Consider the following 279311-nt stretch of genomic DNA (forward strand, 5'->3'; position numbering starts at 1 on the left):
CTAAGTTTTCTCTGAGCTTATATTACTTGTGCAAGAGGAACAAGGTTATTTTTTAAGTTTTTATTTATTTATTTATTTATTTATTTTTGCTTGGATACTGAGGATTGAACACAGGGCCTTGCACATGATAGGCAAGAGCTTTACCACTGAGCCATACCCCGAGCCATAATAAAGTTACTTCTTAAAATCATAATTTAGTCCATTTTCTCTCTCTCCTCAGACCTGAGCTGAAGCCTGTGGACAAAGAATCCGAGGTTGTGATGAAGTGAGTGCTAAACTGGGGGTGCTGGTGGGGAAGCCCTTATTTCTGGCTACCCAATGCTCCACACCCACACCTCCTACAGATTCCCTGATGGGTTTGAGAAGTTCTCACCGCCAATTCTGCAGCTAGATGAGGTGGATTTCTACTATGATCCTAAGCACATCATCTTCAGTCGTCTGTCTGTCTCAGCTGATCTTGAGTCCCGCATATGTGTGGTATGGTTACTATTTGTCTATTCCCTGAGCTGCAACTCTTGCACCACAGAAAGTGCGGGTTGGGCCATCCTGAGGCCATAGAAGGAGGTGCACAGGCATAGGAGTTGGGTCTAGGCAAAGGACATTGCAGTACTCATATTCTAGCCTCATATAGCTACCCACAGAGCTTAGAAGCCTGGCATGTGGTGTTTTCTGAATACTCAGAGCAGTACTTTTTCTGTCTCAGTTCTAAGTTAACCATGGGATATTTTAGCAAGAACATGGGTTTCAGAATCAAATTTCCAATCCTGACTGACCATACCATTCCCTAGCTTGGTTACCAAGCAATGTCTTCTTCCTTAAAAGGGAGATAACAAGCCGGGCGCGGTGGTGCATGCCTGTAATCCCAGAGGCTCGGGAGGAGGATCGTGAGTTCAAAGCCAGCCTCAGCAAAAGCAAGGCGCTAAGCAAATCAGTGAGACACCCTGTCTCTAAATAAAATACAAAATAGGACTGGGGATGTGGCTCAGTAGTTGAGTGTCCCTAAATTTAATCCCTGGTACCAAAAAAAAGTGGGAGGTGGGGGGTGCCTAACAAACTAGGCACAATGGTGTACTCCTGTAATCTCAGAGAGTCAGGAGAACAAGGCAGGGGATCTCAAGTTGCCCAGCTTGTAACTTAGCAAGTCTCTGTCCCTGGGAATGTAGCTCATGTATAATGCCCCTTGGTTTAATCCCTGGTACCATACAAAAATAAAAGGGGGGCTGGTAGCATCTACCTCATTTGGTTATTGGAAAGATTAAATCCTAGCACTTAGTAAGTACTCAAGTATTGGTTTTAGTTTTTTAGAGAAATAGTTTTTTGTTTATGGGACTGGGGATGTCGCTCAATGGTAGAGTACTTGCCTATCCCTGCAAAAAAGAAAGAAATTTGGGGGGATATTGGAAGGCACAACCTAGGACCCCTTCTCATCTCCTTCCTTTCTGTGTTCCTTCATGTGCGCTCTTTAACATTCCTATGCTACTTACAGGTTGGGGAGAATGGGGCTGGAAAGTCTACCATGCTGAAGCTACTTATGGGGGACTTGGCACCTGTTCGAGGCATCAGACATGCTCATAGGTAAGGTACCATCACTAACCACGTGTACGCATTCGTATACACTCACACTGCTTACACTTCTTTTTTTCTGGAGGGGGGGATAATAGACAATAAGTACTTACAGTTGCCAAAGGAATATAATACATTTTAAGACCTCTCTTATTAGTAGAATTATATTGTCATCACAATAAAGGTAGTATATGACTACAAATATCCATAAAGTTTTATAGAGTAAAAGAAGAAAGGATCAAGCATTGGTTAAAATGCATAAGGAGTGTTTTAGGAGTTAAAATTTTTTAAAAAGAAAAAGTAGTAGGAGGTGAGGATCTCATGAAAATCAAAGGGAGATCAGTAGAGGAAAGACGAGGTGGTGGAAGGAGAGAAGGGAGGGGGAAAGTAATAGGGAATAATCCAAATTATATTGTGATGTTGTGTGCATGTATCAATATGGAACAATAAATTCCATCATTATGTACAACTATGATGCACCAATTAAAAAAATCAGGGGGGAGGGGGACGGGACCAATCATAAGGATTAAATCTGGCAAAAAGGAAGACAAAAAATAAGCCAGAAGCTAGAACTGTACTGGAAACATAAAATTATAGAAAATGTTTTTTAAATCAACACATATTTTGTACAGATAATACATTATATCAGTTTCTCTTAAAACATTTTAACATATATTACAAAATACTTGTCTGCAATTTCCCATACTAAGAGTATATTGTTTGAATGTTCTCGTTGTAGCAATGGAATTTCACAAATTTATTTTCTTTTTTTTTTTTTTTTTTAAATTCTGCTTTTTTACACAAATGGAGCACAATTTTTCATTTCTCTGGTTGTACATGATGTAGTCACACCATTTGTGCAATCATACCCATACATAGGGGTAATTATGTCCATCTCATTCCACCATCTTCTCCGCCCCCCACCCCGCCACACATACCCTCCCCTCCTCTCCTCCCCTTTGCTCAATCCAATGTTTCTTCATTCTTTCCTCCCCCCACCCCCATTATGGATCAGCATCCACCTGTCAGCCTTTGGTTTTGGGAGATGGGCTCACTTTGCTTACTATGTTATTCTCCAGCTCCATCCATTTACCTGTAAATACCATGATTGCATTCTTTTTTAAGGCTGAGTAATATTCCATTGTGTGTATATTCCACAGTTTCTTTATCCATTCATCTATTGAAAGGCATCTAGGCTGTTTTCACAGTTTAGCTATTGTGAATTGAGTTTCTACAAACTTGAAGTGGCTGCATGACAGTAGCATGCTGATTTTAAGATCTTTGGGTATAAACCGAGGAATTTAACTGGGTCAAATGGTGGTTCCATTCCAGATTTTCTAAGGAATCTCCACACTGCTTTTCAAAGTGGTTGTAGCATTTTGCAATCCCACCAGCAATGAATCAGTGTACCTTTTTTCCCCACATCCTCACCAGCAATTATTGTTGCTTGAATTCTTGATAATTGCCATTCTGACTGGAGTGAGATAAAATCTTAGAGTGGTTTTAATTTGCATTTCTCTAATTGCTAGAGATGTTGAACATTTTTTCATAAGTTTGTTGATCAGTTATATATTCTGTGAAGTGTCTGCTCATTTCCTTAGCCTATTTATTGATTGGATTATTTGGTTTTTGGGTGGTATTTCTTTGAGTTCTTTATATGTCCTGGAGGTTAGCCACATACACTTTTTCATAGTCATTGCCTTGCATCTTCATTTCTGTCTGCAGGAATCTGAAGATTGGCTATTTCAGCCAGCACCACGTGGAGCAGCTGGACCTGAATGTCAGTGCTGTGGAGCTGTTGGCACGCAAGTTTCCTGGTGTGTTAGGGATCTGAATTGAGGCAAGAGGGCTCAGGCTGACCTCTGCGGCTAGGGGTTGGTATAGAGCAGCCATGCTCAAGACTAGGCATAAGACACGGGCATATAGAGGCAATGGGCATTTAGGACAAAGTTGGGTCAGGAGCCTACCTGATGAGAGGGGACATTTCCAGGACGACCTGAGGAGGAATATCGTCACCAGCTGGGCCGGTATGGCATCTCTGGAGAACTGGCAATGCGCCCTGTTGCAAGCTTGTCAGGGGGCCAGAAGAGCCGGGTGGCCTTTGCTCAGATGACCATGCCCTGGTGAGCCCTGATTTTCTAGCGTTTTTGCCCTTTCCATTTCCCTTTTTGCCCATAGAAAATGATTCTCTCATCTTTGTATCAGAGGGATGCATTTTCTCCCACCATCCCCTTCATCACATAACTATCCACCTTCCTGGGTTCTGCCTTCCAGTCCCAACTTCTACATTCTGGATGAACCCACAAACCATCTGGACATGGAGACAATTGAGGCTCTGGGTCGAGCTCTCAACAATTTCAGGGTGAGTATGCTTTCACCCTTACCACCACTCCCTACTTGTCAGTTTGCTTTCCCCCTGAGCACCTCTTGCTGTCCTGTTTTTCAGGGTGGTGTGATTCTGGTGTCCCATGATGAGCGCTTCATCCGGCTTGTGTGCCGAGAGTTGTGGGTGTGTGAAGGAGGCGGCGTCACCCGGGTTGAGGGGGGATTTGACCAGTACCGAGCCCTCCTTCAGGAACAATTTCGCCGTGAGGGCTTTCTCTAGGGCCACCAGGCTAAGGACTATGCCCAGGACCTGGACTGGTTTTGAAGATCCCTGGGCCACCATTTAAGCAATCACGTCCAGGCCACAGACTTCCCCCTACCTGGGGACAGCCTTATTCCAAGATCTCTTCCTTTTGACTGGAGCATTCTCTATACAATGTGGAGAGCCCCATCCAAGGGTCTGTGAGGACTATATCCCAGCAGAAGGGGGTGGGGCTACCCTCTAGGGTTGTTTACCCCCACTGCCCCAGATTGACTGGGCCCCAAGTGGCTGCTATGTAAATTAAATTATCCCCTGCATCTCCTTTGCCTCATCTCTACTGCTCCCTCTCAGGGCTGCAATGGTTACATATTATTGAGGGTGTGGGCACTCTGGTCTTTTTCTGTGACACTGGTATCAGTCACACAGAGGAAATAACAGTAGTGCCAATTGTGTCCCTCAGAAGAGACATTGAGTCTTGTGTGGCATTAAGGTCATCTGCCTGACCTGGGGGTAGGCTGAGTGGTGGAATGAAGAGCAGTGTATTGGTATCATGTGGTGTTTATACCCTGGCCTGGGCTCAGCCTCAGCTGAAGGGATCTTGGACTCCTCTGTCTTAGCCCCTGCTGCTTAGGAGTCAGATGGATTCTGAAATCTGGCCTGCTTTCTCCAGGATTCTCTGGCCTATCTTTGTCTCCATTTTGCATCAGTGTTTTCATTTTTCTTTTAATCATATAGGAGAGACCTGAGAAGTAGGGAATTGAGAACAGAATCTAATGGGAAAAACTAGGACACTTCATTTTCAAATTAACCATTCTTTGAGAGGGAAAGCCAGTGCAGCACCCTGCTGTCTGGAGTGCCATCTTCTTGGGAGGCCGAGATAAAAGGGTTGCTTGAGTTCAGCACACAGGAACTTGGGTTCAGCCTGGATAACAGAGACACATCTCAAAAGCAGGTGTGTGTGTGTGTTTAATTACGGTCTTATGATTTGTAAATGTTGTTGAAGAATTTAGCTGCTGTGTGTAATTGGTAAGCAGAAGACATTAAAATGAAGACGTTACTTAATGACAGCAGAAGAAAACAGTGAGCAGATGGAACTGGCTAGCCTTGTGGAAATTGTAGTCACAAAGTTCAACCAAGGAAACTTCAAGCTACTGAGAGTTTTGAGGTATAGCTAGGGGAGAGAAACCTTTTGGGAGTTAATAAATAAAGGCAGATGGGCTGGGGTGTGGCTCATTGGTAGAGAGCTTGCCTTGGAGGTGTGAGGCACTAGGTTCCATCCTCAGCACCACATAGAAATAAATAAAGGCTTTTTTTTTTTTTTAAATTTATTTAAATAAAGGCAGGAAGGCTCTATTGAGCCACAGAGCAGACACAGACTGAGGGAGCTGACAGAAGGGCTGCTGAGCTGTCCACCCCTCAGCTTCCCTCTCCTGGAAGTTGAGGTGTTCCTCCAGCTATGTCTCTAGCCATGTGTACTCTCAGCACTCCTGAGAACTTTGTAACAGCCCCCCAAATTCTCTTCCGACTTCAGACCTGCAGATGGATGAGTCGGGGAGCCATCTGGAGGACATGTCTGCCAGACTTTCAGCCCCAGAGCCTCCCCCAGCTTATGAACCTCCATAGGAGTTCTTCCAAGTACTTTAGGGACCTGGTAAATACAATTGGGAGCTTGTGTGACATAGTCTGTTTTTGCACACCAGATCACTGGAGCTGGAATTGAATATAAAGGTAAAGCTCACTTTTTTTTCAATTTTTTTTTAAGAGAGAGAATTTTTTAATATTTTTTAGTTTTTTGGCGCACACAACATCTTTGTATGTGGTGCTGAGGATCGAACCCAGGCCGCACACATGCCAGGTGAGCATCCTACCGCTTGAGCCACATCCCCAGCCCTGCTCACTTTTTTATAGCTCACTTTTTATTATTATGATGAGCTGCCAAGATCCCGAGAAGGGATCTTGGCAGCTCATCATAGCATCTACTACATAGCATCTACTACTTTGTTTATTGCTAAACAAACAGGCCAACAATAGAAGCTGGGTAGCCAAACAAATCCCTTAACATCTACTCAGGTTTTTGTTGTTTGGTACTGGGTGCTTTACCACCGAGCTTCGTCCCTTGCCCTTTTTATTTTGAGACAGGGTCTCATCACTAAGTTGCTGAGGTTGGCCTCAAGCTTGGAATCCTCCTGTCTCAGCCTCCCAACTTGTTGGTATTTCAGGTATGTGCTACCCACCTGCTGTTGTAAGGATTTGCCACCAAGCACAATACACAGGCATTTAGAAAGTGGCTCATGTCGAACTCACACCAGCCGTCTACAATCATGTTCTGGGGAAATCCACATTCTCTGCCCAAATCCACTCTCACTGGGCTTCTGTCTCCCAAAAAATACTGTCTGAATCCCATGAGAACTCAAGGGGAACTCAGGCAGCAGGATACGCCCTATTCCCAGCAGGAATAATCTTAAACCTGGAACCTAAACTGGGAACGCCCTAAACCCGATTATCCTAAACCGGGAACACCCTAATCCGCCCTGGTCCTTGAGCAAGGTCACCTACATTCAATGTCACTGCAACATGGGGTACGCTGGCAAGGAAATTGTCATACCTACTTGGCTAATGGCTCCCAGCACATGTCTGACCAGTCTGATTTGAAGGACTATTTTATGGGAAAAGATGTAAACTTTTCTGTAAGTTTCTCCTCTAGAGCTAGGCCAGTGGGCTGACAGGAAGACAAACTGTAGTCGTTGAGGCTGCCTCATGATTGTACCCGCACTCAAGAGGGCTGTGTGGCCCCATCAGAAAATGGCTTTCTAGGGTAGGAGACAGTGCTGGATGGCCTCCAGCTTGGCTTCCACATTACCAAATCCATGAAGGAGACATGAAGAGCCTGTATGTATGCAGTGCCAGCCTTCAGGAAGGTGGCATGAATGAATTACAGTGTTGAGAAAAACTAGTTTTTGAAAATGAGAGGAGAGTTGTCTTGAGGGATGGAAAAATGGCAGTGTCAGCCAGCTCCATTGCAGAAAACAGTGGACAAAGAGGAATCCGACGGAAGGAAGATGCCCTGGATCACTCCAGACTGGATCATGGCAGCCACCCCCTTCCCTGGTGATGCCAGCCAGTTGGGAAGCAGTCTTTCCACAACTGCTGACCCTGGAGCTGCTCTGCCAACATCATACCCTTAGTCAATCAGGAGCTGGTCAGGGTAAAAGGCCTCAGTCTACAGGATCTTCTTTGAAATTCTGGCCTCCCTACCTCTGCTGGCCAGACCATACTCACCAATACCTCTCTGACAACCTGGCTTATCCCTGATGGGTGGCTATGGGGCCTTCAGTCCAGTCTATGAGGTATTCAGATGCCAGTTAGAGACTTATTTTCTTCTGTGTGGTGTTACTGTCTTGAGATTTGTTGGACAGACCCATCATTAAGCTAAGTTTAGCATCACAGCCTGGCTGTGCATCAGGCTGGAGCGTGGAGACTGGATGTCAGAGACTGTAAGAAGTCTTAGCAGGGTGGCCCCAGGCTGTGGAATGCTTTCACAGCCTGAGTGAAGGGTTTCTAGAAGTCCCTGAACCTGGAGTGATGAACTGCCCTCAATTCCACCCTCCTCCAACTAAGCTTCCATTGCTTTTTTTTTGCTTCCCCCATTATGAGCTGCAGGCTGTTATTAAGATACAGTTTCTGCTTTGCCTTGACATCCTAGAGGGCCAGACTGTGGCTTACTCATTCTTCACATCTTTTGTGCCTGTTGCAGACTGGGTTTCCTGGGAGTATATTGAAGATATCTGCATGCAGTGTATAGGGATGGAAGGGAGGGCCTGGAAATAGAATCAAGCAGAGAGAGAGAACTTGAGCAGCAATCCAGGCCCAAGGAGAACCTGGGTCAGCCCCACATTCTGGAACTGGGATAGCCCTGCAGAGTTGTCCTGAGTTGGGGCAGTGGGCCAAATCTCCCTTCAGCTAAGGCTGTCAGCCTTTGGATGTTGGCTGCTACCAGGAGGCATGACCTTGGGAGAGGTTTTCCTCAGCTGAGGCAATACCTGCAAGGGACTGACGGCTGAAGACTTTCTGCTGTTAGTACTTTCAGCAGTGAGGGCAACAGTATTTCATTCCCGAGAAGGGGTCTTGGCAGCTCATCATAGCATCTACTACAGTGCCTAGAGCATAATAGGTGCTTAGTAAAAATATTTTATTTGACAAATTAATACTTGAGGAAAATTTGAGGTAGATGATGACACTGAAGGAGAAAGTACAGACAAGGCACCCATTACCAGAATTCAGTGTTAATGGTGGTGGGGGTCACGACAAAGGAGGTGAGATGAGATGCAGCATGTTTGGGTAAACTTTTTTAACTTTACCCAAACTATAGAGGGTAGTTTCTCTAGCCAAAATCTTTACAATGAAATGAGATGGAAGCATTGGAACACTAAGTCAAAAAGGTTTTTTTTGTTTTTTTGGTACTGGGGTCTGAACCCCAGGAGCATTTTAGCATTGAGCTATACCCTTTTTAGTTTATAATTTTGAGGCAGGGTCTTGCTAAGTTTTTTAGGGCCTTGCTATCTTGCTGAGGCTGGCTTTGAACTTTTTGGGGGGTGGGGTAACAGGGGTTGAACTCCAGGGCACTTAACCACTGAGCCATATCCCCAGCCCTATTTTGTATTTTATTTAGAGACAGTGTCTCGCTGTGTTGCTTAGCACCTCACCATTGCTGAGGCTGGCTTTGAACTCATGATCCTCCTGCCTCAGCCTCCTAAGCCACTGGGATTACAGGTGTGTGCCACTGAGCCCGGTCTGGCTTTGAACTTTTGATCCTCCTGCCTCAATCTCCCAGCTGCTGGGATGACAGGCATGTGCTACTATGCCTGACTAAAGGGATCTTTCAAAAAAAATTTTTTTTAACCTTCCCCTTGTTTTCTTTTGAGGACATGCTAAGGAACTTTCAGATAATAACAGTGAAATGTTTCAAGGCTCTTGGGCAGTAGGCACGATTGAAGTGCTTTCCCTGTATTAACTCAATCCTTACAACCTTATGAACTGGCACAATTACTAATCCCATTTTATAAATGAAGGAGTTGACATGGTGGCAGGACTGAGATTCAAGAGCACAGCTCTTAACTTCCACACTGGGCTACGATGTTGCTCTTGGTGTGACATGATGTGCTGAATTTCGCTTATTAATGTCACCTCTTAAGCCTCGTCATTAATTATCTGGGTAGGGGGCTTGGTCAAGCTTTCCTCGGGAGAGCAAGTTAGTGAGGGGGATTCCTTGGCAGAATGGCTTACACATAGGAGGTGCTTAGAGAAAAAATGATCCAGAGTTTGTGGTGTAGTGGAAAAGTCATGACATGGGATTGGCTCAGCTCTACCACTGATGGTCTTGAGTAAGTCAACATCTCCTGAATAAATCATCCATATTCATAAAGTGAGCCTCACTAGGATATCTTGCCTGCTGCTTTGGGTAGTAGTTTGTTTTTGCAGTACTAGGAATAAAACCCAGAGACACTTTACCCCTGAGCTACATCCTCAGTCCTTTTTCACTTCAAGACTATCTGATCAAGTTGTAGATGGTGGCCTTGAATTTGGGATCCTCCTGCCTCAGTCCCACAGTTGCTAGGATTACAGGGCGCCACACTCAACTTCTTTGGTTATTTGGAAGGTTTGAATGAGACAAAGTCCTATATAAAGTGAATAAGAATTTATGAAAGCTGTGAAATCCCAAGGATCTAAGAGGTGTCATGGAGTGGCAGAGCAGCAACTTAGGGCCTCCTAGTGATAAACAAACTCACATTTATGCCCATAAACACTCCAAACCATCCTTAAGATGACCTCAGGAAGGCCACCCCACAGCCCTTCATATTTGCTGAGCCTGGCACCAGAAAGCCTACTAGCACCTCCTGAGTTGCATGGGGTGAGGCAAAAATCCTGCAATTTATGCTCATTCTAGTATGTATAGATGGTGCCCTGTTGATAAGTCTAGGCTTCTGTTTTCTTTATGCTGAATCAGTGGGTAATTTGGAAGTGATTTCCACTGTACATTAAGAGACCTTTGAAGCCCTAAATTAGAATAAGTATTTGTCAACTCACACTATGGCTTTTATGAGGCTGAAACAGGAGGATTGCAAGTTTGAGACCAGCTTGGGAAACTTAGTGAGACCCTGTCTCAAAAACTAAAAAGGAGCCAGGCATGGTGGTGCACACCTGTAATCTTAGCAACTTGGGAGGCTGAGGCAGGAGGATTGCAAGTTCAAAGCTAGCCTCAGAAACTTAGTGAAACCCTGTCTCAGAATAAAAAATAAAAAAAGGGGGGCTGGGATCGTGGCTCAGCAGTAGAGTGCTCACCTAGCACGGGCAGGACCCGGGTTCGATCCTCAGCACCACATAAAAATAAAGGCATTGTGTTGTGTCCATCTACACCTAAAAAATAAATTAAAAATAATAATAAAGGGTTGGGAATGTCGCTTGGTGGATAGTACCTCTGGGTTCAAGCCCCAGTACTAGGGAAAAAATTATTTCTTACATTGGAGAGTTGTGATGACTGCAAGATAATATAAACCAAATTCTATGGACTGGGGATATAGCTCAGTTGGTAGAGTGCTTGCCTTGCATGCACTAAGGCCCTTGGTTCAATCCCCATCACCACAAAATAAATAAATAAATAAATAAACTAAATTCTCATTATGGTTTCTAGTGTTCAACAAGTGTTAGCTATTATGATGAGTGTTAGTATTACTGTGATCCTCACTGCTGTATTGATTTTTAGTGAGATAATATTTATAATATGTAATTGAGAATCTCTATATTTAGTCATACTGTCTCATTCAAAATGAACAGGCATCCACACCTCCTCCTGTGTGTCACTGAGCCCAGAAGGGACCCCTTAAATTCTTTTTCACTGCAAAGACATTCTCTTCTGATTGTTCTACACACACACTCACACACTTCTCTGATTCTTTCTGGATGTCCTACACTCCAATGTATTCCATCACTCAGGACTTTGTTTCATGTTGGTGACTGTCATCAGTGTAGGAGTCCAAGTTTCTCTTGACAGCTAGGGACCCTTGGGCATAGTCCTTCTGAACCTTTTCCTCACCCAAGATCTCTTACTCTCCCTACCTGTGAGTCTTGCAGTCAGAACGTAGGCGTGGCATATCCAGAACTTGGAAGTAGATTTATGTTAGAGTGAAACTAGTATGAATCAGCAAAAAATGGCTGAGATGTAGAAGTGATTCAAAAGATTGTGAATTTTGGTTTGGTGGTGGTGATTGTGTGTGGGTGTGTGTGAGAGAGAGAGAGAGAGAGAGAGTCAGAGGACTGAGGAAATGTTTAAGACCACCCACAGTCATGGTAGAACACAGTGTTTGGAAGAATCCATGAACTATGATTGGAAGCAAGATTGCTGAACCCTGCAGTGGAGATGGGGGGCGCGAGAGCAAGCATCGCTCACTGGGTTCCCAGCTCTGGGAAGATGCAGGCTCTATCTGGAGATTTGTCCCTGTTGAATGTCTTGCCCTTCAAAGCACTGGATGCCTTAAGCTTTCAGAGCTTGGCACCATAGTCTCCTGAGCTCCATCGACTCCCATACTCCATTCGACTTTCATCTTCCTTCTTCCACTTGTGATGGGCCTCCTTGTGTCAGTTTTCTCACCAAAAGAGGATGTGCTGACCAGCAAAGATGGATTTTTCAGGCCACCTGACAGCTGCATTTAAAAAAAATATTTTTAGTTGTAGTTGAACACAATACCTTTATTTTATTTATTTTTATGTGGTGCTGAGGATCAGATCCAGGGCCTCACATGTGCTAGGCAAACACTCTACCACTGAGCCACAACCCCAGCCCCCTCGCAGCTGCATTTCTAATGATAAATTAATTAACACATCTGGTTTATAGATCAGTCTCTTCTAAGTTTCACCTGTGTGAGACAGAGCCCCTTAGCATGATCCACTAATAATTTGCTGAGTACTATATACCTGTCATGGTTCTTAGCATTTTATATGAACTACTCAATAATGTTTGTTTGTTTTGTACCAGGAATTGAACCCAGGAAAGCTTAACCACTGAGCCACACCCATGGCCCTTTTTTGTATTATTATTTAGAGACAGGGGTCTCACTGAGTTGTGTAGGGCCTTGCTAAATTGCTGAGGCTGGCTTTGAACTCAAGATCCTCCTTCCTCCGTCTCCCAAGCCACTGGAATTACAGGTGTGCACCACCACGCCCAGTGAATTATTCAGTTTTTACAAAAAATCAATGAGATATGTGTTATCACAAGTTTATAAATGAGAAAATGGAGACCCAGTCAAGTTAAATACTGGCCTAGGTTCACCTATCTAGTGAGATTCTGAACTGGGGCTAGAACTGAGTCACATGGAGCCCAAAGCCCAAGCTCACTCACTTCAGCACAGTGAGACACTTTGACTATGTGGACACACGTTGCAAACCTAAGGGGATGAGCATCTGTTCTCTGCCTGGTGACTTCGGCAGACACTGGGCCCCTGGAGACCACATCTGAGCTGCCTGCCTGGAGAATACCAACACTTTTCAAAAGATTTTATTAAATAAACCCAATTTGTTAAATGGTTATTTTTCCCCATGATTTCTTATGGTCCTAATCCACAAAGTTTCTGATCAACCCTGCCTAATCATATTTGTTAACCCACCTTATTCTATTACAAACCCCAAGGGGGAAAAAGCTCTTTCATATAGTTTGGATGCTCTTCAGTGGTATCTCGAGGCATATCTTCCTGCCTCCTCAGCTCCCAGACGGGTGTGTCATTGCGCCCGGAGATTTAAGACTGGGTGCTTCTACTTGACACAGGCCGCTTCTCTGAATGCTGGCTGCTTCCTCCGGAACTATCTGAGCAGAGGCATGCTAGGACTCTACACCTTACTGGTATGCTCATGATCTGAAATGGGAAGGGTTGGTCCAGGATGTTTGGGCGACTAAGAAAGAGCATTCCATCTGATCTAACATTTCCATGCTTGAGACTTTACCTTCTACTCTATAAAATGAATATGACACTCCTCTGTCCTCTGCCTTATTTGTTTGATATTATGATATAGTGCTGTCTAGAGAGGAAGCATGGAGAGATGCCCTCTCAAATGAGTGTTTCACTGAATAATTTCCGCACGCCCGGCCATAGCCCCCGACATCCTATTTGCTGTTCCTTCCTTGTGCCACATGTGCCAACCCCTGTGCCTGGGCCTGAGAACAGCATTTGCTCAGACACTGTTATTGTCCACAGGGGTCTGTGCCATCACCAGAGGGAGAGACAGAAACAAGCTGAGGGGCAAATGTACAGGAGCACAGTGGAGTGCCAGGTACAGCCCAGTCACTACCACGCACCCCAATGTCTCAGTCCGGCTGCAGCAAAATAACCAGGGCGGGTGATGAGCAACTAGTGTACATCGATTCAGCAGGAGTGGGAGCCGTTTATTGTAGGACAGGAGGGGTATATATACATTACACACAGCTTATCTTAATTAACATAAACTAGATACAGCAGTCAACCAATAAGGAATCTCCACACTTAATGGCTTGCTGGCGTTACTTCACAAACCACTCCCTCTGGCAAAATGCCAGGCGCCATCTTGACTTGTTTATAGACCCTAACACCCCAATCCTGCTCTTCTAGCCCGGCTGACTGAAGCTCTTGCACTTTCAGTGCTCCTCAATGCTTCTCTGCCCTGCCAGCTCCACATATGCTAGAAAAACTCAGAAAATTTTCCCCATATCCCCCAACTGAGGATGACATCCTTCTGTGCTCCTGGTACGATGGGCACATTCCTTATCATAGCTCCTGGCATGTTGTTCTGGAGTCAGCTTTTTTTCTGACTTGTGCCCCACAATAGACCTTGCATCCTGAGAGCAGGAACCATGTGACTTATTATATGACTGCCTTCGCACTGCTTAGTGTGTACCTGCCGTATATGGTCTGTACAATAAGTACCTGCTAGTATAATGTTTTATATTGAGTTTCCTAATCACAAACTGACATTACTACATTCCTTTAATAAATTTCACTTGGTCATGGTGAACTTAAAAAAAAAACAAACTGATAAATGAGGGCTGGGGTTGTGGCTCAGCTGTAGAGCGCCCACCTAGCATGTGCGAGGCTCTGGGTTCGATCCTCAGCACCACATAAAAATAAAATAAAGGGATAGTAGAGGGAACTGGGACCAAAGACAGAGCAGGCCCAGCGGCCTGCTGAGGGGCAGAGCCGCCCCCCACCCCCCTCGCCTGCCAGGTAGGGGAAGGGTGACCACCGACAGAAAAGGCCCAGTGGCCCAGGGCGGGACAGAGCTTCCAATCACTCCTGCAAGGTAGGCGGGCCTGCGACCCACCGGCAGAAGAGGAGCAGTCGCCTGCTGAGAGGCTGAGCCGCCCCCTCCCCCTGCGCCGGCATAGTAGAGAGAACTGGGACCAAACACAGAGCAGGCCCAGCAGCCTGCTGAGGGGCAGAGCCGCCCCCCACCCCCCTCGCCTGCCAGGTAGGGGAAGGGTGACCACCGACAGAAAAGGCCCAGTGGCCCAGGGCGGGACAGAGCTTCCAATCACTCCTGCAAGGTAGGCGGGCCTGCGACCCACTGGCAGAAGAGGAGCAGCCGCCTGCTGAGAGGCTGAGCCGCCCCCTCCCCCTGCGCTGGCATAGTAGACGGAACTGGGACCAATCACAGAGCAGGCCCAGCGGCCTGCTGAGGGGCAGAGCCGCCCCCCACCCCCCTCGCCTGCCAGGTAGGGGAAGGGTGACCACCGACAGAAAAGGCCCAGTGGCCCGCGGCGGGACAGAGCTTCCAATCACTCCTGCAAGGTAGGCGGGCCTGCGACCCACTGGCAGAAGAGGAGCAGCCGCCTGCTGAGAGGCTGAGCCGCCCCCTCCCCCTGCGCCGGCATAGTAGAGGGAACTGGGACCAAACACAGAGCGGGCCCAGCGGCCTGCTGAGGGGCAGAGCCGCCCCCCACCCCCCTCGCCTGCCAGGTAGGGGAAGGGTGACCACAGACAGAAAAGGCCCAGTGGCCCGCGGCGGGACAGAGCTTCCAATCACTCCTGCAAGGTAGGCGGGCCTGCGACCCACCGGCAGAAGAGGAGCAGCCGCCTGCTGAGAGGCTGAGCCGCCCCCTCCCCCTGCGCCGGCATAGTAGAGGGAACTGGGACCAAAGACAGAGCAGGCCCAGCGGCCTGCTGAGGGGCAGAGCCGCCCCCCACCCCCCTCGCCTGCCAGGTAGGGGAAGGGTGACCACCGACAGAAAAGGCCCAGTGGCCCGCGGCGGGACAGAGCTTCCAATCACTCCTGCAAGGTAGGCGGGCCTGCGACCCACCGGCAGAAGAGGAGCAGCGGCCTGCTGAGAGGCAGAGCCGCCCCCTCCCCCCCGCGCCTGCAAGGTAATCGGAACTGAGACCACCATCAGAACAGGTCAGACCTGCAACCGAGAGACAGAACAGGCCCAGTGGCCTGAGGAAGGGTAGAGCCGCCCCCCCCCACGCCTGCAAAGTAGGCGGACCTGCGACCCACTGGCAGTACAGCCCCAGAGGCCTGCAGAGGGGCAGTGCCGCTGCCTGCGCCTGCAAAGTAGGCAGAACGGCGACCACCGACAGAACAAGCCTAGCGGCCCGCAGAGGGACAGAGCCGCCGCCCGCGCCTGCAAGGACGGCGGACCTGCTACCGACTGGCAGAGCAGGCCCAGCGGCCTGCCGGCGTGGTAGGCACATTGCCCCAATTGGCGGAGGGGCAGAGCCGCCGCCCGTGCCTGCGAGGGAGACTTTGCAACTATACAAGACCAATATAAATATATAGGGGGAAAATTCAATAGCACAACAGTTCCACCAAGAAGAAAGGAACGCGAACAGTATGAAGAGACAAGGAAAGAAAGGACCACAAGCATTGCAGGTCAACTCAACTTTAGAAGAGGTAATAGCTGCAGCTGATGGAATGTCAGATAAAGAATTCAGGATATACATGCTTCAGATGATCTGGAGTCTCAAGGAAGACATCAGACAGCAAAATCAGACAATGAAAGATCACTTCAACAATGAATTACATAAACAAATCCAAGAAGCAAAAGATCAACTATACAGGGAAATAGAGGTTATAAAAAACAAACAAACAGAAATCCTAGAAATGCAGGAAGCAATAAGCCAACTTAAAAACTCAATTGAGAATACTACCAGCAGAGTAGAACACTTAGAAGACAGAACATCAGACAATGAAGATAAAGTATTTCAACTTGAAAAAAACATAGACAGCTCAGCAAGACTGTTAAGAAACCATGAGCAGAACATCCAAGAAATATGGGATAACATCAAGAGACCAAATTTAAGAGTCATTGGGATACAGGAAGGAACAGAGTTTCAAACCAAAGGAATGAGCAATCTATTCAATGAAATAATTCAAGAAAACTTCCCAGACTTGAAGAATGAGACAGAACCCCAAATCCTAGAAGCCTACAGGACGCCGAATGTGCAAAATCATAAGAGACCCACACCTAGACACATTATAATGAAGATGCCCAACATACAGAACAAGGAGAGAATTTTAAAAGCTACAAGAGAAAGGAAGCAGATCACATTTAGGGGTAAGCCAATCAGGATAACAGCTGATCTTTCAACACAGACTCTGAAAGCTAGAAGATCCTGGAATAACATATTTCAAACACTGAAAGAAAATGGGTTCCAACCAAGAATTGTGTTTCCAGCGAAATTAAGCTTCAGGATGGAAGATGAAATTAAAACCTTCCACGATAAACAAAAGTTAAAAGAATTTGCAGCTAGAAAACCATCTCTTCAAAACATCCTTGGCAAAACATTACAGGAAGAGGAAATGGAAAATAACAATGAAAACCAACAGTGGGAGGTAGGACACTAAAGGGGGGAAAATAATCAAAGTGGAAAACAAACCATGTTTAGTAACATAAATAAACAAATATGGCTGGAAGAACAACCCATATCTCAATAATAACCCTAAATGTTAATGGCTTAAACTCACCAATCAAGAGACACAGGCTAGTAGAATGGATCACAAAACAAGACCCAACAATATGCTGCCTACAGGAGACGCATTTGATAGGAAAAGACATACATAGGCTGAAGGTGAAAGGTTGGGAAAAATCATATCACTCATATGGACTTCGGAAACAAGCAGGAGTATCCATACTCATATCAAATAAAATAGATTTTAAGCCAAAGTTAATCAAAAGGGATAAAGAGGGACACTACATACTGCTCAAGGGAACCATACACCAACAAGACATAACAATCATAAATATATATGCCCCAAACAATGGTGCAGCTATGTTCATCAAACAAACTCTTCTCAAGTTCAAGAGTCTAATAGACCACCATACAATAATCATGGGAGACTTCAACACACCTCTCTCGCCACTGGACAGATCTTCCAAACAAAAGTTGAATAAGGAAACTATAGAACTCAATAACACAATTAATAACCTAGACTTAATTGACATATATAGAATATACCACCCAACATCAAGCAGTTACACTTTTTTCTCAGCAGCACATGGATCCTTCTCAAAAATAGATCATATATTATGTCACAGGGAAACTCTTAGACAATATAAAGGAGTAGAGATAATACCATGCATCCTATCTGATCATAATGGAATGGAACTGAAAATCAACGATAAAAGAAGGAAGGAAAAAGAATACATCACTTGGAGAATGAACAATAGGTTACTGAATGATCAATGGGTTATAGAAGACATCAAGGAGGAAATTAAAAAATTCTTAGAGATTAATGAAAACACAGACACAACATATCGGAATCTATGGGACACATTGAAAGCAGTTCTAAGAGGAAAATTCATTGCTTGGAGTTCATTCCTTAAAAAAAGAAAAAACCAACAAATAAATGATCTCATACTTCATCTCAAAATCCTAGAAAAAGAAGAGCAAAACAACAGCAAAAGAAGTAGAAGGCAAGAAATAATTAAAATCAGAGCTGAAATCAATGAAATCGAAACAAAAGAAACAATTGAAAAAATTGACAAAACTAAAAGTTGGTTCTTTGAAAAAATAAACAAAATCGACAGACCCTTAGCCATGCTAGCGAAGAGAAGAAGAGAGAGAACTCAAATCACTAACATACGGGATGAAAGAGGCAATATCACAACAGACACTTCAGAAATACAGAAGATAATCAAAAATTATTTTGAATCCTTATACTCCAATAAATTAGAAGATAGTGAAGGCATAGATAAATTTCTTAAGTCATATGATCTGCCCAGATTGAGTCAGGAGGATATAGACAACCTAAACAGACCAATATCAATTGAGGAAATAGAAGAAACCATCAAAAGACTACCAACTAAGAAAAGCCCAGGACCGGATGGGTATACAGCAGAGTTTTACAAAACCTTTAAAGAGGAACTAATACCAATACTTTTCAAGCTACTTCGGGAAATAGAAAAAGAGGGAGAACTTCCAAATTCATTCTACGAGGCCAACATCACCCTGATACCTAAACCAGACAAAGACACTTCAAAGAAAGAAAACTACAGACCAATATCTCTAATGAACCTAGATGCAAAAATCCTCAATAAAATTCTGGCCACTCGGATACAAAGGCACATCAAAAAAATTGTGCACCATGATCAAGTAGGATTCATCCCTGGGATGCAAGGCTGGTTCAATATAAGGAAATCAATAAATGTTATTCACCACATCAATAGACTTAAAAATAAGAACCATATGATCATCTCGATAGATGCGGAAAAAGCATTCGACAAAGTACAGCATCCCTTTATGTTCAAAACTCTAGAAAAACTAGGGATAACAGGAACATACCTCAATATTGTAAAAGCAATCTATGCTAAGCCTCAGGCTAGCATCATTCTGAATGGAGAAAAATTGAAGGCATTCCCTCTAAAATCTGGAACAAGACAGGGATGCCCTCTCTCACCACTTCTGTTCAACATAGTTCTCGAAACACTGGCCAGAGCAATTAGACAGACGAAAGAAATTAAAGGCATCAAAATAGGAAAAGAAGAACTTAAATTATCACTATTTGCAGATGACATGATTCTATACCTAGCAGACCCAAAAGGGTCTACAAAGAAACTATTAGAGCTAATAAATGAATTCAGCAAAGTGGCAGGATATAAAATCAACACGCATAAATCAAAGGCATTCCTGTATATCAGCGACAAATCCTCTGAAATGGAAATGAGGACAACCACTCCATTCACAATATCTTCAAAAAAAATAAAATACTTAGGAATCAACCTAACAAAAGAGGTGAAAGACTTATACAATGAAAACTACAGAACCCTAAAGAGAGAAATAGAAGAAGATCTTAGAAGATGGAAAAATATACCCTGTTCATGGATAGGCAGAACTAACATCATCAAAATGGCGATATTACCAAAAGTTCTCTATAGGTTTAATGCAATGCCAATCAAAATCCCAACGGCATTTCTTGTAGAAATAGAGAAAGCAATCATGAAATTCATATGGAAAAATAAAAGACCCAGAATAGCAAAAACAATGCTAAGCAGGAAGTGTGAATCAGGCGGTATAGCGATACCAGACTTCAAACTATATTACAGAGCAATAGTAACAAAAACAGCATGGTACTGGTACCAAAACAGGCGGGTGGACCAATGGTACAGAATAGAGGACACAGAAACCAATCCACAAAACTACAACTATCTTATATTTGATAAAGGGTCTAAAAGCATGCAATGGAGGAAGGATAGCATCTTCAACAAATGGTGCTGGGAAAACTGGAAATCCATATGCAACAAAATGAAACTGAATCCCTTTCTCTCGCCATGCACAAAAGTTAATTCAAAATGGATCAAGGAGCTTGATATCAAATCAGAGACGCGCCGTCTGATAGAAGAAAAAGTTGGCTACGATCTACAGTCGGTGGGGTCGGGCTCCAAATTCCTCAATAGGACACCCATAGCACAAAAGTTAATAACTAGAATCAACAAATGGGACTTACTCAAACTAAAAAGTTTTTTCTCAGCAAAAGATACAATAAGAGAGGTAAATAGAGAGCCTACAACCTGGGAACAAATCTTTACTCCTCACACTTCAGATAGAGCCCTAATATCCAGAGTATACAAAGAGCTCAAAAAATTAGACAATAAGAGAACAAACAACCCAATCAACAAATGGGCCAAGGACCTGAACAGACACTTCTCAGAGGAGGACATACAGTCAATCAACAAGTACATGAAAAAATGCTCACCATCTCTAGCAGTCAGAGAAATGCAAATCAAAACCACCCTAAGATACCATCTCACTCCAGTTAGATTGGCAGCCATTATGAAGTCAAACAACAACAAGTGCTGGCGAGGATGTGGGGAAAAGGGTACACTTGTACATTGCTGGTGGGACTGCAAATTGGTGCAGCCAATTTGGAAAGCAGTATGGAGATTTCTTGGAAAGCTGGGAATGGAGCCACCATTTGACCCAGCTATTCCCCTTCTCGGTCTATTCCCTAAAGACCTAAAAAGAGCATACTACAGGGACACTGCTACATCGATGTTCATAGCAGCACAATTCACAATAGCTAGACTGTGGAACCAACCTAGATGCCCTTCAATGGATGAATGGATAAAAAAAATGTGGCATTTATACACAATGGAGTATTACTCTGCATTAAAAAATGACAAAATCATAGAATTTACAGGGAAATGGATGGCATTAGAGCAGATTATGCTAAGTGAAGCTAGCCAATCCCTAAAAAACAAATGTCAAATGTCTTCTTTGATATAAGGAGAGTAGCTAAGAACAGAGTAGGGTCGAAGAGCATGAGAAGAAGATTAACATTAAACAGGGATGAGAGGTGGGAGGGAAAGGGAGAGAGAAGGGAAAATGCATGGAAATGGAAGGAGACCCTCAGAGGTATACAAAAGTACATACAAGAGGAAGTGAGGGGAAGGGGAAAAATAATACAAGGGGGACAAACGAATGTCAGTAAAGGGGGCAGAGAGAGAAGAGGGGAGGGGAGGGGAGGGGAGGGGAGGGGAGGGGAGGGGAGGGGAGGGGAGGGGGGATAGTAGAGGATAGGAAAGACAGCAGAATACAACAGACACTAGTATGGCAATATGTAAATCAATGGATGTGTAACTGATGTGATTCTGCAATCTGTATATGGGGTAAAAATGGGAGCTCATAACCCACTTGAATCAAATTGTGAAATATGATATATCAAGAACTATGTAATGTTTTGAACAGCCAACAATAAAAAAAAAAAATAAAATAAAATAAAATAAAATAAAGGTATTGGGTACAACTAAAAAGTATTTTTTAAAAAGACTGACTGCTAAATGAATGGGAGGAAAAGAGTGAAAATTATTCCTCCATCCAGCACCATAGTGCTGAAAATTACAGTATTAAAAAGGCATTTGGGAGGGTGGAAAGTAACAAAGTATGTTATATGAATGTATGAAATGCCACCATGAAACCCATTATTATGTTTAATTCATACACACTAATATGAAAGAAAAAAACTTTCTCATTATGCATGACCACCCTCTCTTTGAGGAATATTAAACAGTAACACTTATAAAAGGAAGAACTAGTAAGGGACCACCCACACAAAGAAGGATGGTGATGAGACAGAGCATGTATTCTGGAAATCTAGAACCAAATTCAATTCCACACACCCCCCCAAGGCTTGCTTAATCACTGAGTTTTCAATGAGTAATCCGGGAATTCATTTACACCAAGGAGCTCTAAGGATTAAGTGGCGCAATGTATGTAAAGCACTAGTGAGGAGCTTTGCATACAGTAGGTGCAAAATAAAGGGTGCTTGCTTTCTTATTATCAGAACCTAAATTTGTATTGATTTTTACTGGAATATCTTTTGTGAAAGACTTTCAGGAGAAGAAAAAGAAAAAAGAAAGTCTTACAGAATCCGAGGGGAGGTATCAAGGCTGCAACCACTCCATAAAAAATCCTCTGTAGCTGGGCATGGTGGTGGCACCTGTAGTCCCAGCTACCCAGGAGGCTGAAGTAGGAAGATCATTTGATCCCAGGAGTCCAGGGCCAGCCTGGGTGACATATTGAGACCCTATCTATTTAAAATAAATATGATTTTTAAAGCCTCTAAATTATCTGCACTCAACATTCTCATGCACATGAAAATATCAATAAGTTTTATGCAGCAAAATGCATTAAGTACCATAGAAAAAGCAAAATTACTCAAAGGACAGGTGAGCTTTCAAGGCAAACAGTATCAGGAAAGTAAGCTGACATTAGGGCAATTCCTGATAAAGCAATAGGGGAGCAGCAATGGAGTCACCCTCTCCCCTTTTTGGTACTTGGGGGTGCTCTGCCACTGAACTACATTCCAGACCTTTTTTTATTTTGAGATAGGGTCTTGCTAAGTTGCTCAGGTGACCTTGAACTTGTGATCCTCCTGCCTCACCCTCCTGAGTCGGTGAGATTTCAGGAGTGCACCTCCATGCCTAGTCCCCATCCTCCATTTTTTTTTAATGGAACCTCTTTCCTTCTGAAATAATCCCCGCCTTCTCTAGGCTCCCATGGCACTTTGCCTCCACCTCCCTTGGAAAACTAGTCACGTTCTGCCTTGAATGGAGCTTCCTCTACACATGAGTTGTAAGCCACGGTACCTGGCAGGGTTATTCTTAAATCTCCATAGGTACCCTTCTCTAGCCTTAAGGTTTGTATCTCAGCAAGTTCGCAGGAGTCTTTTGCACAATTAGTTTGGTGATGTGTGTGGTTCCTTCTGTCAGTACAGCTGGTGCAGCTCCTTTCGAAGAAAGACCTCAACCACTGCTGGTGTTGGCCTCCTCTTTCTCCCCCCACACTCCCTCCTCTGCCACCATCACTGTCTGTCTCTCTGTCTTGACTTCTCTGGTTGCTGGTGAAAGTATTAATTGTGTATTCCTACTGCTACTATCCAATTTCAGGTAAGGCTTTCTGTTGAGATTTTTTTGTTGTTTTTGTTTTGTTTTGTTTACCTGTGCTGTGGATTAAACCCAGGGCTGTCTCATGCATGCTGGGCAGGCACTCTTAGATTTTTAAAAATTTAGGTGTGGTGATACATGAAGGAGGCCCTGGGTTCAATAGCGTGACTCTGGTTCCATCATGTGTGGTAGGGTGGGGTGGGGGGATTTAAGTAAGTATATAGCTGTCTCCCAGCTCTGTACATTGAGAGAACTGTAGAGAAGTGGTAACCACGGGCTGGGGATGTGGCTCAAGCAGTAGCACGCTCGCCTGGCATTTGTGCGCCCCAGGTTGGATCCTCAGCACCACATACAAACAAAGATGTTGTGTCTGCCGAAAACTAAAAAATAAAATAAAATAAAATTCTCTCTCTTTAAAAAAAAAAGAGAGAAGTGGCACCCAGTCTCCTGCCAATCATAATGAACAGACCCAGTGCCCAAACCTGTGTTTCTAAATACTATTCTCATGAACTAGGGGTATGGCATTTGTCTAGCAGGAAATAAAGCCCTGGGTTTAATCTCCAGAAACACACACACACACACACACACACACACACACACACAGAGCCAGGCATGGTGGCACATGACTGTAATCCCAGTGACTAGGAAGCCTGAGGTAGAAGGATTGCAAGTTCAAGGCCAGCCTCGGCCATTTAGCAAGAACCTAAGCGGCTTAGTGTGACTGTCTCAAAATAAAAAGGGTTGGGGAGATGGGGGTGACTATAATCCCAGCAACTTGGGAGGCTGAGGCAGGAAGATCTCAAATTCAAAGCCAACCTCAGCAAACTTAGTGAGACCCTGTCTCAAAATTAAAACCAAAAATAAAAAGGTCTAGGCCTGTAGCTCAGTGGTGAAAGGCCCTCTGGGTTCAATCCCCAGTACCAATAAACAAATAAACACACACCATTCTCCAAAAGGATTGATTCTAGGTCTGAGGGAGAGAAATTGCAAGATGAGACTAGAAATTGTATACTATAAAACAGAAATACTGCAAGAATGATGGAGACGCATAGAATGAATACAAAAATCAGCTTGTAGTGCTCTCAGTGTACAAATGAGGGATCATTTAAGCATCTGCATGGGGAAAGGTTGGAATAGATGACAGTCCCTGAATAAAATAAAAAATCATGAGTCCATACTGATGTTTATCAATACATAAATATGTTGAAAGTTTGCTAAGAAATAAGACACTTACATATTTTCAAAGTATTTCCACCCAAACATTTACTTATTTATTTATTTAATCTTTATTTTATTTATTTATTTTTATTTGGTGCTGAGGATCAAACCCAGGGCCTCCCACGTGCTAGGCGAGCACTCTACTGCTGAGCCACAATCCCAGCCCCCCAAACATTTATTAATTATAGTTACTTTAGAGTAGAAAGGCTTGGCAGACACTATCTTAATCAAGTAATCAGAATGAACAACATCAGTAAAGGGACAAATCAATGTCTTGCGCCACCTGATAGGATACCATCAAAATACAGCATCGCTTCCACAATATTCCTGTCAAAGATACATAACTGGAATCTAATCGTGAGGAAGCATCAGACAGGCTCCAGTTAAGGATTATTCTACAAATGCTCTGCACCCTTTCAAAATATCAAGGTCACAAAAGTTAAGAAATGTTCCAGACTGAAAAAGAGACTAAAGAGATAACAAAAGGCACTGTGTAATCTACACTGCATATATTTAAAAGACATTATTGAGACACTAGGCAAGTTGGAGCAGGGTTTGAGGATCAAACCATAGAGATGAATCATTATTAATGTCCTGATTTGGGTGGTTCTGCTGTGGTTATGCATGAGAATGTCTTGTTTGTAGGTAATACGTACTGGGATATTCAAGAGTGATAGTTTTGGGCATGGTGGCTCATGCCTATAATCCCAGTGACTTGAGGAGTTAAGGCAGGAGGATGGAAACTTCAAGGTCAACCTCAGCAATTTAGCAAGGCCCTAAGCAATTTAGTGAGATTCTGTCTCAAAATAAAAGACAAAAAGGGCTGGGGATGTGGTTCAGTGGTTAAGTGTCCCTGGGTTCAATCTCCAGTATCTCCCTCCACCCCACAAAAGGAGTAATGGAGCATCAAATTGGCTACTTTCTTATAAATAGTTCATGGCAGGCTGGGGTTATGGCTCAGAGGTAGAATGCTCACCTACCATGCGTGAGGCACTGGGTTTGATCCTCAGCACCACGTAAAAATAAAATAAAGGTATTGTGTCCACTTACAACTAAAAAATAAATATAAATAAATAAATAAATGGTTCATGGATAAAAAAGTGCTTTGTTGGTTGGGGCTGTAGCTCAGTGGCAGAGCACTTGCCTAGTCAGAGGCACTGGGTTCGATCCTCAGCACCACAGAAAAAGAAACAAGTAAAGGCATTCTGTCCATTTACAACTACAAAAAACCCTTAAAAAAAAAATGCTTTGTGCTGGGTGCGGTGGCACACACCTGTAATCCCAGCTGCTTAGAGACTGAGGTAGGAGGATTGTGAGTTCAAAGCCAGCCTCAGCAACAGTGAAGCACTAAGCTACTCAGTGAGACCCTGTCTTTAAATGAAATACAAAATAGGGCTGGGGATGTGGCTCAGTGGTTGAGTTTAATCCCCGGTACAAAAAAAAAAAAAGCTTTCTTCTGTACTTCAATTTTTTTGTATTGAGATTGTTTAAATTTTTAAAATATAAAAAAAAATACAGGAGTGTTGTAACAAGCTGAAGAATGCATTCAAATAAAGCTAATATTCACCTGTCCCTCCCAATTCTAGTCCCCTCCCTAAGGAAACCATTGTTGCCAGTTTTGTATGTACCTTTCCAAACTTTCATCAATAATCATCTGAAACATGAAGTGGGAACTTCACATGTATGGTGATCTCATCTCTCATTGTGCCAGCTGTTAACTTTGTTCGTAATGTCCTTCACTAAACAGAAATCCTTAATTTTTGTAACATTTTATTTTGAAATAATTTTAGACTTGGAGAAATACTGTGACAACGAATTCTGCTCTTCCCTCAGCCAGATTCCCAGAAAGTCACATTTGTTTTTATCTTCTGTGTGTGTGTGTGTGTATTGCCTAAACTATTTAAGAGTAAGTTGTAGACAAAACCTTCCTTTATTTCTAAATACTCCAATGTGTTATTTTCTAATAATAAGAACTCACCCTAAATAACCACAATGCAGTTATCAAGCTCAAGATATATACACAGATACACTGCTAGTACCTAATCTATAGAGTTTATTCAAATTTGACCAATTGTACCACTAATTTCTATAAAATAGAAAAGGGAATAATTAGGGAGGGGGACAGGATCCAATCCAGGGTTCCACGTCACATTTAAAGTTGTGTCTTGGGCTGAGGTTGTGGCTCATTGGTAGAGCACTTGCCTGGCATGTGTGAGGCACTGGGTTCGATCCTCAGTACCACATAAAAATAAATAAATAAAAATAAAGGTGTTGTGTCCATTTACAACTAAAAAAAATAAAAATAAAAAATAAAGTTGTGTCTCTTTAGCCTCCTTTGTTTGGAACAATTCTTCAGTCTTTTCTTATCTTTCGTAACCTTGACATTTTGGAAAAGTACTGGACATTTGTTCATTTGGATTAGGCTGGTGTTTCCCCATGATTAGATTCAGACTGTGCATTTTTGGCAGGAACAACACAAAAGTGATGCTGTGCCTTCTCAGTGCATCTTATCAGGAAGCATGTGATGTCAATTTGTCCCATTACTGGTGATGTTAACTTTGATTATTTGGTTAAGGTGGTGTCTGTCAGGGTCCTATGCTAGAAATTATTATTTTGCCCTTTGTAATTAATAAATATCCCGTGGACAAGAAATACTTAATTCCTATGCAATCAAAATCATCAAGGTTTTGCAACAATAATCTGTTCTTTTGATGTTTTGATCCTTTCCCACTCCTAGGTAGCTGATTTTCTGTTTTTTTTTTTTTTTTCCATGATGGGGATCCAGCCCAGGGACCCACACATCTAGACAAGCACCCTACCATTAGGCTACATCCCCAGCCTCCTGCAACTTTTTAAAAAATTAATTGTGTAGTAATATTTTCTTACTTAGGTCTTTAATACATCTGTAATTTACCTTTATAAATGTCATTGTATAGGGACATGGTTCTCATCTTGCTCCATATAATAAGCCAGTTTTTCTTACATTATCTACTAAACAACCTATCATTTCCTCAGTGATGGTAGTGCCACATTTATTACATATTACATGTTCTCATTTATATTACATATTATATTATACTATACATGTGTCAGTCCTGTATTAGTCTCTTTGCTCTTATACCAGTACCATGCTGTGTTTTTTGTTTGTTTGTTTGTTAGTAAGATTGAACCCAGGGTGCTTAACCACTGAGCAAGCCAGCCCTTTTTGTATTTTTTATTTGAAATAGGATTTCCACTAAGTTTCTGAGTACCTCACTAACTGAGGCTGGCTTTGAACTCTCCACCCTCCTACCTCAGCCTCCCTAGCAGCTGGGATTACAGGAGTGTGCCACCACACCTGGCTACCATGCTGTTTTGATTATTGTAGCCTTGGAATATATCTTGACATCTGATAGGGAAAGATTGACTCTGCTTATAACATATTGACTTTGTTCTCTTTTGAAATTTATTTCTCCATATAAATACTGGAGTAAGTTTTTTACATTTCTCAGAAATTCTTCACGAACTTGAATTAGGATTGCTTTCACTGTATACATTTAAGTGGGAAAAACTAACATCATTTGTTATTAAACCATTCCATCCAAGACACTAGAGTTTCTTTCTACTTCATTAGGATCACTTCTATGAACTTTTGGGTTTTAGTGTTTTCTTATATATTCTTAAGTAAACTATCTGATTTTTTATGGTTATGTCATATTGTGAATGACCTCCCTTTTATTGCGTTTTCTGGTTGATTATAAGTGCTATGTTATTGGTTTTTGTAGATTGATCTTTTTTTTTTTTTAAGAGAGAGAGGGAGAGAATTTTTTTTTAATATGTATTTTCTCTTAGTTTTCGGCGGACACAACATCTTTGTTTGTATGTGGTGCTGAGGATCGAACCCGGGCCACAGGCATGCCAAGCGAGTGCACTACTGCTTGAGCCACATCCCCAGCCCCTAGATTGATCTTTTTTTTTTTTTTTTAAATTATAGTAGATAGACATAATACCTTTATTTTCTTTTTATGTGGTGCTGAGGACTGAATTCAGTGCCTCACATGTGCTAGGCAAGCAGGCCCCAGGCCTGTAGATTAATCTTGTATCAGGCTACCGTGATGAATTCTCTGACAAGTAACAATAGCTTGTTGATTTTATTGGTATTTTGAGATGACTCACTGTCTAATTATAATTTTAAGTATATAAACATGTATCTATAAATATTTCCCACCTGTCTCTATAGTAAGCTACTCATGAGTTCCAACTCCAATCCATGACTCATGGATCATTCTAACCTTCTCTCCTTGCTCATCTATAATGGGAGTCCCCCGATTCCAACATTAAGACACCTGGTTCACTTGTCATGGTGGCATATACTTGTAATCCCAGTGCCTCAGGAGGCTGAGGCAGGTGCAAATTTGAGGCCAGCCAGGGCAATTTAGCAAGACCCTGTCTAAATAAATGATAATGATTCAACAATGATGATGATAAGAAGGGCTGGAGGTGTGTAGCTCAGTGGTAAGGTACCCTGGGTTCAATCCCCAACATAGAAAAAGGGGACCGGGGACAGAGGCAGGAAGGAAGGGAGGGAGGGAGGAAGGAAGGAAATAAACCTGACTCCCACCATGCACTATTCCTTTATTTAATTGTTCAAATCCAGCATACATGAATGTATGTTAACCCATTTCCCCATGGGAAACACTTTGTCCACTAGAGTTCTTTGACCTTTAGTCTTTTTTTAAAAAAATATTTATTTTTTGGTTAGACACAATACCTTTATTTTGTTTATTTATTTATTTTTATGTTGTGTATCGAACCCAGGGCCTTGTGCATGCTAGGCAAGCGTTCTACCGCTGAGCCACAACCCCAGCCCTACCTTTAGTCTTACAGACTCTATGTATTTCCAGAGTAACTCAGGTCAGCACCATTCTCCACTCTCCAATAACTTCATTTCATACATATGCAATACAGCTAGAGTCTTTTGCCACATTCTGCATTACATCCTAAGATCTCTCATTCTCTTGAATGGTTTTTTAAATTGTATATACATAACTGTTCACTTTTGTGCTGGAAGGATTGATGGGTTTGACAGATGCATAGGGTCATATATTATCTGTCACATTATCATGCAGAATAACTTCAGTGTCTTCCCCAATCCCCTATGTTTCACCATTCAACCCTCACCGCACCTTCCCCTCATACCCAATAATTTTGTTTATCATCTTTATAGTTTTGCTTGTTCCATGATGTCCTATAAATGAAATCATACACTATGTAGCCTTTTCAGACTAATTTCTTTCACTTAGCAATATGCATTTAAAATCATCCATGTATTTGTGTGGTTTGATAGCTTATTCTTTTATATTGCTGAATAGTATTTTGTTATATGGATGTAGCACTCACCTGGGACCTGAGTGTAGCTCTGTGTTAGAGCACTTGCATAGCATGTGCAAATTTGATTCCCAGTACTATAAAAACAAAAGAAAACATCTTTGTTGCTTCCAGTATTTAGTGGTCACAAATAAAAAATAAAGTGCTATGAACATTTATGTGCTTTTTGTGTGTGTGGACATAAGTTTTCTAATCAGTTGGGTAAATATCTAGAAGTGTAATCACTGAATTATGAAGTAAAACTATAGTTAGCTTTTTAAGAATCTGCCAAACTCTCTTCCAAAATGGTTATACCATTTAACATTCCCACCAGCAATGAACAAGATGTTCCTGTTGCTTAACATCCTTGTTAGCAATTGGTATTGTCAGTTTTCTGGATTTTTGCTAGTCTAAAAGGTATGTAGTGGCTATTTATTACTATATTTTTAAAGTTTTCTTTTTGTTATTAATTTTTAGTTGTAATGCATTATGATTAAGAAACTCAGTCTATAAGCTACTGATTTGTTGGAATGAATTGGTCTTCTTTGTGATCTAATATGTGGTGTATTTTTTACATCTTTTGAGTAGATGAGAAAATAGTGTTTCCTGTTTGTGAACTGAAGTTTAGCACAGTGATTCTGAGCACAGTCTTTGAAATCACCTTGCTGAGTTTCAAACCCTGGTCTAAGGTTAACAGCAGTGTGAATTCAGGCAAGCTATAGTGAACTGCCATGCCTCACCTTCTTTAATAAATGAGAAATATAATAGTATCTGCCTTTTAGAGTTATTATGGATTCAAAAAGTTAATATTTGCAAGTTAGAACTGTGCATAGTAAGCATGATATCAGTTGTATAAGAAATAAGTGTATCTAAACTTATTGTATATTTTGGGTATTTTACATTTCTCATGTTTTTACTCTGTGCGTGTTTGTGTGTGTGTGTGTGTGCACGCGCGCACACACACACACATGCATACGTGCTGGGGTTAAACCCACAGCCTTCTGAATGCTAAGCAAGCACTTTACCACTGAACTACATCCCCAGCCCTTTTATTTTTTATTTTGAGTCAGGGTCTCCCTAAATTGCGAGGCTGGCCTCGAACTTGCAATCCTTCTGCCTCAGCCTCCCAAGTTGCTGGGACTCATTTTATTTTTTAATCTATCAGTTTACAAGGATAGTGTGCTAAAATATCTCTAACTGTATTTGTTGTCATATTTAGTTCTTCCTGACCAACTAGCAATTGTTTGATATATTTTGATACTGTGGCAATAGATTCATGTTTGTGACAGATAGATCCTATGTTTCTATTGTTCTTTTTGTAAGTATAAATACAAAATGTCCTTTGTTCCTCCCTCCCTTCCCCACACACACACACACACACATATATATATATATATATATATATATATATATATATATATATATATATAGTATGTATTAATATGTAGGTATGTGTGTATACATATATATCCTTCTTTGTGTCTTAATACTCACACACATACAATTTTTTTCTTTACATTTTACTTGGTCAGATACTAACATTGCTACTTAAGCTTTCCTTAGGTTATATTTTCCTCTTATATATCTTTCTTTTTCTTTTACTGGTACTGTGAATTCAACCCAGGAATGCTCTACCATTAAGCTGCATCCCAAACCCTTTCTATTTCTTTTATTTTGAGACACACAAAATAAAAGTTGCCCAGGCTGGCCTCAAGCTTGTAATCCTCCTGCCTCAGCCTCCCAAGTGGCTGGGCAGGTGTGCACACTGCCCCAGCTATTCCTATACCTTTCCCTATCATTTTCAACTTTTATATTTGCTTCTTAAAGGTAACATCTGAATTTTGTTCTTTATTAGAGATCCTTTTGTTTTGGAAAGTCTTTGGAGGCATGGTATCTCTAGAGAATTTTTTTTATTATTTATTTTTTAGTTATTGGCAGACATAACATCTTTGTTGGTATGTGGTACTGAGGATCGAACCCGGGCCGCACGCATGCCAGGTGAGCACGCTACTGCTTGAGCCACATCCCCAGCCCTGGCATGGTATCTCTAAATTGCCCAGGATGGGCTCCAGCTCATGATCCTCCAGCCTCAGCCTCTCAAGTAGCTGGGATTATCTGCATGTGCCACTAGAGAATCAATCTCTCTCTCTCTCTCTCTCTCTCTCTCTCTCTCTCTCTCTTCTTAAATAAATGCCTTTCTTTATTTTTTTACCTTTATTTATTTGTATGTGATGCTAAGAATCAAACCCAGTGCCTCACACATGCTAGGCAAGCTCTCTATCACTGAGTCACAACCCCAGCCCCATACAGAGAATCTCTTTTAATGTTTAACCCATTTATAATTATATATTTCCTGTTATTTTATGACTTAATTCTCCCTTCTTGTGTTCTTTTCCATTTACTGGGTTTCATATTGTTTTTTTTTTCCCCTCCCATTTCCTTATTTCCATAGAGTTTTAAAAGCCTTATATTTTTGGTTTGGTGATGGTCTTCAGACCTATATGCATGTTTACTTTTCCCTACTGATTTATTGATTGATTTTCTTTCTTTCTATTTCTCTTTCTGTGTGTATGTGTGTAATACACCACATATTAGATCACAAAGAAGACCAATTCATTCCAACAAATCAGTAGCTTATAGACTGTGTTTCTTAATCATAAAGCATTACAACTAAAAATTAATAACAAATGGGCATTGAATTCAGAGTACTCTATCACTGAGCTACATCTCCAGCTCTTTTTTACTTTTTAATTTTAACACAGGGTCTAAGTTACTGGGGCTGGCCTCAAACTTTTGATCCTTCTGCCTCAACCTCCTGAATCATTGGGATTATAGGCATGGGCCACAAGTCCAGCTCTTTCTTATTTATTTGTTTGTTTGTTTGTTTATTTGTTTATTTATTTTACAGTAGAATGCATTTTTACATTTTCTTTTTATTTTGAGACAGGGACTTACTAAGATGCTTAGGGCCTCACTAAGTTGCTGAGACTAGCCTTGAACTTCCATCCTCCTGCCTAAGCTTCCCAAATTGCTGGGATTACAGGCATGTGCCACTGGAACCAGCAGAGTCCAACTCTTTACTTTATACATGTTTCTGATCCTTGACCTGTTTTTGTTTGTTTGTTTGTTTGTTTGTTTTTAACTGGGGATTGAACCAGGGGCATTTATCACTAAGCTACATTCCCTAGTCTTGCTGGGATTAAAGGTTTGCACCACCAGCCCAGCGCTCTCTCTCCCTCTCTCTCTCTCTCTCTCTCTCTCTCTTGCTCTCTCTCGCTCTCTCTCTCTTTAAGACAACAATAAATTTTAACAAAGAGTAAAGTAAGATAGTTCCCATATATTTTGCAACAGCTCCTGGATTTATATCTCTTTGTATCTGAATACTTTTCCAAGAATATTTTCATGTGCATCTCTATATGACAGATCTTTATTTTGTCTTCATATTTGAATGATAATTTGGCTAGATATAAAATTCTTGTTTACATATTATTTCCTTCAACTAAACCTTGAAAGTATTTTTATGCTTTTTCTTGCCACTAGTATTACTTAAAATACTTAAAAGTATTGCTTTACTTATGTGAATTGATCCTTATTCCATTGTAGCCATTCTACAATTTTTTCAAATGTTTCTCCAAACATTTTTGAATTTTTCTCTTACCTATATTGTTCTTAGATTTCCTTTAGAATTTATATGTTTTGGTTTTTCTTTATTCTCTTCTATTTGAGCCTCTAAGCGTCTTTTCAATCTGAAGTTATTTGTTTTTATTTTGTTCTGAGAAATTTATTTCTAGTATTCCCTCTCTCCTTTTAATTTATCTCTCTTGGATATTCCTATTATCTGAATGTTCAGACATCTACGTCTAGCTTTCATATCTGTGAACTTGTATTTTTGTCAGTATCCTTCCATATTGTTTTCTGAAAGAATTCCTCAATCTGATTTACTAACTCATTAATTTGTTCTTCAGATATTTCTAGCTTTTTATTAATCCCATCTATCATGTTCTTTAATTTTAGTTTTCATACAAGAGGTCCCACAATCACATTGTCTCCCTGGCCCTTAAAACAGGTTTGTATCCTTGACTATATTCTCTTACACACTTGAGCATTTATTTCTGTAGGCTGGCTTCGCTGCTGTACAGTGGTAAGATGCATAAGACATAGTGACCACATTGATTACTTCTAGGACTGGAACAGAGGAAGAAAAGGGAGGGGAATTTTTAAATTTTTCATTGAATATCCTTTACGATTTTCTATCCTGAATGTGTACTCATTTTATTACATATTTATCATATTGTATTACATATATGTATTTTATACATATGATATATTATATACATATGAACTTGTGAAAGAGAATAACTCATTAAATTGGAATGAAGTATGTATAATCATATTCCCTAGTTTAAATATCTCTAATGGCTTTCTATTTTCTAGTTTTCAAGTAAAGCTGAGGATCCTTGACAAGGCTCTAAAGGCCTGAATAGACAAGCAACTGTTGACCTTTCCAGATCAGCTGACCTCACTCTTCCCTTGCTTTCAGATCTCTAACTATAGGAACTTTAATTTGTTTCCTGTAAAGCTTCATGCTTTCTGTCTACTCATGGCCTCTGAAAACACTATGCCTTCTGCTTGCAAATTTCTCCCCATCTACTTTGCCTAGCTAATTGAACCCAGGGGTGCTTAATCACTGAGATACATCCCCAGCTCTTTTTTTTTTTTTTTTTTTTTTAGATAGGGTCTCACTTAATTGCCTAGGACCTCACTAAGTTGCTAAGGCTGGCTTATGAACTTTCCATCCTCCTGCCTCAGCCTCCCGAGCCTCTGGAATTATAGGTGTGTGCCATCGTGTCTGACAACTAGTTAATTCTTATTCATCCTTCAAATCTCAATTTTAAAGTGACATGTTCTGAACAGCTATCCCTGATCCTTCCCCCAAGTTGAGGTCAAGTTCTCTTCCATGATAATTGCATTGGAATATGAACTTTCTTGCAGCATTATCAAAATTTTAAAATCCAAATTAAAAGTGAATAAATAAGCTGGGTGCAGTGGCGTACGCCTGTAATCCCAGCAACTCTGGAGGCTGAGGCAGGAGGATCACAGGTTCAAAGCCAGCCTCAGCAACTTAGCAAGGCTATAAACAACCTAGAGAGACCCTGCCTCTAAATAAAAATTTAAAAGGGCTGGGGATATGGTTCAGTGGTTAAGCACCTTTGGGTTCAATCCCCAGTATCAAAAACAAAACAACTCCCCGCCCCCCCCCCCAAAAAAAAATGAACAAATAAAGTAGATCTAAGTAAATGGAGAAACACACTGGTGCTTATGGATTGGGGAGATTCAACATAGTAGACAGGGTGCAGTGGCACATGCCTGTTGTTCTAGCTACTCAGGAGGTTGAAGGTGGAAAGACAGCTTCAGCTCCCAAGTTCAAGACCAGCCTGGGCAACATAGCAAGACCTTGCCTCAGACAACAGCAGTGTGATAAAGATGTCGATATTCAGTGGGAGTGGTGGCACAAACCTGTATTTCCAGAACTCGGAGGCTTTGGCAAGAGAATCACAAGTTTGAGGCCAGCCTCAGCAACTTAGCAAACGCTCATCTCAAAATAAAAAATTAGAAGGGCTGGGCTGGGGTTGTGGCTCACTGGTAGAGCATTTGCCTAGAACGTGTGAGGCACTGGATTTGATCCTCAGCACCACATAAAAATAAATGAATAAAATAAAGATATTTTTAAAAAAATTAGAAGGGCTGGGGATCTAGCTCAGTAGTCCAGCACCCCTGGGTTCAATCATCAGTACACACACACACACACATACACACACACATACACGTCAGTTCTCCTCAATTGACATATAGGTTAAATGTAATCTTTATCAATATCTCAACAAGACTTTCTGTAGATATAGACAAGAGTATTTTAAAATCTATATGAAAGGCAAAGGAACTAAAACTACTATAACTATTTTGAAAAATAAGAATAAAATGGGAGGAATCAGTCCATAAAATTTCATGACTTATTATATCTCTACAATAATCAAGACTGTATGGTAAAAATAAACAATCCTGTATGGTGTTGCCAGAAAGATACACATATAGACTGATGAGCAGAATAGAGAACTAAAAAAATAGCTCCACATAAGTAAAGTCAACTGATTTTTTGACAAAGATGCAGAAGCAACTCAATGGAGCAAAAGAGTATTTTCAACAAAAGATTTTGGAGTTATTGTATACTCATAGGCAAAGACCCCCCCCCCCAAAAAAAGAAAAAAACCCAAAACAACAACCTTGGTCTAAACCTCATACCTTATACAAATTATTTCCAGTGAATCAGAGATTTAAATATAAACTCTAGAAGCTCCACCTGTCTGTGGCACCTTCTAAATGCCCTCATCCCCCTCTTGGCCTTTTCTTGCCATAGCTGCATGTGCACTTGACTCTGTTCCTCGCCATGTCTTCTCACAAGATTTTGAGGATCAAGCGATTCCTGGCCAATGAACAAAAGCAAAATTGTCCCGTTCCCCAGTGGATTTGAACGAAGGAGGAGACACTCCAAGAGTAGATCCTGGAGAAGAACCCAGCTGGGTCTGCCAGGAATTACACCTGAAATGGCACCCATATTCATGTTGTCTCGAGGTTATGATCATCTTGTCCCATCAAGCTGAAAATGTCACCACCGGATCAATCGGGGAGTTGGGAATATTTAACTAGGAATGCAATCTTTCTTTAGCTGTGAAGGTGCTGTAGTACTGGTTTGGGTTGGTCTGCCAGTAAATATGTGAACTGTTTTTAAAATAAATAAATAAATAAATGTAAAACGATATAACTCTTAGAAGCTGACACAGAAGAAAATCTTTTGAGACCCATGGTTTGGTTAAGAGGTCTTAGAATGACACTAAAAGCAAGATTCATAAAAGGGAAATGTGGTAAGTTATTTTGATTTGTGATGGTGAAGATATAGAGAAACTATAACCCTTAACATTGCTGATGGAAATGTCAAATTGTTCAGCTGGTGTGGAAAACTTCAATAGGTTCAACACAGAATTACCATATGACCTAGAAATTCCATTTCTGGGTGTATACCCAAAAGAATTGAAAATACATAGGTGGGGGGCTGGGGTTGCAGCTCAGCGGTAGAGTGCTCGCTTCGGACATGCAGGACCCTGGGTTTGATCCTCAGACCACATAAAAATAAATAAGCAAAATAAAGGTATTCTGTCCAACTACAACTAAAAAATAAATATATAAAAAAAGAAAATACATAGGTGGGCTGGGGGCATGACATATGGTAGAGCACTTGCCTAGCATGCATGAGGCTTTGGATTTGACCTAGCAAGGAGGAGGGAGAGGGGCAGAGTGAAAGGGGAGGGGAAGATGTTCAAACAAAATCTTGTACCTAAATGTTCATTGTAACACTATTCACTTTTCCAAAAGATGGGAACAACTTATATGTCCTTCAACAGATGAATGTATAAACAAATGTGGTATATCCATTCAAGGGACTATTACTCACCCATAAAAGGAATAAAGTAGTATATCATATTACATCATGAATGAGCCTTGAAAACACTATGCTAAATGAAAGAAGCCGGCACCTGAAGGCCAACTACTGTATGATTTCATTTGTATGAAACATGTAGAGCAGGCAAATTTAGAGACGGCATATTAATGTTTTTTAAGAACTGGGAGGAGTGGGGAATGGGGAATAACTGCTTCGTGGGTACAGGGCTTCTCATTAATAATAAAAAAAAAAAGGTTCTGGAGCCAGATGTAGTGGTCCATGCTTATAATTCCAGTGACCCAGGAAGGAGGCAGGAGATACAAAGTTTAGAACTAGCCTCAGCAACTTAGGGAGAACCTGTGCAAAAATCAAAATAAAATGAACTGGGATATTGGCTAGTTTCACATGTATTTATATATTTGTTTCAGCATTCCTGTTTGCATATATATATGCGCTCATCTCGCATTTCCATTTTAACTGGTTGAAACTTTTTACTGTCCCTTCTTCATCATTCTGTTAAATAAATTTTTGCACATGCTATTAAAAAAAAAAAAAGGACTGGGGATATACTCCTTGGTAAAACATGCCTGGCTTTAATCCTTAATACCCAAAATGATGATGATGATTTAAAAATAAAATAATTAAAAGGGCTGAAGTAGAATGCCTCTAGGTTCAATCCCAAGTATCGCAAAAAAAAATTAAAAATTAAAAATTTATAAATTAAATGGAACTAGATCATGGTGATGATTGCACAACATTGGAAAAGTTCTTGATATCATTAATGACAAATTGTACATTATGTGTATGTTGCCACAATAAAAATGGTGACTTTTATCATATATAAATTATACCTCAATAAAACAGAAAAAAAACATGTCATTAATGGATGATGAAAGTTGTGGCTGAAATTTTGGTGAATATCATGAAAGTTACATAGAATCAAACTATCTCTCTACCAAGGACTTAATTAATTACAAAAAGAAAAATAGTAGTAGACTACAGTGGAGAAATCTGGCAGATACCACCCATGATGGTTAATTTTATGTGTCAACTTAGAGAGTGGTTTTGGAGGAGATTAACATTTAAATCAGTGAATTTTGAGTAAACAGATTGCTCTCTACAATGTAGGTGGGCCTCATCCAATCAGTTGAAAGCCTGAATGGAAAAAAAAATTCGACCTCCTCCCAAAGGAGGGAATTCTCCAGTAGACTGACTGCCTTTTGATTTCTTCTATACCTTTGGCTCTCTTGGGTCCTTTTCTTTCCTTCTTTCCTCCTTCCCTCCTTCCCTCCTTTCCTTCCTTGCTTCCTTTCTTACTGTTGCCCAGGCTGGACTCAAATGCTACAGGTGTGTGCCACCATCTCCTGGGTCCTAAGCCTGTCACACTACACTGCAGATCTGGACTTATGAATTTCCATAATAGCATGAGCTAATTCCTTATTTTACACACACATTTACACACACGAGTGTGCTCTCTCTCTCCCTCTCCCCCCTTTCTCTTTCTCTCTTTCTGTCTGGAGAACACTAAGTTAGCATCTTAATCAGATATTCAAAGTTATATCATATTTTCTAACACAAACCATACCAAGGTGGTCTAGTCAGAATAATTTATCATTTATGTAGTATTCCTGCCAAAAGTTTATATCCTGATTCTAATCATGAAGAAACAGCAAACAAACCTAAACAAAGGGACATTCTGTAAAGTAACTGGCTAATACTCTTAAAAAAAAAAAAAAAAAAAAAAACAGTATTTGGCTGGTTGCAGTGGTGTGTGCCTATAGACCTAGCCACTTGGGAGGCTGGGGCAGAAGGATCACTTGAGCCCATGAGTTCTGAGCCTGCCTGGGTGACAAAGGAAGTATATATATGCCGCAGTCTGGCTGCAGCAAAATAATCAGGGGGGGTGACGAATAACTTGTGTAGATTGATACAGCAGGAGTGGAAGCCATTTATTGCAGGACAGGAGCAGTATTTATACATTCCACACAGCTTATCTAATTAGCATAAACTAGATACATCAGTCAACCAATAAGGAATCTCCACACTTAATGGCTCGCTTTTGTTACTTCTCAAACCACTCCCTCTGGCATTTTGCCAGGCACCATCCAGACTTGTTTACGAACTTTAACATTCCCCTGGCAAAATGCCAGGTGTTATTTTGACTTGTTTACAGACTCTAACATATATATATTCATATATATATTCATATATATATTCATATATATATATTCATATATATATTCATATATATATATTCATATATATATTCATGTATTTCTTTTCTTTTCTCTTCTTTTTTAATAGCTGTTATATATATATACATATATACATATATGTACATACATATATATTTCCTATGTTTATATATATATTAATGGCTTCACCATCAAGCCAGTACACAGAAGAGGGCCCTGGAGGTCCAAAGTCCTCTCTCTCTCTCTCCCCCCCCTCCCCCCCCCTCTCTGGAGAGGGGAGAGGGGGGGGGTGAGAGAGAGAGAGAGAGAGAGAGAGAGAGAGAGAGAAGAAAAGAAAAACCTTAGACTTCCAATCAGGAGGAAAACTCTGGGACAGAAGGTCTAGCTTGGCGGCAGAGCACTTGCTTAGCATGCATGAAGCCCCCCTGACTTCAATCCCCAAAACTGTGCAAAAAAAATAAAATATAAAAATAAAATCAGGAAAGACAAAAAGAATGAGAAACCATTTTCAACAGAAGACTTTAAAGAGAACTATTAACTAAATGCGATGTGTGATCCTGGATTGGATGGGAGTGGGGAGAGCTATGAAAAACATTTTTGCAAACATTAGTGAAACTGAAATATTGACCATGATTTAGATAATAGTATTGTTTCAATATTATGTTTTCTGAATTTGACAATTATTGTATGGTTATATAAGAGTGTGTCCCTGTTCTTAACTGGAGTGTTTAGGGGTAAAGAGACACGATATGTACAATCTGTTTTCAAATGGTTCAGAAAAAAAAAATGCTATTCTTGCAACTTTTGTTTTGAAATTTTTTCCAAGTAACTTTTGAAATGAATAAATTTTGAAGTCATTTCCAAATAAGAAGTTTAAAGAGGTCATTGTCTGACTGTTTGATGTCTTCCATGAAGAGAAAAGCCCCATCACTGTCTTGTTTCCTGCTGTAGCTTGAACTTTAGCACATAATATGCTCCAAGAAGTGTGTATGGAGTGACGAAGGATTGAATGAAGCCAGCTTCCAATCTGGGCTTCAGACAGGGGCTGGGATTGTGGAAATCGAGCTTTAGATATGCAAGAAGCAAAACCCTTCTGTTTCTCTAGGCCTAACTTTTTCTGAGCTCAGCTCTGAGTGTATATCTACTTCTGAAGTTGAGGGAAACAAGACCTCATTCTCAAAGACAGGGATGAAACCCATGAGCAGAAGACAAAGAGGCTGTGCTTTACAACAAGGTGACCCATCTTACTGTCATTTTCTCTTCTGTTTCCTTTTAGGAGTTACTGGGGATTGAACTCAGGGCCTGTAACATTCTACCACTGAGTTACATCCCTAGTCCCCACTGTCATTTTCTAAGGCTGTTTCCCTTAGGATTATGGCCCCACTCCCTGCATCACCACCACCCTTGGAAAAGTCATTGCGAAGTTCCAGCCCCCACACCTGGGCAGTGTTGTCCTGAGGGACAAGTTGGAATCGTCCCTCTAACACCAGATCCGAGGAAACGCAGCAGCCCACAGACAAACTTGGGAGTGGCTGAGGTAGGTAAGTGGATGCTCTGAACAGGGGACCTCAGTAGCCCTGCTCTCTGCTCCATAGGGAGATTAGAAAACTGGTACAATCTTGGGTTTCCTCGCACCATCACTTAGCCAAAATGTACTGGGCACCTACTGTGTGCCAGGCCCTATCCAATGCAAGGAAGCCACTCCTTGGCCTCCTACCTGCTCAACTGGAGAGAATGAGCCCAGCTTCAACCACCCACTCCTTGGACCTCTGGGGTACTGATTTGATGGAGAGGCCCTGGATTCAATCCCCAGTGCTGCGAAGAATAATAATGAGAAGAAAGAAACAAAGTCATATTGGGGCTGGGGATGTAGCTCAATGGTAAAACATGTACTTAATGTACTCAAGGCACTTGGTTCAATCTTCAGCACCAATAAATAAATAAATAAATAGGTAAATAAATGAAAGAGAAAGCCACACTGTCTAGCCACCCCACAATGTACACATATTTCAAAACAACATGTTATATGCAAGAACTATGAGGTATTTATTTGTTAATTAAAAAATAGTTTGGCCAGGTATGGTGGTACATGCCTGTAATCCTATCTATTGGGGAGTCTGAGTTGGGGCACCCCTGGGTTCAATTCCTAGTGCAGTTCAACATCTCTAGCAATTAGAGAAATGTGAATTAAAATGACACTGAGATTCCATCTCACTCCAGTCAGAATGGCAATTATCAAGAACAAATAACAGGTATTTCACCTACTAGGCCTTGGCCTGAAGTCCCGGCATCTACCTTTTGTGGAAATTGCTCATTGGACTAGTGTGACACGAACGAATCAAGGTACCATGGGCGTGTGTGGACGGGATGAGGGGCTACCCTGAGAAGCTCTATGGAAAGCTGGGAGACACAAACAAATGAGCTATGCGCATGGTTGATTTCTGGCTCATGGAAAAGGACTTGATCCCAAAACTGTTTCAAGTACTGGCCCCTTGGTTCCAAGTTCAGAATGGGAGCTACACAAGAAAGCTTCAGATGCCAAACAGCAGTGAACAGGATGGGGCCAGGATGGCAGTGATCCAATAAAAAGGGAACGGCCTCCTGCCCTACTCTGCCTTGAAGAGACAGCAACCTTTCACTCCTACGCTAGTTGCTGCAGGTCCTGTAGCAGGACCTCCACCAGACCCAGGAAGCAAGCCTCAGCAGCTCCCACACACTCAACCATCAAGGGTCTAACTGGAGCAGGAAGGCCTGTGACTCTCTTCAGTGCCTGTGATCACAGGCCTTTGGAGCTCTTTTAATGTCTGAGTTCAACATCTTGGTTCTACCACTTTTTGTTTGTCTGTGGAACTAGAATTGTAAAATGGACAGTCTAAATGGGGCCCAGAACCTTCTGGGGAGCCACATGGCCCTGTCTTTGCACAGCACATAAAATTCCTTACGTGAATATATGTAAATTTTTCTTTTGGTCTTCCCCTAGGATTTCTAGAAAATAATAATTATCAAAATGCTTGGTCATCTGGGATAATAAATTCATGGATAATGTTTCTGGATTGTTTAAAAAAAAATAATACAAATAATAAATGTTGGCATTTGCTGGTGGGACTGCAAATTGGTGCAACCATTCTGGAAAGCAGTATGGAGATTCCTCAGAAAACTTGGAATGGAACCACCATTTGACCCTACTATCAAAGTTATCCTACTCCTTGGTATATATCCAAAGGAGTTAAAATCAGCATACTATAGTAATGCAGCCACATCAGTATTACTAGCAGCTCAATTCACTATAGCTAAGCTATGGAACCAACCTAGGTGCCCTTCAATAGATGAGTGGATAAAGAAAATGCCATATATATATATATATATATATATATATATATATATATATATATATATATATATATAAAATGGAATATTACTCAGCCATAAAGAAGAATGACTTTATGACATTTGCCAGCAAATGGATGGATCTGGAAACTATCATGCTAAGTGAAGTAAGCCAGTCCCACAAAACCAAAGTTTGAATGCTTTCTTTAATAGGTAGACACTAACCCACAATAATGTAGGGGGTGGTTTGAGGGAAGGAATATAAGTGAAATAGATTAGACAATGAGGAATGGAGAGAAGGTGGGGGGACAGGAAAAAAAAAAAAAAGACAGTGGAATGAATCTGACATAGTGAATACCACCATCATGTACGACCATAAGAATGGGACTCAAACTAGATATATTCCATGTGTATATAATTATATAAAAATGTATCTACTGTCATATATAACTAAAAAGAACCAATAACAAAATTCCCAGTGCAGGGGGTCAGGAGAGAATGAAAAAAGAAAGCGGGGCATGGGGTTATGTATCTACAGTTCCAGCTACTGAGGTGGGGAAATGGGATTGTGGTGGGACAATCGCTTGAGCCCAGGAATTCAAAGCCAGAGGGAGCAACATAGCATAACCTCATCTTCAGTAAATGAATAAATATACAAAAATTTTAAAAGAAAGCCACATTATCTATAGTAGTAATTCAAAGCAAGGTTTCTAGCAGGGTGAATTGTCACATGCTATAATCCTTGAGACTTGGGAAGCTGAGGCAGAAGGATTGCTAATTTGAGGCCTCAGCAAATTAAGGACACCCTCAGCAATTGAGCAAGACCCTGTCTCAAAATAAAAAAAGCTGGGGATAGAGCTCAGTGGTAAAGCACCATTGGGTTCAATCTGCAGTGCAAAATAATAATAAAAACAAAGTTTCTGGCCAGACGGTCTGAGTTCAACATCTTGGTTCTACCACTTTCTGTTTGTCTGTGGTACTAAGGATTGAGCTTGATGGGCCCCTGCCACTGAGCTATATCTCCAGCCCTCTTTTTTTATTTTTTTGAGACCGAGTCTCCCTAAGTTGCCCAGGCTGACCTCCAACTTGTGATCCTCCTGCATCAGCATCCTAAGAAGCTTGGATTATAGAAGGCCACGCGGCTTAGCTCTACCACAGCTTGTGAGCAAATTACTTAATTCTCTGAGCTTCTATTCTCTGGGTGCTGCGAAGAAAAGTGTAAGATAATAGTAATATCTATCTTTTCATCTATAAGATAATAGTAGTATCTATCTTTTAGGGCTGCTTTGACGATGATGGTGGTGGTGATACTGATTTTGGTGCTGGGGAGTGAACCCAGGGCCTTGCATGTGCTAAACACTTATTCTACCACTAATCTACACAGCCAGCTGATGCTAAGCACTCCAAAATGTTGACTAAGACAAGAAAACACATATCTACTTGTATTTTTCACCCCCTCTGGATCTCTCACAGTTTCCAGGTTGATCCCTCTGAAGAAACACCTTCCCCTTCACGACCTAATTCCCATTTAGGACTCAACTTAAATACTTTCTCCCAGCAAGTGTCCCTCTTATATAAGGCTGCTGTTTGTTAAAAGCTTTTATAACACCCATTATTCCTTTGTAATGCAGCGCTTATCTTAGTCTACATTGGCTGTGTGTGTATGTTAACCTGACCCCCCCCCCCTCTTTTTTTGGTCTTGGGAATTGAATCCAGGGACACTTAACTACTTAACCACTGAGCCACAACCCCAGCCCTTTCCATTTTTTGAGACAGGATCTTGCTAAGTTGCTTAGGGCCTCAATAAATTGCTAAGGCTGGCCTTGAACTTACGATCCTCCTACCTCAGACTTCCAAACTGTGGGATTATAGGCTTGCACCATAGCGCCTAGGTCACCCAACTCGGTGTAAACTTCTTTAAGGCAGAGGCTGAGTTTTTTCAGTTATTTAGCCTCAACCCCTCTCCTCTGCCTAGCACTCAGCAGCTCACACTAGCCCCAGGCATCCCTTAACTACATCATATCTCCTCCAACTCCTGGAACCAAGCGCCTGAACCCTCTGTGGCTGTGCTGTCCTCTCTTACCTTCAGCTACCATTTTGACACCCCACCACCAAAGTGCCTTCTAGCTGGACCTCAGAATCCCTTTTTGGTGTCCCTACCCAGTGGTGCCAAGAAGCCTGCACTGGCCTGCCCCACCCTGCAACATGGTCTAGGTGTCTTGTGGAGCGGCTGTCTTGTCTCTGCCTTGGTTTGCCTCAGCTAAGACAGCTTTCCCAACAGGATCTCAGGGCCAATTTTGCTTCCAGCACAGTATGGCTTCTGCCCATGTGTGTGTGATCTCCCATAAGGACACCATCTTCCTGGAAGACTGTCTTATATTCAAGTTCTCCTCAGGACCAAAGACAAGGGCATCTTCTTCCATTTCTATGTGTACAAGTCTCCCAGGTGACAGCTTCCTGCATACTTGGCCTGAGGGCCACACATGGCTCTGATTCATTTGCTGAAGGAACAGAACATAAAGTCCTTGGGGAAGGTGGGCACTGCCTGGGTCTCCATGGGGCTCTCAAGAGCAAGGCTAGTATTGCCTGGGAGCCTGTATCACCCTGAAGGGACCACCCAGCTCATCCACTAATTCTCCCTAGTGTTGAGACTGGGGTGGATTCAGCAGAGAAAGGAGAATAGAGGTTAGTGGCTCAGACAGTATGGAAGAAACAGAGCTGGGACCCAGCTGGAGTGTCCTGTGGACTACACTGTTGTGACAGTGTCTGTGCTTTCTATATTGTCCTTGTGCATTTCCACCCTGAAGTTTCTGGGAAAGGCCAAGCCATCTCTATTATGCTAAGTGGTTTAAGCAAGGCAGAGGGTTGGGGTTAAGGGCTCAGGTGCTCCAGGAGGCAGGATATCCCCTGGGGGCCAGTGTGATTGGAATTAAAAGGATGGAGTTAAGGGGTGGGGGGTGAGAACCCTGAGCCTGTCTTGAAAGCCTGCTCCCCAGTGGCTGCCCCACACCCAGCTCTCCTCAAGCTCTCTTTGCAGAACGAGTGGGGCATCTGTAAGAATGCTTGCATGTGTGACCCTTAAACACCCTCACTTCCTGGAAGAAGTTTTACAGACTTTCCTAATCTGCAGGGGAACAGTGTCAACCACATGAAAATTCTGTCAATAACAAGGGACCTCTTTTAGAAGCAGAGATGTTTTCTCCTGAGGCGCTGCAGGAATGGGTGTGTGGGGACGGGGGTCACTTCTGTGACATGGACAGTCTGCAGCCATAAGGCTGAAAGGCTTCATTCTCAAGGCCCCAGGTAACGTCAGAAACCCGGGGGTTATAGCCTAAGGGAATCATCCTGCACATCCTCCCCACCCCCAGCAAGAGTAGGAGGATGGCGCTGCAGTGATGGCAAGGCTGGCTGCTTCCTGGTGCGGGGAAGTCGCTGCAGTGATGGGGGAGCGTCGCTTGGGGTGAGTGGTCACTGAAGTGACCACAACTGCTAAAGGTACCTGCAGAGATGGGGGAGGATTTCTGCAATAATTAAAGAGCATTTTGCAGAAGAAAGGGGTGGCTTTAGGGGGGAAGAGTCCTACGGTGATGGGGCGCTGGGGTTCACTGCAGTGAGAAGGGAGGGTCACTGCAGTGATGGGAAGCCTACTCAGGGCGGGGTGTGGGTGGGCAGGGTAGGGTGATAATGGGATGGCTGGGGTCGCTACAGGGGTGGGGGCTGCAGACTGAGCGGCTCTGCAGCGCTCGCAGGCTGCCTCACTTCCCCAAGGATTGAAGGGGTGGGGCCTCTGAGGCCTCGGTCCCTCACTGATGGGGGCTGTGCGGCAGCGGGTACGCGGGCCCCGCACTGCGGTGCATTGCCTGGCTCCCGCCGCCGGGGCTGGAGCTGAGGCAGTACCGCGCCCGCAGGAGGGGGAGCGAGGCCCAGTCGCAGCGGCGGGCGGGGCCGAGGCGGGCGAGTGGGGCGGCCTCTGGGAGCGGGGGCGGGACCACCACCAGCACTGCCCGCGCCCCAGCTAGGATCACAGCGACCGCCGCCGGAGTCCGGAGCCGGCTTTCCGAAGGTGCCGGAACTCACTGCGAACCTGAACTCAGAGGCTGCACAACCCACCCTTTTCGGATCGCGACGCCCAGAACTCCGCGGAGGAGCCACGGTGAGATTGGGACTGCCCGTAGGGAGGGGGACCGATCCTAAGTCTCAGCCCCCAGCATCCTCTGTGGAAAACGCGGCGACTGCAGCAGCTCCCCACTCCCAGATCAGCTCTGCCAGGGTGGGGAGAGGTGCACTGGATGGATCGCACAGACTCCCCCTGCTCCGACGCCTTTCTCGGTCTGGCCTCCCAAAAGACCCCTTCTTTTCGCTTCCCTGTCTCATTCTTTTTACCCCAAACCCTCCATTCAGGTCTGCAGCCCTTCGCTGCAGATAAGGTACAGGAGAGACTGCAGCCTTTTCGACTCCCCATCCTCTCCTGTCCTTTGCTGGGCTGGGGGCACCCGGGAGGATGCTGGCCCTTTAAACCTTTGATCCCCACCCCGAACATCTTCCATCTCCACCCCGCGCCACTTCCGACAGCTGGCAGCTACGGGGAGCCCCGGGGGGCCCGCAGGTACGGGGGCGGTAGTGAGGCCCCAGCGGATGATGGAACAGCTGTGACAACCCCCTACCCCCACCCCCAGAGGAGCCAGCGGCGGGACTGTAGGGCGCCGGGAGTGCCGGTTAATCATTAACCCTCCGCTCCCCGGGACCCCGTGCTGCCCCGAGCTGCGCTCCGCCCGACTTCCCAGGTAACGGGCAAAGCTGTCCAGGTCGCCATCCCTGCACCTCCCTTTCTTATCTTCCCGGCCACCTGTCAGCCCGGGAAAAGCCGCGCGGCTCAGCCTTGTGCCCCTTGCAGGCACGCGTCCTAGTGCCTGAGTTCAGCTCTGGAGACTGGCTTTCAGGAGCTCCGGGCGCGGCACACGGGACTTGCGCTGCACACCGGCTTCACGATACCCCGCTCTCTCAGGGCCGACCGGTGGGCACCATGCCCGGCCTCTACTGCCCCTCCAGCTGGACGCCGCTACCCCTCACCGACTCCTGGGTCCGGGCCTGCGCCAACGGACCCTGCCTCAGCCTGCGGGCTCGGCTCACCTACCACAACCCGCAGCCGCAGCCAGTGGACGGTGAGGCCGGGCGCGGGCGCGGGGAGGTGGGAGTGGGTGCTGGGCGGGGTCCGACGCCGCCTCCTGCCCTCCCCTCCCGGCAGGCGTGTTCGTGTACCCGCTGGCGGAGGCCGAAGTAGTATCAGGCTTCGAGGCCGAGGCGGCCGGACGGCGCGTCTCCTTCCAGCTGCAGAGCCGGCGCCGTTTGCAGGCTGCCTGCTGCCGCGCGCTGGGCCCAGGGTTGGGGACCTCCACGCCCCGCCGCTGCGCGCAGGGTGAGTCCCGGGCGCCTGCAGCCCGAACTCCTGAACACCAGAGGAAGCTCAGGTTCCTGCTCTCGCTCAGTCTCCCGCCCCTCCCCCACCTTCCTCCAGGCGCTTTTTTGTTGTTTTTTCATTCATTGATTCATCCCTTTATCCAACAGTCGTGGACTGGGCACCTGATCTGCTCCAAGTGCTCTGGGAATGTGGCCCAGACCTGGGAGACAGACACAACAGGCGGCACAAAGCTGGCTGAGACACCCCACGTCCTTACTACCCAGGTGGCCATAGGCTCTCCAGGGTGTGGCAGAAGAAGCAGACCCGCCCCCAGTTGACCCCCACAGCCGCTCATCTTTTAGATTACACACCTTCTGTGCCAGGGCGGTGTAAACCAGTCAGCTCCTAGATCAAGTGCAAACTTCTCTGCCCAGTAGCCTAGATCCTCATTCACTACATTCTGTTCCTCTTGCCGCGCTCCTATACTAGGTACCACAGGCACTGGCCTTACTGACAAGCTCTTTTACACCTCACTGTTCTATCTTCCCATCTTCTAATGAGCACATTTGTACTTGTCCTTTAAGATCCACTCAGTCGTCACTCTTGAGGAAACCTGCCCTTACTTCACAAATAATTAATTGCACTCTTCCCTTCCCCCCCAGTCTTCCTCCCTTCCTCCCACCTCATTATAGCACTTATTAGGGGGAGTAATTGTCACAGGCTTGCATGTCTTGTCTCCCCCTTTGAAGAATTATCTCCTGAGTTTAGGACTGTGTTTTGGCCATCTCCGAGTCCCAGTATATCACACAGAACCTGGCATAAAGGGGCTCAGTGAGTTCTATGGGAGGAGATGGGAGTCCAGCTCCAGGCTAGGTTCTGTGGTTTGCATGTCATTCTTTCCTTTGTTCATTCATATATTCATTTGACCCTGCCCATGGGATTCACCATCTAGATAAGAAGAGAGAATCCAGTGGTGTTCAGAGTTGGCATAAGCCCTGCAGATAGTTAAAGGCAAGAGTGAGTTCTGGGTTCAGGCCCCAGGAATGTTCCAGAAGGAAGAAGAGCCAGCATTTGACTGAAAGAAGGTTAGGGCTTGGTGGAGTGGAGAGTAGAGGCAATGGTATAAACAAAGGTTTGTAAGTAGGTTATACAGGGAATGGTGATACGATGCCTCAGGTTTGTAGTGATTTACAGTTTACAAAGCCCAGGCACTAGTATCACCTTATTCGAATCTGGGAGAGGTATGTAAAATGTACATTGTTCCTGTCCCCCTTTTATGGGTGATGAAAATGGTAGCAATGGCTACTTACTTGTATGTTGGGTGCTTTGCATACATTATCTCATTTATTCCTCACCACAGTCTTCGAGAGATAGTTATTATGACCCCCATTTTATGGATGAAAACACTGAGGCTCCTAAGATGGTTGTTAGAGGACACAATTAGAAATCACAGACTGAGACTCCAAACCCAAATGCTGTACTCTCTCCACTGTATTAGGTCTCTTTTTCTTCACTTATTCAGCAAGTGTTTCTCAAAAGAATGAATATTTATTATTGTGGGGAAGTGAAGTAAAGTAGGGCTATAAAGGTGGACGGGGGCAGACTGTGTAGGTGGTATAAGCGTCCAGCAGCAGTGGTGACTACCCCAACAGTCCTCAAATGAACCTACCATCTAAATAAAACATGTGCTCAGCATGCAAATGCGGTTTATTTCCTCTAGTCTGATTCCAAGCAGATTGCTGTCTTTAAGCTCCTCTCTGGGGGGAAAAGTCTGGAATTATTTTAATGGGCATGAGGAGTCCCTGATGGTTCATTAGCAGGGGATTTGTGGGTCCTAGATGTAAGGAAAGTGTTGGTCCACAAGGGAGAGTCCTTTAGAAAGATGGTATCCAAAGGCTGAATGGGAAGGAGCAGGCAGGGCAAGAGAGGCAGATGGTATAGTTCCCCCAGGACCTTGAGAATGGATATCCCTCCTTCTCATCAGTCCTCCTTTAGCAGTGAGGTCATTGCTCCCTTGCATGATGACAGCTAGATCCCTCCATGCCCAAACTGCCTCTGCTATCACTGTTCATCTCACGTGTCCATCCTGCATCACTAACGCATTAACACAATCTCCTGTCAACTGTACAAAGTCCACTTTGCCCAGACTCCCTGACTCATTGCCGATCCCACCTCTATTTTCTCCCATTCCCTTCGCTTCCAGCCCCCTCTGATCCCTTTTCTCACTCATCATAGGTCATCTTGTCTTGGATCTGGCCCAGGCCCGGTCCACGTTGGTGCTGCCCACGGGCCTTATCGCTGCAGCTGGCACCATGACAGTGACCCTGTGCAGCAGCCGGGAGCTGCCCTCCAGGCCTGATGGGGTACTGCGTGTGGCTCTGCCCACTGTGCTCACCCCGCTGGCCCCACCAGGCCCACCAGGGCCCCCCAGGCCTCCGGGGCTCTGTGACGACAGGTTGGGCCTATGGTGATTCTCTTCGTCCCTCCCTCGGCTTCTCTGGGTCTAGTGCGGGTGAGGGGTCTCAACACGATGCCCCGGGAGATGGATAGGGTGAAGAAGGGTGGGGGCAATCAGTCAGAGGGGCTAGGGGCCTACATGGTGGCCCAGTGACCCTCCTCATGCTCCCTTCCAGCCCCACGAGCTGCTTCGGGGCAGGCAGCCCTGAGGAGGAAGGGCTGGCCTGGGAGGAGCCACCTGCCCCTCCAGACGTGTTTTCAGGCCCTGCCCGCTGTCCTGCCCCATATACTTTCTCCTTCGAGATGCTGGTGACTGGGCCATGCCTGCTGGCAGGTGGGTGCATCTGACCTGGCCTGACCCATCCATCCCCCTGTAGCAGACTAGGAAATAATTCAAGGCTTAGGGATGGGAGGAACAGAGGACAAAAAGAAGACAGGGACCTAAGCCTTAGGAACCTTCAGTCTGACGGTAGCGCATCCCCTGGCCACTTCTACCCAACCTAGTTTTATCAATGTAGTTTATTTATATCCAACTCCACTCACCAATGGCAAGAGAGAGATTTACTATGGGACCAGTCTCAGTGCTGAAGTAGATTTTCTTTGTGCAAGAGATGGAGAACAATGCTAATTGGCTGGTGTATAATCCTTTCATTAGCTGGGAACAGACCTGAGAACACATGTCCCAGCCCATGGAAATAGATTCTCCCTTGTCCATCAGACCCTATAGATCAGATTCCAAGAGCTGAACTGGACCAGCCATAGTCCCAGCCCACAGCAACTATCATCAGAGAAGGAGATATCTGTGACCTTAACACTGGTTTGGGGTGAGATGGTCATCATTCCTCCCTGCCTTTCTGTCCCTCAGGCCTGGACAGCCCCTCTCATGCCCTGCGGGCAGATGCCCCCCCTCATGCCAGCTCTGCAGCCACCATCTGTGTCACACTGGCAGAGGGTCACCTATGTGACCGGCCCTTGGAGATCCTGCTATACCCCAGTGGTGAGAGACACAGACCCACAGTGGGCCAGCCCTGACCTCCTTAGGAATAACCTAAGCAGTTTTCAAGTATAAATTTCTGGGCCCCAGGCAGATGGACTGAATCATCTCAGTGAGGGTGGTGCAGGGAGGCTGGACCTGCAGGGTCCTCTTAAGACAAGAGGACCACGGGCAGGGACTTTCCTGACAGAGTTATATCCCTTCTTCTCAGAGCCCCATCAACCACACTTGATACTGGAGGCTGGCAGCCTGAGTGCATCAGAATATGAGGCCCAGGTGAGGGCCCGCAGGGATTTCCAGAGGCTGCAGCGAAGGGACAGTGATGGGGACCGGCAGGTATGGCTTCTGGCCTTCACGCTAACTGCACATATGCATGACGAGCAGGCAAGCAGTTGCACCTCGGGAAGGGTGGGGCCTCTTTTTGTCTCAGTCCAGCCCACTATGGGACAGATGAGTATCATCACAGGAGGACCCACGTAAGTCTCTCTAGGATATGTCTCAGAGGATGGAGGCCACGTCTGACATAGGCATAGTTCAGCCACCTGCCTTTTCCCCTGACTTTATTCAGATCACTACAAAAAGGCACCCTCTCTAAGTGAATCAGATAGAAACAGGGCCAAGTCCCACTGCCTACCTTGGATAGATCTGCACTAAAACCTGGCCCAGTTTGATTTGGGGCTCCTGCGCTTAGGTGTGGTTCCTGCAGCGACGTTTCCACAAGGACATCTTGCTGAACCCTGTGCTGGTACTGAGTTTCTGCCCGGATCTGAGCTCCAGGCCTGGACACCTGGGCACAGCTACCAGGGAGCTTCTCTTTCTGTTGGATGGCAGCAGCGCAGCACACAAGGCTTGTGGGGATTGTGCAGCAGCCCTGGGCTTGGGTGGGGCAGCAGTCTGAGGTGGGCTGGAGGCAGGCTCTCAATGCTGGGAGTTGCCTTGTTGCTTAAAACATCAACTTCAGAAAAGAACCTGACAGAAACTCCTTAGAGATAGATCCCTTAGAGAGTGATCCTTTCCCAACTGTCCTCCTCCCCGGCCCCAGTCTCTCTTTCTCTTATACAAATATTTGTCTCTTCTGGATTTGAAGAGCTTCTCTCCTGTACAGTCACATTGCGACCTGATCATAGAGACCCAGGTTTCACACATGCCTGCAGAGTCCCATATATAAATGTGTCTCACATACATTCAGAGGCTGCCTCACACTCCCAAGGCCCCACAGTCTCACACACTCAGGCCTCTCCTAGGTGACTTCATCCAGACCTCATTTTAATCATGGCCTGGAGAAGGCAAGCATTTTGGAGTTCCTTGTTCTCTGCCAGTGCCTATAGGACCTGCCTCATGCTGCCCTCTCTGGCCTTCTCCAGGATGCTATTGTTTTGGCTGTGAAGTCCCTCCCAACTCAGACACTTGTCAACCTGGCCATGTTTGGGACTTCGGTGCAGCCACTCTTCCCAGAGAGCCGGTCTTGCAGCGATGTGAGTGTGGTCCAGGGATTTGGGGCCCTTACAGAGATGTTTCAGGCCAACCCAGCCCAGACTTGCCTTCTCCCTCCAGGACACTGTGCAGCTGATCTGTGAGAGCATTGAGACCCTGCAGGCTGGGAGTGGTCCCCCAGATATACTGGCTGCACTGGACTGGGCCTTGGGGCAGCCCCAGCAGAAGGCCCATCCTCGCCAGCTGTTCCTGCTCACTGCTGCCTCGCCCATGGCTGTCACTACTCACCAAACCCTGGAGCTCATGAGGTGGCACAGAGGGGCAGCCAGGTATGGAGTGGGCAGAGCCAGGTGCCTAAGATTGATCCCTCTCCCCCAAAAGCTCCTGAAGGTCATAGCTGCTCCCCTTCCCTGTCAGGTGCTTCTCCTTTGGGCTGGGGCCTGATTGCCACCAGCTGCTCCAGGGTCTGTCTGCCCTCAGCAGAGGCCAGGCCTACTTCCTGAGGCCTGGAGAGAGGCTGCAGCCCACGGTGAGTCTGAGCCTGGATCCTATTCTATATTTTTAGAAATTCTCCCAAATTATACATCAAATCTGAAATAGAACCTAGTCAGGCCATGGGGTCTCTTGGTACCCTCACTAGGACTTCTCCCTACTCTAAACCTTCCTCTCCTTGAGGAGATACCAGCCAGGAGAAGAACTGTTGGTACTGCTGTGGGATGCTGTGGAAGACGAAAGATATGCGGATACAGCATCTGACTATCCCCCAAATCTTACTCAGTTTTGTTTTGCGTCTGAGCCTTATCCTCATGAAGTCTTGATTCATCCATGTGGCAAAGCTCAGGCCAGGAGAAAGATCAAGCCCCCAGGACTAAGCTCTCAGTTCCCTTGCTTGCTTCTACCCCATTACTTCTCCTGACCCCAGACTAACTCTGTTCTCCATCAGCCCAGAGTTAGACAAAGGGCAGCTGGGGAAAGGCAGCCTGCCTGAACTGTCTGTATGTGACACTCCTTTCTGATTTCCTCCCTCTGGTCCCTCGCCACAGCTGGTGCAGGCTCTGCGGAAGGCACTGGAGCCTGCTTTGAGTGACATTTCTGTGGACTGGTTTGTGCCTGATGCCGTGGAGGCTCTCCTGACTCCCAGGGAAATCCCAGCACTCTACCCTGGGGACCAGCTGCTTGGTTACTGCTCACTCTTCAGGGTGGATGGCTTCCGGCCCCACCCTCCAGGGGTAGGCCTGGGCTAGGTGTGATAGATAGACCTGGGTGGCTGAAGTCCCTGCATCTCTTCAAATTCCTTATTCCTTTTCCTATCTCTCTCTCTGCCAAGCTCCCCTACTGTTCCCTAGGGCCCCAAAGAGATCACATTGGGATCTCCAAGGTAACTACATCTTGCCCCCCTCATGAGGTCTTCCACTGCCTTATAAAATGTTGCCCTTAGTTTTCACCAGAAGTCATTGAAACACATAGCCACCAAAAAACTCCAGCATTTTTTAAAAATTTTTAATATTTATTTATTTTTTTAGTTCTTGGCGGACACAACATCTTTGTTTGTATGTGGTGCTGAGGATCGAACCCGGGCTGCACGCATGACAGGCAAGCGCGCTACCGCTTGAGCCACATTCCCAGCCCCAAAACTCCAGCATTTGCTGTGAGGTTTATGTTAAAACTTGCTCATTACTTCAAACAGTGCCTTACAGAAAGCACCATTTGGGAGCTGGGATGTAGCTCAGTGACAGAGTGCTTGCCTAGCATGCATGAGGTCCTGGGTTTGATGCCGAGCACCACAAAAATAAAATAAAACCCACATCTAAACACTCAGTGACAGATGAGCTTAGTGTAGGTGCAATCTCAAATCCCAGCTCTGCCACTGGCTAGCCACTTGATTTGGGCAAGTCACTTAACTTCTTTGTGCCCATTTCGTCCTATGTAAGTTAAGTTTTTCATAGGTACAATGCCCTTAGCATGATACTTAAAACATAATAGGAATGTGAGGAAAAGTAGGTTCTTTTTTTTTTTTTTTACCAAAAAAAAAAAAAAAAAAAAACACCTGTCTCTTTCTTTAGAACTAAACATGCTTCCTCCTTTTTTGACTGAGAGTTATATAATGGTTTTTGTTGTTGTACCAGAACTGAACCCTCAGGGGTACTTAACCACTGAACCACATCCCCAACCCTTTTTTATTTTTTTGAGACAGGGTTTGCTAAGTTGCTTAGGGCTTCACTAGGTTGCTGAAGCTTGCTCTGAACTTGAAATCTTTCTGTCTCAACCTCCCAAGTCACTGGAATTACAGGTGTGTGCTTCTATGCCCAACTACAGTTTGCTTTTTTGCCTGGCTGCCAGGAAGCTCAAGACAAACCTGAAGTTCAACTCCACAGCAGCTCTATTAATCCTTATGGTTAACATGTTTCCTTCTTCCTTAGTACTGGGTTTTTATTTCTTGCTGTGAACCATCTTAAAATCCCACTTGGAAAGAGATAGTATATAGCTACAATCAATTTTTTTCCTCAATGCTATTCTCCATAGGGCCAAGATCCTGGCTGGCAGAGCTTGGGTGGTTCTGTGTTCCCATCCCCAGAGGAGGCACCATCTGTTGCCAGCCCTGGCACTGAGCCCACTGGCACCTCAGAGCCACTGGAAACACGCACTGTGTCAGCAGAGCTGTCCAGTCCATGGGCTGCTGGGGACTCAGATCAGAGTGAGTACTCTAGTGTATGTGTATGGCTGTGTAAGAGAGGACAATGGGAAAGGTCAGGGCTAGGGCCCATTCTCCTGCCTCCAGCAGGTACTGATGCTCTGACAGACCCAGTCACAGATCCTGGACCCAATCCGTCCAATGACACAGCCATATGGCGCCGCATCTTCCAGTCTTCATACATCCGGGAACAGTATGTGCTTACCCACTGCTCTGCCAGCCCTGAGCCAGGCCCGGGTTCCACAGGCAGCAGTGAGTCTCCTGGCTCCCAGGGCCCTGGCTCCCCCGAGGGCTATTTTCCCTTGGATCCTCCCTCTCAGCAGGGCTGCCGCAGCCTGGCCTGGGGAGAATCTACAGGCTCCCGTTCCTGCCCCCTGCCTGCACCACCACAGTCTCCATTCAAGGTGAGATCCAGCCCACATTCAACCATCATGTATCCAGCATTTATTTACCACCTGTTGTGTGCCAGACATTATGCAATGTTTATCAAGTCTAGATAGATAAATGGCTAAATTTATAATGACGATACCATGCAATAATCAGTGATGAATATAGGGGCTCCAAATCAGGATGGCTAATTCTGTCAGAGGGAGTCAGGAAAGTAAAAGCCATGTCTGGAATAAGTAGAAGAAGTTAACTAGGCAAAGAAGGGGACATAAACAAAAACAGATAAGCAACAACCTGAAGTGGGCAATAGGGAGTAGAGTGAGATGACAAGGGGCATGTAGCCCACCATGTATTTTTGAAGGCTGGGGATTCTGCAGCCCCTGACCAGTGGCCCCACATCTCTCATGCAGCCAGGAGCCCTGAGTGCTGAGGTACTGGGCCGTAGGCATAGAGCAGCTCTGGCTGGCAGAAGTCTCTCATCTCCACCAGGCCGGGCAAACCCAGTCCCTTGCCGACCCCGGCAACCTTCTCTGGGTGCAGTACCAGATGTGCCAGGCCCTGAGTCAGGCCAACAGCTTGGGCAGGGCCTGGACGATTCAGGTAAGGGCTGGAAATGGAGCTGGGTTCTCTAATATCAAGGAGGCTTGGGGAGGGCTGGGGATGTGGCTCAAGTGGTAGCCCGCTCGTCTGGCATGCCTGCGGCCCGGGTTCGATCCTCAGCACCACATACAAAGATGTTGTGTCCGCTGAAAAAAACTAAAAAATAAATATTATAAAAAATAAAAATTTAAAAAAAAAAAAGGAGGCTTGGGGACATGGAGCCCAGGGCACTACACTGCCAATGTCCCTGCCATCTTTTCTCCCTAGGAAACCTGCTCTCCCCAGCCCCCATGGACTGGGACATGTTGATGGAACCACCCTTCTTGTTCACAGCTGTGCCCCCAAATAGGGAACCAACCCCTCCAGCAGTACCAGTGCCTCCCCAGGCTCCACGTTGCCATGTGGTGATCCGGGGCCTGTATGGGGAGCAACCAATGTGCTGGGAGGTGGGTGTTGGGCTGGAGACACTGTGGGGACCTGGGGATGCCTCAAAGCCTCCATCAACTGCTGTAAGAGAAGCTGCTTGGGACCAAGCACTTCACCGACTGACAGCAGCCTCAGTGGTCCGAGACAATGAACAGCTAGCGCTCCGAGGAGCTGAGACCACAGCTGACCAGGGTGAGTTGCTAGTGGCCCAGTTGGAGCCCAAGGGCATGGGACAGAAAGCAGCAGAGGTATGTCTGTTAGATCACTCTTTTCCTCACTTTGCTCATAAAGGATTCAGGTGGCTTGAGATTAGAAATCAAGCAGGACAATGGGAAAAAATGAAAATAAAGGGAGCCAAGAATTAGGTTATATTAACAATGTATACCATGAAGTTATATATCCATAAAAGCATGGGACCCAAGCCTGATAAGCTTCCTAGCTGCCAATACAGAGGAAAATATGACTTTGTAATAATTATCAGTGCCTGCAACACAAAAACAAATCTTTGTCATTCTGAAAATGACTATTACAATTAGTTAAAATTCTAGTTCCTTGATTGCACCAGCCACACTTGAAGTGCTTGGAAGTCACATGTGACGAGTGGCTACCATATTGGATAGTGCAGACAGAAAATTTCCATTCCCTCAGAAAAGTTCTTTTGGACACTGCGAAATGAGTGGAGGAAAGAGTAAAGGCAATGTTCCTTTGGTGGTGTCTAGACTGTTGAGTTTCTGGGCAGCTAGGGGTTCCTAGCTCTGCTTGTCATAGCTGGTTCTAGGCCTGAGAAGGGCACTTTACTACTCTGTTTAAAAGTAGACAGAGGGAGAAGATATGGGGAACATGGTTTTTTCTATGTAGCCCTCTGTAGAGGGTGGGAATTCAGCATGCTGCTCCTTGGATTCCAGGCCACGCCCGGAGGTCCTGGCTTCGAGCCCTTCAGACAAGCAAGGTCAGCTGTGCTCCCTCCTGCTTCACCTGCCCAGTAGCTGTGGATGCTACTACTAGGGAGGTCCTGCCCGGAGTCCTGCAGGTGCGGAGCTCAGGTAGGAGTCCTCCCTTGGTGATCTCTTAGGTACAGTTCTCGCCTAACTACCTGTGCAGACAAACCTGACTCCTGTCTCCTATGCCCCTGCAGAATCGGCTGAACCCCCAGGCACTTATGTCTCTCAGGGCCATCTAGATGCAACTTCTCTGCCCACTGCAGCTCACCCTAAAGGTATAACCCAAATGTGGGGAAAGGGTAGCTCAAGGCTGAGGGACTACCAGTTGACACTGGCTGGCCCCACCACAAGAATTCAGGGAGGCTCTCTGGTAGGCACCTGGGACCTGGAACGAAATGACAACTCCAAGTCAGCTTTGGGGGAGCCAACAACTCCCACTGGAGGTCCTTACCACCTGCCCTACCAGCCTTCCTCGAGGCTCAGTCTGGGCCGCCGACGGAGACTCTGTAGTCCCAAGGCTGGCCAGGCCAATGGAGGCAACAGTGGAGGCAGCGACCACGACTACCTGCCCTTGGTGAGGACTCGGGAGGTGGAGGGCAGTGTCACCAGAGTTAGAGTGATGTCTCAGCTCACTTCTCCCCCCACCTCCTCTCTCCTCAGGTGCGGCTACAAGAAGCACCAGGCTCCTTCCGTCTGGATGCACCCTTCTGTGCTGCTGTGCATATTCCCCAGGAGCGCCTGTGTCGTGCTTCACCCTTTGCTGCACACCGTGCCAGCCTCAGCCCCACCTCTGCCTCATCTCCCTGGGCACTTCTGGGCCCTAGTGTTGGCCAGGGTGACAGTGCCACAGCCTCTTGTAGCCCGTCCCCCAGCTCAGGCTCAGAGGGTCCAGGCCAGGCAGACAGTGGGCGGGGTTCAGATACCGAGGCTTCGGAAGGGGCGGAAGGGATAGGAGGCTCAGACCTTCGGGATCGCACCTGGGCCACAGCTGTGGCACTTGCGTGGCTGGAGCACCGCTGCGCGGCTGCCTTCAGTGAATGGGAACTGACAGCAGCCAAGGCAGATTGCTGGCTGCGGGCCCAGCACCTGCCTGATGGTCTTGACCTGGCCGCCCTCAAGGCTGCAGCCAGGGGACTCTTCCTGCTGCTACGCCACTGGGACCAGAACCTGCAGCTGCACCTGCTGTGCTACAGCCCAGCAAATGTGTGAGGGCCGCCCTTCACTGGGACTGGTGTCCCCAACATACTCAATTCACTGCCGCCCAGGCCGGCTGTTCGGTGCTGGGAAGAGGTAGGCTGGTGTCAGCCTGTCCTCCACTGCGTCTCATTCCCTCCCTAGAAATCCTCTTACCCTCACAAAAAGTGCCTGCCAGTGCTCTCTCCTCCTCCCACCCTGTGCCCCTTCCTCTGTGTAGCACAGGGGAAGGAGAGAGAGCCACAGTCCCCAAATCCTATGCAATAAAGTGCCTCTTAGGACTGCCTGAGTAAGCTCTTTATCTGCTGGGTACATACCCCTCACAGCCTGGTCCAGGAACCAGCTACTCCTATCTCCATGTAGGCTGCACAGAAGTCGACTTGGAAAGGTTTATTTGAAAGGGCACAGAGTCCATTCCACCCAGGGTCCTGAGAGTGGACTGGAAGGAAAGGGGTAGATTTCAATGGGCTTTCTTGATGTGCTGGATGTTCTTGGGGAAAGGCTGTGGGCCCAGCCAGAGCTGCAGCAGGATGACAGCATGGCATATGTGCAGGGCAGCAGAGCTGCAGGATGTAGATGGGTATGTATTCCAGGAGAGCTCGATGAGCCCCAGCACCAGCAACCTAGAGATCAGAAACAGGCCCCAGGTTTGGTCCAGTTTCAAGACCAACAGTCCTTTGACTTCTCATGCCCTAGACACATCCCCTAGCCCTTCCCACTCCCCCAGGCTGTCCCAGCCAGTACCTGAGCAGGTGTGTGAGCCAGTGTGCAGGCATGGCCCACAGGAGGTAGGGCAGTGTGTGGAAATACCAGACATAGAATTGGTAGTGGAGAGAGCGGCTGAAGCAGATACCAATGAAGTTGGAGGTGAAGAGGGTAGAAACAATCTGTATGTGATGGTCAAGGCCAAGGGCAGGAATAGAAGGTATAGGAGTTGGGGGGGGGGGCGGGCGTGTCCCCAACAGGGCAAAAGTTTTGGGGTCAGAAAGCCCCCTGGTTCTGCCATTCCTAGATGCATACCCTGGGCAAATTTCTCAACTTCTCTGGATCTGTTCCTTAATCTAACAGGGAGATGGTAATACCTAGGACCATAAAGCCTAGTGAGTTTGAATCTCTCACTAGCTATGTGATGCTACTTAACCTTAACCTCTTAAAGCCTTTATTTTGCTTTTTAGAAAATGAAGATAATAAGAGTGTCTCCTTATCTCTTGTGAGCTTCAAATGTTTGAATGTATATACATCTTAGGATACCAGGCAGGGAGTGTGTACACTATCACAGAAGCTCAATATTTAGAATTAAGAATTAACTGTCAGGTGCAGTGGCACATGTTTGTAATCCCAGCTGATCAGGAGGCTGAGACAGGAGGATCATGAGTTCAAAGTCAATCTCAGCAACTTAGTTGAGGCTCTAGGTAACTCAATGAGACCCTGCATCTAAATAAAATATAAAAAAGGGCTGGAGATGTGGCTCAGTGGTAAAGTGGCCCTGGGTTCAATCCCTGGTACCCAGAAACAAAACAAAACAAAAGAATAAACTAAGCTTTGATACGTAAAGTGCTCAGCACAGTGTTTGGTACAGAAGAGGAGCTTTATGAATGGGTTCCCCTTCACTCCCCCAGGTTATCAGCCATCTGAGGTCAATAGACCTGAGACCCCACCTTGCACCTGAAGAGTACAAGACTTACCTTTCCATTATTTAAAGGATATGATTGGGTGTGAGGGGCTGGGGTGGAACCTTCCTTTTGCAGGGATCCTTCAGCAGCGACAGGATACTTTCCCCAGTCCTGGGGAGAAGTCATTCAGACATTTATCAAGCTTCCATCGTGGGCCAAACTCTAGACTCATCCCCATGAGTTTAACATCTCCCCAAGTAGCTCCTAAAGCTCAGGGCTTTCCCCCAACCCTGTCCATCGCACTGCCTATTTCTTACCTGTGCCATCTGCAGAGGGCAAATAGCAAGAGCAGGGTGAGGTGGGCAGCCAACAGGGCCAGGTGGAAAGCTCTATGCAGGAATAGGGCCTCAGGGAGGAAGCGCCAGTTTACTGTCCAGCGGAAGAGAAACTGGCGGCCAAGATCAAAGGAGCGGGATAGATAGCCAATAGGGTTCTCCAGCAGGAAAGGGAGCCCCAGCACCACCTGAGAATGAGTGTGATGTCAGAAGAGCTGCCAAGGCTTACCCCAGCCTCCATGATAATCAATGAGGGGTGTGGGAGTGGATGGAGGTCTCAGAGGTTCCCTAATTTCTATCAGGAATAGTAAAAAATCCATCCTCCACAACTACCTCAGATCAGAGCCTGGCACCAAAGAGGCTCTGATCTGAGCTTCTTTGCAGGTAATAACAGGAAATAATCCTAACCTGATGCTTTAAGACTCATCCCCATGAGTTTAACATCTCCCCAAGTAGGTTAGGATTAACCAACTCACAAGTAGACAGAACTGGAAAGCCTCTCAGAGGCCAACTACTTCAACAGTCTTATTTTAGAGTTAAGGAAACTAAAGCTGCCCATCTCAGAATCAACTCCCAAACCCTGTCTCTCAGTTTGAGAAAGTCTCAAGTAACAGAAGAAGGTCAGATTAATGGTCTCCTCATCCATAAGGGGAAGAGTGAAGAAGGGATACCTGAAGGACAGCACAGATGCCCAGCTTGGGGAGGGCACCACGGAAACCAAACTGCGTAAGGAGAAGGAACAGTAAACCAGGGGCGAAGAGTAGCACATTCATCTTCACGGAGACCGCCAGGCTGAAGTGGGCAGGGGAGAGGAAGGGTGAAGATCAGTTCCAAACTCTTTATCCTGCCTGAAGATGTACCACCATCATCACAGCAATTCCTGGCCTCCTACCAGCAAGCTTCAGGATGAGGTCCTCACTCAGAACTGCTGAGGGAGGGTTAGGTAGTTTGGGAGGAGGCTGGAGGAAGGGGACAGGTATGTAGTCCCTCTGCCCAAACTGAATGAGCACATACTGATGTATTTAGAAGTTCAAGGACCAACCCCAACACTGGATGAAGAGAAAGAGGGGAAGAGGGCTATACGTGGGAAGGGACATGGAAGACAGAGGCTTTCTAGACTTGCTTGTGGAGCCCTGAGTGACCTACATTATCTGTTCACTCCCTTATTCCCTCTGCTACAGAAAATTGGAGAGAAAGAGTTGGAAATGCAGAAAGTGAGAGAAGAGGCATGAGTGGAGGGGCGTCAACCTGAAACAGCAGCAGCCCCAGCCCCAGCGCTGGGCCAGGAAGAGGTTGATACTGAGGAAAAGCAGCGCCATGGCCACTGGGTCATTGAAGAGCCGCAGCACGAAGATGGAGTGGACCCGGTAAGAAGCGCAGCACATGAAGAAAAAGACGAAGGGAGGTACCTGAGGGATGGGCACGGTGGGGAATAAGGTCAATTCCCCCAATCTGAGCCATCCCCATAACCCACCATCCCAGGTTGGGGCCCTCTGATTCTAGCATGGACTCACCTTACAAGTCTGGTGGTAGATTAAGAAAACGAGTAGCAAAGTCACCAGGTAAAGCACAGCAAAGATATTCTGTGCCATGTGGATGTCAGTGCCCTGGCCAGTGGCATAGTATAGTCCCATAAAGATGTACACGAAGCCAGCTGGGTAGCTGGAAGATGAAGGGGAATGTGAGACTAGGTCAGGCTAATCAGCCTGATACCCAGCTAGCCCTTCACATTCTCCCTCAACCTCCTATAATAACTCACACAAGAGGTCCAGTGTCACCCTGTAGTTGTGTATAGTCATATGTGCCATTGATGACGCCTTCCACCTGGGCCATGTAGGCCTTCCAGTCAATCTCTGTGTCTGGAAGAGGATAAGATGGTTTGGTTAATTTTGAATCCAGAATTTGCCTGCCCCATACCACCAGGCCTCCAGAACATCAAAGCAGAGTTCCAGCTCATTCCCAGGACTTCCATCTCCACTCCTTATCTAACTGCCTACTCGCTGGGTGAACTCAAGCATCTCAAACTATGTGTCTATAATTGAACTCATGATCTTTCCTCCCACTCCAAATCTGCTCTCTTTCTTGGGTTTCATTAATAGAACAACCAACCTCCTACCTGCCCAGGTCATGAAGCTGGAATACATCTTTGATACATTTTCCTCCTTCATTCTAACCCTTGGTCAACAAATTCTGTTTTTTCATCCTAAAGATCTCTAGTAGTTCATCTTTCTCTGATACTACATAGTCAATTTTGGGTCTAACATAACCTGTAGCCTCAACAACACAATAGTATCCTAATTAGGCTCCTGGTTTCTACTTTCACTCCACTACAATGCATATTCTACCCTGCACAAAACAGTTTTCTTGAAATAAAAATCATTATGAGGTCTCTCTACTTAAAAACCCTTCAGTGATTTCCCAAGGCTCTAAAGATAAAGATCGATCTCTATTATTCCCATTTTTTAGAAAAGGAATCTAAAAGTTAATTAGGTTAAACAACTAACTTTTTTTTTTATTTTTTAATTTTCGGCAGACACAACATCTTTATTTGTATGTGGTGCTGAGGATCGAACCCAGGCCGCACGCATGGCAGGCGAGCGCGCTACCGCTTGAGCCACATCCCCAGCCCTAAACAACTAACTTAAGAATTAGAAAGGATAGAGTTGGGGGCCCCAAGTTTTTAACCACCATGCTGTCTCCTTACAACACTGTTAAATTTCTTTATGATCTGATCTCGACTTGTACAATCTGCTCTCTCATTACCATTCAAATCAGTTTCGACACTGCAGCTCTAAAAAAATACATTCTTCAAAGGAATCATTCTCTGTTTTGACTGGAGGTTTTTGGTACAAGATCCTCTCTGCCATCCCCTTCCTTCCTTATTCTTTCCTTATCTGGCTAGTTCTTACATACCTTTCAAGAGGGGCTCTATGAAACTTTCCCTTACTCCTGGTGTCTGGCCCTCCTAAGTCACTGCAGCCCTTCCCCACCCACCATCAGAGATTGAACCCAGAGGTGCTTAACCACTGAGCCACATTCCCAGCCCTTTAAAAAAAAATTATTTTATTTTGATACAGGGTCTCCCTAAGTTGCTGAGGCTGGCTTTGAACTTGCAATCCTCCTGCCTCAGCTGCTGAGCCACTGGGATTACAGGCAAGTGCCCCCCGGCTTGAACCCTCCTAAATTCTTATAACACTCTGTATTACTCCTATCAAGATGAATATGATACATTATAATTGCCTACTAACATCTTAGTTCAAACCATATGCCCAAGTCATAAATACATCTCTCTTATTCACCACTGTACTTGTGGCACATAACATAATGTTAGGTAATTAAAAAAAAGAGAAGAAAACATAATGTTAGACATAGGACAAGCACTCAATATGTTCTCAATGAAAAAGTCCTTAACAAGAAACAGAGGTGCCTCAAGCCCAGAGTCTAGATTCAGCCTGGAAAGAACAACTAATAATGCCTAACAGATTCAAGTGGTCACAAAATGCCATCGTAGAGAAGGGACTTCGAAGACCTCAGAATTTAAATGGTTGATAACGTCAAGATCCGGGAAGGGAAGTGACGTGTCCAAGTCACAAGACAAGCAGCAGTAGCATCATACTAACTCTGACCCAGAACTGACTTCCAGGCTGCTTTTTTTTCTTAGCCTGGCAGGCTGTATGATCAGGGTAGAAGGCCAACCTTTAGGGTTGCCCCTAGTCACGGGAGCAGAATTAAGGTCGCCCTGCCTGTGGAGCAGATTTGGGGCTCCGATAAAGGATATGACTCTACAGATGATGAATGAGTGGCTATAGAGGTTACTTTTGAGTCCAGGTCTAGGACCCACTTTAGGGTAGGGGTTCGGGTCTCCCTCCCTCCCCCCCTCCATTTCGGCGCACTCACATGCTACCCTGTGAATGACCCAGAAGGTGATGCCCACCTCTGCCAGGCAGAGGCAGGAGGCCACCCGCAGCGTGTAGCGCGGCTCCCAAAGCAATAAGCGCCGTTCTTGCCAGGCGCGTTGTAGCCATTGTCCGCAGACTCCCGCCGGCTGGGCCGCGGAACCCGCCCGGCTGCGTTTCCGCAGCCCAGCCGCCATGTTGACGGTGCGCCGCTCTAATTGGTCCACCACCCCGGAAATCCAACCCTTCGACACTTCAGTTCCGTTCCTCTTCTCCGGAACACCAAACTTAGCGCTGATCCAAGTAGCCAGAATACTTTACTACACTAAAATTTATTTCTTTCGTATCTGTCTCCTCCGGCGGAATACACACCTCGAAATAGCAGGAACAAAGTTTTACTCCTCAGTATATACCCAGTTCTGGGCACACATGGCGCTAATACAGAACGAATGTCTGCTCCGGAAAACAACAGTTCTGTTCCTCGCAAGCCAAGCATTCCACTTCCCCTATGCTGGGAATACTTGTGTTCATGCTGGAGGCCAAAGTCGGTCTGCACTCCTCCCGCTTCCCTTCTGAGCCTTCTAGGTGCTCAAAAACTGCTTGGGAAGAAGTGAATTTTCAGTTTGTTTTCAGTTACTAATGGAAGGAGCCGTTCAAACTGAAACATAAGAGGGCAGTGGTGAGCCTGAGAAGTCTGGCGCTATAAGTGTGGCCCGCGAAGGCGACTAAGCAGTACAGCCGGAGGACTGCAAAAGTAGACGATTATTCAGTGTTCCCAGCCGGACGATTCTTCAAAGAGCGCTTAGCAGAAGACGGAAGTTCCACGTGTTTGTGTTGAGCAACTGCAGGTGGTGGGCGGAGACACAAGGGCCCCGCCCACCACATCCCACCCTCCGGATTGGCTGCGTAGGTCGGGTCCTGGAGAGTGCCTAGAGCATGGCCTCTCCCGGGTCCCCGGCGCCCGGGCCGGAGTTACCCGAGCAGAACTTCGAGTACTGCGAGGTCCAGTACTGGGACCAGCGCTACCAAGGCGCGGCGGACTCTGCGCCCTACGAGTGGTTCGGGGACTTCTCCTCCTTCCGTTCCCTCCTAGAGCCTGAGCTGCGGCCGGAGGACCGTATCCTCGTGCTAGGTGGGTATCCCCAGAGCTGTCCCGGCCAGGAGATCAGGCTGCGTCAGGCCTGATCTGACCTCATCCACTTTCTCCTTGTCTCTTTGCCCCTCTCAGTGGACCCCAGTGGGAAGCTAAGATCCAGTACCTCCGAATCCAGCTGTAGTTAGCCAGGGCAAACAGGAGTGATCCTGGACCCTGTTCCGGACTCTTGGGAAGTAACCTCTGGCCCAGGAGAAGGCAGAGGACCTAGTTCAAGTCCCAATACAAATTGGCAGTATAACTTAGGACAAGTGATGAATCCGTTGTGAGCGTCAGTTTCAATTTTAGAAATGGGACTAGGATTTCATACGAGATAATACAAATGCAGGCATCTCGAGCACTTTGCTTAGCGCTTTTCTTTTTGCGCCAGTTGGCACCAGGAGCCATTGATACCTAGAGGGAGTTAGCACTCTCCAAACCCTGACTGAAACTTTGTCCTATGCTTAGTGTGAAGTGAAGGTAAAAACAGCGCCCTCTGAGATCGAAGTGGAGATTGCGGCCGAGATTGGTGTGATTTCCTGTGGAAAAGAGGTGCTGGGATGCAAAGTAGGGAGGGCTCTGAGAGGTCCAGTTGCCCCACTAGGAGTTCTCTTCCTCTGTCAGCCTTGGAGGCACATAGTGAAGCTTGAATGAGCAAAGGTTTTCCTACCAATTATAGTTTTTATTTTTCAGCGTCAAAGTCTTTGTCTGTAAGTGAAATATTTGATACCTGTAATACCATATATATGTAAGATATGAATAATAAATCTGATGCGTGTGTGTGCACGTAGGACTAGAAAGAAGTATAACCTAGTGGTGAGGAATTTGGGTTCTGGTCAGGTGCAGTGTGATCCCAGTGAATCCGGAGGCTGAGGCAGAAGGATTGCAAGTTTGGTGCCAGCCTCTGCAATTTAGTGAGAATCTCAGCAATTTAGCAAGTTCCTGTCTCAAAATAAAAATAAAAAGGGTTAGAGATGTACTCCATAGTAAAGTGCCCCTGAGTTCCCTCCCACTACAAAAAAAGAACTTGGACCGTGGAAGTTGCTAATCATGTTTGGAATTTTGGCTCATCTAATTCTGGCTGTGTGTTATCATCAAAGTACTTAAATTTCTGTACCTACATTTTCCCAGCCTCTAAAAAATGAGTACTTAAATATTGATTTTCTAAGGTGATTGAATGAATGTGAAAGAGCAAGGCCTGGCAATAAGCCTCATGTATATTTAAGGTTTTCTGTGTAATTCCTCCCCAAACCCCTTCCCCCAGAGGTAAATGTTCATGAATTTTGTGATTGTAAACTAAATGATTTATGTATAGATTTACCATAGAGCTATTTTTTAAAGATGTAGTGTGCATCAAAATAATCTGGAAAGCTGGACCCCCACCGTGAGATTCTAATTCCAGGGATGGGTTCTAGGAATCTATTTATTTTCCCCTCCCCTCCCCTCCCCTCCCCTCCCCTCCCCTCCCCTTCCCTTTTCTTTTCTTTTCTTACCAGGGATTGAACCCAGGGATGCTTAACCACTGAGCCACATCCCCAGCCCTTTTTATATTTATTTAGAGACAGGGTCTCACTGAGTTGCTTAGTGCCTCACTATGTTGCTGATGCTGGCTTTGAACTCATGATTCTCTTGCCTCTGCCTCCCAAGCTGAGGAATCTATTTTCAAGAAGCCCCACAGCTGATTCTTATGCTGGCGGTTGGCAGAGTAACTCTGCCTTAAAATCTGCTTGACTGAGAGGTAGCCTTTTCTGGATAAGAGGGGTGAAAAGTCTAAAAATCAAAAGCGAAGAGTTTTCAGAAAGGATGTCCAAAGATTTAACAATAGGACCCTCGACATGGGGTGTACCATATGTTACATGCCACCTTAACAAACATAAGGTATCTGGTAGATGCCATGGAACATGCTGGGTCCTTTCTGACTTATTTAATCGTTCCCTAAAGGTAAGTTAAAGTATTAAGAGTCTTATTCAGAACATGGCTGGATGGTAAATATTTTAAACTTTGCAGTCTCTGTTACAGCTACTCAGTTTTGCTATTGTACTGTACAAACACATACATAGGAATAGCCATGCTCTAATAAAACTTTATTTACAAAAGGAGGTGGTGAGTTGGATTTGGCAACCACTGCTATGGGTCATTGCTATGGGTTTCTCAGGAGCAATTTCTCATCCTGAGATGAGAATCATGTCCAAGTCATTTGTTAGATAAGAGCTCCCAGAAGATATTGGTGAGAAATTGGGGTAACAAAAGGGAAGAAGCCAAGCAAAATTGTGATGTCAGACAAAGTTTCCCTAAGTGTAATTTCAGCCTGAAGAATCACAGATGCAAACTTCAATGCAAACATATACCACAACCTAGGGACATAGAAAAATTGCTTAAAGGACTTCGAGGAGATCTGGTCAGAGTATTGACAGTGTCTACCACTATCATGCAGCAAGGTGAAGTAGGGTACACTCTGACTCCAGAGCTTCTAGTTCTGCTGCTGCACCACACAGATGGGTGAGAGACATCTAGCATTCTGTTGAAACTGGTCCAGTGACTACATTGTAAATTATAGCTTAATGGTCTTATTGATAAAGTTGAAATGTCACTACTGAAGGTGAGTGGGCCTCTCAGAACTTGGAAGGTAGTTGAGCATTGTGATTTAAGAGCTCTGGCTCTGGAGTGAGGCAGGTCTGGGTCCAAATTAGGACTCTACATCTGACTGTAGTCTTGGGGTATGTTTCTTATCCACGTTTCTCAATTTCCCCATCTAGAAAATGGGAATGTTAATATAATAGTGTCTTCTATATGGATCTATTGTGAAAATAAACAGATAATTCTTATGAAATGGTTAGCACAATACTACCTGGTTTTCAATTTCAGTTACTGGCTAATGATCATTGTTATTATTGAACCATGCTTGTGTGTGTGCATATGTGTTTGTGCATGTGTACATACGCACACATACCCACACATGTTGAGGACCAAACTCAGGGCCTCGTGCGTGCTAGGAAAGCACTCTACCACTGAGCTATACCCCTAGCCTTCATTATTATTGAAAATGAAAGTCAGAGACAGTTTATCCATGAATGTTCAGAGATCCCGACTGAAGTCTTGTGTGTCTGATCCCTATAAGTAGACTGTTCTCATGGCAGGTGAATGCATATGGATGGCTGTCTCTGCTTTACTGTCAGTATACTTCTCAGATTTTCCATCTTTGCTTGGTTCCATATCCTTTAGGAATCTTCTGATCATAATTTGGCTTCTAGTTTCCTATAGAGAGAAGGGACTGACCAAAGAATTCAACTGTCCAGTTCCAACGATGGCTATTTTTTATTAATGAATTGGCATTCAGGATTACATCTCAGACTCTTAGTGTTGGGTTAGCATCCTCATAGCTTTGGATCCACATATGATGTGTTCTTGGATTTGGGTCAGTTCTCCAGGGCTTTGCTTCCCTAAGGCACCATTTAGGAGGCAGTGTTCTTTCCAATCCCTTTCTTAGTTGTGGACCCAAATCACTGAGGCAGAAATCACTGCTTTGTAAGTGTGAAAGTTTTCTTAAAAGATGCCATCCAGTGCTTGCAGGTCCAACATGGGGAAGCATGCGTTAGGCTTTACCAGGCAAGATAGTACTCTCCTTGAGCCCCAGGGCCTGAGGAGGAGCATGGGAAGGGACTGCTGAGGACTGGTGAGCTGCTTCTGGATGCTCTGTCTAGGTGCCAAGCTCTGCTAGATTAGGGATATCTCAACAATTGATCCTGTGATCCTCTTAGGGAACCAAATGAGGGTTAAAATGAGACTAATTCTAAGATCTAACATCCCCTACATGGGACTGCCAAGAGCTGTCATCCTGTCCCATTCTCAGCCTGAGACTGGCCACAGGATGGCCTGGCAGAGACCACTGGATATTTTAAAGTAGTCATGTCCACTGTGATATAGATCCACATCTACTCTAAGCTCTACCCTTCTCTAACCGTTCCTCTTTGAGATTGCATTCTAAGCATTTCCCATCAGTGTTGTGATTCTTCCCCCCCCCCCCCCCCCAAGATACTGCTTGTTAGCTGCCCTGAAATTGTTGGCTAATCCACCTGGGGTGAGATCAGGGTTTCTTTGTGCTCCCACAGCCTGTCCCTATTGAAATACTTATTGTATTATGTGACAGTTGCCTGCTTCCATGTTTTTCCTTTCCACCAGAGCATGAGTTTCTTGAAGGAAGGCACTCTTATTCATCAACAGAGACCAATATGTAGTATTCAATATGTACATGAGGGGCTGGGGTTGTGGCTCAGTGGTAGAGTGCTTGCCTGGCATGTGTGAGGCACTGGGTTTGATTCTCAGCACCACATTAAAAAAATAAATAAATAAAATAAAGCTATTGTGTCCATCTACAGCTAAATTTTTTTTTAAAAAAATATGTACATTAAAAATTATAAGAGATCAACCCTGCTGTGTGTCCCCACCTAGTTTACCCTTCACTTACCAATTCTGCCATGGAAATCAAAGTAAGATAATAACTCCTATCACGAAACCTTCCCAGGGTAGATATCTTCCAAGATCCTCTAAAAGGTTAGGGATTAGAATAATAATGAGATTACAGTCCTAATAATGCCAGTATTATTACCATCCTGAGTTTGAGGAAACTGAAATTCAACAAGTCAAATGATTTTTTCCATGGCTGTTTGGTTAGGGATATCAGAATCCAGACCCTTGAATTCCTAAGCATGGACCTCCTTCAGCTATTCAACAGATGTTTTAGTTCTTAAATTAGTGTGTTGCATCCTTTCTGTAGCCTATTGACTGTTATCGTCATTTTTCTGAATAAGAAATCCAAGTTATTGGTATTGAAACAACTTGCCCTAGTTCACACAGTCAGGAATGATAGAGCCAGGGTTTATGCTGAGGTCTGCGTGATTCCAAAGCTTGTGTTTTCTGAACACTTCTGCCTTTCCTTTAGTACTAGAAGATTTGGACTGAGAGAAAATGTGGGGCCACGATGAATAACAGGGAAGGTGAGAACCAAAACTAACCTAGCTCTTTTGCCACCCACTCCATCCCACACCAGGTTGCGGGAATAGTGCTCTGAGCTACGAGCTGTTCCTTGGAGGCTTTCCCGATGTGACCAGTGTGGATTACTCATCAGTAGTGGTGGCTGCCATGCAGGCTCGCTATGCCCATATACCCAGGCTGCGTTGGGAGACCATGGATGTGCGGATGCTTGCCTTCCCTAGTGGCTCCTTTGATGTGGTGCTTGAGAAGGGCACACTGGATGCCCTGCTGGCTGGGGAACAGGATCCCTGGACCATATCATCTGAAGGTATCCACATTGTGGACCAGGTGCTCAGTGAGGTGAGGAATCAGCAAGAGAGAAGGGCAGATTAAGGGGTGGGGATGAGGGGATGGAAAGAACTCAAAAGCTAGAGGTCTGGTTTGGAGCAGATGGTGGATCACCCTCAGAAGTATAGTTCTCTAAAGAATGGGAGTGTTAAGCTGGATCAAGATTAGAAGGGGCTGGAGTGATTAAGCTTACAAAGGCCAATGTTTGGCTACTAGGTTGCATCAGGGGTAAGGTAACAGGCAAATTCCAGACAGGTGATACAGACTGAGAAGGAGAACAGCTGATAGGAAAGCCATGCCTCCTGAACTCGCATGCTCCTATTTAGATCGCAGCCCTGCTTTCATGAAATGGCGAGGAGCAGAGAATGTGGCTTACTCTTTGCCATGGAAAGTTTGAGCTACTGGATGGAGGGTAATACCTGAGGTTTGACTGGGGCAGTACTGACCTTTGAGAACCTGGAGATGACTCATCACCGATGGCTTCTCTGTCTGCCTTGCAGGTGAGCCGGGTGCTGGTCCCTGGGGGCCGGTTCATCTCAATGACCTCTGCAGCCCCCCACTTTCGTACCAGACACTATGCCCAAGCCCGATATGGCTGGTCCTTGAGGCATGCAACCTACGGCAGCGGTTTCCACTACCACTTCTACCTCATGCACAAGGGTGGGGAGCTCAGTGTGGCCCAGCTGGCCCTAGGAGCCCAGATCCTGTCACCTCCCAGCCCTCCCACCTCACCCTGCTTCTTCCAAGACTCAGATCATGAAGACTTTCTCAATGCCATTCAGCTGTGAGGCCAGAGGCATTGTCCTCCAGCTCTCCCTGGGCTTCTCAGGAATTCCTCACTCAGGATTGGGGTTGTTTCAAAGGTGCTCACATTCCAGAGGTCTCATGTGCAAGAGAGAGGTTGTGAGAACAAGCCCATGTGAGCCAATTCAGCCCTGCTCCAACTAGGTCCCCAGATCCTAGATTTCTGGCTTCCTTCTTATGTTCCTTTGAACTCTACTTCGTTCCCCATAAACTTCTCCACCATACCGGACCACCAGTAATTCATCCCCTGGGGTAAATTTTAACAGCCCTTCTGTACAACAGCTGGCCTAAGGGGCCCCCTTCCAACTTGCATTTGTGTACAGGAGATAGCAGACTTTGAATATAGATTGCTTTATGCTTCCGACCCCAGCTCCAGCCCCAACACTGCTTACCTGTCCTGCTTAGACTGTTCATGTACCTAAGGAGACCACATGGTAACCATGTTCCCAGCTCAGGCTGGCCTGCCTGTATTCCCTTGGCAACCCTCCCCTACCAGCAACTTTGCACTTGAGATTACCAAGTATTTGCCTCCCTCCCATTTTGGCCCCGCTCCTGAGCAGACTGAAGCAGTGGCCACACACGCACACAGGGAGGTCTGTGTTTATTCACACACTCCTGATACAGTGAGGATGGAGGAACATTTTACAAAGGACACCCCTGGGTTGAGGACATCTCCAGGTCCACAGGTGTCATCCAGAGGTGCAGAGCAGTCCCATTTGGGTTCCCAGGGGTAGAACGAAAGGATCCAAGGTAAAATCAGATCTGGGCCCTTACAAGGTGATACCTTGGGGGAAAGGGGTCTGCCTGAGAACCTCCTGGAGTGAGGCTTTGGCAGACTGACCATATGATTGGTTACCATGTTGGGGGCTTGTCCCAACCCAGCCTCAACACCCGTCCTATCTGCCAGGCGCAGAAGAGCATGGCGGAGGCTATGGGGGGAGGGCACGAACCATGAGCGGAGCCAGTAAACAAAGAATCGGATATAAAAATACAAATGTGCTGAGGAAGTTCCTTAGAAAGAGGCTGGGGTCACGCCAGACTGGGGTGAGGATTAGGAACTGCCCAGAGGGCTGGGCTCAGGTGGGTGGGAAGCTCATGCAAATACGCAGCCAAACATCCCTGGCCACGCGCGGTCCAACACCGGCAGCCACCCGGTCTGCAGACCAAACTGGCCGGAGGGGGGCGGGGCAGGGGAGCCGTGCGGGAGGGGGCGGGCCGGGGAATGGGGGCCGCGGGTCTCTGTGTCCGTTCCGGTGTGCGGGGTGGGGCTGCGGCCCGAGGTTCTAAAGTGCATGAGCGCAGCGGCGGGCTCCGGGCCGGTCCGCGCCGCCGCTACCACCGCCGCTGTGGTGCTGAAGCGGACAGCTCCGGAGTGCCTGGCAGCGGCGGCAGAGACACTGACCCAGCGGCGGCGCAGACCTGCAGCCCCCGCCCGCGGGCTCCTGGGCCGGGGCGGGGGGCGCCGGCAGCCGCATCGCCGGCCCGCGCTCCTGGCCGCTGCGGGGCTGGGCCCGGAGCTCGCCGCCGGAGCCACCGCGTCTACACTCCGGACGGCGGCTTCTCCCCCATCCCCTTCAGCACGTCGTCTATCCGGTCATCCTCGATCACCACTGCGCAGGGAGAAAGCGCGTCAGCCGCGCGGCCTCGGGGGGCGGCGGCGAGAATGGGCCCCGCGTCCTCGCGCCCCGCGTAGCTACTGCCCCCCGGCCCAGCGACGCCCCCTCGGAACCCGGTGCCACCGAGCCTTCCCCATCCAAACATTCCTGCCTCCCTCCAGGCTACCAAGCCTCGCTCCCACAGACCCCCTTCCCTCCCTATGTTGGAACGCCCCTCTTCCAAAAGCTCTGGCAATTGTGCCTCCCAGTGCGAACCCTCCCGCCACCTGAGCCTTCCTTAATCTGAGCTGACCAGAGATATCTCTAGCTCATAGAACCTCCCTCGTCAACCCTCATTTCAACAGAACCCCTTTCTCAAATGGGGCTCAAACGGAACATGCAGCTAATCCGACCCTCTCCCTCACCTAAACCTCTTGCTACTTGAACCCCTCTTCCGATCCTGGGACCAACAAAGTCCCCCTCCCCATGCAAACAACCAGGACAACAGAACCCCTGGCCTTTCTGCCCTCCAGTCGGACGACCCTCTGGACCTGAAGGTTCTTCGTAGCATCCACCGACTGAGCATTTGATCCCAAAGAATTTGCCCACCATTCTGTTCCCACTTCCAAGCAGCCCCAAATGCCGGGACCGGCCCCTCCCCCTCGCCCAGGTGCCAGGGCTCTGCTTCCAGAGGTGGCGAGCACCGATCGAATCCGGGGCACTGTGTTCCCGGGAGAGGAGAAGAGGGGGACAACACTGCAGCAGGGACCCTCCCCCCACAACCCGGGCCGAAGAGCGGCTGGCTGCGCTGGTCTGCGGCAGGAGCTGCGGCTACTCAGCGGGGAACGGCAGCCGGGGGGCGCCCAGCGGAGGGTTTCTGGGTCAGGCGGCGACTCCGAGCCGGGGCCGCGTACCTCGCTTGGCTCGGCCGATCTGGCCCAGCTTGGGGGGTCGCTTGGCCTGGTTGCCCGCGAAGAAGGAGTTGGTGTCCTGCAGGCGGCAGCTGAAGGAGAGGTCGGAGCCCTCGGGGTCTGCGCCGAAGCGGCCCATCTTGTCCTCGCTGTAGGGTAGGATCTCGGACATGGCGGGCGCGGGGCGGGCGCGGGACTGCAGCGGGGCGCGGGCGGCGGGCTAGCTGCCGGACCGGCCCTAGCTCAGTAGGGGAGCCGGCGGAAGGATGAAGTCATGCAGCATCCGGGACTGCGGAGCCAAGCGGGGCCTCCTCCCCCGCGCCTCCGCCTCCCGGGCCGCTGGGCAGGCGGCGGCGGCGGCGGCGGCGGCGGGGACCGGGCGGGGGCGGGGGCAGTGAGCGGGGGGGCGGGGGTGGCGGCGGCGGCGAGAGCGGAATGACGATGAGCGCCCGACTGCGGCAGAGAACGGCGGGCGGGGCGCGGTGGAGGCGGGGCGGGCACCGGCCAGGAGAAAGAGGCGGGGCCGAGGGGCCGAAGCGCGCCCAGCTATCCCCCGAAAGGAAGGAGCAGCAGTGGGAGGTTCCCGCACAGTGGCGGGGAATGGCCCGCAGTGGGTCTGGAAGAACTGTACAGACCAACGCTGGGAAGAGCTGGCGGGGAGGGGCGGGACCAGAGAGAAATTGGGAGCGAGCCTGGTACTTAGAGAGAAAGGGGGAGGGTCCGACACCAAAGCTCAGAAGGCGGTGCAAAGGAGACTGAGCAGGGGTGCAAAAGCTGGCGCGGCCCTTTGGGGCCTGAAAACAGCAGCAAGGCAATCAACCCAAAGAGCGGACATCAGAACCGCGGCGGCAGGAAGCTCTGGGTACGGGTGGAGAGTGGAAAAGACACAAATCCACAGGAGCGCGGGAAGAGCTCAGGCCTGTGGGTGGTGCCCTCGTGGTTGGCGCGCTCTCTTATCCTAGTTGCTCTGCGGGTCTCTTGCGGTTCTTCAGGGTCTGTTCATCTCCGATTGCCTTTCTATGTCTGTCTCTGTATGTCAGTGTATCTCTACGTGTCTCCCTGTATATCTCTGTGTTAGGATCTTTGCTTTTCTGAATCTGTTTCCATGTTTGGCCTCTGTAACCTTTGCTGTACGGTGTCTCTGTCTCCTTAGTCTATTTCAGTCTCTGCTAGGAGGAGTCTAAGTAAATCCAAGGTCATATCGCGCACCAAAGCGGACTCCCGGCCGAAATCGGGACTCGTAGAGCCCGCTGCGCCTTTTGGTTCTTCCAGCCCAGGAGGCTCCCGCGCGTTTGCAGTGTAGGAGGAATGAATGGCAGCGTCGTGGGGGTGCCTGGGCTGCGGGTGACGCGGGGAAGCACGGAGCGCCTGAGGACTTGGCGCTTGCTAGTATGGGTCGCGAGGGAGGGAGGGAGGGACTGAGGGCGCCCCTAGCCCTGGTTGCCGGGACCACGGGAGAGTTCTAGCGGTTTGGACCGGAACAAGCTCTTTCCCACTTACCTCTGGCAACCCCCACCCCCGCCCTAGCTGGCCGTCAGCGGCAACGTCACCTGCTTGCTAGAGCGCAAAGGCTCTGGCGCAATCACAGGCCTTGGAGCGGAGGGGGTGTCTCACATTCGGCGAAAGTGACGACAGCGCTGATGAAGGTAATAATCACTTTGTACGTTCACTCCACACCCCAGGCGGAGGCCCTTTCTACTCATTCCAGTCAAATTACAAAGATAGACTGTATGTTGTCTCAGTAGGTAATGAGTAACCCCTCACCTGAGGTGCTAAAGAAGGGGCCATGAGGGTTCTTGTTCAGGCAAAGATAACAGCTTTGTGTGGGGAATTTAAACAATTCGTTTCTCCCTACAGAATGAGGGAAAGCGGGGATTAACAATGTAAGCCCGAATTCATTTGTTTAAATTATATTCTTGTCCTTCCTATGTATGCTGGATCATGCTTAAAGCAAAAGCCTTAAGGGAAAATTGTAAAGATATTGCAATACTGTGTATAAATAAGATTCAGCTATATTATAAAAATGTGGAGGAGTTCTTTAAACTTTGATCCTATACTTAAAATTCTGATGTTTGCATCCTTGCTCATGAGAAGAAAATATATTTTCAGTTAAAATGAAATAAAATTTGGAGATGTGTAATGGCACATTGTTTCTCACTTGAATGTCCCCCAAAACCTAGTGTACTTACTCCATAGGTTCCAAACAAAATAATATGTGTTTTGGCAATTATCAACATTTTTATTCAAGTGGAAGCTGTACAGACATATAGTGAGTTGAATAGAACCCTTTTCACATACACCTCAATTCATGTCCACCCAATATCTAGATTGTGACCTTATTTGGAAATAAAATACTTACAAATACAAGTAACAAAATTAAAATGAGGACAAAATGAATTAGTGTGGGCCCAAAACCCAATCATTGATGTCTTTGTAAGAAGAGGACAGGCACACAGAAACACACAGGAGAAAAAGACCAAATGAAGGAGGCAGAGAAATAGGAGTGGAAGCTACCAGGAACTGAAGGAGCCACAAAAGTTTCTTCCCTAGATCTTTCTGAGGGAGGATGGCCCTCCCAAAACCTTAATTTTGAACTTCTAGCCTCCAAAACTATGAAAGAATATTTCTGTTGTTTTGAGCCAACCAGTTTGTGGTACTTTGTTACACCAGACTTTGGAAATAAATACAAGCTGTTACAAATATTTTGGGGTAATCTTTTTTTTTTTTTTTAAGAAGATTTCTCCTTCTTAAATGCTCTGATAAGGCCCTTTGCCCCTACCCTATCCACTCAAAGGAAGCCTTTACCATCAGGGTATTTCCAGGACTTATTCTATTTAAAAGATGCTGATAAATTACACACACAAAAAAAGAATGAGGCAGATCTGTGTAAACAGACATGTAAGATCTCCAAGGCTTATCAAAATGTCACCGAATAACACATGAAAAATATAATTTCATATGTGAGGGGAAAATGTACACACACACACACACACACACACACACACGATGTTTAAGTATGTAAATGCGTAAAAGAAAGATCTGAAGCTGGGGTTGTAGCTCAGCAGTGGAAGGCTTGCCTAATATGTGAGGCACTGGGTTGGATTCTCAACACCACATAAAAATAAACAAATAAAATAAAGGTATTTTGTCCATCTACAAGTGAAAATATTATTTTTTAAAAAAGAGAAAGATATGATAGGATACCAAACTGCTAATGATAATGATTACCTTTAAGAATGACACTGGAGCAGGTGCAGTGGCAAACACCTGTAATTAATGTGTGTGTGTGTGTGTGTGTAGCTTCACAAAATTGAGATTTTGTAACCCTTTTTCTCTCCCACCTAAACCTATATGTAGAGTATATTTCCCCATAGCATTAACTCCTTTTCTATCATTTGCAAATGTCCCATTGTGTGGGTGTTTGATTTATTCAAGAAGCCCTCTTCTCTTGGACATTGACACCCCCCTTTTTTCTTTTATATTATAAATAGTGCTACGATGAACCAATGTTTTAAAAGCATGACCATGATATTTTGTTGCTCATCCAATCAAGAAGTGAGTCTATATCTGAATCTGGGCTAGACCATTTGATTTGCTTTGCCCAGTGGGGATGTTAGCAAGTATGATGGAGCAGAGGCCTGAAAGATGCCTATATATCAAGGCATGCCTCCTTTTTTGATGCTGAGAATCCTGAGACCACTCTCTGAAGAAGTTATAGTTAGCTTATTAGAAGAGGAAAAACTATAGAGAGATGGGATTTAGTCATCCCAGCTAAAGCCCAAACATGTTAATGAGACCATTTTAAGTCATCCCAGACCATCAGCTCCTACTGAGCTGGTCCAGCCCTGAAAATCACCCAATCATAGCAATCACTCCACAGAATAAAAAGGTAATAAATGTTTGTTATTTCAATCTGCTACATTTGGGATCCTTTGTTACACAGCAAAAGCTAATTAATGCAAATATGTTTTTTCTCCCCCAGTACTGGACACTGCTACTGAGATACACTGGCAATGTATTTTTTGTTGTTTGGTTTTTGGTAGGAGGGATTGAACCCAGGGGTGCTTAACCACTGAGCCACATCCCAACCCTGTTATTTTTTATTTGGACACAGGGTCTTGCTAAGTTGCTTAGGGCCTTGCTAAATTGCTGAGATGGCCTCAAACCTGCAATCCTCCTGCTTCAGTCTCCCACTTTGCTGGGATTATAGGCATGTGCCATTGCACTTTTATTTTATTTTGAAATGGGTTGCCCAGGCTAGTCTTGAACCTAGATCCTCCTGTATCAGCCTCCTGAGTAGCTGGGATACTAGGTGTGTGCTATTATACCCAGTGATACAAACATTCTTTAGATAACAGTTCCCTAGAAGCATGACTTTCTGGGTCAGTGTGAACACTTTTATATCTTTTGATTCAAAGTGCCAAAAATGTTGTATCAATTTATAAACTACTAGCAATAAATGAGAATACCCATATTTCCCATCTTTGTCAATACTAAACACTAATGTTTCTTGTTATCATTGTGACTGCATTGTGCTTGTAAAGTTAAGAGTGAATTGTCCATTCTCTCTCAGTTCATAGTCAGTTTAGGGAAAGAAAGGGGAAAAATATGTCGGAGGAAAAAGAGCAGAAGGGCTGGGGATGTGGCTCAGTGACAGAGTGCTTGCCTGAAAAGCATGAGGCCCTGGGTTCAATCCCAAGCACAAAAAAAAAAAAAAAAAAAAGAAAAGAAAAGAAAAAGAGCAGAAAAGAGAAAAAATGGAAGACTATAAGAAAAAAGTCAAAAGTTATAAATACAGAGGAAAGGGCTGGGGATGTGGCTCAAGCGGTAGCACGCTCGCCTGGCATGTGTGCGGCCTGGGTTCGATCCTCAGCATCACATACAAAGATGTTGTGTCCGCCAAAAACTAAAAAATAAATATTAAAATTCTTTCTTTCTTTCTTTCTTTCTCTCTCTCTCTCTCTAAAAATAAATACATACAGAAGAAATAACAGACTTATAGAATAAAACCACCTTCAAACCTTTTATAATAGGTTATTTAATATGTAATCAGGAATAGTTACGGGCCTTATAAATGATTATGGTTACAAGATGTATGAAAAGAAATGCTATTAAGGAAAGCCTTGTGAATCTGAGAACACTGTAAACATAGGTATCAGACTCTTTCATATGTGCTTGCATTTAATTGTTCTCATGATACAGATAAGAAAAACTAAACGTCAGAACTTGATAAAGATATTCCAGATTTGAGTCCAAATCTGCTTGGCTTGAAAACTAATGTTTCCACTTACTCTTTCTAGAGGAGATGTAGAAAAGACTAGCAACTAATGGTAGGAGGATACTTAGCCTACTTTGGATTCCTATTGCCAAATTATTTTCCAGAAAGGAGTCAGAACCCCTGGGTTTGAATCCAAGCTCTGCCACCTACTAGCTGTGGCTCTCAGCATCTCTATGCCTCAGTTTCCTGATCTGTAGAATGGCTTCATAAATATAATTGGGGTAAATGAACACATAGATATAAAGCACCTAGAATAGTGGTTGCCAGATAGCAAAGTATTGCATAAACTTTGTCAATTACAATATGGTGTTGCAGTGGTCATAAGACTAATTCTGATCATCCTGTTGACAGGTGGTTCTTCTGCAGTAGCTTTGATTGTACTCACATGACCACACACCATGGTGGAATTCCCCGGGAGAAGGAATGACCTTGATGCCCTGTTTTTCTCCATGTAACTTTGGGGAGGGGAGGAGGAAGAGGAAAGTGGTGTGTCATTTTTTAAAGATCTGCTGCTTCAGTCTCCAGTTTTGCAAAGAAGTGAAAGGGAACCCTGACTAACCTAGTAAATATCTGCTTATTCTGCTATCTGGGAATTAGAACAGGCTTCTTCTAGTCTTACAATTCCCATTTGTAGCTATGGTGCGTGAGTGATAATAATAATTAAAATGAAATAGTACTGACATAACAAGTACTCTTTACATAAAGAGTACCATCCAAATTCCAGGCACCATCCAAAGTACTTTACAAATACCATTTCATTTAATACTCAGAACCACCCTTTGAAGTAGGTACTATTCTTTCTTCTATTTTACAGATGGGGAAACTGAGTCTGAATCTTTCATTCTCTGACACTGTACTGTCTCCTGTTTGAGAATATGCAACTTGGGGTGGAAAAATGACTAAGAAAGCAATGCAACACTTCTCAGCCAAATCCATTCATCATACTCCCTTTCTCAGTCACAACAATATTCCATTGCTAGAACCACTTGCAGCAAGATGTCTGGGAACTGAGGTGGGAGTCAGGAAACGGATTATGTATTTGCAACCACTTCAAGCCAGCTCAGGTCAAATTCTTGTAGTCTTTTGGTGAAGGAGGCTGGTGAGAGGAAAATGTCTGTCTCTCTTCCTCTCCCTGCCCCCAACTGTAAAAAACACTAAGCAGTCTTCAGTACAGCAGACTGTGGCAACACCAGGCCTGATTAAGGAATGACAATATGGAAGGCAGATGGCAAATGCATGGATGCCACACTATTGCGCTTCAGTTAAATATTGCTTGGTTTTTTTTTTTCCTTGTAAACCTCCCAAATAAAATCCTTTGCTTTCCCCAAGTTAGAAGTGTTAGCACGTCTTTTCTTTAAATATCTGTGCATGGCTGTTTTTTTCCCTGCCAATTTGTCACCATCTGTAACCCTCCCTTTATGAGATGATCTGATGACAGCAATTATCTTGGAGAGTAAAAGTGCAGTCTTGAAGCAACATGTAAGAATGGAGTCAGTGGGGGCTGCGTGTGGAGTGCATGCTGCCCTTGCAACTTGACTGCACGCGTATCCTGTGTACCCAACAACAGTGTACTTTGACTCTGGGTGCCTCCTGCATGTGAGTATGTAGTGTGTGAGCATTCTGCCAATTTCGGTGTGTGTGTGTGTGTGGGGGGGGACTGGGTGTTGGGCTCTGTGCCTGCCTGTGTACTTGGGGTCTGTGCTCTGTGTAAACATCCTGTGGACACCTGCATAGGAGCCAACTGCTTGTGTGCTTTGCACAAGCTGTTCAGACTATTGGGGAAAGGTCTTCTTCAGGAGGGCATGATTTCTCCAAGGTGCTTAAAGGCCTGAAACTTGGAGAACTGGACCATGGAATATTAACGGGGATTGGGCCTGGGTAAAAGGAAAGTAAATTATGGATGGTTTGCAGGAAGACGCTCCTGAGAGGTGGTATGATTATAAAGAGAGAGGGGAACGGAGGAGGTCTTCTCCAGAGAGGCTGGAGCACAGCGCGGGCCAAGCGCGGGGCTCAAGCGCCGGGCTCCGGGTGGCTGGCTGGGAGCCGCTGGCGCGCTCCGCCCCTCCCCTTCGCTCCCCACCCCCGGGCGCGGCGCCGCGGGGAAGGGGGGACTCGGGCAGGCGGGGGCCGCCGCGACTATGCGAGGGGCTGCGGCAGCGGCCGTGATGGCGGTCGGTAGCGGGACTAGGCGCGGGTCCTGGGCCGCGGCCCGGGAGAGGGTCAGAGGCCCCGAGCCCTAAAGCGCTGCCCGGCCCAACTCACCATGAACGTCGCGCTTCAGGAGCTGGGCAGCGGCGGCAACGTGAGTGGGGGCCTGGGGTTCCAAGGCAGAGGACCCGGGTGGAGGAAGGGACGAGGCAGCGGGGTCCGCCGCGAGGAAGCAGGCGGCGTCGGGCAAGAGGCTCTGGCTGGCCGAGATGAGGCCTCGTGTGGGGGTTGGGGTGGGGGACAGTGTCAAAGGGGACCCCAGGCCCAAGAGCCCGGGTGGTGGGAAAGGGCCCTCACTGCAGGAGGGAAGGGGTACGCTGGGCGACGGGTGCTGGGCCAGGGACATGGGCATCAGCTCTCTCTGCCTGCCTGACCTCGTTGGCACCCCCGGACTGTCTGGCAGATGGTGGAGTACAAACGGGCCACTCTTCGGGATGAAGACGCACCGGAGACCCCCGTAGAGGGCGGGGCCTCCCCAGACGCCGTGGAGGTGGGCAAGGGGGTTCCCCCTTTCTCACCAGGCCCCAGCTCTGGCATGACGCCTGGCACACCCAGGAGCTCTGGGCTGTTCTGGAGGGTCACCTGCCCCCATCTCCGCTCCATCTCTGGCCTCTGCGTTAGGACTATGGTGAGGTGATTCTAAGCCATGACGTTGCACAAAACAGGCTCAGTGCTCCACTCGGCCTGCCTCATTGCCCCTGGGCCCAATGTTCAACCCCTTAGTGTTTTTGCTTCATGGTTCCGGAATTGCTTGTGACTTCACTCTCTGGGAGTACTTCTGTAATCTTGGATCCCTGCCCTGCCTTTCATTCCCTCTCTGTCCCCCTGTGTTCCCCAGGTGGGATTCCGGAAGGGGACAAGACAACTTTTAGGCTTGCACACCCAGTTGGAGCTGATCTTGGCAGGTGTCTCTTTACTGCTGGCTGCACTGCTTCTGGGCTGCTTGGTGGTCCTGGGGGTCCAGTACCACAGAGGTACGTGGGCCCACACCTGTCACCAGCCCTCATAGTTGTGAGGGATCTGAAGGCTGAAGGGCCTCTAAGATTTCCTCTGTTTGGAGGCAGCCTTCCCATCCTTCCTATGATCATGGCCCTTGGAAAGAGTTTGCCTCTCCCAGATTATCTGAAAGTCTCCTACTCTCAAACTATGTCTCCTGCCACAGACCCATCCCACAGTACCTGCCTCACAGAGGCCTGCATTCGAGTGGCTGGAAAAATCTTGGAGTCCCTAGACCGTGGGGTGAGTCCCTGTGAAGACTTTTACCAGTTCTCCTGTGGGGGCTGGATTCGGAGGAACCCTCTGCCAGATGGGCGTTCTCGCTGGAACACCTTCAATAGCCTCTGGGACCAGAACCAGGCCATACTGAAGCACCTGCTTGGTGAGTGGAGCTGTCAGTGAATTGATGTGCCAAGTATATTTTTAGGGGTGTCCAGCCCAGGGCCTGGCACTTAGTAGATACTCAATTGATGTCCACATGTGAAGAAGTAGATTGCTCTGTGAGGTAGAATGTGCCGAAAGTAGGGGGCTCCAGAGAGGTGGAGACAGGTTAGAGGGAGGCAAAACATTGAGTATAATAAAAGGGCTCCTTCCTGCATTTTTTCAAGATGTGGTAGACACCAGGGACCCTGTAGTGTTTGGATATCTTTGAGGGTCTCCACGAACAGGGGAGAGGAAGGCACCCACATTTGCTGTTTCAGACAGTCTTATTAGGTCCACATTAGGAAGACTCTCATTGGTAGGGCAAGGAGAAACACAATCAAGGGCCAGGGACTCCCCCTCACCAGTTAACCTAATTGGCACCTGGACTCTGTCTTCACCCCTCAGAGAACACCACCTTCAACTCCAGCAGCGAAGCTGAGCGGAAGACACAGCGCTTCTACCTGTCCTGCCTACAGGTGGAGCGCATTGAGGAGTTGGGAGCCCAGCCACTAAGAGACCTCATTGACAAGGCAGGGCTATTGAATGGACTGTGGGCAGGGGGAGCAAGAGGGCCTTGGAAGAGAATGTGCTCAAAGAAAGCTTTGGGGTACCTGTGCTAGAGGTTCCACTTATGATCTCTACTCAGATCGGTGGTTGGAACATTACGGGGCCCTGGGACCAGGACAACTTCATGGAGGTGCTAAAGGCAGTAGCAGGGACCTACAGGGCCACCCCGTTCTTCACCGTCTACATCAGTGCCGACTCCAAGAGTTCCAACAGCAATGTCATCCAGGTGCTGGACTGAGAAAGGGTGGGGAGAGACTCTTTGCTGAGCCCAGATTCCTCTACCTGGTGACAGGCAGGTGTACCCTGCACAGGAGTCCAGGTTCCAGGTGTGATAGGGACTCACCTTCTTTCCTTGCTGTTGCAGGTGGACCAGTCTGGGCTCTTTCTGCCCTCTCGAGATTACTACTTAAACAGAACCGCCAATGAGAAAGTAAGGAACATCCTCAGAACCCCCATCCTCACCCCTTGCTGAGCTGGACTGATCCCTGAATACTTTTCTGTTTGTCCAGGGTCAGAGTGGGGAAGGTGAGCCCATTCTGTCACCTAGTGAGCTGACTGCCCTTCCTTCCTTTTCTTCCTTCCTTCATTTTGTTTTTCCAGAAAAGCATTGCTTTTCTTTTCCTTTCTTTTCTTTGTGATTCTAGGAATCAAACCAAGGGTCTGTGAGTGCTAGACAGGGCTATACCATGGAGCTATACCCTCAGCTCCAGGAAAACATTTTATAAGCACATACTGTGTGCCAGGTACAGTGGGGGAATTCTGAGATGTAAGTTGCAGAGCCATTATCACTGGAAATTTGCACTGTTGGTGTACCTAGATAGCTAAGAAAAGGGCTCAAAAGAGGATCTCTGGGACTCAGGAGAGACTTGGGTGTCCAGAGGTTTCCTGAAGAGACTATATTTGAGCCAGACCCTGTAGAACATGTAGAAGCATATGAAAGCATACTGGGTAGAGAAAAACAAGTTAAACAAAAGTGTTGAAGAAGGAAAGACAAGGTGTGTTCAGATCATGGGAATGAGTCTAGTTTGGTAAGGTGTGGTGATCTAAGTAGAAGAGAGGTTGGAAAGGTGGTCAGGAACTAGTTATGGAGGGGATTGTGAATGTTTCACTAAGGAGTTATTCTATAGCCCCCAGAAAGCCATTGTATGCTCCAGAGCAGGGAGGAAGTGATGCAGTGAGCACTCTCTGGGAAAACAATTTGGCTAGGGTGTGAAAAGTAGATGCAAGACAGGGAGCCTGGAGAGGAGGTAAGAGTCTCTGCTCTGAATTCCAGGCTGTGAGTCAGTAAGGGCCCAAGTGAGAGAGTGCAGAGGGAATGTTAGGATGGTGATGGTGAAATGGAGGGGTCCTTAGGGAATCAGGAGAAACCAGCTTTGGGTACACTGGGGAAAAGGAGACAATGTGATGTCATCAGAGAGATTTTGGAGTCAGACCTGGATTTTAATCTCGTCTTTGCTGCTTAGTGCAAGAAGGTTGATCTTGCTAAGGTTATTTTCTCTTCTGTAAGTAGGGGAACCAGAGCCTCTAACTCATGTGGGGCGTGGGGTGTGGGAGTGCAAGCTTCTGCTCCTGCTGTAGTAGACACTCAGTGGGTGAGAGCCTCTCCTTTTAGATGTCTGAGTACAAGGGGCCTGGATGCCTTGTCTGTGAGAGGTCTGTAGCAGCTGTGAAAGTCAAGTGGAATCCCAGAGATACGACAGTATGAAGGAAATGTGAGGCTTGAGGGGCATCTTCTTTGAGAACTACACAAAGATTTAGGGAAAGTAAGAGAAAGGAAAAGACTGGACATGGGAAAGGAGGAAATCCTAGTGTTTTAAGTGCAGTGAGAAGAAGGAGCATCAGCAAAAGAGACTGCTGTGGGGAAGGACGACCTGGAGAGCCCTTTATCACACTGTCCTTCACAAACATTTCCTGAGCATTCCTGGGCCAGATTCTCCTCTAAGCATTGGTGAACAGGACATCACCATGGCCCTCTGAATGGAAGAGAAGACATGAAGTAGCTGGTTACACAGTGTCCTGTTCCCAGTTGTTGGGACTGAAATAGAGGAGAAGCATGGTTCCCAGTGTGAGCAGGACCAGGAACCAGCCTAGTGCTGGGGTGAGGGTGGACCCCAGTGAGTAGAGAGGTTCTGTAGAGGGAGCAGCTTAGGTGAAGGCTCTGAGGCAGGAAGGCAGATGGCCTGTTGATATACTCAAGGAGAGAGGGACCGGGAGGGGAGAGTGGCTAAGTCCTTCTGGACAGGGATATAGACCAGTTTTATGTATGAATATTGTTGGTCAAGTTTAGGATTTATTGCAAAATAAATGATGTGAATAGATGTGTGTTTTTAGCATCATCTAAGTTGTGAGGAGAGAACTTGGAGAATGCAGGAGTGAACCACATCATTCAGCATGTCTGATGGAGTGAGGGAAAGCCTTGGGTTTGATTCTCAGTGTGTCACTGGTTGCCTTGGGCAGAAGCTTCCTGCCAAGGTCTAGAGGAGGGTGCAGCACAAAAGGTTAAGATGGAGTAAAAAAAAAAATGTAGGAGTATAAAGGCTTTAGGGAAGTCTCCAAAGTAAGTCTTCAGCCACAGGTAAGGAGCTGGAGCTGTAATTTGGTTGAGCTGACCATCCCAGTTAGGATCCGGGATGATTGGGTTTTGGCACTCCTCTCTCTTCCTCTAGCACCAGCAGCAAGAAAAAGGAGAGTGAGAAAAAGAGACATTTTGTAGTACAGACATTGTGAATATTAAGGGATTGAAAACCTTTTCAGTAAAATAGAAAAGGAGATGGCCTTTCTTTGTCCATTAAGGGAGTCCAGGATAGGGCTGGGAGTGGTCTCTGGGAAGAAAGCCACAGGGATTGGTGCCAAACAGTACTGAGTTCTGTTTGTATATTTTCATCCCTTTCTTCAACAAATACATTTTGAGCATCTACTATGTGGCAGACACTGTGCCATGGTGGTGAACAAAGCAAACAGTCCCCACTCTCACAGAGCTTGTATGCCAGCAACATAAGTTTGTGCTGGACCCATGTAGTGCTCAGGCCATGGCACATTCTGATTCTTTTATGGAGTAATTTGAGATAGGAATCAAGTCATGTCACCTTACCAAACTTATTCCCTCTGCTCTGTGTAAAATGGGTTAGTACTCACTTTATGAAGTTGCTGTGGGAGCGTGGGGGAATATATATTATATGCAAAGCCCCTAGCAGTCTGATGTGTGTATATAGAATCACTAAGGATTTATTTTCTGTGCTTTTCTCTCCCTTGGAGATCAGGGGGGATTGGAAAAAACAGCAAGTGTGAGGCATGGTAGGATGAAAGAGAGGAATAATTTGAAGGCTACAGGGGGCCAGATTTTCAGTAGGGTCCAGTCAGCTATTCAGTGAAGACCCACAGCCACTGATGGGCTAGGACGACTAGAAGAGCTTTAGGAAATGAGAAGGCAAAGCAGATTTGTCCAGACCATCCACTGGACAAATATTTGCAGAGCACCAATTCTGTGTTTGGTTGGTCCTGTTTGAGGCCTTTGGGATACAGGGGTAAACAGCTGCTGAAACTTGAACAGAGTTCTCCTTGGGGAAAGTAGTTGACAAGTGCACAAATAAATAATCAAGATAGAGCAGACAGTGGTCAGGGCTGTGTTGGAAATGAAACAGGGTCAGCCAGGATGGCTTCCCTAAGAATGAGTTGAGCAGAAGAGAGAGTGGGCAGAGGTGGAGCCAGGACAGATCCTTGCCGCCTGAGCCAGCGCTTGCTGACTCTGAGGATGTCTTGGTGCTTCACAGGTGCTCACAGCCTACCTGGACTACATGGAGGAGCTGGGGATGCTACTTGGTGGACAGCCAACTTCCACCCGGGAACAAATGAGGCAGGTGCTGGAGCTGGAGACACAACTGGCCAACATCACAGTACCCCAGGACCAGCGGCGGGATGAGGAGAAGATCTATCACAAGATGAGCATCTCAGAGCTGCAGGTGGGATAGGCAGAGGACTAGAGACATCTGGGATGGGCCGGTCCCTGGTACAGAGCACCTAGCTTTCCTTCATGCCATTTTCCTTGAGGCATCTGGTCCTTTCTTCATTTCCTCTCTTTTCTGAGCTTCCCAGCTGCACTGTTCCTATCCTGCAAAGACAAATGGTGACCATTTTAAGCCACCTCTCACAGGATCATCCATTTGTCTCTTTCTTGTGAATGAATGGAGAGATTGTGTTAAAAATTTATAACAACTTGGATGAGATGTTCACACAACAATCAGAATGGATATGGAAGTGTCTCCCATAGGCTCCTTCTGTGTCAGGCAGCAGTCCTTTTGGTGGTGAATTATGGGAAGGCTAGGAAAGGGGAGGTTCTGGAGTAGAGGCCAGGTGTGTGGGAGGTGTCAGGGGAGTGGTATTGTATCAACAGTTATGAAAATATTTGACTATCTGTGCTCCAGCTGAATATCACACATTTCCTTGTATAGTAAGTGGTTGAGCTCCCAGACTGAGTGGTTCTCAGGCCTGGAAAAGGGAGGGAGGAAGTCACTAAGCAGCCAGTAGCTGTTGCCATGGCAATGGGAAGGCCTCCCAGGCTACAATGTATCAGTGGGGGAGGGGTCCACTGGAAGCATCAGCAGGCAGTCAACCAAGCCTGAGAATTTTTTTGCTCTCAGGCTCTGGCGCCCTCCATGGACTGGCTTGAGTTCCTGTCTTTCTTGCTGTCACCATTGGAGTTGGGTGACTCTGAGCCTGTGGTGGTGTATGGGACGGATTATTTGCAGCAGGTGTCAGAACTCATCAACCGCACCGAACCAAGGTGGGAGGGAGCCCAAGGTGCAGGGGGTGGGACTCGGGGCTCTGTGGAGATAGTAGGGACTAGACCCAGTGGATGCATACAACCACACAAAGCAGCATTTGATGAGTAAGGACCTGGGTCATTCCAGTCATGAGAATGTCTGTAGGTTCTTCCTCCAGACCAGGGTTTCAGGTTGCCCATTTGTGACCTCCATTCCCAAGTCAGCTTGGAGCTGACCTCTGCAGGCAGGTATGTGGTCTCAGGGTGAGAGAGGGACTCTAGGACAGCTTCAACATGTGCTTCTCAGGACTCCTGCTGCCTGCATGTTCTTGGGGATTGGCTGGTGGGAAAGGAAAAAGGTACTCCACTTCCCCTTATTTCCTGGTATGAATGCCAGTGTCCTGAACAATTACCTGATCTGGAACCTGGTGCAAAAGACGACCTCGAGCCTAGATCGGCGCTTTGAGTCTGCACAAGAAAAGCTGCTGGAGACCCTCTATGGCACCAAGAAGGTGGGCTCTCTGACTCTGCCCCCACCTTCTGACCCATCCCAGCTGATGCTGCACACTCACAGTGCATCAGGCACCAGTTGCCTCATGGTGTAGAGTGTGGAGCACAAAATTTAGAATCAAGCTGACCTGGGTTCTAATTCCAACTCCTCCATTTTTTAGCCTGTGGTACTTTGGGCATGTCACCCAGCTTCCTTGATTCTCTATCTCCTAGTCTGTAAAGCAGGAATAACTTTCAGGGTTGTTATGAGGATTAATTGAGTTAATGTCCTAAGTACATGATATGTACAGACATTGTAACTTTGATGATGGATGGGGAAGGCAAATAAATGCTGTCCCTTCATTTTACAATTCCCTTTTGTGGGTGGGGGTTGGACTTATAAACAAATACATGTATTTGGGGGGGGATAAGAGCTCACACTGAGTGAAAGACTTTCTTTGTGATATAGGATAGAGGTGGGAACAAAGGGAGAGGCATAAGGAAAGGTTTCCCTGAGAAGAAAGGGTTCACCAAGAAATTAGGGAAGAAGGGCATTCGAGCCAGAAGGAATAGCATGTGAAAATCCCCAGAGGAAAGGAAGAGTTTGGTTCTGATAGGAGCTTGAGAACTAGACAATAGAGAGGATGAGCTTGGTGAGGTGTGCATGGGGCATCCATGAAGGGACCTGGCTCTTGTGTTAAGATGTTTTGCCTTGATTCTTTCATGGAAGACCACGGGAGTAACTGCAGGAGATCAGCACTAGAGTTGTTATATATTAGATGATCTTTCTGATGTCCAAATGGATGATGGAGGAGAATGATGGGGGAGGGGGATGAGAATGAAACCAGTGTCTAGTCAGGAGACAACTGCAATCTTCAGGCAAGAGACAATAGTGCCGAGAACAGAGTGGGTAGCCATGTGTTCCTACTGAAGCTTCATTCCTGGTGTTGGCACAATTTGAGATATTGCCTTTATATCCCTTGGAGTCTGGGGGAGAAATGGCACCCAAAATCCAGGCCTTTGTTGTCCAGAGCTGAGAAGGGCTAGCTTCAGAGACAGAAAGGCCCTCTTGTTCATTTACAGTCCTGCACACCACGATGGCAGACCTGCATCTCCAACACGGATGATGCCCTTGGCTTTGCTTTGGGATCCCTCTTTGTGAAGGCCACATTTGACCGACAAAGCAAGGAAATTGTGAGTCTTCAGGCTTCTTGACCCTACCTTAAAATTCACCATTATATGAGTATATATTAAAAAACTGGAAGGAAGTTCTTAAATGAATAGTGGTTACTTTGGACAGAGGAAACATAAAGATTTTTTTTATTGTTGTTCTTTAAGGGTTTCTTTATTTTCAAAAAAATTTATAATGAGTTTATATTATCTATATAATTAGAAAAAGGTAATATTTTCTTGTTAGGTAGAATTAATGGGTGTGCTTAAAGTATTATCCACGAGGATGTTTATGACAGTGTTGTTTATAATAGAGGGAATGAAAACAGCTTAAATGACCAACCATAGGAAAAATAAATTGGTTAGAACAGATTAGATTATGATGCAACTTTAAATTCAAGATGTACTTTTAAGTGAAAAAATAAGCTGCAAAAAACATATGTCATACAACATACTCCATATTTTATATTTATATCTGGACAGAGGAAAACACTAGAAATACACATCAAAATGTTAAAAGAAGTTATCTCAGAGTGATTGGATTATAAACACTGTGTTTTCTTTTCAACTCTTCTCAACTTCCCAGAGTTTCCATTAATTCCTTTCTTTCAGAATCTGATAAAAACAATGTGCTAGATTAAATTATATTATTAATTTATTTAATTGGCTTGTTAACATTTAAAAATTTTTGAATTAATTAGAAAAAGAAAGCCATCCTTAATGCCAGTACCTTCATAAATGATCCTTCCTTCTCATCCTTCCCAGATGCTAAACTTTAGGTGAACATTCCCATGGCTCACCTGGGGATGGGGTTGGGGCTGTAGGGCAAATAGGTGAGCAGGGATACATTAAGTGTGGATGGGAGACTAACTTGTGTCTCTGTTTCCCAGGCAGAGGGGATGATCAGTGAAATTCGTTCTGCTTTTGAGGAGGCTCTGGGACAGCTGGTTTGGATGGATGAGAAGACCCGTCAGGCAGCCAAGGAGAAAGTGAGTAATGTCTAGAGTTGGAGCGCCATCTTGAGGAAGGAATGGAGGATACAATTTTACTGGGACCTGGGAAGGGAACCCTTTAACCTGTTCTCTTCAGGCAGACGCCATCTATGATATGATTGGTTTCCCGGACTTTATCCTGGAGCCCAAAGAGCTGGATGATGTTTATGATGGGGTGAGTACCCGTGCTCAGAGTACTGACCCGCAGCCTCAGTAACTGGGACTCAAGCACTGGAAGGAAAGGAGGTGCTTGTTGGTTTCTTTCAAAGGATACAGGCAACCCACATTGCTTAAGTGTAGGCTCTGTGCCAGGCTGCAGGCCAGATGATAGTAAATATTAGTGAGTGAGTAGGGATTTGGATCAAGACTGAGTCGAATCATGTTTCTACCCATAACTAACTATATAACCTTGGACAAGACCTTTGTGGTCCTTAGTGTCTTCATTTGCAAAATGAGGGTCCTACTAATACTTCACAGGGTTGTTGTGAGAACAAAATTAGGAAGTATGTAAAAAACATAACAGCACCAGCAGCACAAGTCCATCCCCAATTCTTTTAATTTTTTTATTTTGAGCCAGATTCTCCTTAAATAGCTGAAGCTAGTCTTGAACTTCCAGTCTACCTGTCTCAGCCTCCCAAGTTGCATATGCCATGATGCCTGGCAATAAGTTGTTTTTTATATATTGGCAATTATTTACCAGGTATTTTACTCCTTTTTTTTTATGGAACCCGGAGCCTTATGCATACTAAACTAGTACTCTACCACTGAACTATATCCCCAATCTTTTACTCCCATTTTACAGTTGAGGAAACTGAAGCTTGGAGACAGGCTAATGAGTAGTCAATCTGGGACTCTTATCTTCTTTATGTTCTCCCTTTCCACCTCCCGCCATGCCAATAGTATGAAGTCTCTGAAGATTCTTTCTTCCAAAACATGTTGAATTTGTACAACTTCTCTGCTAAGGTGATGGCTGACCAGCTCCGCAAGCCTCCCAGCCGAGACCAGTGAGAATGGGAGGCCACAGACACTGGGGACATCAGGGGAGGTGGGAAACAAGGGGTGGCACATGGCTCTTGCGGAAAGTAGGGCAGGGCTGCTGGACTTGGGGGTGGGCATTTTGAGAGTAGAGAGCCTCAGCCTCTCCCTTTCCCCTCTAGGTGGAGTATGACCCCTCAGACGGTGAATGCTTATTACCTTCCAACCAAGAATGAAATTGTCTTCCCTGCTGGCATCCTGCAGGCCCCCTTCTATGCCCGCAACCACCCCAAGTATATCTGAAGCAGAAGGGGCTGGGTGCTGGGACCTGGGCCTGCATGTGAGCTTGGAGCAGAACTAGAGAAGGGGATTCACAAGTCCCCTATAATGTCCTCACTCAGCATTCCTCATCTACCAGGGCCCTGAACTTTGGAGGTATTGGCGTCGTCATGGGTCATGAGTTGACACATGCTTTTGATGACCAAGGTAGGGACCTGGGGAATTGTCCCATAGAATTCCTAGTGGCTCCTGAAAGACCTTGGAATTTGGGGGGCAGGTCCTAGGGGCCCTGGAATCTGTGGATCAGGGATGGCAGGGGTGTTTCTGTTCTCAAGGGGTGAGCTATCATCCTGTGGGGTGCAAAGGTGAGTTCTCCTCAGGTCGTGAGTATGACAAGGAAGGGAATCTGCGACCCTGGTGGCAGAATGAGTCACTGGCAGCCTTCCGCAATCACACGGCCTGCATGGAGGAACAGTATAACCAGTACCAAGTCAATGGGGAGAGGCTCAATGGCCGCCAGACACTGGGGGAGAACATCGCTGACAATGGGGGGCTTAAGGCTGCCTACAATGTGAGTAGCCTGGTGGGCCTCCCGTGGCCGAGGCCTGTGGGCCTAGGTGGAAGGGTGCTGAAGGAAGCAGCAGGCCCAGGTGGACTTGCTGCCCACTCTTTCCCCCAGGCTTACAAAGCATGGCTCAGGAAGCATGGGGAGGAGCAGCAGCTGCCAGCCGTGGGGCTCACCAATCACCAGCTCTTCTTTGTGGGATTTGCCCAGGTACTGCCCCCCGGGAGACCTGGGGTTGCCCCTCTCTTGATCTCCTGCAGAGAATGTCATTAGAAGAAATGGGGGGCATGCAGAAAAGGGACTGACAAATAGGGCCGAAGTTGAGCTTTGGGAGGTGGGTTGGGAAGGCCTTATGCCCAGAGCCTACAAAAACAACCTGAGGAGGGAAAGTCTTGGATAGGATTTTGCAGATCTTAAGAGCAGGGCTGCCTTGCTTGAGGGGGTAAGAGATGGGAGTAGGCATCCATCCTCTTGATGTTCCTGTGGGGTAGGTATGAAGAAGAAGATTGAAATCTGGGGATACAAAGTAGCTTGTTCAGGGCTATCCAGGAATAAAGTAAGTAGCAGTGGGAGGATTCAGGTGGGGCCTCCCCCAGGTACTTTGCATCACAGTGGCCAGCCTTGAGGGGCTTTGTTTCCCCAATTCCACTGGGCCGTGTCCACACTGGGCAACCCAATGTCCAGGGCAGCTTTAGAAGAGCTTCAAGGAATTGGGGGAGGAGTGGGGGTACATTCCCCTCCCTTGGAATTGAGATGTTGATGGAGACCCCGGCAGTGTTCCTGAGTCCTCCTGAACTAAGGGACTGGGGCAATGATGGTTTTGCCCTGAGATGGTTCTGCTGTGGCCAAGGATATGGCCTAGCCCCAAACTAGACACCATATGTCCCCGTGTCTGTCCTGGCCCGCAGGTGTGGTGCTCAGTCCGCACACCAGAGAGCTCTCACGAGGGGCTGGTGACCGACCCCCATAGCCCTGCCCGCTTCCGCGTGCTGGGCACTCTCTCCAACTCCCGTGACTTCCTGCGGCACTTCGGCTGCCCTGTCGGTTCCTCCATGAACCCAGGGCAGCTGTGTGAGGTGTGGTAGACCTGGGTTGGGGAAAAAGATGGCTGGCCATTGCCAAGGCCTGGGGCTCCCAGGTTAGGAGAAAGCAAATGCAAGCTGGGCTGGGTCCAGCCCCTCCACCCCACAGGTGACATAAGTCTAGTCCCCCCTTGACCACCACATCGTGCCTCTGCTTTGGGGGTGCCCTTTCCTCCAGCAGAGCCCCCACCATTCACTGTGACATTCTTCTGTGTCACCCTGCCTTGAGGAGGTCTAGGCAGAGAATCCAGTTCCCATAGATATGAGTCTTTGGCTCCAAGCTTATTCAGCTTGGGGGCTATGGGGCCTGCTGTGTTTGCCCTATTGTGATCCACAGGGCCTGCGGCTGTGCCTCCCAGGCTTCTCTCCAGGCTTACTCAGTGCCCAGATGGAAGTGGGCTCAGCTCCCTTCCAATCTGCCCTCAGAGGCCACCCCCACCCCGTGCTCCTTGTGCTGCTGCTCCCTGTACTGCTGCCCACCCTCACCGAGAGATCTACTATGCTCTCTTCTTAGTGGAAGCCGAGGGCCTTTAGAAGCCTCCCTGCTGCCTCATTTTCCCGGCTGAGAGGGGAAGTGTTCATGTGTAGCAGTGCCAATTCCTGTGTTTTAGGGAGCAAGTTTTATAGGGTGACTGATTCTCCCTGGACAAAACAGGAAAGCAAGACAGAACAGGGAGAGGGAAGGACAGAGTTTATTTTTACAGGGAAGAGGGTGGGGAGGGTATGGTGTTGGCCCTGTAGGACCCTGTGCCAATAAATAGACCACATCAGTCAGCCTGTCTCTTCCTTAAGTCTTGTTTTCATTTATTCATTCCACCAGTATTTATTGAGCAACTGCTATATCCCAGGCATTCTTCAAGAAACTCATTTTACTAACTCTCCAGAGACAAGGGGCTAAGATTAGAAGCCCTGAGAAGACAGAGAAAGAGAGGTGGGGTGGAGAAATGGAATGAATGCAGTTGAGTCTGGCCAGGCAGAGCACATCTTCTGCTCGATAGCTGGAAAGATTTGCAACTTCTTTCTGCTGGTATTTGAAGCTGGCCTGACACTCAGTAACATCTGGATCAGGTCAGCCTGGAAGATGGGTGGCCCTTACCTTGCAGAGGAGGAAAGCCCTGGCCAAGAGAATGTACCATTCCCTGGAATTCAACACACCAGCATCTGCTTGTGGCTAAGAAGACAAGCATTTCCTCACAGCCTCAAGGGCTCAGAGCTCCTGAGAGTAAGTCATTCCACCAACCCACACTCATTAAGGCCTACCAAGTGCCAGGCATAGAGACTGCAAATACGGCCTTAACCTTCCAGAGTGAGGGAGGGGAAAGGAAATATTTATCTAACACCTCTTGTGTTCCAGGCACCTGTGCTAGGTGGCTCATTTCTTTATTCATCCATCCATTTATTAATTTATACATTCATAGATTTATTTTTAAAAATATATTGATCACCAACAATGTGTCAGGCACTGGGGATGCAAACATGAATAAGATGGTTTCTTCCCTTATGGGACTCTTGTGTCACTTTTACCTTCACCTAATCCTTATAGCAACTATATTCATTCAGTGCTTAAGTTTCCATTTTATAGATCTAACCCTAGCCACTTCACTGAAGTTAAAGAGAACAGGATTGAAATTGAGACTCTGACAATTGAATGAGCCAGGGCCTATTCCCTAACCTCTGTGAGTCTCAGTTTCTTCATCCATGAAGTGAAAACTATAGCAAAACAATAAAGTCCAATCTCACTTCTCTCTAAAACCAAGTGCTCCTCAAAGTATAAGAAGGGGTGCATTTGTCAGTTTGTAAGGGAAATAATAAGGGCTTATCAGTGATTGCTGCTGGGGTATCTGATCCCTTGGTGATGTCATTTGTATGGATCCCACAGTTTGTATCCTGCACCAGTTCTTCAGGGCATCAGACTGTCCCTATGAAGAGCTGTATATGGGGCCATTTCATGTTACCTAGAAGTACTGGCTACTCACGAAGGGAAGGAAATATTTGCTTTCAGAAAAGAATAAATTGCCCTCTGCTATTCCACTACCAGGGAAAAGCATGGCTTGAGCCTCTAAGAGCACAACTTCAGGGTAGGTGGCAAGGTGTATTGGAAAAAGGAGAGCTGTCAGTCTGGAGACTCAAGTCTCAGTATCTCAGCAGTCTGTAAAATAAGTGGGTTGGATGAGATGATCTCTGAGGCCCATTTTAGTTTTGATACTTTCAGAAGTGAATTCATGGTCTTAGCAAATCACAAAAACCCAAAGAGATATTAATCAATGACTTGTGAGGTTTAGGTGTTACACAGTGGATCAGACAGAATGTCAGAGAGCATAATGACTGAAGAGAAAGATTTGTCTAGATAAACCCTTGCCCTTCCTGACATCTAATTTCAGAGGCCAGCTTAGGATCCTGAGCAGCTGGTCAGTATGGCATTTCATATTTGCAAAAATGTCAAAGTGACAAGTAACAATAATAATTACCAGCTTTCATCTACTGAGTCTCTATTTTTCTTCGGTTTGTGCTAAGCACTTTTAAAAATATCATCTGCTGGGCACGGTGCACACCTGTAATTCCAGAAACTCAGGAGGCTGAGGTAGGAGGATTATGAGTTCAAAACCAGCCTCAGCAACTCAGCAAGGCTCTAAGCAATTCAGCAAGACCCTGTCGCTCATAAAATATAAAAAAGTTGGCTCGGTGGTTAAGTAGTGCCCTGGTACTACTATTACTACTACTACTACTAATAAAATAAAATATTATCTTGTTAAATACCCACAACAATTTATCAGGAGGCCTTATTGTTGTCTCTATTTTATAAGTGGGGAAGCTAAGGAAAAATATTACATTACTGCCAATGTCAGATAAGACAGATTTCATTCAAGTCAGGTTTAGAACTGATGCTCTTAATTTCCACCAGTTGGTCTTCTAAGTCACGGCAGTTTAGATTCAAACACATCTATTTTCTGGACAAATCCATAATGCTTCTTAGTAGCAGATGCATTTCCATGCAAACAGCTCCCTAGGCCAGGCATGTGTGACAGTCACGTAGCTGCAGGAAATTGAAGCACACATTGAGCTGAAGTTAAGCCAGGTAGCATGTTTGCTGAGTGCTCTGCGGGTGCTTTTTTCCAGAGGCAAGGTGAGTGAACATCAGATGATGGATGTAATCTTTACGGTCAATAGCCCTGTCAGGTTGATGACTATGCATCTATTATATTTTCTGGTGTACTAAGCCAGAAGGGGAAATAAAGGATTGTGCTCCTGGATAGACACATGATGGCAATTATTGGTAAAGTGTTGGGCCATTTCCTACATTGTCCCATTGGAAAGTCTAATTCCCATCCTCAATAAGGTAACATGTCAAGAAATAAGATTGTACCCCTGGTAGCACTCTAGAAATGTCAGGCTGGAGGAGAAGGCATAAAAATAAATATAAACACAATTTCAGCAGGCCTATCATGGTTCATAAATGGAGAATCCTAACAGTTTTCCAATTCCCAGTTCTGGGCTCCAAAGAGAGCCCTGAAGAGTCATTATTATACATAAAAGATGACCCGAAGATGAATGCACATTCTTTCATTCATTCCTTTGGCAAATATCTGTAAGGAACTTCCACAAGCCAAGCATTTGGTTGGGTTCAAAGGGTATGAAGATGAATAAGACAGTTAATTCCTTTTCCTCTAGGAGGTCAGAGCAGAGGGAGGGAGAAGTATGTGCCACCCACGGTGGGAGCACAGGGAAGAAATAAATAACCTGAAAGGTAGGGTAGGAAAAGAATCCTAGACAGGTAACATTGGGCTGGAGCTCAGAGGACCAAAGAGTCTACTAGCTGAAAACAGTAAAGAGCATTCCATACAGAAGGAATAGCAATATGAAAAGCTAATCAGCTTGAAGGGGCAGGACATGTTCAGAAATATGAAATGTTTAGAATGATCATAAGGGAGTAAATGAGAGACATAATGGAGAATGAGAGTCTGGAGAAGGGTAGTAGGAATAGTAGGCATGGAAAGAGGAAATTTTAACATGTGCTGTCAGTTTTGAGAGTTAACAGGAAGAAGGGCCGCAAAGCAATCTGGCTATTTGATATCACACAGAGAAAGTGGCAACCTAGTGGAAACAGTGCAATGTTATAAACTTCTAGGTGCACTTCTGGTGTATAAATGATGGTTTGAGGTTGAATGGTTCTCAGATAAACAGAGCTCAGTTCATGTTTAGGGGGCAGTTTGGCAGGATTATGGGTGCAGTTTTAAGGAAGGAGGTAAGAAGGGGCAGGTAAATGAGTTGGCCTCTGATGGGACTGCAGTTTGGCCATGAAGCTGACAGCTTTGCAAAACGATAGGAAGGAATACTTCTGGGAGAGCAGTTTGGCTGAAATGAAGCTTGAGGCAGGACATCAATGTTATCAAGGGGCTTTAATAAAAACCTGCCAGATATTCGCATTTGGCTAGAGATGTTTGGAAGCTTGAGTGCTTGAGGTGATAAGGGGAATACACATATTCACTGCAGCAGATTTAAGGTATTTGGAAAATAAGATAACTGCCTCCTTTCTAGTTGCCAGGCATCTAATCAGTCATTTTTAATCACTTTATATATTTTCTCATTTCATTCGCAAAGAAATTTGCAAGGGAAATATTTTAATACTCACATTTTACACAGGCAGAAACCATGCTGAGAGGTTAGGTAGCTTCCCCAAGTCTTACAGCTGGTAAATTGCAGAATTCAGTTTTAAACACCAATTTTGTCTTGTCTATAAGTTTGCATTCTCCTATCCTCCCAATTTTTATTTTAAAACATTTTAAACCTACAAAATGTTGAAAAAGCTCAACTCTTCACATCTCTTTACCAGGAATAACCAGCTGATTAACAGGCTGTGCTTGATGCTACAACATCCACATCATCTCCTGCAGGGTTCTGGTTGCGTTGTGATTGGTACACACAACAAAATTCCAAGGGCTGATAGAAGAAAGTCATGGGGGAAAAAAGAAATTTAGAAGAAATCCCTCTTCAGATGTCTGAAGAAAGCATGAAAATGTATGGACATCTGGAAGGCAGAGAAAGAATAGGAACACTATGGGCGGTTCAACTTCTGTCCACAGACCAGGCTTGGGAGTCACTGGCAATGGAAATGGAAATAAAAAAGGTTAGCTCTAGAATCCAAGCACTGAGAGGAAAAGAGTGACATATTTAAAATGAGCTTCAAAAAAATTTGGTGTGTTGGGGGGGGGGGAGTGGGAGTACTGGGGATTGAACCCAGAAGCACTTTACCACTGGGTTACATCTCCAGCCCTTCTCATTCTTTATTTTGAGACAGGGTCTCACTAAGTTTACTTAGGGCTTCACTAAGTTATTGAGGTTGGCCTTTAACTTGTGATCCTACTGACTCAGCCTCCTGAATCACTGGGATTACAGGAAAACTCCACCAGGCCTGGTGGGCTTCAGAATTTTATATCTACATCTGGTGGTGGTGGTACTAGGTCAACCCAGGAGTGCTTAATCATTGAGCCACATCTCCAGCCCTTTTTATTTTTTATTTTAATACAGGGTCTCCCTAAGTTGCTCAAGGCCTTGCTAGGTTGCTTAGAATCTTGCTAAGTTGCTTAGGGCATTGCTAAATTTCCAAGGCTGGCCTTGAACTTGCCATCCTCCTACTTCAGACTCCAGAGTCTCTGGGATTACAGGCATGAGACACCACACATGGCTAGATTTTTTTTTTAACAAACACTTTATGAATTCTTGAGTGTTACCTCCTTCTCTCTCATCTTCTACACACACACACACACACACACACACACACACACACCATGCCCAAGGAGGTGTTTGCCTGAAAGAGTTAAGGGCTTGGCAAACTAAAAGACTCAGGTTCAAATCCTCAGCATGGGGGTGGGGGGGAGAAGAAACAAACAAGCAAAAAGCCCTGACATGAAATACATCAGTCACAACCCCTTCTAACAGGGCAAGGAAGACCAAAAGACAGGCTGAGGGTAGAGTTTGGTCTTATTCTGCTTTTAGCTCCAGAACTTCGCACTGGAGCATAGGACTTAATTTATCGATTCCCTTTGGCTCCACCAAAGATTTGGGATAATAGCACATCTCACGAGGGTGGTGGTAGGGGGATGTTGAAGTTAATTAACTATTTCTCAATGGTGAGGGGTTAGATCACACAGACTACAGTGAAGCGTCCTGGATCTCAAGAGACTTGTGTGTTTGTCGCACCATCCCATGGGGTGTCTCTGTGGGCTATATTCACAGTTAGGAAATCCACGGTCGAGGAAAACGTCTCGGCTCGAAGCCTCCTCCCCTCCTACCACTCGGAGCTCACCCAAAGCCCACACCGCTCCGGGGCGGTGCCTGTGGCGCGGAGGAGGCTGGGAGTGGTAGTTCCCTTCCTGCCTCCGAGGGCGGGGACCGGGGGCCGGGCTTCCAGGCCGTGACAGAGGGGGACGCGCGCCCGGACTCGCTCAGACGTTTCCGGTCTGAAGGAGGAGGAGCGCCGGGGACGAAGCGCGCGAGGCCGTCTGGGAAAAGGGGCAGTGTAAGACGGTGCGCGCGCAGCGGGCCGGCAGTGGCGGTGGAGATGGAGGAAGGTGGTAGAGATAAGGCGCCGGTGCAGCCCCAGCAGCCCCCTGCGACGGCCCCCGGCAGCGCGGACGAAAAGTCAAGCGGCAAGGAGCGGCGGGATGCCGGGGACAAAGACAAAGAGCAGGAGCTGGTGAGGCGCGGCACCGGGAGCCGGCAGAGGAGGCCGTGGGCTGAGTCACGGCGGCCCCGCAGGCCTCGGGCCCGACTTCCAACGGCCCCACCATTGCCCAGGAGAGGGCGGATGGGGCGACCCCCCGGGTTCCCAGCACCTTGCCTCTCTGTCCCCCATTCGCCATTCCGCGCTGTCACTTACGCCGACCCCACCAATCCTCACCAACGTTTCATGAGGTGGGCTCGGACGGGTCATTGTCATTCGCTTTTCCTAGAACGGCATTCAAGCAGAACCTGGCTCAGAAACTGCCTTCCCAACAGGGCTCCCCATTCTCATTCCCCTTCCTTGCCCATCTGGCCCCTCCTAAGGAGGCAGGCGCACTCTGCACCTGTCCCAAGGTGGATGGGAGGAGGATGTGATTGAGATTCCTTCTCTTGATGAGCTTCTTCCCTCAACTCTCCAGTCTGAGGAGGACAAACAACTTCAGGATGAGCTGGAGATGCTCGTGGAACGACTGGGGGTGAGTCATGATGTTAACGTGAGCGGGTAAATACCTGCATTTTCCCCAACTTGTTTGTTTTATTCCACTTTGAGGCAACAACTCCTGTGTGAAATGAACTGTATTTTAGGGTCAGTGTAATGATAATGATGTGAAGGAGGAGAATTACAAAGAATATTTTAACTGGGTCATTTTGATTTTGTGCCTGGTGGGGAGTTGGGGAATCACAGATAAATAAAACATAGTTACTCCTTGGGGGAAATTTTGGTGAAATGTCTCTTTGTTGACTTGGAAGAGTCGTGACTCCTTTTGTCTCAGTCCTTACATCTCCTTGATCAGGAGAAGGACACATCCCTGTATCGGCCAGCCCTAGAGGAACTGAGAAGGCAGATTCGTTCTTCTACAACTTCCATGACTTCAGTGCCCAAGCCTCTTAAATTTCTGCGTCCACACTATGGCAAACTGAAGGAAATCTATGAGAATATGGCCCCTGGGGAGAATAAGGTAAAACTATTTCAGAAGCTGGTGGAAGGCTAGTTCATTGGAAACCTGGCAGACATAAGACCTAATTGAGTTGAAGTCCATTGCAGTGAAAATACCTTGCAAAAGAACTAAAAGGAGGATCAACTCCTCAGAAAATGTATCTGTCATTTATGTTGGACCTTGGGATTTTTTTAGCATAATCTATTTCTAATTTACATTTAACTGTTTTTTTTTTTTGTCCCATGTGCATGCATTTTTCTCTAAAATATACCCTCAGTTCTGTCTCTTGGTATACCCTAATCTAGAAATCTTCATTTCTCACCTTCTTCAGTCAGCATCCTGACTGACCTTTTTGCTTTTGCCTGTGACCACTTATGTAATCTTTCATATAGTAGCTATAGTGATTTTGTTTTTCTAGATTGTGAGTTTTTGCATAAAACCTTTTAATAGCTTATTCCTACAATTAAAGTAAAATTTAAACTGAGTGTGGTAGCATGCCTATAGTCCCAGTTTCTTAGGAGGCTGAGGCAGGAGAATCTGTTGAGTCTAAGAATTCAGGGCCAACCTGGGCAATATAACAAGATGCCTACCTCTGCCCTCCCTGCCTCTTTGCAGTGCAGTAGGAACACTCTCTCTGAGCTACATCCCGACCCCTTTTTATTTTTTATTTTGAGACAGGGTCTCACTAAGTTGCTGAGACTGACCTCAAACCTGAAATCCAGATTACAGATGTGCACTACCATGCCCAGCTAAATCCCATATCTTTAAATATATAATACATAAAATTTAGAGTTTTTTTCTTTGCTTTTTCTCTCTCGCTTATTACCCTTCAGCTCTGTTGGTTTAAGAGGGAGATAGCAACACCAGCCTTAGGTTATGAGGGTTAGCTTAGATAAGGTGAAAATTTTTAGTACAGAAACTAGGATGTAGTTAATGGTTAATTTTGAGGACAGTAGCAGTAATCTTGATTCCATAATATTACACTGCCCTTACCTTTGACTGTTGAATTTGACTTCAAATTTCTGGTTTCTTTATAGCGTTTTGCTGCTGACATCATCTCTGTTTTGGCCATGACCATGAGTGGGGAGCGTGAATGCCTCAAGTATCGGCTGGTGGGCTCCCAGGAGGAACTGGCATCATGGGGTCATGAGTATGTCAGGTAAGACCCTGGAGCTGGGGAAATAGCTTAGTTGGTAGAGTGCTTGCCTTGCATGCACAAGGCCTAGGTTCAATTCTCAGCACCGCAAAACAACAACAACAAGACCTCTTGGGAATCTGAATGGGACTCAGGCATAATTCAAAGTTCTGCTTTAAGATATGTATTTTAGACTATGTGCACATTGAATTTCCTGGGCACTAAATTCCTTGACCCACAGGGAACTGTTTTCCTTAAAACTGTGCTCCCTTAATGTTCTATGCCTTATACATAGGCATTTGGCAGGAGAAGTGGCTAAGGAGTGGCAGGAGCTGGATGATGCAGAGAAAGTACAGCGGGAACCACTGCTTACCCTGGTGAAGGAGATTGTTCCGTACAACATGGCCCACAATGCAGAGCATGAGGCCTGTGACCTGCTCATGGAAATTGAGCAGGTGGATATGCTGGAGAAGGACATCGATGAGAATGCATATGCAAAGGTCTGCCTCTATCTCACCAGGTAAGAGAGCATGGTAGAGATGGGTGGCAAGTGTGCCCTTCCTAGCATTTCTTTCTTGGTTGTGCCCGTTTTTTTTCCTAAACCATATACCTCAAGGGTCGCATTAGGCTGTAGTTAGTTTGATAATGTTCATGAATTTCTTGAGAACAGAGATTTGGTGTCTCTTCAGTAGTCTCCAGCATCTAGCATAGTGCTTGGTGTATAGTAGGCATTTGGTCTTTATTTTGGGGTAAGTGAAATAAATGGGATAAATGAATGTCTGAGACTTTCTGAATTTTATTATTTTTAAACTTTGTAGTTGCGTGAATTATGTGCCAGAGCCCGAGAACTCTGCCCTACTGCGTTGTGCCTTGGGTGTGTTCCGAAAGTTTAGCCGTTTCCCTGAAGCCCTCAGATTGGCACTGATGCTCAATGACATGGAGTTGGTAGAAGACATCTTTACCTCCTGCAAGGATGTGTATGTAGAAAAGAAATTGGCACAGGAAGACATAAGCTTATGCAAGGGACGTTTGCACAAGGAGCTGGGACTTGTAGTTCTGGTTAAGGATAAGGGGCTTTCCTGTACCCTTAAGGAATGATAGTGAGCAGTAATGATGGCTGTCTACCACAGGGTGGTACAGAAGCAAATGGCATTCATGTTAGGACGACATGGGGTATTCCTGGAACTGAGTGAAGATGTAGAGGAGTATGAAGACCTGACAGAGATCATGTCCAATGTACAGCTCAACAGCAACTTCTTGGCCTTAGCTCGGGAGGTGAGACTCTTTGCCCTTTCTCATTCAGGCTTTTTGGTTGTAATTCTGTCTCTGCCATTTGATCTCCCTGACTATCCCTCTGACTTGGCTTTCTCTGGTTTGAGTTGCCATTCAGTGGGATAACAAAGAGGACAACTGAGGGAAGCAGTTGTGACTCTTTAGCTTCTTTATCTTCAGCTGGACATCATGGAGCCCAAGGTGCCTGATGACATCTATAAAACCCACCTAGAGAATAACAGTGAGTAGCTCTCTCTGTGTGGGGATTAGAAGATTGTTAATGGTTCCCCTAGTATTGGGAGTGATGGCTTGGCTAATCTGCTTATCAAGGGCTTGGACTTCCATGAATCTTTTTTCTAGGTTGCTGTCTAGGGCATAGTTAGAAGATCCTAAGGGGCCAGCTTAGAACCAAAGACAGGTTGCTATGCTATGTCCTTTTTTTTTTTTTTTCCCCTACTCTAAACCTTTCCTTTCTTTCCTGTGCAGGGTTTGGGGGCAGTGGCTCTCAGGTGGACTCTGCCCGCATGAACCTGGCCTCTTCTTTTGTAAATGGCTTTGTGAATGCAGCTTTTGGCCAGGACAAACTGCTGACTGATGATGGCAATAAATGGCTTTACAAGAACAAAGACCATGGTATAATTCTGTTACTACTTTTATATGTGTGTTGTTTTGGTCACTCTTTTTGTCCTGCTAGAGTCATGTTACTTGATAAGGGATTCACAGTATAGTTCCTTGGGGAGCCCTTTATAATAGTTTCCTAAGGGCAGGATCCTTTTAAGGCTGCTTGATTCTTCCTTGGTACAGGAATGTTGAGTGCAGCTGCATCCCTTGGTATGATTCTGCTGTGGGATGTGGATGGTGGCCTCACCCAGATTGACAAGTACCTGTACTCATCTGAGGATTACATTAAGGTTGGTCTGGGCATAGCCTGCTCACTGGGGACTTCTCCTTATTATGTTCTAGTGTCTTCCAGTTTTTTATTCCCAGTTAAATCAGGTGCTACACTGAGGCCTACGTTGCGTGTTTTTTGGTGAAGAAGATAGAGTAGCTGAGTAAAGAATCTGTTTGTGCTTTGCAGTCAGGAGCTCTCCTGGCCTGTGGAATTGTGAACTCAGGGGTCCGGAATGAGTGTGACCCTGCCCTGGCATTGCTTTCAGACTATGTTCTCCACAACAGTAACACCATGAGACTTGGTTCCATCTTTGGGTGAGAATTCTCACATCTGGTAGCGTTCAACTGGGACAGGAACTGGGCCCATTTCACCTTTGTATTGCCAAGGATTGCCACCATGTCACTGAATATTTGGCTCTTGGTGGTTTTGTTTTGCTTTTGTTGAGGGAGGTGCTGGTGGTGGTTCTGGGGATGGGGATCTAACCCAGGGCCTCACACTAAGTCGGCACTCTTCCACTGAGCTACATCCCTAGCCCAGTGTGGATGTTTGTTGACATGGTGAACGAATGACCAGTCCTCTCTGGTTCTTTATTGTCTTGTCCTTGGATACATGTTGGGGATTGCCTCTCCCTGGCTTTGCAGGCTAGGCTTGGCCTATGCTGGCTCAAATCGTGAAGATGTTCTAACATTGCTGCTTCCTGTGATGGGAGATTCCAAGTCCAGCATGGAGGTGAGTAGAGGCTGTTGGTCTTTTATAGTAGCTAGGAAGGGTACTCTGATTACTCTCTCTGATAACTACTGAAAAAGAGGTATATGTGTGTGTGTTCATATATGAGCTTGCACATGTTGTGGGGGTGGTCAACCTCAGTGAAATCCCTTAGAACTGGGATTTCAAGCCCAGCTGAAGCTAAAGAGTTAACATTTTGGTATTGAGTTCTAGCCCTTGGGGATCCTTAAGGCTGGAGGATGGAGTAGCTTAATGCAGTTTAGGGTGATGATTGTATCAGTCAGTTTTCTGTTATAACAAGATATCTGAGATAGTCAATTTATAAATGGAAAAACTTGGCTCATAGTTTTGGAGTTGCAGTCCGTGATTGAGCAGACCCATTGCTTTTGGTGAAGTAGCATATCATGGTAGGAGCATGTAGCTGAACAGAATTGTTCACCTCACCACAAGTCATGGGGCACAGACAGAGGGAAAGGAAGAGCCCAGGGTCCCACAGTCCCTTTCACAGCACTCTTCAGTGACCTAAAGACCTTCCATTAGATCCTGCCTATTAGTTTCTACCACTTGCCAATAGCGCCACCTTGGGGACCAAGCCTTTAATACATGGGCCTTTGAGGGACCTTCCAGATCTTAACTGAAGCAGTGATTCTCTTCAGTGTTTTAGTCATTGGCCAACCTTAAATTTTCTTATCAGTACAGTTGTTTTAGTGATGTGTAAATACAGTATGATGGCTAAAAGTAGAGGTTTTAGAGTTAAAAAGACATGAGTTCAAATTGTGCCATCTCTGCTTAGAAGCAGTATGATCGTGGACTCATAAGTCAAACTCTTTAGACCTCATTTTTTTCATCAGTGAAAGAGGGAATAACGACCTGTTTATGGAGTCATTGTGAGGATTAAATGTCAAAAAAAAAACCCCAAAAAACTGCAAAGCAGTTGGTACAGCAGCAAGCATGTAGTAAGTACTCAGTGAAGAGTCGCAGCTCTTGTTTTTTGGACGTATCAGACACCAGTTATTATTTGGTCTGGTTAGGGAGGATGTCTTACAATGGACTGTGGGAGTCAGATATCTTGAATCAAGACAGATAAGTATTTTAAAAGCTTACTATGTGTAATATTGGCTTTCTTATTTCTAGGTGGCAGGAGTGACAGCTTTAGCTTGTGGAATGATAGCAGTGGGATCCTGCAATGGAGATGTCACTTCCACTATTCTTCAGACCATCATGGAGAAGTCGGAAACTGAGCTCAAGGATACTTATGCCCGTTGGCTTCCTCTTGGCCTGGGCCTCAATCACCTGGGTGAGGGGACATCTGTTTAGTCAGAGGGCTGACAGTAAATATGTCAGACTAAGCTGGATGGAAGCAAGTGTTCTCTGACCCCTTGATTTTTCCTGTAGGGAAGGGTGAGGCCATTGAGGCGATCCTTGCTGCTTTGGAGGTTGTGTCAGAACCATTCCGCAGTTTTGCCAACACACTGGTAGATGTATGTGCCTATGCAGGTCAGCGTCTTTGATACCCTGTCTTATGATCCCTCCCCCACATTGTTTCTCCTTTGTTGTTCATTTTGATATGCTTTAGTTTTGTTAGGCTTCTCCCATTTACAAAGTAAGTTTTTCCTTGATGCCTTCTCATTTCTCTCTTCTCACCCTACCACAGGCTCTGGGAATGTGCTGAAGGTGCAGCAGCTGCTTCACATTTGTAGTGAACACTTTGACTCCAAGGAAAAAGAGGAAGACAAAGACAAGAAGGAAAAGAAAGACAAGGACAAGAAGGAAGCCCCTGCTGATATGGGAGCACATCAGGTTAGGAGGGCAGCTGGGCACTCTCAGAGGGAGGCTTTGAGAAAAGATGAGCATGTAGGAGAACAGCTTTGGCTTTGTTTTAGAGTGTGTTTGGGTATTACCATGTTTTGAAATAGCAAGAGACTGGGTTCTGTCCATGAGGGGCAAGGGTGTTTTGACTTTTCTTCTCAGATGGGTCTTTTTGAGTCAAGGAAGTCAAGGATTATTATTATTTTTTCTTTCTTTCCTGGAGCTTAGTGGATTCTGCTGTTTCTTCAATTACAGGGAGTAGCTGTTCTGGGTATTGCCCTTATTGCTATGGGAGAGGAGATTGGTGCAGAGATGGCACTACGAACCTTTGGCCATTTGGTGAGTAAAGACAGAGAAGATTTTTTTTTTTTTTTTTTGTGGTGCTGGGATTGAACCCCCAGGGTCTTGTGCAATCAGGGCAGTTGCTCTACTACTCAGCTATACCTCCACCCCTAGAATATTACTAATTATGATGACTAGAGGAGACTCTTGAGGGATTTTCTAGGTAGAGAAATGATCTTTTTGTGGTGCCCTTTCTACAGAAGTGAAGTCTTCTTTTTACTCATCAGCCCATTCCTATAATTGATTTTCCCTCATTTCTGTCATTGTTTTCTTTAACACCAGCTGAGATATGGGGAGCCTACACTCCGGCGAGCTGTACCTTTAGCACTGGCCCTAATCTCTGTTTCGAATCCACGACTCAACATTCTAGATACTCTAAGCAAATTCTCTCATGATGCTGATCCAGAAGTTTCCTACAATTCCATCTTTGCTATGGGCATGGTGGGCAGTGGTGAGTACAAGGCAGAAAATGATGGTAAGCAGATTGGGAGAAGATTCGATATTCTTTAGACTCTATCATTGTTAACATTTCCAGGTACCAATAATGCCCGGCTGGCTGCGATGCTGCGCCAGTTAGCCCAATATCATGCTAAGGACCCCAACAATCTCTTCATGGTGCGCTTGGCACAGGTAAAAAACAAAACAAAACAAAAAATAGAACTGTTCTCCTTGAAGTGTGCCAAGGGAAGTATCTGTGGTGGAGTATGGGCTGGGAGGGAAGATGTGAGCAACTTGACCAGGTTAGGTGATGTCTCCTCTACTGCTTTTTTTTTTTTTTTTTTTGTAGGGCCTGACACATTTAGGGAAGGGCACGCTTACCCTTTGCCCTTATCACAGTGATCGGCAGCTTATGAGTCAAGTGGCAGTGGCTGGTCTACTCACTGTGCTTGTCTCTTTCCTGGATGTTCGCAACAGTGAGTTCCTGTCAGAAATATCATATTGTGGCATGTGACACTCTGTTTCTACCTCTTCCAGGGCCACCTTGGCAATTTAGGATCAAGACCCTAAGTTAACTCTGTAGTATTCTAGGTTCTTTGGGCCTGTAATGGCTCTCATAAAACCTTTTCTCCCATATTTTTGATCTGGCCTAAAAAGGTTTGATTAGCCCAGGGTCTGTTGCTAAATGACTAGGAAAAGTGATTCTCAAGTCTGAGGCTATGGATAAAGGGAGGAAGGGCATCTTGGGTTAGTAGTAAGGTATATGAGGACAGTGTGGGTTCAGCTGAAGATGGCTTAAAGGGTCAAGGCTGGAGTGGGATACCAAGGTTCAGGTCAGGTTTACTTTGTTGTCTATAACAGTTTTTCCTGTGTGCTTCCCTCAGTCATTCTAGGCAAATCGCACTATGTATTGTATGGGCTGGTGGCTGCAATGCAGCCCCGAATGCTGGTTACCTTCGATGAGGAGCTGCGGCCATTGCCGGTGTCTGTTCGTGTGGGCCAGGTGAGGGGTTGAGGGGAGGGCTCAGTCTGTACTCTAGGACTTGGAGAATGCACATATAATCTTGCTTCTCTGAAACTGGTGTGGGGATTGGGGTGTTGCTTCTCTCCCATTGGCAATCCCTTCATTTTAGTTTTCTCATCCCACAGGCAGTGGATGTGGTGGGCCAGGCTGGCAAGCCTAAGACCATCACAGGGTTCCAGACACACACAACCCCAGTGTTGTTGGCACATGGGGAACGGGCAGAATTGGCCACTGAGGAGTTTCTTCCTGTTACCCCCATTCTGGAAGGTTTTGTTATCCTTCGGAAGAACCCCAACTATGACCTCTAAGTGGCCACCAGGGGTGGACACTGCTCCAGACCGTTGGGGGAATTGTTACCTCCTATTCTTTTGTTACTGAGTGAGATAATTTGTTCAATAAAGACCTTTATCCCCAAGGTCTCTGTCTATTTTCTGGGGTATCATGGCCCAGGGTTAGACTAGAGTGTGAAATTGATATGAGAGAGCATTGTTTGGAGCAACCCTGAGCCTAGAGTAGTAGGGAGGCTGTCCTGAATCAAAGGAACTAAGCTCCTCTTTTTCCCCACACCTTCTTGATCATCTTCTGTTTTTATTTTTTTAGAACCCTTGAAAAGCTGATAAATATAATGAGTCTTCTTTATAGGAATTACACATGTAAAAGTTTTTTACATTAACTTTTTTTTTTTTTTTTTTGATATTGGAGATATAATCCTTGGTGGTTTATCACTGAGCCGTATCCCCAGCCCTTACTGTTTTTTATTTTGAAACTGAGTTTCACGGGGAAGTTGCTTTGGGCCCTGCTAAATTGCTGAGGTTGGCCTTGAACTTGCGATCCTTTTGTCTTGGCCTTCCAAGTTGCTGGGATTACAGGCGTGTGCCACCTACCTAACTTTACACAAACTTTTAGGAATTTCTAAGGAACTTGTTGATCCTGTGTTCCCCACCCTATCACACCCAAGCCCATTATCTCATAACTTGGGCCTAAGGATGCCCGAGAATGAACAGTTCTTCTCTTTAATTACTTGTGCTGCTGAGAGGGACATCTTTATCTCTGTGACCTACCCTCTTTCACTCTCATAGGATTTGATCATATTAACATCTACTTTTTGCTGTCCTTGTATAAACTAGATAAAAAGCCTGACCCTGATCTTCCTCTTAGTATAGAAATGGGAAAGAGGAGTGGCCTCCTTTCTGGAACATAATCATCCTTGATCTGCCATGCTTCTTTCTAGTGGGGCTGGTACAATATTGCTATACCCCTGCTTAGGGCTTGAATCTCTGGAGATGCAGGGTGTATGGAGGGGATCATGTCCTGTAAGATAATCATAGCTAACATTTTATCCAATACTGTAAATTTAATCTTCCAACAGTAGCTAGTACTAAATAGGTTTTTTTATAAATATTAAAAGAATAACTATTCTTCATGCTACTGAGACTTCATAACAATTTTTAGGTAGTTATATCTCCATGTTATTGAGAAGGGAAGTTTGGAGAAGTTTATAAGTCATATAAGTGATAGAGACCAGGACTGGAATCTTAAGTCCATTTGACTCTAAAGCCCATGCACTTTTTCACTATATTAATCTGTCTGTATTGGAGACTTGAGAGACTCATTTTAACTCAAGGCCTTACCCGGAGAAGCAGCAACAACTTTGATTGAATGTCTCCATGTCTTGCTTTTGCTTGGAAGCCTGTAAAATGGTTGAAGTACTGGGCACAGTGGTGCTCGCCTGTAATCCCAGTGACTCAGGAGGCTGAGGCAGGAGGATTGTGAGTTTGAGGCCAGCCTCAGCAACTTAGTGAGACCCTCTCTCAAAATTTAAACAACAACAACAAAAACCCCACCAGGATATAGGTCAATGGTAAAAGCACTGTTGGGTTCGATCCCCAGTACTAAGAAATAGTTGAAACATTGGGCATCATCAGGCCTGTTGTCCCTCTTTAATGTGACTCCTGTTTTGGCTCTTAAACTTTCACATTCAGTCATTTATTCAGTAACATATCTGTAGGGCTTTACTCTGCATTGGACATTAGATGTTTGTGGGAATGCAAAGCTAGTGGGGGAAAAAAGCCTACCTTCAAAAAACTTATAATGGGGGAAAAACATGAAAACAATTGTGATGTCTTATGATCAATACTCTACTGAAATGTGAACAAGTTTCCCTGAGATCATTAAAATAGGGCCCAAGTGCCTGGTTTAGTCAGGGGAAAGTTATTTGAGAAAATAGATTTGGAGAAAGATGAATTTGTACAGAGGAATAAAAAAGGTTAGATATGGCTTAGGGAGTAGAAATTCAAGGAGGGAGGAAAAGCTATTTTCAGAAATCATGGATAATTTGGTTTGACTAAGTATATAGATAGGGTCTGGCGGGTGGGGGAAGTGTGGAAGGAGATTCTTCTGAGACCTGGATCAAGCCAGGTTTGAAAGAGCTTTGTTAAAAGAATTCAAGAGTATCTTTTAAATAGAGACCACTGAGTAAGAGCAGGCAAGTGATCTACATGATCTACTCTCTGGGGGAAGAAGCTCACTCTGGAGCTGTGGAGATCAGACAACCGAATGAATGAATGAATAAAATAGAGCAGTAAAAGTGGGAGATGGAAAAGGGGAGAAGAAAGTTTTTTTTTTTTTTTTTAAGATATTTTTTATATTTAGTTTTTAGTTTTTGGTGGACACAACATCTTTATTTCTATGTGATGCTGAGGATCAAACCCAGCACCCCGCACATGCCAGGCAAGCGCACTATGGCTTGAGCCACATCCCCAGCCCCAAGATTTTTTAGTTGTAGTTGGACATAATAACTATTTTTTTATGTGGTGCTGAGGATCGAACCCACTAACTCACACATGGTAGGCAAACACTCTACCACTGAGCCACAATCCCAGCCCTAAGAAAGTTTTTTAAAAAAATAAAATCGATAGGATTTGATTTTGGTCCACAGGACCTGGGGTCTGATTAGATACAATACATTGAATGGGAAGGAATGTAGTATGACTCATGTAGGGCACTATTCATTGCAAGAAACAGCAAAAACATTGAAGCGGGGGAGGGGGATTTTCATGTAGGGACCTTTGAGAAATTCTTATCTGGCCATTTGCAATCTGAGATGCCTGTAGGGGTGATTAGGTAAAGCTGCCTTAGTACCTTGTTCTGATGAGTTCAAGGAAGTGGTTTCTGATTTAGCAATGGATTGAGGGACGTGAGGTGTCATGCCACACATGTCATTTATTGGGTACACAGTAATTGATTTTTATTTAACAGTTTGCTTAGGAAAAAAAGTAGAGAAAAAAAAGTGGGCATTAGAGTAAGGTCTAGGTGCCCTTCATATACAGTGGAAAGAATAATAGACTATTTTTTTGTAGATCACACAGCTCACTTATATTATAAGTGACCAGTTCACCATTGGTGCTGAAAATGGTGGGAAGGATACCCTTTGCTAACTAACTACCAAAGCGCTGTTTTAAGCACTTTCACATGAAATCACAACTCCTTTAATCCTCACAATCCAATGGATGTTACCATTGTGAGAAAAAGCACAGTGGTTAAAAGGTTTAGGACAGGAGCCAGATTAGTTTCAAATCTTTCCATTTTACAACAGATAGTAAGTAGGCAATAGGCATGCAGCTAGGTAATAAGTAATGGAGCTTGAATTAAAACCCAAGAAAGCTGACTCCCAGTACCGTTTTCCACTCTAGGACTGTCCCTTCTGACCTCCAAGATTTGGCTGCCTGGCAAAGGTCTCGCAGTTGCTGCTTCTGTCCTTATTTTGAATTTTTCATGACTGACTTCTGCCCCTCCGTAGGAGTGGCTGATTTTTGTAAACAACGAGGCTACTCAAGTTACTTCTTTAGTTAGAATGTTTCAATTCTTCTAGGGTAACATTTAATTTCTTTTGTGAAGCCTTTCAATGATCTAATGTACACTATTTTAAAAGGCTGCATAATAAGTATTGTACCATAATTTATTTACCCAGCACCAAGTTTAATTTTAGTATTCTCAACTTCGGGTTGGCACCTCGCCGAGCACTTAGTATGCACTAAATAAATGCTTGCGCAAAGTATGAATGAACTAAAGAACCGCCAAACAGCCAGAGAAAGGGGTCGGTCTGGGAGTTCCAGAGTTCGGAAGGGGACACGGGGGCGGGTAGTATCTGTCACGTGACGGGGCGGGGCAAATCCCATGTGCTCCCCGGCGCTGGGCGCCCGGCGCGGCTCCGCCCTCGGCGCCGGTCACGTGGGGGCGCCGGCTGCGCCTGCGGAGAAGCGGTGGCCGCCGAGCGGGATCTGTGCGGGGAGCCGGAAATGGTTGTGGACTACGTCTGTGCGGCTGCGTGGGGCTCGGCCGCGCGGACTGAAGGAGACTGAAGGTAAAGCCGCCATGTCCGGGCTCGACCCGGCCCCCCCACCCCCTCCCCCCGCATCCGCCGCCATCCGGGCCGGGACCGGCCACCCTGCGCCGCCGCCCCGGCGCCCTGGCCCCAAGGCCCAAACCCGGGCCCCGGCCCCCCGGGGCCCGATCCCCGGCCCACGTGTGCCCGGCCTGGCCCGGCCTGGCTGCGAGTGGGGGTGGGGGAGCGCGGGGCCGAACCGTGCGGGCCCTGCGGGCTGGGAGGGCGCCCGGCTCGCTGGAAGCGATATGCCATCTCCACCCGACCCGAGGAGGCCCGGCAGCCTGCGGGCACAGGCACGGCGGCTCCCGGCCTGTCGCCCCCTCCCCCCTTCGCGGCCCGGCCGCCGGGAAGTGACACGTTGTTCTTTGGCACTGGCCGGCGCTGCGCAAGGAGGGCGCAGGGGAGGGAGGCGGCGGCGGCGGGCAGGGAGGAGCCCCCAGCCCCGCCCGCCCTTCCAGGCCGACCCTCACTTTCCTGAAACCGGCTTCTCTGTGGCCGCCGCCCGCCTGGCCTTTTAGGGCCTGACTCCCGCCCTTCCTGGCCTACACTCCTGGGCGGCGGCAGGCTTCGCCTCTGGCTCCGCGCGGGTGCCTCCGCGGCAGGGATACCTTGTGTGTCCCCGGGTGGTGGGGGGTGGGGACACCACGGCCGAAGCTGCCTGCTCCATTTGTGATCCGGGAGCCTGGTGCCAGCGAGACCTGGAATTTCCGGTCTGGTTGGTCTTGGGCCCCGCGGAGCCAGGTTGATACCCCTCACCTCCCAACCCCAGGCCCTCGGATGCCCAGAACCTGTAGGCCGCACCGTGGACTTATTCTTTACCGAGGGGGTGAGTGTGGGGGCTGTTTCAGCAGGGCCCGGGTGTGGGGTTGGATGTGATGCGTGTTTGACAACATGTTGGTGGGGACACAGGCTGAATCTTTTCTGCTCCTTCACTCCCTTGGCACCTCCTGGGCTCCGTGTTGAACCCAGCCCTTGCTTCAACCCTTATCCCTCCCACTCAGTTTGCTTTATGCTTGGGTCTCTTCCCTTTTCCAAGCTCCACTCTTTCCTAACAGGTGCTGGGGGGACCCTGATGTGGCACCAAATGAAATGAACAAAGCTCCACAGCCCACAGGCCCCCCACCCACCCCATCCCCTGGACTCCCACAGGTAATTAGGGAGGAATTAGCAGGACTGGGATGGGGGTGGGGGAGACCAGGCAGTCCGACAGGAGCAGGTTTCAACCTCTGGATTTTCCCAGCCCCATCTGTGTCAGGGCAAAGTGCAGCTGCCTGCTGCCAAACTGAGACAGGGCCCATGGCTGTCTCTGGGGGCTGTCACAGGGAGGGGGTATGTAGACTGCTGAGGCTCTTGCCGCAGATCTGCTCCCCTTATTTCACCAGCTTGGGTTTCAGCCCCAACCGGGCTTCCCCTCTTGCTGAACTCTGGTCTCCCCCCTTCAGCCAGCGTTTCCCCCGGGGCAGACAGCACCGGTGGTGTTCAGTACGCCACAAGCAACACAAATGAACACGCCTTCTCAGCCCCGCCAGGTGAGGGGCTTTGGGAGGGGAGTAGGGGGCCTGGGTGGAAACTGGAAAGCTTCTGCAAATTTGGGCCTAGGATGGAAACTGGAAGCTGTGTACCTGGCCCCAACTTCCTGACAGTTGCTTTGTGTTCTTTCATCTGGCTCTGCACTTTGTGCTATTGATTTTGGTGACTGGTCCCTTGAGGAAGTATGTAGTTGGTGAGGGTGGCATTATTGGGGTCCTTATGCGTGAGATTGGGGACAGTGCTATGGGCCCTGCTGCCAACTCTTGCTTTCCTATTTCCTTTTCCTGGGAGGTTGCTATTGCTCTGTTCCCCTTTCCTATTTTTCTTTGGACTGTGTTGAGAAAAACATTCCAGCTAGTTATTGCCTTTATCTCTTCCCCAAGTTCTTCCTCACTAAGTAGGATTCTTTCCTACCTCCTTCATTTTGCCCCCATCACCTTGGGGATAATTCTCTTCTTTCCTATCCCCATGTGCTCTCAGGGAGGATTCAGGTCTCTGCAGGTAATACCCCTTTCCTAATCCTGGACTGTCTCCTGATCTCAACCCTGCCCTCTATCTAGTCAGGGGCTAGACACAGATTGGGGGTCTTTAGGGTGGGGACTTATTTGCTGTTTAGGTCTTGAGTTTGAGCTGAGTTATGCATGTAGGGGCTAAATATTGAAGAATGAGTATCTGGAAACTGGGAGACTTGCATGTTAGCAGTTAGCTGCTCAGTGCCTTAGGTGGAACAGTGCATGCTGGGGAGTGTGTTGCCTGAAAGGGCCTTACTTTAGGCATGATGCATCTGTTTGTTAGGAATCCTCTGCAGAGGGGTAGTCTGGAGGTGACATGAGTATGCATGGCAGTGAGTAATTAAATATACACATGGATGCAAGGTGTTCATCTGAATTTGGAGGGTATGAGTGAGTACAAGAGGCCACTTAACCCTTAGCTGATCAAGTGGGTTTTGGAAGGATTGGTCTCCATGCTCTGAAGCCCACAGTACTTCTCTCCAGAATACAGAGACATTGTAGAGTGCTAATTTTGCTGTTCAAGTTCCTCCCCTTCCTGATGCTAACTGCTTTCTTCCCTCCTGACAGCACTTCTACCCTAGCCGGGCCCAGCCCCCAAGCAGTGCAGCCACCCGAGTGCAGAGTGCAGCCCCCGCCCGCCCTGGCCCAGCTGCCCATGTTTACCCCGCTGGATCCCAAGTAATGATGATCCCTTCCCAGATCTCCTACTCAGCCTCCCAGGGGGCCTACTACATCCCTGGACAGGTGAGGCTGGAAGTTTGGTGTCTGTAAGCCACAGACCTTGTACCCCAATCCTTACTACTCCCACCCTGACCCTCTAGTCCCATCTCTTCTCCAGGGGTGGAACTGCTTGTTTTACTTTGTCATTTTAGTCTGATATGGTGCTGGTAAGCTCCCCTCAACTCCTCTTCCCTCTTCCTCCCCATCCCCCACTAGGGGCGTTCCACATATGTTGTCCCGACACAGCAGTACCCTGTGCAGCCAGGAGCTCCAGGCTTCTATCCCGGTGCAAGCCCCACTGAGTTTGGGACTTACGGTAAGCGGGGGAAGGAGTCAGGTGAGAATGTCTTAGAAAGCATCCAAATTGATTTATTGCTTTCTAAAGCATAAGACCCTTCCTAGGCGTGGCTATTGGTCTAAATATAATAGGGCTAATAGGTGGTAGGGATTGATGCTCAATATTTAACTGGTGTTGGTGGGTGAGGGGAGATTTGATCCTCTTCCAACAGAATTGAAGTCTCCATGTCAAGAAATGTAGGGTTTGGGGGCTGGGCCTGTAGCTCAGCAGCAGAGTGCTTGCCTAGCATGTGTGAGGCACTGGGTTCGATCCTCAGCATGACATTAAAAAGAAAAAGAAAGGCATTCTGTCCATCTACAACTACAAAAAGAAATTTAAAAAAAAAGTAGGGTTTGGTTCCAGCTCCAGAACCTGTTAGTGGACTTTCCTTGTGATACTCTTTCTGTGGTCAGGGGTTGGCATATAGTATGATTTGGGGAGGTTTTTGTAGATGTGTTTTATTTATGTTCTAGGAAGGGATTAGTCTGTTTTTTATGCCAGTGGTTTCTAAAATTTTTTTCTACCAGGAAAAATTTTGAGTATGTATCTTTAATGCATGTATACTTGTGTTTGTGTATACGTATGGCTAATTTAAGTAACACTGTGTCAGTCGTTGAAAAAAAGTGGAAATTATGGATGAGATTACAGGTACATCTCATTTTGGAGACCATTGCTTTGAGGAATTAACTTGTCTTTATCCTGAACCCAGTTCATACTGTTTTTTGTGTGTTTGTTTTCTTTCCCCCTGCAAAGGGGCAGGATGCTAGAACTGGACTTAGGTTGAGTTGAACACAGAGTTAGCAAATCTCTTATTTCTCATTCCCAGCCAAAGAGCTGATTCTTTTTCAGCTTCACAGTACATGTGTGCGAATTGCTGGGGCTAGAGTGCTTACATGGAGTCCCTTGTGGAATAGAATAGAGACTTCCAGGTAGCTGGTGTGTGGTGGGGAAGGAGTGTCTGCCTACAAGGGGTGGGTGTGTGTGCGCTCAGCGCGCGTGCGCGTGTGTTTGCATGTATGTGTCAGTATCAGGAATTCTTGTAAACGCGGTTCAGACTGGTTCCCCAGCTTTGACAGACACTTAATTCCCTGGGGGAGGAGGGCGGGACAGGGCAAGGGGCTGGCTTGGGTGATGAGAGGTTCTGGAGGTGGGAAGTCTTCAAGCAGGCATTAGTATATAGTTGGGCCTTGACGCCGCCACCATTCTTTCTTTCTGTCCCCCTCTCCCAAGCTGGCGCCTACTACCCAGCCCAAGGTGTGCAGCAGTTTCCTGCTGGCGTGGCCCCCGCCCCAGTTTTGATGAACCAGCCACCCCAGATTGCTCCAAAGAGGGAGCGTAAAACGGTGAGTAGCTGCAGGCAGGGGGCTCTGGGACAGAGAGAAAGGTCTTCAACTGATGGTATGCAGAGAGAGTGGGGGGGGGGGGTCACAGAATGCTCAGGTTCTTTGTAAGGTACTAAGGTACCTTGGTGTAGACTCAACTCATGGGAAGACTGAAGTGGGTAGCAGGGAAATTCCCATGAGACTTGGGCTCTGGTAGGGGGTTCATAAGAACTATGCTTGGTTTTGGGTTTCTGATAGCTTGTCTTGGAAATGGTTTGTTTTCTGTGGCCCCACCCCCCCACCACCCCCTAGTCCTGGAAGCTCTGGAGGCCTCCGCCTCTGCTCAGTCCTCAAGCCCTGGGCGTGGTGCCCAGAATAGGGTGCCAGGGCTGGGGAAGCCGCTGAGTCACCCTGGCTCCACCCACTGGATCTGGGCCCTGCCCCCAGAGATCAGGCCGACTAGCCACAAGTGAGCCAGCTGGGTGCTAGATGGGGGTCCTGGGCCCCAGGGTGTGCAGCCACTGACTTGGGGACTGCAGGCCAGGGCAGAGGTGAGGGAGGGAGGGGCATTGTGATGTACAGGGCTGCTCTGTGAGGTCAAGGGTCTCTTAGGGGTGGGGGCTAGGGCAGGGACTGCAAGAGCAGTTGGATGGGTTGACAGTAGAACTTATGGGGTTTCTGGCACCCACCCACCTACTGCCAAGTAGGGGGTGGGGGGTTGGCCCAGAGTCTTAGGAGTGGGGCAGGGTGGAGAGGTGGGCTCCTCCTGCTTCCCGGTCATTCCATAGCTTTCTCTTCCTCAGATTCGAATTCGAGATCCAAACCAAGGAGGGAAGGATATCACTGAGGAGATCATGTCAGGGGCCCGCACTGCCTCCACACCCACCCCTCCCCAGGTACTGCCTCCTTTTTTGAGTGATAGCTTGACTGGAATGACTTTTCTATCTTGAGCTCCTAAGTACCTTGTGTATTTCCTGAAGGGTTTTGTTTCCCTGCTTTCCTGAATTTCTAGGCAGCGTTAAAGTAGAAATGGCCTAGTAAAGAAGGGTTGTGGGATTGTTCAGTGCAAACTTGGTAACCCTTTGTGTCCTGCAGACGGCGGGAGGTGGTCAGGAGCCTCAAGCTAATGGGGAGACGCCCCAGGTTGCTGTCATTGTCCGGCCAGGTAAGAAAGCCAGTGGGAAGGAGCTTTTATGGGAAATAGTGTGTGGCCATTGGAAATTCCAGGAAGGTGGATTGACTTGAACTGGGTACTACAGAAGAATGAGGTTTTGGGTAGTAGATTGAAGGGTGGGTGGTATTTTAGATGAGAAGGGGAAATAATTTCAATGTGAAGTTTGAAGGGTGGGATGGAAATGTTCAATTAGGAGTGTTCTGGGTTGGAGGAGTAATAACAGTGAAGGACTTGGCTTCAGATACTCATTCTTCCTTCCTGTGGTGCAGATGACCGGTCGCAGGGAGCAATCATTGGGGGCCGGTCAGGTCTGCCTGGCCCAGAGCACAGCCCTTCAGAATCCCAGCCTTCATCACCTTCTCCAACCCCATCACCCCCCCCAATCTTGGAACCGGGGTCTGAGCCTAATCTCGGAGTCCTTTCTATTTCTGGGGACACTATGACAACGGGGATGATACAAATGTCTGTAGAAGAATCTACCCCTATCTCCCGTGAAACTGGGGAGCCATACTGCCTCTCTCCAGAACCCACTCCTCTTGCTGAACCTATACTGGAAGTAGAAGTGACACTTAGCAAACCAGTTCCAGAATCTGAGTTCGCTTCCAGTCCTCTCCAGGTTCCCACTCCCCTGGCATCTCACAAGTTGGAAATTCATGAGCCTAATGGCATGGTCCCATCTGAGGATCTGGAACCAGAGGTGGAATCAAGTCCCGAGCTTGTTCCTCCCCCTCTTCCGGCTTGCCCTTCCGAATCTCCTGTGCTTGTTGCTCCAACTGCCCAACCTGAGGAACTGCTCAATGGAGCTCCCTCACCACCAGCTGTGGACTTAAGCCCAGTTAGTGAACCAGAAGAGCAGGCCAAGGAGGTTACCGTATCAGTGGCTTCCCCCACCATCCTCTGTGCTGCTCCAGCTTCTCCAGCTTCGGCTCCTCCAGCTATTTCCTCTGCTCAGGAGGAGGGAATGGAGGAAGAAGAAGAGGAAGAAGAAGAAGAAGTAGGAGAAGCTGAGAATGAGAAGGGAGGAGAGGAACTCCTCCCTCCAGAGAGTGCCCCTGTCCCAGCCCACTTGTCCCAGAATTTGGAGGCGCCAGCAGCCACTCAAGGTAAGGTGTTGGCTGGATGGTGGAGGTGGGGCAAGCTGCAGGGTGGAGCTCTTCTCTTCATTGATGACCTCCCATTTGGGCAGCTTCTCTGGGTTATGGAAGCCCTGTGACTGAACCAACCTAAAAGCTAGAATAAGAACTTTTAAAACTTGTGAGCCTAGAGTGGGTGGGTTGGGAAGAGAAAGGATTGTACTGTGATTACTTTGTATTTTTTCCATGGGTTTGGGGTACTCTTTAAGTTATTCCCACTTCTTTTTTTTTAAAGTGGCAGTATCCGTGCCAAAGAGGAGACGGAAAATTAAGGAGCTCAATAAGAAGGAGGCTGTGGGAGACCTTCTGGATGCCTTCAAAGAGGTAAGGAAAGCAGCTAATAGGGGAAGGGAGAGGATAGAGTTTGGGTATGAAACAGTGGTTATTTTGCAACCCAAACTGGGTGTTGTATGGTTACAGGTAAACCCAGCAGTACCAGAGGTGGAGAATCAGCCTCCCGTAGGCAATAATCCAGGTCCAGAGTCTGAGGGTAGCAGTGTGCCCCCACGACCTGAGGAAACAGATGAGACTTGGGACTCAAAAGAGGACAAAATCCACAATGCTGAGAACATCCAACCTGGGGAACAGAAATATGAATACAGATCAGGTATGCTGAAGGAAGTGTTGAGAATGACTGATTGTTCGTGTCAGGGCCATAGGAGACAGAAATATGACTGATGCATCTTCTGTTGCAGATCAGTGGAAGCCTCTGAATCTTGAGGAGAAAAAGCGCTATGACCGTGAGTTCCTGCTTGGCTTTCAATTCATCTTTGCCAGTATGCAGAAGCCGGAGGGATTGCCCCATATTACTGATGTGGTGCTTGACAAGGTTGGTGGTTTGATGGGGAGGAGGGTAAGTTTGAGATGAACTGAAGAGGAGCCTGAGGCTCAGAAAGAATAGTCATTAATCTCCGGCTGCTTTTGAGACCTTCTTTATCTTCTTCGCAGGCCAATAAAACACCACTGCGGTCGCTGGATCCCTCTAGGCTACCTGGCATAAATTGTGGTCCAGACTTCACTCCATCCTTTGCCAACTTTGGCCGACCAGCCCTTAGCAATCGTGGGCCCCCAAGGGGTGGGCCAGGTGGGGAGCTGCCCCGAGGGCCGGTGAGTGGGGCTATCTAAAGAGGCAGATGGGCAAGGTGTCAGGGTCTCAGGTGTGTTTTGTTGCGGGATGGGGAGAAGTCTGCCCTGGAGATGTGTGGTATCGGGGTCATGTGTTGTGCTTCTGAACTTTGTATCTTCACTTGTCCTAATCCCTTGCTTAGCAGGCTGGTCTGGGGCCCAGGCGTTCTCAGCAGGGTCCCCGAAAGGAACCACGCAAAATCATTGCCACCGTGTTGATGACTGAAGATATAAAACTGAACAAAGCAGAGAAGGCCTGGAAACCCAGCAGCAAGCGGACAGCGGCTGATAAGGATCGCGGTGAAGAAGATGCTGATGGCAGCAAAACCCAGGTACTGGCAAGTCCTGCTGTGGGTCTCTATTCCTGCTCTGAGAGATCTGAGCCCACTTTGTTCTCATACTGACCACTAGTACCTAACTCTGTCCCCCCCATCCTCTCATGTCCTTCCCAGCAGCCTTTGTCTCAAAACTTCACTGGATTCTGTGACTTCTCTGTCCCCTCTTCCCTACAGGACCTGTTCCGCAGGGTACGCTCCATCCTGAATAAGCTGACACCCCAGATGTTCCAACAGCTTATGAAGCAGGTGACACAGCTGGCCATTGACACGGAGGAACGCCTCAAAGGGGTCATTGACCTTATCTTTGAGAAGGCCATTTCAGAGCCCAACTTCTCTGTGGCCTATGCCAACATGTGCCGTTGCCTCATGGCGGTTAGTTTCCACTGCTTTCTAAATCTCATCATCTTCTAACTTCTTATCAAGGCTTCTAGAGTCTAGCTTCTGGGTTCCCCTCTTGTTTGTGCTGTTGATGGCAGCCAGGAAGGGGCAGAGTCAGGGTCAGAGGTCTTAGGTGGTTAAAGACTCTTGGTCTTGGGGCTGGGGTTTTGTCTAAGTGGTACATTGCTCGCGGGTTTGATCCTCAGCACTACGTAAAAATAAATAAAATAAAGGTATTATATCCAATTACAATCAAAAAAAATATATTAAGAAGAAGACGACTCTTGACCTTCCTTGCCCTGGACAGGTCTGAGTGTGACATTCTCTTTGACATAACAGCTGAAAGTGCCCACTACAGAAAAGCCAACGGTAACTGTGAACTTCCGAAAACTGCTGTTAAATCGATGTCAGAAAGAATTTGAGAAAGACAAAGATGATGACGAAGTGTTTGAAAAAAAACAAAAAGAGATGGATGAAGCTGCTACGGTGAGAAAACCTACTTTTAAATTAATTACTACCCTCCAGGTACTAGTAGGTTGTAGAATTTGGGTGGGGATAAGGAAGGGGGGGGTTAATGACATCCTTGGTAGGTGGATCTCTGCCTCTATTGGATATGCATATTAGTAGAGAAGAGTTTTAGCCAATTGGTATCTTTTTGAAATGGATTCCTGTGCTGTGACTGGCAGGCAGAGGAACGGGGACGCCTGAAGGAAGAGTTGGAAGAGGCTCGGGACATAGCCCGGCGGCGCTCTTTAGGGAATATAAAGTTTATTGGGGAGTTGTTCAAGCTGAAGATGTTAACAGAGGCTATAATGCATGATTGTGTGGTCAAACTACTCAAGAACCATGATGAAGAGTCCCTGGAATGCCTCTGTCGTTTGCTTACCACCATTGGCAAAGACCTGGACTTTGCAAAAGCCAAGGTAGGGGCACTTCAGTGTGAAAGTGGAAGGCTGAAGCATGTGCGGCCCAGTCCACTGATGACATTCTTGTTAGTCTGGTGGGTCTGTGCTGCTGAGCCACAGCATTGGAAGGGGAGGTATTTATTACAAGTTTCTGACCTGATCTCTTTGCTTCTTCCTAGCCCCGAATGGATCAATATTTCAACCAGATGGAAAAAATCATTAAAGAAAAGAAGACATCATCTCGCATCCGCTTCATGCTACAGGATGTGCTAGATCTGCGACAGGTATGAGCATTCCCTCCTTGCTACCACCAGTCTGCTACTCCCAGTTCTTAATACTACCATCTGGCCCTTCCTAATAAAATTACAACTGGCTTCCTCTTCACAGAGTAACTGGGTGCCTCGCCGAGGGGATCAGGGTCCTAAGACAATTGACCAGATCCATAAGGAGGCTGAGATGGAAGAGCATCGGGAACACATCAAAGTGCAGCAGCTCATGGCCAAGGGCAGCGACAAGCGTCGGGGTGGCCCTCCAGGCCCACCCATTAGTGAGTTGGAGGCTAGGACGAAGGAGTGGGCAGGAAGGGACTTAGGGGTTATTCTTTCCGCTGATGACTTCTTGTTAGTGCCACGTGTCTGGGCCACTGAGACCCCATGATGGAACTGAGGATCTGAGGAAGGGAGACTTAAGGTGGCCCAAGGGGAAGGGGCTACTAGGATTTATTCATTATTCCAGTATGTCCCCCTTTTTGTCCCAGGCCGTGGCCTTCCACTTGTGGATGATGGTGGCTGGAACACAGTTCCTATCAGCAAAGGCAGCCGCCCCATTGACACTTCACGACTCACCAAGATCACAAAGGTATGGGTATGTGCTCGTGGGGTGGAGGGTAAAGAGGGATCAGGCAAGCATCAAGCTCAGGTTTGGATCTTTGTATGATGGGAGAGGTAGCTGCTGAGTTTTTAGACTCTGTTTAGATTGTTAAAGACAGAACTACTAACTCCTAGGGATTTATTCACATTGGTCTGGGTAAACTGTTAACACATGCCAAATCTGGTCCATTACCTGCTTCTGTATATCCCATGAGACAAGAATAGTTTTTATGTTTTTAAATTGTTGAGAAAAATTTAAAAAATAAGTAGTATTTCATGACAGGAATTACATAAAATTTTAATTTCAGTGTCTATAGTTTAATTGTGCTGGGAATGGTGGTGCACTCCTGTAATCCCAACTGCTTGGGAGGTTGAGGCAGGAGGATCTCAAGATCAAGGCCAACCTCTGCAGTTTAGCAAGACCCCATCTTAAAAGAAAAAAAAAAATGAAAAAAAGGGCTGGAGGTGTAGCTCAGGTAGAGTGTCCCTGGGTTCAATCTCCATTTCCTGATGCATGTATAATGTGTATATATACACACACACAAGTTTTGCTGGAATATAGCCGCATTCATTCCTTTTAAATGTCATCCAGGACTGCTTTCATGCTATAGTGGCAGAATTGAGTAGTTGCAATAGAGACTCTGACTTACAAAGCCCCAAATAATATAAGTAAATTTTTTGCTTTCTGGCCTTTTACAGAAAGTTTGCCTGACCCCTGATCTGGGGTATTCACTACTGGTGTGGCTGTGTGTGGTGGTACTGGCCAAGAACTTTGGTCAGGTCAGACCCAAGATTCTCTACTCCCTTTTCTTCTGCAGCCTGGCTCCATTGATTCCAACAACCAGCTCTTTGCACCTGGAGGGCGACTGAGCTGGGGCAAGGGCAGCAGTGGGGGCTCAGGAGCCAAGCCCTCAGATGCAGGTATGGAAGGCCACTATAAGGAGCTGAGTGGTTATTAATCTAAGCTCTCTTAATGGCAAAGCCTTACCTATACCTATATGAGTGGTTAGGTATGCAGGAGGCATATAGGTGGTGCTAGATGTTTAATTGCTTTCTCAGCCTGGACTTGAGTGTTCTAAACTGGCAAGTTGGAGAAAAAATGCAAGAAAGTGGAGATCTTAATCCAGGTTTTCTGCCTCCCCAGCTTCAGAAGTTGCTCGCCCAGCTACTAGTACATTGAATCGCTTCTCAGCCCTTCAACAAGCAGTACCCACAGAGAGCACAGATAACAGACGTGTGGTGCAGAGGTGAGATTTTCTAGAGGTCTTTGTTCTTGACATTGAGAATACTATGAGTGGGTTTTTCTTGTTTTCCCCGACCTGGGAGTTTCTCACCTGTAATGCTCCAAGCCCTTGGTTAAGTTTAAGGCACATTCCTGAGGCCATCAAAGAGGCCCAGCAGTTGCTCAGCATGTTGGGTAATTACATGAGTGAGTTCCTGGCAGTATAGGTAAGAGACAATGTGCCTATCTTTCTTCTAGGAGTAGCTTGAGTCGGGAACGAGGTGAGAAAACTGGGGACCGGGGAGACAGACTAGAGCGGAGTGAACGAGGAGGTGAACGTGGGGACCGACTTGATCGAGCACGGACACCTGCCACTAAGAGAAGTTTCAGCAAAGAAGTGGAGGAGCGGAGTAGAGAGCGGCCCTCCCAGCCTGAGGGACTACGCAAGGCAGCTAGCCTCACAGAGGATCGGGACCGTGGGCGAGATGCTGGTGAGGGGCTGGGAGAATGGAGAAGAAAGGGTGTTGGCTAGTGTGGGACTAGCTGGTCCCTATCTCTCAGGAAGTCCAGGCCCTGTTTGCTAAGAAGACTAGAACTAAAGAATCTGGGATCTGTGTTCTCCCCCCACCCTTCAGTGAAGCGGGAAGCCACCCTACCCCCGGTGAGCCCCCCGAAGGCCTCACTTTCAGAGGAGGAGCTGGAAAAGAAATCTAAGGCCATCATCGAGGAATATCTCCATCTCAATGACATGAAGGTCAGCAGTGGGGGGTGGGCTTGAGCTATTGCCAAGTGGGTAGGGTGGGAGCATATGGGGGTGCAGGGTTTGGACCAGGCTTGACTGCTTTCTCCCTGTGCCCCTTAGGAGGCAGTGCAGTGTGTGCAGGAGCTGGCCTCACCCTCTCTGCTGTTTATCTTTGTGCGGCATGGCATTGAGTCTACGCTGGAGCGCAGCACCATTGCTCGTGAGCATATGGGGCGGCTGCTGCACCAGCTGCTCTGCGCTGGGCACCTTTCTACTGCCCAGTACTACCAAGGGTATGACCAACTTCTGTGGGCCTCCCATATTTCATGTACACATAAATTCTTTTCCCTTTGTTGGGACCCCTGGAACTTTGTGTTTAAGGGTATAGGCCCATTTGGGCATGGTGGTACATGCCAATAATCCCAGCTCCTCTGGAGTTTGAGGTGGGAGATGCAAGTTCAAGGCCAGTCTGGGCAACATAGTAAGACCCTGTCTCAAAACAATGTAGGTTCAACTATCTTGGTCAACATTGCTTTGAGGTTGGTGAGGCATCCAAGGACAAGAAGGTGACCTTGGCTTGAGATAAACTCTCTTAGAAAATGTTCCTGGAGGGTACCATAAGTTGATACTTATGTCATGCCATGTTAACCCAGAAGCAGAGTGGGGGTCTGGGCTATCTTATCCAGGATAGCCTGACTTTGAATTCCCTTTGCAGGCTGTATGAAATCCTGGAATTGGCTGAGGACATGGAAATTGACATCCCCCATGTGTGGCTTTACCTGGCAGAATTGGTAACACCCATTCTGCAGGACGGAGGGATACCTATGGGAGAGCTGTTCAGGTAAGTTCCCCCCTTGGAATTCAGGGAAGGTAGAGACTGTAGGAAAGACAGAAGGGAGGGAGCTGTGATAGATTGGATGGCTATATTTGGAGAGGGATGGAGTGGTGGTGAGAAGGCCATAGAAGCTGTCATCACTGGGGTTTTCTCTTTTTATAGGGAGATTACAAAGCCTCTGAGACCTTTAGGCAAAGCTACTTCTCTGTTGATAGAGATCCTGGGCCTTCTATGCAAAAGCATGGTGAGTGGGCCTCTTACTGGGTGGTATGCATGATTTCTGTATGGTTTTTGCTACTCCCTGTGGCTGTGAATCCACATGGTCCTTTCTTGGGCTAGAGTTTTGGTGATGGCAGGACCATGTTGGTATCTGAGAGAGGAAATGTTGAGGTGGGCATTCTCCTTCATATAGTTTCTATCATGAGTTCTGGAGAAGGCCAAAGAAAATAGCAGTGTAAGATTCTACACTGTTGTTGATTGATTCATTCATTCAACAAGCATTCTTTTGAATATTTACAACCTAGTGAACACTGCGGATACAGCAATGAGTGAAATGCAGTTAGAAACACTAGTTGGTAGAGAAAAGGTAAGAAATGACAGCTTATTAAAAGCCACAGTGTATGGTGGAGAGTGAAACAGTAGTTGAAAAAGGAGTATCTTAAGTATTGTGAGGTTGCTAAGTATTTGCCAGTGTTCACGACAGAAGGTTTTCTTTGAAAGGCGCTGAAGCTGCTTTTGAAAGTTAATTGGTGACTGACGAATATAAAGGCGAAAAGATGGAGAAAGGCAAGTTGGGTGTGTTACTTAGTGGTAGTGAGAAGCTGGGATACGCAATTGCAGAGGAGTTCAGCTACCTGGAAACTGGAGGAGTGAGACTAGATTGAAAAGGACTCAGATTGTTCATTTTGTGAGGACTTCTAACATTTTCTGAATTTAGGAAACAAGTAGGCATACTTGTGTTACAAGTTATCTTTCTGTAAGCACACATTTGTTACCTGGGATAATGACAAGCTGTATCAAAAAAAAGAAATGTAGGTAAGAATGGAAGACACTAGAGTGAGGCATTTGGATTTTTAAGATTCAGTAACTTGAGAATCCTGCAAAAGCTGGTTGATGTTTTTTCCTAGGGGCTTAAATCATTTCCCCCACCCTAGCATCATAACACTGTAATGATGCATGAGGTTGGTTTTTTTTTTTTTTTTTTTTTTTTTTAATGTAACTTGCATATTTGACTGACAGCTGTGCTCTGCACTAGACTGAAGGCATGGAAGGGCTCTGCCTAAGTGTTACCTTTGTGGCATCCTTAGCTCCTAGTAGATACCTAGTGGGCTTTCAGTGAATATTTGTTGGATGTCTGTTTTGGAGCTGTTGGATCTTTGGAGAGATACAAGGATGCTTAGTTGTTCTTATGTTTTCCAGGGTCCCAAAAAGATAGGGATGCTTTGGCGAGAGGCTGGACTCAGCTGGAAAGAATTTCTACCCGAAGGCCAGGACGTTGGTGCATTTGTAGCTGAACAGGTTTGGGGCTGTTAAAACATTAATTTTAGCATTTGAATCTAGCTAGTCATCTTCTTCCCTCATCTGACCTCTTGACTGGCCATATTTGGTTGCAGAAGGTGGAGTATACCCTAGGAGAGGAGTCAGAAAGCCCTGGCCAGAGGGCACTCCCCTTCGAGGAGCTGAGCAGGCAGCTGGAGAAGCTGCTGAAGGAGGGTAGCAGTAACCAGCGGGTGTTCGACTGGATAGACGTATGTTTCTCCGGGATATTGGGGGAGGGATAGAAGAAAGGCATTTCTTGTGGTGAGGTGGAGGATGGCAAGCATGGAGACTGAGGGGCAACAAGTCAGAACTTATGGGCCATTTGTTTTTCCTGCACAGGCCAACCTGAGTGAGCAACAGATAGCATCCAACACATTAGTTCGAGCCCTTATGAAAACTGTCTGCTATTCTTCAATTATCTGTAAGAAATGGCAGGGAAAAGGGTGGGCCTCGTGGACAAAAGGGAGGGAAAAGGATTTCAGTCTGGCCTCCTGGGGCTGAACCACTCTTAAGGCTACATTGTTCCACTTATCCCTTCTTCTTCCCTATAGTTGAGACTCCTCTCCGAGTGGATGTTGCAGTGCTGAAAGCACGAGCAAGACTGCTACAGAAATACCTATGTGATGAGCAGAAGGAGCTGCAAGCGCTCTATGCCCTCCAAGCCCTTGTAGTGACCTTAGAGCAGCCCGCCAGTAAGAGCCAGGCTGCAGGGACAGAGGTGGGGTGGAGGGATTGCCACATAGCAGGGGGTAGTTGTGGAAGGGACTCAAACCAAGAAAGGTGGGTAATTAAGTGGAGAGCAAAATGCCCTGATGGTTTGATTACTTTCCCCTGCATAGTTTTTCCTTGCCTACAAATTGGGTTTAGTCTCAGCCTTGAAAGTTAATTGATTACTTGCTTTATGCCTAGCTGTTAGATGCTAATAGTGCAGAGATGATAAATGATAGCATCTTTTGTCCCACTCTGCCTGACACAAGTCTGAAATGCTTTGCTTAACCTTGCCTCCTTTTCATCATCACAACTGTTATTTAGGGTAGATGGTATTATCCCCATTTTCCACATAAGGAAACTGAGGCTTAGGTTAACAAGTCTGAGATTGTGCATTCTGCCAATAGATATGTGTCAGGGCATTGGGGTAATCATAGGAAGTTTAGCATAGTTCCCGTGGTGGTGTGGAGTCAGTAACAAGTATAAGTTATTGAAAGAGGGGTCTGAGGGATGGTAAGTGGGAATTAGCTAAGAGACAGATGGAGGGAGGACCCTTGTAACCAAAGGCACTGTGTATATAGATTCTCAAGTAGAAGGAATGTGACATGAGACAGAGGAGCTGCTGAAGGGAAGGCCAGTGCAGGAGAGCACAGTGACCAATTGGTATGAGGCAGGAGGGGCTGGAGAGATGGACAGGGACGGGTCCTGCAGGGCTGTGTGAATGGCAAGGTCTTTGGGATTTTACCTAAGGGCCAGGTAAGGCCCAAAGGGCCTGAAGCAAGGGAGAAAAAATTTTTATTTTTTATATCATTGGCTATACTGGGAAATAATGGTTTGGAGTGGGAAGAGAGTGTAGGAGGTTGACATTCATGGTTCCATCTTCCTGGTGATAGTGGATAGTGGGGGAAAGGGTGAGCAGATTCAAGAGATACTTAGGAAATGGAGTTGACAGCTTTTAGTCACAGGCCTGGGGTGGGGGACATAACTGATTGGAAGTCAAAAGTGGTTCTCATAGTAGTTTGAGTAGGGCAGGTGATAATGTGATGCCATCTGCCACTGGAGTGAGAAACATTGGGTCAAGTTGAGTTCATGGTGTTCTGGGTCAGGGGTGAGAAACATTGGGTCAAGTTGAGTTCATGGTATTCCGGGGTCAGGGCTCAGAGATGGTAGGTAGGTAGATGGGAATTTGGATCCATCTGGGAGAATGTAGCCAGGTTAGGAAGCACATCTGTGAGGTGCTAGCATAGAGTAATAAGTACCTGTGTAAGTCACAAGAAGATGTAGGATTGCCCAATGGGATTGGGATGAAATACTGGGGATGACAACGGGCCGGGACTAAAGGAGGGCAATGACCTTTGGACAAAGAGAATTTTGGATAGGGAAGTAGAAGACAATGCTACCATGTTTCAGAGAGTTCAGTAAGAGCAGACTTGAAAGAATTTCTGAAAAGTAAAAACATTGTCACCCTGGCAAAAACAGTATTTGGTGGCGCAGGAAGCAGGCTCTGGATTGGAAAGGACTGAAATACTGACTGAGATGGGAAAGGAGACAGCAAGTATAGATAGAATCTTACATTGAGCTATGAATTAGTGGTTCTAAGGGGGGCCCTTTGTGTACCTGGGAGAAACTTTGGCTTCTGAATATAGAGGGCAGAGTGAATAGTTTTGATTAAATGGGATCCTCTGGGAGGGAGTGTGCATGGAATTTGAAGCACAGGGGTGGGAGGAGTTTGTGTCCACAAGAAGTTTGTGGATTTCTTAGGATTTTCTCAAGTCTAGACTTGAGATCCTGTACTTCACTTACTCTGTCCTCCTGTTTTTTAGGAGTGTCCTTTGGTTTGGAAAGATAGGCAGTGTCATGTGGAAAGTGCTTAAGGAAGCCCTGAAGTGGCCAGTGCTGGAGAATGGGTTAAAGCATTGTGGGGGTACTTGAATCAGAGATTTACTAGGAAAGTGACAAAGGGAGATAGCACTCCTCAAAAGTGTAAAGGTTGGAGAGGGTTCAGGAGATGTATGGGAAGGAAGAGGAAATGGGGATTGAAGGTCAAGATCTTTGGGGGGGACTGGTGGATGTTCCAGGTTATACCCTTAACCTTAGTGATAGACTTGTGAGTCCCTAAATCCAGGAGTACCAATTCTGCATGTAGTTTTCCACATTAAATATATCACAAGTAGAGACCTTTGAAGCTGCCAAGGTGAGGCTGGGCAAGTTTGTAAAGCTTTTTTCGATGGCTGACTCATTTCTGCGCATCGGTCTCTTAGATCATGAGATTAGCATCCTGTCAGGCCTAGTCACTCTGGAATGCTCAAGACACAAATGTCAGGGTGGTAGGTCAGGGCCTTGTTTAACATAGAAATCCCTAGGGACAGGGTAGCATGGCTGTGGCTAGTCACTTCTAACTGCTGCTTGATGGCTTGCAGACCTGCTTCGGATGTTCTTTGATGCCCTGTATGATGAGGATGTGGTGAAGGAGGACGCCTTCTACAGCTGGGAGAGCAGCAAGGATCCCGCTGAGCAGCAGGGCAAGGGAGTGGCCCTTAAATCTGTCACAGCTTTCTTCAATTGGCTTCGTGAGGCCGAGGAGGAGGAGTCCGACCACAACTGAGGGCGGGTGGGGCTGGGGACTTGGAGCCCCATGGACACGTGGATGGCCCGGCCAGCCGCCTGGACTGCAGGGGGGCGGCAGCAGCGGCGGCGGTGGTGGCAGTGGGTGCCTGTAGTGCGATGTGTCTGAGCTAATAAAGTGGCTGAAGAGGCAGGATGGCTTGGGGCTGCCTGGGGCCCCCCTCCAGGATGCTGCCAGGTGTCCCTTTCCCCCTGGGGCACAGAGATATATTATATATAAAGTCTTGAAATTTGGTGTGTCTTGGGGGGAGGGCACCACCGCCTGCCCCTGGGGTCCTTTTTTATTTTCTGAAAATCACTCTTGGGACTGCCGTCCTCGCTGCTGGGGGCATATGCCCCAGCCCCTGCACCACCCCTGCTGCTGCCTGGGCAGGGGGAAGGGGGGGGCACGGTGCCTGTAATTATTAAACATGAATTCAATTAAGCTCACTGCCTCTGCTTTATGGCCTGCTCCCTTTGGAGAAGGGGTATGGATAGGTGGGCATCTTTCTTTCCAGAGCTGGCACTGTAGCATTGTTCCTATAACCTGGCACCTCTCCTGACCCATGATTTTGGGCATCTGAGAAGCCACTGCCTTCCGGAGGGTTTAGGATCTTGGTGTGGATGTGAGGAGTTCACTCTTGGTTATGAGAGGAGAGGGAAGTCTGGTACCTGTGGAGTACTTATTAGAAGATAGTTGCCGGACTATTGCTCTTACCTGAATGTGATCCATTCCCCTGTGTGCCAAGAAGTCTCTGGGTTTTGTCAGATGGCAGAGAAGCCCTTCTGACTTAAGGATGTCCTCTTTTACTGAGGGGACTGGGTGAGCAAGATTTTCTGCCCTCGAGTAGTGTGGCAGCACTGCCCAGAGAGCACCTCCCCTGCCTTCAAGGTGGCTTGACAGAGGCTGGCGAGTACAGGACCAGCGGTTTCCGAACTCGGCCCTAAGCTCCCTCAGCGCGGCTGTGACGTCAGCTTTGTCCCGCCCGCTCTAGGTGGAGACGCGGGCGGTCACGCCCCTATGTTTACGTCACCGGCCCGGTTCCCTCTCCCGGGAGCGGCGACGGACGCGCGGCTCCCACCCCCTCCCCTCACGGGCTGTCCCCTCCCTGGTGGTGGCAGCGGCCGTACCCTTTGCGAGGCGATGGCCCGGGCCCCGAGCACGGGCTAGCGTGCTTGGGTGCCCGGCCATGGGCTGTATCGGCTCCCGGAGCCCGGCGGGTCAGGGTAAGAGGCGGAGGTCGGGCACCGTTGGGGAGTCGGGCTGCGGCCGCCCGATGCGCGGGCCGCGGGTGGGTGTGGGCCTTGAGGAGGGGGCTGGCGGCAGAAGGAGGAGCCTGCACCGGGGAGGCGGGCCAGGCCAGAGGAGGAAAATGGAATGAGCGAGGAGGGGGCTAGCCAGAGTCCGGTTCGCTCCGGTGGCCTGTCTGCTTCTTGGCTTTGCTAGGCAGACCATGGTCTCGCCGCCGTCCTGTATTCCCCCCACTCCTGAGGGTGGCCAGAGGCGCACAGCTTTGGGATGGACTGGGGCAGCTGAGGTCCCCGCCTCTACCGCCCCTGGCGACTGGCCTTGCGTGCCCACACACTCCCCTTTGCCTACACCTCTCCTCTCACTGTCTTGGGAGTGGCCCTGCCTTTCCCAGCTAGGTCGTTATTCTTTTAAGGAGGCAGCCTTGCAAACGCGGGCCAAGCACCTCATCACAGAGTTTTGGCCTAACACTTGCTCACCCTTCAGAGTCAGCTGATTGATCAAGGGGTCTAAGGCCCCATGTAGGGCACCTGTGAGCACCTGATCACCTCTCACCTCTTACAACTTTTAATTTCATTTCTGCACCACCACTAAAAACAAAAACAAGTCACTCTTACACTGTGGAGGAAGGGGAGCTCAGAGGGAGGTCATCAAGGCTTTCTTCTCACAACTGTTGACCCCTGCTTGGGCCTTAGTTTCCATGGATGGCTATGCATTCAGGGGCCTGGCCTTAGTCCTATGCATCTAAGGTCTGCCAGGTTACTTTACTTCAGTGTCATGGAATTCACCAAAGCTAAGGCCAGGCAGGGACTTGTGATGTTAAGGGCTGGATTTGGAATGGGTTCTGGGCTTTTAGGGCAGGTGGTCAGTCACACAGGCCTTAGTATGGTTGGTACTTGAGATTCTTCAGAGCTAAACTCTGGCTGAGATTTGTACTTTCCTGGAGGGATTCTGGGATTTGTAGTCCTAAATAAACCTCATGGCTTTTGAAGCTGAGAAGCAGCAGGCTGCTCTGATCCCTCTGGCCTGCTTGAAGTTCAGGAAATCATCCCCTCCTGTAGTCAGGGGAGAGTTTGGCTGACCTCAGGACTGGCCTTGAGAACCCTGATTGGGTACCAGCTGGGGGCCAGGGATGGCCTGTAACCTGTCTTCCTTCTGGTTGGTAGCATTTCTGGGGACCACCAGCTGGCTGAGGCTCAGGGACAGAGACGGCTGCTCCAGCTAAAGGTCAGTTGTGATGTACATGGCCTGTTGGCACTGTCTAGGGGATGGGCCTTAGTTCCCCAAGCCCCAGAGAGCTTGGCTAGGCCCCTGGCACACCCACCTCCTCAAAGCCATGAGGCAGGAGTGTTCTCCTTATGTGACTAGGCACAAGTTCCAAGTGGGGAGGGGACTGGCTCAGCATCCGGAGCCAAAACAGGAATAGAACTGGGAGCTGAGCCTGGAGCAGTTCTGGGCTTTTGGTTCTCCGCATCAACACAGCCAGCATGCCTATGATTTCTGTGCTGGGCAAAATGTTTCTGTGGCAGCGTGAAGGGCCTGGAGGACGATGGACTTGTCAGACAAGTCGAAGAGGTGAGACTGGAGACCCTTGATGTGATCTGGGAGGTGATAAGAAGCTGAGGAGTTAGGTGCTCAGATGGCAAGAGGAAAATTACTCTGGCTTAGATGTTGGGAACCAGGCTGAAGCAAGAACAGAGAATTAGGAAAAGGCTTTAGGATGGGGCAGAAATCAGGGGGGAAAAAAACATGTAAAGAGCTGCTGACCAGATAAGGCCGGTGAGGGGAAAGAACGAAGGCAGTGGAGGAGAGAAGGAAGCGCAGCCAGCCTGCAAAGGGTCTGGGTAGTGGTGGGGAGGGGGACAGTGATGGTGGGAGAATTCAGTGTGCTTTCCAAGAGGAATGGTTAGGCTGAGAAACTGGAAGAAGATTTAGAAATTATCCATGTTTGGGTTTCACCGCTGAGTTTTGATGGCAAAATATTTGTAGAGGAGGAGGGTGGCCAGTGGGCTGCCACAAAGGAACCCTAGAGACCGAGCAGTGGGATAGGGGTTTTCGGAGTTGAGGAGACCCAGGTGGTGGCTGATGTTCTGGTTAGTGGGGGAGGGGATGCCAAGAAATGATATGGCAAGACTGGATGAAAATCGTGATCTTGGCAGAAGTGGGGGCCCAGCTGAATAGTCTTTCCCCATCTCCTCAGTGTCCTCGGACCCCGCGTGGGCTGTCGAGTGGATTGAACTTCCTCGTGGCATTTCTCTATCCTCTTTGGGATCTGCTCGGACCCTCCGAGGCTGGAGCCGGTCCTCTCGTCCTTCCTCGGTGGACAGCCAGGACTTGCCAGAGGTGCTTGGCCCTGGTGTCGGTGTGTTGGGGGGCAGGGACCGCATTTACATCCAGGGGATCTGTGTTCCCCCACCCCCGCCTCGCCAGCCTGCTTCGGGCCCCCTTTTCCTGCAAGCGGAGGCGCTATCCGGCCGACGGGCAGCAAGGCCGCCCCCGCGCGGGTCTGCTCGGCTCGGCTCTGTGCCAGCGGGCGGGCTTGCTCGCGCCTTCGGCGCTGACGTCAGCGCATCCCGGGCCGTATCCCGGGAGACCCTGTTGCATGGTGATGGGTTGCCAGGGAGACATACACCTTTTCTCTGGGCCTGGGCCGCAGCTGCGCGGAGCGCTGGGCACGGATGGCGGCGGCGCCTAGGGGGAGCGAGAGGAGGGAGGGAGAGCGAGCCTGGAAACACCCCGTAAGTGCTCCTCCCCTTAGGCCTGCCCGAAGGCTAACGGCGCCACCCTGGGGGCCCTGTCAGCCAGGTACTGAAGGGGAGGGGCAGAGGGTGGGCTTGAGGGGCAGGTGGAGGCTGCTTTCGTGCAGGGTGGGAATATAGTAGAGGAGAGCAAGGCAACGCTGGGAAGCTGGGGTGTGCCTCCATTCATTGAGGAAAACATTTGTTGGGTTTGCTAAGGAGCACTGAGCCAGGTGCAGAGTAGAAGTAGGAACTCAGATGGGTCAGAATCAGGCCTTGCCATTCAGGGCTCCCCGAGGAGCCATACAAGGGCAATGCTGGGGGAAGGGTGTCAAAGAAAAGTCAGTCAGTCTGGGCTGAAAGCACCACTAGGAAGTGGCACTTGAGGCAGACCTTACATGGTAGGAAGCATTCTGTCAGTCAAGAAAGGCTTTCTGGCCCAGAAGAAAGCTGGGTTCCTTTTCCTGCAGGCCTGCAGGCTGTTTACTGACAGGGAAGGCATAGTGGGGTTGTATTGGACAGAGGGAACCAGTGGTGAATTCCAAGGAGGTCTGAAAGGAGGCAAGGGCCTCACAGAGCCTGGGTATGAAGCCTACACTGATGTCACTGAAAAGATTTTAACTTTTATAAAATTTAATAGAGATATGCTGTGACCAGCTGCACTCCAGGAAAATTATTTGCTTACATTTAATAGCATGTCTCTCGTTATTCAGCCAATGTATTTTGAGAGAGAGATTACACTTTATTAGGCACTGTACTAAAATACTGGGGTGCATCAGTGACCACAACAGACAGAATTCTTCAAGGAGGTAAAGACCATTGAGAGAGACCAACAAGAAAAGGAAACACACGAAATAGACCATAATTACATATTATGATTGATAGAAGATAGTGATTTCTTGGAGACTACATAGGGAGGACAGACTGGCAGGGTGGCCAGGAGGGTTCTTCTGAGGGGGTGATATTTCAGCCAACACTGGAAGGATGTTCAAAGGAGCCAACCAGCCATAGGAAGAGAGGGAGGGAAAGAGAATACTCACACATAACATCCTGGGCTGAGAAGATAAGAGTATGAGGAGGTTGGGGAACCCCAGCTTGTGCTAATCTGAGCAGGGATCTTTGAGGGCTTGAGGAAGGGCAGTGGGAGCAGAAAGGACGAGAGTGGTAGTAAAGGCAGTTTGGAGGTAGAATCATGAGGTTTTAACAGATGTGGGCAGGCAAAGAGCTTAGGGAAGAGCCGAGACTAATGTTGAGGTTTGACATCAGGCTGAATGAGAAAATGGTGGGGTGATACAAAATAAGGGAGACAGGAAGCAGAGCCGAATGTTGGGAGAAGGTGTTGGTTAAATTTGGTCATGCTGAGTTTGTGGCTCTGGTAGATGGTCTAGGAATAGCTGGAATGTAGATCTGAAAAGAGAGGAGGAAGGAGCAAAGGGGAGAGGAAATTAAGGAAGTCTCTGATATTATAACCTTCTGCCTTCCTCATCTTTCCTCTCCCCAGAGCCCCCACTTCAGGGCTCTTCACTTCCTGACCTGCCTGTTTTTCCTCTGGTAGCCGGGAAGGTGGAGGTTAGCTATACTTCTGTTCCCTTGTGCCTGCCTGATGCTACATTGCTCCCTGGGAGTGCAGTTCACTGGTCCTAGTTTTAAGTTTCCCAGCACCACTGGGCCATATGTGCTGCTCTGGCATTCTTCCCAGTTCCCATGTCACCCTGATACCTTGGGTAGGGTATGGATATATTGGGGTGAAGATCAGTGCTGTCAGAGGGTACTGACCTTCTGATGGTGCCCCTCAAGGTGAATGTTGGAGACACAATCGCGATGCTGCCCAAGTCCCGGAGAGCCCTAACCATCCAGGAGATTGCTGCGCTGGCCAGATCCTCCCTGCATGGTATGCACCCACCTCCCATAGCCTCTGCCCATTTTGTCCTTTCTCCTCCCTTTCACACATATCTTTTGGAAGTCTTTCCTTTGGGCCTTGTCTGGGATCCTCCTTTTCCTAAAGAATCCCAGCCCTTCCTCCTACCCACATGCATTTGGATCCTTACTACCACTACCTTCCACTTCCCTTCCAGGTGTTTCTTGAACCATGATCCTTAAGAGGCTTCTCTCTCCTTCTCCCACCCCCAGGCATTTCCCAGGTGGTGAAGGATCACGTGACCAAGCCTACAGCCATGGCCCAGGGCCGGGTGGCTCACCTCATTGAGTGGAAGGGCTGGAGTAAGCCAAGTGACTCACCTGCTGCCCTGGAATCAGCCTTTTCCTCCTATTCAGACCTCAGTGAGGGTGAACAAGAGGCTCGCTTTGCAGCAGGTGGGTGGCATAAGGAGTCAGTCCTATACTGCTGCTTCTGATCTTGGGTCTGGCAGGGGGGTTGAAGTCTTTTCATACCCATCTCTGCTCTCCCATCTGCAAATTGATCCCTGGTCTTAGCTGAGCTCCTGTTAATGGATTCTGTATCCTCCTGATAGGAGTGGCAGAGCAGTTTGCTATCGCAGAAGCCAAGCTCCGGGCATGGTCTTCAGTGGATGGTGACGACTCCACTGACGACTCCTATGACGAGGACTTTGCTGGAGGAACTGACACAGGTGAGGGGCATTCTGTGCTGATCCTGTGTGCTGGGGTGGACTTGCCTGATAGGCCTTGTGGTTCACTCAGAGCCTTTGGAAGGGGAGGGGAGAGGGACAGACTGTTCAGGCAGACCTTGACACCCCAGGGGCAGGAGGGCTAGCCATACTCATGCATTGGGATATCAGTAGTTGGAAATAGAGTGGTTCCTTTCCTAGAGGTGCTGAGCCTTCTCTGCCCTTGTGTGCAGTTGGGCCTCACTGTCCTTAAAAAAAAAAAAAAAAAAAAAGCCCAGAGACCTCTGGACAACTCAAGTGCAGACATGTCTCCAGGAGGGTCTGTGGTGCCCTGGCCTTTTCCTCTCAGGCAGCCTTCTGGCTGGCTGTGGCAGGACAGATGAGCCGCAGTGCAGCACCTCACAGGGCACTGGCCCCAGGCAAACAGGAAGGCATGCTGGGCCTGGACTCCCACAGGGCTGTGCTGGCTCTGGCTCAGCATCCTTGCATTCCAGCTTGTGGGTCTTTCTCGGGGCCAGTGCCTGTGGAGGGGACCCTGCAGGGCTGCACAGCTGTGCTTAGCTCTCCTTTCATCTTGTTTCCCTGGAGTTCATGGCTGACTTTCTCTACAGCTTCTGGGCTCAAGCCTTACAGGACCCTGCCCCCAACCCCTAAGCCTTTGAAGATCACCCTCTCAGCCCCCACCCCTCCAGCTAGGTAATAATTCTCCATGGCACCCTCTATATCCGAGCAGACCCAGTGATTGTTGCTACAGTAAAAGGGGGACTGATTTGGATGCCCAGGCCAAGATGGAACCCCAATCCACAAGCATTTTCCTTTGATTGTATTCCAGGCCTTCTTTGACCCCTGAGATAATAACTAACATTTGTCTGAGGCTGTTACTACCCCATGTGGAATCTTTGAGCAAATTTTAAAAAGGCACCCCTTTCTCTGGTGGGCACAGCTTCAGGCCAGGGCATATCGCTCAGTGAGCTGGAATTCAGCCCACATTCACTGCCTTGTGCAGTGAACAACCTGCATGTGGTGGCTGTACATTTATTATTTGCTTCCTGTGTGCCTGACTCTTGTTCTCTCAACAACCCCACAAGGTAGGTGTTATTAGAATCCCTAATTCACCATGAAGAGAACTTTAAGGCATTGAAAGATTGTGTCTACTCCCCAGCCCCAACCCCATAGCAAGGATGGAGTGGGGCAGGGGAATGTGGCTTCCAGGTTGGGCAACTGAAATGGGGCCAGCAGACCTGTCTTCTTTTCTTTCCCCCTCGCAGACATGGCCGGGCAGTTGCCTCTGGGGCCCCACTTCCAGGATCTCTTCACCGGCCGAAGATTCTCCCGGCCTGTGCGCCAGGGCTCTGTGGAGCCTGAGAGCGACTGCTCGCAGACCGTGTCCCCAGACACCCTGTGCTCTAGTCTGTGCAGCCTGGAGGATGGGTTGCTGGGCTCCCCAGCCCGCCTGACCTCCCAGCTGCTGGGTGATGAGCTGCTCCTCGCCAAACTGCCCCCCAGCCGGGAAAGTGCCTTTCACAGCCTGGGCCCGTTGGAGGCCCAGGACTCGCTCTACAACTCGCCCCTCACGGAGTCCTGCCTTTCCCCTGCCGAAGAGGAGCCAGACCCTTGCAAGGACTGCCAGCCGCTTTGCCCACTACCAGTGGGCAGCTGGGAACGGCAGCGACAAGCCTCTGACATGGCCTCTTCTGGGGTGGTGTCCTTAGATGAGGATGAGGCAGAGCCAGAGGAACAGTGACTCAAATCATGCCTGGTGGTGGCATGTGTCCCCTGGCTGCTGCTGGGGGCAGAGCCTCCATGCCCAAGTGTTGGGTTCAAGGCTCTCAGCAAGCTCCTCAGCCTAGAGGGCTACTGGGAGTCCTCACTTGTCCGTTGTGTGTTTTGCATGAAAGTGTTTGGAGAGGAGCCAGGGGCCGGGCTGGGGGCGCATGTCCTGCCCCCACTCCTGGGGTTTGCCGGGGGTTGCCCGGGGCCCCTGGGGCATGGCTACAGCTGTGGCAGACAGTGATGTTCATGTTCTCAAATCCAAAATGCCACATTTTCTCCTCGGATGATGTGAACCCCTGAGGGGGTTTTTCTGGGCTGTGGGATGGACTGGGAGGGAGCCTGGCCACCTCCTCTGCCCTCCCCATGCCTCTCTCTGCTTCTCTCCTCACCTCCGAGTCCATGTGCAGTGCTTGATAGAATCACCTCCACCTGGGGGGCTGGCTCCTGTGGATTGAGCCACCCCCTAAGGACCCCTTGCCCAGCTGGGCACGTGCTGTGCTTCACCTCTCCATTGTCTCTAAATCTTCTTCTTTTTCCCTAAAGACAGAGGGTTTCTGGTCTGTTTTTTCAGTCGGATCTTCTCTGGGAGGCACTGGAACAATGGAAGCATGTACCCTTTTCCTGCCCCTCCTTCCCATGAGGCCTGGGCCCTTTCCCAGCCTTCCAAGGATGTGTGGGCACTTGGAGTTCTCTTGAGGGTGGAGCTGGAAGAAAGGGTTGCTCTGGTTGTTAAAGCTGTGACTTCGATGTTCTTCCAGAGAGGGCCACAAGGGGGCCACAGGGGTGCCAGGAATATGTCAGCTGATGCCTGATGGTCATGAGGGAGTGCCTCTCCTAGGGGAGGCAAGGGTAGTGCCTTTCTTGGCTGAGTGAAAGGCCACAGTTACAGTACCAGGGACCCTGCCCCAGCCAGGGTGTTGATGACCCAGCATGGAGATCTTTGGCAGATCCTGTATTCCAAGGACACTGGAGTCCAGACTTTTATGGCTGTGGGGAGGGTAGGTGACTGCAGAATTAAGAGCCTTATAGGCTTTGGCAGGTAAGAGGACCCAAGGTAAGAACAAGAGCCAATGGGCACAAACATTCTATATATAAGTGGCTCATTAGGTGTTTATTTTGTTCTATTTAAGAATTTGTTTTATTAAATTAATATAAAAATCTTTGTAAATCTCTATATACATCTGGTCATTGGAGGTTCCAGTATAAACCCATCTTAGTTCTACCTTTTTTCCCTTCAAAGGGGAGCAGGGGTCAAGTGACCCATCCTGCCAGGGTGGTGCCAATCTTCCTGCACTTGGAAATCTTCCTGCAGGTGGGTGCTGGGTGGGATTCCAGGTAGGATACACTGGGAGAAGCTAGCATCCCAGGTCTGGACAGGGGACTGGAGCTCCAGCTGCCTCCTGCTTTCCCAAGGCAAAAGGGATATGGCTACCACCATCCTGGGCCACCCACAGAAGGGTTCACTGGCACTTGTCGTCGCTGTCAGAAGGGCTGCCTTCCCGGGGAAGGCCGTGGCGGGAGCGGGGCCCCCAGAGTGCATGCACCTCAGTGGTCTCTGTGTCACTGCTGCTGGTGGCACTGTCTCGGAAGCTGGCAAGGGGTGGTCGGACTTTCACACCCTGTGCTGTGACAGAGCCCTCGATGGCCTTCCGAAGCTGGAAAATGAGAGTTGTCAGCTGTCTGGACTTGGAGCTTTCTGCTCAGGCCCCTCCCCAGCACTCCTATGGGGAAGTAAACATAAGCTTCCATGTCATTGGAAGGGGATGTGGCTTTGTGGGTTACTACTATCTCACCTCCTTTAGGGTAACAATTCCAATGAGTCTGCCAATACTGGTAACATAAGCATGGTCCACTCCCAGTAGTGAGAAGATGGTGTGAGTCTGCAGGGTGGAGAGAAAATACATTGGATTTGATGTTGGAAGGGGCAGTTCTGAAATCACAGGCCAAAGGGACCCAGGACAGGGTCTGTGGGGGTATCCCAGATAATGGGAAGAAGGGGACAGGTCTACTGGAAGGAAAATAGAATGTTTCTGTGCCTGTAGGCTTCAGAAACTTGATGGCTGAAATCCCTTATATCATTTTAATTGATGAGGTCACCCTCATGTCCCTATGTTTGTTTTGCTTTGGGCCTTCTCCCAAGTTTTCAAATGTGATCCCCAGTAATTCAGAAATTGGGCTGAGTGTAGTGGCACTCGACTGTAATCCCAGCATCTTGGGAGACTGAGACAGGAGGATCGTGAGTTCAAAGCCAGCCTCAGCAACTTAGGCCCTAAGCAACCTAGCAAGACCCTATCTCTAAATAAAATACGAAAAGGGGCTGGGGATGTGGCTCAGAGGCTGAGTGCCTCTGGGTTCAATCCCTAGGACCATAAAAAAGAATTCAGAAATTGTCAGTCAGTCCCCCTTGTGCTGTAAGTGGATTTTCTTGGGCCAAATATCTTGAAAACAGCTCTCCTGACTCAGCAGTTCCTGGAATTTCGGCCTATCAATTATCTCACTGTTCTGAGTTTAATTGTAAGCCTCTTGGCTTAATGGTTGATTCAAGATGGGCAGTAATAACCCTGCTTCTTGAGTACCAATTACTTAGAACTCACTTAAATTGTCTTAACACCTTTTAATTGTTTTCTTATACCCTGAAATTCTATAGAAAGGGATTTCTAGAACTTTCCTTTTTCCATCTAAGGCATGACAGTATTTATAAAAAGAGGCAAGAAGTTCAGTTTTGGAAAAAGCTCTTCTGTGTCCCTTAAGTATCTACAAAATAGTCATGTTGTTAGCAAGTCCTTCCTCATATCTAACTTGAATCCTACATGCTACAAGTCAGCCTTAATTTCCTTGTATGACTCCAGTGGGAAACATCTTTATTATAGGGTTTCTTGTTTTAATAATCCCTTAGCCTTGTCGCCTTATGGTCAAATAATCCCTCTCATCTTCTCCCAAGAAGCCTATTAAATAGTTCCCTTGGATTTTCCTAATCAGAGTGGGCTCTGGCAGGCAATATGCTTTTTAGGTTTGTAAATCACTTGTCTGTGACAGTGACCAAGCCTCACCAATCTACTTCCTAAACATCCTCGCTATTCTCCCCAGCTATTAGCCTCGCTATCTTCACCAGGACTAGGGCCACAATCGTAGAATGGGTTTTTTCTCTGGCTTGGCTCTGCTGTCCTGTTTTCTTAGACTTGCTCAGTGCTTAGCTTCCTAGAATGGTCCATGAGATCCTTCCCAAGCCATCCCCAGCTTGTCTTACTGGCCGATTCCATGGTGCATTTTAGCTTCCAGACTCACATAATCACTCGACTCTTTTCTGAAAATATTCATTTCTTCCACACTTCAGACCTCTCATTGTACCATCTTTAAAAATCTCCCACTGTTCATTCTTCAGTATAAGTAGCAGTAGTAATTCCTAACACGTTTTAAATACTCTGTGTGAGGCACCGTTTTAAGTGCTTCCAGGGTCTTATCTCCTTTAATCTTCAGAAAGCCAAATGAGGCAGGTCCCCCACTTTACAGATAAGTAAAGTGAAGCGCAGAGAGGCTAAGAAATTTGCTAAAGTTGCACAGCTAACTCACACGTGGCAGTGAGCACTGGTCTGGCCCTCACAACTCCCGCTGTTTCTCTGTAGGTGACCCCTGAATGAATGAGGTACCTGGCTGGCACATGATCAACAACACAGGTTCTTGAACAGTCTCCAAAGTATTCTCTCTCCTCTTGGAATGTTTTCTTCTGAACTTGACTGGGCTACTACTTACTGATTCCTCGGGCCTGCAGAGACATTTTGAATTCTAATCTTTTATGTCCTTATCATCTAGTTCTTTTTATTTTTGTTGATTGGTTCCTTTTAAAGGCTTTTCTTCCTCTGATTTTTACGTTTGTAACAAACATCTGCTTTGTCCCTTTTAATTTAATTAGACATCAGGGAGCCCATTGGAGGGTCCAACTTTCTTGGGCTTGAGAACAATGAACTGACAGGAAGAGACAATGTGGTCTTCTGAAAGAATCCTGGGAGCAGGACCAAGAGCTCTGAGTTCTGGCCTGACTCTGCTAAACTGACTTAGGCAATGACCTCCTCGTCATGGGCCTCAGTTTTCCTATGTACTAGAATGGCTTAGACGACAGACCTTTTATTTTTATTTTTAAAAATATTTTTTCAGTTGTCATTGATGGACCTTATTTTATTCATCTATTTAATACAGTGCTGAGAATCAAACCCAGTGCCTCACACATGCTAGGCAAGTTCACTACTGCTGGGCCACAACTCCAGCCCAGCCACAGGCTTTTTGAGTCAGACCATCTTGTATTCCAGGTTCTAGTTCCACTCCTAACTAGCTGTGCTTACCTCCCAGAATCTCAATTTGTTCTATAAAAACTGGAATATCACCATATCTATCTTATAGTGTAGTTGTGAGGATTAGATTACACATGTGATGACCTTAGCACAATGTCTGGCATATAGCAACACTCAAAAATATCATCATCATTATTGTGGATGTCTGAAGATTAAGATGATTAATCATTGTGGAAAAGCTTTAGCAGTTTTAGGGACAAAGGCTTTAAATAAAAGCCTAATATATTATCTTTAAGCCTATCTCCTCTTTTTCTTGCAACTGTATTGCAATTCCCCATTCACTTTAATCTGAGGTCTTTATCTAAATGCTGCCAAGTTCCTTTATTGCTGTTTGCTTTTTTGTTTCTCTTTTGTCCCCTGTCCTTCCTGCCTCCACCTCTGCTTGTAGCATGCAACGCTGACTCTTGTGCCTAAGCCAGCCACCCACCCAAGCATTGGGCCTTGGGAGTTTTACCTGAAGCCTGTCCCCTCAACCCACATCTTCCAACAGAGGTTTGTACATTAAGTCTGTCAAAGATTTAGCTTTTGTGGGGTGTGTCTGCACTCCCTGCCTTCACTTAGAAGCCTATAGGTGCCCATTGGCACCAGCTACCTCTTGGGAGCCCTGAAGCCATACTCCCCAGAAGGCCCCCACCTTCCTCAGGTGTCTGCCTCACCCCCTATTCACCTATCTGTACTGAATCTCCCCAATTCTGCAGTGGTGTTGACTTTCTGCTGAGCTATTTTCCTGAGTCTCTACTAGTTTTCCTTTGGCCCATATTAAACTAGACTTTCTGGGGTCTGACATTCCAAACCCCCCACTGAGTGTTTCTCATCTTTGTTTATTTCTTTTCTGCAGTCTCTCCACCCCTACTTGGCTATTTGTTAGCTTGTTTATTAGATTTTCTTATCCTGCCTGTTTCTCACCCGATCTTTTCAGTGTGGGTGTATCAGCCTTGTTGGGCTCTGGCAGCCTCCTGCCTAGCTCTGACCCTGGCCTGGCCTTTTGGCTTACAACCAGCTCAAGCTCTGTCTTTGTTGCTGCTTTGCTCCAATATTCCTGGGGGTGAGGCTAAGCAGAGGAAAAATGATGCCTGGCTCCACTATGGAGCAAGGGCAAGGCTAAGGGGCCTTGGCTTCCAGCCTCCCATTGCCCACAGTAACATATCTGAAAAACATCTCAACAGAGTCTACTCTCTCGCCTCCTTCCTTTCCCACTGGCCTGACTCTAAACTTGTTGATGTGTGTGGGGCGGGTGGTGGTGGGGGCAGACCCAGATCCCTATCCTGTTCCACACCAGGCCACTGGCCCTACCTTGTGCAAAGAGGTGCGCTCCACCAGCTGGAAGGGGGCAGGATCAATTTTGCAGTCACTGAAGTTGACAGGTTCATCTAGTTGTTGTTCTTCCCACTCCAGAATCTGAGAGGAAGAGACTGAAGGTTAGGGAGAAGGTGTCAAAAGCTGCTCTCACCTTCCTAAAGGTCGACTTGCCCTTTATTCTACCCCATGGTCTTTCCCATCAGAAAGACCGAACACACCCAGGAAGAAACAGGGTCCAGAGTCCAGTGGCGCCTTACCTCCTCAGGGCTCATCTCGCCTTCCAGGTCCGAGTCACTCTAGAAAGGAGGGAGGGAGGTGAGTGGAACTCCAGTTCTGGGAGGTTTACCCAGCCTAGACTTTCAAACCTCCCTGCCCAGTGCTCCTGAGCTGCAGGAAGAGAGGCTGAACATACCGCCAGGGAGATTCGGACCCGCTTCAGCTTGCGCTTGTCACAGGATTCTGGCTTCTCCAACTTTGTCAGAGCCAAACCAGAGAGGAAAGGTGTTGAGGTTATATGGAGAGGGGAGGTGAAGGGTGTGGTAGAGCTCAGTGGGAAGGGCACCCTGCAGGATCAGAGCTGACAGCTGGGAGGGCAGAGGGCAGGTAGAATGGGGCAGGCACTGACTGGTTAATGGAGAGGGGGGTCTCAGCCATAGAGGGAACTGGGGATAAAGTAAACCAGGAGGGGCGGCTCCAACCACTCACCTCTGAAGCCGCCTCAGGAGGTGGACTGCCACAGAAAAGGCTCCTGAGGGCAATGCCTGCTGACTCCACATTGCCTGTGTTCCCAAACACAAGGCCCCAGGGGAAATGTCATCTTGGGGGAAGAGGACCAGAAGAGGTAGAGAAAGCAAGAGAGAGGTGTCTCATTTCTACCCCTGGCCCATCTGGGGGGGTCTCTTTTAGCTGATAGGGTGAGCAGGAATCCTATGGATCTCAGTGGCCTAGTTCAGGCTGTGTATGGGATGGAGGAGAGATGAGCTCACCTGTAGGACTCTCCCTGAGGTTGGTGGCATTGCTGGGTCCCCTCTTTAAAGCAGGCTTCAGGGGCTTGTGAGTCTCCCCACGGGAGGCAGGGAAGCCTGAGTCATCTGTGTTCACCTGCATAGGCAGGAAAGGGCTGGAGAGGCTGTGGCTCCAGACCACCCTCTAAATCATCTTCCCCATCCGTCTATACAATAATATTTTGGAAGTGTGTGTGGCTGTGGGGCTTTTCCCCTCACCTGGAAGCGGACAGACGTCCCTGGGCTAGGAGGACTCTCCTGATCAGAAGGTGGAGATGCCTGGGCCTTTCTACGTTCCTGCATGTACTGTCGCCGGCGGGTGGGGCTCAGTTGAGCTGCCAGTAGGGCCACCACCTGTGAGCGCTCAATGGACCCCAGCAGGATCATGGACTCTGGATAGAGCAAATGGGAAGACTCAGTTGCTGGGGGGGTGACCCTCCCACCCCTTGGACCTTCTCTCACACCCATAGTGGGGCCTTGGATATAGGATACACACCACAGGGAAACCCCTGCCTGGCAAGTGCTAATCCATTCCCTTTGGAACCAAGGAGACTAGTCCTGAGCTCCCTGCCCATCCCTGAGCTACAACCCTGGGAGGTGCTCACAGCACCTGGGAACCCTCCTAGCCTCACCAGGGGACTCCACTAGGGCCAACATGCGACCCTTGGTCCTGTGCAGTGCCAACCGCAGATCCCGGAAGGTGCAGCTGAGGGCCACGTGGGGAACATCCCGCACCATGATGTCCTCCACTCGCACCCGGTACTGCCTAGGGGCAGAGTGGGGTACTCAGTTTGTCATCAGCATAAGGAGAATAGCCCAGAGCACTACCACCCCAGTGTCACAGGGAAGGCCCCAGAGCCCCAGAGGACAAGGGACAAAGGGTCAAGTGTCCAGAAGTGTACCTACCCACCACTATTTTTTGTACTGGGGATTTAACCCAGGGGCACTCTACCACTGAGCTACATCCCCAGCCCTTTTTACTTTTTGAGACAGGGGGTCACTAAGTTGCTTAAAGCCTTGCTAAGCTGCTAAGGCTGGTCTTGAACTTGTGATTTTCCTCTCTCAGCCTCCTGAGTCACTGGGATTATAGATGTGTGCCACTGTGCCTGGCCTCACCCTTCTTTTTGGTCAGCTGGGGCAACCTACAGGGAACCCCAGGGAGAAGGCAGCCTGAAGGGAGGGAAGGAGCAAGATGGCCAGTCCCCCAGCTTAAGGCCTTGCTGGAGGTGGGTGAGAGGGCTCCTAGGAAGCCTTCTGCCCCTCACCCACACCCTTTGCACCCTGTCCTCCATACTGGTGGCGGCCCCAGCCCAGCTCAGGCAGGTAGGGCAGTTTCTTGATCCTGATGATGCTGTCATAGAGTGAGGGCTGTAGGCTCTGGGCAACAGCATTGGCCAGGATGACGGCAATCATGACAGGCAGGATGTGGGCGATCTGGCCCGTGAGCTCAAACACAATCACGGCTGTGGATACTGTGTGTGTCACTGCTCCTGCCAGTGCAGCCGCCCCTGGGGAGAGCCATTCTCAGTCTCAGGATTCCCAGGCCCCAGAAGACCCTCCCTTCCCTGGGCAGGGCCTATGGTGGTCCCTCAGGGCCGTCCCTAAGGACTGGACCTCTTCATCTGCCAGCAGGGGGCACCAAAGACTCAGACTCTGTGGCTGGGGCAGTGGTCTTCCAAGGCAGACTCGGACAGTGAGGGTCAGGGGTTACACTGCTGGGGGCGTGTTTGCCTAGCATGCAAGACCCTGGGTTTGATCTCCAGCACTGCAAAGCAAGAGACCTACAGCACTCACCAACCACTGCATAGCCCCCAGGCACAATCCGGTAGGTACTGCTGTCTGTGTGAATCCCATCTGGGAACCAGGCAGCCATGCTTTCACCCACCAGACGTCCAAATGCTGCTCCTTCAGGGAGTGGGGTGGGAAGAGAAAAAGGTAGTGGAGGGGGAGGGCAGGGGCACTAGGAAGAGAAAGGGTCAGAGGGTGGGGGAGGGGCCGGTGGGTCATTCAGTGCAGGGGGCATCCCTGCAGGGTTGGGGGTCTGGGCAAGGGGCTGGACTAAAACCCACTCCTGGGCAGAGAGAGGATGGCCAGGGATTGCCAGAGTATGGGGAGGGTGCAGGCCGGGAGGACAGGCAGTTGCAAACTCACCGATGACAAAGACAGGCATGAAGGCCCCACAAGGCACAGGGATGGTTGTGGCCAGTGCAGACATCCAGAACTGCAGACAAGAGGCAGTTCAAACAAGCAGAGGTGCCCCCCAGGGAAGCCTGTCTTGCTTATCAGTGGGAATGATCTCCCCAGGTATCCCAGAATCCCAGGAGGTGAAAGGAAGGGAAAGGACTCTGGAACCATATGGCTTGGGTTCAAATCCTTACACACTGAATAACTGTGTGACTGTGGGCCAATTACTTAACCTCTTTGTGCTTCAACTCCGTGTCTTTAAAACAGGGACAAGAGCACTTTTCTTATAAGTTTGCTATGAAACTTAAAGGAGTTAACACAAAGCAAGTGCTTGGGACAGCGCCCACACCCTGTAAGCCTATGTAACGTTAGCGATATGTATATGTAGGAAGCCCCACCTTCATCAGAATGAAGATGACCAGAGTGAGGAAGACGTTGGCACGGGGTGGGCTCCAGGCCTGTGAGGTGCTGGATGGCTCTAGCTCCTCTACTAGGCCCTGGCGGACCCATGTCCGGTTGTCAAACAAGGTGACCAATGTCTCCTTCTGTGAAAGCTAAGGTAAACAGGGTGCCTCAGGCTAGGGAACAGACAAGCTGCTGGGAAAGAGCCAAAGGAACCCACAAGAACAGGGATCCCAGAGTCTTGCTGGGCTGTTACTTTAGAAGTAATGTGTCTGAGGGAGGAGTGCACGTGTCAGTTTTGCCTGGGGTTACCTGTCCAGCCATGAACTGCCCAAAGCCAGGGGGGAAGGTCAGAGTGGAGATGAGCAGGGTCACCAGAGCCGGGAAGAGCAGGCGTCTAGAGATATAGGTTTCACAGCATCAGGCATGGGGAGTGTGACCTCCTAGGGACGGCAATGAGCTGAGTGCCCTCACATACCTCAGGGCTGAGGTCAGAGCAGAGTATTGGCTCTTATGAGTAGCAGCAGCAGAAAATCCATCCCTAATGCTTTTTTGGACACCTCTGAGCGGTGACTCTGCCCTCCACCCGCAGAAGGCCCAACTGAAGGGCACATTGTGTGAGGGTATAGAGACATTTCTGCTTCTGTCTCTCTGTGGCGACTTGGGGTGAAGGTTAGTGTAGAGGAAGCTGGGGTCACTCATGAAGTGGACCAAAGGTGCTGTAGGGAGCAGGTTCAGTTGGCTGCCCTCTCCCTTAAGGACGTAATTTCAACAAAAGTCACTTCTCAGGCCTCTCCACTCCTAATCATCAGGGTCACAACTGAGAGCTGTGTTCCAGAGATAAAAAATCTCATCCATTCCCATGGGTCACAGGGGGTAAACCAAGGCAAACAAACACTCTCCAGGGAACACTGCCATCTAGGCCAGGCCACAGGACGAAAGAAAGCTTCAGTCTTGGATCCCAAATATCCTTTGTCACTACTAAAATTTCAACTTTCCAGTAATTCATATGAACGTCAGAATGTTTAGTCAGCCTGGAAACACGATTGGCTCATTTCTCAGTGCAGTGCCTAGGCCACTCTCTCTTCCTCACTGTACCATTCCTCATTGTCCCCCTGCCCCGTGTCTGGCCCTCATACAACCCAAAGCTTCCTGGAGAAGTCTATGGTCAACTCACTTCCTCATGAGGAAGCGATTGATGGTTTTCTGCTTCCGCATCACCTGGACAATCTTCCGGTTCAGGTAGACAAAGAGGGCTCCCCCAAAGCCACTAGCAATGCTAGAGAGGGAAGAAGCACTAGTGTTGAAGAGGGTCTTCTTGTGGAAGCCTCCCTCCTGTCCGCCCCCACCTCCCACCCCTCAGTTCCTCACCCAATGACAGCAAAGGCTGGCAACTCCTGCAGGTCAAAGGGGAAGTCGAGCCGGAACCGGGTTTTGAAGAGTGCAGTAATGGTCTCTGAAGGAGTAGCAGGGAGGCAGGTCTAGCTTCAGCGATCCCCCACCTAAATCATCTTGGGCTCCCTCATCCCCCAGGTGCCGCCCACCTTCATCACGGTTCCAGACTGCCAAGACCCGGAAGATGAAGGCACTGAAGGTTGCAGCAAAAAAGCCCCGCCAGTAGTTTCGCACAGCGAAGAAGGTGGAGGTGACCTCGATACTGAACAGGACACCTGCCAGGGGAAGGCGAGAGCATTACTTGGGGCTGGGCGTGGTCTAAGGACTCAGACCCAGAGGAGAGGGGCAGAGGAGGAGAGGCCAAGGCAGGGTTGGGTTGCTGTGCTCATGGAGGAGTCCTACCTACCTCCAATAGGTGCTGCAAAGCAGCAGCCCACGCCCACAGCACAGGCAGCAGCCAGCATCTCCGTGTTCCGAGATTCATTCTGGCAAGAGTGGTGCAAGGGGGCATTAGCCTGGGCTCAGCACCTACCCACCCCCCTTTTTCCCCAGGGATCCCCTTACCTCGTAGATACCCCCAAAGAGAGAAAGGAACTTGCTGAGAAGGGCAGCACACATGCTCGCAATATGCACAAAAGGGCCCTGCAGGGTGAGGGCCTGTGATGAGTGGGGAGGGGCCCTGCCCTGATCTTGGCCTGGTCTCTTTCTCCACTGGGAAGGACTCCATTTCCCAACCTGCAATTACCTCTTTGCCAAGGGGCATTCCACTGCCCAAGGCACAGGTCAGCCCAATGACCTTAGCCACAAAGGTCTTGAGAGTGAGGTATTCTTTCAGCACCACTCCCCGCAAGATGGTCTTCATCTCGGGGATGCCAGACCCTGGAGGGGGTTCATGCCCATAAAAGTCACTTGATGTTCACACTTCAGGAGGCCTGACCTCTGCCCTCTCCTCTCTCCTATCATACCAACAGCCTGAGGGGCCAGGATCTGTGTGAATCCAGCTGAGAAAGTGATGAGAACGACAGGGTAGGTAACCCAGGCCAGGTACTGAAGTAAGATGCTGGTGTTTAAGCCCCGAGACATCCACTGCTGGGCTGTGGAAAGAGGACATGCTGCTGGACCCCAATGCACACACCTGCTCCTGGCCACTGGGACACACTAATATGATGTTTTCCCAGGGAATATTGCACAGAGCCTGGGTACAGATGGAAGGAAAGGGGCCCTAGGGCATAGACTAGGACAAAGCCCACTGTAGGTAAAAGGGTCAGTTGGAAAGAGGCAAGAAGTTTGCCGTGTGTGGTGGCACACACCTATAATCCCAGTGGCTTAGAAGGCTGAGGCAGGAGAGTCGCAAGTTCAAAGTCAGCCTCAGCAACTTAACGAGACCCTGCTCTAAATAAAGTATTTATAAAAAGGGCTGGAGAAGTGGCTCAGTGGTTAAGGGCCCTGGGTTCAATCCCCCATACCAAACCAAACCAAATCAAGACAACAACAAAAAACCACCACCAAGTTATGACCTATGGGAGTGGCAGTATTGTGCCCGAAGGCAGTTAGACTGTATAGGGAAAGTGATCAGTGGCCAAGAAGCCTCAACAACTTTTGCCCATTGGAAGTAGGTTGGTTTTCCCCAGTCCTCCCACTGCCAGCCTTTGCTCTCACCCTGTAGACAAACAGCAATGGCATAATCCATGGCCCAGCTGACCAGTGCCATGAGGAGCCCCAGGAGGACCAGGAAGATCCAGTCTTCACCAACCCTGGATACTAGGAACTTGTGGCAGCGTACTGAACAGACTGGGAGCAGGGAAGGTAAGATCAACAGGGAGTCTGGCACCAAAGTACTCCTCTCCTGGTTACTGCTTCTCCCCTTCCTCCACTGGTAGCTCCAATGGCTTCTTCCCCCTTCAGCACATCACAACCCCACCAGGTCCCCTGCCCCAACCCAGGTCTCACTGCGGCATCTGGCACATCGGCTCTGTCCATATTCCAAGAGCTCTGGGGGAGCCCGAGGAGAAGGGGGCCCCTTCCAGGGCTCAGGGCCTCCCAGGCGAATCCGAGCAGCTTCCTCTTTGGCAAAGGCCCCGAGTTCCTGAGTATACCGGCCATACATCTGGAGCAATGGGGAAGATGGGGCATTAGTGTGCATGGGCTCAGTGGGGATACAGGGAGGGCGCCTGGGGCCTTGACTCCCCTTCTCCCAGCCTCCATATTATATAGCCCCCTTGAACCCACAGTTCCCACTCTGGCTTGGCGTGTGGGAACAATGTACATTGCTGAGTGTGGGGGCTGCCCTGGCTACAGTGACAGGGACAGCCAAGGTACAGGGACACAGATCTGGGGGTGGCAGAATAATTGGTCCTCTTCTCACGGGCCAGAGGTGGGAGCACTGAAGAGGAGTGGGAGGGAAGGCTCCAGAAGAGGGAAAAGATGGAAAAGCCTAAGGCACAGTCTGAAAGTGGGAGGAAGGAAGGTCAGAGAATAAGGGATGGTCAAGGGCATATGGGCAACAATAAGAGCCTGGCAGAGCTGAGGGCGGCTGAGTAGGGCCTAGAAGCAGGCGCGGCCCCAATCCTTATCACGTTCCTGCTGGGCCTCTGGCCTGTTACCAAATCAGCTGCACCCCTCCCACCCACCCTAATCCCCTTGTCCCCATTCTCCACCCCCCGACTAGCCAACCCGCCCAGCTGGGAATGGAAAGCTTCTCCATGAGGGTGGAGAGTGCTTGGTGGCCTCAGCCCCACTCTAGAGCTGCCCAGAGTCCAGTAGCAGGTCGGGGACAGCAGAGGCTGCGGATGGCAAAGCTGTGACTGTGGATGCTGGGTGATGGGACGGAAGAGTAGCCGAGCTATGGCTAGACCTGCCAAGCTGGGCGTGTGTTGGGGGGTGGGGAGGAGTAGATTCCGGCTGCCACCCGCAGAGCTTCAGGACACAAAGGGCTCCTGTTGGGGCTGGGGTTGGAGGGGGGAGAGGGAGGGACAGATAGAGACACAGACAGAGAGTGAGAGATAGTGAGAAAAGGGAGAAGCTCAGAGAGGAGAACTAGAGAGAGGCCAGAGAAAACACAGGAGAGATGAGGGGGGAAAGAAGCAGGGAGGAGGAAAAGAGGGTAGAATATAGAGATACAGTGTAGGAGGGGGGAGGTGAGAGACAGACAAAAGGGTAGGAAGGACAAGGGGGAGAGGCTGGAGCACAGAATGCCGGGAGAGAGCTTGACCCTGAGAGCTCATTCCTGAGATAGAGCCACAAGGGAAGGAGATGTGGCTGGTGCAACAGAGACACCATTTGGGAGGTCAGGTGCCTGGCTCCATGATCAGTGCCCCCTCTTTGGCCTCTGTAGACTACAGATATCTCTCACCCTGTCCCAAGGGCTTGTTCTGCTCCCTTTGCTCTGCTCCCATACCTACCACCTCCCCTGGTCATCCTGTTTCATCCAGTCTCCCTTTCTCTCTCTCTTTTGTAATTGGGCACCTCCCAGACTCAGTTACAGCCCAGGCCCTCTTCACCTGGAGAGGTTACCTCCCTGCCACCCTCCTGGGCAAATTCCAGCCCAAGCTGATAAAAAGGAGCCATGGGCTATTCCTTTACCTAGGGCTTAGGTCTTCCACTCAAGTGATATAAAAAAGGGTCAAATGGCTTCTCAAATACTAAGTAAAGGTTGAATCAGCTGAAAACCCAGGACCCCTCCTCAGTAGAAAATGAGGTCAAGGAACACCCAGGGTTGGGTGGGGGCTGTATGGACAGAGGGGTCAGAATGGACAGAGGTCCCAATTCCCACACTCATATCTGTTTCACCCATCCTCCCTAAAGCTCCTATCCTCCAAGGTGGCAGGCCATTTCCCCTAGCCAGGATCGACTGAGAGGTTCCTGCCAATGCTGGTTTTGAGCCCACAAAGGCAGAGGTTTGGGTCTGATCACCTGTCTACACACTCTAGATTCTATGCCTAGCAGAATGTCATTCATGTACATTGTAGGGGCACAGGGAATGTCTTGGATGGTGGAGACAGAAGGGGTGTGGAGAAAGTTCAAGGGTGTGGATGGTACTGGGGAGGGGTATTAGCGCGCTGAGACTTGGGCTCAAACGGTGAGGAAAGGGGCAAAGAAAACGAGTGCGTTGGAGTGGGGGTAAAGGGAAGCACACCGCAGATAAACACTTGGTGTCATTGTCCTCTGCAGGCCCCCAGGCTCAGCCAGAAGCCAGCAAGCAGCTTTCCAACCTTTTGGCGCTGCAGCCTCTCGGACTCCTCAGCCTCAGTTTCCCCAGCTCAGAGGACTGAGGCGGAGGTTGGGTAGGCCCCCAACCCTTGCGCTCCCTAGGGTAATCTGGAACAGCTGTGCCTAAGTGCAACCCTTCGAGCTCGTCTCGGCTTCACTTACCAGGGTCTGCTCGTACTGCAGCGCTCGCGGCTCCATCCCCTCCTCGGCCGCCGCGGCCGCCACGGCCGCCATCTCCGTGTACTGCCCTCTGGCTTCCCTCTGCCGCTCGGGCTCCGGCCTGGTCTCTGCTCCCAGCCCGCAAAGCCCGAGCAGGCACCCGTCCGGTCCCCGCAGCCCGAGCGGCCGAGTGCAGAGTGTGGCGGGTCCCGGGCGGGCGCCGCAGGCGCAGCCTCCCGCTCTCGTCCCCTCCTCGGCGGGCGGGCCGAGGGCGGTGCCCTCTGCGCCGCTCCGCCCGCCGGCCCATCCGGAGGGGCCGGCCCATCCCGCCTGGGGTCTGCGATGGAGCCGCCTCTCAGGCTCGAAAGAGGCGGCAGGGGGCGCTTTGCGTGAGAGCACGCGCCCCCTCCCTTGGAGGCTGGGGACTGACTGGGGCACCCACGGCTGGGGCGAGGGCGGGTCCGCTGGCACGTGGAAGGGATGGGCCTGGTCCACAGCTCTCTGGGCGGGGCAGGAGGACTTGGAGACGTTGGGGTTCAGTAGGGCTTGGGGCTTGGGGCTCCAAAACCGTCTAAATTGGGCTCCTGAGACTCGATCCGTTAGGAGCAGCCCCTTCTCTGCTCCTAGAGAGGAACAGGTGGTTCAGGAGAGTCCGGGTAGTCCCCTCTGCCCCATCCAGGGTGAAAAGCAACTGGGAGCGAGTCAGAGGGGAATTCTAGGCCGCCTTCCTCATTCCCTCCCTTTCTTCTTTCTTTCCTCGGGGCTCCCTCAAGGAGGTGCACCTGGAGCTGCCAGGCCTGCGGGGTGTGGGGGGGTGGAGAGGGTACGGGAAGAGGTGAGGCCTGAGGGAAGGGAGTTGTAGGTGCTGGGGAGGCCACTCCTGGGAGGCGGGTGTGGGGGAGCAGAGGTCGCTTCTCCCTGGCAGGGCCCAACCAGAAACCCGAGTAGCTGCTGACGTCTCGCCGTGTTAGGGGAACGGCCTGCTGGGGCTCCGCATTCTCTATCGGGGTCCTTGGAAGGATAGAACAGGGTGGAGTGAGCACAGGGTGGATAGGCATTGTTAGAGCTAGAGCCACGGGAGAGCGCGGGCCCCAGAAACAGTTTGTAGGAGGGCGCAGTCCCAGGATGAGGGGCATTTAGGGGACAGCGGCAGTGCTCTAGGGGAGGGGTCGGTGCCCAGTGAAGAGGCAGTATGAGAGAGGAGGCAACCAGGAAGAAGGGGCAGTTTGAGAGAAGACCTCTTCTCTCCAATAGGGGGACAATGCCAAGACTAAGGGGTATGTGTGCAGGAGAGGGCAGTGGTGGGGGAAAGGCAGTACCAAAGTTGAAAGGGCAATGCTTTTGGGGAGCGCAGTGTGAGGGGATTAATGTCAGACCTAAGGGGAGGTGGTGGCAGGAGAGCAGGACCCAGGGAAAGAGGGCAGTGATGGGGAGGGTGCAGCACCAGGGGAGGGGACAGTGCAGACTTTTCTTTTCTCCATAGTGACATCAAGGCAAATTCCCAAACCGGACGGACCCGGTAGGGTGACGTCCAGCAGGGCCGAGCTGGCTCGGGCCAGCCCCGGGGGCCTTGGTGCCAGCTGGAGGGGCTGGGCACTATGCCCTGCCCGGCCAGCTTTTCTGGGGGCGGGGTTCTGTTCCACCCGCCCCCGGTGCGGACTGTGCCCGGGCGGGCTTGCGGACCAGCAGGGCAGGGTTAGGGCCGGGCTTCTCTGGGCCAAGGATCAAGGTCCTTGCCTGGGTTAGGCCCCCACGCATTCCAGTCTTCGGGTCCCGGACTCTGAAGAGGGCGCAGTAGAGCAGTAGCGGAGCTCTAGAACCCGCGCCACCTCCGCGGAGGTGGGACCTATTTGTGTCTCCGCCCTGGGCGTGTCACCTGAACTTAGAGACACGCCCTCAACGTCCAAGCCTCTCACAGCAATCTTTCCGGGCGGAAGTGTAGAAGCCCCGAGAGGGACTCGGCGGAAGTGGCTGCCTTACTGCAAGTCGGTGCGCATGCGTCATTCTGTCCCCGTGGAGCTCTTCAGCCTGAACCTTTTTCCTGTCTCCTTTTCTCCACGCGAGGGGGTGCGCGAACCCCCAGTCGTGGCTGCGTGGTCAGCACTTCTTCTGGTTTCTTGGCCCCCTCACGATGGCGGGCATCCTGTTTGAGGATATATTCGATGTGAAAGACATTGACCCGGAGGGTAAAAAGTTTGACCGAGGTAAGTTAAGGTACGCAGGAGCGGTACAAAAAAAGAGGCCTGTCTCATTGCCACGCCCCTGGGCCCCCTCTCCACCCTGCTCACGTGGCCAGCCTCTAGCGACGGATTCTGATGAAGCGTTGTCCCTCAGGAAACATTTTATGAATGAGAAACTTGAGACTCTGAGCTTTCCCAGGCTTCACCCACGCAGTCAGTGCCTGCTGCCTGGGTGGCTTTCAGCCATGATGCTGACAAACTCCTGGGCATCTTTATAATCGCGACCTACTCTCTGTGTTAGAGATTATACTGTGCTCCCCTCTCACACACTTTGGCTTGTTCATTCTCAAAAGCCCCCATGAAGTAGGAGGTGTTTTTGCATTTTGTTCTGACAGGTTAAGTAACCCACCCAAGACCACAGAGTGAGTTATTTGACTTCCTAACTTGTATTCTTATATTGGCCCCAGAATCTTTAGCTGTTTGTGAAGTCCTCTCTGAGTTAGAGCTAATTGCTTGGCATACAACTCTTTATTCTGCAATCCATCGACAATTTTTTCTCCTTGGTGATACTTTATTTGCCTACAGACTGAGATGTTTATCAAGTTCTTATTCATCCTGTTAATCCTCTCAGCATAATGTATAGCACAGAAAGAGAAAACCTTTGGATAAGTAAGAACTTGCCCAGAGTCATGTTCTCAATCATTCAGGGGGCCTAGAGCCTAGATATTTGCTGCCAGAGGATCTTTGATTCTTTCTGGGGTTTCTGTTCTATTGCCATAGTTTTTGCCCTTTTTCTTCTTGCACAGGTTCTGATTGAACCTGCACTTCCTTGAATGCAGTGGAGAGGTTAATGGATGTATACCAGGTTACATTAAAATTCTTTTGCAGTTAACCACCAAACTGGGATCTGTATGTTCTGCCCTGGGCTTGATAAAGTATGCCTGTCACTTACTTTGTTTTTCCCCAGTATCTCGACTGCATTGTGAGAGTGAATCTTTCAAGATGGACCTCATTTTAGATGTAAACATTCAAATTTACCCTGTAGACTTGGGTAAGTATTGAACACACACAATAGCAAGAGTTTTTTCCCCTTCTTCTTAATTTCATCTATTCTTCATCCTCAGATATTGCATTTATTTCTAGGTGACAAGTTCCGATTGGTTATAGCTAGTACCTTGTATGAAGATGGTACCCTGGATGATGGTGAATACAACCCCACAGATGACAGGCCTTCCAGGTGAGGGAGTAGAGAAGGGAGCACTTTAAATATTGAAATATGCCCTGAGGACTAAGTGGTATAGAACCACCTCTGCAAGTGGGGGTTGAACTGGACCTTGGCCTCATACCTGGTAGGCAAGTACTCTATCACTGAGCTCCATCACTAGCCTTTTTTAGTTTATTTTGAGACAGGATCTTGCTGAGTTGCCCAGGCTGGTTTCAAACTTGCAAACCTTCTGTCTCAGCTCCCCTGAGTAGCTGGGATTACAGGTATGTGCTATTGTGTCTGATTTAGAAAGACCTTTATTTAGTCCCTGGAATAAATGATTGTCAGCAGAATCTGAGTAACCTTAAGGAAAGTGCTACACTTAAGAATTCAAACAACCAGGGCTGGGGTTGTGGCTCAGTGAAGAGCGTTTGCCTAGCACGTGCGAGGCCCTGGGTTTGATCTTCAGCACCACATAAAAATAAATAAATAAAAATAAAGGTATTGTGTCCAACTACAACTAAAAACCAAATATTAAAAAAAAAAAAATTCAAACAACTATCTGGGTGTGGTGGCTCACGCCAATAATCTCAGCTGCTCAGGAGGCAGATGCAGGAGAATTGCATGTTCAAAGCCAGTCTCAGCAACTTAGCCCCTAAATAACTTAGTGGGACCCTGTCTTAAAATAAAAAAGCAAAAAAGCTGGGGGATGTGGCTCAGTGGCTAAGCGCCCCTGGGTTCAATACCTAGTACCAAAAAAAAAAAGAATTCAAACAACCAGGTGTTTACTGAGAGCAGTGATACCATGGATATCATGCTTGTGAGGTGTAGCTTTTTGAAGATGGAGGAAATGACCATTGAGTGACCTAGGCTATGTGGGAGGAGTTTGGTGTGATAGAGAGGCATTGGAGCACCACTGAGTTTAGTTCTTAGCTTTAGTACTTATTTGTTGAATACCCTAATCTCTTTTATTCTTAGTTTCCTCATCAGTAAAATACAGATGTCATACTTGGTTCAAAGGATTATGGTGGGGAAGGACTAAATGACATCATATTTCTAAGGTGGCTCTTGTTATAATGCTGGCACTTAATTACCAGTTACCATTTTATTCTTATTTTTAATGTTTTTGTGATGATGTCTCACTATGTTCTCCAGGCTGGCCTCATGCTTCTGAGGTTCAAGTGATCCTCCTGTCTCTGACTCCCAGTTAGCTAGGATTACAGGTGTAGCCATTATACCTGGCTATTAGTTACCATTTTAAAAGGATTTTTTTTTTTTTTTTTTTGGTACCTGGGATTGAATTCAGGGATGTTTTCCACTGAGCCACATCCCTGGCCCCTTTTTATGTTTTATTTTGAGACAGGGTCTCGCTAAATTGCTTAGGGCCTCACTAAGTTGTTGTGGCTGTCTTGAGATCCTCCTACCTCAGCCTCCCGAGCCATGGGATTGCAGGTGTGTGCCACTGTGCCCAGCTGAAAAGGATTGTTTGTAATTATTATGAAGAATAACTTTGTCACTATTGTTCTGCAGGGCTGACCAGTTTGAGTATGTAATGTATGGGAAGGTGTACAGGATTGAGGGGGATGAAACGTCTACTGAAGCAGCAACACGCCTGTAAGTTCCGCAGTCTGGTGAGAATCCTTTTCCTTCCTCCCTGGCTAAGAAGTTGGGCCATGCTCTTGCTTCCTGTGTTGGGCCCTTCTCCTCAAACGCCTCAAACTTACTTAGAACCTAAGTATAGCTGTTCCTGGTACAGTTTCCAGTCTGAAGTATTGGCTGCCCACTTTGCCCTTTGTCAGGATCTCAAGGCCCAGTGGTTCCAAAACTTAATCCTGCTGTGTGAAGTGCCAAGAAGAGTGGCTTCCCCAGGAACAACATGCAGTATTAAGGATTAAACTGCTAGACTTTTTTGTTGTTGTTTATTTGTGCGTGTGTGCTTTGGTACTTTGTAACCCAATCCCTGATTCTTTGGTTTCCCTGCTTATTTTTTTCTTTAAAATTGTATTAAAACAATATGTGTTCTTTGTAAGCTATTTGAAGCAGAGAAGTAATGTAAAGGGGGAAAAGTTACCTATAATTTTATACCCAGGAGGAACCTTTTACATAAACATTTTTGAATGGTCTTTTTTTTTTTTTTAAGTCTATTTTTTTCTTTGAGATCATGTTGTTTATTCTAATGTTTTCTTCTCTTTTTGTTTAACATATGTACACCATGTTTCCCCATGTTAGTGTAAAGCTTTTCCTAAACACTTTCAATGGCTGTATAACATTCTGGTTTCATCTTAATTCATTTGGCCATTCCCCTAATTTTGTGCATGTTGGTGTTTTCCTCCTTTGCTAGTATAAACAACAGTGCTTTGCATGTATCTGTGCATTTTTCTTTGTCTGAATTTTTGGTTCCTTAATGACAGAACACTATTTTTTTTTTTTGTATGCTGGGATGGAGCTCAGACTCATGGGATGGGGATCCTTCTATTTCAGCTCTGCCTATGTGTCCTACGGGGGCCTGCTCATGAGGCTGCAGGGTGACGCCAACAACCTGCATGGATTTGAGGTGGATTCCAGAGTTTATCTGCTGATGAAGAAATTGGCCTTCTGAACCTCAAAGGATGCCAGCCTGCTCTTGGTCACTCAGGTTGTGGACATTGTTCAAACCTGAGTAGAAGTTGTTGTTGTTCACCTGTTAAGGAGGAACTGGTTTTCTGCCCACTGTTGGTGCATCTTTAGCTAGTCTGAACTCAATGGGAAACTGGCTTGCCTGTGAAAGACCCAATGGGAAAGCTTGAAGTGAATCAGGAGTTATTTTGTGTATATATGACTTTTTAATTAAACTTTACTTTTTAAGACTCTCCTCCCCCTTCTTTAACACATTTTCATTTTAAAAAAATTGTTTTTCTTTTAGTTGTAGATGAACAAATACCTTTATTTTGTTCATTTATTTTTATGTGGTGCTGAGGATTGAACCCAGTGCTTCACACATGTCAGGCAAGTGCTCAACTGTTGGGCCACAACTCCAGCCCCATTTCCATTTTCTTTAAAATTGTTTTTTCCAATTTGTCTGTAGTATATTTCTGTCCCACAGCCAGATGACCATGTATCAACCTAGGGCTGTCCCAATCTCAGCCTTTTGGTTTTTGGGTTTAGGGTCATCTCCGTCTCCTGGCTGACTGACTATTCTAGCATATATCCTCTGGTGTGATTTTCTATCTGGAGGGAGGGTTGTGCTTTGGCTCCTGAGAGTAATATCCCATGCCCGGAAGATACCACCCATTTGGCATAGAATTTTGAATTGGCAAGGTGCCATGCTCATGTCCTTCCAACACTCAGTCTCCAGGAAGTCAGTTCACATTAATTTGAATGAGTTACTTGCATAGCCTGGAAAAGTTCTTTTTTTTAATGGAAGCTTTGGGTGGAGACTTTTTGACATGGATTTGGGGTGTGACTAATGAGAGGAGGAAGAGAGGACTTGGCTATAGAAGCAGGTGGACTTGGTTCTCTGCTCCATGTTCCAGTGGTGACCCAGGAGGGAGGGTAAGTGGTAATGATTCTTATGAGTGACACTGAACAGGGAGCTGCTACACAGACCAGTGCAGTGGACAGGACAGTAATACCAAGAGGTTGGCAGTTCAGTGCCCAGGACAACACAGCAGCCTGACTGCACTCACTAACTTATAAGTGGAAGAAGAAAAAAGTTAAGGAAATGGTGGTGATGACAAGGGCTCCAGCTGTGAACTGGCTCTACAACCAGGCATTAGAGGACCTGAGAAAGCATATGGGACTCTTTTCCCCTGGGAAATTCAGGGTAATAATTCAGAAAGATTGGGTATTAAGCAATTGTCTTTTGATATCCTGGTTTTGCCATAGGAGCCGGTCCCCTGCTGGTATGCCTGGGGTGTTTGCTTTCCCATCATTTTCAGGTCTCTACATGAGGCATTAGAAATAGTATTTAGGGAAATGGGTTGAAGTGAATGACCTCAGCAGTGAGGAGAGAAGGTGTTTTTTGTTGTTATTTTACCATTGGTGGTATGGGGAAGGAAGTAGCAGATGCCTTAGGGGTTGGGGTGTATTTTTATGGAATCTTAGAACCTTTCCATGGGGTCAGATTTTCTTGAATGAAGGGTTGGAAAAGGATGGATTTAGGTTAGAGAGGGAGAACCTAACTACTGGGAATCATAGGATATAAACTGTCCTGGGGTAGCAAAAGAAAGAGAACTAGTGTAAAGTAAAACGGGGATAAGAGCATTATGGTTTTAAAGTGTGTGTGTGTGTGTGTGAGAGAGAGAGAGAGACGGAGACAGACAGACAGAGAGAAGAAGGGATGGAATCAGCCAGAAGGAGTGATTTGGAAGTCTTTTCTTTTGGTTCTGGGGGTTGACTTCAGGGGCTTCATATATGCCAAGCATGTATGAAGTGCTACACCTGCTGCTCCACGTTAGATTAGTTACCTTTTATGGTGCTGAGATTAAATCCAGGATGTCACACATGCTAGACAATCTAGGATAGATTTATTTTTATTTTTATTTTTTGTACTGGAGATTGAACCTGGGTGTGCTTAACCACTGAGCCACATCAATAGCCTTTTTTTACATTTTATTTTGAGACAGGGTCTATGTTAAGTTGCTTAGGGCCTCACTAAGTTGCTGAGGCTGGCTTTGAACTTGCTATCTGCCTGCCTCAGCCTTCCCAGCTGCTGGGATTATAGGTGTATACCACTGTGCCTGGCTAGGATAGATTCTTAATAGGTGCAAATTCATTCACACTGGAGAAAACTATGAGCTTTCTTTTTTGCCTGCACTAGAGTAAGTCAAACGCGAATATTAGATGCCTGGAACTTTCTGGCTATATTTACATTTTTGCCATCCTTATCTCTCCTATGAGTGGTCTGAGAATCCATAATTCTTTGGTCCCTTTGGCATATCTTATCCTGGGTTCTGGCTTTTTCAAATGCCATAAAGTTTCATTTGATCATTATATATATTTTTGATCATTAAATTTAACATGCTTTGTTTTGATATTTAAGTAAATTATAATTTCCACTAACCATTTCATTAACTGCACCCTGAAAATTTGTAGTATGGTTGAACTAATTCTTTCTCATGCAGAACTGATGGCACCTGAGATTTGGACAATATATTTGAGCTGTGTGCACTTTTTGTTTTTTGCTGTGCTGGAGATGCACTTTTTGTTTTTTGCTGTGCTGGAGATGGAACTCAGGGCCTTGACCATGCTAGGCAAACACATTACTACTAAGCAGCATCCCAGCTTTGTGCATTTGTTAATTCCTTCTCCATGTTAACTCTTCTGCCCAGGAAAGAAAGATACTTGGAGATCTAAACTGGTCACCCCCGCAAGAGCTTAGGTTTTCCACTTAGATTTGTTAATAAGAGCTGAGGATGTAGCTAGGATATAATTCTCAGTGACTTAGGAAGCTGAGGCAGGATATCACTAATTCAAGGCCAGCCTCAGCAACTTATTGAGACCCTGTCTCAAAAAGAAAAGGACTGGGGATGTAGCTCAGTGGTAAAGTACCTCATTAATAGCTGATGTATTTACTCCATAAGGGTTTGGAAATCTTTCCCAGTAAATAGAACTACTGAATGATTATATTGGACAGCGTACCATACTGAGGAGACTCTGGGATTTAGAGTCAATCAGACTAGGGCTGTTTCTATTCCTGCTAACAGTCTCTGTGACCATTGGTAATTTACCTGGCTTCTCTGAGCCTTAGTTTCCTCATCCTTAAAATGTAGGTGGTAATATACATTTTACTGAATTGTATGAGCATTAAAAAAGGGAATATAAGATGGATGTGGTACTGCATGCCTATAATCCCAGGGACTCCTGAGGTTGAGGGAGGAGGATCTCAAGTTCAAGGTCAGCCTCAGCAATTAATCAAACGCTGTCTTTAAAGGAAAAAAAAAAAAAAAAAAGAAAGAAAGAAAAAGGAACATATATATGATTCCTGACTTTCACCCTAGTGTTTTGGAATGCCTTTGGGGATTCTCAGGTATCTGTGACAGTGTTTGGAATCCTGAGTTCCTGGTAGACTTTCCTTTTCTTTGAGGTGGGAGAGAGGGAAAAGTTCCTACTAGTTTTCCTACAGGAACCTCAGAATGTAGTAAGTTGATCTTTGTACACAAGGTAAACCTCCCCTTCCTGAGCACCAAGACAGCAAGACTTATTTGCAAAGCCTCTGAAGTCCACCCACCCCCCACCTTTCCCTGTGGTACAGGAGATTGAACCAGGAGAATTCTACCACTGAGCCACATCCCCTGCCCTTTTTTGGGGTGTTGGGGGAAGCAGGGACAGGTTCTTGCTAAATTGTTGAGGCTGACTTTGAACTGTGATCCTCCTGCTTTGGCCTCCTGAGTAATTTGATTACAGGTGTGTGCTACCTGTGCCCTGCAACCCCACCTTCTTTTTAGGGATCCCATAGTTGGGTTTATGGTAATCACACTGGGCTGCTCTTTAGATGCACTTGTAGGGTTTGAGAAGGGAGCCTTCAACTTGTTCTTGTTTGTCCTGCTCTTCCAGCTTAAGGAGCTCATGCCACTTCCTGCACTTCCCCCTGACCTCCACAGGAGGGAGGCAAGAGCCCAGGCCTGGCAAAGCCTCCTGCTGAGCTGCTGAAGGGCTAGCTATTTGCTCAGCTGTCACATTCAGGTCTTGTCTTTACTGAACTGTCTACATAGCCTTACCTGGGGCGGGGGTGAGTGTTAGCTTTCTTGGGAGGTGGGGTTGTGTGTGTGGGGGGGTACCCCCTGTGAAGAACATCTTTCCTTTGCTTTTTAGTTAGCTTTTGGGTGCTCTCATTTATTCTTTTACAGCCTTAGTTTTGTCAATTTTATAGGGACAGTGTTTCTGAGAGACACCTGTTACTCATTTATCAAAAGTAAGAATCTCTTAAGAATAGAGGACCAAACAGTCCCACAGAGAACGACAGTAAAGGGAACGGGGCACTGGAGGGCCTTAAACTTGAAGCGAAGGAAACTACCCTTTCTGTTTTCTGACACAAAGATAGTCTCTATCTCTGTTCAAAGGTGAGACCAGAACAGGCCTTTGCAGAATTATTATATGAATAAAAAGCATATAGAGAATTAGTGATTTTTAAATTTATGCAGAAAATAGACCAAAGATAACTAGCTGCTCTGATGAATATTGTTGATAGCTTAAAAAAATAACTTTTGAAGTTTTATAATGTACAGTGAAAAAAAAACAGTCCCTTTTTCTTTCCTGTGTATTCACCTTTACCAGGGTATTGGCTTTCAGGTGGAAACAGGATGTCTGGTATAGCTGCAGTTGTCTTCCTTCTCCAGGGAAGGGAACTGCACATGAGAGACACTGCAAATGTTGTCAGTGTCAGCATTCCTTACCCTTCCTGAGACAGATTTGGAGAGTTAGGATGGGCTCTGGTTAGAAGAGGGTTAGTAGGGTTGGCAGAAGGGTCAGGAGGCAGGGGGTGGAACTGGACCATGGGGGTGGGCAAGGTGGGTAAAGGGGAGAAGAGTGTGTACTGATCAGTAGGAGGATGGGTTGGGGAAGAAGAAGATCCAGTCTGGAGGTTGTGTGACAGGGAGCCTGTGCCCAAAGTTCCTAATGGAATGTCTGGGGCTTCTAGGGTCCCCGGTGAGGCTCCAGGAAAGAGTCCATGAGTTCCATTCAAAGGTCTGTGTGTCCTGTTCAGGTATCCAGTGATTTGGTCTGGGGACCTGGTGGTTTGATTCAGCAGAGCAGGAATCTTGGCTCTGAATCCCCGCAGCTTGCTCAGAAGTCCAGAGCCAGTAGTTCTGGCTGAGACACTGAAGTTCGCCTCCAACAATCCAGAAGTCCTGTTTGGGAGCTTGTTCAGTGTGAGGAATAGAGAAGTACTGCTTGGGAGAGCTGTGGTGGGCAGGGACCGCCTGACACAGAGGGCAGGTCCTCCTACAACCAGAAGAAAACGCACCTTTCCTCGGAGCAGTTGTTGGAAGCTCAGGAAGATGGCATTGGGATCCTTGTGAGCTGTGGTCCTGCCCTGTGGAGGAAGCTGAGGGCAGAGGATGGGCCTGAAGTCAGAGAGCAGGCCTAAGATATCAGGTCTCCCTTGACTATGTAGGACAGATAGGGTGTCTGCACCCAGGCTTTATGACTAGGAAGGAACACTCCTTGGCAGACCAGTTCTACCCTTCAGATCCCTTGAATCCCCATTCTTCCTCCAGGTCGTTTAGGGAGACTGAGTCAGAGGACAATTTCTTTGGATTCCTCAGCTTGGGATTTACCTGGGTTCCAAGGAGGCCCTGCAGGGCACCAAGGAGGAGTCGGACCTGTCCAGAAAGCTGTCCCAGGAGAGCTGAGAGGCAGGTGGGACCCAACTGTCCCCGTGCTGCCATCACTCCCTCCAGTAGAAGGGTCACTGCTCCCAGAATGTCCTGTGCCTTGGTCTGCTCCTGGGAAAGAGATGGAAGAAAGAAGCGGACTGCTTCAAAGGGCATGCTAATAGCGGGTGGGGAGCCTGTAGGAGTAGCCAGCAGAATGAATCATAGGAGCTGAGAATTGGACAGGACCAGGGTCCCACCCAGCACAGGAATTCTTTCACAGTCTCCCGACAATTGGTCATCGGCCTCTGCTTCAATAACTCCACTGTCCGCCAACCCTGCCTGGTCTTACACCAACTTTCAGTCAGAAAGTTCTGCACTGTTATAACTTTTAGCTCTTGAAAACTAGTGCCGTAAGTCTACTCTTTTTGCTACAAAATATTAGGACCATAGCATTTTTAAACTAAATGAAGAATTGAGGCTCCAAAATAATGGAAGGGAAGGGACTTAATAAATGGCAGAGCTTGAACTATAGGTGATCCATAGGGACCAACTGTCCTTCTCCTCTGACCCAGTGATCCGAGCAGACCTGAGGAAAGGAGGGGGACTCTAGAGATCTTGGGGGTAGAAGAGTTGACCTGCCAATGAGTCCTGCATCCCAAGTAGGTTTCCTGAGTCATAAGTGGGAACATTTCTTGCTGTACCATAAGACTACTACTTTTCTTCAAGCTAATCAGACAGGTTTGTGTCTTTGTTTTTTTAACCATGTCTCACATAACATTTTTTTCTAGGCTCTCACTATGCAGGTTTTTCTTTCTGGACAGTTTAATATGGTCCCTTTTAATAAATTAGCATGTGTCCTGAAGGGGATGTTCAGTACTCAGACTAGTGCTTTTAAGTGCAATCCACTCAAAATAGAGTTCTAAGAATATTTCCATAATATGGTTACTAAACATCTAAAGCAGTCTAGAATTGCTAGCTTTAAAACCAATTGCTTTTGATTTGGGGTTGTAACTCAGTGGTAGAGTGCTGGCCTAGCATGCACAAGGCCCTGGGTTCAATGCCTAGCTCTGCAAAAAGGAATAAATAAATAAATAAACAAACAAACAAATAAATAAATAGTTGCTTTAATAGTGCCATTACTTGCTAAGGTTTTTTTTTTTTTTTAACACTTCCAAATCTTTTTCATAGGAAGTGCTAGGGCCAGAAGCTTAAATGAGGGAAGCAGGGCTTCAGGGTCTTAAGCTGGAATAGGACTTTATTCATTTTACACATAGAATTACACACGTGTCTATTAAATTTCATCTTGTTTGTGATGTAAGTTTTTAGTGATTGGAATCTTGATTCTGACTTCAGTTAGTGGTGCTTCCCAGCATCGTGTCATCTGTGGATACAGATTAATCTTACTTCTCTGTGCCAACTTAAGAAGATTGAACAGTCTTAAAGGCATGATCATGATAGACTTCTATCCAGATTTTTTGTGTGTGTATGTATGGTGCTGGGGATTGAAACCAGGGCCTTGTGCATTCAAGGCAAGCACTCTACCAACTGAACTATATCCCCAGCCCTCTCTCCAGCTTTTCATGATGTTTAACTTTGAATCTATTTGACATATTGGGCCGGAAATCCATCATCTTGTCCACAGGATACACATAGATGAATGTATATTGGGTTAGGGTGGCCAAGCTGAAGATGAGATTATTTTTAGTGACCCTAAGAATTATGAAGGACGGGCTGAGGATATAGCTCAGTTGGTAGGGTGCTTGCCTCGCATGCACAAGGTCCTGGGTTCAATCCCCAGCACCACAAAAAAAAAAAAAAAAAAGAATAATGGAGGATCCATGGGAAGCAGTAGGGAGCTGATGATGACAGGAATTTGGGGAGCCAAAGTAAGGGATGGAGTTCCGTGTGTGTGTGTGTGTGTGTGTGTGTGTGTGTGTGTGTTTTGCTGGTAATCATAGCCAGGGTCACATATGCTAGGCAAGTACTCTACCACTGAGCCATGCCCCCAGCCCAGACATCCCAGGGATAACTTTCTTACCGTCTGGGTTTTCCATTCTCCCAAGCTAAAATCCACAGCAGGTAGCAGGACAGGGGTGGACAAAGGATTGATGTCTGGGCACTGGCTCTGTTGGAAAAAAAAAATGTGTGGGGGAGAAGAGAGATGAAATAGAGAGGGTATGGTGGCCCAGTGACTGGGCTAGCCTTCCATGAGCACTATGTTCAGTCCAGAGCTTCTAAAAGAGGCTCTAGTGCAAATCACAATTCTTGACAGGGAGTGGTGATCAGTAGGCCAAAGGCAATGTTGGAAGAATAGTTATTGGTCCGGGAGTGAGAGGAAGTTATGGGGTTGAGGGTACCTTACCAGTTAAGTGAATAGAGAAGCTAGTGCTTGGGAATTCTCACCAGTCTGCTGTGAAGGACGTGGGAGTCACGAAGCAGTTTATTTAGGAGTCGGGGGTCACAGGCAGGAGGAGCCGGGCTGGACAGAGTTAGTCTTGCAGTAAGGAGAAGCATGACCACAAGGAGCAATTCTTAGATGAGGAGAAGTGAGGTTGAACGGGGTGGATAAGGAAGAAATCATTGTTGGGTGATGGTCCAGGAAATCCCATTTAGGACCCAGACCTGAAATCCAGGGAATCTTCTACTTGGACATACCTTATTCCTGGGAGACTGGGTTCCCTAATTCCCCACCCCTGCAGCATGCCTATTTATTCTCTCTCCCTGCCATGCTCCAGCCTGGGCCTAGCCCCTCAAGTGTGATCTTACCAGTCAGCTCCATTCTGGCTGGGGTGTCTAGCTGGAGTGGCTCCCTGTATGGGGCCTTTCCCCTGAATCCTTCCTGGGGCCATGGAGGCGGCTTGGGCTCTTTGCACTTCTGGGCAGAGTGGGGTGGGGCACAGGTGGGCCGAGGAAGACAGTCTGGAAACTATCCTGAAAGTTACAAAAGTGGTGAATATTTTATCAAGTTTCAAGGAAAAGACTGCCTGGCAGGGGGAACAGATGCTGGGAGAGCTTGAGCTGCTGACCGACTCTGAGCTACTAAAGTTCTGATGGCTCCCAGGTTTTCTTGTGATCACAGCATATGGTGTCTCCTGACTTTGTCAGGGCTCCTCAGTGACTCTGGTACTGGTTTGGTCCCCCCACCCACATACACGCTGAGGGCAGCAGAACATGATATGCACTCTTGTGTGCATACACACACACACACACACCTTTATTGGCCTCAAATTCTGAGTAACCTTGGTGGTTAGGTTGGAAGAAATCTGGGATTGGATTAGAGAAGGGAGCCTGAAGAGTGGAAAACAGGATCCAGAGCAAGGATCAGGAAGTTGAAAATATGCACGATGTGTTGCAGTGTGACTTCCGTGTTGGGCAGAAATATAACTGGGACCACAGGAGGACATGGATTAAAAGGGGGTACCATAGTCATTGACCTCTCATTCTTTCTCTATTTACCCTACCCATATAGTCTCCTGGAGTTTTTCTTTGCATTCCAAGTTCTGATATATCCTGTTATCCAAGTTAAAGAGATGAACTAATAGTCCTGGGATTTCCTTTCTGAGGCAAGTGGCCCAGGAATGAGCACCAGCTTAGGTGATGCCCACCTTACATGGCTTACCTTACTTTAGACGCTGACTGGCCAAGTTATCTGTCTCATGGCTACACCTGCTTCCCTTCCCCCTCTGCAGACCCCTTATGATTCCTTCACAAGACCCCCCACATGGTTTCCTCCTCCCTTCACAAGTTGTGCAAAGAGGCCTGCACCTGATTCAATATTGGGATTTCCTGTAGGTCTGTCAACATGCATGAGCCCTCCTCCCTTTATGTTCTCCTTGTGCCCTGGCTTGCCTGACCCAGCTTCCCCAGTCCCAGGATTCAGAACTTTTAGCTAACAAAAAATGAGCCGGTAAGACTGGGGATTGGACCGTGTCTATTTTAGTGCTGTGTTTTCTAACCCTACATGTACCTCCTTTCTTATTTTCTCCCTGGGCCTGTGTCCCCTTTCCCTAGATCATGGGAGGCCTGTGCTTTATTCCACTAAGTCTGTGATCAGTCCTTCAGAAACCAGCACCCCACCCCCTACCCCTGCCCTGTCCTGCTCCTCCCATTCTGGGAAGGCTCCACTCTTCTCGACAAAGGTCAGTGCCTGTAGGTTCCAGTTTGCTTGCCCCTCCCCCAGCTTAGAGCCCAATTCTTCTTTCCTGTCTTTCATACCCTCACTTAACCCCAAACCCTGTTTGCCACTCACCGGGTAGAGAAGGGCTTAAGGACCCAGGTGCACAGCAGGCAGCACTCTGGGGAGCAGATGAGTAGAAAGACATGTGGCGTTGGGGCACAGCCCCTCCACTGCAGTGGGGTCACAGGCTTGACCGGCCACTTTTGCCCAATCAGAGAGCAGAGAGCCACCAGACACTGGCGAAGGCCCCGGAAGTGACGCCTTCTCCTATCCAAGCTGGACCTGGAGCCCCTGCCTGGACCATGGTCCACTAATGGAGCCCAGTTCCTCCACCCCCACACACCACAGGGAGGATTTGCATAGGGGGATCCATCTTTTCCTAGAAGATGGAAACCTGGGAGCTGGCTGGGAGAGAGATGGGAAAGGAATAGAGGTTTTGTCCAGGAGATAGCTGGCAGGACATGTTTGTCCAGAGGGAAAAGGCATGGAAGTCTTGCTTCAGATTGATGAGGTTTTCAGTTCTTAGCTATTCAAATTTCTTCTCTCTGAACACCATACCAGCTGTCAAAATCCAGGTTTCTCCTACAACTCCCTATGGAGTCTCATCTTGTAATTCCCCTTTCCCAAATGGAATCTGGGCATTGCCTATATTGAAGAAAGATCTTATTAGGGGTCATGGTATAGAGAAAGGGTGTGGACAGTTTGAAGGGACTGGAGGGTGAGGGGCGTGTACTGGGTTAAGCCTGGGTCCAGGTGCTCTTCTGCTGGGGCCCAAGGGCTTGGACAACTAAACCCACTTACCTCTGTGTCCATGTGCTGAGCTTGCCCTGTCTTTTGCCCTCTTCCATCTCTTACCACTCCACATGTGACAAGAGAAATAACCAGGCCCATGTGTCCCTGTCTTAGGAAAGACAGCTGTTGAGCCTCCCCCGCAAATACCTCCCTGCTGCCACCCCCCTCTTTCCTTTGGCCCTGGCTCTAACTACTTTGCTTTCCTCTCAGTTCCAGTCTCCCTACAGTCTCTTTCCTCAGGGGCCTCTTGGCTTGACTTTGTTCCCACCCCCTACCCCTAGTTCTTCCTCAGGCTCTCTCTTGTTCCTCTTCCCAAGGATGGGGCTGTCTGCTAGAGTATGGCCTAGATCCCGGAATTCTCCAGTTCAGCCAGACGAGATGCCTCCCAAGATTAGGAAGGAGGGTGCTGGGATAGCTGGGAGGATGGTGGGGATGTGGGGGTGGGAGGGGATAGGGAGACATGACCAGAAAACCAAGACAAAGGAGATTGGGGGTGGGCTAGAGAGGAAGAGAGTCCCTTGGGTGAAGGAAGAGGTTGAGAAAGCAAGAGGGTGATGGTTGAATGGGCTTGAGGACAGGTTACAGTGGGAAACAATGACACTCTACCCAAGGGGTAACACTGCCTGTTACTGCATAAGTCTCTGTCCTGGGAACCTCTAGAATGAGGACAGACCTCAGAGGGAGAAGTAGGGCCTAGAGTCAAGAAGAGATCAGTTGTCATCCTTAAAGGCAAGTCTTCATCCTTCAAGCCGGAAGGTCCTTGCCCAGTGACCCGTCCAGGCCTTAGGCCCAGCCATGGCCCCTCCCTGGCCCTGAGAATCTGGTCCTGGGCTGGACACCCATCTCCCGGTCGTTCTGTGGCCGCCGGCAGCTGGGGGCTCCAGGCCCGCCTCTCCTCCCCTCTTCGCGCCCCCTGGTCCCTCCCCTCCCCCTACCCCCTCGCTCCCCCTTTCCCTCCAGCCCCTCCCTCCCTCCCCTGCCCCGTCCCAGCCCCTCCCTCCCCTCCCCCACTCGCGATCCGGGCCGCTGCCGCTGGGCCGGACCCCCCGGGCTCAGCCCGGCCCCTCGCCGAGCCGCCGCCGCCGCCCCGCCGCCCCGTTTGCTGAGGAGGAGGCCCCCGGCCGGGGCGTCGGGCGCCGGGCATAAAACGGGCCAGAGCCGGCGCCCGGGGCACTAGAGCCGAGTACGGCCCGGGTCAGCGCCCGCCCGCCCGCGCTCCTCCCGGCCGCTCCTCCCGCCCCACCCGGCCCGGCGCCGACTCTGCGGCAGCCCGAAGAGCCCCTTGCCGTACTGCCCCGGCCCTGGCCCCGGCCCCCTCCCGCCGGACCGCCCCCGACCCGGCCCTCTTCCCTCCTCCCGTCCTGCTCCCTCCTCCCGCCCGCCTCCCCAGCTGTCCCGTTCGCGTCATGCCGAGCCTCCCGGCCCCGCCGGCCCCTCTGCTGCTCCTCGGGCTGCTGTTGCTCGGCTCCCGGCCGGCCCGCGGCGCCGGCCCGGAGCCTCCCGCGCTGCCCATTCGTTCTGAGAAAGAGCCGCTGCCCGTTCGGGGAGCGGCAGGTAGGTGGGCGCCGGGGGGAGGGGGGGAGGCGCGGGCGGTGAGTCCAGCTTTGGGCAAGTTCGCACCCTCCGGGAGGGGACCCCGGGCGCAGGTGGCTCCGCGCAGCGGGCGGGCTGGAGCCGCCAGGCGCGTTGTGCCAGGGGACCCAGGGCCGGGCGGGCAGCCCCCAAGGCGGGCATACTGCAGGAGCGGGACAGCGGCCGCTAGCCAAGCCCGTCCCCGCAGGCTGTTCCTTCGGCGGGAAGGTCTATGCCTTGGACGAGACGTGGCACCCGGACCTGGGGGAGCCCTTTGGGGTGATGCGCTGCGTTCTGTGCGCCTGTGAGGCGGTGAGTGAACCCTATTGCCGCCACTCGGGCTCTTGAGGGTCGGGGACCTCTGGGGTTCTGAGACGTCGGACTGCACTCTAGTTGCTCAGGAGGAAGAGACTGGTCCACAGATACTTGGGATGAGTTTTCTGGCGAAGGAAGCTGGGATCGCCCCCTTTAAGTCTCAGGTGTTGACTACTATTGATCGCTCACTCTGTGCCTTCCGTGTCTCTCTCTCTCTCTCTCTCTCTCTCTCTCTCTCTCTCTCTCTCTCTCAACTACCATTACAACTTTGCTAGATAGATAACCCTATTATCCCCATTTTCTAGAGGGGGACCCTAAGGCCCAAAGAAGTTAAGCCACTTGTCTAGGGTCTTTCCACCTGTAAATGCCAGAGCTTTCGGACTCTGCCGGTGGACTTTGCACTGGTCCCTAGACTCTCCCTCTTTGCCCTGAAGTCTAACGGTCTGACATCTTGCACTCACTTGATTTTTCCCTGTTCTCTGAGATCAGCCACAGTGGGGTCGCCGTGGGAGGGGCCCTGGCAGGGTCAGCTGCAAAAACATCAAACCTGAGTGCCCAACGCTGGCCTGTGGGCAGCCGCGCCAGCTACCAGGACACTGTTGCCAGACCTGCCCCCAGGGTAAGAGCAGCTCTGCTGTAAGGGGAGGGCAACAGGGTGCAATACTAGGTCCTGGGCTACTTGGGTTGCGGTGGCCTGCTGTAGCCCGTGTTTCTTACCCCTGGCACAGAGCGCAGCAATTCGGAACAGCAGCGGCCGGGCCTGTCCTTCGAATATCCCAGGGATCCGGAGCATCGCAGTTACAGTGATCGCGGGGAGCCGGGTGCTGAGGAGAGGGCACGCGCAGAAGGCCACACCGGTAAGAGGGGATGGGTGTGTTAGGGGTAGTCCTGGGGGCGGCGGTCAGCGATGGTTGACAGTGTTCATAACGTCTTCCTCCCTTGGCAGACTTCGTGGCGCTGCTGACTGGGCCGAGGTCGCAGGCAGTGGCACGTGCCCGAGTCTCATTGCTACGCTCCAGCCTACGCTTCTCCATCTCCTACCGGAGGTGAGAAAGGGGAAGAAGGGAGGAGCGGGTCAGCTGGGGGAGGGGAAGAAGAACTGAGAAAGCTGGGTGTGTGTGTGTGTGTGTGTGTGTGTGTGCGCGCGCGCGCGCGCGCGCGCGCTGCTTTTGGCCCAGGCTCCCCATCCAGCCTTACTGGACTTTTCATTTCCAGGCTGGATCGTCCCAGCAGGGTCCGCTTCTCAGATTCCACCGGCAGCATCCTCTTTGAACACCCTGCATCCCCCACCCAAGATGGCCTGGTGAGATGATGCCATTTATGAGCGCTTATCCAGTCTGGGCACTGTGCTGAGAGCATGCTCTGCATTGCCTCCTTTGGTCCTCAGAACAACCCAGTGGGAGGAAGGCACTGACATTATGATGCCCATTTTACAGATGAGGGAACTGAGGCTCAGTAGCAGAATGTGATTTGTTCAAGGTCACACAGCTAGTAAGTGGTGGAGCCAGGATTTGAACCCAAGCATCTGGCTCCTGGGCACCTTCTTAAGCTTCCTAGGAGGGCCTGGGGGCTCCCTTCCATATTCCTTCCTCATCAGGCCTGGGCCTCTTAGCTGGCCTGTCCGGCATACTGTCTGAGTGTGGGCCTTCTTGTTTCTCTGTTACAGGTCTGTGGGGTGTGGCGGGCAGTGCCTAGGTTGTCTTTGAGGCTCCTTAGGGCAGAACAGCTGCATGTGGCCCTTGTGACACCTACTCACCCTTCAGGGGAGGTCTGGGGGCCTCTCATTCGGCATCGGGCCCTAGCTGCAGGTAAGGGGAACATGCAGCTGCTGAATATGAAGAAAACTCTTTATATTCTCAGGGTGGGCTGAGAAGGGGATTTTCTGATGGGCTGTCACCATCCTCCCTCCCTCAGAGACCTTCAGTGCCATCCTGACTCTAGAAGGCTTACAACAGCAGGGTGTGGGGGGTATCACCCTGCTCACCCTCAGTGATACAGAGGACTCCTTGCATTTTTTGCTGCTCTTCCGGGGCCTGCTGGAATCCAAGAGTGTGGGTAAGTGTGGTGGGGAAAGTGTGAGAGAGGGCAGAGAGGGTACCTATCTCTTAGAAATGTCCACATGTATGCCCATTACAGGAGCAACCCAGGTTCCCTTGAGGCTCCAGATTCTACATCAGGGTCAGCTACTGCGGGAGCTCCAGGCCAATGCCTCAGCCCAGGTGAGGGAGGGGAGGCTCTGATTCTTGTTGCCACCTGCCCTGGTCTCTTGCTAGTGCCCATCATACCCTGGTCTGTTCCCAGGAGCCAGGTTTTGCTGAGGTGCTGCCCAATCTGACAGCCCAGGAGATGGACTGGCTGGTGTTGGGGGAACTGCAGATGGCCCTGGAGAGGGCAGGTGGGCCAGAAATGCGCATCAGTGGACGCATTGCTGCCAGGCAGAGCTGCGATGGTGAGGCAGGGTGGGGCCTGGCACCTGAGGTACATCCATCCAAGAGGCACAAACAAGTGCCAGGGAAGAGGCCAGGGTGGATGGGGGAGACTCCTGGGGACTCAAGCTATGAGTGGCCATGTAGCAAGCCTGTCTTGCCCCTCTACAGTTCTGCAGAGTGTCCTTTGTGGGGCTGATGCCCTAATCCCAGTCCAGACAGGTGCTGCCGGTTCAGCCAGCCTCACACTGCTAGGAAATGGCTCCCTGATCTACCAGGTAAGAGTCAGGGACTACAGGAGGTGGTAAGGGCTGTCACCATCCTCCTTTGGCAGCTGCTGGAGGGATTCTTGTAATTGTTCAAGCCTCAGGCCTTTGCTGCCTATTCAATTTGCCTTCCCCCACCCTGCCCACCAGGTGCAAGTGGTAGGTACAGGAAGTGAGGTGGTGGCCATGACACTGGAGACCAAGCCTCAGCGGAGGAATCAGCGCACTGTCTTGTGCCACATGGCTGGATTCCAGCTGGGAGGACACATGGTGAGGCACCAGGCAGAGCCATAGTGCCAGGGTCACCAGTGGGATGCCTGGTGGATGTGCAGGGATATTCAGTATCCTTCACTTACTCACAGACTCTCTCATTGATTCATTGATTCATTTAACATATTTTTAGTGATCCCCAGGCTAGGGTCTAGAGTACAAAGAATATAAGGTGTGGGGGCTGGGATTGGTGGTGCACACCTGTAATCCCAGTGACTCAGGGGACAGGAAGATCTCTATCTAGTTGAAGGCCAGCCTCAGCAACTTAGCAAGGCCTTAAGCAACTTAATGAGGCCTAAGCAACTTAGCGAGAACCTGTCTCAAAATAAAAATTAAAAAGGGCTGGGGATGTGGCTCAGTAGTTAAGCACCAGGTGCTTAACTTGGTACTAAAAAAAAAAAAGGAAAGAAAATCAGATGTGGTCCTTGTCTTCAGAAAGCTCACAGTCAAATCAAATTGAAGTAGTTAAGAATTACTGTGCAATACACTGTATAATAACTATGATAATATGGTTGCTACTATTGGACATTTCTACTGCCGGCTACTGTACTGGTTATCTTATTTATATATATATTTTATGTTTACAGTACCCATTTGTAGATGAGGAATTGAAGGCTTGGAAATGTTAAGTAACTCTTCAAGGTTGTTACACATAGTTAAGAAATAACAGAGGAGAGACTTGAAACTGGGCTTGCAAAGTTCTTATCCAGTGTTACTGGTGTGTAGAAATACATCTTGTTGTAGTCGGGGCACAAAACATGGAAAGGCCTCAGCCTCTGGGCTTGTATGAAAGCTGAGGGGGCTCATCCTTTCTTGCCCCCCAGGCTGTGGGTGTCTGCCCTGGGCTGGGTGCCCGAGGCACTCATATGCTGCTACAGAATGAGCTGTTCCTGAATGTGGGCACCAAGGACTTCCCAGATGGAGAGCTGCGGGGGCATGTGGCCACCCTGCCTTACAGTGGGCACAGTGCCCGCCATGATAGTGAGTGTTCCAGGGTTTGCTCGCCTTTCTGTATTCTTGGACTTGTGACTAACACACGTGAGGGATGGTGCCAGAGGGCCAGAGCCTAGGGAGTGTCTTTCTCTGCCTGAGATTCAGATTGACATCTGGAGAAGGTGGGAATGTCAGGGGATGGGGGGGTCCTACTGGCAGACTCTCTCCCTGTTGCGATGGTGTAGGAGTCTAAAACTTGCTGCTCCCAGGCCTGGACCCATTGATGGTGCCTTTCAGCTTGCAGAGTCTATGTTGGGGGAGATGGGAATACTGGGAGTAAGAGGTTGCTCTAGGACACCTTCTCATCTACTCTTCTCTGGACCCAGCATTGCCTGTGCCCCTGGCGGGAGCCCTGGTACTGCCTCCTGTGCAGAGCCAGGCAGCCGGGCATGCCTGGCTTTCCCTGGATACACACTGTCACCTGCACTATGAAGTGCTGCTGGCTGGGCTTGGTGGCTCAGAACAGGGCACTGTCACTGCCCACCTCCTTGGGCCTCCTGGAATTCCAGGGCCCCGGCGGCTGCTGAAGGGATTCTACGGCTCAGAGGTGAGGACACGATGGTGGGAGACAGCTTGGGAAATCTTGCCTTTGTGTGTGTGTGTGTGTGTGTGTGTGTGTGTGTGTGTTGCTGGGGATCAAACCCAGGGCCTTGTGCATGTGAGGCAAGCACTCTACCAACTGAGCCATATCCCTAGCCTGGGAAATCTTGCTTTTTAGCTTGAAGGGATGTGTGGACCTGTGGTTGGGAAAGCAGAAAGCAGACAGCCTGGTATTATAGATGGGTATGGGCTTAGGAGTTAGGCAGGTCTTGATGTGAATCTGACTCAGCCTTTTATTATGCATTCTCCTTTCTGAGGACATCCCTTGTGTAGTATGTAATATCCTGGGACTCCAGAGGGGTAGTGGGATGGCCAAGCCACTGAAGTAGTTTGGGCTGCTGTGCACTTGGAGTCAGAGAGACCTGGTTTCCAAGTTCTGCACCATTGCCGTCTGGGTCTCAGTTTCTTCATCTGCAAATTGAGAGGCAGTAGTAGGCTCAGCCCTAAAGTGCCTTGTACCCATCCCTCATTCTGTCTCCCTGTAGGCCCAGGGTGTGGTGAAGGACCTGGAGCCCGAGCTGCTGCGGCACCTGGCACAGGGCACCGCCTCCCTGTTGATCACCACTAAGGGTAGCCCCAGAGGGGAGCTGCGAGGGCAGGTTGGTGGGCATTGTGGGCATTGGGGATGGTGTAGTGGGGCTGGCCCTGTGTTCCTGTGCTTTCTCTGAGCCCCCAGTGGGTGGGGTGAAGGGGATAGTATCAAAGTGTGGCTGGTGGAGAGGATGAAGCCACACAAATCCCCCGAAGGAGGGTGGCAGAGCACCGTCCTGTCGCTGCAGCTGGGATGATTGCTGAGGCTAATAGCCTCCTCCTGGCGCCCTGGTGCTGAGGGGCGGACCAGCGAAGGTGGAGACTGGAGCGGGGGCCTAGATGCTGTCTCAGTTGGCCTCTCCTCCCAGGTGCACGTCCGTAACCAATGCGAGGTGGGCGGCCTGCGCCTGGCTGCTGCCGGGGCCGAGGGGGCGGGGGCTCCTGGCGTTTCGGTTGCAGAGGCTGCGGCGCTGCCTGTGCAGGCGGTCCCCGGCCCAGAAGCCCCAGCGCCGGTCAAACCTGGAGGCCCTGGGCGGCCCCGAGACCCCAACACGTGCTTCTTCGAGGGGCAACAGCGCCCGCACGGGGCTCGCTGGGCGCCCAACTACGATCCTCTCTGCTCCCTCTGCACCTGCCAGGTAGGAGGCCCTGAAAGGGCGCAGTTGGAGCCCGGGGTCTGGGGCTAGGAGTTCAGCACCCCGTCAATGCTCCCCTTGTCTCTGCAGAGACGAACGGTGATCTGTGATCCGGTGGTATGTCCACCCCCCAGCTGTCCACAGCCGGTGCAGGCACCTGACCAGTGCTGCCCCGTGTGCCCGGGTGAGTTCCCTGCAGGGGAGCAGAGGTAGTGCAGGGGCCGCCCTTGGGGTTGCTTCCTTTAGGGAGGGATGGTCATCCTCTGCCTCACCATTTCTTTGGCTCCACAGAAAAACAAGATGCTAGAGACCTGCCAGGGCTGCCAAGGAGCAGGGACCCGGGAGAGGGTGAGCTGGAAGAGTGCCTGCAGGGTTGGAGCATCCAGAGGAGCCTTGGGTTGGACCAGAAGGGGGAAAGGAGGGAGAGAATCTACGTGTGTGGGGGTGAAGGGTACAGATTCCAAGTGACACCCGACAGACCTCATTAGTGTTACCAGTCACCCAGTAGGCCCTTGGGTTAGCTAGTGTGGGGCTGCCCTGAAGCTCAAGCCTTGGTTGTGGGCCCAGCTGATGAGCTCAGTACTAATGACAGCTGGGCACTGTCCCCCACCAGGCTGCTATTTTGATGGTGACCGGAGCTGGCGGGCAGCGGGTACCCGGTGGCACCCCGTCGTGCCCCCCTTTGGCTTAATTAAGTGTGCTGTCTGCACCTGCAAGGTATGGCTGCCCAATCTTCTCTGGTGCCATAACCCAGCGGGGTCTGCAGAGATGGGGAGGGGGCTGCCGTCCTTGGTGAGGAAGGTTCAAGGATGAAAACACCATGAGAAAAATCCCTTGGGCTTTGAGAGCTGGCTTCCAGCTTCCTGTAGCAGAAGGGAAATGGCTGACCTGGGTGTGAATTCTGCCTCTGCTCCCTGACTGGCTCCACGTGACCCTGGGCATTTTCTGAACCTCCCTGAGCTTCACCCTTTCCTCTCCTGTAAGCAAATATGGTACCTACTTTGCAGGGCGCAATGATGAGGATCTGAGCCTAGGAATATAAAGCAAGCCCAGGCCTCTGAATAAAAGGCCACATATGTGTTTTATTTGAAGTGGTAAAAGGAGAGGGAGGTTTATGTGTCCTCCCTTCTTCCTGACCCTTCACTCAATGGATCTCTACAGGGGGGCACTGGAGAGGTTCACTGTGAGAAGGTGCAGTGTCCCCGGCTGGCATGTGCCCAGCCCATCCGCGCCAACCCCACTGACTGCTGCAAACAGTGTCCAGGTGAGGGATTTGGGCACTGAGGCCTCACTTTTAGGACTGGGGCAGGCCTTGACCTGGGTGAGGAGGGGCATGATGAAGGTGAGGGGAAGGGGCTTCTCAGCTACTTCAGCACTGACTGTGTCTGGCATGGAGCAGAGATCTAAATGCAGTGGGAAGAATGTGCATGTGCTACTGGGGTGTGATGGGCTTCAGTTCTTGCCCTGTCTGTCCATCTATCCATCAACTACTAAGTGCCAGAAACTGCTAGGTGTTGGGAATTCAAAGAGGAATAAAATCTTGTTGCCTCTTTCTGCCAACAGTGGGGCCAGGGGCCCACCCCCAGCTGGGGGATCCCATGCAGGCTGACGGGCCCCGGGGCTGCCGTTTTGCGGGACAGTGGTTTCCAGAGAGCCAGAGCTGGCACCCATCTGTGCCCCCCTTTGGGGAGATGAGCTGTATCACCTGCAGGTGTGGGGTAAGTGGGAGCCTGTGTGAAGTGGGTAATGGGGGCCTGGTGGGGGGGATAGCTTTCCAGGGAGGGCAGACTCCTGGAGGTGGGCCCTGGTGACCCTCAGCAACTGCTCTGTCCTACACCAGGCAGGGGTGCCCCACTGTGAGCGCGATGACTGTTCACTGTCATTATCCTGCAGTTCAGGGAAGGAGAGTCGATGCTGCTCCCATTGCACACCCCGGCGGCGTAAGTGAGGGTGGCCAGGGCAGCAGCTATGGGCTGGCTGCAGGGAGCCCAGGGAGGGAAGAAAGCCCCTGTGATGTCAGAGCCACGCAGTCTGCATCACAGGTGCCTTCCTAGCCTACCTTCATAGAGTGGTCTTGGGGTGTGGGCTGTTATTTATTACAATTTCTATTTAAATGAGATTTCTGAAGCTCAGAGGAATTAAGCAACTACACTTTGGGGCAAACAGTTGGTATGCATGGACTTGCTTGGAAAATTCTGGCGTTTCTAGGCCCAGAGCAGAGATACTCTGCTTGGCCCCTATATAACTTTCTCCATGTCACTCTGTTCCCACTCTCCTCCTCCAACATCTACCTACTTCTGTCTGCAGCAGCCCCAGAGACCAGGAGTGTTCCAGAGCTTGAGAAAGAAGCTGAAGGCTCCTAGGGAGCAGCCCCAAGGCCATATGACCAAGAGGATGGGGCCTGAGCTGGGGGAAGGGTGGTGCTGAGGACCCTGCATTCTCCTATAGGGAAGCCCAGTGCCTTTGGCTCCTCGGTTCTGCCTCTTCTCCTTCCCCCACTACCTCTGGGAATCACAGCTCCACAAGGGGGAGAGGCAGCTGGGCAGACCAAGGCCATATCCACTCCAACTCCTGCCTTGTTACTGTCTGGCCTCTGGCCTAGAAGCCTACCCCCTTCCTTCTGTATATAATGTCACTGGCTTGTTGGGATTTTTAATTTATCCTCACTCAGCACTAAGGGTCCCCCCACTCCACTCCTGCTGCCCCTGAGCTGAGCAGAGTCATTATTGGAGATTTTTGTATTTATTAAAACATTTTTTTTTCAGTCTTTGGGCTTGTGGTGGATTCTTTGTAGCCAGGGACCTGAGTGGGCCCCAGTGGAGAAGAGTCTGAGAGTAGGAGGCAAGTAGGATCTCTGGCTCCAAGGCCTTTCTTCTGACCCTCTGGAACTGGAGGAGTACTGGGGAGGGCACAGGATGGTGTAGTGGTTGGCTGTCATGCCTGGATTCTGCAGAGGGACTTGAGATGATCCTTGAGATACACTGGAACCTCCAGAGCCCAGGCAACCTGAAGCAAGATTTAGACTCAAGTTTAGTCACCCATGGCTGGTTTTTGCTGACTCCATTTTGATGTTGCTCCAAAGAGAGAAAAATGTCACTCACCTTTACTCTCCTTGTCTAAAGCAAGAAACACACTTTTATGTTTTTCTTTCCTGAAAATGAACTGTGTTCTGAACCCACTCTGGGGCAAGTCCAGATCTAAGTAGATTGGGATCCACTCCAGTCCGGTTTTTGGCTGAGTTTATTTTGAGATCAAGTGATGTGATGTGCAGCACAAAACACCCCTGTCCTTTTCCACCTTTCTCCCCTTACCCCTTATTCCTACAGGCTCCACAGGCTCTAGGGACATAAGCATATCAGAACAAAAAATCTAACATGTGTGTACCTGCAGATCTGTTTCGTATAGGGTTAAATCTGGGATTTTACGATCTGGTAGAGCAGAGCGAGAGGGAGATGATAGCCTTTTATTTAGTGTCAGACATGTCATATGTGGATAAGCAGTTACTGTCTTAGCCCATCAAAACTTCAAGTTCCAGTTCTGCTGTTAACTAGATGAATTATTTCACGTCCACAAACCCTTTTCCTTTCTGTAAAGCAGATACCTCCCCACAGGATACCATGAGAACAAGTGCTTGTATAGCTCAGTGTCTGGCACATACTCTAGCTGTAGTGGGATTTTTTGGAGTTGCTCTGGGTAAGGGAGAAATATGAGGAGGAGAGTGGCATCGGGCTTCCATTATATCTGGCATGATGTTTGTGGAAGAGCTAAGCTGAGGATGAAGGGATGATAAGGACAGAGATAACTGAACTTAGGCCTTGACCTGTCATAGTAGGAGGATTATGAGGGCCAGGTAGGGGTGAAAGAGCAGCAGGTTTCAGCATGGGGTTAAATTCAGAGAACTAAGCACAGCACCAGCCATGGTATGGTGGAGGATTTGGTCTGAAAATGGATGCTGACAGTCTTGTCTTTCTTGAAGGCATCGCTGAGTTGGGTCACCCACAGGGTGGATCAGTGGGCTCCATGAGGCAGAATCTCATCCTCTGGATCCTGAATTGCAGGCACTTAGCAGGGATTTAAAGCAGGCCTCTAGATGTCAGCTGAGCGAATGAATGAACAGCTGATGGATCAGGCAGAGTAGAATCCTTTTCAGACAAGTCTTTGAAACACCTTTCCCATCCTACCCTGCACTCCAACAAAGCTGGCTAGTCCCAGGCCCTGCCCAAGCCCCAAGGAGGTTGTGTAGTGACTCAGGAATTCCAGTCCTTTGCATTTTGTGATGGACTTGATGTCAGGCCCCTTGGAGTCCTGGTGTGCAGATACCTCAAGAGGGGCGCCCAGGGGCTGGGGATGTGGCTCAAGCGGTAGTGCACTCGCCTGGCATGCGTGCAGCCCGGGTTCGATCCTCAGCACTACATACAAACAAAGATGTTGTGTCCGCCGAAAACTAAAAAATAAATATTAAAAAATTCTCTCTCTCTCTCTCTTAAAAAAAAAAAAAAAGGCTTAGTGAGACCCTGTCTTAAATTAAAAAAAAAAAAGAGGCGCCCCATTCATTTCTCTTTAGACAACTAACTGCACATAATGAGAGAGTCCTTTTTAAAGAAACCAAACCATACTCTAAAACAACCTAAGGAGGGTCAGTTTTCCTGGTTAGAACATTTTAGGGTCTCAAAATAGTAACTGGTAGGGTTTAAAATTTGGTATCTAATGCTGGGAACAATGAAGTCTTCTGCATTGTAGAGGGTTTGACCGGCCTTCTCCAGCAGAAAGGCAGAGGTCATACATAGATGCTCTAAGTGACTGGATGAATGGGATAGTTCTGATACATCTATTTTTCAAAAAGAAATTTTTCATGTTTAGTCTTCTTCTTTGACATGTTCTACTGGTGGAACCACCTTTTATGAATTCCCAGTGACATCCTTTATTCATTATTTTATATGCAAAATCCAGGTTTGAGCTGTCAGGTGATGGATAGTCATTAGCTTAGAGCTATAGCCTCATGGGGCTGCTGGCAGACGTCAGCTCATTTTTGGCCAAGTCACCAGAGCAGTGTCTGTGTGTTTGAATAATTTATGACAGTGACTTATGAAAGGTAGTTTTCAAACTGTGATTATAGACTTCTGAAAATGCCTCCAGGAAGAGGGAGAAATGAGGGAGTACCCGGGCATCTACTGGGACTGGGGATCCAGGAGCCCCATTTTCATGAGAGATGTTCAACTATTAGCAAAGATTGCATTCCAAAGACCAGTGGGTTGCTTTCAAAAAATTTTTCAGAACGACAGTATTTTGTTTTGTTTTGGCATTTCACCCCTTTGTCTTTTATAAGAATAATGGAAAATAGAAAAAGCAAAAGTGACACTCTGACATAACAAAAGTGACAGGAGAGTTTTCACAGAATTGGGGCAAGGAATGATTTCACTGAGCATGCTGGGAGAGACATATTTTAGCTTGTCACATTTTAAGGTAGTCAGAGATGTGTGAAGAAGACATTTATGTATGAAATGCATGGAGAGTCTATGCATGTAGTGTCTACGTATGTGGTCAGGGTCATACCATTGTTACAAATGACAAAAAGAGAGGGCTTCTTGGGCATTCTGGAGTGATTTTAGTCCTCTGAGAATGAAACCGCCTCTGTACCATTATTTGGCTTTAAAATAATAATAATAATAATAATAATAATAATTATTATTATTATTATTTTGGTATTGGGGATTGAACCCAAGGATGCTTAACCACTGAGCCACATTCCCAGCCTTAAACGTTGTAGGTAGACAGAATGCCCTTACTTTGTTTTCTCTTACGTGGTGCGAAGGATCCCAACCCAGTGCCTCACTAGGCAAAGTGCTCTGCCACTGATCTCCAGCCTCAGCCCCGGTGTTTGGCTTTGACACTGGTTTCATGTATAAAGAGAGCTGTCAGAATTGTTTTTGCTCCTCATAAAAGTAAATTTTGTGAATAATTGTGGTAATATGAAAATAGATGAAGAAAGAATAATTCACTTGGTACCCCAACTCCAGGTAACAAATTAAAAAAAAAAAAACCCACTGAGTAGTTTTCTGAGGTGTAGTTAGTTAAAACATTTAGTTGCCCAGATCCACTCCCATTCTGGGTCTTGCCCCTGCAGTGCTTGGGTCCTCACTGTGAAGTGGCTGTGATGTCCCACTTTGGGGTATTCTTGTGGCAGCAGCTGGAGCTGGAGTACATGTACAAATAGGGACAGCAGTGGAACACACGTGTGGGTATCTGTCCTTTGGCATGGAAAATGTCTAGGGAGGCACAAAAAGAGAAAAAAAAAATCCTCAACAGCTCAGAGAATCTGGCAAATTGACATTCAGTGATTTGATTTTCAGCAAACTGACTAGAGGCCACCAGTGGGGTCCCAGCTCCTCCACCGATGGGTGTAGAGTGGGCTTGGAGTTTGTTCTATGTGCATGCAGCAACAGAGGTCCTCCAGAGGAAATGTCTCCTGGCAGCCAGGGGCCCTACTCTTTGGGAGGTGTCATTCCCAGTTTCTTCTTGTCTTTTTTCCTTTGTGGGTCTGGCTCATGGCAGAGCCACTGTCTTTTTGTGAGATTTCTTCTTTTGGAAACTCCTGCATCCTGCTGAGGTCCCTGGTCTCTGGGACAGAGACTCGCTCTCTCGTGTGTGGTGGGACTGGCACGGTACCCGTGGAGGTAGCAGGTGCCAGTTGAAGAGGAACAGCTTGATGAGCAATGCACTGGTCTTTCTCCATTCAGGGGCAGAAAGACTGCTGCCTAGGTTTGGGGAAGACAACCCGCCAAGTACATGTTCTTTCAGCCTAGCCAGCTGGTGGACCTCATGAATCTGACGTGGCTGGCAAAGAAGCACATGAAACTGGAGCAGGTGGCCATGGCTGTGACTTTCCACATGCATGGCAAGAACACCCTGGAGATGACATATGCAGCCTGCTGCTGCTGCTGCCCACATTCCTGGTGACCCTGGGGCTTTGAACATGGAAGTCTGGGTCCTGAGAAGCTCTGGTTTTGAGGGAAAGTGAGGGAGACCGGGACATTCTCTCTAATAAGACTATTATAAAAGTAAAGAACTAGCTCTTTAAAACACAAAACATCTGTTGTTTTTCTTCTGCTTTTTGTATTGCAGCAGTAGAGACAGTCTTTATAGTGAGGGGAGAGTTGGGGTAGGGGCTAAGAAGCAGCGAGACAGGAGGCTGCAGAGAAAGGCGGCCAGGAAGACACATTCCATGGAAAAGTGGCTGAAGGGATTTTACTAGGCACTGTTTATCTTGTAAATTAATAACAGGTAATAATTGCATGCCAAAAGCACAAAATAATATGTAGGGCATAGTCTTTTCCTCCCACTCCATCCCAGGCATCTAGGTCCATCCCTTGGAGAGACTCATTACTGCTATTTTTTTTTTTTTTTTTTTACATACAAGGAAAGCCTTTGAGAACTGGGGTGTCAAAGTTTTACACGTCACTGTGATATAGACCTGGAGCTCCCAGCTTTGCAAACCTTATTGTGCACTTGAATCATCTGGGAATTTGTTAAAATGCAAATGCTGATTCTGAAGGTCTGGGGTGGGCCTGAGATTCTACATTGCTGTCAAATTCCCAGAGGCTGCTGCTGCTGCTGTTGCTGGACCAGGGATCCGTATGAATAGCAGGGCTGTAGACAGTTCCTCACTCAAACTTTCAGCAAAATTTGCCATATCATCAAGATTTCACCTAAGTTTATTCACTCAACTAAGATGTATTGAGTATCTTCTTTGGGCCAGGCACTGTCCTAGGTGCTGGGGAGTCAGCAGTGAATCAAACAGACAAAAAGTTCTGTCCATGTGGGATTTATGATTTAGTGGGAGAAGACTGTCAATAAATGTCTTAGCTTTCTGTAACTGTAACAAAGTACCCAAGGTAATCAAGTTAAAAGGATGAAAGGTTTCTTTGGGCTGACAATGTCAGAGGTTTTGGTGCATGGTCATTGGCCCTGTTGCTTTGGGCCTGTGGTAGCACAATATGTGGCGCTGGGAGTCCACAGTGGGGGAGGACTGTTCACCTCATGGTGACTGGGGAGCAAAGAGAGAGAAGCGGAGGGATTGGGGTCCCAATATCCCCTTCAAGGGCATATACCTCTGATGACCTAACTTTCTGTCACTAGGCCCCAACTTCTGAAGATTCCAGCACTTCCCAATAGAGCCACAGACTGGGGACCAAATCTTCAACCTATGGGCCTTTGAGGGATTATTCACATCCAAATGACAGCAGTAAATATAATAAATAAGTTATAGAAATAAATACACAAAATGTAAAGAAGATGGTGCTTTGGAAGACACAGCTGGAGAAGGGGAACTGGGTTCTTCAGGGTAAAGGGAGCTGGATGAGAAACTCCAGTGAGGTGAGATTTAAATAAAGACTTGAAGGAGAGGGAATGAACCATGGGAATAGGCAATGATTTTATTTAAATTACAAATGTGGCTAAGTTCCTTGTCAGGAGAGATGAAGGGAAGACACCTGCCATAATTATGAGGTTCATGTGAAATCAATAGATTAGTAGGTATCAGAGCTCAGAGTCAGAGAGAACGCTGAGAAAATCGGCCCCTTGGGGTATTCATAATTGAGCAGGAAGTCTTACTCAATCGTATGCAAATCTAAAGGAATTGTGCCTCATCTAACTTTTAAATTATATACTATATAAAGATGAAATATAAACAGAGGAAGAGTTAAAGAAATAGCTATTACCAGGTACAGTTAGGTCACATACATTAATGTGTCAATCTGCTTGTATGAGTTTGCTCATAAGATACAACTCACCTAGACATTTGGAAGTTAGGAGAAGGAGAAAGAAGGGAGGAGGATTTATACAGAACTAGGAAAGGGACTTATCTCACAATCTCTACTAAGGAAGAGTTGTAACTTGAGCACATATTTTGTGGTCAGAAATGTTAGAGGCCAAGCTGTGTGTGGTGGCACCCATGTGTAATCCCAGTGACTCAGGAGGCTGAGGCAGGAGGATCCCAAGTTTGAGGCTGGCTTCAGCAATTTAGGGAGGGCCTAAGCAAATTAGTGAGAACTTATCTCAAAATTAAGGAACTAAAAAGGCTTGAGGTGTGGTGCAATGGTAGAATGCCCCTGGGTTCAATCCCCAAGTACTGCAAGAAAAATCAAAACAAAACAAAAAAATTAGAGGCCAAAATGTCACAAGAAGCATAAAGAGTTATGCTGGTTGACAGACAAGGTAGACTGCAGTTTGAAAATTTCACTGAAGGTTACCTACGGAAGCACTATATTAGAAGTTCCTGGAAAGTTCCTTTCCTGAGGAAAGGGGTTCATGTGGGAAAAAAAGTGGAGCAAAGGAAAGAGGGTGAGGGGAAATACCTGGTAGACATCTTGGAAGGGCAGACCCCAGATGTGGGGACAAAAGATGCTTCATTCCCCGCCCCGCAACTCTGCAGCTGGAACCAGCCCAGCCCATTGGTTCTCCAGGAAAAGTAGGAGCCCCCCTGAGGAGAGGCCCAGCAACCCTCCTCCTAAGCCCCTCCCACCCCAGGTCCCCGGAAATCTAAGTCAGATTTACTATCAGGACCCACCCCCTGTCCTTTTGGCAAAAGCATTACTGCACCTGCTGGCTGATGCCTGGGATTTTTTAGTAGAGTTTTTTTTTTTTTTTCCCCCTTGTGAAACAGGAAGATGGGAGTCTTAAAATGCTAATGACCGGTTAGATACTAGGTTATTTGCTAAAGTACAATCTGTCAGTCAACAAGTGCAAGTGATTATTGTCAGATCCTGTTACTTTTTGACAAGGGGGAGGGTTAAATGACTGAGGAGCGAGAAGAGGTAGGGAAATGGGGACTTCACAGCTATGTTTCCAGGAAGGGACAAGAGCCAGCCTATTTACCTTCAACAGTTCCAAGGGGAATAGTCACTGTGTGGAGAGGAATTTCTGTCCTGCACATCTGTGCACTTGCCCAACTTAGCGGGAACTCTGCCACTCAGACATATGATTCACATCAACTGTGTTTTTCATGAGTTTTGGAGACCTTTTTTTTTTTTTAAAGCAAGCTGATGTCATTACGAAGGAACTTTTTTCTTAGCGGTTCCAATCGAGGTACCACTGACAGTGGCATCAGGAAAACCTTCAGAAGTAGCTCCCTTTCCCCCTTATTCCAGAGATAGGCAAGGGGACTTCCTAATAGGTATAAAAGAAATAGTGTTTTATTTTTATCTGATCATAAATATAATGATTCTGTACATTTTATATGTACAGACCCATATAAAATGAAAGACATTTTAAAACTCTAATAAAATTAAAACTCTAACCCAAAACGATCCAACCTCATTTACCTTTGATTTATCCTGTGCTTCTCCCCCATCCCTACCTCCTTACATTAATATACCAAGATTTATTTTAAAATTTTAGATGATATTTTTAGTGAATTAGTCTCAAAATTAGAAAAAAAAAGTTCGCTCAAAGTAGAAAATTCAGTTAAAAAAAATCAAATGAATAATAAAATGAAGCAAAACAAACCAAGAAAAATTCTTTGTGGAGAATTTTTTTTGGGGGGATGTTTTCTTTCTGTGTGCTTTTTGAGTTATTGTTTAGCGTTTACAGCTCTCTTTTCCTTGCTCTGCCTTATTATCACGAATATCATAGGCTTTTGCCAGGAGTTGTTGGAGTTTTAAGAGAGAGAATGCCTGCCTGGCATGCACAAGGCCCTGGGTTCCATTCCAACACCTGAAACCAACCAACAAACAACAACCCAAAAACCACTACAAGAGACAATGCTGCTGCAGTTTTTGCTGGTCTGGATGAAGCCAGAGGCAGGCAGCTGCGCCATCTTGGTGGGTAGACCACCCTTGGCACTGGCTTGATGGCAGAGCAAACTCTTGGCAACAGCACCTCAGATGGAGAAATGAGTTTGGACGCCTCCAAAAAAAAACACAAAAAACCTACAGTCGGGAGCAGCGGGGAGCCATCAGGCAGCAGGCAAGTGTTGGTTTTCCAGGAGATGGCTGCAGCCAGAGGGAGTGTGAGATGCCACTCTTGGGGAGGAGGGGCTGCCCTGAAATCAGCCAAAAGCCGCCCTGAAGCTGGACGCGCTCTCTCCCCACATAGCTGTGGTTACCTTAATATTTTGCAATGTGTGTCTTCATGTCGGTTGCCAAGAAAACACAGCTGAGGCCAAGAGCACTGGGTCTCTTTGGAATCCCAGCGACTCAGGAGGCTGAGGCAGGAGGATCACAAATTCAAGGCCAGCCTTGGCAATTTAGCAAGACCCTGTCTCAAAATAAAAAAAATAAAAAATAAAAAGGGCTGGGGATATAGGTCAGTGGTTGCACGTCCCTGGGTTGTGATGAGAAGGGAGGCATTTTCAGGTAGGGGAGCCTCCTGAAGAAAAAGAAAATCTTGCTTTACTAGTGACCCTTTTGGTCCCATGACCACCATGTATCACCTCAGTTTACTTCCTTGTGAATACTTCCCAGAAATATGGCAAGTCTTGAACTGGCAGCAGTTGAGTGGAGTGGTTTGAATCCAAGGACCAAAATTTGTTGGCTTTGTGATTTTGGGCTAGTCTTTTGCCGTATCTGAACCTCAGTGTCCTACAAAATGGTGATGATAATGGTTGCCTGCATGATTGCTATATGGACTGTAGAAATGTCTGTAATGTGCCTGGCATATAGTTGACACTCAATAACATCACTGTAATTGGGTCTGATAATGGGTGTGAGGATTGTTACGGAGGTGTGAAGTATTCTGCATGCCCATGAAAGGGTGAGGTCATTCTGGGGTGGAGGGAATGAAGACTCGGGCTTCCATTATGTGATGGGATAAGAATTACCACTGAGGGTATGACCACAACCTTTCTACCTTTGGCAGCCTGCCAAAGAGAATCCTCTGTAGCCAGTCTAATCCTCAGCCTCCTTTCTAACTTCAGAGAGGAAGCATTTTCTTTCTGGGAGTGAGGCTAAGTGAATCTACATGACCAAATGACAACAGAGGCAGGTGCAGGGTGGGGGCTCTAGTGCTAGAGGTGGGGGGCCTTGGAGCTGTGTGCAGAAGTCTATGTGGGCTGAGAGAGAAGTCGATACGAGAGCAAAGAGATTCTAACATTTCTGTGGACTGTGTTGAAGGGTGTTCCTTAATATCGTTCAAGAGATGAATAAAAAATGGGACTCATTTTTTTGTGATAAAATATATACGCATAAAATTAAATATATACATCCATAAAATTAAAATGGGCTCGGTGGTGCATGCCTATAATCCTAGCAATTTAGGAGGCTGAGGCAGGAGGATTGCAAGTTCAAAGCTAGTCTCAGCAACTTAGTGAGACACTGTCTCAAGGCAAAAAAAATAAATAAAAAAGGCTGGGGATGTGACACAGTGGTTAAGCCCCTCTGGAGTCATTCCCCAATACTAAAAACAAACAAATAAACAAAAAAAATAAGCTTAAATAAAAATTTAAAATGTACCTTTTTAACCATATTTAGGTATATAATTCAATGGCATTAAGCATATTCACAATGTTGTATTCATCACCACCACCCAATTTCAGAACTTTTTCATCATCCCAAACAGAAATTATTATCAAACATTAACTTCCTGGGTGGGGGTGTGGCTCAGGGTAGAACACTTGCCTAGCATGCTCTAGTTCCTTGGTTGGATCCTCAGATATTAAAAAAATAAAACAAAATAAATGATAACACCTTATTCCACCCAATCCTAAATCCCTGGTAACATCTATTCTACTTGCTGTCTCTATAAATTTACTTCTTCTATACTCTAGTTACCTTATATAAATAGAATCATATAATGTTTGTCTTTTTAAATTTTTTAAAAAATAACATTTTATTTGCTTATTTATTTTATTTTATTTTTTTACATGGTGCTGAGTATCTAACGCTGGGTCTCCCACATGCTAGGCAAGCACTCTACCACTGAGTCACAATCCCAGTCCCATAATATTTGTCTTTTATGTTGAGCTTATTTCACTTAGCATAATATTTTCAAGTTTTATCCATGTAGTAGCATGTGCATCTGAATTTCATTACTTTATAAGGCTAAATAGTATTCCATTCTATGTATATGCCACATTTCTTCCATTCATCTATTGATGGCCACTTGGGTGGTTTTTACCTTTTGGATATTATGAATAATGCTGCACTGAACATTGGTGTACAAGTGTTTGAGTCTCTGTTTTTGATTCTTTGGGTGTATCTCTAGAATGGAAATTGTGTTTCTACGCTTAGCTTTGGAATTCCTCTCTAAGTGACTTTGGCTGTCAAACTGCATCTTTTGTTCTTGTTTCTGAAATTGTTTCATTCTGTTATAGTTCCTCTTTCTCTTTATTTCATGCCAATAATCTATTGGGGAATCTGGATTATTTGTCTCTAGAGAATGATTCATAGTCACTGCTTGTAGTGCCATTTAATTTGTCCCTTCATTCCCCATATTTTCTGTAATCTGAAAGTTAAACAAAATCTTGATTGGATTCTAGTTCAAGTTTTTGACAGGAATATGCCATAGAGGTGCTCTGTATTTCACATCTCCTCACCACACCCCTAAGACCTGCTTTTGTCCTCTTCCCTCACCTGCATCATCAGAATCCTCCAGGGAAATTCTTAAAACTCTTGGTACATATTGGAGACACCGAATGTACTTCTAAATATAAACATAAATTTATGAGAATAAGTTTCTGAGAATGAACCACCTAGGTACGTGGGCTAAAGCCTCTTTTTTCTGTGACATGCATTTTTTAAAATAATTTCTTTAAATTTTTTTAAAATTTATTCTTTTTAGTTACACATGACAGTAGAATGTATTTTGCATGTTATACATACATACGTGGCTGTGACTTGCATTCTTAATTTCATCCACAATGTCCTGGAGTAGGTACTATGATTCCTACTTTATAGAAGAGGAAACAGGCTTAGAAGATTAGGGAAGGTGTGCAAAGACATTGTTAGTAAGGCTGAGTAATGGTGTGGGTGCAGGTCTGACTCATAGGACCTGGACCTGAGGGAACATTTCAGCTTTAAGGGAGAGTCCAGCCCATCCAAGGTCCACAGACCCAGAATTCAGGCCCCCTTGAGGAGAGATTCATGGGGCCTCATCCTATGCACGGTGTTCTCTACAAATCATAGCTATTTCATGGTAGGCCTTTGGAAGATTCTGCAAGGCGCAGATTATGCCAAGGAGCAGTTCTGGCTTGGAGATTGACAAGACACTTATACCTGCTCCTAAATCATAATTGCTTGGGATGGGGTCCTGGCACCAACAGTTTTAAGAATTTCCCTGGGGGATTCTGATGCAGGTGAGAGAAGAGGAGAAAAGTGGGTCTTAGGGGAATGGTCAGGAGATGTGACCTCCAGCACCCAGAGCAGCCAGCCTGGGAAAGGGGCAATGACCTTGGCAGACCTTGCTTAAGAGCTATGGTCGTAATCGGTTATCTGTGCCCAGGAAAAGAAAGATCATTCTGCAGTGATATCAGAATCTCGGGAATCTCTCCCAGAAGACCCCTACCCTCTACTCACTGCAGTTAGGTCAAGGTTACTTGTTGGTCCTTGGAGTGTGCTGGGTTCCTTACTACCTACTGCCAAAAATAAGTCAAAGCCTTTCCCTTATTGTGTTTCTCTAGGTGTCCTGGGGCCAAGGATGAGGATAGAGATAGGAAAGGGGGTTCTCACCCCTAATTTAGAGATCCTCAACTCCCTTCCATAGGCCTCTCTCCCTGCTGTTTGTAGGCTGTCTCTGATCATCAGTCTTTGGTTACTTCCTGTGGCCAAGCATCTGTCAGCCAGACACTTGGTGCTGCCTGTTCATGCAGAAATGATGTCCTGTCCTCATCCTTAGGCCCTAGATCATGAGACAATGCTCCCTCTTTTGTCCATACCTAGAGCTCCTTGTCACCTATTCCCTGATTTTTGGAGCTCACAATCCTATTTTGGTTTAGCTTTTCTAGGGAGAAGTGTATGTAAGTGTTCCATAACAGAGTCACTTGAGTCACTGTTCTTCTTTTTAAAATATTTTTAATTGTAGATGGACACAATACATTTATTTTGTTTACTTAGTTTTAAGTAGTGCTGGGGACAGAACTCAGGGTCTCACACCTGCTAGGCAAGCACCCTATCACTGGCGACAACCCCAGCCCCTTGGGTTCTTAGCAGTGGTTCTCCCTACCCTGCAGCCTTCAGGATGAGGCATGCCTCTTTCTCCTTCATCATCACCATCATGACTATTTATTCAATATTTGTCATGAACCCATCACTAGGACAAGAGCGTAGCATAACCCATGGTCCTCAAAACAGCCACAAGGGATGGTTAGCATTGACATCCCTTTCCTATTTTGTAGATGAGGAAAACAAGAAGCATAGCAGTAAAGTAATTTTCTAAAGTTGTATAGCCAGGTAGGTATCTCCCACTATCCTGCTCCTCCTGCCCCTCCTGCCCCTCCTGCCCCTTTAACTTCAGAGCTTTGCATTCTGGGAAGGAGAGGAATTTGGAGTTTTCAGGAGCACCCTCACCTTGATCAAGGACACCTTGATCTCTCTGTTGGCCCTGACCTTTACACCATGCTGCTGAGTTAGGCCCACTTCCTCACTCACTGTGATTTCTTTCTTGGGGCTCCAGACGAGGCTTGTGGTCTGAGCCTTCACTGAACCTCTCGGATCTTCATCACCACACCCACACGATAATGAGTTGTTACTGTCTGTCCCTGTGAATCTCAAATAGGATTAGGGGGATTAGGGTTCAAGCTTTTTTTTTTCCTTCCCCATGAGTAAAAAACATTTTTTAATGTTTCCAAACATTTTATAACAAAATGTTGTAATTGGTGTAAGGGTTCTACAAGGTGGTGTCACTCAATTCCAAAGGCCACACTGTGTATGTAGGTATGTGTGTGTGAGGTAGGAAGTCAAAATGTTAATAATCATGATCTCTGAGTGCTGGATTCTTGCCAAAAAACTAGTTTTTCTTCACAATTTTTGCTCTATCAAATATTTAGTATGTGCGTAATAAAAGTCAAATAAATATAATCTGGGAGAAAGATATAAAAGCATATAACAAAGGTAACTAAAATCACTTAAATCTTAACAACCAGAAATAACTACTATTACGGTCTTGTTGTAACTGTGCTGTTATTGGTATGCATGATTATGGTTGTCTTATTCTTTTGGTCACAAATAACCCATCCCCAGTAAGATTAGCCAAAAAGGAAAACTTATTTGGAGCACAGAAGGGATTTGTTGAACAGGAGGCTGGAGCCAGGAGGGAGGAAGCTGTCTGGAGCTGGCCTTGCTGTCTCTGTTCTGAACAGAACTGAGGCAGAGGTACCTGGGGACTGCCTGTCATGCTTTCCCAGCTCCACCTGCTTCTTCTAGTACCTGGGGACTTCTCTCTCTGTCCATGTGGCACTGGGGACTGTCAATCACAGAGTTTCTGTTCCTACCACTACCAGACATACAACATACAACATTCTTTTTTAATTTTTAAAATATATATTTTTTTTAGTTACTGATGGACCTTTATTTTATTCATTTATTTGTATGTGGTGCTGAGAGTCGAACCCAGTGCCTCACACATGCTAGGCAAGTGCTCTACCTCTGAGCCACAACCTCAGCCCAACATACAGCATTCTTTGACCCACTTATTAACTCAAGGTGGGAGTGTGGTCTAGGCAGTTTCAGCCAGAGACTTTTCTGTGACAGATCCATGGACTTAAGGGCAGTTTTCATTTCCCTGGGGTTAATATTAAGCTGGAGGAGATGAAGCCTGGCACTTCTAAAGGTCTTTATACTTATTATGGGGAAAGAACTAAATCCAAGTAGAATCAAGAAGTGGAGAGAGGGAAAAAGCTGTGTGGCCCAAGGACAGCTGGGCGTGAGGCAGTACCACTCTTAGCAGTTGGTGAGTCCAACTGGTCTCTTTTGGCTCAAACTGCTTTAATCTGAGTTTCTATCACTTGTTTCTGAATAAGCCCTGACCAATATCACTTCTTTTTGCCTCATCTGCTAGAATTCCCTCTTTTGGATGCAGGTCTTTGCTGCTTTTCCAAGTGCAGAATGTGGGCCCACAGCCTGACAGTTGGTAGACACTCAGTTCCTGGCTGTGTTTGAGTCCAAATCCCTGGAGGTGGGATTTGGTCAGAGAGTGGAGTCCCACAGCAGAGATGGTGACTGCTAGAGACCTCTGGACCTCTGGGGAGGGGGTACTGTAGGTATGTAGGTGGGACACGAAGGGGAGAGAGGGAGAGGGAGAGGGAGAGAGAGAGAGAGATCCAGATTGAGATCCAGAGAGAACTGCTGTGAATCAGCAGACAGGCATATACTCTAGGGCTATTTCCTAGGGCTTACAATGTATTTTTGTGTGGACAGCAGTAGTGTAAGTTCCACCAAATACCTTGGTTTTTCTCTTACTCTGAAGACACCGGGACCTGTCTTTCACTCTGGGACCCTGCTTCCTATCTCCTCTGTACTTTTCTGCTGTTCCTGGAGTTCCCCTCACCCCTCACCCCTCACCCCCTCACTTCACACTAGTCAAGGTCCTACCCAATACAGACGTTGCATTTTAGGTTCTTATTATCTAGTAAAAGATACTGTGCATAGAATCCTAGTGGCACCAAGCTGAGTATGAGGACATGTGGGACAAGTGGAGGCCAGGGAGGGAGGCACACTTCTAACTGGGAAAATAAGGGCGGACCTCATTGAGGAAGTGGCTTCTGAGCTGATTTGTGGAGCCTCGCTAAGTTTTAGACATTGCAAGTGGAGGGAAGGACCCAGGGCTCTAGGGTGGGAAGTAGAGGAGAGTGTGGATTTAATAAGGTTGAAGAAGAAATTTGGGGTGGAAAGATAAGGCTGGACAGGCAGAACTGGGCAGGCTGGGGAGGGTCTTGAATGTCATGCATATCTGCACAGAGGACCCTAAAGCTCAGGGTAGAGAGGATGGATGGGAAGTAAACTGTGTCCATGAGCTAGTACCACCTTTAGATGTCTGTAAGCAGGTCTCTGCCCCGGACCAGGCCCCAGAAAGCCCAGTGCTTTGCAGGGTCTTCCTTTGAATGGTCTAAACCCTCATTGACTGTCAGGGATGGGTTGGGATGGCAGTACTAGCCTAGACTGGGTGAGTGGGGGTCATGGTCTCCAGAAGCCCATTTCTCAGAAATTTCTTTAATGATAAATACCAGCCAGAACTACCCTCCAAGCACACCTCTGAGTCAGGATCAGGACTGACATGAAACCAACTCCCTACTATGCTGCTTTGTCGTGTTCTCTGACCCTCTGCTCCAGGTGTGGGGTAAACCAGCTTCCTGGAAGAGCTCTGGAAGTCAGACCTATGGTGTGGTCCCGGAGTCTGTGCATGGGCACCCCCTCTAGGAGGGCGGCCTGGGGAGTGGATTGCTCCCACTGTTGAACATGGTATTTATTATGTGGGATCACATGAGTTTGTGTTACTCTGGTTAGTCAAGCAAAGGGCAAGTTCAAGGCTTGGGCTACAGATGGTCCACCACCGACTCTTAGGCTTGGCTGTGTGAATGGCCACATGTCAGTTCTCACCCGTTGGTGCTCCAACACCATGTTGCCTTAGGACTACAGCTTCTAAGACCAGTGCAGGTGAAAGCAAGTGTACTCTGAGGCCTTCCCTTCCTGTCAGTGGTGCTGGGCAGTCTGCCAAACCTCTCTGTAGTCTCCATACCATGTGTCAGGCAGGCCTCTGAAGATGGTCCAGCTATTTCCTCTCAGGCCTCTTAGCACCAGCTCCACAACACCAAAGGATGTTCACCATGAATGTCCTCACTTGCCTGGAGTATAAATGAGTCTGTTCTTCTTACTGTCCCTGGGCCCCCTGGCCAATATATTTAGTCTCCATAATCATGTGAGACAATTCCCATAATAAGCCAACTTCCACAAAACTAGACAATACATATGTATGTGTGCATGTATATATGTATGTGTCTCTGGATATTTCTGCTGATATTGTGTACAAAGCTGGGGTATGGTCAACAGCGAAAGAGATCACATTCTGGTGTTTCAGTGACTATGTCCTAAAGAGTTCTAGAGTAATGTGCTCTTCTATGTTTATGCTGTAACATTCTCAATGATAAGCTTAACATAATCTGAAACCAAATAATGACTCATATTTGTTTTCTTACTCTGGGTTGCATTTGTGATCATTATCAAGAAAGGACTGTCACAACCTCAGAGAAAGTTCCTGGAAACCAGTACTCATGACTGTGCTATGGATGATGCAGTGTCATGAGTAATGGTAGAACCAGCATGAAATAAATAGTATCAGAGAATTGCAGGGGCAAGAAGGTCTATATTGTTTCAATATAATCAGGTTCTGAAGAGCCATTGTGTGACTTGCTATTGGAGACTTATGAAGTTAGGGAAGAATAACCAATTGATCATAATAACATGAAGAGATGGGTCCTGGGCTGAACAGGAGAGCTGGTGCCTGTACATCATGGAATACATATTCAGTTACACTGACTAGGCAATAAACAAATATGTAAGTATCTCTTTAATCATCAGTGTAGTTCATGTGGATCCATAACTTTTTGTAATATATTATAAAATCACATTGTTTATTTTGACAGGGGCTCCACAACATATATTGACCCAGGGCCTGAATACCAAGGGCGTGATTTTGCCTTGGGTAGTGTTTGAGATCCAACCCCTCACAAGCTCCTACCCCTCACCTTTGTAAGAAACCTCATCTGTCATGTAGAGAGAATGGTCACTTGGGACCCAAGGCTCTGCACCCTGTTTGCAGCTACCTGGCCCTCTGCATCAGGACTCCTGGGGGACAAGGCATGTGTGATGGAAGAAGAGACCTATAGTTGGGGAGGAAAAAGTCACCAATTAGGTGGAAGAAGAAATTGATAGGGAAAGGCCTACTAGATACCTGATCCATAAACAAGGGCATGTCCTGGGCTTTTCCTGCTCCTCGCCTTTGTCCCCCCGGTTAGTCACCATTTCAGCCAGCTTGAATGATTAGGGTTCTCCAGACACACACACACACACACACACACACACACACACACACACACATATATATGCATATACACATATGTATTGTCTGTTTTTGTGGAAGTTGGCTTATTATGGGAATTGTCTCACATGATTATGGAGACCAAGAAATCCTACCTTCTGCTATCTGCAAGCTGGAAACACAGGAAAGCCAATAGTGTAACTAAGTCTAAGTCCAAAGGCCTGAGAACCAGGATTTCCAATGTCTGAGGGCAAGAATTAACCTCGCTCAAGAGAGAGAATTTGCCTTTTTTCCACCTTTTTGATCTATTTGGGCTCTCAAAGGATTAGATGACGTCCACTTACATTGGTGAAGGTGGATCTTCTTTACTCAGTCTACTGAATCAACTGCTAATGTATTCTGGAAACATTCTCACAGACACACTTAGAAATAATGTTTTATCAGCCATTTGGGCATCCCTTAGCCCAGTGAGCTCTACACACACACAGTTAACCATCACAGAGCTAGTCCAACTTTCCTCTTCATCCTACTGCCCCTGCCTCAGGGGGTGTCTCATTTCTCTCCTGGACATTGCAATAGTTTCCTCCCCACTCTTTCTCTGCTCTCTCTTTGTCCCTCTACCTTGCTCCTCTAGTTTTCTCTAATTTGGACTCCCCCCTACCCCACCCCGGGTATTGAGGATTGAACCCAAGGGTGCTTAACCACTGAGCCACATCTATAGCCTTTTAAAATATTTAATTTAGAGACAGGGTCTTGTTTTGAGTTGCTAAGTGTTTCACTAAGTTGCTGAGGCTGGCTTTGAACTCACAATCCTCCTACTTCAGCCTCCTGAGCCACTGGGATTACAGGTGCACCATCACGCCTGGTTCAGCATTTATTTTTATGACGGCTTTATGTGTATCTAGATTAAAGAGTCAAATAACTCAAGAAGACTTTTGGCTCTAAACAATACCGTATGCCCACCTTCCTCACCATCTTTCTTTCCCTGCATTTTCTGCTTCTTAGGGGTGACAGCTTTTCAGTGTGTGTGCATACCGTGTATGCACATCACGTGTGCATGTATTGGAGGAGTGTGCTTTGTTTCAAGCTTTGTCGCTGGTTGATCTAGGCCAGGCTGCTTGATACGAAGTGTAGACTTCAGAATCTGTAAGACTTTCTCCTTGGGCTGGTCACAGTCCTTCAGATGGCTCTTCTGGTGTCCTGGATGGGTGTCAAGAACCAGCCTAACCTGACTGCCAGTGTTGCAGAAAAGACAGGTGATGAGGCTGGGGATGGGGCATGTCTTTGTGTTCAAAACCCCGTTTGATCTCATTTTCCGAGTGTGCCCTTAATTGGCCTGGTGTGCTAGTTCAGAGACCCTTAACTTTATCCTTTTAGAAGAAGAAAAACATCCCTAGTCTCTGGCAGAATGAGAGAGTGAGTGGATAGGGTGTGGAAATCAATCTTTAATCTTCTTGTTTTTGTCTCCGTCTTCACCAGGCTCTTCCTGCCCCCTTTCCAAGGTGCCTGGTGCCAGCATTCCTGAACCATTTGTCTGTTCTGGGGTATAAATAGAATTTGTTCCTCACTCCCTCTTTGGTTCGGGATCGGGCTTTCTTGGTTCTGATACACTGGTTGCCATTTGTCTAGCTGCCTTCCCGCATCCAAATTGTTGTTATTGGTGCCACCTCTGTCCTTTTACCTTGTAGAATTTTGTATCTTAAAAAAAAAAAAGACTTCAGGAGGAACAGGGATGAATGCCTGTCCCTAATCCACCATTGTTAGCTACCAGAATGATCTTTCTAGCATTTAAACCTCTCCATGTCCCCATCCTGTGCAAAATATTCCTGTGACTCATACTGTCAGCAGGGTGCAAGATAGAAGTCTAGTGTGTGACATTTTTAGGTTCTGCCCCAAATCAAGGTTTACTACCCTCACGGACAAGACTACTTGATTTTATTAATTTTAATGGGCCAGAAATTTCAGGACATCTAGAGATAGAAAGAGTCAAAAGTTTGCTTTTGTTCTCTATTAAATGCCAATTTGAAAATAATTCTTAGCTATAGCCTGTATTGCTTTTAGCCCTTTCTTACTGGGAAACTTGAATTGCTTGGTCTCAGGAGCCCTGACAGGACTGAGATTGGAACTGAGGCTCAGTGATGGTGGGGAGGGGGGCTGTGTGTGTGTGTGTGTGTGTGTGTGTGTGTGGTGTTCACACCTGCAGTCGACAGCTTGAGCTGCTGCAGGGAATTTCCAGTTTATGTTGCCAGCAACTAAAAGGCAGACTCTTTTTTGTATTCTTTCCGGGGCATGAATTGCAGCTGGTGATGAATTTATTCACTCTCTCTGAATCACCTTGGACCACACAAATGCTTGTCCTCATCCTGGGTTATCCTTCTAGACCTAAACCACAGGGATGGGCTTTTCCCGAGATGGATTAGGGACATGTACAACCATAGAGTGGGCTGACAGAATCATCCAAAAGGCAGAGGGCTTGGCATCTGTTCTCTCTTCTTCCTTAATGATAAATGAAGGAATTGTCATGGGCAAGTAGAATTCCTTCCAGGAGACCTTACTCCAAAAGAGGATGTATTGATCTTCTTCCTCTGTTACCATAGCAAAGAAAAATGCCCTCAGAGGTGGCTCCAACAGAGCATGAGGACCCATGGTGAGTTTGCTCACAACCTCCGAGGAAAGGCAGAGGTTCTTATTCTTGCGTGCTTGCTGTATATACTTTCTGCTTCCTGGGACAAATCACGTTGGCTTTCTATTTCAACCATACAGCACTACTCAGACTTTCCAGCAATGGCTTTTTTTCCATGAGGTTTTCACAGTGTGTCCCCTCTGTCTGGAATACCAGCTCTGCCTCTTCTGCTGCATCTAGGTTGGCCTGCTTATTGTTTTTCAAACATGCCAGTCATAATTCCCTCTCTGGAGCCTTTGCACCCTTGTCCTGTCTGCCTGGAATGTTCTTCCCTCAAATGTCCACATGACTTGCTTCTCATTTTATTCAGACTCCCACTTCTAGGCCATCATCCATATCCTCCACCCAGAGACCATCAGGAACCCACCTGTAGCGGAGCACATTGGGTTTATTGCTTGTTGCAATGAAGGGGAACGTGCAGCCTGAGGCACTGTGGTCTTCTTAGTAAGAGGGTGTCACAAAGGACACAGAGGGTTTAAGCGTGTTTTTGTCTAGATCCAGCGCAGCCACAGAGGGGTCTTGTCTGAGATTGATGTCCTGTGAAGTTGTTTATGTTCAACAGGAGAGCACCTTAGTCTCACCGTGAGTGCCCACCAAGACCTGGATGGCAGGGATGGCTTCCCTTTTTTGTAAGGGAGTCCCTAGTGCAGAGAGCAGAAGCTGGAGAGAAAGTGGTGGGTGAAGAAGAAAAGTATATTGAATGAACTGATGAAGTTTCAGGGGCCCAGCCAGCAGCCCCTCTCCTGGAAAGCGGGGCCTGACTATCCCTGGCTGACCCTGATCTGTGCTCCTCTGAAGTCTGCACAGACTCATGGAGTCATGCCATGAGGGTCTGCAGTCAGTCTCCCCACTGTTCTGTGATTGCCCTGAGAGCAGAGATGTGTCCTTTCTCCCCAAGGAGAAACACAGAGCAGGTGTCTAATAACTTTAGTATGACTGACAGGCCAGCTGAAAGTACACTTAAGCCTTGCTTGGGTTGTGCCTCTAGTATAGACTCCAGAAATCTGTCTGTGTTCTCTAGAATAAGGGGCATGGGTGGGAATGAGTTAAACAGAGAAGCCCAGGCACCAGCAGTCAGAGGGTATGTTTGTGAGTTTGTGATTCTCAGGGACTTTAAGGCCTGAGGACTTTGGCTCCCATGTGGTGCTCTTGCAGTGTACACTTCATCTGGGCCTGGCTCTTCCTCAAAAAATCCTCCCATCTCTGCTGCCCATCACCAAGGGGTGGCTGGCAGAAGCCTTCAGGTTCTAAGAGGGGCTAAGAAGGGGTCATAAGAGCCCCAAACAGGGCTGGGGTTGTGGCTCAGCGGGAGAGCGCTCATCTAGCATGTGCGGGGCCCTGGGTTCGATCCTCAGTACCACATAAAAATAAATAAATTAAATAAAGATATTGTGTCCAACCACACACACACACACACACACACACACATTTTTAAAGAGTCCCAAATAATTCAAACAGGCAATGTAGAGGACTTGACTTATCTGTGTATCTGGCTCTATCTGGTTCTACCCATTAAGGTATGTGCAGTTATTATCCTTATTTTAAAGATGAAGACCAGAGGCACAGAGATTTTAAACAACTTGCCCAGAGATACGCTGGTAATAAGCGACAGAGGGTGGATTCAGTCTCAGATCTATCAGCTCCAAACCTGAGTTCTGTACCCCAGACTTCCTTCCCACAGTCCTCTTGTGACCTCAAGTGGAGTTTGGACACACACACATACTCCAGTGGATGTGGGACCTGTGGAAATGGCAAAGGCTGTCTGAAGGTCCTACTTACAAGGAGCTCAGAAAACTCACTGGACCAAAGAGCTCTACAGTCAATGTTCTTCAGCTTAGAAGGGCCGGGCAGGAATATCTGCCTTTGAATAACAGGCCCTAGTCGTGTAGACTCTTCTGGCACAGCAAGAGAGGCAGGAGAGAGAATTTCACCCCAAGCTTCTTGTAAGTAGGACCTTCAGGCAGCCTTTGCCATTTCCACAGGTCCCACATCCACTGGAGTATGTGTGTGTGTGTGTGGGCACCAGCAAGCAAAACCTTAACTCCTTGTTGGTCATTTCCTGGACAGAGGACACTGCAGCTTCCTCTTGTGACCACCAGGGGGAGGTGCTCCCCTGGGAACTGTCTGCAGAGGAGGAGCACCTTCCCAGTCCCCTTCAATGGCAAGCAGTCCCTGGGCCACTCCTGCTGTTATCCTCAGGGTCAGCTCTGCTGCATCCTGTGACCTCTCCTTTCAAGGAGGAATTCACTCTCTGTGTGTGTGTGTGTGTGTGTGTGTGTGTGTGTGTGTGTTTCTCTCTCTGTCTCCCTCTCTCTCTCTCTCTCTCACACACACACACACACACACACACACACACACACACACAAACTCTACCTCCATTATCTCCAGAGGAAGCATGTTCTATCAGGAGCCACCTGCCCTCACCTAGTATTTCTGTGCTAAAGCCCACTGAAGTTTTATAAAATGATCTCTCCTCTTTTACAAATAGTAAAAGAAGCCTGAGACTTCCCTACTGGTATAACAGCCATCCAATTCAGTCCTTGACTTCCAGTCAGCTGGCATAGTGAGTTCATGCTGTGGCTCCCCTCTCTGTTCCAAACACACAGCAAACTAAACAAAATACAAAAAATGATAAACAAAAGAACATAGCTGGGCCCAGACCAAAAGGGACATTTCTGCATACTAGAAGCAGCCCAGAAATGTAAAGTGGTGAGTGGGGCTCAGGCCTGCTGGCTTCGAATCTAGAACAGCAGTAGCTGTCAGCAGCATAGCTCTTGGTAACTGCAGCTAATTAGCTCCAGGCAAGACAGCGGAGAAGAACCAGAATCCTTGAAGCCAGGGTGGGGTAAGGCTGCTTCTGCTTATGAAAGGAGGTGGTTGTGGTGGTGGGATGGTGGGGGAGGAAGCCACCTGTCCACAGACAGCCTGGGGCTGGAGATGCAGGAAGATGAAGATGCTTTCTTGACTACAAGCTGAGCCAGGCCACCCTCTGGCTACGTGCCTGAATCAATGATATCTTTAGGGAGCCCTGAAATGCTGTGACAGACCTGATTCTCTATTGGGCCTGGGCTCAGGACATTTGGACAGAGTAAAAAACAGATGTAAAAATAAGTTTTTTTTAAAAAAAGTCCTCAACTCATTGTGAAGTTGTAAATCAAAATAAATGAAAAATACATTGTGGTAAAAAAAAGGTAAAAAAATTAACATTTGGAATATAAATTCACTTCAGATTAAATTAATTTTATGAAAGTCTCATAAGACTATAAATCATGTTTAAGGTGCTCAAAAAGGCAAATGAAGACTTAATATTCATTGGAAATTAATAAAAACTGAATGAAAGCAGATAGAAATGAAAGGAGAACAAATTGATATGAAAACAATCATGTAGAACTCTTAGAAACAAAAGTTTGGTAACTCAAAATAATAATAAAAATAACAATAGAGTAGATAGAATATATTGTAGACCAGAAACAAAGGATTAGTGAGTTAGAAAATATAACTTACTGAAGAAAATATAACTGTTAGAAAGTACAACTTAACTATAATATGATATACAGAGACAGAAATTCAAATACATAACATCAGTTATGAGACATGAGTGACAGTTTGTAGTAAGGACAATGTTCAGTAGGAGTTTTTGAGGAAGGGAATGAATGGAGGTAGCTGAGAAACTTCCTTGGGGAAATTGCAGAACGCCAAACACTTTATAATAGAACTAAAAACCCCACAGATTACTTCAAAAGTAGTTTCTGGCTTCATTAAAGAGTGAGGCTAGGGATGATGGAATAGTATCTTCAAAGTGCCTACTACACTTTTATACCCAGCTAACTTAGTCAAAATATAAGATAAAAAGAGCATCTCATACAAAATATGCCTATAGAGACTCTCATTGAAAGAATTATTATAGATTATTATAGTACATCAAGAAGAGAAATGAACAAACAAAAAAATCATACAAAATACAATGTTAAGAATAGAAATTGGTAAAATGTTGATAATCTAAATAAGCATTGACTATTACCAAAAACTCTTTTTTTCTTCATATTCTTATTGGTGCATTATAGTTGCAAATAATGATGGGATTCATTGTTATATATTTGTACAAGCACACAATATAATTTGGTCAATATAATTTCCCAGGACTTCTCTCCTATCTCCCCCCTTCTTTTACTGTACTGATCCCCCTTTGATTTTCATGAGATCTCCCCCCGCCCCACCTTTCTTTTCCTCCAATTTCTACACAGGAGAGAAAATATACAACTCTTTTCTTTCTGAATTTAATTTATTTCACTTAACATATGTTCTCAAGTTTCATTCATTTTCCTGCAAATGACATAATTTCATTCTTCTTTATGGCTGAATAAAACTCCATTATGTATATGTGACAAAACTCTTTTTAAAATTCTCTCTTATTTTTTGTCATGGTGGGAAATCAAATCCAGGACCTCTTACATGCTAAGCTAATGCTCTGCCATTGAGCTACACACCCAGCCCTAAAATCCTTGGTTTTACTAAAGGTATACATACTCATATCTTAAAAAGTCAAATAGTTCTACAAGGTTAATGTGGTAGCCAGCTTGCTGTGCCCCCCCCAATGACCTTCAACTCCTAGAACTCATGCCCTCTGTGTGATACCCTCCCATATCAAATAGAGCTGATCTGCATAACCAGTACAATGCTGCAGAAGATAATGGTATGTGGCATCTGAGGTTAAGGGATAAAAGGCATTGCAGTTTCTGCAAGGTTTTCTCTGGGGTCACTCACTCTAGAAGAAGACAATGGCCTTGTGGTGAGGGTACTCAGGCTGCCCTAAAGAGGGATCCATGTGGCAAGGAATTGAGGCCTCTTGGTGCCATTAGCTAGCACAAATTGCCAGGCTTGGTAGTAAACCTCTTTGGAAGTGGATTCTCTAGTTTCAGTTAAGAATTCATCCTAATTATAGTATGATAAACTCCATGTATGTATAATATGTCAAAATATACTCTGTCATGTATGTCTAAAAAAAAAAAAAAAAAAAAAAAAAGACTTCGGTAGATTACAGCCCTCACCAGGATCTTGACAGTAACCCAGGAAGGTTCTGAGTCAGATCCTCCAGCTAAACTGCTCCCAAATTCCTGACTCACAGAGACTGTGAGATAACAAGCGTTTGTTGTTCTGTTAAGCTGATAAGTTTGTGGAGTGATTTGTTGCATCAGAGATAATATAGCCATTTTACCCCACCCCAGTGCCCAATACCCAAAGGCAAATACTTTCAACACTTTTCCTTTTAGCTGCTATTTTTTGTTGTTGCTTTTATAATGGGCCTTTATATTTCTATCTATCTTGTTTCTCTTTTTAGTTTTAATTTTAGGTATTACATATTTACTTCCTTTTGTGGTAGATAATATTATTTTCTTCCCTCCTAAATTCTTCTCGCCTTCAAGGTAGTTATAGCCGACTATTTTGCTGTTGAGTGCTTCTATCGGTATTCACCATGATGACATTTACTTTCTTGTCCTCCCACCCTACTCCCTCCTGATAGTAATGGTTTACTATTTTGTTTGTTTGGATTTCTCTTCCTGTGAGTAATTTGTCTCCTCTAAGTATGTCTGAACTTATCAGGTATTCTATTAATTTCATCTTTTTCTTGGGGACATTCTATCTCCTAGGAGCTTGCTGCTCCTTAGACCTTCTGTACAGCTGTGTTTTTGGGAGGGCATTCTCTGTCACCTGGGGATCCCCTTGCTGACCTTTTGTGTCCTGTGTCTTCCTCTTTGCTTATTCCTTTGTTTCATGCAGTATATTCTCCAGCGGTTTCCTGAGCAGGGTGCATAAGACCTTTTTTTGTCCTTCCGCGCTTTTTTGGGGAAACAAATACATAAGCCCTTCAAACTGGAAGGTTTTATCGTGTAAAATTGCATTAAAATAACATTTTCTACATAGGCATTATGTCAAAGATGTGCCTTTAGTCATCTGTCTTCTTTTTAACACAAGTGTATTCTAGGTACATTTTTTGGAAACCATTCGTCTTTGAAAATGTCTAAGGTACAATTATACTTGCATTATGCTTTGGCTGTACTCTGGGTTGGAAGTAATTCTCTCTCAGAATTTGAGGATACTGTCCTTTTGTTATCTTTTATCTTCTGGTGTTACTATTTAGAGGCCCACAGCTATTTTGATTCCAGATTCCAAATATGGAATTTCTTTCTTTCTTTTTTTTCCTCCTGGAAAACTTTTGAGCATTCACTTTCTTTTTCTTTCTTTCTTTTTCTTTTTTTAAAAATATTTTTTAGTTGTTGATGTACCTTTATTTTTTATTTATTTACATGTGGTGCTGAGGATTGAACCCAGTGCCTCACACATGCCAGGCAAGCACTGTGCCACTGAGCCACAGACCCATCCCTGAGCTCTTTCTTTTATCCCTGTTGTTGTGATATTATATTAAGCCTTTGTAGGAGTTTTTTGAAATTCATTGTCCTGGGAATGTGGAGACCCTTTTAATCTAGAAAGTCATGTTCTTTCTTCTAAGAAGTTTTCTTGAATTATTTCTTTGGTACTTTCCCCCTGCCATTTCCTCTTGTTAAATTTCTTTTTCTTTGGATATTAGACTTTCTGGATCAATCATCTAAAGGTCTTATCTTTTCTTTCCTGTTTTCAACCTCTCTTTCTATCTCTAGGGAGATTCCTTGACTTTTATTTCCAGGCTTTCATTTAAGTTTTTTTTTTTTTTAATTTATTCTCCTGCATTTTATTATCTACCTATCTCTGCTTATGTATCTAAGGATATTAATTATAGATTTTAAAAGATAGTTACTTCTTTCTTTTCCCAATTGTCTTAATTTCCTCAGAACTCCCTTTCTGTTTTGTTCATTTTGTCTCTTTTTACATGGAATGCTCAGATGTCTGGTAATCCTTTGCTATAGTCTAAATATCTCCCTCTCCCTAAAATTTATATGTTGAAATCCTCAAACCCAAGGGGATGGTATTAGGAGGTGGGGTCCTTATGAAGCCATTTGGTCATGGGAGTTGCACCTCATATATGAGATTAGTGCTTTTATAAAAGAGGCCCAAAAGCCGGGTGCTGTGGCACATGCCTGTAATCCCAGAGGCTCAGGAGACTGAGGAAGGAGGATTTCGAGTTCAAAGCCAGCCTCAGCAACTTAGTAAGGCCCTAAGCAACTCAGTGAGACCCTGTCTTTAAATGAAATACAAAAAGAGCTGGGGATGTGACTCGTTGGTTGAGTGCCATTGAGTTCAATCCCTGGTACAAAAAAAAAAGGCCCAAGAGAGAGCCCTTACTTCTTTCACCATGTGAGGATACAGCGAGATGTTGTCTATGAGCCAGAAAGTGGACTCTCACCAGATGTTGAATCTGTCTTGATCTTGGACTTTTCAGCTTTCAGAACTGTGAGGAATAAATTCTGTAGTTTATGGTCTTTGTTACAGCTGCCTGAGCAGATTAGGACATCCTTGCTTGTTGGTGTTCAGGATAAAGCCCTGAGGAGCTGCCTGAAGTATGAGGCTGGGCTTTGTCTTAGGTCAATTTCTCTGTAAGCTCCTCTGGCTACACTCTTTTCCTAGGGATCCACAAATGTCAATATGTAGGTCTTTTCCCCAGGGTTCAGTCTTCCAAGTGGGGATAGTTCTTCTCATTCAGATTCAACTCAGTCATCCTGTGTTAATCCCACCCACATTGCTATTCTGGTACCCTCAGTTTCCGTGACTTCTCAGGACTGTGCACCCTCTATTAGTTTGCTCCTGCATTTCCTGGATGGTTGGCTTAGGGGTGAGTTTTTTCTGGTATATTGAGTCACTTATTTTTTTTTATTCCATCTGCTTTTCAGTTTCCAGAATTTGTGGGTGTCCTTTTGTCTCCCATTCTTTTGAAGTGTCATGCTTAAATCATTTCAGACAGTTCTAAAGTGGAGATTTGGGAGGGAGTTGGGGTAATGAAATCTACAACTATTTTTTTTTTCTAAATAATAAGTGAAACTAAAACTCTAGATCATCACTGTTCAATAGCTACTAGCCACAGATGGTCATTGAGCAATCAAAATGTGGTTAGTTGAAGATGAGATGTATTTTATACTTCATTGTGATGCACAATGGATTTCTGAGACTTAATATGAGTTAGAGTGTAAAATATCTTATTTGTATTTTAAAATTTTGAATATGTGTCAAAATGATAATATTTTAGCTATTTTGAATTAAAAATATATTATTAACATTAACTTCACTTTTTTTTCCTACTTCTTAAATTGTGACTACCAGAAAATATAAATCACCTATGTGGATCATGTTTTATTTCTGTAGGGCAGCAATGTATTAGATGACAAAAGATTAAGGATTGTTTAAGTGAAGAGTTATAATGACCTTGTTATGTAAGAAAAAAAGGAGAAATGGATGAACTTTACATTTTTTAGATTAAACTACAATTATATTCAAGAGTTAAGAATTAATGACAAGGTGAAGAATCAAAATACAATATTTAGCTTCTAAACCAACAGAGGAAAAATAATACAATTTAGAAAAAAGTTTAAGTTCTCCTAGAAAACAGCAAATATTTTGCAAAATGAAAGAAGGAAAAAGGCTATGAAACAAAAACAAAATAAAATGTTACTAATAAGTAAAAAATAAGTAAATATTATTTATATGAGTAGATCAAATTGACCAGTTAAATGCAGAGATGACCAAAATGGATAATAGGACACGAGCTAATTCATATGCTGCTTATAAGACACACGCTTAGAACAAAACCAAACACAAAGGCTGAGGATGGTCTGGTGGACAAAAATGTAAGGTGCAAATAGTATTCAAAAGCAAGTTCATATGACAATGTTAATATCATACAAAATCAGGACAAAGAATATTAATAGTGAAGGAATAAAAGATCTTAAATAGTAATAAAAAGAGCAGTTCACTAAGCAGATATGATAATCATGAACCTCTCTGCTCCTACCAAACAAAACTAGTAGAATTACAAAGGAAAATAAAGAAATTTTATACCAGGAGATTTTAATACATTTTTGACACCAACATATTTAGTAGGTAAAAATATAATAAGTATATCGCTGGGCACCATGGCACACTCCTTTAATCTCAGAGGCTTGGGAGGCTGAGGCAGGAAGATCACAGGTTCAAAGCCAGCCTCAGCAATTTAGCAAGGCCCTAAGCAACTCAGCAAGACCCTGTCTCTACATAAAATATAAAATAGGGCTGGGGATGTGGCTCAATGGTTAAGCACCTTTGGGTTCAATCCCCAGTACTAAAACAAAACAAAATAACAACAGATATATATCTGTTTTATATTTTATATATCTATTTTACCACAGTATTGTAAAGCTTAGTTTAATATGCTCACTATATTCCAAACATATTTATTAATTAAAAAAATTTTTTGTAGTTGTAGATGGACAGAATTCCTTTATTTTATTTGTTTTATTTTATGTGGTGCTAAGTATTGAACCCACTGCCTCACACATGCTAGGCAAAGCACTCTGCCACTGAGCTATAGCCCCAGCCCCAAACATATATTTATTTTAAAGTATGCACTGAATGATTAATTATAAATATTAACTATAGAACAGGTAAAAGAGGATGTTAGTCAATATCATGTAAATGATATCCTCTAACACAAAACAAGCAAATTAGAAGTTTTTAATAAAAATGACATTAAATCCCCTATACATATAGACCTGTTTGGATTTGCTCCTAAATAAATGAGTTAAAGATGATATCAATGGAAATCACCTAATGTTTAAAAATAAATAACAACAAAACTACCATATTAAAACCTGTTCAATGAAACAAAGCAATTCTAATTTTAAACAAGAAAAAGTTAAAATTAATTATTTATTCAATACAAGAGACTAAAGTAAACCTAAGGAAAGTAGAGGGAGGATATTAGTAAAATATGAAAGGTAGTGAAATAGAAAACAAAAGAAAGAAAATTAAGAGATGATTCATTAAAAATAAAAAAAAGAAACACTTCACAAAACATGTGATGAATGAAACTCATCCAGGAAAAAAAGGGGAAAAGTTACTGAGAAGCAATATTAGAAATAAAAAATAGGAATAACTAGTAATGTAGTAGAAAATTTTAAAAATAATGAAGAATGATAGACAACTTCATATTAATGAAATTAAAAATATATAGGAAATGCATACTTTTCTAGAAGATATAAATCATCAAACTTGACCAAGAAGACATAGAAAATTTACATTAACTAATAATAATTGTGTAATCAGTCAAACATCCCCTCCTTCAAAAACAACAGCAAAAAAACCAAAAACAGGTTTTAGAGGAAGATTTTTACTGAAATTTCAAGGAACTCTTTCAGAGAATTGAGGAGCAGGAAAATTTATTTTTGAGGTTTATATGTTCCTGATAGTAATCATACTAGGTTCATTCAAGAAAAGAAAACTATAAACCAATCTCACTTTTGTAGCTGCATCCACGATAGCTCCCAATGAGCCTTACCTCCGGAATGTCAGACCCTTGATTCATGGCTGGTTTTAGTGTTCATTAGGATATGGCAGAAGTGAGAGTATGCCTTTGGAGGCTAATTGATAAAAGACATTGCCATTTCTGTCTTACCCTTTTGGATTTCTTGCTCTGCAGGAAGCCAGCTGCCATGTCATGTCATGAACACATTCCAACATCCCTATAGAGAGGTCCACAGGTGAGAAACCGCCTTTTGCCAACAGCCAGCACCAATTTGTCAGTCATATGAGCGTGTCATTTCAGAATTGGATCCTCCAGCCATAATCGGGTCTTCAGGTGACTGCAATAGTGGCTAACAACTTGGCTGCAACCTCATGAGACACCTCAAGACAGAACCAGGCAGCTAAGTTGCTCTCATATTCCTGACCCCCAGAAAAGGAGAGATGATAAATATTTATTATTGTTCTAATCCACTACTTTGGGATAATTATGCAACAATAGAAAACTGCTGCACTCACTTATGAAGTTAGATACAGAATCCATAAATAAAATACTAGCAAATTGAATTAAGTAGTCTGTGATTAGAGTTTATCCCAGAATGTAAAAATATTGAACTTAGGAAAATGTACTAATATGACTTATCATATTAAAAAATTAAAGGAGAGATCTGAGGATTTAGCTCAGTGGTAGGGTGCCACAGTCTGGCTGGGCACAATTCAGGAGCCACTTGTCAAAAGAAACAAACTTTATTTTTAGAACCACACACGCCAAACAAAACAGCTCCTCAGGAAAACCCCTCAGAGCCCAACTGCCACCACTGGCTTCCCACAAGCCTCTCAACCTCCCCCACTCCTCCTGCTCTTGAGGCCGATTGGCTGGGTCGCGTGGGCGGAGCCAAAAAAAGTCCCCCAATGAGCAGCTCCGTAGTCTGAAAGGGCGGGGAAACAGCTCAATGAGCATCACTGCAGAGGAGCCAATCAGCTAGAAGTTGCTGGGGCCGCTGTGAGCCAATCATCAGCTTGCAGTCTGAAAGTTTGCCGGGGGCCCCTTCGGCTGTGGCTCTCAACATCTCCCCCTCTCTGTTTAAACAACAAGCATGTGGCTTAGGGACCGTGCCTGCCTTAGGTTGTCCAATAGTACATATGGTCCTTACCCGTTATTGGATGAGCTGACCTCAAAGCGTCAGCCTCCTGTCTTAGGTTGGTACCATTGTAATTGGATCTTACCTGTCACTGACTACCGGTCCAGTATACAGCCACACCTGTGGATAGGTCTTTGTACCAGCGGGGAGCGGGGGGTGAGGTTCTTTGCCTCACCTCTGTTGGCCCCCAAATTTTAGCTGAACGACCATGACAAGCAGAAGGGAGGAAGATACACCAAGCCAATTGACGGCTCCTTTTGGAAAAATTGTACCACTGATGACATCATCAGCAAAAATACCCCAACACTACCACAAGTCGCTGCACCAACAGATAGTTCACAATGCATACAGGTGAGTTCACAATGCATACAAGTGATACATAGTCCAGGCAAGTTCTGCAAGCAGTTCAGTGATGGCTATTGCAGAAGCTGTAGACTGGTTTTATCTTTGTCTTCACCGGCACTGGGATGAAGATAGGAATTCTGGCAATAATGAATTTTCCAAATTCTGGCAAGTGTGTGACGTCCATCTGCCAAATATGGTTAGGTATCAATCCTAGAGGATTGACTCCAAGATTAACTTGTGGTAAAAAGGTCACACAATTTTGACATTGTTTTATTATTTGTCTAGCTTGTTCCTTAGTTATTTTAAAACGCTTTTATAAAGTATTAGCATTGACATGGAACTTTTTATGAAAATTTGTAGCTTCTTCTAGTGTAGAGAAAATATGTATGTCATGTGTAGTTTTATCTGCTAAATCATTGCCCAAACTAAGGGCTCCAGGCAATCCTGTATGTGCCCTGATATGTCCTATAAAGAATGGATCTTTTCTGTCCCAGATTAGACTTTGTATAGTGGAAAGCAAAGAGAAAACAGTAGAGGAAGGAGAAATCCTACCAGCATCTTCAAGGGATACTATAGCATTAACTATATACTGACTATCGGAAAATAAATTAAATACAGAATCTTTAAACATCACAAAAGCTTGTAATACTGCATTAAGCTCTACCTTTTGAGCTGATTGTTTGGGTACTAAAAATGTAAAAGTTTGATCAGGGGTAACTACTGCTGCTGTACCATTATTTGACCCATCAGTGAATATATTTGGAGCATTCATGATAGGGGTTTTTTTTGTCATCTTTGGAAAAACTACAGGATGTTTAGACCAAAAAGACAACAAAGGATTAGACGGTAAGTGATTATCAAATGAAACATTAGATTTACACATGATTATTGCCCAAGTATTTAACTCATTAGCTAACTCATCAATTTGATCTATAGTATATGGAGTAATAATTTTATTGGGAGAAATCCCAAACACTCCCTTGGCTGCTTTTATTCCTTTGAGTATTAATTGTCCTACAGCCTCAGGATACCTAGTAAGAATAGTGTTAGGAGAATAAGATAAATGTATCCACAATAATGGACCTTCTTGCCAGAATACTCCTGTAGGAATATTTTTTGTTGGCAGTACAATAAATAATAAAGGCAAACTTATATCAATTCTATCCAAATGCATATTTTCCATATATGTTTCAATGATTTTTAATGCCTTTCTTGCTTCAGGCGTCAACATGCGGGGTGAATTTGGATCTGATGGACCTTTTAGAATATCAAATAAAGGTCCCAACTCTCCTGTTGGTATGCCTAGATAAGGCCTTATCCAATTTATGTCTCCTAATAACTTTTGAAAGTCGTTAAGTGATTTGAGTTGATCTACTCGTATTTGAATTTTGGGTGGACGGACCATGGTTGAGGATAATAAAACCCCTAAATAATTAATTGGAAGATTTAATTGTACTTTATCTATTGCTATCTCTAGATTATAATTTTTTAATAAATTTGTAAGTGTGGCATAACATTCTAGCAATGTGTTTTTATCTTTATGTGCCAATAACACATCATCCATATAGTGAAATATTTGTAGTTCAGGATTTTGATTTCTAAGTGGCTGGATTGCTTTGTTAACATAAATTTGACACATAGTTGGACTATTAGCCATCCCTTGAGGGAGTACTTTCCATTCATATCTCTGATCAGGACCTTCATGATTTAGTGCAGGGATAGTAAATGCAAAATGTGGACTATCCTCGGGATGAATTGGAATTGAAAAAAAACAATCTTTAATATCTATAGCTAAAACAAACCAGGTTTTTGGTAAAGCAGACAATTGGGGAATCCCTGATTGAGCAGGTCCCATAATAACCATCTCATTATTAATGGCTCTTAAATCTTGTAACAATCTCCATTTACCAGATTTCTTTTTAATGACAAAAATGGGAGTATTATGGGGAGATACGGAAGGTTGTATATGTCCCTCCGCTAATTGTTGTTTGACCAGGTCATGGGCTATTTGTATCTTTTCTTTAGTCAGGGGCCACTGAGGAACCCACACTGGTCTTTTTGATTTCCAAGTAATTTTGATTGTCTCAGTGGCCCTTTCTGAAAACCCAATCCATGTCTATTTGTTTTTTGATCTATTTGAATTGGTGCTGTCATACCTTGTTCTTGTTCTCTTAATCTTTCTTCTTTCCTAAAGCCTTGTCTAGCTCTAGTAGTGGGCGCATTAGGATTGATGTTATTTGTTAATGTCAAACCTAATTGATCTAGGACATCTCGTCCCCATAAATTTATAGGAAGATGATCCAATACATAGGGCTGTATAGTTCCTTCACATCCTTCAGGATCCTTCCAATCTAATACCATTGCACTTCTATGGGGATTAGTTGCCACTCCTAGGCCTCGAAGCGTTTGAGTGGCTTGTTGTAATGGCCAGTGTTTTGGCCATTCTTGACGAGATATTATGCTAAGGTCTGCACCTGTATCAAGTAGCCCATTAAAGTCATGTCCTTGAATATTTAGTTTTAGCATTGGGCGAGAATCTAGATTTAAAGACAGCATAGCCCAATCTACACCTGTGGAGCCTAATCCCCTGGAACCTCTTTCTACAGTACGACTGGAAAATTTATCATGTAGGCTGGGTATTATTAATAACTGTGCTATTCTATCTCCTGGTGAAATTACTGATATACCTCTTGGAGAACTAGCTATAATTTTTATTTCACCTTCATAATCGGGATCAATTACCCCAGGACTTATCATAAGTCCTTTTAGTGTTGAAGAACTGCGTCCCAATAATAAGCCTACTGTTCCTTGGGGAAGAGGTCCTTTTACTCCTGTGGGAATTATTTGAACTCCCATCTCTGGAGTTAGTACTGCTCTGGCAGAGGCGCAGATGTCCAACCCTGCGCTCCCTCTAGTTTGTCTGATGAGGGATTTAATGGATAATGCGTCCTGGGCACTACCTTGATGGTGTTGCTGGGTTCCTCCACTGCCCCGTATATTTGTGGTTTTGGGCCCCGGAGCATTGGGCCCTCCAGTCCGTTTTTTGGCAATGGAGCCTGATGTCTTTCTCCACGATATCGTGGGTAAACACTTGGTCCTTGTCTGTTTTTTGATAACGGAATACCTTCTATGGTGGTTTGAGAACGGCATTCATTAGCCCAATGTTTCCCTCTACGGCATCGTGGGCAAATACCCGGTATTCTATTCCTTTGATACCTAGCCTTGTTAAACCCTCCTCCTATGGGGCAACTCCTTTTAAAATGTCCTGTTTGATCACAATTATAGCATGTTTTTGGCCTGGCATCTAAAGCCTGTTGTACTGCTGCTAAGACTTGCCCTTGTTCATTAATGTCTCTACATAATTTAATATATGTGTTTAAATCTTCATGTTTCCATGGTCTGATGACCTCTCTGCAGCAACGATTTGCTTGGTCATAAGCCAGTTGTTTTATAAATGGCATTGCCTGTTCTGTATCTCCAAATACTCTAGATGCTGTCTGAATAAGCCTATCTACAAATTCAGCGTAAGGTTCATTAGCTCCTTGTATTACCTTAGATAATTGTCCTTGTAAATCTCCATGCCCCTGTAAAGTTTTCCATGCCCTAACTGCGTCTGCAGCAATTTGTGTGTATACGCCAGGATCATATTCAATTTGTTGCCGTTGACCCTCATAAGGTCCTTTTCCTAATAACATCTCTAGATTTCTTTGAGGGTAACCGGCTGTTGCATTTCGCCTAGCTGTCTCCATGCAAAATTCCTCATTGGCAACCTTCCATAACAAATATTGTCCTCCATTTAGCACAGATCGACACATGTTAGCCCAATCTGCTGGCGTCATGTCTAAGTTGGTAATGGATTCGACCATGCTCACAGTGAAGGGTGCTTGCGGCCCGTAGGTTGTTACAGCCTCCTTTAATTGCTTCACTGTTTTGAAATCTAAAGCACGGTGAATTCGTTGCCCTCCTGCCTGCTCAAGTACAGGGCATGCTAATCTTTGGGGTCCTGCCTCAGGATTCCGTCCATCAACTACGGGAGTTGAGGGCCGCTCAGCTGTAGATGGAGCTGTTGGTTGAATTACGCCCTCTGGTGATAGAACGGGGTTAGTAGCAGCCTCCTGTTGTAATTCCCCGCCTGATGGTTGTTTTTCCTCTAAGCTTTCTTTCTTCAAATCTTCCTCTGTCTGACTAGCTTGAGAGACCTTCTCTTTCGCTTGACCTAACATGTTTTCTACCATAGTCTGGACCTCTAACAATTTACTTAACAGTCTTTCGGTTTGTTTTTTACTAGTTTCTAATCTACTATAAAGGTAACGCAACCCAATAAGATTGCATAAAACAAAACCGAAACAGAATGAAACAAAAACCGAACAAAGAATAGTTGTATCAATTTTCTCTTTCTCAGGGCCGAATAACTTCAAACCTTGAGCCAACCAATTTTCCCAGTTTGCCTGAGAAAATTCTAGGGATAGGCAGCTTGAAACAAAAACAAGATAAATCAAAACGAGAACACATTGTTTTTTGAAATGGTCACCCATTTTGTTGCCTTCCCTCAGGGGCGAGCAATTTTACTCACCTCCAAGCTTCAGGCGTTCCCCGTGCGGGCCGCCAGTTGCCGCAGTCTGGCTGGGCACAAAATCACGAGCCACTCAAGCAGGAACAAAGTTTATTTTTTGAAACTGCCGCCAATGTCCGGTACCGCCCGGGAAGATTTTTTCCACCCACGCAGCCTCCTCCCGGACCCGCAGAGAGAGCTCCTCCCCCGGAACTCCCTCCTACTGTACTTCCCCAACCAATGGGAACTCTCCAGGAGTCCCGGAGCCGGCCTAGGTGAACAGCAGGAGTCCAATATCCATATGAATGCAAATCTTAACATAATCATATCATCTCAATGGCTAGCTGGCGTCACCTTTAGACTAAAAATGCCATGCATCATATACTTGGCTCTTAGCAAATAACATTTATTGATTTCCGTATATTGTACCAGCCTTGCATCCCAGGGATGAATCCTACTTGATCATGGTGCACAATTTTTTTGATATGTTTTTGTATCCGATTCGCCAGAATTTTATTGAGGATTTTTGCATCTAGGTTCATTAGAGATATTGGTCTGTAGTTTTCTTTCTTTGAAGTGTCTTTGTCTGGTTTAGGTATCAGGGTGATGTTGGCCTCATAGAATGAATTTGGAAGTTCTCCCTCTTTTTCTATTTCCTGAAGTAGCTTGAAAAGTATTGGTATTAGTTCCTCTTTAAAGGTTTTGTAAAACTCTGTTGTATACCCATCCGGTCCTGGGCTTTTCTTAGTTGGTAGTCTTTTGATGGTTTCTTCTATTTCCTCAATTGATATTGGTCTGTTTAGGTTGTCTATATCCTCCTGACTCAATCTGGGCAGATCATATGACTTCAGAAATTTATCTATGCCTTCACTATCTTCTAATTTATTGGAGTATAAGGATTCAAAATAATTTTTGATTATCTTCTGTATATCTGAAGTGTCTGTTGTGATATTGCCTTTTTCATCCCGTATGCTAGTAATTTGAGTTCTCTCTCTTCTTCTCTTCACTAGCATGGCTAAGGGTCTGTCGATTTTGTTTATTTTTTCAAAGAACCAACTTTTAGTTTTGTCAATTTTTTCAATTGTTTCTTTTGTTTCGATTTCATTAATTTCAGCTCTGATTTTAATTATTTCTTGCCTTCTACTTCTTTTGCTGTTGTTTTGCTCTTCTTTTTCTAGGATTTTGAGATGAAGTATGAGATCATTTATTTGTTGGTTTTTTCTTTTTTTAAGGAATGAACTCCAAGCAATGAATTTTCCTCTTAGAACTGCTTTCAATGTGTCCCATAGATTCCGATATGTTGTGTCTGTGTTTTCATTAATCTCTAAGAATTTTTTAATTTCCTCCTTGATGTCTTCTATAACCCATTGATCATTCAGTAACCTATTGTTCATTCTCCAAGTGATGTATTCTTTTTCCTTCCTTCTTTTATCATTGATTTTCAGTTCCATTCCATTATGATCAGATAGGATGCATGGTATTATCTCTACTCCTTTATATTGTCTAAGAGTTTCCCTGTGACATAATATATGATCTATTTTTGAGAAGGATCCATGTGCTGCTGAGAAAAAAGTGTAACTGCTTGATGTTGGGTGGTATATTCTATATATGTCAATTAAGTCTAGGTTATTAATTGTGTTATTGAGTTCTATAGTTTCCTTATTCAACTTTTGTTTGGAAGATCTGTCCAGTGGCGAGAGAGGTGTGTTGAAGTCTCCCATGATTATTGTATGGTGGTCTATTAGACTCTTGAACTTGAGAAGAGTTTGTTTGATGAACATAGCTGCACCATTGTTTGGGGCATATATATTTATGATTGTTATGTCTTGTTGGTGTATGGTTCCCTTAAGCAGTATGTAGTGTCCCTCTTTATCCCTTTTGATTAACTTTGGCTTGAAATCTATTTTATTTGATATGAGTATGGACACTCCTGCTTGTTTCCGAAGTCCATATGAGTGATATGATTTTTCCCAACCTTTCACCTTCAGCCTATGTATGTCTTTTCCTATCAAATGCGTCTCCTGTAGGCAGCATATTGTTGGGTCTTGTTTTGTGATCCATTCTACTAGCCTGTGTCTCTTGATTGGTGAGTTTAAGCCATTAACATTTAGGGTTATTATTGAGATATGGGTTGTTCTTCCAGCCATATTTGTTTATTTATGTTACTAAACATGGTTTGTTTTCCTCTTTGATTATTTTTCCCCCATTTACTGTCCTACCTCCCACTGTTGGTTTTCATTGTTATTTTCCATTTCCTCTTCCTGTAATGTTTTGCCAAGGATGTTTTGAAGAGATGGTTTTCTAGCTGCAAATTCTTTTAACTTTTGTTTATTGTGGAAGGTTTTAATTTCATCTTCCATCCTGAAGCTTAATTTCGCTGGAAACACAATTCTTGGTTGGAACCCATTTTCTTTCAGTGTTTGAAATATGTTATTCCAGGATCTTCTAGCTTTCAGAGTCTGTGTTGAAAGATCAGCTGTTATCCTGATTGGCTTACCCCTAAATGTGATCTGCTTCCTTTCTCTTGTAGCTTTTAAAATTCTCTCCTTATTCTGTATGTTGGGCATCTTCATTATAATGTGTCTAGGTGTGGGTCTCTTATGATTTTGCACATTTGGCGTCCTGTAGGCTTCTAGGTTTGGGATTCTGTCTCATTCTTCAAGTCTGGGAAGTTTTCTCGTATTATTTCATTGAATAGATTGCTCATTCCTTTGGTTTGAAACTCTGTCCCTTCCTGTATCCCAATGACTCTTAAATTTGGTCTCTTGATGTTATCCCATATTTCTTGGATGTTCTGCTCATGGTTTCTTAACAGTCTTGCTGAGCTGTCTATGTTCTTTTCAAGTTGAAATACTTTATCTTCATTGTCTGATGTTCTATCTTCTAAGTGTTCTACTCTGCTGGTAGTATTCTCAATTGAGTTTTTAAGTTGGTTTATTGCTTCCTGCATTTCTAGGATTTCTGTTTGTTTCTTATAACCTCTATCTCCCTGTATAGTTGATCTTTTGCTTCTTGGATTTGTTTATGTAATTCATTGTTGAAGTGATCTTTCATTGTCTGATTTTGCTGTCTGATGTCTTCCTTGAGACTCCAGATCATCTGAAGCATGTATATCCTGAATTCTTTATCTGACATTCCATCTGCTGCAGCTATTACCTCTTCTAACGTTGAGTTGACCTGCATTGATTGTGGTCCTTTCTTTCCTTGTCTCTTCATACTGTTCGTGTTCCTTTCTACTTGGTGAAACTGTTGTGCTATTGAATTTTCCCCCTATATATTTATATTGGTCTTGTATAGTTGCAAAGTCTCCCTCGCAGGCGCGGGCGGCGGCTCTGCCCCTCCTCCAATTGGGGCAATGTGCCTACCACGCCGGCAGGCCGCTGGGCCTGCTCTGCCGGTCGGTAGCAGGTCCGCCTACCTTGCAGGCGCGGGCGGCAGCTCTGTCCCTCTGCGGGTCGCTAGGCTTGTTCTGTCGGTGGTCGCAGTTCTGCCTACTTTGCAGGCGCAGGCAGCGGCACTGCCCCTCTGCAGGCCTCTGGGGCTGTTCTGCCAGTGGGTCGCAGGTCCGCCTACCTTGAAGGCGCGGGGGGGGGGGGCGGCTCTACCCTTCCTCAGGCCACTGGGCCTGTTCTGTCTGTTGGTTGCAGGTCTGGCCTGTTATGATGGTCGTCACAGTTCCGTCTACCTTGCAGGCACGGGGGGAGGGGGCGGCTTTGCCTCTCAGAAGGCCGCTGCTCCTCTTCTGCCGGTGGGTCGCTGGCCCGCCTACCTTGCAGGAGTGATTGGAAGCTCTGCCCCTCCGCGGGCCACTGGGCCTTTTCTGTCGGTGGTCACAGTTCAGCCTACCTGGCAGGCGCGGGGGGTGGGGGGCGGCTCTGCCCCTCAGCAGGCCGCTGGGCCTGCTCTGTGGGTGGTCACAGTTCCCTCTACCTTGCCGGCGCAGGGGGAGGGGGCGGCTCTCGTTTATTGTTCTTTAAAAAGAAGCCTTCATCACACTGATACTCATTTTCAATTTGTGGTCATTCTGCCCTCTCTCAAGATCTTTATATGCCAAACCTTGGCTCATTATAGTTATTATTAATTTTCTCAGTTTAGTTAATTAACAGGTAACATATTTATTATAGAAAATTAACAATAATCTATTTTAATGTTAAACTGTTTTAAGATTAGCTTTTAAGTAATTAGTAGTATGTCATTCCATAAGTCTGGACATGTTTAATTTAACATTATTATGATCATCCAGGTGAGCAGGGCACACCTATGATCCCAGCTACTCAGAAGTCTGAGGCAAGACAATTGCAAGTTTGAGGCCAGCCTGTTGGTGAGTCCCTTCTTCAGTCATATATTTGATGAGTTCTTCCTTAGTAAGAAACCCATGTTTAGCAGAATCTAAAACCTCAAAAGCTCGAAGAAGGACATCTTCTGGAATTGGTCTATATCTTCTTTCTAGAAGTACTTTGGTCATCACTGGAAGAAATTTTTCATATCGAATATATCCAGTGGGTTCTTCTTCTTCTACCTCTGCAAGCAGATCATGCAGCTCTCCTTCACTAGGGCAGCATCCTAATGACCTGATAATTGTCCCAATTTCTCTTTTCCTTTGGGGTCGCTGTGACAGCTCCTCTGACCTTAAGGGTCCGCAGGAAGAGAGAGCATTCTTTTTTTAAAAAAAATATTTTTAGTTGTAGTTGGACACAATAACTTTATCTTATTTATTTATTTTTATGTGGTGCTGAGGATCGAACCCAGGGCCTTGCACATGCTAGGTGAGCACTCTACTGCTGAGCCACAACCCCAGCCCCTAGAAGCTTTCTTTTAAACTCAGGAATAAGACAAGGCTACCTGTTCTCTTAATTTCTTTTCCACTTTGGAGAAACTAACCTATGCAGTAATATAAGGGGGAAAAAGAGGCATAAGTATTGGAAAGGAAGTGTTATTTTGGCAGACTATCATTTTCTATACAATTCCAAAGAATTTATAAATGAAATACTAGATATATTCAATGAATTCAGCAATATTTCTGGACACGAGGTCAACAGAAAAATCCCTACTCTTTCTTCTCATCAATGATGAACAATTAGAAAACGAAATAAAGAAAGAAACAAATATCCCATTCATAATGATATGACAAAATATGAGTTACTCAGTGATTCATCTTTTTTTGGGGGGGTGTTGGTACCAGGGATTGAACTCAGGGGCACTTGACTGAACCACACCCCCAGCCCTATTTTGTATTTTATTTAGAGGCAGAGTCTCCATGAGTTGCTTAGCAGCTCGCTTTTGTTGAGTCTGGCTTTGAACTCGTCATCCTCCTGCTGAAGCCTCCCTAGCAGCTGGTATTATAGGCGTGCACCACCATGTCTGGTCCCAGTGATTAATCTAACAGAAGATCTGAATTTTTAATGGATGAAATTACAAAGCATTGTGGAAAGAATGAAAAGAACTGAAAATAAATGAAGAGACATATGTGTTTGTGGATCAGAAAAGCTGATATCCCAAATATGTCAATTTTCCCATATAATACATAAATTTAATTAAATTGAAATAAAAATTCCAGGGAAGTTTTTTTTTTTAAGGGGGGATGGGGGAGGAACTTGATGAGCTAATCTTAAAATTCACATGGAAGATGAAGAGCTGGATAATTTTGGAAAAGAACACAAGGCAGTAGGGTGGAAGGAAGACTTAATCTACAAAATAACAAGACTTAGTGGTATTATAAAGGAATAGTAATTAGAGAGTGGGGTGGTGATGCAGAACAGAGAGCCCAGGAAGAGACCCACGCACATATGGAAAAGATATACAAACAGCTGGGATTTCAAATCAGTGGGAGAAAAAATTACTTTTAAAAATAAATGATGCTTGGAAAATTGGTTATCCACATGGAAAAACATAAAATTAGGTTCCTACTTCCATATCCCAAAATAAATAATCTAAGAATCAATCTTTGAAACTTTTAGAAGACATTAGACAAATCTGTATGACATTTGGACAGATAATGATTTCTTAAAAAGGATGCAAAAATAAATCATAAAGGGAATGAGTAACATTTTACCTGCTTTAATTGGACAATTTCCATTCAAAAAGACATGTTAAAAAAACAAAAAACAAAAAACTGAAGACTCAGACTAGGGCAAGAAATTTGCCACTCAGAGAACTGACAAAAGTTAGTATCTATGATTTGTAAAGAGATCCTGTAAATAAAATAGGAAAGCAATAAATAATGCAACAGAAAAATACATAAAGAGTAAATCAATTCAGAGAAAAGGAAATCCAAATGGCAACTCTGTTAATAATTCAGGAAGTGAAAATTCTAACTAAGATACCATCTCACATCCCTCAGACTAGCAGCAATTAAGAAGGGCTACTATCAAGTGTTTAGATGTAGAGTAGATAAAAAGAATAAACAGAAGCTCTCATAGGCTGCTGGGGGGCCGTGTAAATCAGTACAGTCATCTTGAAGGGCAATTTGGCAATGTCTAAAAGCCTTCAGATGTGCAGGTCTTGCAGTTCTGCAACTGACTTCTAGAATTCATTATAACATTGCTCATATTGGGGAAAAGCTGGAAATCATCCATGTGTCCATCAACAGGAGAATGAATAAATACTGCAGAGTGTTTATGTAGAATACTACAGAGCAGCGAAAATGCTATCTGGATAAATTTCAAAAAACTAATGTGGAGCAAAAAAAAAAAATCACTCTGTAAAACTGGCATGGAGTGGGGCTGGGGTTATGGCTCAGCGGTAGAGCGCTTGCCTCGCACGTGCAAGGCCCTGGGTTTGATCCTCAGCACCATATAAAAATAAATAAATAAATAAATAAAATAAAGTTATTAAAAAAAGAGTAACACAAAATTAAAAAATAAAAATAAAAAAATGGCATGAAGTATGGTACATTTTGCCTGAAGTTTGAAGACATGTAACAGACACATAGTTACATACATGCATGTGTACATTATGTGTGATATATATGTATATAAATATGTATATATTTTAAATACAGTATAAACATACAGGAGAGAGATAAATGTAAGAATTCCATTTCACAGAGCTGGGATTTGAATGCTTGCTTGACAGTGTCTTTACTTCTTTGTTTGAAATATGATAGCAAAATAATACTAATCCACACTTATGTAACTGTTAGTTCAGAGAAACTGGCTTTTGAACTCCTCGTATGAGCATATTGCACGGAGCTGGAGTTTTATCCCTCTGTGACAACATTGTGAGCTCCCTGATTTTAGGGCATTATCTTTCTTTCCCCCTCTTTATACTCCTAGGGCTGGCATACTGTAGAGGGTCAACTTGTGTCTGTTGACTGATTAAACTCAAAGAGAAAAAGAAAGCGAAAGGGGGAAGGAAAGGAGGATGGGTAGAGAGTTTGAGAAAATGCTTTGACTGCTTCACTGACGTGGACTGGCACTGACAGGGAAAGAAGTAGGTGGGTTTGAGAAAAAGTAGAGAAATTAGCTCAGCTGGAAGTAAGGCATGATTAGAGGGAGATGTCCAGATTGTTTCCTGAGCCTCTTACTTGGGGGAAAGTGATGGTGGAGTGACCACCTGGGTCAAGGAGGATAATCAGACTGATCTTAGTCTGTGTCTCCAGGTGTAAACACACAGCTTGTGCTGGACATGTGGGTCTGGAGCTTAGGCAAGGGGCCAGGGCTAGAGCTGCAGGTGGGCCCTTGGGGAGCACTAATATTTAGAAACTGAGCAGAGGAAAGAGCCCAGGTAAGGAGGCTGCTGACAGGAGTCGAGAGAAGTAAGAGAAGAACAGGAGAGGCAAGGAAAGAAAGTTCTAAGAAAGAGAGGAAATCAGGAGGGGAGGGAGGTGTGGAGGTTCACCGGATTAGACAGGGGGAAGTTGTGGGGAATAGAGGAGGGATGGGAATGGGAAAGACAGTAGAATGGATCAGACATAACTTTCCCGTGTTCATATATGAATGCACGACCAGTGAGACTCCACACCATGTAAAACCACAAGAATGGGAAGTTATACTACATGTATGTACGGTGTGTCAAAATACACTCTCATGTATAACTAAAAAGAACAAATAACAAATAAAAAAAGAAAGAAAGGGAGTCATTAGGTTACATAAAACAGAAAGGTTCAGAAACATAAAAACTGAAATGTGTCCTTTGAAGTTGGCAAGAGAAGGTCATTTGTGGTCTTTGCTAGAAGTTTCTTTGGAGAGGTGAGAGGGAAACGATTACTCTGCATCGTGAGCAACAGTGAGCTGTGAGCCAATGGGCCAGAATGTCTTGAAACCTACTTTTTCAGATGCCTGGATTTGTACAGTGTAGAGAGACAGGTGATGAGATCATGAACGAATCTAGGGGTGCAGAGTTGACTTAATAAACTGAGAGAGGGAATCTGGGAAAAGACTAAAGTGTGGGAGGAGGAGATAATTGATGAATCAAGGTTTTGAGGAAATGAAAAATGTGCTAATATAAATACCAGGATTAATAATGAGTGCTACTAATACTGATACTAGCAAGCATTTATAAAGTGCCTGCTATTGACCAGGTACACTGTTATGTATTTAACATAAATTTAACTCATTTTATCCTTACAATGATCCTAAAAGTAAGTTCTATGATGACCTCATTTTAGAGATGAGGAAACCGAGTTACTGCAAAGTGAAATAATAATTATCATCATTTTTGAGCTTTTTAAAAAAATTCAGCTTTACATGTTAGTTATAGTAAGAACACAGCAAGAGGCAGTAGGAACACAGATTGCCTTGGTCTCTGATTTGGGAGACAAGGACAGATATGGGCACAAAGATGGTGTGGGCTAGGAGAGGGAAGGGAGAAGGCAGCAGGAATTTGTGGCAGTCCAGGCCAATGGCTTTGATTTCTTTGATGAGGTAGAGAAACAGCATCTTTATCATAAAAAGCACAGGTAACAATAAAAGAAAATGAGCGGGCTGGGGGAAAAGCTCAGTTGGTAGAGTACTTGCCTTGCATGCACATAGCCCTGGGTTCAATCCCCAGCACCACAAAAAAAGAAAAAAAAAAAGAAAAAAGAAATAAAGAAAATGAAATATTTAAATTCCAAGCCCTTGCCACAACTACTCTTAACGTTTTGCTGTGTTTCCTTCCAGAACTGCTCCTAAGCATAGATATACAAGCCTACATACATAACAGGGTGAGTGCTTCCTTCTGATGGAAAGGATAAGAGTCAAAACAAACAAACCCAGTGGAGTTCAAACCCTGTAATTTGGATGACAACTAGAATTGTTCCCAGTGCATAGATGAGGGCTGTTTGACCCTCTCCCTTGTCCTGAGAAGCCTCCCTGTGGTCTTTTGTTGTGTGAGTCCTGCAGAGCCTCTCATCTGGAGTACAGAGGTTTGAGGTGCTGTGTTGGGAGGAAGCCAGGCCATCCTGCACAACATGCTGAAAGATGATCTTTGCAGTGGGGGCAGAGGTGCATCTCTGCAGATTGCTTACTTGGAAAAATATTTCAGATCTAAGTATGAATTTAGCTCAATCCCTAGTCGCATGACAATGTACCTATTACAAGCCAATTGCACGTAAAAACAAAACCCAAAACATAACAATACTTAAAATTGTGTTTGTGTTTTTGTTGCAAGGTAGATCTTCTTAGATTAAAGAAATGTGTGATGGTGTATGAGTTCGAGTGTGCATGTGTGTTTCTCTTCTTCACTGAGGAAAGGCCAAAACCACATTCTGGCCTCATAGCTCTCACTGGAATTTGGGGCAGGGTCTCCTGGCATCCCTGAGGGGAAGGCTCAGCAGGTGAGTTGGGGAAATGGTGTGGGGTGTGAGGAGTCCCTTTGTATTTGGTGGGTGTACAAGACCAGCCATTGAATCCTTGACAGAGCATGAAGGAGAGATGGAAATGAGTTTGTTCTGACTCAACACATTTGGGTCAGCCTGAGGATAAGTTGGAAAGTCGTTTGAAGGAGTACAATCCCAGGAGCCATAGGAATTCATGGAGCCCAGCCCTGAGCCTGAACCTTTCCTCATGTGTTGGACCAAACACATGAGAAAACAGCAAGCCAAAGGCCTGGCTGGGGTCCCAGCACAGCAATCCCTGTATTCCAGGAGCGATGGTCTTGGCTGAGCTGAGCCACGTTCTAACGTGTCTGGCTTGGATGACAGACCAGGTGAATATGTCTACCTGGCTCACTTCTTCAAGTTGAAAGTCTGAAAAGCTAGGGCTGCTGCCAGGTCAGTAGAATTTTCAGTGTCTCTCACAACCCCAATTCTCCCAGTCCTTTCTCCGAAACTAGGTCCAATCTCCACAGGAATGTGTTCTATGAAGATGTGGGCAGAATGTGGCCACAGATGTAAATCAGGTCTAAAGTAGCACAGATTCTTTTGTGGAAGTCCCTAAATGAAGGAAATACTTCCTTACATGTCCCCAGAGTCTTCACTTGGGGTCTGGCCCAGTGTGCATGCACCTCCCAGAAGAAGCCAAGCAGACCTGGTTGAAGACCTGATCCATCTCTGATTGGTTGACACTGGCCTTATTTCTCTTAGATCAGTTTCGCTATCTTTAAAATGAAAAAAAAAAATCTCTGCTCAGGAAGATGGAAAATGTCAATGCAAATAAGTATAACAGGACCTTAAAACTAAAATTTCCACCAAGTGCCAATATGTGTCATGGATCTGAAAATTCAAAGCGAGATGCCAACTTGCCTTATGATTTCCTAAAGAAATGCCAAGAATCTGTTCCAAGACTTTTGAAACCTATTGCTCATTCTGAGACTCTGAAAAAGTAGAAAGGAGAGGAGAGGATTTTGTAAGGAAGATGTCCTTGAAGAAAGCGTTATTGTGAGTTTTATCTTGGGGTCAGGACTGGCCCCTGCTCCCTCACCTCCAACTTGGTGGGGGTGAGTGTCCGTGGGCCGGTTTCTCCAAGAGTCTAATGTGTGACCCACAGCTGGGGGGTGGTGCCTTGGGTCTGGTACCACTTGGGAAAACTGGAAGGTAAAAGGAGAGCTTATTAGTTGCTGTGGTAGGACTTCTGCCACCTTATTGGGACCAGCCTGCATTCCCAGAGTTTTTCAGGATAAGGGAAGCGTAAGAGTTTCCTCTGGACAATTGTAGGCCCCACAATAGAGAGGGCCTGCAAGGACTTTTAGTCCATGTTTCTGTTACTATAGCAAAATACTCAGAACTGGGTAATTTATAAAGAACAGAGTTTATTTTGTTTATATTCTGGAGACTAGGAGGTCCAAGATCATGGCACCAATATTTGCTCAGCATCTGGTGAGGGCCTTCTTGCTATCAAGACATGATAAAGGACATCACAGATGCAAAGCAAGTTGCTGGCTCAGGTCCTTTCTTCCTCTTATTTAAATACTAATGTCATCGTGGGGGCCTAACCTCAAGACTTCACCTAATCCTAATCACCTACTAAAGTTTCTACCTCCTCCAAATACCATTAACATATGAATTGGGGATTAAGTTTCCAACACATGAGTTTTTGGGGGACATATCAAACCATAGCAGACTCCTGTGCAGAAGAACTCCAGTGGGAAGACGTGGGAGACGAATGCTCAGGGCTGTACGAAGTCTCAGGTGACTATCTCACTGCACTTGAGATCCATCCATGGTTGCAGAGAACTCTGGGAGAAAGCTGAGTCAGGAACCTGTGGAGGAGGCATGAAAGCAACTCCATGAAAAAGAGGCAGAATTCAATATCTGCCCAGCTAGAAAGCCCCAAACCCAGCTTATAGCTGTTGCTACCTCTTCCCCAACTCACTTCCCCAGAGTGGCCAGAGTCTCAGCTGTGGTAGCTGGCTGGGGCAGGTAGGGTAGGAAAAGAGAGAAGATGCCAACCCCTCTCCATGTTACCCACTGGAGGTTTCTAGCTGGTTAACCTCAAACTGGGGGAAGAGAAAAGATTTTCAGGTAAAAGTAAATGAATACTTTGCATTAACATTCTAACTTCTAAAGTGAAACTGAATTTTTAACTAACAGCGTTTACAGACTCTTCTAAGCTTGAGCAGAAAATTTTGAGGCCTGCTGGAATTGTCATGCAGGCCCAGGAGGCTCCCCTCTCTGTGCACTGATGGTGTAGAGAAAACAGTACCCTGGTTGCTTAAGGCTCTGAGCACAGGGCCCAGAGCTGGAACACGCACAATAGCTCTTTCTCTTCCTCACACACCTGAGGATCTCAGTTTTGTAGTCTGCTTATCCTGACACACTTTTCTCCAGTTCAGGTGTTACACCTTAAGCATGTTGTCTGTCTGAATGTCAAGGTGAAGTTCTCTTAGTCAAAGCCATTTCTTCCTTCTGATTATCTTTTTTTGGGGGGTGGGGCAGGTACGAGGGACTGAACTCTGGGGCACTCAACCACTGAGCCACAACTCCAGCCCTACTTCGTATTTTATTGAGAGACAGGGCCTCACTTGAGTTGTTCAGTGCCCCACTAAATTGCTGAGGCTGGCTTTGATCTCATGATGCTCCTGCCTCAGCCTCCCCAGCTGCTGGGATAAAGGGTGTGCACCCACAGCACCCTGACCCCTCTGATTATCTTGAGCCAATCTTTCTAGAAATCAAACTTCCTCCATGAAAGGCCCTGTCTTCCTGAGGAAAAGAGGATGTGTTTTTCTGGGTTTCAGACAGAGGTGGTGCTTCCCAAAGAATCAAGCCAGGAGATGAAGTTTCGCCGCCTGGCTTCTGCCATTTGCAGTTGTATGGCCCCCATTGACAGACTTAGGTTCACTATCCCACTACTTGTTCCTCTTTACAATGAATTGATAATAATAATGTGTATTTCATGTCGCTAAGAATATGTACTGAAATTACCCATTGGGTAGAACTCTAGGACATGGCCAACATTTAGCTATTTTTTTTTAATGCTACAAAAATACACAAAAATAAATGCTGGAGAGGATATGGAAATAAAAGAACAATTTTACATTGTTGGTGGGATTGTAAATTAGTACAACCCCCATGGAAATCAGTAAGGAGGTTCCTCAAAAGGCTAGGAATGGAACCAACACATGACCCAGCTATACTACTCCTTGGTATTTATCCTAAAAATTAGAGTCACTGTATTACGGTGATACATGCATACTCATATTTATAGCAGCACACTTCATAATAGTCAAACTATGGTGCCATCAATCGGTGAATGGATAAAGAAAAAGTGATACACAAACACGCATATATATACATATATAGATGTTTTATTCAGTCATAAAAAGAATGAAATTGTCATTTTCAGTAAAATGAATGGAACTTGAGAACATTATACTAAGAGAAATAAGTCAAACCAGAAAGCATGTCTCTGTGTTTTCTCTTATATGTGGAAGCTGGAGAGGAAAAAGGAAAATAATGGTGGTGATGGTGGTGAGGAATCTTTTGAAAACTGAAGAGAAATCAGCAGAATAGAGGAGAGGGACTGGGGAAGGAGGAGAATGGGAAAAGGGAAATACTGGGGAATGATACTGGTCAAATTATATTGTTATAGAGTACTCATGTAGGAGCATGTAACAATGAATCCTACCCTTATGTACTATTATAATGCACCAATAAGGAAAATATGGGAAAAATGAGGTTTAGGGGTTTAGCTCAATGGTAGTGCACTTCCCCAGCATGTGCAAGACTCTGGGTTGAATAACCAGTTCAGCAAATAAATAAATATAAATAAAAATAAAGCAGTTTCAGATAGTTCATCCTACTATGTGAATGACTGTGTTGGCTTATGCATTCCCCAAGGTCATGTGTTCAAAACTTAGTCACTAATACAACAGTGTTGAGAGGTGGACCTTGAAGAGATGATCAGGTCACAAGGGGTCTGCCCTCATAAATGGATTAATGCCGTTACTTTGGGAGTGGGATCGTTATGGAGGGATAGTGTTCCTGATACCCCTGTTCACCACTCCATGCTGTCACCACGTGATGCCTTCCACGGCATTATGACACAGAAAGAAGGCTCTCGCCAGATCAGTGCCTTGATCTCTGACTGCTAAGCCTTCAGAACCTCGAGCCAAATAAATTTCTATATAAATTCATTAAAATTACCGAGTCTCGGGAATTTTGATATAAAAGCACAAAATGGACTAAGACAGAACTGAGTTGTAAACTCTAAATTGCTAGTTATTGTGTTAGAGTAAAAGAACACAACAATAACAAAAAATCCTTCCATCCTAGCTCTCTAATAGGTCTCCAGAATTCCATTTGCAGGAAAGTCTCAAGGATCCTGAAGTAGCTGTGAATGACTGCTCAAGACCCCCCCCCCCCACCACTTCCTTGACAGTTTCTCCCAGCTTCCTCTCTCTTACCTTCTCACTGCAAAAGCAAGCACAAACAACAAATCCATCTTCCCACAATCCCTGCCCCCCAAACACCTAAAATTCTCCATTATTTTTTGAAATTTCAGTACAATGTGTCCAAATGAGCATTTATTATATTCATCCTATTTAGCACTCAGCATATCCTTTTTGGGGGGAAGGTGCTGGGATTTGACCCAGGGCACTTAACCACTGAGCCATGTTCCCGGCCCCTTTTATTTTTTGTTTTGAGACAGGGTCTTGCTCATTTGCTGAGATTGGCCTCGAAATTTGGCTCTTTTTTGCCTGAGCCTCCTGAGTTGCTGGGATTACAGGCATGAACCATCAAGCCTAGCTAGGGTATCCTTTTAATTCTAAGGACTCACATTTTTGGGGGGTTTGAGGAATACTCATCTATTCTTTAAAAAAAATATATATATATTCTCCCATCAGATTGCTAAGTTTGACTATATAAACATTAAGAACTTTCATGTGGAGCTGGGGATGTAGCTCAGTGGTAGAGTGCTTCCCTACCATGAGCGAGGCCCTGGATTCCATCTCAGTATGGCAAAATAAATAAATAAATAAATAAATAAATAAAATAAAAACAGATTGTCATTAGAACACTTAATACGGGATTTACCCTCAACAAAATTTTAAGTGTACAATACTCCATGTTGACTATAGATACAGGGTTATACAGCAGATCTCTAGAATTTACTCATCTGGCTTTCTTTCCACTGATTAGTATTCCTCCTAGTCCTTGGCAACCTCCATGCCACTCTTTGATTCCATGGATCTGACTATTTTTGATTCCTTGGACTGTGAGTGGACTGTGAAATATTTGACTTTCTGTGACTGATTATTTCACTTGGTTAATATCCTCAGGTTTCATCCATATTGTCACATATTGCAGAATTTCCTTCTTTTTGTGTATTTTTTTAGTTTTAGTGCTGGGCATTGACCCAGGACTGCTCAACCACTGAGTTCTATACCCAGCCCATTTTTTAAACAAATATTTTTTTTTTTTTTAATTTTGAGACAGGGTCTTGCTAAGTTGCTGAGGCTGGCTTTGAAATTGTGATCCTCCTGCCTCAGCTTCCCAAGCCACAGGGATTACAGGCATGTGTAATTGCACCTGGTAGAATTTTCTTTCTTTTTTTTTTTTAAAGGCTGAATAGTATTTCACTGTGTGTGTGTGTGTGTGTGAGTGTGTGTGTGTGATCACATTTTTCTTTATTCATTGGTAGATGGATGTTTCACTTGTTTCTTCATCTTGGCTATTGTGACTTTTGCTACAGGAAATATAGGAGTGCTGGTATCTCTTTGAAATCCTGATTTTAATTCTTTTGGATAAATGCTCTGAAGTGGAAATGTCTGATCTTATGGTAATTCTAATTTTTTTTTTTTTTGAGAAACGTCCATATTGTTCCATAGTGGCTGTACCACTAGCAGTGTGCAGGGGTTCAATTTTTCCACATACTTATCAACACTTGTATTTCATTTTGGTAATGGCCATCCTGATAGGTGTGAGGTGATATCTCCTAGATTTTTTTTAAGTAAACAATTTTTATTGAAACCCTCAAAGATTAAATAGGACCAAATGGTGAGTTTGGGTAACTCAATAGAAAATATCACCCCACTGTACATCATTCACAGGAATGAACAAACCCATACCCCCAAACATTCAAATTCTCATGTAATTGCTACAAGTGAATGTAAATAAACTAAATAATCATTTTATCCTAACTTTCATTTAATCATAAGAAAAAGAGAATTGACATGGCATAACAAAAGATATGCAAAACTTAATGAAAACACCATTCTCTTAAATTCTCAAACTTAATTTTAAAGGATGCAGAATGCACTTGAGATGATTAAATGAAATTAAGCTGATTCTCTTTTTAATTGCAAACTGTTTTAACATCAGTTTAACCCCCATTTGTGGTATTTAAAAATAGTATAGCTTTTTTGATTAGAAACATCTCTTAAGTTAAAATGAGAAGTTAAATACTAAAAGTTAAAAAAATGTTGGGTTTCTTTTTTTCTTTTTTTGGGAGGAGGGATACTGGAGATTTAACCCAGGGGTGTTTTCCACTGGGTCACCTCTCCATCGTTTTTTATTTTGAGAACCGTGCTTAGGGTCTCACAAAGTTGCTGAGGCTGGTCTTGAACTTGCAATCCTCCTGTCTCAGCCTCCTAAATTGCTGGGATTACAGATGTGTGCCACACTACTGCTCCTGGCTTCCCTCTTACTCTTAAGTATACAAACTACAATACCTTTTGAAATAAAATCCTCACATGTAACTTTAATAAACCATTTAAACCAGAACTTTGAAAAATATTAAATGAGAAATTTACTGGGCAAATAATGCCTTTAATTTATGATTATTCAAACAGTTGAGTATGTGTCTCCTCTTGTAGAGCCCACGTTCTCTCCTTTCTGGTCCTGGCAATGAAGAAACCTTCAGCTGGTTGTGCTCTTGAGACAACCCGTAATAATTTTATTTAGAGAAAAAAAAAAAATAACTTCCAATACACTGACCTGACAGATCAAGATGGAAGAGAAAGTTGGTGTTTTGGGAAAATTTTAATGAGAAAACCACAAAATTTCCAATTGAAAAGTTTTTTTTTTTTTTTTCCTCCAAAGGATTGCACCCCTTTCATTTAAGAGTAGGAATCCAGGCTAAAGGCTCTGGGATGTAGTCCTCACCATATATAGACTCCAGACTACCCTTGACAAGCCTGAATCTATTGCAACCAGACTGCATGCAGGGTGTTTCCATGACATTTCTCACATAGAAACATAATGCAAATTAAATAAGTTTGAATCCATTTATGACGTAACTAGTTTTAAAAAAATATCCAGAGTTGCTAATAAGGCTCCAAGAAAAAGAAAACGTCAGGGAGAGGACTCAAATCCTTCTTAAAAGGTTGTTCTTTTATGATTTTCTCTAATAACCTCCAGAGTGATAACAATCACCTTTGGCATGTCCTACCCATATAATCTTAAGAGACATAGAACACCACTATGTTCACTATAACTAAATGCCAATTTTTATTGTTAATATTTAAGAGACTAGTTACAAGATTTCATAGCTTAGTCTCAAAAAGGTAAAATAGGTAAAACTTGCTTTGTCTTTATTTTATAATATAGCATTAATATTTTGATGTTCCTTCAGTAAACATTGATATAACTGTCCTGGAATTACCCAAGAATTATGAAGTAGCTACAGTTACCTACAAATATTGTATTCAAGTGAAAAAAATACAGTAATTGCATATTTTCAGAAAACACTGTACCCAGAGGAAAAGAGGAAATACTGGGGAGTGATACTGGACAAATCATATTGTTACATTATGAACATGTACAAATATGAAACAACAAATCCCATGATTATGTACAATTCTAATGCACCAATAAAAATGCAGAAAAAGGAAAACATTGTATAAAAAAATTAAATAAATGAAAGCCTTAAAGAAAAATAGGTTTTCAAATTGAAGTGACCAAAGATCATAGTAAATGAAAACATTTCTAAACACGTGACACAGAAATGGAGTAATATAAATCATCTAGGGATTCAAATCTACTGTATTGCTATGTTTACCTTTAATGTATCATTCTACATAATTTTCTTCCTTTGGAACAGTAATCTAAGGGGAATGACATTATTTTCATAATATTAGGCCATCAAATCTGTTAATATAGATGCTCAACACGTTCAATTATACAAAATAAATTTGTTTCAAGATGCAAATTTAATTGAAGTGTAATTAATGAAGAAAAAAGATGTTACAAAGATAGCTTTGGGGTTGGGGTTGTGGCTCAGAGGTTGATTGCCTGTCTCGCATGCATGAGGCACTGGGTTCAATCCTCAGCACTACATAAAAATAAAGTAAAAGTATTGTGTCCACCTACAACTAAAAAATAAATTAAAAAAAAAAGAATACCCAGATTGGGGCTGGGGTTGTGGCTCAGTGGTAGAGTGCTTGCCTAGCATGCGTGAGGCATTGGGTTTGATCCCAGACACCACATAAAAATAAAAATAAGACAATAAATAAAAACAAATAAGAATACCCATATATATGCTGTATTTCCACTTTGGTCAGTAAAATATCAACACATTCACTTAGATACTGACTTAATTCATGGATCATGGCCACATTCTCAAAGTATTTTAAGGATGCCAGGAAACTGCAAAAGCAGAAGAGATTTGAAGAACAGTATGTGCTAGCTAAACAAGAACTGTGTTTACTTAGCTAGTGAATACTTAGAATAATAAATTTTTACTTTATGATAGCCATCAGGCTCCCAAGCACCCAGAAATAGGAATTAAGGGTTTTAAATTAGTTATAAAGGTCTTAAGAAAATGATTAGACTGAGGTAGATTTACTCAAAATTTTGAGATTCATTAAGTGGTAGCAAATAGAATAATTTCTCAAAGGCAAATTTCTCAGTATACATACATTTGGGGGGAGGAGGGAAAGAGTGTGCATTAACTAGTGAAATCCACCCAACTGCATGTAATACTCTGTTACACCAAAGAGTTTGAAGATAAGGGAAATTTTCTAATATAATTTCAGATTATATTTCTTTTTTAAAAAAAGTTTTTAAATTTATATATGACAGCAGAATGTATTACAACTCTTATTACACATATAGAGCTCAATTTTGCATATCTCTGGTTGTATACATAGTATATTCACATCAATTTATGTCTTCATACCTGTACTTTGGATAATGATGTCCATCACATTCCAACATCATTAATAACCCCTGCCCACTCCCTTCCCCTCCAACCCCTCTGCCCTATCTAGAGTTCGTCTATTCCTCCCTTGCTTCTGCTCCCTATTCCACTAAGAATCAGCCTCCTTATATCAAAGAGAATATTCGGCATTTGGTTTTTTGGGATTGCCTAACTTCACTTAGCATTATTTCATATTATATTTCATTTGGCTAAAACAGAGTGTAAAGTTGCTTTGCCATATTAAAAATTTACTACAGTGTGTGCTTCACCAGCACATATACCAAAATTGAAAAGATACAGAGAAGATTAGCAGGCCCCTGTGTAAGAATGACATGCAAATTTGTGAAGCATTCATTATTTTTATGCATATATAAATATACCACAGGGAATTTCACCTTTATGTATATGTAGAAATTACCAATCAAAAATAACTAAATAAGGGAAAGAAAGATCAGTAGAGGAAGGAGAATAGGGAGAGGGAGGAGAGAAGAGAAAAAGGCGGGGCATGGTGATTGAAATCAAATTCCATGCATGTATGATTTTGTCAAAATGAACCCATATGCTGTGTATAACTGTAACACTCTAAAAAACAGTTTACTACAATAATTTTTTCACGTAAACATTTAGGCTTGAACTCCAGGACTTAATATAACATGGTAATTTTGCTTTTAATCTGTTGAATAGCTAAAAATAGACAATTTTTTTTCCTTAGGATAATTTTTTTTCTTTTATTTTTATTGTTGGTTGTTCAAAAACATTACATAGTTCTTTTTTTAAATTGTTCATATTTGTTTTCTTTTTTTAAAAATTTTTATTGTTGGTTGTTCAAAACATTACATGTTTCTTGATATATCATATTTCACACTTTGATTCAAGTGGGTTATGAACTCCCATTTTTACCCCGTATACAGATTGCAGAATCACATCAGTTACACATCCATTGATTTACATATTGCCATACTTGTGTCTGTTGTATTCTGCTGCCTTTCCTATCCTCTACTATCCCCCCTCCCCTCCCCTCCCCTCCCCTCTTCTCTCTCTACCCCCTCTACTGTCATTCATTTCTCCCCCTTGTATTTTTTTTCCCTTTCCCCTCACTTCCTCTTGTATGTAATTTTGTATAACCCTGAGGGTCTCCTTCCATTTCCATGCAATTTCCCTTCTCTCTCCCTTTCCCTCCCACCTCTTATCCCTGTTTAATGTTAATCTTCTTCTCATGCTCTTCGTCCCTACTCTGTTCTTAGTTACTCTCCTTATATCAAAGAAGACATTTGGCATTTGTTTTTTAGGGATTGGCTAGCTTCACTTAGCATAATCTGCTCTAATGCCATCCATTTCCCTGCAAATTCTATGATTTTGTCATTTTTTAATGCAGAGTAATACTCCATTGTGTATAAATGCCACATTTTTTTTAATCCATTCGTCTATTGAAGGGCATCTAGGTTGGTTCCACAGTCTTGCTATTGTGAATTGTGCTGCTATGAACATCGATGTAGCAGTGTCCCTGTAGCATGCTCTTTTTAGGTCTTTAGGGAATAGACCGAGAAGGGGAATAGCTGGGTCAAATGGTGGTTCCATTCCCAGCTTTCCAAGAAATCTCCATACTGCTTTCCAAATTGGCTGCACCAATTTGCAGTCCCACCAGCAATGTACAAGTGTACCCTTTTCCCCACATCCTCGCCAGCACTTGTTGTTGTTTGACTTCATAATGGCTGCCAATCTTACTGGAGTGAGATGGTATCTTAGGGTGGTTTTGATTTGCATTTCTCTGACTGCTAGAGATGGTGAGCATTTTTTCATGTACTTGTTGATTGATTGTATGTCCTCCTCTGAGAAGTGTCTGTTCAGGTCCTTGGCCCATTTGTTGATTGGGTTATTTGTTATCTTATTGTCTAATTTTTTGAGTTCTTTGTATACTCTGGATATTAGGGCTCTATCTGAAGTGTGAGGAGTAAAGATTTGTTCCCAGGATGTAGGCTCCCTATTTACCTCTCTTATTGTTTCTTTTGCTGAGAAAAAACTTTTTAGTTTGAGTAAGTCCCATTTGTTGATTCTAGTTATTAACTCTTGTGCTATGGGTGTCCTATTGAGGAATTTGGAGCCCGACCCCACAGTATGTAGATCGTAGCCAACTTTTTCTTCTATCAGACGGCGTGTCTCTGATTTGATATCAAGCTCCTTGATCCATTTTGAGTTAACTTTTGTGCATGGCAAGAGAAAGGGATTCAAACCCTGGTCCTTTGTTGCATATGGATTTCCAGTTTTCCCAGCACCATTTGTTGAAGATGCTATCCTTCTCCATTGCATGCTTTTAGCCCCTTTATCAAATATAAGATAGTTGTAGTTTTGTGGATTGGTTTCTGTGTCCTCTATTCTGTACCATTGGTCCACCCGCCTGTTTTGGTACCAGTACCATGCTGTTTTTGTTACTATTGCTCTGTAGTATAGTTTGAAGTCTGGTATCGCTATACCACCTGATTCACACTTCCTGCTTAGCATTGTTTTTGCTATTCTGGGTCTTTTATTTTTCCACATGAATTTCATGATTGCTTTCTCTAGTTCTACAAGAAATGCCATTGGGATTTTGATTGGCATTGCATTAAACCTATAGAGAACTTTTGGTAATATTTGATGATGTTAGTTCTGCCTATCCATGAACAGGGTATATTTTTCCATCTTCTAAGATCTTCTTCTATTTCTCTCTTTAGGGTTCTGTAGTTTTCATTGTATAAGTCTTTCACCTCTTTTGTTAGGTTGATTCCCAAGTATTTTATTTTTTTTGAAGATATTGTGAATGGAGTGGTTGTCCTCATTTCCATTTCAGAGGATTTGTTGCTGATATACAGGAATGCCTTTGATTTATGTGTGTTGATTTTATATCCTGCCACTTTGTTGAATTCATTTATTAGCTCTAATAGTTTCTTTGTAGACCCTTTTGGGTCTGCTAGGTATAGAATCATGTCACCTGCAAATAGTGATAATTTAAGTTCTTCTTTTCCTATTTTTATGCCTTTAATTTCTTTCGTCTGTCTAAGTGCTCTGGCCAATGTTTTGAGAACTATGTTGAACAGAAGTGGTGAGAGAGGGCATCCCTGTCTTGTTCCAGATTTTAGAGGGTTAAAAATAGACAATTTAAAAACTACAACAAAGAAAAAGTTGAAGCACTGCGACTCTTACGTCTTGAACTACTTCTGATGGTTAACTGTTAGGATTTAACAAATTCAAAGAGTTAATGAAGGCTTTCATTCATTTAGTCTTCTGCGCCTTAGCGAGGATGCATAATTACAAAAGACGGGAGACACTGGTAGAAGCTGCAGGACAGTTAGTTTTTGATGAAGCGACAGTTCTCCAGCGTATTTGGTGAAAGCATAAGTTTGCTGATGAAAACCATTATAAGAAGAGTCAATTTTGTGTTAAAGTATTTAAAGATGTCACCTTAAGCAGGAAAAAAAGCTTTAATAAAGTCTTCTTTGACTTATTAGGCATTTTCAGTCTATATCGTTAGTGTTGTAATTTTAATAGGACATCTCTACACAGTTATTGTTTGCTTGTTTCTCTCCCTACACATGGCTTCCTCCTTTTCCTTTTTTTTAGAAAAAGGAAAAAGAAGATTTGTTGCTTTTCCAGCAAAGGAGAAGCACAGGGTTCCTTCTCTTCTTTTTTTCTTTTTTTGGTACTGGGGATTGAACTCAGGGGCACTTGACTACATGAGCCACATCCCTAGCCCTACTTTGTATTTATTTAGAGACAGGGTCTCACTGAGTTGCTTAGTGCCTCACTGTGACTGAGGCTGGCTTTGAACTCATGATCCTCCTGCCTCAGCCTCCTAAACCGCTGGGATTACAAGTGTGTGCCACCGCTCCTGGCTTCCTCCTCATCTTAATTCATAATGTGCAAAAAGCCATCAAAGATTGAGCGGGTATGCTTGAAAGTAGCAATTAAGCTTAGGGGTACCCTAGGGGTACCTCTTAAGTGTCCCTTGAATTGGTTACTGGTTCGTTGTCATTGTTCTTGAAGTGAATGGGTCTTAATTGATTAACGGGAACATCTTTGACAAAGATCCAGTTAACTTCAAATTTGCCCATCCTTTTATTCTGAGACCACACACTAGTATATGCATTATAGTCCATAAGGGACTTCACTTCAGCCACTGCACAAAAATATCCCTGGCCATTCACACTAAAGAGTAGATGGAGTGGGCCTTTCCCATTCAGGGAATGGTGACCTGCATCTAAATGCTTATTACCATGCTCAGGACTACACCAGATAGAGTACTTGAGGGAATGATGTATGTCATCCTAGAGTAGCTTTCAATGATAAACACATGTCCATCCTTCAGAGTCCAGTCAAAGTCTTGGGGATTGTAGTTGTTTAAGACCTTTAGCTTTTCCAGCACTGAATGTGCTTCTGTGCTAGAAGGTGAAGCGCTGACAGGTATAACCCCTAAACCAAAGTTTTCATGGCCCATTCCATTGTTCTTGCTGGAGCCTGCTCCCCTGTTCCAAGATGCTTCCCAGAGACTGTGCAGCTTCTGTGGCTGGGGCTGCATTTGGTGTGGCTGGGCCTGTGGCTGAGGTCCTTGTTGTTGCTGTGGTTGTGGTGACTGAGGCAGCTGGCATTGCACCAATGTTAGCAATTGAATTAATGGCTGAGGCTGTTGGATTTGGGGTTGGTGGAGCCTTTACCACTGACCCCTTTTCATGCCAAGCTTCAATATTCATGGTGTGTTTTATAGGAAGTGGTGGCACAGTAGAATCCCCAATTCCCATATTGCCTTTCCCTTTTTTTCCCCCAAGAGTTCCAGTCTCAGGTCTCGAATTTAAGTCTTTATTATACTTGGAGTTGATTTTTGAATATGGTATAAGGGCTCAATTTAATTATTTTGTATATGGATATTCTGTTTTCCCAAAATCATCTGTTGAGGAGATTATCCTTTTTCGCTGTATAATCTTGGCACTCTTGTCCAAGATTAGTTGAGTGTATATGGTTGGATTAATTTATGGGAACTCTGTTTTATTTCACTGGTTTATATGTCTTTATGCCAGCACCATACTAATTTGATCATTGTAGCTTTGCAATGTATTTTGAAGCCAGGGTGTGATTCCTCTAGCTTTGTTCTTCTTTCTTGATTTATTTGGCTATTCATGGTCTTTTGTGGTTTCACATGAACTTCAGAAGTTATTCTAACTGTGTAAAAAATGCCATTGGGGTATTTTTAGGAATTGCATTGAACTTGTAATCACCCTTAGATGAATGGACATTTTTAACAATATGACCTCTTTCAATCCATGAATGTGGGATGTCTTTCTGTTTGTTTTTATCATTTAATTTCTTTAATCAATGTTTTATAGTTTTCAGCAAACAAGTCTTTTATTCCTTAGCTAAGTTTATTTCTACGTGTTTTACTCTTTTTTTATGTTGATTTTTTTAAATCCTGAAACTGTACTGAATTTATATGTAGTTCTAGCCATTTTTAAATGGAATCGTTAGGATTTCTACTCCAAAATTTTTAACTGAAAAATAATAATTTTATATATTTATGGAGTACAATATGATATTTTGACACACATATACATTATGGAATCATTAAATCAAGCTAATAAAGGTATCTACCATATCATATAGTTATTATTTGTCTCTCTGTAAGATGGTATTGTCTGCAAACAGGTATGACTTTATTTTTTCCTTTCCTTTTTGGATGCTTTTTATTTCATTTTCTTGGCTAGAAATTTTAGTACTATATTGAATAGAAATGGTAAAAGTAGGCATCTTTTCCTTATTCCTGATCTTAGGGAAAAAAACCTTTCAATCTTTCAACATCGAATATGATGTTTATTATGGATTTTTCATATATGATTTTTATTATGTTGAGGTAGTTGAAATCTCTTTCTAATTTGCTAAGTAACTTTTTGAGTGTGTGCTGGGGATCAAACCCTGGTCCTGTGAATGCAAGTCAAGTACTCTACCAATTGAGCTATATCCCCAGCCAGTGATTTTTTTTTTGGAAGGAGACAGGATCAAATCTAGGGCCTCAAGCATGCTAGGCAGTGTTCTATTATAAATGTAACATACATCCCCATCCCTGTTGAGAGTTTTTATCATGAAAAAGCATTGAAGTTTGTCAATTTTTTTGCATCAATTGAGATGGTATGTTGTTTTTCCCGACCCTTTTTCTGATAATGGTGTAGCATATTAATTTTAATTTTCACATGTTGAACCATCCTTGCATCCCACTTGGTCATGATGTGTGATATTTTTAGTATACTATTAATTTTCATTTAGTAATTTTGTTAAGAATTTATGCATGAATGTTCAGAAGGGATATTGTAATGTAATTTTCTTTTTCTTGTAGTGTCTTTGGCTTCAGTATCAGGGTAATACCAACATCATAGAATGAGTTAGAAAGGGTTTCCTCTTCAGTTTTGGGGGAAGAGCTTGTGAAGGAGTGCCATTAATTCTTTAATATTTGTTAGAATTAGGGCTGGGGATGTAGCTCAGTGGTATAGCATTGGTCTAGCTCGTACAAGGATCCTGGGTTCAATCCCTAACACTAAAAAAAATATTGCTTATAAAACCCAGGTTCTTAAAAGTCCACTTTTTGGGCATGGTTATTGATATATACCTGTAGCCCTAGCACTTGGGAGGCTGAGGCAGGAGAATTGCTTGAGCCCAGGAGTTTATGACCAGCCAGTTTGTCTCAAAAAGAAAAATAAATTCACCATTGAAGCCATCTGATCCTGGGTTTTTCTTTGTTGAATTTTTTTTTCTTTCCCTTATCTTTAAATTTTTTTCTTTTTCTTTTTTTTTTATGGTACTGAGGATTGAACACAGAGACACTCTGAGTTACATCTCTAGGCATTTTAAAAAATTTTGTTTGAGACAGGGTCTTGCTAAATTGCCTAGTCTCATCTTTAACTTGTGATCTCTTGTATCAGCCACCCAAGTAGCTAGGATTATAAGCGTGTGCCACCAAACCTAGTGGAAGGTTTTTGATTTCTAACTCAATCTGCCTACTAGTTACAGGTTGTTCAGACGTGTTATTTATTCATGATTAAGTCTTGGTAGGAAATAAGTTTCTAGAAATCTATCCATTCCTCTAAGTTATTCAGTTTGTTGATGTAAATTGTTTATAGTAGTCTGTTAAGATCCCTCTTACATCTGTGGTGTCAGTTGTAATGTTTCTTCTTTATTTCTGATTTTATTTGTTTAAGTCTTATCTTTTTCCTGAGTTTGTCTAGCTGTAGATTTGCTAATTTTTTTTATCTTTTCAAAAAGTCAACTCTCAGTTTTATTGATTTTTCCATTGTTTTTCTATTTTGTTTATTTCTGCTTTCATCTTTGTTACTTCCTTCTTCTAACTTTGGGCTTAGTTTATTGTTCTTTATCGAATTGTGTGAGGTTCAAAGTCAGGTGAAGTATTTGAGATTTTTAAGATGTAGGCAATTCTCAGTATAAACTTCCCTCGTAGGAATGCTTGTGTTGCTTTCCATAAGTTTTGGTATGTTGTATTTTTATTTTTGTCTAAAGCTATTTTCTAGTTTCTTTTGTGATTTCTTCTTGGAGCCAATAGTGGTTCAAGAGTGTGTTGTTTAATTTCCACATATTTGTGAATTTTCCAGTTTTTCTTCTTCTGTTGATTTCTAGTTCCATTCTACTGTGGTCAGAAATGAGACTTGGTACAATTTCAGTCTTCCTAAATTTGTTAAGACCTAACATATGACCCATTTTGGAGAAAGATCTTAGAAAAATGTTCACTCTGCTGTTTTTGTGTAGAATGTTCTATATGCTGTTTGATCCATTTGGCCTGTGGTTTTTATTTAAGTCTCTTCATTATTGATCTATAGCTAAATGTTCTATCCATTTTTGGATGTGGGGTATTGAAGTTTTCTAATGTCATCATATTGTTGTCTATTTTTCTCACTAATTTGATCAGTGTTTGCTTTATGTATTTAGGTGTTTTCATGTTGGGTACATCTGTATTTATAATTGTTATATGTTCCTGGTGTAATGATCCTTTTATTATAATAAAAAATCTAAAATATTTTGTGACAGTTTTGTCTAAAACAAGTATAATCACCTGCTGCCTTTTGGTTTTGCCTGGAATATATTTTTTTATCTGTTTACTTTCAGACCATGTGTATCCTTAAATTCAAGTCAAGTTCCCGGTATATGGAATATAGTTATTTTTTAATCCATTTCAGCCAGTCTATCTTTGGATTGATAAGTTTAATTTATTTATATTTAAAGTTATTGGTGTATTATATATATCATATATTTAAGTTTAATATACTTACATTTAAATTATTAATAAGAATGGATTTTGCTATTGCCATTTTTCTGTTTTTTGGTTCTAGTTTTTCTAACTTTTCCTCTTTTATAGTCTTTCTTTGTGTTTTGCTGATTTTTTACATTGATATGCTTTGATACTATTCACTTTCTTTTGTGAAATTTCTAGGTTTTTTTTTCCTTGTAGTTTCTTTCCGGCTCACATAAAATATCTAATAGTTATAATAGTCCATTTTAAGTTGATAAAAACTTCAACTGCACAGAAAAGTTCATTAGCTTCCTCCACTGCACTTTATATTATTATTGTCACAATTTGCATCTATTCATACTGGATAGCTTTTCACATATTTTTTTTGTTCTAGTTATTTTTTAATGCTTTTGTGTTTTGATTTTTTATGCTAGAATTAAAAGTGATTTGTCCAAAATCATTATAGTAGCAATATTATGTGTCTATGTATTTCTCTTTACTAAGGAGTTTCATACTTTCTTATGCTATTGTGTTACTGTTCAGCATTCTTTCATTTTTAAAGAACTCCCTGAGGATTTCTTCTAAGGCAGGTCTTGTGGTAATGGACTCTTTTTGTTTCTGTTTGTTTGAGAAAGTATCTCTCATTTTTCAAGGGCAATTTTGCCTGGTATAGACTTCTTGGTTGGCAGTCATTTTTTTTTTCCTTTGGGTACTTTTGAACATATATTTTCACTCCTTTCTGAGCTCAGTAACTCTTATAAAATGTAATTATTTTGTTATCAGCTTGTCTGCTTTTTTTTTTCTTCTGTAACTGTGGTTTTGTTATGTTTTTTTGGTGGGAGGTACCAGGCACTCGACCACAGAGTCACATCTTCAGCCCTATTTTGTATTTTACTTAGAGACAGGGTCTCACTGAATTGCTTAGCTGGCTTTGGGAGGCTGGCTTTGAACTCGCAATCCTCCTGTCTCAGCCTCCTGAGCTGGTGGGATTACAGGTGTGCACCATCACAGCTGGCTAATTGTGTGTGTGTGTGTGTGTGTTTTATGTTTGAGATCTCTCATTGATTCTTTTTCTATTACAGCCTGACGATTATTGTTTCTTGGATATTATAGACCTTCCCTTATTCCTTTGAGGGTTTAGATTTTACATAAGTCTTGCTATGACTACACTTTTCCTCCGTAAGTACTTTTATTGTTGTTCTATTTCTTTCGTGACGTTGGCTTTACTCAAATGCTTGCTGAATGTTGACTGTGCTCATGGTTGTAACTGAGAGGCTACATTAGACTTTTTAGTTTCTGCTTGTGCTGCTTGCTTGGAAATAGAGTGGGATGGGAAGGAGCAGGGACAGGTCAGGGAGGGCAGCTTGGGACAGGGCATGGCAGAAGCTAATCTTGTGGACATGGGAGCTCCAGTTTCTGGTATGCATGGAGCACTGCCTTGTCTCTCTGACCCAAGCCCACACCCACTGTGCAACCTGCAGGACCACACCTAGTGCCTCTGACTGGCTTATCTATGTATATGGATTTTGTGTTTACGTGGGCAGGGATTGGTTTATAGAGATAAAACACATGGCATTTTGTTGTTATTTATTTGTTTTTGGCACTAGAGGTGGAACCCAGGGATGCTTAACCACAGAGTCACATCCTCAGCCTTTTTATTTTTTATTTTGAGACAAGGTCTCTCTCAGTTGCCTAGGGCTTTGCTAAGTTGCTAAGGTTGGTTTTGAACTTGTGATCCTCCTGCCTCAGCCTTCCCGGCTGCTAGTGTGCCCAGCCTGGTAGCTCTTCTTGGTAGTTCTGCCTTTGGGCTGCCTGGGTCCCTCTAGCTCTCAGGTCCTCCCTACTCTGGGTTTAGGGCTGTCCCATCCACAGTTTGGACTTTGCTTTTTTCCTTAAGTCCAGCCCTATCTTCATTGCTTCAGCATTTTAACCTTAGAAAATTCTCCATGGTTTCTGTCCCACCAAGGAAACCCTTCATGATTTTGAGTTGCAGATTTAAAAAAATCTTTTTTCTTTCCTTTGTTGGGGATTTATCTTATTTATAGTCCACCATCTGTGAATCTCAAGCTTGCAGAGAGCTTAGGGCTAGATATATAGATTTTGGAGTCATTTGAATAATAAATGAAAACTTGAAGCATGGGGGGCATAAAGATATTCAGAGTCTGTACATAGAGGAAAGAATTTAGGAAACTATAAAATGAGGAATCAATGGGGAGGAGTAATTGGAGGTGGCCAGAGGCTCAGAAAAGGGAAGAGGAGAGGAAGGGTAAAGACTACAGAGAGGTGAAAGATCAGGCCTGAGAGAAGGTCAGGGGGCAATGCCTGAGGCAGCTGTGGCTTTTGAGAACTCCCTTGCTGGAGGGGTGAAGCTGAAGCCAGATGGGCATTAATTAGGGGTGAGTTGAGAGAGCTGAGGCAGGCAATGAGTGTCCTTTTAGTCTAGTAGTGAAAGTAGTAGTGAAGGGGAGAGTTGGGAGACACCAGCCAGGAGGGAGTCCCCATCAGCCCTTGAAAAATTCCCCCATTGACTGAGGCTTCCTGACACCCACATGTAAGGAGCTTCCCCTCTTTTCATAAGAAACAGATGGATTAACAGACACAATTATTATTCGTATTTTAATGTATATAGCAAGAGTTGTATTAGAAATACTTGTAATAGGTGAAATTCCCTGTTATAAACCCATCTTTGTTTAGAAGCCATCTTTGTTTGCTTTTTAGTTTTCTTTTCACAAATAAGCAACATTTTTTCATTGAATGACACAAGAAATGTGCCGTGTCACTTTTTTTTTTTTTTAAGGCAAGGAATCTTTTATTTTTATTTTTATTTATATATTTTTTTACCTTTTACTTTTATTTATTTATTTTTTTGGTGCTGGGGATTGAACCCAGGGCACTTAACCACTGAGCCACATCTCCAGCCCTTTTTTATATTTTATTTACAGACAGGATCTCACTAAGTTGCTTAGGGCCTTGCTAAGTTGCTGATGCTGGCCTTATCCTCCTGCCTTAGCCTCCCCATCTGCTGGGATTACAAGTGCACACCATGGCGCCTACTGGTATCACATTTTTTCCCCCTAGAGAAAGTAATAAAATGTATAGAAACAACTTCTGAACTTGGAACAGATGTATGCTGCTGCTTGGAGCTTGGCCATCCTCCCCAGAAAAAAATTCTTCTTTCCTTACTCTGGAGAGCCACCAAGCTCTGGAAACCACAACTGCCTACACTAGCAGAAAAATCCGAGTTTTCTGTGAGAGACTCAGGGATTAGTCTCTCAGGGATATGCCATGTTGGCATATGGTCAAAAGCAATAGGGTTAACAGTTTGGCACCATGAGTGGAACTAAGGGGTGTATTAACCCTGTGACTGGATTCTGTTTAGTTGGGTCCTGACACTTTTATCTATTATTGTCATATAGGTAGATTATGGAAATGAAGGCAAGACAGGGTATGAGAAGGGGGTGAGTATAGTGGGCATTTGTTGTTCTTTTTTTCTAAACAGATTTATTAAGATATATTGATATACAATAAACTTCACATTTAAAGGGTACAATTTGATAAGTTTTGACCTATGTATATACCATCACACTATAAAAATAATTAATATGTCCATTATATTGAAGAGTTTCCTTGTGCCTTCAGCAATTTTTCTCTCACCTACCCCTATTCCTAGGCAATAATGGATCTACTTTGTGTCTCTATAGGGAAGCTTGCATTTTCTAAAATTTTATTTTACTAAATGAATGCATGCAGTATGTACTCTTTTTACCTTTTCTTATTTTCCTCAACATTATTATTTTGAGATTTACTTAGGATGTGTGTATCAATAGTTCATTCCTTTTCATTTCAGAATAGAATTTCATTATATGGATATGCTACAATTTGTGTATCCTTTCATCTGTTGATAGATATTTTGAATTATTTTCAGTTTTTGACATTATAATTAAATCTGTGATGAACATCTGTGTACAAATTACTGTATGGACATATCCTCTCATTTCTCTTGGGTAAATACCTCTCAGTGGAATGGCTAGATCCTGTGATACATGTTTTAACATTTTAAGAAACAATCAAGCTATTTCCCAAGGTGATTGTTTCATTTTACATTCTCACCAGCCATGTAAAAGGGTTCCAGATACTCCAAGTCTTCACAAAATATTGGGTACAGTTGGTTTCTTTAAGATGCTCTAGGTGCACAGTGGCATCTCATTGAGCTGATCATATGCACTTTGAGTGGAGTTCTTTTAATTCAGGATTTCATGAACATAACAAAAGCCCTGAGTTGAGAATTATTCTGCCCATACAAGTGTCCTAAGAAGAAATGGTTAAAAATAGTTATGTACAGAAATAATAGATGACCTCTGGCATCTATCTTTTATCTTTCCCTTTCTGACTCTGGTCACATCTGAAGCTAGATGGGCCAAAGAGAAATACATTTGCTTGACTGTGTGTTCAGCTCTAATTTTTCTGTTCCCGGGTTACAGTGCCCTCTCTTTTGCCTCCTGTGTGCTCTAGGAATGCTTCCGTTCCCTATGGGACACAGGAGTCGGAATGAACCTTATGCTGCATTCAGATTCTTGAAATTGTAAATAGAATTTGAACATTTATTAAACATTTGGAATTAAGGATAATTATTATGAACTAATTTTCTTTTCTGCTGGGCAGTGATTCCTAACTTCTTCTGGGTCATGGATTCTTTAGAGAATCTGACAAACTAAGGAGGGGGAAAGGATAGGTGCATCTAGGACAAAAGGACATGTGGATCCAGTGCTCGCTGACACTATTGGACAGATTTGTGCAATGCTGGGAAATGAGGAGTGGTCTTCCTCCCTCCTCTTCTTCTTCCTCTCCTTCTCCTTCTCCATTTTTCATCTTCCTCCTTCTTACTTTTTCCTTCCTCCTCCCTCCTTCTCTTCCTACCTCCTTCTCCTCCTCCTCCTCTTATTTAACATGTGGGTGGTAAGGTCTGCTATGCATGTCAAGAGAAATGCTGGAAAACCTAGTGGGAACCTGTTGGTCAAATCCTGCAGAAGTCCTCCCTGCCCTGGACTTTAGGTTACACAAGCCACTAGATCTCATTGTTTGAGGTGATGTGGGTTGAGATTTGTACAAGCGGCTGAAATCACCTTCATGAGTCCTGGGGTGAGTCAGATTTTGCTTCCTCTGAGAGAGCCAGGGGAATGTATGGGGAGATTTTGGGAGAGAAGGGAGTTGATGGTGAAGGTCCTCGAGTCCTGGGAGTCACCGCAGGAGTGGACTGAAGGTCTTGGTGGGTGTGGGGACTCTAGGAGGGTTAGGTAAAAATGACCATCTCTCCCACCCTGTTCAACTGCCTGGGGTGGAGGCATGCCCAGCTCTCGTTAGGACCTTCACCCAGAAGTGAAAAGCCCCTTGTTGCATTTCCCTTTGCCAATGACACAATGCTCTGTGTTGGCACAGGGCTGGCCGTAGGACTTCTCCCTGGGCAGCCATGTCTGAGCACACAGGAATCCCCCAGCTTCTCTTCCTTTTCCCAGTTTGACAGTATTACTCTCCCAATCCCTTATTACCTGCAGGGCTTGGCTTTGACTAGAGTGGACATTCTCAGTGGATCATTGCTAAAGGGACAGCAGAGGTCAACCATTCTCTCCCATCATAACAATCTGATCTTCTAGCAGGTGGCCACTGGTTTCCTATCCCCTGCTTTTCTCTGGAGGTGGAGAATTCCCACCTTTCTGGGCACATCCATTCTGTCTTCTCTTCCACCATGATCATCTCCCTCAAACACCCCAGGATGACATTTCTTGGCTTCTAAATCTCTGGCAGTTTCCCCATAACCTAACCCCCATGTGTTAAGGCTCCCCATGCTCTGGCCCTTTCTTTCCTGTCTCTATCACTCCACACATTGCAATCAAGCCTTATCAACTCCCTTGTCGTGGGAGTTGAAGGAGTAAAGATGAGCACCTGACATTGCAGTGATGAGGCACCCTTGGAACAAATGGTGCAGGTTTTGTTGAGATGGACCACTGAGTGGTCCATTCCTGGACCAAGGGCTGCCCTGGAGCCACTGAGAGGCAAGGGGGCTAGGTCTAAGGGAAAAAATGGGGAACAGCATTTTGGGCAGGAGAACCAGCATGTGCAAAGGCCCAGAAACAGGTTTATGGTTCATTTGGGTAAAGGCAGATGATTATGCCCTCTAAACTCTAGAACAGAGTATGAGTTTGTGGGAATAAAGGAGGAGGTGAGACAGAGGGGAAATAAAGCCTATGAAGGGATTTGGAAGTGTGCTCTGTTCTACAGTGATGGGCAGTGTGGTTGCAAGCAGGGAGCAACCTGACGGCATTGACATTCTTCAGAGATGGCCCCAGGGCCTGTGCCGGAGGGAAGACCAGTTAGGAGATTTGTTCTTTCCAGATAGGTGACAAGGGCCTGCCTCTGTTCCATCAGCTGTAGGAGGAAGGGAGGTTAGAGAGGCAATTCCCACACTGTGGAAGGTGAGGACTAGTAATTTCTACAGAGAGTACATGGTTAGGTGGTGGGAATCGCAGAAAATGTGAGATGGAGACAGAGTAGGGAGATTGCTGAGCCTCATCCTCCAAGCTCCACAATCCCACCCACATACTCTCCAGCCCCCTAGATAGGTCATTGTTCTCTGAACACACCTTGTTCAAGCCTTGGCTAATGGTCCTTTCTTCCTGAAAAGACCTCACCACCTATCCTTCTCCACATTGGTAAATAATAATTATGATTCATAGTAAAAATAATAGCTAAGACAAATTTTTGAGCCCTCACTATAAATTCAGTTATGAAATTGATTTCTCTGTAGGTGCTATGGTTTGGATATGTTTCCCCAAAGTTTATGCATTGGAGAGTCCTCCCCCCACCAAAAAAAATCATGTGGTAATAGCATTTGGAGGTAGTTGGATTAGATGAGGTCATGAGGGTGTGTCCCTGTGATGATATCATGACTTTAAGAGAGGAAAGAGACCTGAGCCAGCCACAAGTACTATGTGATATCCGTGCCATGTTATAATGCAGTAAGAAGGTCCTCACCAGATGCTGAGCAGACACCAGAACCCCATTCTTGAACTTTTCAACCTCCAGAACTGTGAGCTAAAAAACTTCTATCCTTTATTCGTTACCCAGTAGGTGGTATTCAGTTACAGCAATAGGAAAAAAAAAAATCTGGCAGTAGGTAGTTAGTGCCTACAACAAACTTGAGATAGACATTATTACAATTGTCAAATGAAGAAATTGAAGCCCAGAGGTGTTAGGTTGCCATTGGGTACCCAGATAGTAAATGGCAGAGCTAGGATTTCAACCCACTTCTCACTGTGGCCCAGCTTGAGCTCTTAAAAGCTATTTTTAGAGGGGCACAGGCTTAGCTCCATGGTCTATCCTTGCTGTTCCTCGGGGCACCCACAGTTCTTGATTCTTGGCCTTGGGCTCTGATTTTGGCCATGCTAGGACTAGGGAAGGTGGCTCAGTTCCTTCTTGTCTCTGGAGAAAGACACCCTCCCCATTCTCAAAGGTCCTGAGTCTACCTGTCACCTGGAGGAGAGGGTAGGTGACCTTTCCTGTTTTTCCGAGAGCGCTTCTTTCCTTGGCTTCCTACATGCCTGGCTACTCTCTTAGTCTCTTGCATTATCTTCTAATTCTTTACCCTTAGTATTTATTGGTGGTTCTTAGCACTCTTAACACATGATCCTGTCTTAATGACTGCTGATATCTAGCAATTCCCCTCTTTATCTCGGTCCTGGGCCTCTTTCACAAGCACCAGCTATGTATATCCACTTATCTACTTGACATCTAAACTTAAACAGTCAGATAGCAATTCTGACTTTGTTATCTTCTTCCACAGTCCCACTCTTCTTTGTTTTTCTTATCGCAAACTGGCCTATTACTTGGCCTCCCCAGAGCTGAATCCAGAAATCCTGGGTGTCCTCCTTGACCTATCATCCTGGGACCCCCAACTCCTCCTGACCAATTCACAGCTACAAACTGTATTGATTTTCTTTTTAAAAATATCTCTTGAATCTCCAATCCCTCCCTACTATCATGCTAAGGTCAACTACCTTGGCTTTCTGATACCTAGTTTTTAAAATTTTTATTTATTTTTTATTTTTTTATGGTCCTAACAGTAACTATAGACGTCTTTCTAAAGTGGAGAATGGCTTAGACCCCTGTAGCGTGGACTCTGAGGCAAGACTCTCTGGGTTCATGTTTCAGCATTTTCACTTTCCACCTAAGCAATCTTGGGAAAATTACTTATTCTAGGTTTCCTCATCTGTAAAATGGGGAGAATAATAATAATAATTTTACAATCTCTTATTAAAACCCCTTGGGATCACATATGTTTTAGAATTCAGAAATTTCGGATTTCAAAAAAGGCAGTACTTTGCATGTGTCATAAATTTCTTGACATCCCCAGTGAGATCTGAGGCAATATCCTGTAATCAAACAGTATTTCTGAAGTGAAGCATGAATATTCACATTATGTGGGGGTAAACAAAGATAGAAATAGCCTCATGTCAGTTCAGCTCAAATTCTGCTGCCAAATAAGTTATAAAAATCTTTAGGTTTGCAGAGTTTTGCATGGTGGAATTGAGGGTAGGGATTGTGGACCTACTTCATGAGGCTTGTAGGAAGAGTAAATGAATAAAACATGCTTGTAATTTTATAAAGTTCTCTGAAAAATGTTTGATGCACAGTAAGATGATCTAAGTCTTGGTTAGGATGGGTGTTTAGAACCTTTTGAGGATCCCCTGGTCCCTGGTGGAGTCCTCCCTCTTGGAAGACCCTACATACTACCCCTTCTGCTGAGAGCCGGTTTCATCCCTTTCTTTCAGCTCCTCAGTTGTGCTCTCTGACTCGTTATGCTCTGGCTTCCACAGAGCCTTTCCCCCCTGATTGGACCACTGCCCACCATGCTCTGTTTCCTTGTTGAATTCCAGAAAGCTCTCCCTGCTCCAGGTCTGGCTTCTCAGAGTATGGCCACCATAATCCTCCCTGGGCCACACTGCAAGTGCTGGTTGATTTGCTTGGTTTTCCACGGGCCTCTCAGCTCTGTGTGAAGGAACCCTGAGATCTTTCTCCCCCTAGTATCTGGCTTACAGTATGTTCCCAGTTTGTATTTATTGCGGAAATCAATAAAGTACGTGCACTGATATTTATTGAGTATCTACACATACCGGGTATAGTGCTAAGCCTGGTGCACGATCATTCCACACAGGATGGTGAGCTCCTGACCCCTCAGCAGTTCCTACCTGTCAGTCTCCCATAGCTGCTGTTGGGTCACCTCCTTGCCTCTTGAAGATTTTGGCTCATGTCTCACGGTTTTCCCTACCAGCTCAGGCCCTTTCCATGTCCTGGGCCAGCCCCAGCCCCATGTTGGCTTCCCCAGCCCCCTCCTGTCCAGCTGTTGGCTCACTTCCATCTCCTTAGACACTAAACTCCAAACCCTGCTGTGACCCTACACCCTTGTTCTTCCCTCATGAAGACCCTCACCACTTTCCATGAAATGTCATTCTTCTATCCGTTGGTGCCCTGCAGCACCCACCTTCCACTCTCTGCAAAGCTCTTCATGCTGATTTTGTCTGCATTTAAAAAAAAAAATTTAGTTGTAGATGGACACAATACCTTTATTTTATTTATTTTTATACGATGCTGAGGATCGAACCCAGGGACTCATACATGCTAGGCAAGAGCTCTAACCCAAGCCACAACCCCAGCCCCTGCACTGTTTTTTTTTTTTTTTTAAAGACTCAGTGCCATGCTTGTAAAAATCTAGTCATTTCATATTAAAATCTAGATTTATGTCTTCCCTTGGGAGGGAAATATCAGATTGAACTGAAGGTCTGCATTCCTGCCAGAGATCAGGTGGCCTGAGTCTCCAGTTAGCCTAATTCCAACCACTGCCTGCTTTTCTCATCTCTAGTACTTGATGGCCTGAAGGCATCTGAGTACGTGACCTCTGTCTTGGGCTGAAAACTTTTCAAGGCAGGCAAAAATTGCTTACATTGGTCACCTCAGAATTTTCTTAGTCATAAAATAGTATGGATAACGATGGCTATAGTTTATTAAGGGTTTACTATGCAATGGGCACTTTATGTAGAGCGTGGCTCTCTATCACTCTAAGGGATGCATATTATAATTCCTTTTTATTTTTAGATGAGAAAACCAGGGCTTGCAAAGGGTAAGTAATTTACTTACTGACACATAGCTGGCAAATAGCAAGAATTTGTGGGAGCATGTGCAAAGATTGCTCAAAGTACCAGAGAATTTGGATCTTTGTGCATATATTCCAGACAGGAAGGAGCACAGCTCCTGAGAGGGCGCTTGACATTTTTGACCAGCCATACCCACCTTTCACAGATAACCAAATCCTTCTTATGGTATAATAGACATGCTGGAAGAATTTTGAAGAGCAATATCTGGTATATAAAACTCTCTAATGATCTGACTGAGTAGAATTGGGAATGGGGGTGAGTGGTTATAGGACTAGAATGATGCTCTAAGGAGGCCAAGAAGCAAAAAGGAAGAGACACAGCCCCAGAGGGAAAGGCAGAGGGGTGGGCAGAGACGCTGGGTTGAGAGACAGAAGAATAGTGGCCTGTGTCTTCTGTATTTGCTTCCTGGGGCAGGAGGGTCAGGACCTTCTGATCTTCCTAAGATAGTGACATCTCTTGTGTAGGAATTTTAGGGGGGCATCTGGGGATGCCTCAGACTCTGAGATAGAGGGGCTATTAGTTGTGGCTTTGGGGACAGACATTCCTGCTGCCAATGTCTCCTTTTTCTTGGGTTCCTACCTGGCTTCCCCGGGGCTTGTACCTCCCTCCCTTCTACCTCTGAAACAAACACTCCCCATACCCAGGTGGCTGCTTCAGCTTCTCTTGGGTGTGACACAAGGAGGCCCATCTGCCTGAGGCTTGATTCTGGGCATCTGGGACTCATCTTTTGTCTCCATCTCTCTTGGTGACAGGTGAGATGGAGACTCAGGGTCTTTCTAGACTGGGTGGCACCCAGACAGCCAGACAGAGGAGCAGTCTGCCTTCCTGGACTTCTGTGAAGGCCTTTTTCATAGGTAGAAGGCGAACTGTGTCCTCTGACACTTTCTCTCTCACAATTCTGGCCAGCATAGGATGATGTTTTAGAGGGTTAAGAGAAGAAAAACAGGATCGGATAGTGTAAATACTATTTGGAGTTTAGCAATCAGCATAGGAGGGAAATGCGTCAGCACACCTAGAAGTGTCTCCTTTGGAAATACTACCATGGGACAGTACTCTTCCTTGCTACATTTTCTATCAAGTTCCAGGTTTTCTACAAGAAGGAACAGGGTTACTTTTCTAAGACAAACACATTTATCCTTTTTGCAAAGTATTCTGAGTTAGGGGTGTAGCTTAGTGGTAGAGTGCTTGTCTAGCAGGCATGAGGTCCTGGGTTTGATCCCCAGCACTGAAAAAAAAAAGTTATATCTGAAAACTTGCAATTGATAATAAAAATGTGGATGCGTAGTTAAAAGTTTACTGTGCTACTTTCTGGAATATCACCTGAGCCTTCAAATATGAAATAACACACTCCCCAGAGTCTCCCTGTCCTTCTTGCCCTCTTTATTCTTCTTCACGATATTGTTCACAACCTGTTATAATTTGTGCTTATTGAATTGTCCCTTGTCTTTCTTTGTCTACCACTAGCATGTCACTAGCATAGGAACAAGGGCTCTGCTTTGTTTATTCCCAGCCTGGAGCAGGCCTGGCAGTGAGAAGGCCCAGCTCAATGTATGTTTTTTTGAATGAATGAATTTTCTGCTTGTTACTAATTTCAGTTTTACTCGTAACACATTTCTGAGCTATTCATGCAATGAACTGTTATTGCTTACAGATCAGAAGAAAAAACAGAAACGACATAATGGAGAGATATCTCAGTTGTAGCAATTGTGAATGAACTTCTTTTGTAATGTAGTGAGCATTCTTTTAAGTCTCAAAAATACACAAGAAACTGCTGGCAGGTCACTGTTGAGCTGGGTGAGAGGACAGATGTGTAGGAGAAAGATTCCTCGTACAGAGCTACTATTCGTCTGCAGTCCTCATAGGTAAACAGGATGGACCTGTGTAAATCTGCAGCCCCAGAAGGCAGGCTGGGGAGCCCATGTGCTCTCTGTCTCTCCCTCTTGCCTGACTGTCCATCTTTTGGTTTTGGGTCAGGAGGTAGAAGATATGTTTGCCAACAGGCTTCCTGAAAGCCTCTCTGATTTAGACTTCCAGATCCTCGTGAGGGTGGGCATCAGAGGGAGGGTACCAGGCTTGGCCCTTGCTCCTTGGGAGGACAAGCTGGGGCTGGTCTGGATTCAGTTATTGAGGCATCTTGTTCTCCACCCTTTGGAGCCTGCTCCTCCAGGGTGAGTCCACTAAGCCTTTGCTTGCTCCCTGTTCCTTCCCTCCTCCCTTTGTCTAGGTAAACCATTGTCCACACAGTGTATTTTCTATGCCTGGGAATACTACCTCTTTAAGTGACACTCAGGGTTATCTTCAAACCTTGGCTTATGTTGTCTGCCATCCTGGTACACATCTCGGTCCTTTGTGAAGCTTTCTGATCTCTGATAACAGCGTTTCTGATCACAGACTCTCTCAGATTGTAACAACTTCACTGAGTGGGGGGTTTACTTAGTGACCCTTTCTCTGTGCCTACCATCAGCACCTCCTTTCTTTCTGCCTCTCCAGACTTCCAAACATTGTGTTGTTTCTTTTCACACAAGCAGGCTCACATCAGTAGAAGCGGTGGCCTCCCAACTGCACCAAGGGACACATATTTCTATTTACAGATGCTCCTCAACTTGTAATGGGGGTTATGCTTCAATAAAACCATCATAAATTGAAAATGTCTTAAGTCAAAAATGCATTTAAGCCGGGCATGGTGGTGCAGGCCTGTAATCCCAGCTGCTAGGGAGGCTGAGGCAGGAGCATTGCGAGTTCCAAGCCAGCCTCAGCAAAAGCGAGGTGCTAGGGCTGGGGATGTGGCTCAAGCGGTAGCGCGCTCGCCTGGCATGCGTGCGGCCCGGGTTCGATCCTCAGCACCACATACAAACAAGGTTGTTGTGTCCGCCAAAAACTGAAAAAAATAAATATTAAAAAATTATCTCTCTCTAAAAAAAAAAAAAAAAAAAAAAAAAGCGAGGTGCTAAGCAACTCAGTGAGACCCTGTCTTTAAATAAAATACAAAATAGGGCTGGGGATGTGGCTCAGTGGTCAAGTGTCCCTGAGTTCAATCCCCAGTACCAAAAAAAAATGCATTTAATATGTTTAACCTGCTGAACCTGATAGCTTAGCAACATTATTATCCACTGTAGAGCACTGGTTATTTTCTCCCTGTGATTGTGTGGCTGACTGAAGCTGTGGCTTGCTGCTGCTACTCATGAGAGAGTGTGGCACTGCATGTCACCAGCCCAGGAAAAGATCCAAATTCAGAATTCCAAGTATGGTTTCTTTCTTTCTTTCTTTCTTTTTTTTTTTTAATAGATGTGTGTGTGTGTGTGTGTGTGTGTGTGTGTGTCCGTGTCTGTGTGTGTATATATGTATATTTAGCTATTGATGGACCTTTATTTTATTCATTTATTTATATGCAGTGCTGAGAATTGAACCCAGTGCCTCACAGATGTGAGGCAAGTGCTCTACCACTGAGCCACAACCCCAGTCCCCCAAGTATGGTTTCTACTGACTCTGTCTGACTGTCACACCATCATAAAGTTGAAGAATCCTCTGTTGAAGCATTGTAAGTTGAGAACTGTCCAAAGTTTTCTTTAGCTCTATTTCCTTTCATCTCCTTTGTGTGTTAGTTGTGTCCCCCTCTTCATTTTGATGAAGTCCAAAGGCCTTCTGGAAATTTCTGTGATCTCTGGGAACTGGCAAACTCCAAGTTCCTGCAACTTGGGTACCACTAAGATTTACATCCCCATTTCATAGTGATTCTTCCCCTTCTGCTCCCACTGACTCTAGGATGGCCTCTTTTTGGTTTTCCCTCAGAATCATTCACACACAATGTTTATTTGAGAAGTGGACTTTAGTGAAAAGGTTGGATGTTTTCACATTGCAGCTGGGCAGTCAATTTTAGCACGAAGTTATTAGACATCTCTGCTTCTAAGTAGGCTGGAAACTCTCCCTGTTCCCTCTCCCCAGGCTCAGGCCTCTGCTAGGTGTCTTGTTTCCCTCCCTTTCCCTAGACAAGGTGAAGCCACCTCTTCCCACCTCTCCCAGGACCGAAGTAGATAAAGTCACTTTCATATTTTAAGCAATTTACCTTGAAAAAACCCCCAAAAGTTGAAAAAAAAAATGAAGGCATTGGAAATCCTCACAATAATAAGAGAGCAAATGTGGGCCATCATTGCAGACGCTACCTCTCGCAGGACCACAGGACACATGCCAGCCTTAGCACAACCGCCTGCAGCCTTTCCTACCCAAAAGACCTAGCCTTGTGTCTGCTCTCAGTCTTCTTTGCTTTAAATGGATCTTGGATGTGCAGAAGTTGAAAAATGATGACCCTCATTTGTGACATACTCTCATCGTTGGTCCTTGATTGTTCTATTTACCTATTTGTAGAGTCATGTGTCTGCCTCTGGTCCATGGCATTATCAACAACTTTAACTGTGGGGAGCCACTCTGAATGACCCACGCCTTCCAGTCCTGAAGCAAGAGGCTCTGACCAATCACTACATTTCAAGGTGACTTGGACATTGTTCCAGCTCCAGAAGTAGAAGGCGTGTCTTCAGATGTAGTTGTCACCCCTGAGGTTGAACTATACTCACCTAGTCTTTTGTAATCCTGCTCCTTTGCCCTGTTTGGGATGGAATATTCCATGGAAACTCCCTTTGTGTGTTACCTTCTCTTGCTCTGCCTTTGGGTGTGGCCTTCCTAGATGTCAGTCAATCAGCAGACATCGCTAAGCTAGACTCAACCCTCTGAAACCTGACCCCTTGCTCATTTGAATGGCTTTCCCCCAAAAAGAGGGTGCAGCACATTCTCATTCTCTCTCTCTCTCTCTCTCTCTCTCTCTCTCTCTCTCTCTCTCTCTCCACTGATCCCTAAGAACAGAGGAGCTGGCACAGGACCCAGAGAAAAAGGTATCTCTGTCTCTTGTGTGATTATCTCATGCAGCCCGGTTCACCTGGAGTGACCTTGAGTGTTAAGTCGTGGAACACTACACTCATCTACCTCTGGGTTCCCACCATATTTCATTCCATGGCCTCCCTTCCTCCCCACTCCTGACAGGTTCATCTTTCTTCATTTTATTTTTATTACTGGCTTACCTCTAAGAAATAGCATTACCTCAAATTTTGGGAGTAGCCAGTTTACTTTTCAAAAGAAACAATATGGAAGGGAAACTTTTCCTACCTGATACCAGAATGGAATAATGCTGCAACAACTTGCCTATCTAACCAATTCAGGGTCAGCTCTTCCCACTTATTTCAGTGTCCTCTTCCAGAATGCTAAAGTGACCAGGTGAGAGGGCTTGGATTCCCCTCAGAGAGGCCTGGAAACCAGAAAAATGGAAAGGCTGATAGGGCGACAGCATGGAAAGCCATCCTCAGAGCTCGTAGGGGATGAGGAATATAGCTCCAGAGATGCACAGCCACACTGCTGATCCCAGGGCTCTGTAGTGTCACTCTTCTAGTGCCCATTCTCACAAAGCTCATTACAAGGTCAGGACAGTATAGCTGTGAACAGAAGGATAGTCTTTAGATTAGATAGGTATTTCTGTCCTGTGCATGGCCTCTGCCCTGAACTTCTTGAGCTTTTTATGGCTGGGACTCCCAGGGAACAGTTGGTACCCCTGGCCCTTGAGAATTTTATTCAGAAAGACTAGTGACAGTTCCAGAGGCTACAGAGGCCATAGGCAGCAGCCTGAACAGCAGCCTCTAAGCCCAGGTCCAGCAGAAGAAGATGGTGAGGAAGGCCAGGTCCACAGGGTGTCTACCCATCAGGGTTGTCCAGAGAGTGGCATATATAATACCAAGGTCACCTGCAACATCCAGTAGCCAAACATGAACACTATCCAGACCTTGAACACCTAGAGTGGGGCTAGTCAGGGACACAGACCTCGAGGGTAAACACCAGAGCCAATGGGAAGACAGGGAGCAACAGCAGGTTATGCACGCAGGTCTCCAAGGCCTTCTGTGTTCCATGGGGCCACCGTTTGGAGCAGCATCACAAACGAGGCCAAGGCTGTGACCACTCACTCCTGTTTCCTGCTCTTCTGGGTCAGCCATGTCTAGCTCCTGAGCTCCACCAGGTCACTAAGTAGGAAAAGCCCCAACATGATGGCATGCTGCCTTAAATTGTGGTTCTAGAAAGGCCACCAACAGTCTTCCAAGTTTATAAGGGAAAAATGGTTGAACCCAGGTAGGAAGAAGAACTCCACAAAGATGGAGACAAGAAGTCCCAGCCTTCACCATTTCTTCCACATGTACCTGTTACCAACGCTCCTGGCCTCACTTATCCCTTGAGGTAAGTGGGAGGAAGAGGAGCTGTTTGACCCCAACGGAGGGTTCAGAACACCATCACTTTATAGTAGAGTAGTAAGTGACCAGCCTGGGAAGCAGATGTCCAGGATAGTGGCATGCTGTCACCAACTGTCTGCTCAGAAGTAGAATCGGAATTGTGAGTGACTGTTGCCACAAGGAGCATGTCACCTCTGAACTCTCAGAACAGTCCCAGTTCACATGTCTCTGTTGCCAAATGTGGGTCAGACACAGGGGTCAAGTGGGCCCAGGTCTGTTTTCAGGTGGCTGACAAGGCAGAGCTCCAGGTGAGGGTGATACTTCTGATACTAGTTTGCTCCCTTCCTCAGTTTTGAGCTCTCATTTCTCCATTGAGCTCACACACTAAAAGAAAGCATGAAATACTTGTCACAAAGGAAGTTCTCAGTAAATAGAATTCTCTTCATATACAGACAAAACAATTTAGTAAGCTTCTTATCTATTTTATTCCTAGGGACACTAGGATCAACTAGCCAATACCATAGTTCTGCATGAATCACACTATTCTGATAATTGTCTTGACTGCTGTCCAATATTGTAGCCAGACCCATCTTGACATTGGCAGTTGAGTGCCACCACTTGGCTCCTGTCACTCTGAGATTCAATTGCTTCCATTACACTTATGTTTCCCAATTCAGTGAGTGCAGCAAGGTCCACTCTACAGAGAAGAGCAATTGCAGAGTTCTTTACAGCTCCCCTCACAAATATCTCACAGTGTTGGTGAAATGTATGTCTTACGGACTCTACAAGTGGGGGTAAGTCTTAAATGACAAATCCCCTCTAACATTTCAATCTCCCTGAGCCTTTTAAATCCCATCTTCTCCATTAAACCAAGTCCTATCCAGCATTTCCAGTTAGCTCACTGTGGGCCACCTTTGATCCATGAGTCAGCTGACCAAACTGTTGGAGCCTTCTCTAACTCCCTATGTCACAACATTAAAGGCAGAATCATCTTAGTGTGCCCATATAAATATATTTGCTCTGATCCAACTTTATGTATCTTTCACTATTATCTATATTCTTTTTTTTTAATTGGCATTGGCGGGGGGGGGGGGGTGCTGGGGATTGAACCCAGGGCCTTGTGCATGTGAGGTAAGCACTCTACCGACTGAGCTATATTCCCCAGCCCTTATTTCACATTCTCAATATCCATTCTCATATGTGTTCCCCAGTGTAAAATTAAAAAACTCAAGTAGTTCTTTTGGGCTATAGCACATTTCCTCTTGGGGTAACTTTGTACCTTATCTTTACCCCAGTCTAGTTGTAGATCTAGAAGTAGAGAGGGATCCTAGGGGTGGATCCTGAGGAGAATCAGCATGACAACTGTCTCAGGAGGGCCATGCATATCCTTAGGCAATGCAGGGTTTATCTCCTTAAATGGAGATAAGCGGGCCTTTTCCAATGTCAGAGAAGACTCATTAAATTTAGGGAATCGATGTCCACAGCCTCATTAGTTCTCTCACACTTTATCATCTCAACTTACATCATCAACTTCTTTTCCAATCAATGCTTTAATTTTAAAAGTAGATACCCTGTGAGGTTAGGAGTTCAACTAGTGTTGTAACTCTGCTAGTTATGGGATGAAATTCTCGGTTTAGTTTTTGGCCTGGAACTACAAGAGATAAAGATCTCCTTCAGGGCACATGAAAAAGCTCTTAGGTATGTATGTAGCTCTAGAGCTAGGTATTTGAATTCTTGAGCTCATTCTTTTCTTTCACCCCCCTTCTCAGAGACATCAGGAGCAAATAGCTAATCTCATATTCATTAGTTTTGCGAAAGTGTTTAAAAGTAGCACATATATGGTTTCACAACCCCTTGCTTCTTGGAAATGGTTGGTTAGGAGTCTATAGAGGAGATATTTTGCCTATTTCCATTGTTATATCATGCCATGTACTACTACTGTTCTCTTGAATATTGGAAATAGAGTCATCAGTGTCTTTAAATATGTAATCAGGTTAGAGATCTAGTTCCTCAAACTCCAGAACCCATACAGGAAACTTTCCTTTTCTGGTCCTTTAGAATCATTCTCAGTATGAAAATCTTTATTAGTCAGCATTCTTCAGAGGAGAAGAATTAACAGGAGGCAAATTAAATATACTGAGAAGTCTCATTATCTGCCACCTGCAAGCTGGGGACTCAGGAAAGCTGGTGGTTTCAGTCTGATTCTAAAGGTCTAAGAACAGAAAAGAACAGAAAGAGGGCTGGAGTTGTAGCTCAGAGGTAAAGCACTTGCCTAGCATGTGTGAGGCACTGGATTTGATTCTCAGTACCACATATAAATAAATAAAGTTTCATTGACAACTAAAAATAAAATAAATTAAAAAAAAAAAAATATATATATATATATATAAAAAAAACAGAAAGATGATGTTGTAAGTTCCATATGAGGGCAAAAGAAGACAACATCCAGCTCAAATAGTCAAGCTGAGAGAAAATTCTTTCTTCACTTTTTTGTTTTAATTGGGTCCTGGGCAGAGTGGATGGTGCCCACCCATGTCAGGAAGAACAATCTAGTTTACTCAGTCCACCAACTCAAATGCCAGTATCATCCTCAAGCACCCGCACAGATATGCCCAGAGATCATTTTTAACATCTATCTGGGCACACCATGACCATATAAATTAATCATCTCAAGTCTCATTAGCCTTCATGTTAAATAGATCCTTTTATAGAAGAGATGTCAGATGCCTCCAGATATATCTGAGCATATCTCCTACCTTTCAGAAACTATTTTATTTTATAGATATAGAAGATTCAACATTCTGTAGTTGGATTCATACTATATATGCAATTTTTTATTCTTCTTCCTCCTGAACTCATTTAATTTCTCAAAATTCATGACCTATCAAATATAGTTTTCATTTAAATTGCAAATGGCTTTTCATTAAAATTACAAAATATATAATTTTCTGTTCTCAATAGAAAATCCTATTATTATGAGCAAGATTGCAAGGGTCACATATATCCAGGGTACTCGATTACCTTTAGTGCCAACTTTCTCAATTCCAGCTTAATTGTTCATGGTTTGCATCAAGGTGAAATTAATGTAGCTATCTCACACTTTCCATCTGACAATAAAAGTACTTAAAACCTTTCTGGGCCTTTAATTAAATTTATCAGCACACATACATGTTGCTGCAATTCTAATCATCCTAAAAAATTAAGAAAAGCACAAATAATTATACCACTTACTATGTTCCAAGATCCTGCTCTCAGCATTTAGCATATATGCGAACTCATTGAATTCTTCACAACAATTCACATGAACCTTTCCCCAGAAAAGGAAGCAGAAGGCAGTAACCAGCCCAAGGTCATTCACTGGTCAATAGAGACCTCACCCAGGCTGTCTCTCCTAATCCTAGGCAAAGTTTTCATCTGTGAATTTCTGCATCTTTCCCCATCTATAAGAACATAGCCACAAATGTGGTAACTGTGTTTCAATCATAGTCTGTTCTCTTTTTTCTCTGCTGAAAAATTCCTGAACCTATTTTAGAAGTGAACTTGCACTATGCCTGAACATCTGGTGTCTTCTGGTGCAGGGATGTCCTGGAGCCTGGCAAACCCCCAGAGGTTGTGAATTCAACTTCGGTAGACTCCTTGGGGAGACACTCAGGCACATTCTTTGGGATTCTTGCCCCATAAAACGTCACACAGTCCAGATTGGGCGCAGTGGGGGTCAGCGTGTAGGCAGCTGGGAGGATTTCATCAGACCTGCACGGTAAGGGTAAGGCTTGTTCTGCCTGCTTGGTGTGCAGTTGTTGTTACTAATCATGAGAGAGAGAGACAATAAACTGGCTCGGAACCCAGCAGAGGAAATAGAGTCTTTTGAGATCCTGGAGAGCTTCATCCCCCAAAGCAGCCTAGTTTAGATGCCAATACTCATGAGATCTGCATGGGTCTGGGGACACTTTTGTGTAGGCAGCAGTGGTAAGGAGGTGCTAATGTTTGGATATATGTTCCCCAAAGGCCCTGTTGTTAAGGGCTTGGTCTCCAGGATGTTGCTATTGGGACATGGATATTTTAGTGTTGTAGGGACAGATGAGGCAAGGCACCCAAGATAGCAGGAAATGGTTTTATTTGGCTGCAGCCAGGTTCAGAGGGCACAGTTTTTGCTGTAATCAATCAGTCTCCCCCGAGTTCAGGTAATTTCAGATTTTTATACCCAGCATGTAAGGTGAGAGGCTCAGAAGTTCACAGTCTGTAGAAGTTCACATAAAAGCAGTTTTTTTCTTTCACTATTCTGGGCAACACCTGAGAAGGGGAGAGCGTCTTCTCCCCTTTCTTTCCTCCTCCTGCCATCTGTTATCACGGAGCCCAATTGGTAACTTCTCTTATCTTAGGAATGTAGACATCTCTGTGAAGCCCAGCTCAAGGCCAGAGGCTTTATTTACACATTTCTACAAACTACTATGCTGGATACATGTTTGTGAAAAACTAGTAACAGGGTGCCCAGCACCTGGAGTGCTGATTTCTTCCTGGCCAGTGGCCAAGTAAAACAGGGCAACACGAAAATAGAAAGTTTATCTACATTGAACTCTTTTGCAGAGACTCTTTTGCTGACAGTCCTAAAATCAGCCATGGTGAAGATTTCTGGAGAAGCCCAGTTAAGAGTTTTCCGTGGAGAAAGGGGGTGTCACTATATTAGGAGATAGGGCCTTATGGGAGGTCCTTAGGTCATTGCCCTTGAAGAGGACTATTAGGCTCCAATCTCTTCCTCTTTCCTTCTTGGTTTGTGATGCAAGTTGTTTTTTTCCGCCACACATTCCTGGTATGATGTGCCTCCTTTGCCAGAGGCCCAAAGCAATGGGTCATCCAGTCTTAAACTAGAACTTACAGAACTTGTGAGCCAAAATAAATCCTTTCTCTTTATAGGTTAATGATCTCCGGATTTTGTTATGGTAATGTGAAGCTGACTAATGCAGGGTGCCACTGACTGTCAGATCCTCCTGCACTGAGATGCAAGCACCTGGTACACAGAGTCTTCCTGCTCCGTGTCCTTGGCCCCTGTCCCAGTCACTGGGTCTTGGCTTCACTTTCTTGCTCCTTCTCTATACAATCTCTTATCTCCACTATAAGCAAGGCCTTCCTGGGACAGACATTGTCTTTGGGTTCTTGACAGCTAGTAAAGTAGACCCACAAACACAAAGAAGCCCCACAATACAGAGCAGGGATGAAAGGGACAGCAAACAAGGCCCATAGAGATCAAAGAGGGATAGACTCCCAGCTGAAGGAGTTAGGGGAGATCTCAAGAGAAGTGGTATTTGGACTGGGCTTTGAAGGTTTAGATATTGCAAGTGGGGGACCTGGGGGGGGGGGAAATCACAAGAGAAGAATGTACAAGAGGAATGGTGGGTGGAGGGGGAAGCCAAACAGACAAGTTGGAACAGTTTGGTGAGGGCTTCTTTCATAGAGGACTGAGGACCCCAAAGCTCAGAGCTGAGAGATGGCCTGGGCAGGGGTTATAACACTTGAGCAGTTCCCAGGGTGACGTCTGGCACTCTTTGTTGGCGATTCTATTTCTCTGTCTTTTTCTAGGCATGAGCATCAGGAGGACAGGGGTGTGAGGATTGTCTAATGGTGTAAGGGACCTAGGGTGGAAAGAGAAGACCACAGGTCAAAGTGAAGACGAGATTGGAGGGAGAAGGCATATATGTCATGTCTTTTGGGATTAGGACAATAGCTAACCTGATGCTCAAGCCAGAAACCAGGGCACTACCCAGGCTTCTCTCTTCTTTTACCCATCACAGTCAATAGATCACTGTGTCCAGCAGTTCTACCTCCTGCAGAGCTATTTGGACTTTACCCCACCTTGGTTCTTTCCTGAGCCATGGCAGCATCTTCCTGATACCCCTCACCTCTCTGCCTCCCGGTTTTCCTTCCCACACAGCTGTCAGAGAAGTCTTTCTTGTATTTATTTGTGATTATAATATTTCTATGTTGAACATTCTTCAAATACCCTTTGTCAGCTGCAGGCTGCAATCGGAATTTCTGTGACAAGGTAGACAAGGCTAATATTCCCCTACTCACTAATGTTTATGTTTCATTTCAACTGGATTCTTTGTATTTTTCTAGAATATACTCATTGCCTGGGTATTTAATGTTCTCTGCCTGCAAATTCTCCTCCCACCTTTTCTTCTTGGTAAACTTCTATCCAACACCAGTTTATTATCCAGGGAAATAACTTTTATAGTTCAGTTATACTTTGCATAGGTTTGTCATCATCTATATGGAAGGACATTTAATAGGGAGAGGACTCACTGTCCAGCTATAGACACATGGTAAGTTGTCCATTCAGCCTCTCCCACACCTGAACAAGGCAGTGTTATAAGGGCCTTTCCATTTCTCCCAGTGGCTGGACTTCTCAATGGGCAGCCTTTGCTCTGTACAGTCTCTGCTTTGCCCAAAGACAAGGTCTGTCCCAGGAAGTGGCTTGCTCAGAGTAGGGTAAGAGATTGTACAGGGAAGGAGCAAGAAAGCAAAACTGAAATGCAGGAATTGAGACAGGGGCCAAGGATGGAGTGTAGGAATATCAGGTGCTTGCATCTCACTGCAGGAGGATCTGACAGTCACTGGCACCCTGTATTAGTCAGCTTCACATTGCTATAACAAAATGCCCGAGATAATTAACCTAAGACCCTGGAGAGCCTCACTCCAAAGAAAAGCTCAGTTTAGATACTAACAATTATGAGGTAGATACTAATACTAGCAATTATCTTCAGGTAGATGCTCCTAAAGCCCCGAACTTCTCTGACCCCGAGAGCCTGCCGAGGGCCCACTCTACATCCGAGAGCTCACTCTCACGTGGAAAGATAATGCAGAGGTCTTTCCCCACAAGACAACACCTTCTGTCCTGGCTGCTAGACTTCACAATCCACATCCTTGCATATTTTTACTGGGGATATGCTGGTCCAGTAAAAAAAGAAAGGGACTATACCCCAAAGAGGCTATAAGATCTAGTCAACATATACCCTAATAAAGACTCTGGGCCATCCTCTGCCTTCACTCTTTTTTTGCTCCCTGATCAACCCTGGTCCTTCCCCATGTGTCCTGAGTGGTGTGCTAGGCATTCTGTTTCAGAGGGATCTGTGAGCACAGCCTTTTTCTTCATGACAATCATTTCCACTCCTGTGGAATCATAGCAAGCCTCTGCAACAATCATAACCATACCTGATTAAAACAAATCCCAGGCCCATTTGTACAACAGATGCTATGCTGGATGAGATTGCCTGTGAATTAGGCATTCCATAGCCTCTGGGTAGCAGTGCTGGCTGAGGCCTTAGGGCTAAGAAAGCCAAACGCATACCTAGAAGAGCTGTCTATTCCTGTGAGCATGCACTGCTGACCTTTTAGGACAGAGGGGCCCAATGTAACTAACTGACCGTTGTTTGGCCTCCTCAGAGAATAGTGCCAGTGCAGGCGAAGATTTGGACTCTGTGCACACAGATTGGGCCTCAGGGCCACAATAGCTAAACTGTCCTTGGTGAGTGTGAATCCATATCGAGCCTCGGTCTCTGTCACCATGGCCACTTTGTTCATCCGCCCATTGTGCTGGCACAAGGGTAGCCACTGATGAAGGCTGGCTGGCCTTAACTGGCTGAGTTGTTATGTCCCTGTGGGGCCTCTTCCACTTGGGATGCTGTCTTGCACTCCTGGTACTGAGTGCTGCAGCTGGGTACTCCAGCCAGGAGCTGTGAGACAGAGTGGGTGTGACGTTTTTTCATGGAGGAGTGACACCTGCAAATGGAAAAGGGGAAAGCAGGATTGATCAGGGGAAGGATCAGATGGCAATGTATATATGACAACATCTCTGCTGGTCAAATGTGGTGGCCACAGAGCAGAGACTGGACTTGTACCTCTATGTTGTTGGTACAACTGGCTGGGACTTCTTCAAGAATGGAGTGACCTTCACTGCAAAATTGGGTGGGTCATGGTGAAGAAAAAAAGGTGGAGACTGTCTCTTGACCACATTCCTCACAGCAAGTTTTTTCTCTGAAAGGATCAGCAGTGCATCTTCCTTTTTGCGAGGGGCTCAGATGCCTCAAGAATGAGAGCTTGAGTCACCTAAATGGACAACCTCTGAGTCCAGCAGATGGTATCTCTGGGTAGTTTAGAGCTTTTTTTTTTTTTTTTTTTTTGTATCAGGGATTGAACCCAGGGGTGCTTAACCACTGAGCCATATTCCCAACCCTTTTTTATTTTTATTTTATTATTTTTTTTTGAGACAAGGTCTTGCTAAGTTGCAGAGGCTTGCTATCTTCCTTACTGAACCAAGGAGGTTGCTGGAATTATAGGCATGCGCTACCACACCTGGCACAAGGGTAGTATAGAATGAAAACATAGAACAGGTAGATGGTGAGTCCCAGTTGTGGCTCCAAGACCCACTGGAGTGAATGAGGTCTACACTTCATGCGCTTTAATTTCTGTCTTCTAGAGAAGCCCCCAGAGACATGGGGAAGCTGCTCCTCAAATGTGTGTAAAGGGTGAGACTGTGGTAGACACAGAGCTGCAGCCCTCAGTTCTTCAAGAAATGACTGCTGCCCTGTCTCAGGGAGTGTGGTGAGTGACAGCCTAGGCATCGAGGTGGTTGTTTGAGGTTGGCATCAGCATAGGAGCTGGGGTTGTATTCTTGCAGGGTGGCCCCAGCCAGTGACTGGGCATGACAATGGTATGTGTAAGGCCTGGCTGTTTCTCTCAACCAGGGACGTCTCTAGCAGGAAAACTTGGATATCTGTGTTCCAGAAATGGGGTGAGCAGAAGCTTTGCCACCTCCGCCTTGTGGTCTCACAACTCCCTGCCCCCAAACATCTTCCTCCCCTATTCTGTCTGCCCCTGCTCCTTGGAGAACTCTACCAGCACAGTCTGCAAGGCATACTGCCCCTGATCTCTGAGGACACCTGTCTTGACAGCAGGTGACTCATACCTGTTTGTGATTGGCCAGGTGACCCACTAAGTACCTAGTTCAGCCTGCAGGCCCCTGGGTAGGAGAGAGTTAAACAGGAGAAACCCAGGCACTGGCAGCCAGTCTATGTTTGTGAGTTTGTGATTCTCAGGCACAACTCCAGGACTCTGCAGTGGGGACCCTGCAGTATGCACTCTACCTGGGCCCAGCTCTTTCCCCACCAGATCCTCCTCCACTTTCCCCAGGGCTTAATGAAGAAGAGAGACTTCTAGATTAGGTTTCAAGGACTGCGAGGGATCATGGAACCCAGCACCAACAAACAGGAGCTACATTCTGGAGAGCAGATGGAGCTCAGGGGAGATGACAGCAGTTTCACAGACTGCTGGGGGAAGAAGCGGCCTCCCTGGTTCTGGAGGGGGCTGCAGTTGCTGAAACTGCTACAGAGGGAATGGGGAGGGGCCATTTTATCATAGACCTTTGTGGCCACAGAGAGGGGCTTCAGGGGAGGGGAGAGAGCAAGAAATAAAACAGCCTCCCCAGCAAAGCACAGAGTCACAATTTCCCAATGAAAGGAACTAGGGTCGCTATGAATAACCTGCACTCCAGCTGTCCATTGTATGTTTTTGACTTTTGTTCTATTGGGGGAATCAGGTGAAACTGCCATATTTGTAGGCTGAAAAAACCTGATCATCTTGGTTTTCTGTTGCTATTACAGAATACTGGAGACTGGGAAACTTATAAAGGAAAGAAGTTTACTTAGGTTCATGGTTCTGGAGGTTGGGAAGTCCAAGATTGGCGACCACAACTGGAGAGGGCCTTGTGCAGCTTTATAATGTAGCAGAAGTGGGACGGGAAGAGAAGACACATGCAGAGAGAAAAGAGGGACTGAACTCCTACCATAGCCACTTATTCCCATTAGAAAGGTGTTAACCCTTTAATGAGGGCTCCACTCCTGTGACCAGACACCTCCCAATAGGCCTCACCCCCCCAAACTGCTACAATGAGAACTTTAGGTTTCAACACATGAACTTTTAGGGTACACACTCAAACAGTTGCCCTAAACATAAAGTTGAATTTAAGTTAGGGACACACACACACACACACACACACACACACACACACACATATATTCCCCCCCCCACACACACACAATTTATGTTCTCTATTTCTAGAGGTCCCTTAGCTACTGTTCCTGGAGCACCCCCTGCAGGCCAGCCACCAAACTGAAAATTTACTGAGCACCATTTAATTCTATTCTCCCAGCATCACAGTGTATGTACCATCATCATCATCTCTATTTCACAAATGAGGAAAGAGAGGCCTAGGGACACACAGCTAATGAGTGACAGAGGTGGGATGTCAACTTAAATTTGTTTGACTCCTGAATCCCTGTTCCTGATCCTTGCACACACTGCTCTCCTAAAGTGTTCTGCGTGGCATTCAGTGGGGTTGGAATAGGGATGGGAACTGGATGCTTGAGTTAAAGAACCATTCAGCAAGCTCTGAACTGAGGGGCCCCTATGTGACTTAAAGGTCAGACATAGGTTTTGTGGGATTGTAGGACCCTCATCAGAAAAAGTAAATACCTAAGAAGTATTTTTGCACATTTTGCAATATATATCTTCATCTAAACATTTTGCCAAGGCCTCTCCTTCACCTAGAAGGGGTATGTGCAGGTGAGGGGTTCTGAGGCTTAATCTTCTTTATCAAAGTTCTGACGCCCAAAGGATCCAAGTTCTACTGGTGTGTGTGTGTGTGTGTGTGTGTGCAGAAAACCTTACCTTCTTGTCCATATGCTGGGCTGAGGCCACCACAGCTTCCTCTTGTAGCCAGCCATCGGGGGAGGCACTGTCCTGGAAGTGTCCACAGAGAAGGCTCACCCTCCCAGCCCCCTTCAGTGACACTTGGGCCACTCCCTGTGGTGTTCCTCCTGGGCAGCTCTGGTCTGAGGAGAAAGGGCTGATGGCTGGTGAGGCTGCATCTGCATCCTGTGGCTTCCCCTTTCAAAGAGGAACTCACAGGAAAAGGAGGACACAGTGTCTGGAGGATGTAATTCTATGGGTATTAAAGAGCAAACTTTTGTTCCCTTGGGAGCCACTCGTCCTAAAGAATCTTCATAAGTGAAAACTAGCTATATGTTAAAACTAGAAACATATACAATCTAATTCAAACTTAAAATCTTCAACTCAGAATTAAGACTAGGAGAATTAAACTACTTGCGGGTTCTCCCGGGCTCTGTGCTGTAAGTTTGGAGGGGGAGGCCACCTGCTCTTGGAAAGCCATAGCCCACAGTCTCCCTTGTCACAGGTGTGAGCTCCTGGAATCCAGGTCTGGTCTTTGTCCATTTGATACCTTGTGGCCCAGCATACTGAGGTTCTCACTTAGCGTTTCTAGAATGATTGAATAAATGATTAAGACGGGTCAGAAAATGGGAGAGAAAGAAATGATGGGACAGAGAAGGAGAGGCAGAGACTGACTATAGTTTATTTAAAAGAACTTCTAGTGTCTATTCCTCACAAGACTTTGGAACTCATGAAGAGAGGCCAGTATTGAGGTGAATAAATTGGTGCTCCTGGTTTCAGTAAATGACACTCTTGTGAAAAAGAAAGATGTGCAATTATCTGTAATATTGGGTAAGGCACAAGGGCCTTCCAGGAGAAGGCCCAGTGCTGGGAGCCATTAGCCAAGTAGGTATGACAATTTCCTTGCCAGCGTACCCCATGTTGCTTAGTGGAAGGACTCGTGGAAATAGGACATTTTGCAGTGACATTGCATGTAGGTGACCTTGCTCAAGGACCAGGGCGGATTAGGGTGTTCCCGGTTTAGGATAATCGGGTTTAGGGCGTTCCAGGTTTAAGATTATTCCTGCTGGGAATAGGGCGTATCCTGCTGCCTGAGTTCCTCTTGAGTTCTCACGGGATTCAGACAGTATTTTTTGGGAGACAGAAGCCTAGTGGAGGTGGATTTGGGCAGAGAACGTGGATTTGGGCAGAGAACGTGGATTTCCCCCGAACGTGATTGTAGACGGCTGGTGTGAGTTCGGGAATAAAGAGTTGCTGTTTGAATCTACAAGCTGTGTGGTGGCTCGTGATTGTGTGCCCAGCCAGACTGTGGCATTTGTGCCCAGCCAGACTGCGGCAGCCCAGCTTCCCAGTGCCCATGCGTCCCTCTGAGGAGAAACACTGCTGCAGGGTCTCCTATCCTCTAACTGGCCCTGGAAAAATTAGTGAGACCCCTGCTTGACTCTTGTTCCTTTGCAAGTAACATGTTTGTGTGTTAGTTTATTTCTCTAGAATCTTTAACCATTTCTGTGTCCTCAGCATGTTGAATTTGGGTTATAATGAAGCAGATATACCTTGGTGGAATTATTTTCCATTTATTGTTCTGGGTTCTTGGATGAAGTCTAATGTTCTTCAGCTGTAGGAAATTTTTTGTTCTATAGTTTGAAAATAAAATCTCCCCCATGGTTTCTGTTCCCATTTCTAGTACTACAGCTAGTCAGATTAGAGTCCTCAATAGCTTTTACCTTTCCTCTCACATTTTTTGTTTTGTTGCTTTTTAAGCCTATTTTTAAATCTACAAACATTTCTATTGAAATTGTTTTTCAGGATGATATTTTTAATTTCCAAGAGCTTTATTGTAATTACTAAATTTTCTTGTTTTAGAGCATTCTGCTCTCTTTTTATGTTTGTAATTCCTTCTCAAATTTCCCTGAAGATACTATATGTAAATTTTTAAGTTTTCTCTTATTCTCTGAGTTCTTGTTTTTTCCCCCCTAAGGTCAGTTTTCCTATTCATACATCCTTTTCCAAAGCATCATTAATTAATATTTTGCTATATTTGCTTTCTCCCCCCCCAAGTCCCTTTCCAGTTTTTTTTTTAATCATTTGAAAGTTACTATAGACCATGATATTTTACTTCTAAATATAGTCAGTCCTGTATTCTCAAGTTCTATATCTGCACATTCAACCACCCAGAAAAAATTAGAAAAATACTGAATATGTATTAAACATGTACAGATTTTTTTGGTCATTATTCCCTAAGCAATATAGTACAATAACATACCATTGTCAATGTATTAGGTATCCTAAGTATTGAATCCAAGATTCAATCAAGACTCACTAATTAATTACAGATATTGGGTTTCTTTACTCTCTTTGAACCTAGAACTGTACCCACCCCACCTCTGCTGACACACCCCTTACTGATATTTTGGTGGTTTTCAGTGTGGCCTCTTTGAAGAGCTCAGGCCAATTGTATGTGAGAAGTTCTCCACTCTTGATTCCAAAACCAGGCAAAGACACATCAAAGAAAGAAAACTTCAAACCAATATCTCTAATGAACATAGATGCAAAAATTCTCAATAAAATTCTGGCAAATTGAATACAAAAACATATCAAAAAGATAGAGCACCACGATCAACTGGGATTCATCCTACTTATGCAAGGTTGGTTCAACATACAGAAATCAATAAATGTAATTCATCATGTCAATAGACTCAAAGATAAGAATCATATATAATCATCTTAATAGATGCATAAAAAGCATTTGACAAAATAAAGCATCCCTTTATGTTCAAAACACCAGAAAAATTAGGGAGAACAGGAACATATCTCAAAACTGTAAAGGGTATCTACACTAAGCTCCAGGCCAACATCATTCTAAATGGAGAAAAATTGAAGGCATTCCCTCTAAAAACTGGAACAAGACAGGAATGCCCTCTTTCACCACTTTTATTTAACATAGTTCTTGAAACACTGGCCAGAGCAATCAGACAGATGAAATAAATTAAAGGGATACACATAAGGAAAAGAAGAATTCAAATTGGCACTATTTGCTGATGATATGATACTATACCTAGAACCCCAAAAAGTTTCACCAGAAAACTTATAGAACTAGTAAATGAATTCAGCAAAGTAGCAGGATATAAAATCAACACCCATAATTCAAAGGCATTTCTGTATATCAATGACAAATCCTCTGAAAGGGAAATGAGAAAAACTACTCCATTTACAATATCCTCAAAAAAAAAAAAAACTTGGAAATCAACTTAACAAAAGAGGTGAAAGATCTATACAATAAAAAAATACAGAACCCTAAAGAAAGAAATCCAAGAAGACCTTAGAAGATGGAAAGATCTACCTTGCTCTTGGATAGGCAGAATTAATATTACCAAAATGACCATACTACCAAAAGCACTATATGGATTTAATACAATTCCAATCAAAATCTCAATGGCATTCCTCATAGAAATAGAAAAAGCAATCATGAAATTAATCTGGAAAAATAAGAGACCCAAAATAGCTAAAGTAATCCTTAGCAGGAAGAGTGGAGGAGATGGCATCACAATACCAGACCTTAAACTATACTACAGAGCAATAGTAACAAAAACAGCATGGTATTGGCACCAAAATAGACTGGTAGACCCATTGTACAGAATAGAGGACACAGAGACTAACCCACAAAATTGCAATTGTCTTATATTAGACAAAGGCGCCAAAAACATACATTGGAGAAAAGATAGCCTCTTCAACAAATGTTGCTGGGAAAACTGGAAATTCATATGCAACAAAATGAAATTAAACCCATATCTCTCACCTTGCACAAACTCAACTCAAAGTGAATCAAGACCTAGGAATTAAACCAGAGACTCTGTCTCTTAATAGAAGAAAAAGTAGGCCCTAATCTTCAGCTTGTTGGATTAGACCCCAACTTCTTTAATAAGACTCCTATAGCACAAGAATTAAAACCAAGAATCAATAAATGTGATGGAATAAAACTAAAAAGTTTCTTCTCAGCAAAAGAAACAATCATGAGGTGGAATAGAGAGCCTACACCTTGGGAGCAAATTTTTACCCCTCACACATTAGATAGAGCACTAATTTCTAGAGTATATAAAGAACTTGAAAAGCTAAACACAAAAAACCAAATAGCCCAATCAATAAATGGGCCAAGGACCTGAACAGACACTTATCAGAAGAAGATATACAATCAATCAACAAATATATGAAAAAATGTTCATCATCTCTAGCAGTTAGGGAAATGCAAATCAAATGTACTCTTGAGATTTCATCTCACTCGAGTCAGAATGGCAGCTATTATGAAGACAAACAACAATAAGTGTTGGCGAGGATGTGGGGAAAAAGGTACATTGCTGGTGGGACTGCAAATTGGTGCAGCTAATATAGAAAGCAATATGGAGATTTCTTGGAAAACTGGGAATAGAACCATCATTTGACCCAGCTATCCTTTTCCTTAGTCTATACCCCAAAGACTTAAAAATAGCATACTACAGGGACACAGCCACATCAATGTTTATAGCAGCAATTCACAGTAACTAAACTGTGGAAACAACCTAGATGCCCTTCAGTAGATGAATGGATAAAAAAATGTGGCATATATACACAATGGAATATTACTCAGCAATAAAAGAGAATAAAATCAAGGCATTTGCAGGTGAATTGATGGAGTTGGAGAAGATAATGCTAATTGAAGTTAGCCAATCCCCAAAAAACAAATGTCAAATGTTTTCTCTGATATAAGGAGACTGATTCATAGTGGGGTAGGGAGGGGGAGCATGGAAGGAATAGATGAACTCTAGATAGAGCAGAGGGGTGGGAGGGGTAAGGAGGGGGAGGGGGTTAGGAATGATGTTGGAATGAGATGGACATCATTATCCAAAGTACATGTATGAAGACACGAATTGGTGTGAATATACTTTATATTCAACTAGAGATATGAAAAATTGTGCTCTATATGTTTAACATGAATTGTAATGCATTCCACTGCCATTTATTTTAAAAAATCAATAAAAATAAAATTAAAAAGAAAAAGAAAAGTTCTCCACTCTGGATTTATCTGACTGTGTGAAACAGCTTCAACATTTTTTTCAAGAACACTCCCTAGGTAATCTTGTGTACCTAGGATCCCATTCCATCACACAGCAGATATCTCTTCATGATTAGATTCAGCTTGTCACTCTCAGCAGTAATATTTTATGAGTAATGCTGGGTCCTTTTGAGGGCATCACATTCAGAGACAGGTTGTCCCCCATCCCTTCCCTAGGAATGTTGATTCTGACTGCCAGTCAAGTTGTTGCTTTGTCTACTCATTTTTTGTCTTGCAACTAACACATCACCTTTGGGAGAAGTTTTAAGGCTATGGGAATATTATGGCTCCCTGTCAAGCTTTCTACCATAGACTTATCACCCATTTTCTTCAATCAGACCTTACCATTGCTGGTTGTAAAATGGTGATTTTTCAAATTTAACCACTCTTTCTATATTTATCAGCGCTGTCTGGTTCTCCATGATGTTCTAAGTTCAACTTGAACTTTTCATGCCCTGCTCACTTAACCAGCCATTTCTCCAGGGACCTCTGGTTCTTTTTAGTAGTTTCCTGTATTTTGGGAGAGTACTTTCACAGGATAATAGATGACAGTTGTAGGTTGGCAGTCTCCCCTCCCTTCCTTTGGTTCTTTTGAAGAAGTTTTTCCATTGTTTTCTGGTTTGTGGTATTTATGATGAGAAGTTAGTGTCTTGTCATTGTTTCCTTTAAAATATTTTTATTCAGTGTTTCACATTTGTCTGTTTTTAGATTTTTCTCTTTATCTGTGGTTTTGAGCATTTGAACTTTGTTGATCTGTGGGGTGATTTTTTTGTTCTATTTGAAAATCCTTTAGCCATTATTTCTTCAAATGCATTTTTTCCTGCCACCGTATCTCACTGTTCCTG

The 279311-nt window shown here is 45.6% G+C and overlaps 13 protein-coding genes, 2 non-coding genes and 2 pseudogenes across 35 annotated transcripts in view; 12 read left to right on the forward strand and 5 right to left on the reverse strand.

Annotated features, from left to right (window-relative positions):
* Abcf3 (ATP binding cassette subfamily F member 3) overlaps positions 1–4467 on the forward strand; it is a 9500-nt gene extending 5033 nt beyond the window's left edge. For both annotated transcript variants that reach the window (XM_027951487.2, XM_027951489.2), the window contains 7 exons: positions 221–265; positions 345–477; positions 1487–1575; positions 3289–3380; positions 3554–3686; positions 3838–3925; positions 4010–4467. In XM_027951487.2, the coding sequence (XP_027807288.2) occupies positions 221–265; positions 345–477; positions 1487–1575; positions 3289–3380; positions 3554–3686; positions 3838–3925; positions 4010–4168 (739 nt within the window). In that variant the 3' untranslated portion in view covers positions 4169–4467. The remainder of the gene's footprint in view (positions 1–220; positions 266–344; positions 478–1486; positions 1576–3288; positions 3381–3553; positions 3687–3837; positions 3926–4009) is intronic.
* Positions 4468–6053: 1586 nt separating this feature from the next.
* LOC114105137 (large ribosomal subunit protein eL39-like) lies at positions 6054–36707 on the forward strand (annotated as a pseudogene).
* A 10035-nt stretch (positions 36708–46742) lies between these two features.
* Vwa5b2 (von Willebrand factor A domain containing 5B2) lies at positions 46743–59441 on the forward strand. The gene is made up of 19 exons (XM_071615154.1): positions 46743–46782; positions 47635–47791; positions 47875–48045; positions 50263–50482; positions 50661–50818; positions 51350–51481; positions 51690–51814; positions 52170–52325; positions 52843–52953; positions 53033–53241; positions 53330–53441; positions 53956–54141; positions 55436–55607; positions 55695–56008; positions 56402–56591; positions 56859–57209; positions 57923–58060; positions 58153–58532; positions 58619–59441. The coding sequence occupies exons 2-19, from the start codon at positions 47653–47655 to the stop codon at positions 59165–59167; spliced, it is 3813 nt and encodes a 1270-aa protein (XP_071471255.1). The 5' UTR covers positions 46743–46782; positions 47635–47652; the 3' UTR covers positions 59168–59441.
* An 86-nt stretch (positions 59442–59527) lies between these two features.
* On the reverse strand, positions 59528–65686 carry Alg3 (ALG3 alpha-1,3- mannosyltransferase). 3 transcript variants are annotated; one of them, XM_071615151.1, is made up of 9 exons: positions 65369–65686; positions 62860–62959; positions 62615–62762; positions 62349–62509; positions 61772–61892; positions 61083–61288; positions 60859–60936; positions 59897–60040; positions 59528–59775 (listed from the first exon to the last, which is right to left on the reverse strand). In XM_071615151.1, exons 1-9 carry the CDS (start codon positions 65490–65492, stop codon positions 59613–59615), a joined length of 1245 nt encoding a protein of 414 aa, XP_071471252.1. In that variant the 5' UTR covers positions 65493–65686; the 3' UTR covers positions 59528–59612. The 3 variants fall into 3 exon arrangements, with proteins under 3 accessions (XP_071471252.1, XP_071471253.1, XP_071471254.1); XM_071615152.1 differs by lacking the exon at positions 65369–65686 and adding an exon at positions 65035–65224; XM_071615153.1 differs by lacking the exon at positions 65369–65686 and adding an exon at positions 64998–65208.
* A 107-nt stretch (positions 65687–65793) lies between these two features.
* Positions 65794–72620, forward strand: Eef1akmt4 (EEF1A lysine methyltransferase 4). The gene is made up of 3 exons (XM_027951551.2): positions 65794–66128; positions 71176–71459; positions 71948–72620. Exons 1-3 carry the CDS (start codon positions 65933–65935, stop codon positions 72233–72235), a joined length of 768 nt encoding a protein of 255 aa, XP_027807352.1. The 5' UTR covers positions 65794–65932; the 3' UTR covers positions 72236–72620.
* Positions 72621–73749: 1129 nt separating this feature from the next.
* Camk2n2 (calcium/calmodulin dependent protein kinase II inhibitor 2) lies at positions 73750–75101 on the reverse strand. The gene is made up of 2 exons (XM_027951552.2): positions 74761–75101; positions 73750–73861 (listed from the first exon to the last, which is right to left on the reverse strand). The coding sequence occupies exons 1-2, from the start codon at positions 74927–74929 to the stop codon at positions 73791–73793; spliced, it is 240 nt and encodes a 79-aa protein (XP_027807353.1). The 5' UTR covers positions 74930–75101; the 3' UTR covers positions 73750–73790.
* A 7197-nt stretch (positions 75102–82298) lies between these two features.
* On the forward strand, positions 82299–94543 carry Ece2 (endothelin converting enzyme 2). Of its 3 annotated transcripts, none has more exons than XM_027951543.3 (19): positions 82299–82337; positions 82647–82871; positions 83082–83217; positions 83406–83621; positions 84068–84192; positions 84309–84455; positions 84594–84659; positions 88000–88188; positions 88867–89009; positions 89386–89500; positions 90561–90671; positions 91538–91636; positions 91737–91814; positions 92540–92643; positions 92797–92907; positions 93033–93100; positions 93274–93464; positions 93573–93668; positions 94367–94543. In XM_027951543.3, the coding sequence occupies exons 1-19, from the start codon at positions 82299–82301 to the stop codon at positions 94541–94543; spliced, it is 2436 nt and encodes an 811-aa protein (XP_027807344.1). The 3 variants fall into 3 exon arrangements, with proteins under 3 accessions (XP_027807344.1, XP_027807346.1, XP_027807348.1); XM_027951545.3 differs by having other exon boundaries at positions 82647–82733; XM_027951547.2 differs by lacking the exon at positions 82647–82871.
* A 6501-nt stretch (positions 94544–101044) lies between these two features.
* Positions 101045–110251, forward strand: Psmd2 (proteasome 26S subunit ubiquitin receptor, non-ATPase 2). The gene is made up of 21 exons (XM_027951473.3): positions 101045–101234; positions 101680–101736; positions 102055–102219; positions 103236–103357; positions 103629–103853; positions 104152–104310; positions 104464–104608; positions 104786–104846; positions 105092–105238; positions 105410–105516; positions 105684–105811; positions 106139–106226; positions 107358–107520; positions 107619–107720; positions 107878–108023; positions 108288–108371; positions 108657–108825; positions 108910–109004; positions 109162–109288; positions 109697–109815; positions 109962–110251. Exons 1-21 carry the CDS (start codon positions 101100–101102, stop codon positions 110142–110144), a joined length of 2727 nt encoding a protein of 908 aa, XP_027807274.1. The 5' UTR covers positions 101045–101099; the 3' UTR covers positions 110145–110251.
* Positions 110252–114078: 3827 nt separating this feature from the next.
* Eif4g1 (eukaryotic translation initiation factor 4 gamma 1) lies at positions 114079–132661 on the forward strand. 7 transcript variants are annotated; one of them, XM_027951420.2, is made up of 33 exons: positions 114079–114199; positions 114993–115049; positions 115279–115372; positions 115666–115752; positions 116833–117009; positions 117202–117301; positions 118553–118665; positions 119448–119540; positions 119740–119809; positions 120088–120921; positions 121187–121275; positions 121372–121558; positions 121647–121780; positions 121900–122058; positions 122220–122408; positions 122589–122786; positions 123132–123278; positions 123479–123715; positions 123877–123981; positions 124085–124244; positions 124455–124555; positions 125385–125487; positions 125711–125813; positions 126047–126279; positions 126424–126542; positions 126651–126823; positions 127246–127371; positions 127528–127609; positions 128785–128883; positions 128979–129113; positions 129244–129325; positions 129456–129596; positions 132033–132661. In XM_027951420.2, the coding sequence occupies exons 3-33, from the start codon at positions 115313–115315 to the stop codon at positions 132215–132217; spliced, it is 4821 nt and encodes a 1606-aa protein (XP_027807221.1). In that variant the 5' UTR covers positions 114079–114199; positions 114993–115049; positions 115279–115312; the 3' UTR covers positions 132218–132661. The 7 variants fall into 7 exon arrangements, with proteins under 7 accessions (XP_027807221.1, XP_071471258.1, XP_071471260.1 ...); XM_071615155.1 differs by lacking the exon at positions 114079–114199 and having other exon boundaries at positions 114277–115049; XM_027951421.3 differs by lacking the exon at positions 114079–114199 and having other exon boundaries at positions 114277–115049; positions 122223–122408.
* On the forward strand, positions 124300–124375 carry LOC114105197 (small nucleolar RNA SNORD66). Its single transcript, XR_003584965.1, has one exon. It is a non-coding gene; the product is annotated as a small nucleolar RNA SNORD66 (small nucleolar RNA).
* Positions 132662–133262: 601 nt separating the features above from the next.
* Positions 133263–141668, forward strand: Fam131a (family with sequence similarity 131 member A). Of its 4 annotated transcripts, XM_027951538.3 has the most exons (7): positions 133263–133443; positions 134632–134692; positions 135666–135808; positions 138001–138094; positions 138334–138516; positions 138675–138791; positions 140057–141666. In XM_027951538.3, the coding sequence occupies exons 4-7, from the start codon at positions 138025–138027 to the stop codon at positions 140530–140532; spliced, it is 846 nt and encodes a 281-aa protein (XP_027807339.1). In that variant the 5' UTR covers positions 133263–133443; positions 134632–134692; positions 135666–135808; positions 138001–138024; the 3' UTR covers positions 140533–141666. The 4 variants fall into 4 exon arrangements, with proteins under 4 accessions (XP_027807339.1, XP_027807338.1, XP_027807340.1 ...); XM_027951537.3 differs by lacking the exon at positions 134632–134692; XM_027951540.3 differs by lacking the exons at positions 133263–133443; positions 134632–134692 and adding an exon at positions 134775–135040 and having other exon boundaries at positions 140057–141668.
* A 121-nt stretch (positions 141669–141789) lies between these two features.
* Clcn2 (chloride voltage-gated channel 2) lies at positions 141790–155742 on the reverse strand. 2 transcript variants are annotated; one of them, XM_071615160.1, is made up of 24 exons: positions 155563–155742; positions 153142–153298; positions 152851–152982; positions 152157–152192; positions 151937–152070; positions 151756–151833; positions 151598–151676; positions 151341–151466; positions 151168–151252; positions 150974–151075; positions 150109–150193; positions 149793–149948; positions 149362–149431; positions 149005–149115; positions 148505–148718; positions 147843–147976; positions 147430–147602; positions 147193–147307; positions 146912–146985; positions 146619–146678; positions 146464–146502; positions 146201–146305; positions 142355–142441; positions 141790–142216 (listed from the first exon to the last, which is right to left on the reverse strand). In XM_071615160.1, exons 1-24 carry the CDS (start codon positions 155632–155634, stop codon positions 142022–142024), a joined length of 2619 nt encoding a protein of 872 aa, XP_071471261.1. In that variant the 5' UTR covers positions 155635–155742; the 3' UTR covers positions 141790–142021. The 2 variants fall into 2 exon arrangements, with proteins under 2 accessions (XP_071471261.1, XP_027807336.1); XM_027951535.3 differs by having other exon boundaries at positions 152157–152285.
* Positions 155743–157554: 1812 nt separating this feature from the next.
* Polr2h (RNA polymerase II, I and III subunit H) lies at positions 157555–161787 on the forward strand. Its single transcript, XM_027951567.2, has 5 exons — positions 157555–157763; positions 158707–158790; positions 158883–158976; positions 160474–160557; positions 161425–161787. Exons 1-5 carry the CDS (start codon positions 157691–157693, stop codon positions 161540–161542), a joined length of 453 nt encoding a protein of 150 aa, XP_027807368.1. The 5' UTR covers positions 157555–157690; the 3' UTR covers positions 161543–161787.
* A 4525-nt stretch (positions 161788–166312) lies between these two features.
* On the reverse strand, positions 166313–170041 carry Thpo (thrombopoietin). 4 transcript variants are annotated; one of them, XM_027951533.2, is made up of 6 exons: positions 170007–170041; positions 169644–169771; positions 169279–169365; positions 167202–167369; positions 166889–166969; positions 166461–166772 (listed from the first exon to the last, which is right to left on the reverse strand). In XM_027951533.2, exons 1-6 carry the CDS (start codon positions 170017–170019, stop codon positions 166461–166463), a joined length of 789 nt encoding a protein of 262 aa, XP_027807334.1. In that variant the 5' UTR covers positions 170020–170041. The 4 variants fall into 4 exon arrangements, with proteins under 4 accessions (XP_027807332.2, XP_071471902.1, XP_027807334.1 ...); XM_027951531.2 differs by having other exon boundaries at positions 166313–166957; XM_071615801.1 differs by having other exon boundaries at positions 166313–166969.
* Positions 170042–173615: 3574 nt separating this feature from the next.
* Positions 173616–182517, forward strand: Chrd (chordin). Of its 3 annotated transcripts, none has more exons than XM_027951512.2 (23): positions 173616–173763; positions 173990–174093; positions 174586–174715; positions 174825–174953; positions 175043–175142; positions 175312–175399; positions 175763–175904; positions 176011–176151; positions 176233–176315; positions 176398–176545; positions 176694–176800; positions 176939–177058; positions 177883–178039; positions 178378–178598; positions 179137–179250; positions 179551–179820; positions 179908–180001; positions 180109–180165; positions 180431–180534; positions 180979–181081; positions 181381–181535; positions 181658–181757; positions 182125–182517. In XM_027951512.2, exons 1-23 carry the CDS (start codon positions 173616–173618, stop codon positions 182178–182180), a joined length of 2871 nt encoding a protein of 956 aa, XP_027807313.1. In that variant the 3' UTR covers positions 182181–182517. The 3 variants fall into 3 exon arrangements, with proteins under 3 accessions (XP_027807313.1, XP_027807314.1, XP_027807315.1); XM_027951513.2 differs by having other exon boundaries at positions 182128–182517; XM_027951514.2 differs by having other exon boundaries at positions 176011–176137; positions 176231–176315.
* Positions 182518–238181: 55664 nt separating this feature from the next.
* LOC114105202 (U6 spliceosomal RNA) lies at positions 238182–238283 on the forward strand. The gene has a single exon (XR_003584970.1). It is a non-coding gene; the product is annotated as a U6 spliceosomal RNA (small nuclear RNA).
* Positions 238284–241450: 3167 nt separating this feature from the next.
* On the reverse strand, positions 241451–270215 carry LOC114105138 (YTH domain-containing family protein 3 pseudogene; annotated as a pseudogene).
* Positions 270216–279311: the final 9096 nt, after the last annotated feature.

This window comes from Marmota flaviventris, chromosome 8 (assembly GCF_047511675.1).
Source record: "Marmota flaviventris isolate mMarFla1 chromosome 8, mMarFla1.hap1, whole genome shotgun sequence".
NCBI lineage: Eukaryota > Metazoa > Chordata > Mammalia > Rodentia > Sciuridae > Marmota > Marmota flaviventris.

What these genes read in the sequence shown, in the direction of transcription:
- Vwa5b2 (XM_071615154.1), top strand. Translation starts at nt 47,653, where the DNA reads ATGCCCGGCCTCTACTGCCCCTCCAGCTGGACGCCGCTACCCCTCACC. An exon ending in GCAGCCGCAGCCAGTGGACG is followed by an intron (nt 47,792 to 47,874) that starts GTGAGGCCGGGC and finishes CCCTCCCGGCAG; the next exon opens with GCGTGTTCGTGTACCCGCTG. An exon ending in GCCCCGCCGCTGCGCGCAGG is followed by an intron (nt 48,046 to 50,262) that starts GTGAGTCCCGGG and finishes CACTCATCATAG; the next exon opens with GTCATCTTGTCTTGGATCTG.
- Alg3 (XM_071615153.1), bottom strand. Translation starts at nt 65,193, where the DNA reads ATGGCGGCTGGGCTGCGGAAACGCAGCCGGGCGGGTTCCGCGGCCCAG. An exon ending in GCATCTGTGCTGTCCTTCAG is followed by an intron (nt 61,289 to 61,771) that starts GTATCCCTTCTT and finishes ACTCATTCTCAG; the next exon opens with GTGGTGCTGGGGCTCCCTTT. An exon ending in CAGCCCCTCACACCCAATCA is followed by an intron (nt 60,041 to 60,858) that starts TATCCTTTAAAT and finishes CCATCACATACA; the next exon opens with GATTGTTTCTACCCTCTTCA.
- Eef1akmt4 (XM_027951551.2), top strand. Translation starts at nt 65,933, where the DNA reads ATGGCCTCTCCCGGGTCCCCGGCGCCCGGGCCGGAGTTACCCGAGCAG. An exon ending in GGACCGTATCCTCGTGCTAG is followed by an intron (nt 66,129 to 71,175) that starts GTGGGTATCCCC and finishes ATCCCACACCAG; the next exon opens with GTTGCGGGAATAGTGCTCTG. An exon ending in TGGACCAGGTGCTCAGTGAG is followed by an intron (nt 71,460 to 71,947) that starts GTGAGGAATCAG and finishes TCTGCCTTGCAG; the next exon opens with GTGAGCCGGGTGCTGGTCCC.
- Camk2n2 (XM_027951552.2), bottom strand. Translation starts at nt 74,929, where the DNA reads ATGTCCGAGATCCTACCCTACAGCGAGGACAAGATGGGCCGCTTCGGC. An exon ending in GATCGGCCGAGCCAAGCGAG is followed by an intron (nt 73,862 to 74,760) that starts GTACGCGGCCCC and finishes CTCCCTGCGCAG; the next exon opens with TGGTGATCGAGGATGACCGG.
- Ece2 (XM_027951543.3), top strand. Translation starts at nt 82,299, where the DNA reads ATGAACGTCGCGCTTCAGGAGCTGGGCAGCGGCGGCAAC. An exon ending in ACCGACAAAGCAAGGAAATT is followed by an intron (nt 90,672 to 91,537) that starts GTGAGTCTTCAG and finishes TCTGTTTCCCAG; the next exon opens with GCAGAGGGGATGATCAGTGA. An exon ending in GGCTTAAGGCTGCCTACAAT is followed by an intron (nt 93,465 to 93,572) that starts GTGAGTAGCCTG and finishes TCTTTCCCCCAG; the next exon opens with GCTTACAAAGCATGGCTCAG.
- Psmd2 (XM_027951473.3), top strand. Translation starts at nt 101,100, where the DNA reads ATGGAGGAAGGTGGTAGAGATAAGGCGCCGGTGCAGCCCCAGCAGCCC. An exon ending in TCTTGGCCTTAGCTCGGGAG is followed by an intron (nt 104,609 to 104,785) that starts GTGAGACTCTTT and finishes CTTTATCTTCAG; the next exon opens with CTGGACATCATGGAGCCCAA. An exon ending in CTGATATGGGAGCACATCAG is followed by an intron (nt 108,024 to 108,287) that starts GTTAGGAGGGCA and finishes CTTCAATTACAG; the next exon opens with GGAGTAGCTGTTCTGGGTAT.
- Eif4g1 (XM_027951420.2), top strand. Translation starts at nt 115,313, where the DNA reads ATGAACAAAGCTCCACAGCCCACAGGCCCCCCACCCACCCCATCCCCT. An exon ending in TGGACTTTGCAAAAGCCAAG is followed by an intron (nt 123,716 to 123,876) that starts GTAGGGGCACTT and finishes GCTTCTTCCTAG; the next exon opens with CCCCGAATGGATCAATATTT. An exon ending in GCCTTCTATGCAAAAGCATG is followed by an intron (nt 127,610 to 128,784) that starts GTGAGTGGGCCT and finishes TATGTTTTCCAG; the next exon opens with GGTCCCAAAAAGATAGGGAT.
- Fam131a (XM_027951540.3), top strand. Translation starts at nt 134,953, where the DNA reads ATGCCTATGATTTCTGTGCTGGGCAAAATGTTTCTGTGGCAGCGTGAA. An exon ending in TTGTCAGACAAGTCGAAGAG is followed by an intron (nt 135,041 to 135,665) that starts GTGAGACTGGAG and finishes CCATCTCCTCAG; the next exon opens with TGTCCTCGGACCCCGCGTGG. An exon ending in AGAGGCTCGCTTTGCAGCAG is followed by an intron (nt 138,517 to 138,674) that starts GTGGGTGGCATA and finishes TCCTCCTGATAG; the next exon opens with GAGTGGCAGAGCAGTTTGCT.
- Clcn2 (XM_027951535.3), bottom strand. Translation starts at nt 155,634, where the DNA reads ATGGCGGCCGTGGCGGCCGCGGCGGCCGAGGAGGGGATGGAGCCGCGA. An exon ending in CCGATGTGCCAGATGCCGCA is followed by an intron (nt 152,983 to 153,141) that starts GTGAGACCTGGG and finishes CCCTGCTCCCAG; the next exon opens with TCTGTTCAGTACGCTGCCAC. An exon ending in AATCGCTTCCTCATGAGGAA is followed by an intron (nt 150,194 to 150,973) that starts GTGAGTTGACCA and finishes CTATATCTCTAG; the next exon opens with ACGCCTGCTCTTCCCGGCTC.
- Polr2h (XM_027951567.2), top strand. Translation starts at nt 157,691, where the DNA reads ATGGCGGGCATCCTGTTTGAGGATATATTCGATGTGAAAGACATTGAC. An exon ending in GGGTAAAAAGTTTGACCGAG is followed by an intron (nt 157,764 to 158,706) that starts GTAAGTTAAGGT and finishes GTTTTTCCCCAG; the next exon opens with TATCTCGACTGCATTGTGAG. An exon ending in ACTGAAGCAGCAACACGCCT is followed by an intron (nt 160,558 to 161,424) that starts GTAAGTTCCGCA and finishes CTTCTATTTCAG; the next exon opens with CTCTGCCTATGTGTCCTACG.
- Thpo (XM_071615801.1), bottom strand. An exon ending in ACGTCCTTCACAGCAGACTG is followed by an intron (nt 169,366 to 169,643) that starts GTGAGAATTCCC and finishes TTTTTCCAACAG; the next exon opens with AGCCAGTGCCCAGACATCAA. An exon ending in AGGGCCTCCTTGGAACCCAG is followed by an intron (nt 166,970 to 167,201) that starts GTAAATCCCAAG and finishes CTCTGCCCTCAG; the next exon opens with CTTCCTCCACAGGGCAGGAC.
- Chrd (XM_027951512.2), top strand. Translation starts at nt 173,616, where the DNA reads ATGCCGAGCCTCCCGGCCCCGCCGGCCCCTCTGCTGCTCCTCGGGCTG. An exon ending in GAGCAGGGACCCGGGAGAGG is followed by an intron (nt 180,166 to 180,430) that starts GTGAGCTGGAAG and finishes GTCCCCCACCAG; the next exon opens with GCTGCTATTTTGATGGTGAC. An exon ending in CTGCTGCAAACAGTGTCCAG is followed by an intron (nt 181,082 to 181,380) that starts GTGAGGGATTTG and finishes TTCTGCCAACAG; the next exon opens with TGGGGCCAGGGGCCCACCCC.